Raw genomic sequence first — 288,358 nt, forward strand, 5'->3', positions numbered from 1 at the left:
GAGAAGGCAGGTAGGGATACTGAGTTGGCGGAATGGCGGTGCAGGCTCAAAGGGCCGAATGGCCTACTCCTGCACCTAATTTCTATGTTTCTTAACGAAAACTAGGTTTAATTTATTACTGTCATGTGTACAATTCACATCAACCCCATTGAGGGCATCTAGTTTAGAGATACAGCGCGGAAACCAGGCCCTTCGGCCCACCGGGTCCGTGCCGACCAGCGATCCCCGCACATTAACACGATCCTACACCTACGCAGGGCAATTTTTACATTTACCAAGCCAATTAACCTACCAATCTGTACGTCTTTGGAGCGTGGGAGGAAACCGAACCCACGCAGGTCACGGGGAGAACGTACAAACTCCGTACAGACAGCGCCCGTAGTCAGGATCGAACCCGGGTCACCCGCACTACATTATCAGAGAATGGAGCGGCTGGGCTTGTATACTCTGGAATTTAGAAGGATGAGAGAGGATCTTATTGAAACATATAAGATTGTTTGGACACGGTAGAGGCAGGAAACATGTTCCCGATGTTGGGGGAGTCCAGAACCAGGGGCCACACAGTTTAAGAATAAGGGGTAAGCCACTTAGAACAGAGATGAGGAAACACTTTTTCTCACGGAGAGTTGTGAATCTGTGGAATTCTCTGCCTCAGAGGGCGGTGGAGGCTGGATACTTTCAAGAGAGAGCTAGATAGGGCTCTTAAAGATAGCGGAGTCTTCAGACAACGATGAGAGGCCTACCGGGAGGAGGTGGCTGATCTACAGGATAACAGCCTTCTGAACATCAAAAAAACGAGGAGCTGATCATGGACTTTAGGAGGGCACATCATCCAAGGACGTACACTCCATTGAGGATAAATGGGGATCTGTGGATAGGGTGAACTGTTTTAAATATCTGGGAGTCCACATCTCCGAGGATGATGGGGCATCACACGCCTCAGCACTCGTGAGTAAGGCAAGGCAGCGCCTTTACCACCTCAGGCAATTGTGAGGATCCTCCAGTGCAATACGCAGCGGAGATGGAAAGCATCTTGTCCGGGTGGTTTGGGAATTGCTCTGCCCCAAAGAAGGCTCTGCAGTAGTGCGTAATGCCGAACGCACTATTGGGAAACTTCACTCACCCCCCTGCAGGAACTATACAACAGGAGGTGCAATCCAGAGCAAATAAAAATCATGGGGGACCCCTTCCACCCCTGCAACGGACTGTTCCAGCTGCTAAGGTCAGGCAAACGCCTCGTTGCCTGCGGTGAGAGAACGGAGAGGTTGAGAAGGAGTTTTTTTCCCAGAGGCAATTCGGACTGTAAACGCCTATCTGCATTTTTCCTTCCATTATTTATTATGTAAAAAGAATATGTGTGTTATGATTGTGTTTATAATTTGTTTGGTTGTTTTGTTGTTTGTCTTTTGCACAAAAGTCCGCGAACATTGCCACTTTCATTTCACTGCACTTCGCGTATGTGTATGTGACAAATAAACTTGACGAACTTGATATGGGGAAAAGGGCATGAACGGGGGGGTACTGATTGTGGATGATCATCCATAATCACATTGAATGGCGGTGCTGGCCCAAAGGGCCGAATGGCCTACTCCTGCACCTATTGTCTATTGTCTACATTTGCTGTAAGACAGCAACTCTACCGCTGCGCCACCGTACTGCCGTGTCTGTCTAAGGAACTGATGCATCACAATACGCGACCACGATGAAAACTATAGTGATACAGCGCGGAAACAGGCCCTTCGGCCCAACTTACCCATACCAACCAACATGCCTCATCTACACTAGTCCCACCTGCCTGCGGTTGGCCCATATCCCTCTAAACTTGCCCTATCCATGGACCTGCCCAAATGATTTTTGTAAACGTTTCGATTGTACCTGCCTCAACTACCTCCTCCGGCAGCTCGTTGCATACACCTACCACCATCTATAACAAGTTATAAACTAGATGTTCAAAGTTTTTTCATGTTAATTTTAATTTTTAAAACATGCTTTGATTTTATGCCTTTTATCAGTTTATTAAATTGGAAGTTGATTGGTCACAAAATCAAAGATGAGGTATAATGATGGAAAAATATTTGTTTAATTTTTAGTGTGTGTTTACAAACAAGAAATACTGGGTGATTCGTTGAATATTGTACTTCATATTCAGAATGTGAGGAACCTCCATCTTATTATTATTATTATCTTATAGAAACATATAACATTCTTAAAGGATTAGGCACGCGAGATGCAGGAAAAATGTTCCCGATTTTAAGGGAGTCCAGAACCAGAGGTCACAGTTTAAAAATAAGGAGTAGGCCATTTAGGAGTGAGATGAGGAAAAACATCTTCACCCAGAGAGTTGTGAATCTGTGGAATTCTCTGCCACAGAAGGCAGTGGAGGAGAATTCACTGGATGTTTTCAAGAGAGAGTTAGATTTAGCTCTTATGGCTAAAGGAATCAAGGGATATGGGGAGAAAGCAGGAATGAGGTACTGGTTTTAGATGATCAGCCATGATCATATTGAATGGCAGTGCTGGCTTGAAGGGCTGAATGGCCTACTCCTGCACCTATATGTCTATGTTTCTCTGTTGCTATTGTGCTCTTTCAACCTCCCGTTCTAATGCATAATCTGCACGTCTACCCCGTCTATTCCTCTCATGATTTTGTTACACCTCTATAAGATCGCTCCTCCATGATGTTAAAGTCAGCAAGCTATAGGGGTAACATGAGGGGGAACTTCTTTACTCAGAGAGTGGTAGCGGTGTGGAATGAGCTTCCAGTGGAAGTGGTGGAGGCAGGTTCGATTTTATCATTTAAAAATAAATTGGATAGGTATATGGACGGGAAAGGAATGGAGGGTTATGGTCTGAGCACAGGTAGATGGGACTAGGTGAGAATAACGGACTAGAATGGCCGAGATGGCCTGTTTCTGTGCTGTAATTGTTATATGGTTATGTGGTTAAGCTTCTGCGGTTGAAGCTCCAAGGTCGATGTACCAGCAAGAGGCCGCCAGCTCCTCGATGTTAGCCCGCAGCGCGGACAGAGACACGACACGGGAAAAAAAACGCATCTCCAACGAAGAAAGTGATTTTAAAAAAAGTTTTCCACACTCCCCCCTGGCACACATAATACAAAGTTAAATATACACTAAAACATACATTTAACAACAAACTAAACACAACAAAGAAAGGAAAGTACGGGACAGACCGTTGGCGAGGTTGCCATCGTACGCCACGACCCGCTGGGATCACATTCTAAACTTTGTGGAATTCGTCTGTGGAATTCTCTGCCTCCGAGGCCGGTTCTCTGGATACTTTCAAGAGAGAGCCAGATAGGGCTCTTGAAGATAGCGGAGTCAGGGGATATGGGGAGAAGGCAGGAACGGGGTACTGATTGTGGATGATCAGCCATGATCACATTGAATGGCTTGAAGGGCCGAATGGCTTGAAGGGCCGAATGGCCTACTTCTGCACCTATTGTCTATTTGCTTATGCACAAAAATATAAGGATAATTAAATAAATGTAAATAACAGTCAAGTGCACGATGTTTGATGTGAATACACGTGCTGGCTGTTTATCTTTAAAATATAATAAATATGTAGGAAGGCCATAATAATGGTGGAAAATGTTCTTAATTGACCAATTTCAAGGTTTTTTTTTTTTTGCAGCTGACCTCCAACATTGTTTAATCTCAATGCCAGTAATCAGTTGCTGACACACGGTGCTTCAATTAGCATCTCATTTAGGACAGAAGACCCTTCATGTTCAGTTGGGACGATGCAATTGTTTGATCGTTGTGTTAATAATCAGATGACTTGCGCATTGAACAAAGGAACGTTTACACTTCGACGGCCAGAATAAGCCGACTGTGATAAACCTTCTGATGTTTTAACATTTCCAAAAGTGAGTCCGCATGTTTTAACGCAGCATCGATAACAAGATCGTTGGGAGCCAGTTTTATTTCCAATCAGCAATTAAGCTCAAGGGGGGGGTGAACAAAACGTGGTGTTTCCCATTGTAACACAAAAACAGATACTGTTAATGAGGACATTGATTTAGCCAGAGTTTTGTTGTGACTCTTATCTTGATTATTTTTGCTTGCTGAAGCTCGAACATGCAACTGGATTTAATGTGTAGAGATTGGGGCCTGATGATGTTCATTTAATTGGCTTTGTGCATTTTTGGATTTGCAGGTAAGTTGGGAGCTCCTGACGTTGGGATCTTTAAATGATATAACGCTTGGTTATTTTGAACGAGCTTTATTCCTGCATTCAAGGACTCGTCTCCCCATGATTGTGCACTGTTGTTGATGCTAGATTACCTCTCTAATTCAAGACTCTCACGTTGGCAAGTGTCTCGGACTTGTGTAGTGTCTATCCATGGTCAATGACTGGATGAAAAGGTACTGTAAGGTCTGTCTTTTGTCCTTGGATTGGTGGAGAGGGTTTTTGGTGGTGCTTGCACTGGAAGCGTAGATGGGACGGATGTAGGTTTGGGGCCTTCCACGTAACTTGTCTCCCTTTACCTGTAAAGAGTTGTTCAGTCGTCGCCCCCCCCCCCTCCCCTCGTAGAAACATAGAAAATAGGTGCAGGAGTAGGCCATTCGGCCCTTCGAGCCAGCACCGCCATTCAATATGATCATGGCTGATCATCCAACTCAATATCCTGTACCTGCCTTCTCTCCATACCCACTGATCCCTTTAGCCACAAGGGCCACATCTAACTCCCTCTTAAATATAGCCAATGATATGTGGCCTCAACTACCTTCTGTGGCAGAGAATTCCACAGATTCACCACTCTCTGTGTGAAAAATGTTTTTCTCATCTCAGTCCTAAAAGATTTCCCCCTTATCCTTAAGCTGTGACCCCTTGTTCTGGATTTCCCCAACATCGGGAACAATCTTCCTGCATCTAGCCTGTCCAACCCCTTGTGTTGACATTACAGCACAACAGCGGCACTGTGGGACATCAGAGGGACGTCAGAGTTGCTGCCCTAACTGCGCCAGTGTCCAGGGTTCAAACCCGATTGCAGCCGCTATCTATACAGAGCTTGTACCGTTCTCCCCGTGAAACCGCGTGCTCCGGCTTCCTCCCACACTCCGAAGATATGTAAATTGTAGGTTAAATGTTTAAGAAAGAACTGCTGACGCTGGAAAAATCGAAGGTAGACCTTCAGGTAGAAGGTACAGGAGCCTGAAGACTGCAACAACCAGGTTCAGGAATAGCTACTTCCCCACAGCCATCAGGCTATTAAACCTGGCTCGGACAAAACTCTGATTATTAATAACGCATTTTCTGTTATTTGCACTTTACCAGTTTATTTATTCATGTGTGTATATATTTATATTATGGTATACGGACACATTTATCTGTTTTGTAGTAAATGCCTACTATGTTCTGTGTGCTGAAGTAAAGCAAGAATTTCATTGTCCTATACAGGGACACATGACAATAAACTCACTTGAACTTGAGCTTGAGTTTCACCAGCATTTTTGTCTACCTTAGATTTGTCGAATGATTGAATGAATAAGTTTATTGGCCAAGTATTCACATACAAGGAATTTGCCTTGGTGCTCCGCCCGCAAGTGACAACATGACATACAGTGACAGTTAGGAATGACGCAAAACATTAAACATTAATAATTGGCTTCTGTAAATTGTCCCTCGCGTGTAGGACAGCGCTTGTGTGGTGAATGCTGTTCTGTGTAGACTCGGTGGGTCGAAGGGTTTGCTTCCATGCTGTATCCCTAAAGTAAAGCCTAAAGAACAGGCCCTTTGGCCCACAATGTCTGTGCCGAACATGACACCAAGACCAAGTCTCATCTGCCAGCACATAATTCATACCTCCATTCCCTGCATATCCATGTGCTCTTAAGTCTCTTTAATGCCACTTTCGTATCTGCCTTGGCCACCGAGCACAAACCACCCATTCTGATATATAACAAACTTTCCAATCTCCTTCGAACTCTGCCCTGCTCATCTTGAAGCTCTGCCCTTAAAGCCACTGTCCCACTTTCCTGAGTTACCACGAATTCTCCCGAGTTTTCCCTTTGATTCAAACTTGGAGAATTACGGTAATAGCCAGCCGTCGGTACTCGGGGCTATTTTGTTTTTACTCGTGGATATATTTCAACATGTTGAAAAAACGTCCCGACTTACCCGATCCCCCGAGTACCTACGGCTGGCATTACGAGCCGCTACGAAATATCTACAGACTCCTATGGACTTGCTACGGACATTCCCCGAGTTTGAATCAAGGGGAAACATAGAAATTAGGTGCAGGAGTAGAGGCCATTCAGCCCTTCGAGCCTGCACCGCCATTCAATATGATCATGGCTGATCATCCAACTCAGTATCCTGTACCTGTCTTCTCTCCATACCCCCTGATCCCTTTAGCCACAAGGGCTACATCTAACTCCCTCTTAATGCCAATGAACTGTGGCCTCAACTACCTTCTGTGGCAGAGAATTCCACAGATTCACCACTCTCTGTGTGTGAAAGAAAATGTTTTCCTCATCTCAGTCCCAAAGGACTTCCCTCTTATCCTTAAACTGTGACCCCTTGTTCTGGATTTCAAGCTCATTGCATTCCGCAGATACTTTAAATGAACTGTATCTACTGTGTACAGTCAATCTTTTGACAGGTAACCTCATTATATGAGATGATTTATGTGGATTGCAATTGTTATTGTAAAGCTTCAGTTGTTGTTCATTTTGTATTGCTTAATACAGGTGCTCTCCCCTAAATCTACATTTACAGATGCTTTCCCTACTGCACCATTTAAAGGTGCCCTCCCCTAATTCACCATTTAAAGGTGCCCTCTCCTAATTCACCATTTAAAGGTGCCCTCCCCTAATTCACCATTTAAAGGTGCCCTCTCCTAATTCACCATTTAAAGGTGCCCTCTCCTAATTCACCATTTAAAGGTGCCCCCCACTAAATCCTCCTCCCATTTACATGCCTTCCCTATTTCCACATTTACCCTGGAAACAATCTTACAGGTGGTGGCTTTGTTTAACAACTCCATTCTAAGGCCATGGTCGAATGTACTTTGGAGGCAAGTTACATGACACAGGGAACCTCTGAAGCCTCCCATAATGGACATGGAGCTGATCACTTCACAGCACCAGCATCGGGTCCTCTAATGTGTAGGAGGGAACTGCAAATGCTGGTTTATACCAAAGAAAGACACAAAATGTTGGAGTAACTCAGCCGAGACAGGCAGCATCTCTGGAGAGAAGGAATGGGAGAAGGAATCAACATTTAGTATTTCTCAAGGGGTGGGAATGTCCAAGACTAGAGGGCACAGCTATAAGGTGAGAGGGTAAAAATGTTTAGTTGAGATGTTATGAGCAAGTGTTTTTATTTTTGTGTGGGAAGGAACTGCAGATGCTGGTTTAAAACCGATGATAGACAAAATGCTGGAGTAACTCAGCGGGACAGGCAGCATCTCTGGGGAGAAGGAATGGGTGAAGTTTTGTGTCGAGACCCTTCTTCAGACTCAGTTTTTTTTTTTTCACAGTGGGTGATTGGGGGGGGGGGGGGCTGGAACGCAATTCCAGAGGGTGGTGGTGGTGGAGGCAGATACAATAGTGGCGTGTAAGAAACTTTTGGATTGGCGCATGGAAATGCAGGGAATAGAGTGATATGGCTCATGTGCATGCAGGTGACATCCGTTCAGCTATGCATCATGTTCAGCATAGACTTTGTGGGCTGAAGGGCCTGTTGTGTCTTCTCACGCTGGCGCAGTGTAGAGTTGCTGCCTTGCAGCGAATCCAGCGTCGGAGACCCGGGTTCGATCCCGACCACGGGCGCTGCCTGTACGGAGTTTGTACGTTCTCCCCGTGACCTGCGTGGGTCTTCGGTTTCCTCCCACACTCCAAAGACGTGCAGGTTTGTAGGTTAATTGCCTTGGTATTAATGTAACAAATTGTCCCTAGTGGGTGTGGGATAGTGTTAATGTGCGTTTTAGAGATACAGCACGGAAACAGGTCCTTCTGCCCACCAGGTCCACACCGACCAGCGGTCGGTGTGGACCTGGTGGGCAGAAGGACCTGTTTCCGTGCTGTATCTCTAAAACTAAACTAAAAAAACTTTCCTCTTGCGTGTAGATGTGAATTTCAATGTCGTTGCTTGAGATCAAGGGTTCGCAACCTGGGGTAAATGTTGCCACAGGGGTTAAATTTGTTGATTCTGGGTTTGTACATATTTTTTCTCATTGACTGACTGTGTTTGGTTCTGGTACACCGGTATCTGTTCATCATTAGTTGTTCATAAATAAATGATGTAAGATTTTTATGTGCTATTAAAGTTGCCAGGGTTAAACGGGACAAAAATGTTGGGAACCGCCTGCTTTAAGTGTGTGGTGCAGTTTTGTGGCTTGGAGATCCCTTTAAACAGCTGTTGCGATGTTACACTTGCAAGATATCAAATAGCATCCCACAAATCCTTCACTTGCCAATCAAACAAAAGACTGTCTTAATTAGTCACAAAAAGCTGGAGTAACTCAGGGGGTCAGGCAGCATCTGTGGAGAGCATGGATAGGTGACGTTTCACAGAGTGCTGGAGTAACTCAGCGGGTCAGGCAGCATCTGTGGAGAGCATGGATAGGTGACGTTTCACAGAGTGCTGGAATAACTCAGCGGGTCAGGCAGCATCTGTGGAGAACATGGATAGGTGACGTTTCACAGAGTGCTGGAGTAACTCAGCGGGTCAGGGAGCATCTGTGGAGAACATGCATAGGTGACGTTTCACAGAGTGCTGGAGTAACTCAGCGGGTCAGGCAGCATCTCTAGAGAAAAGGAATAGGTGACATTTCGGGTCGAGACCCTTCTTCGAACCTGAAAGGTCACCTATTACAAGTTCACGAGTTATAGGAGAAGAATTAGGCCATTCAGCCCATCGAGTCCAGTCCACCATTCAATCATGGCTGATGTCTGCCTCCTAATCTGATTTTCCTGCCTTCTCCCCACAACCCTCGACATCCCAATCTAATGAAGAATTTGTCTATCTCTGCCTTGTAAATATCCAGTTACTTTTCTCCAGAGATCCGGCCCATTCTGATTAGTTACTCCAGCATATTATGTGTCTCCCTTTTTCTCACAGATAGTGGTGAGTCTGTGGAATTCTCTGCCTCAGAGGGCGGTGGAGGCCGATTCTCTGGATACTTTCAAGTGAGAGCTAGATAGGGCTCTTAATAATAGCGGAGTCAGGGGATATGGGGAGAAGGCAGGAACGGGGTACTGATTGTGGATGATCAGCCATGATCACATTGAATGGCGGTGCTGGCTCGAAGGGCCGAATGGCCTACTGAACCTATTGTATATTGGCTCTTCGGTTTAAACCAGCGTCTAGATCTCACACGAGGATCTTAATTATCCAAATCAGTCACTTCCCTAATTCCTCGCTGTTTGGCAGTGCCGGGGTTAACCTGTGGTGAGCTGCTGGAATGCAGAAGTGACAGTGTTCCTCTCTCCTGTATTGTGGTGGGGAGGCAGGAGGGGGGTGTGGTGTTCCATTGGCAGCTGAAGTTCTGGTGCATTTGTTCAACATCAGAACCTCACACCCAACACAGACATGCATGGAGTTAACCATCAAGAACGTGTTCACAAAGTATCCCAAAAAAAAAAAATCCATTGATTGCCTTAATTCTCTGTCCACGCTGGCAAAAGGGTGGTTGAGTGGTCCAGAGTTGCCGCCTCGCTGCGCCCGGGACCCGGTTTTTTCGATCCTGACCTCGGGTGGTGTCTGTACGGAGTTTGCACGTCCTCCCCGTGTCCAAGTGGGTTTCCCCCGGGTGCTCCGGTTTCCTCCCGCATCCCAAAGATGTGCGGGTTTGTAGATTGTTGGACTTCTGTAAATTGTCCCCAGTGTGTGTCGGATAGAACTAGTGAACGGGTGATCGCTGGTCGGCGCGGACTCGGTGGGCCGAAGGGACTGGTTCCATGCTCCATCTCTATACTAAAAAAATCGCAGACTTTTTCTGTTGCATTGTGCAGATGCAGAGGTGAAATTATGTAGCGTTCAGTGTGTGTATGTTCGAACACAAGTCGACCTGTTCTCCAGGGGCTGTCATCTGTTTCAGCGTTGCATATTATTATAACTGGTTGAAACCTTGGCAATATTCGGGCTATATCAATTACCTTGTTCTGTAGTACAACGTTTTGTCCGCTATTTCCACGTTGGCTGAATAGGGTCAAGAGTGTTTTATCGTCATATGTCCCCGAAAGTACAATTTGATTCCATTCTTACTTGCAGCAGCACAACTGGTCATAGAGTGATACAGTGTGGAAACAGGCCCTTCAGCCCAACTTGCCCATACTGGCCAACATGTCCCAGCTACACTAGTCCCACCTGCCCACGTTTAGCCCATGTACCTCCAAACCTGTCCTATCCATGTGCCTGTCTTAAACTTTGGGATAGTCCCAGCCTCGACTACCTCCTCTGGCAGCTCGTTCCATGCACCCACCACCCTTTGTGCGAAAAAAGGTACCCCTCAGATTCCTATTAAATCTTTTCCCCTTCACCTTGAACCTTTGTCCTCGATTCCCCTACTCTGGGCAAGAGACTCTTTGCATCTACCCGATCTATTCCTCTCATGATTTTATACACCTCTGTAAGATCATGGTACTCAGTAAATGCCAAACTTCTTGGTTTATTCAATATAAAAACAAAGTCCAAAATTGTTAGTACAAGAAAGATAGTTTGGAGTTTAGTTGGACATCGTAGTATTTAATGGCTGTAGGGAAGAAGCTGTTCCTGAACCTGGACATTTCAGTTTTCAGGCTCCTGTACCTTTTTCCCGATGGCAGTGGTGAGATGAGTGCGTGGCCAGGATGGTGTGGGTCTCTGATGATGCTGGCCTCTTATTTGAGACGGTGCCTCATATGGGTCCCTTCAATGGCGGGGAGGTCAGTACCTGTTTTTGAAGCAGAGATTGATAGGACCTTCATGAGTGACGGCATTAAGGTTAAGGGGAGACGGCAGTAGAATGGGTTTGACAGGGAAAAATAGATAACCATATAACCATATAACAATTACAGCACGGAAACAGGCCATCTCGACCCTTCTAGTCCATGCCAAACACATAATCTCCCCTAGTCCCATATACCTGCGCTCAGACCATAACCCTCCATTCCCTTCCCATCCATATAACTATCCAATTTATTTTTAAATGATAATAACGAACCTGCCTCCACCACCTTCACTGGAAGCTCATTCCACACCGCTACCACTCTCTGAGTAAAGAAGTTCCCCCTCATGTTACCCCTAAACTTCAGTCCCTTAATTCTCAAGTCATGTCCCCTTGTTTGAATCTTCCCTACTCTGCCATGATTTACTGGTGCAGCAGACTCAATGGGCCAAATGGCCTGATTCTGCTATGTCTTATGCTCTGGGCTCCAACCCGACCACGGGTGCTGTCTGTACGGAGTTTATACGTTCTCGCCGTGACCTGCGTGGGTTTTCTCCGAGATCTTCGGCGTCCTGCCAAGACCTCAAGGTTTGTAGGGCAATGAATGTGTTGGTGTGAGTGTGTGCGTGTGCGTGAGTGTGTGAGGAGGTCGCTGGTTGGTGTGGACTCGGTGGGCCGAAGGACCTGTTTCCGCGCTGTATCTCTAAGCAAAACTAAACTGAACGACAGCCCAACAGTCCCCTTCCCTTCTTCGAACCAGCCCAATGATTTCCGTGAATTTCCCAGTTCCTGGAACCAGGTGCACCTGGAAATCTCCTCCGAGCAAACAATTGTGTTCTTTTAAAGATCAAATATCCCAGACAAATAGTTTTGGAGAGCGCCGTGAGATGGTGAGGCATTGCAGGCTTCTCTGCCTGTGTCGCCAGCCTCAGTGCGATGTGTTTTGATAAATACGCATGTAATGTATGCTCGTTGTATGCCTGCCAATGTCTAAAGAGGCCTCCATGGGGGTGGGGGGGGGGGGGGGGGGGGGGGGGGGGGGGGAGTCAAATCTCTGCGTGCTCGCTGTGTGTTGTTTGCAGCTCAGGTGATGCAACAATGGTCTGAATGCTCTCCAGTGCTTTTCCCCCTTTACTTGCCCCTGTCCCACTTAGGAAACCTGAACGGAAACCTCTGGAGACTTTTTGCCCCACCCAAGGTTTCCGTGCGGTTCCTGGAGGTTGCAGGTGGTTGCCGGAGGCTGCAGGTAGTGGAAGCAGGTAAGGAGATTGGCAAAAACCTCCAGGAACGGCACGGAAACCTTGGGTGGGGCGCAAAGTCTCCAGAGGTTTACGTTCAGGTTTCCCAAGTGGGACAGGGGCAATACACTCTTCCCTCCTTCAACACCAGCAAATCGCCGACTGCACGGCGTGGACTTTGCAGAGATGTCAGACGCGAGGGTCAGTGGAAGGGTGAACCGGGGGGATGCCTCCAGTTGCAGGCTTCAAGTTCAGCTGCAGGAGGTGACCCCCGGGATACAGAGATGGCCGGGAGAGGAGAGGGACGTCGGTGTGAATAGAAACATAGAAAATAGGTGCAGGAGTAGGCCATTCGGCCCTTCGAGCCTGCACCGCCATTCAATATGATCATGGCTGATCGTCCAACTCAGTATCTCGTACCTGCCTTCTCTCCATACCCGCTGCTCCCTTTAGCCACAAGGGCCACATCTAACTCCCTCTTAAATATAGCCAATGAACTGTGTGGCCTCAACTACCTTCTGTGGCAGAGAGTTCCACAGATTCACCACTCTCTGTGTGAAAATTGTTTTTCTCATCTCGGTCCTAAAAGATTTCCCTCTTATCCTTAAACTGTGTGACCCCTTGTCCTGGACTTCCCCAACATCGGGAACAATCTTCCTGCATCTAGCCTGTCCAACCCCTTAAGAATTTTGTAAGTTTCTATAAGATCCCCCCCCTCCAGGTGTGGTCTCACCAAGACCCTGTACAACTGCGTAGAGCCTCCCTGCTGCTTTACTCAAATCCTTTTCACACGAACCGCCCCAGTATATCGAGCGTGCGTGCCGACCAGATTTTAGACTGTGACTAATGGCGGAGATCACACGTGTTATACATGCAAAGAGAATTTTACTGTGCGGTTGCATTTTAGTTGGGAGATACAGCATGGAAACAGGCCCTTCGGCCCACCGGGTCCGCACTGACCAACGATCCCCGCACGCTAACACTATCCTACACACACTGGGGACATTATTTTTACATTTACCAAACCAATTAACCTACAAGCCTGTACGTCTTTGGAGTGTGGGAGGAAACCGAAGATCTCGTAGAAAACCCACGCAGGTCACAGGGAGAACTTGGAATAGTTTAGTTTAGAGAGTCAGTGCAGAAACAGGTTCTTTGGCCCACCGAGGCCACACCAGCCAGCAATCCCCGCACACTTGCACTACCCTACAGATAAGCGACAATTTTGCATTCATAACAAGCCATTAACTTACAACCTTCTTAAGAGTGTGGGAGGAAAACCAGAGATCCTGGCGAAAACCCACGCATGTCGCGGGGAAGAACTTACTAACACTGTACAGACAGGAACTGTAGTCGGGGTCGAAACCGGGTCTCCAGTGCCGCAAGGCAGCAATTCGACCTTCTTGATTAGTACGGGAGTCGGGGGGGGTTGCAGGAGGATGCGGTTGAGAAGGAAAGATAGATCAGCCACGATTGAATGGCAGAGTAGACTCGATGGCTTAACACTGCTCCTAGAATCTATGAACTGCTGTTGCGCCACTGAGCCTCAAATTATCAGTTAACACCTGTATAGAAAACAGGGGCAGCCGCAATCTTTTGGGTAGAGGTTCACTCCAAGGATGAGTTTACTGAAGCTACGAACCAAACGCTCAGATGGTTTGATGTTGGAACCATTTTGTGAAATGCTGTTTCCCGCATGAGTTGCTGACATGCGTACAATGTCAGGGGTTTACCACTGGCTTCACACCGGTTGGTGGGGCAGTTGTAAAGATAATTGCCTCCAGGGAGGGTGGGGGGAAACTATCGGCAACAGAATCATCTCTGGGGATAACCATTTAGTGTATTTTATGACTGTATTTGGAAGTTGAGTGGGAACCACCCACGGTGGGAAGCGGATGTTTGCTCCTCATGTTCCTTTCATTATCCTTCATTATCTTTAATGTTTAATTGCGTTGTGTGCATTTCTGCAGAACCATGTCGAGCCATCTGTCACAAAATGCTTGGAGTAACTCAATAGACAATAGGTGCAGGAGTAGGCCATTCAGATTGTTCCCGATGTTGGGGAAGTCCAGAACAAGGGGTCACAGTTTCAGGATAAGGGGGAAATCTTTTAGGACCGAGATGAGGAAAACATTTTTCACACACAGAGTGGTGAATCTCTGGAATTCTCTGCCACAGAAGGTAGTTGAGGCCAGTTCATTGGCTATATTTAAGAGGGAGTTAGATGTGGCTCTTGTGGCTAAAGGGATCAGGGGGTATGGAGAGAAGGCAGGTACAGGATACTGAGTTGGATGATCAGCCATGATCATATTGAATGGCGGTGCAGGCTCGAAGGGCCGAATGGCTTACTCCTGCACCTATTTTCTATGTTTCTATGTTTCCAGCCAGCACCGCCATTCAATGTGATCATGGCTGATCATCCCCAATCAGTACCCCATTCCTGCCTTCTCCCCATATCCCCTGACTCTGCTATCTTTAAGAGCCCTATCTAGCTCTCTCTCGAAAGCATCCAGAAAACCGGCCTCCATCGCCCTTTGAGAAGTAAGAGAATTCCACAGACTCGCAACTCTCTGGGTGGAAAAAGTGTTTCCTCATCCACGTTCTAAATGGCTTGCCCCTTATTCTTAAACTGTGGCCCCTGGTTCTGGACTCCCCCAACATCGAGAACATGTTTCCTGCCTCTGGCGTACAAGGTAAAGCCAATAAAAGTCCCACCAAGGATAGTCTGAGGATATTATAGTTAAAGTAAGATGTTGCTGTTGGAGTGGAGGTTTACGAGTGTGGAGCGATTGTAATGCGTGCTCATAAACCTGCTTTTGTAGCGAGCGCGCAGATAGTCGCCTGGGTTGGGCACCATCTCGACCGCCTCAAGGTTCATGAAGTCGTGAGTGGATCTTATCCGTAGCACTTCACGTTTGTGCTTCCAGGAGTGGACAATCTCAACGGGTGACCATTTTAGTCACAACTCCTCCAATACTGCGCTCACTGCGAATCGTGACAAATTTCCATATCGTTCAAGGAATATTTCCTTTCGTCGCTGTGATTGAAGACAGGAGTTCAGGGAATAATCGAAACGCACTCATGAGCTCTCCACGTGACATTCAACGCCATCCAAAGATAAATCTTCCAAACACAGTCCCGTGATTAATAGATCCTTTATTTTCTTCAACAACATAATGGTTCAACACAAACTCATAACCGCCGCTAGGGTCGGCTGAGCGGGCGTATGGAAGGGCAGTGCGATATATCTCCGCGTCATTCACTCCTTCGTTAGCTCTGCGGTTTTCCTTTTTTCTTTTCCGTGTTTTTTCCCAAAATTCTTTCTTTTCTTCTTTCTTTCCCTTTTTTCCTTTTTCTTTTTTTTCCGATCTAGTTATTAGTTTATAAAATGTTAAAACTGAAGCAGTATGAAAATTGTAGAACTGTTACGTCGATTATTTTCTCTTTGTACAATTGCTTCTAATAAAAATAAATATTAAAAAATATATTAATAGTTTATTTATTGTGGTAGTAAAAACAGTCATGCCCCCGCCCCGCTTGTGCCCCCGCCCCGCTTGTCCCCCCGTCCCACTTAGGAAACCTGAACGGAAACCTCTGGAGACTTTGCGCCCCACCCAAGGTTCCCGTGCGGTTCCCGGAGGTTTTTGTCAGTCTCCCTTCCTGCGTCCACTACCTGCAACCTCCGGCAACCACCTGCAACCTCCGCACGGAAACCTTGGGTGGGGCACAAAGTCTCCAGAGGTTTCCGTTCAGGTTTCCTAAGTGGGACAGGGGCATAAGATATTCATCCAAACTTCTTCTTGTACCAGTGCATTTTGATCTTACTCGTGCATGGTGGAAGACTGTAACCTCTCCCCCACGCTTCTTCTAACTAAACTAAAACTAGTAGCGAGTCTGTGCGTGAATCCCAGCCGCAAACACGCCACAGACTACGTATAAATCCCCCCCACACAATTACAGGCAGATAAAATATAAAGGTAACTGGTTATACTTATAACATACTGAGTTAAGCTAAATGGCCACGACATTGCTGGTTGCCAAGGGATACAGATAACATCCCCAGCCCAAAACAAAACCTAGCCAAAGAGATTAAAATGAATCTTGTGGCTTTCTCTGCTACTTTGACTCCGGTTTAGAGGGATACTCAGAATGAAAGGACGCTCTTTTAGAAAGGAGATGAGGAGGAACTTCTCCAGTCAGAGGGTGGTGAATCTGTGGAACTCATTGCCACAGAGGGCTGTGGTGGCCAAGGCAGTGGATATTTTTAAGGCAGAGATGGACAAATTCTTAATTAGATCGGGTGTCGAGGGTTATGGGGAGAAGGCAGGAAAATGAGATTAGGAGGCAGAGATCAGCCATGATTGAATGGCCCATTCTACGAGCTTACCTCCAGTTTGATTTTTTTTAAACTCGGGAGAGCTCTTGGGTGAACTGGTACAGTGGTACCCGCTCACCCAACCCTAGCGTCAGTTTTGAGTTTGTGTTGAACCATTATGTTGTTGAAGAAAATAAAGAAACTATTAATCAAGAGACTGCGTTTGGTAGATTTATCTTTGGACGGCATTGAATGTCACGAATGGGCTGAATGGCCTAATTCTTCTCCTATAACTTATGATCGAGATACGAGCCAAATGTGGGCAATTGGGACTAGCTTCGAATGAGCGTCTTGGTTGGCATTGGTGAGTTGGGCTGAAGGGCCTGTTTCTGTGCTGTATGACTCTGATGAAGATAGACCCTGGAGTAACTCAGCGGGACAGGCAGCATCTCTGGAGAGAAGGAATGGGTGGCGTTTCGGGTCGAGACCCTTCGAGGCTCTATGATGATCCACTTGCTTGTCGATTGACGAGTGATCTTGTCTTTGAGTCAATTTTCCCATCTTCCTCCTCTCAATCTCTGAAATCATCTTCTGCTATAAACCCTGTGGGCTCTCTGCGAACATTCCCAGGACCTGTCCTTGGAACATTCTCCTATTTTAATTGTTCCATCATTGACTTTCATCTGCTCGGACCATAAGACTTCAATCATCTGCGTCTCTTGAAGCCCTTAAAATCTATTACTTTGACCATGGTTTATTCTCCTGCCCCAACCTCTCTCTGTTGGCTTGTCATCAATTTATTACAAGCACTCTCGAAAAGCACCTTGAGATGTTGTATTATATATTAAAAGCTTGCGACGAATGCCAAAACCCATAAATCTTTCTTAAACTAGTCCAAGAATCTGCTCCACGTGTTAGCAACGTTTACGATTCTCAAATATCGTTTAACCTAAAGACAAAACTGTTGGTGCTGATAAATGCGCTGGAGAAACTCAGCGGGTGCAACGGCATCTATGGAGCGAAGGAAATAGGCAACCTTTCGGGCCGAAACCCAGAAGGAAATAGGCAACGTTTCGGACCGAAACCCGTAAGGGTTTCGGCCCGAAACGTTGCCTATTTCCAAAAGGATTTCGGCCCGAAACGTTACCTATTTCCAAAAGGATTTTGGCCCGAAACGTTGCCTATTTCCAAAAGGATTTCGGCCCGAAACGTTACCTATTTCCAAAAGGATTTCGGCCCGAAACGTTACCTATTTCCAAAAGGATTTCGGCCCGAAACGTTACCTATTTCCAAAAGGATTTTGGCCCGAAACGTTGCCGATTTCCTTCGCTCCATGGATGCTGCTGCACCCGCTGAGTTTCTCCAGCACTTTTGTCTACCTTCGATTTTCCAGCATCTGCAGTTCTTTCTTAAACACCGTAGGTGCAGGTTCAGGTCCAGGTGACGATAAAATGAAATGAAGAAAAATCTAATGCAATGTTTTTAATCATAAGCTAAACTGGTTTGGTTTTTATAATCTTCGAATGGTGGCCAAATATTTATTTTTTTTAGGCTGGGTTGATCATAAGATTGGAGCAGAATTAGGCCATTCGGTCCATCAAGTCCACTCCGCCATTCAATCACGGTTGATCTATCTCTCACTCCTAACCCCATTCTCCTGCCTTCTCTCCATAAAGCCTTGACATCCGCACTAATCAAGAATCTACCTCTCTGCCTTAGCTATGTGCACTGATTTAAGAATAAGGAGTAAGCCATTTAGTTAAGAATAAGGAGAAAGCCATTTTGAATGGTGATGAGGAAACACTTTTTCTCACAGAGAGTGGTGAGTCTGTGGAATTCTCTGCCTCGGAGGGCAGTGGAGGCAGGTTCTCTGGATGCTTTCAAGAGAGAGCTAGATAGGGCTCTAATAAATAGCGGAGTAGGGGGATATGGGGAGAAGGCAGGAACTGATTGTGGATGATCAGCCATCATCACATTGAATGGCAGTGCTGGCTTGAAGGGCTGAATGGCCTACTCCTGCACCTATTGTCTATTGACTTGGCCTCCACAGCCTTCTGTGGCAAAGAATTCCCCAGATTCTCCAGATGTGATTACAGATTCAAAGGTTTAGATTCACCATCGATATCTGAGGGGAAAAGCATGAAACTGTATTAATAATGAGCGTTCTTCCAAGGGTGAAGAAGGGACTTGTAACGGCTTTCCAAAGTCTTTGTAGGGATATGTAGATAGAAGCGATGACATGCCGTTTTCCTTCTCTGCTCCCTGACCAACCCCAGACTTCTACCCATAACGAATGGGTCCAAAATTGGAAGCATAGACTAGAATGTAGAACAGTACACTCCTTCTGGCCTCACAGTTCATGCTGAACATACGATAGGATGCAATACGATAGCACTTTATTTATCCCAGGAGGAAAATTGATCTGCGGACAGTCATGTAAACACAAAATACACGAAACATGAAATTAAGGTGACGAGTGGAAAGGATTGGGGATGTGCAAAGATGGGGGTTTGACAGTTTGATAGCCACAGGGAAGAAAGATCTCCTGAGGCAGTTCTGTACTGCATCTTGGATGGCAGATTCAATTCATCTCTGACTCCACGTTAAAAAAAATTTTTAACAGTTATTTAGAGATACAGCTCGGAAGCAGGCACTTCGCCACACCAGGTCCGCTCTGACCAGAAATCCCCGCACATTAATACTATCCTACACCCACTAGGATCAATAGACAATAGGTGCAGGAGTAGAGGCCATTCGGCCCTTCGAGCCAGCACCGCCATTCAATGCGATCATGGCTGATCATACCCAATCAGTACCCTGTTCCTTCCTTCTCCCCATATCCCCCGACTCTGCTATTTTTAACAGCGCTATCTAGCTCTCTCTTGAAAGCATCCAGAGAACCGGCCTCCACCAGAGGCAGAGAATTCCACAGACTCACAACTCTCTGTGAGAAAAAGTGTTTCCTCGTCTCCGTTCTAAGCTGTGGCCCCTGGTTCTGGACTCCCCAACATCGGGAACATGTTTCCTGCCTCTAGCGTGTCCAAGCCATTAACAATCTTATATGTTTCAATGAGATCGCCTCTCATCCTTCTAAACTCCAGAGTGTACAACCCCATCTGCTCCATTCTCTCAGCATATGACAGTCCCGCCATCCCGGGAATTAACCTGTGGCAACTAGTGGAAACATCCTCTCCGCATCCACTCTACACACAGGTCTATCCTGGACTCTGCTTCAATCTGGAGAAGGATCTGGACCCTAAACGTCACCTGTCCATTCCCTTCACAGATGCTGCCTAACCAGCTGAGTGACTCCAGCACTTTGTATTTTGCTCAATAATTAAGGTTTTTGTGAGTTGTGGGATTGGTGAGAAGGGCCCAGAGGGAAATTATGTGGAATATTTCCACCAGGGGGCGCCACACGATGGCGGCCTCGCCAACAGTCTGTCTTTTTCATTTGTTGTTATTTTTAGTGTTTTAAGTTTGTGTTAATTTTTGCTGGTTTGTTTTATGTGGGGGATGGGGATGGGGTCGGGGGAAACTTTTTTTCTATCTCTTCCCTTGCCGGAGATGCGATTGTTTTCCGGATCGTATCTCCAGTCGCTCTGCAGCCTAACATCGTGGAGCTGGCGGCCTCGCTCGGGACTGGCTTTGAGCCCCACCGTGGGGATGTGGACTTATCATCGGAGCCGATCCCTTGCCTGGGCTCGACGCTCCAACCGCGGCCTGCGGATTTCACCATCGCGGAGCTCGCAGTCTCGGGTAGAGGCCGATGTCGGGAAGATCAAACGCCGCAGAAGGTTTCGACCAGCCCCGACCCGGGATCAATCGCCCGGCGCGTGGAGCTTAAAATCCCCCCCCCCCCCCCCACCCCCCCGATGCAGGAGTCTGAACTCCCCGTCGCAGAGGGCCCAACCGCTGGCTACAGGCGCCAAGATCGTCCCGTCAACGGAAGACTCGGGGCCCCCGACCGCGGGAGAACAAAGAAGGGAAGAGATTGAATTTTTTTCGCCTTCCATCACAGTGAGGAATGTGGAGGAGTCGCTGTGGTGGATGTTTATGTTAAAATGTATTTTGTGTGTTTTGTTGCTTTTTAATGGTATGAGTGTACGGCAAATCAAATTGCAAAACATACTTGGCTAATAAAGTAGTATTATTATTATAATTATTATTATTATTATTTTTACTAGAATGTTGCCTGGGTTTCAACAACTAAGTTACAGAGATAGGTTGAATAAGTTAGGTCTTTATTCTCTGGAGCGCAGAAGGTTAAGGGGGGACCTGATAGAGGTCTTTAAAATGATGAGAGGGATAGACAGAGTTGATGTGGACAAGCTTTTCCCTTTGAGAATAGGGAAGATTCAAACAAGAGGACATGACTTCAGAATTAAGGGACAGAAGTTTAGGGGTAATATGAGGGGGAACTTCTTTACTCAGAGAGTGGTAGCGGTGTGGAATGAGCTCCCAGTGGAAGTGGTGGAGGCAGGTTCATTGGTATCATTTAAAAATAAATTGGATAGGCATATGGATGAGAAGGGAATGGAGGGTTATGGTATGAGTGCAGGCAGGTGGGACTAAGGGGAAAAAAATGTTGTTCGGCACGGACTTGTAGGGCCGAGATGGCCTGTTTCCGTGCTGTAATTGTTATATGGTTATATAGTTATGAGGGAAAGAAGTGCCAATAGTTTTTTTTAAATCTTACCTCTCCCACTATGGAAGAATTTGTTCTTAAACTGGCCCCTTCAGGAGGTAGCCAAGTGTGTATCTGGAACCTGTGAAGGATTGTAAGTAAGTTCACATCTTGCCATTTTCTGGATCATGTATTTGACGACTCTGCCACCTGGCACTGAAGGTAACAACTTTACTACGAGGTGTATCATTTCCCAGACCACAAGAGCTTGCCGTGAATAAGTGCGGGCGCCCGTGGGCGTGTGGACGTTCACGGAGACGGCTGTGGTTGGCGGCGGTCCAGTTATTTTCCTTCAGAGGAATGTACGAACTCTCAACTCTTCAGGAACAGTGTAAAAACTGCACCTCGCCTCTCTACAGCTGCTCTGCATCGGGGAGACCAAGCGCAGGCTTGGCGATCGCTTCGCCCAACACCTCCGCTCGGTTCGCAATAACCAACCTGAGCTCCCAGTGGCTCAGCGCTTCAACTCCCCCTCCCATACCAAATCCGACCTTTCTGTCCTGGGCCTCCTCCATGGCCAGAGTGAGTCCCACTGTAAATTGGAGGAACAGCACCTCATATTTCGCTCAGGCAGTTTACACCCCAGCGGTATGAACTTTGACCTCCAATTTCAGGTAGTCCCTGCTTTCTCCCTCCTTCCCCTCCCCTTCCCAGCTCCCCCACAGCCCACTGTCTCCGCCTCTTCCTTTCTTCTTCCCGCCTACCCCACCACTTCCACATTAGTCTGGTCTCGACCAGAAGCGTCACCTATTCCTTCACCCCATAGATGCTGCCTCACCCGCTGAGTTTCCCCAGCATTCTTGTCTCCCCTCGCCTCTCTATGCTCTCATTTATTCCAGCAAACTAAACAAATGACTTTAATAGCAATAGACAATAGGTGCAATAGGCCATAGGCTTTAAGAGCAATAGGCCCTTCGAGCCAGCACCGCCATTCAATGTGATCATGGCTGATCATCCCCAATCAGTACCCCGTTCCGGCCTTCTCGTCAAAAGTAAAGCTTGAATTCTTTGAGGGCAATTAAAGATTAAACGACCGGTTATGGATAGCTAGCTTGCAGAACTTTGCTGTTCTACTTGTGAGTGTAATGATGACTTGTGATGTGACGCAGGCAGTTGCGGAAAAAATCGCCCCTTGCTGATTTTTAAAAAATAAAAAATAAATAAAAAAAAAATAATTTTATTTATTTATTCTTTTCGGGGACTGCCGATGTCACATATCCGTGTCACCAAAAGATTTTGAACCTTTCAAAATCCAGCGGGCGACAAAAAAAAAATGTTGCGACACTTGGGGGGGGGGGGGGGGAAAAAAACGCCGCGCGTCAACACGTGGTCACGCCACAAATTTTTCGGTGACCTGATACGTCAGTTATTGATGCCGGCAGTCGCAGAAAAAATAGGGACAAGTGGGACAGTGTCGTTTTGGATCTGCTGGTAGCTAACCCCAATTCCACAGAGGCTGTGCTTCCATCATTCCTGAAGCAGGCAGAGGGCGGGATTTACAGGGACTCTCGTCCGGGAAGGGGACGCAATTTGTTCTCTTGTCATCGGAGGATTGAAATGTCTTTGACCCGTGAACTGTGGAGAGGAATGGGAACTCGTTTCCTTCCCATCAACTGAAGATGCTCGTGCAGAGACAAGCGGTTAATGGGGTATAGTTGAGTGCCTTCATATGTTGTTGACTGTGCTCTGAGAAGGCCGTGGTGTTATGTTACACTGTGCACTTGCTTCCCAATGCCAAGTGCCTTCGAACAACTTAATCCACCATGGGAACCACCCTTTCTTGATGTATTCCAGCTGTGCGTTGAGTGCAGACAATATTACTGGACTGTACGTGCGAACGTGGGCCAGGGACGTTAAAAGTTGTCGTAAGGCAAGAATGTCCGGTGATGAAACAAGCTGTAATAGTGAAGGAAGAAGCAAGGAACTGCAGGTGCTACTTGCAAAAAACAAGACACAAAGTGCTGGAGTAACTCAGCGGGTCAGGCGGCGCCTCTGGTGAAAAGGAATGGGTGACGTTTCGGGTCGGGACCCTTCATCAGACTGAGGGTCGGGGAGGGGGGAGCTAGATGTATGGGAAGGTTCGAAGCAAAGCAAAGGTGAGCTGGCATCGATGGATAATGGGATGGGATCTTTCTTCAGATTGAGTAATCGCAAAGGCTTTTTTTAAATGCAGCGCTGTGTCCATGGCCCTCATTTCTCCACATCTCTGTGGCCCCCCCCACGGCCTCTGACGCTCCAGAGAAAGTGATCCAAGTTTCTCCGACAAATGTATATTGTTAAATTGTTAAATATACATTTGTACATCATTGCTGCTAAGGTATCAGTTTAGTTTAGAGATACAGCACGGAAACAGGCCCTTCGGCCCACCGGGTCCGCGCCGACCAGCGATCCCCGCACATTAACACTATCCTACACCCACTAGGGACAATTTTTACATTTACCAAGCCAATTAATCTACAAACCTGTACGTCTTTGGAGTGTGGGAGGGAATCGAAAATCTCTGAGAAAACCCACGCAGGTCACGGGGAGAACGTACAGACAGCACCCGTAGTCGGGATCGAACCCGGGTCTCCGCCGCTGCATTCGCTGTAAGGCAGCAACTCTACCGCTGCGCCACTGTGCCACAGAACGGTAGAAGGCAGTGGAGGCCAATTCACTGGATGTTTTCAAGAGAGAGTTAGATTTAGCTCTTGGGGCTAACGGAATCATGGGACATGGGGAGAAAGCAGGAAGGGGATACTGACTTCCCACTTCTGACACCATGTAATGATATGACCCGAACACACGTTAAGACACAACACAGGTTTATTAAATCACTTACAGCACAGGATCGGCAGTTGCTACATCTACTGGCTGGCATAGGCGAGCCCTTGTTATTGTAAATTGATTAAGAGCCAGTTGGATGTGGCCCTTGTGGCTAAAGGGATCAGGGGGTATGGAGAGAAGGCAGGTACGGGATACTGAGTTGGATGATCAGCCATGATCATATTGAATGGCGGTGCAGGCTTGAAGGGCCGAATGGCCTACTCCTGCACCTATTTTCTATGTATCTAAAGCACGTACTATCTGGATCTACAACCAACAAACACTATAATTGGCTAGCATGCAACAGCCAGTCTACAATATTGAATGGCGGTGCTGGCTCGTAGGGCCGAATGGCCTACTCCTGCACCTAGTTACTACGTTCCCTAGTTCAAATGTGGACATGGTGCACTGTATCAATGAATGCAAGTACCTGCTGCTGCTGCCAGAAGATTCAGCACCTTGATGTAATGAATCTATGAAATAATAAGGGTGAAGAAATGAATGGGGAGCAGGAAGGGGGAAGAGTTAATTTGATGTAAGATGGTGAAAATGAGAGGAAAATAATTAAATGGCAATGAATAATAGTCTTCTCATAATTGCATGGTTTAAAATGCATTTCCTTTCCCCTTCTCATTTGTCATTTGATTAATTGCTGTAAATAAAGTTCTTGTCAATATTTGGGATCCAGCATGAATACTGAGTGTGTTTGTGTGTGTGTGTGTGTGTGTGTGTTTGTGCCAGTTCCGGCTTGCACCTTGCATTGTCCAAACAACTTTAGGCGGCACAGCGGTAGAATTTGACCCTGATTCCAGGCGCTGTCTGTACGGAGTTTGTACGTGACCAGGTGGGTTTTTCTCCGGGATCTCTGGTTTAGAAAATAGGTTCAGGAGTAGGCCATTCGGCCCTTCGAGCCAGCATGTTGAAAAATGTCCACGAGAGCTCCGAGTACCTACGAGCAGCTATAACCGTAATTCTCCGAGTTCGAATCGGGGCAAAACTCTTGAATGAATTCGTACAGTTAGACAGGGCTATAGCTACTAAGTAAAGCCCTGTCCCACGGCACAAGTTCATTCCAAGAGCTCTCCCGAGTTTTAAAAAAAATCAAACTCGTGGTAACCACGGAGAATGAATGTAGCGGGTACGTCGGAGCTCGGGGACGTCTCTTAGCGCTAACGGCAGGTACTCGGCAAGACTCGCTAACGGCAGGTAAGCTCGGGAAGACTCGTGAAGATTTTTCAACATGTTGAAAAATGTCCACGAGAGCCCCGAGTACCGACGAGTGGCCATTGCCGTAAATCTCCGAGTTCGAATCCAGGGCAAACTCGGGAGAACTCTTGGAATGAACTCGTACAGTGGGACAGGGGTTTAACCATTTTTTGTTTCTGTTTGTACTGCATTCTGACTTATTGAAATTCGGTAACCTGTCACGTTTGGATAATTGAATCGGCATCAGCAAAATTAATTCTTGGTCATAGATTTATGTCACAGCATTGTCTTCTTTTGCAATAAATGTAACTTGATGAACTCTGATCTTGATGAACTCTTGATAAAATACTGAAAGCAGTATTTTAAAGATTTTTTTTTGTGTCACAAATGTATTTGTATAACTTGCATTTAACCTCCTCATTGTGGCCACCCTGTACAGTTAGAACCTTGTTTAACTTTTCCCAGCTCATCCATTTGCCTCGAGTTTATTTTATTTCAAAAATGTTTTATATTAAATTAAAAAAACATAGAAAACACAATTGATGCAAAGCTCTTAATATATTCTTCATGTTGATCTGTTCAATATTGGCAGTCTTAGCACACACCCAAAGCTTATCACTACCTCGATACACGTTAAACTAATGTTAAGGCAATGTTTGTATGTTCTCCCTGTGACCTGCGTGGGTTTTCTTCGGGAGCTCTGGTTTCCTCACACACTACAAAGACGTGCAGGTTTGTAGGTTAATTGGCTTCAGTAAAGACAATAGACAATAGGTGCAGGAGTAGGCCATTTAACCCTTCGAGCCATCACAGTCATTCAATGTGACCATGGCTGATCATCCACAATCAGTACCCCGTTCCTGCCTTCACCCCATATCCCCTGATTCCGCTATCTTTAAGAGCCCTATCTAGCTCTCTCTTGAAGTTATCCAGAGAACCGGCCTCCACCGCCTTCTGAGGCAGAGAATTCCAGACTCACCACTTTCTGTGATAAAAAGTGTTTCATCGTCTCCGTTCTAAATGGCTTACCCCTTATTCTCAAACTGTGGCCCCTGGGTCTGGACTCCCCCAACATTGGGAACATGTTTCCTGCCTCTAGCGTGTCCAAACCCTTAATAATCTTATGTTTCAATAAGATATCCTCTCATCCTTCTAAATTCCAGGTTATACAAGCCTGGTGTACCGGGTGATCGCTGGTCAGCGCGGACTCGGTGGGCCGAAGGGCCTGTTCTCGTGCTGTGTCGCTAAACTAAACTATAAGTAATAGCGCACAAACTGGATGCTGATAAGTTGAGCAAAACCAGGGAGAACATGGTGTTTAGTGTTTTGTTATTGGAGTAATGTCCTTTGGTTGCTTCTGCCTGTGGAACCTGCAAGTGACCAGAGGCACCTACGTTTTTAACTGTGATCTGAACCAAGGCACATATTCATCTGGTTCTTGTACAGATGTTGGATAAGGATTAAAATTGGCATTTTTGAACAAACTTCAAAATATGCTGCAATCTGCTCCCCAAGGGCCTTCTGCAGAACATTACGTAGGTGGTCTGCTTAGTACATGGATTATTCTCGATGTTTTCATCTGTGTGTTCAGTTTAGTTTAGAGATACAGTGTGGAAACAGGCCCTTCGGCCCGACCAGCGATCACCCCTTAACACTAGCACTATCCCACATACTAAGGTAGGGACCATTTAAAAATTCTCAATTTTTCTATTTTCTCCCATTATGAATTTTTACTGAAGCCAATTAACCCACAAACCTGCACGTCTTTGGAGTGTTGGAGGAAACCGGTGATCCCGGAGAAAACTCACGGGGGGGACATGCAAACTCCGTACAGACAGCACCTGGAGTCAGGATCGAACCCGAGTCTCTGGCGCTGTAAGGCAGCAACTCAACCGCTGCGCCACCGTTCTTCACGAACCATGATACACATTACATTTACTATGACTTGCACATTTTTGCAGTAGATGGTGTCATATACTGTAGGAATGGTTTAGAAGGACATTGGGCCAAACGCAGGCAAAGGGGCCTAGTGTAGATGGGGCATGTTGGTGAGCATGGACAAGTTGTGCCGAAGGGCCTGGTTCCACTGTACGACTGAATCGTTCGGGTTAGCCAAGACTTACAAAGTAGGAGGATCTTGTCACTATATTCTAACCCAAAATCGCCACCCGTCTGTGGAACCGCGGGGAAGTTTCATTTTTAGTGAAGGGTCATTTCTCGGTGCACAGCCTGACGTGATCCTCGTGTGTCAAGCTCATAGTCAACGAGTGTGGAAACGGGCCCTTTGGCGCAACATATCCCAGCTACACTAGTCCCACCTACCTGCGTTTGGCCCATATCCCTCCAAACCTGTCCTGTCTGCTGTCCATACACCTGTCTTGTATTGTATATCTTTATTGTCATTTTCCTGAGTATTCACATACCCAGAGGAAACAAAATAACGTTGCTCAACCAGTGTCCATTCAGTGTGCAGTAAAAATAAATAGAAATTAAAATACATATATCATGAACAAATTAACACTCTACTCTCTACTAAACATCAACAGGCGTTCCGATCGGCAGCGGCACGACAGTGGCTCTGCTGCAGTGTGTCCAGGTTGGTGGTTGGTGCGCGATACTTTGGCAGGGGGCAAAGTCCGTTTATCAGTCTTATAGCCTGCGGGAAGAAGCTGAGGAGCATCCTGCTGGTTTTGCAGCTAATGCTCCTGTACCTCTTCCCAGATGGCAGGATGGAGAATATGTGATGCGGTGGGTGGTAGGGGTCTTTGATGATGGAGATGGCTCTGCTGATACATCTCTTCCTGTATATGTCCAGCAGGAAAGGGAGTGGAGCACCAATAATCCTGCTGGCGGTCTTCACAATCCTGTCTAGTCTAGCTGTCTAACTGTTTCTTAAACGTTGCGATAGTCCCAGCCTCAACTAGCTCCTCCAGCAGCTCGTTCCATGCACCCACCACCCTTTGTGTGTGGAAAAAGTTACCCCTCGGGTACCGATTAAATCTTTGCCCCTTTACCTTGAACCGATGTCCTCTGAACACAGTGTGGCCGTTGAGCACTTATTTCTCATCCATTCTCTGAATATCCTTGATTTCTCTCGGTTCACACGCGTGGCCAGAAATGGACACGGCGGCTAAATTGGGTGCAGAATTGGCTGGTCAGCGCTTTTATGAAGCATCTGAGAAAACAGTGAAGTAATTGTAGAATGAGCAACATGTTCGTATAAGGGACCTGTCCCACTTGGCAATTTTTTTTTTTTGTCGGCATCATTGACTTTCGTATCGGGTTACCAAAAAATTTGTGGCGTGATGTGGCGTATTCACGTGCGGTGTTTTTTCCAAGTGCTGCAACATTTTCTTTTTGTCGCCGCTGGATTTTGAAATGTTCGAAATCTTTTGGCGACACTGATATGTGCGATAGTCCAAGTGCGACAGGCCCTTTAACCATATAACAATTACAGCACGGAAACAGGCCATCTCGGCCCTACAAGTCCGTGCCGAACAACTTTTTTTTCCCTTAGTCCCACCTGCCTGCACTCAGACCATAACCCTCCATTCCCTTCTCATCCATATGCCTATCAAATTTATTTTTAAATGATACCAATGAACCTGCCTCCACCACTTCCACTGGAAGCTCATTCCACACTGCTACCACTCTCTGAGTAAAGAAGTTCCCCCTCATGTTACCCCTAAACTTCTGTCCCTTAATTCTGAAGTCATGTCCTCATGTTTAAATCTTCAGATTCAGATTCAGATTCAATTTTAATTGTCATTGTCAGTGTACAGTACAGAGACAACGAAATCTTCCCTATTCTCAAAGGGGAAAAGCTTGTCCACATCAACTCTGTCTATCCCTCTCATCATTTTAAAGACCTCTATCAAGTCCCCCCTTAACCTTCTGCGCTCCAGAGAATAAAGACCTAACTTATTCAACCTATCTCTGTAACTTAGTTGTTGAAACCCAGGCAACATTCTAGTAAATCTGAGCAAATCTGATAAATCTGATAAATCTAGTAAATTTAAGCAGCCTTTCTTTTGAAGTTGAATTTCCTTTTTAAATGGTTTATTTGGATCAGTTGTTGGAAGCCAAACATCTTGTACATTAGCGGCAGAGCAGTGTCAGTTGGTCGTAAGACGGCCATTCAAGCAACCAAACCCTTTTGATGGGTTTCTGACTCGTGGTAAATTTGTATTTAGTACCATCCGTTTTTGCTCGATTAAAACCTGTGGCTTTTTGTCCATTTCTTCCCTGCTTTTGTTTGGAAACAAAGCATTCATTAGAATGATTTCTCAATTGAAGCATCTGAATCTCATCAGGAAAGACTGATGAGTTATTGCTGGTCCTTGACTTCTCACTCCCCCTCAGGCTGGTGATGTGGGCTGGGTTGGATAAACATGTTGCTCTGGTCCAATCCAATTCAACATCTCTGATCTCCTTCACATGAGTCATGCATCTCGATGCCCAAATTTAATTCCTCGAAATTTTGGTTTTGTTTCAATCCACCACAGATGAATTATAGAATCCCTATGATCGGGGTTGTGTGTTTAACCAGGACGATTTAGTTGTTGCTGCACACTATCCTCTGCCTCTTCAGTTTAGTTTAGAGATGCAGCGTGGAAACGTGGCTTTCAGCCCACCGAAGTCAAAGTCAAATGTATTTGTCACATGCACCAGAAGGTGCAGTGAAATGAATTTGCCAGCAGCGATACACGAGGAAGGTGACATAGAAAAAGTTGCCTCTCCGTCGAGGAGACGATGAAAGCAGTTTTGCCCCCTCCCCACCAACCCCACACAAGACACACCAAGATACTCACAACTTTCTGGGTGAAAAAAGCTTTTCCTCGTCTCCGTTCTAAATGGCTTGCCCCTTATTCTTAAACTGTAGCCCCTGGTTCTGGACTCCCCCAACATCGGGAACATGTTTCCTGCCTCTAGCGTGTCCAATCCCTTGTTTCAATAATCCGACAGCCTTTTATCTCCTTATCGCCCTTGTCATTTACTCCACCCATCCTCCAATCAACCCGCCTCGCCTATATCCACCTGTCACTTTGTCCTGCCCCAACCTCTTTTCCAGCTTTCTCACCCTACTCCAACTGGAAGAAGGGTCCCAACCCAAAACATCGTCTGTCTACCCTGCCACAGATGCCGCATGACCAGTTGAGATCCTCCAGCACTTTGTGCTTTGCTCAAGATTTCAGCACCTGCAGTTCTTTGTGCGTATGTGTGTGTGTGCCAATTCTTGAATTATGTGGTGTTTGTTTGCCTTAATTGAAGATGTTGCCATTTTTTTTTAAATATATCGTTTAGTTTAGAGATACAGTGTGGAATCAGACCCTTCAGCCCACCAAGACCATGCTGATCCGCGATTCCCCGCGAATTAACACTATCCGACACACACTAGGGCCAATTTACACTAATGCCAAGCCAATTTATCTACGAACCTGTACGTCTTTAGAGTGTGGGAGGAAAGCAAAGATCTTGGAGAAAACCCACGCAGGTCACGGGGAGAACGTACAAACTCCGTACAGGCAGCACCCGTAGTCGGGATCGAACACGGGTCTATTGCGCTGTAAGGCAGCAACTCTACCGCTGCGCTGCTGTGTTTACTTTAATAAATCTTGACTGGTTAGTTCCAGAAACAAAGCACCAAGCATCCTCGATACATAAATAGTTAGAGGCAGTAATAAACCTTTCCGGGCCTGTATGTACAGGATGAGTGTTTGAATGTAGTCACATGGCATCAGATATTCCATACAAAGCCTGGCTTGAGTAAACTCTTGGCCTATTTTAAAATAATAATAAAATAAAAAAATTCTTCAGCTTAGAAATGTAACAAGGTATTTTCAAAACCTGGAGCATAAGCACATCTAGTGGACAGAACAGTTATGTGCAGATTTCTGCCTTGGAGATGGATGCAAAGTGCTGGAGAATTCTAACATCCAATTGCCCATATTCAGAATGGGGACAAGGACGCAGAGTGCTGGAGTAACTCAGCGGGTCAGGCAGCATCTGTGGAGAACATGGATAGGTGACGTTTCACAGTGCTGGAGTAACTCAGCGGGTCAGGCAGCACCTGTGGAGAACATGGATAGGTGACGTTTCACAGAGTGCTGGAGTAACTCCGTCGGTCAGGCAGCATCTGTGGAGAACATGGATAGGTGACGTTTCACAGAGTGCTGGAGTAACTCAGCGGGTCAGGCAGCATCTATGGAGCTAAGGAAATAGGTAACGTTTCGGGTCGAAACCCTTCCGGGTTTCGGCCCGAAACGTTGCCTATTTCCAGAAGGGTTTCGGCCCGAAACGTTGCCTATTTCCTTCGCTCCATAGATGCTGCTGCACCATAACTCAGCGGGTCAGGCAGCATCTGTGGAGAACATGGATAGGTGACGTTTCACAGAGTGCTGGAGTAACTCAGCGGGTCAGGCAGCATCTGTGGAGAACATGGATAGGTGAATAGGTTTTTGGACAAGACGCTTCTTCAGCCCGAGAGTCAGGGAAAAGAGAGGTATAGATAGTGATGTAGAGAGATGCAGAACAAATGGATTTGATTGGTAAATGGGTGGAGTAAGTGGCAAGGGCTGGAGGAGAAAAAGAGTCAAAAGGGTTTTGGATAATGAGAAGTGAAATGACGAGCCAGAAGGAGAGATATGGGTGCAAGGGGTGAAATAAATGGTCGGAGATTAGAAAAACAGAGACAACCTTCTTGTTTGAAGTCTACTCTAATGTAGTCAGTCGATTCTTCAAGAGGAACAAAAGGAATTTTTGACATTTTTATAATTCCTCGTGAAGCTTGTTAGTTGGAGCGAAGGTTTTCTTATTGTTATTGATCTTGATTTACCGTCTGCAGTGTAATCAGTTTTGGAGCCGATTTTATTGGGGGAATAACAAGGCCAGCAATGGAACAAAATCACAGAGTCAGCAAGATAATGAAAATGATCACTTGTTTTCCCCCCAAACACCAGCAACAAGAGTATTAACAATGCTTCCCAGGTCGGATACAAGCTGAGAGGAACCCTGACAGATTGTCACAAATCCCTGCTTACTCTGTGCTGGACTCCAGTGCCGACTTGTGGATCCCTGAAGGAACAGCATACGGTAGTTTAGTTTCCGTTTAGAGATACAGCGTGGAGACATATCTGTCTGTCTGCTGAGCCCACGCCGACCAGCGATCACCCGGAGGCGCAGTTGTAGAGTTGCCGCCTTACAGCGCCAGAGGCCCGGGTTCAACCCCAGAGGGCCCGGGGTCAAACCCCAGAGGGCCCGGGGTCAAACCCCAGAGGGCCCGGGGTCAAACCCCAGAGGGCCCGGGGTCAAACCCCAGAGGGCCCGGGGTCAAATCCCAGAGGGCCCGGGATCAAATCCCAGAGGGCCCGGGGTCAAATCCCAGAGGGCCCGGGGTCAAACCCCAGAGGGCCCGGGGTCAAACCCCAGAGGGCCCGGGGTCAAACCCCAGAGGGCCCGGGGTCAAACCCCAGAGGGCCCGGGGTCAAATCCCAGAGGGCCCGGGGTCAAACCCAAGAGGGCCGGGTGCTGCCTGAACAGAGTTTGTACGTTCTCCCCGTGACCTGCGTGGGTTTTTTCCGGATGCTTCAGTTTCCTCCCACACTCCAAAGACGTACAGGTTTGTAATTGCTTTCAGTAAAATTGTAAATTGTCCCACGCGTGTGTAGGATAGTGTTGGTGTGCGGGGATCGCTGGTCAGCGCAGACTCGGTGGGCCGAAGGGCCTGTTTCAGCGCTGTATCTCCAAACTACACTAAACTAGTTCTGCGTAATCCGCACGCTAGGGGCACATTTTATAGCGACCTTTTAACCTCAACCCACAAGCATTTGGGACAACAGAAGAAACCAGAACACGCAGAGGAAGTCTGCATAGTCAGAGAGAAGGGAGAGAGACAAGATACTGGAGTAACTCAGTGGGACTGGCAGCATATCTGGAGAGAAGGAATGGGTGACGTCTTGGGTCGAGGCCCTTCTTCAGACTGAGAGTCGGGGGAAGGGAAACAAGATGTGCGAAAAGGTGCAAAATAAATCGAAGTCGGCACCAATGGACAAGGAGCCCACGATAGACAATTGGTGCAGGAGTAGGCCATTCGGCCCCTCGAGTCAGCACCGCCATTCAATGTGATAATGGCTGATCATCCACAATCAGTACCCCATTCCTGCCTTCTCCCCATATCCCCTGACTATGCTATCTTTAAGAGCCCTATCTAGCTCTTTTTCTGGAAAGCATGCAGAGAACCGACCTCCACCACCCTCTGAGGCAGAGAATTCCACAGACTCGCCACTCTCTGTGAGAAAAATTGCTTACCCCTTATTCTTAAATCCCTGGTCCTGGACTCCCCTAACATCGGGAACATGTTTCCTGCCTCTAGCGTGTCCAAACCCTTAATAATCTTGTATGTTTCAATAAGATATCCTCTCATCCTTCTAAACTCCAAAGTGTACAAGCCCAGCCGCTCCATTCTCTCAGCATATGGCAGTCCCACCATCCCGGGAATTAACTTTGTGAACCTATGCTGCACTCCCTCAATAGCAATAACTCCCTCAAAAGCAGTAGATAGAAGTATATGAAATTATCAGATTGGGTAGACAGTCAGAACCTCCCCCCCCCCCATGGTGGCAATGTCCAACAATAGCATGAGAGGGGGTAAGTATAATGGAGATAAGGTCATTAGGAATAGGAGTAGAATTAGGCCATTCGGCCCATCAAGTTTACTCTGCCATTCAATCATGGCTGATCCATCTCTCCCTCTTAACTTTTAAAGCTCTTAAAGATAGCGGAGTCAGGGGATATGGGGAGAAGGCAGGAACGGGGTACTGATTGGGGATGATCAGCCATGATCACATTGAATGGCGGTGCTAGCTCGAAGGGGCCGAATGGCCTACTCCTCATCTCTGTTCTAAATGGCCTCCCTATTATTCTTAAACTGTGACCCCTAGTTCTGGACACTTCGAAATTGCCTACCCGTTATTCTTAAACTGTGACCCCTAGTTCTGGACTCCCCAACATCAGGAACAATTTTCCTGCATCTAGCCTGTCTCCAAGCCCTTAAGAATTGTACCTGTTTCTCTGTAAGATAAGGTCTGTACATTACTTTAGTTCCCATTATTAAAGGACGGAAACGAGAGTGACTGATGGTGTTCGGCGAGTGTTGTTGAACTGAGGGAGGGGCCCAGCGAGAGGTCGGCACTTTCAACAGGAAACCCATTTTTCCACAGTAACGTCAGCCCGCCAACGGATGTTGAACACCCTGGATATTGATGGAGTCACGATACAGACTGGATGGTGTTGCCCTCCCCCTCCCCCTCCCCCTCCCCACCTCTCTCCCCTCCATAGTGAGACCACACCTGGAGTATATTTGCACAGTTTTTGTCCACTAATCTGAGGAAGGACATTCTTGCTATTGAGGGAGCCCAGCATAGGTTCATAGAAACATAGTAAACATAGAAAATAGGTGCAGGGGTAGGCCATTCGGCCCTTCGAGCCAACACCGCCATTCAATATGATCACGGCTGATCATCCAACTTAGGATCCTGTACCTGCCTTCTCTCCATACCCCCTGATCTCTTTAGCCACAAGGGCCACATCTAACTCCCTCTTAAATATAGCCAATGAACTGGCCTCAGCTACCTTCTGCGGCAGAGAATTCCAGAGATTCACCACTCTCTGTGTGAAAAATGTTTTCCTCATCTCGGTCCTAAAAGATTTCCCCTTTATCCTTAAACTGTGTTCACCAGGTTAATTCCCGGGATGGCGGGACTGTCATATGCTGAGAGAATGGAGCGGCAGGGCTTGTACGTATTTAGAAGGATGAGAGGGTATCTTATTGAAACATATAGGATTATTAAGGGTTTGGACACGCTAGAGGAAAGAAACATGTTCCCGATGTTGGGGAGTCAAGAACCAGGGGCCACATCATTTAGACCAGAGTTGAGAAGAAACCTTTTCTCACAGAGAGTTGTGAGTCTGTGGAATTCTCTGCCTCAGAGGGCGGTGGAGGCCGGTTCTCTGGATGCTTTCAGGAGAGAGCTACATTGGGCTCTTAAAGATAGCGGAGTCGGGGGATATGGGGGAAAAGGCAGGAACGGGGTACTGATTGTGGATGATCAGCCATGGTCACAATGAATGGTGGTGCTGGCTCGAAGGGCCAAATGGCCTACTCCTGCACCTATTGTCTATTGTCTAAACTGTGTTGAATAAATTGCAGGTTTCCATGTAACGGGCCCTGGTTGACTATTCTGTGCAAGTCTGAAGCAGGCCATTGTGAGTGGTGATGATGGAGAACTTTGCTAGCTACGTGCCTGCTGGCAGCATTCATATGCTGCACAGCAATGTTCTTGGTGGGAAATTGATACATCAGCGTGCAAACACTGCCGGGTGATCGCAATGTCAGGTCTTGCTGATCTAAATGAACGTGTGAAACTTACAATACAAATGTTGACACAGAACTTCCCTGATACAGACTCGGGGTCAGGGTGCAAACTAGAGCAACTGGCTAACCCTCGATGCAATTGTAAAACATTACTGCTGTCATGTATTCACCAACACTAACTTGAGTGCTGGACAAAAAAAGCACACAGCCCAATATTGTGGTGGTACTGTATCGAGGTGCAGTGAGACTTGCAAACAAAATAGTCACAATAGACGTTAGACAATAGGTGTAGGAGTAGGCTATTTGGCCATTCAATGTGATCATGGCTGATCATCCCCAATCAGTACCCCGTTCCTGCCTTCTCCCCATATCCCCTGACTCCGCTATCTTTAAGAGCCCAATCTTGCTCTCTCTTGAAAGCATCCAGAGAACCCGCCTCCACCGCCCTCTGAGGCAGAGAATTCCACAGACTCACAGCTCTCTGTGTGAAAAAGTTTTTCCTCATCTCCGTTCTAAATGGCTTACCCCTTATTCCTAAACTGTGGGCCCTGGTTCTGATGCAGCGTGGAAACAGGCCCTTCGGCCCACTGAGTCCGTGCCATCCAGCGATCCCTGTACCCCTGCACTATCCCACACACACATACACTAGGGACAATTCACAATCGTTACCAAAGCCAATTAAGCCACAAACCTGTACGTCTTTGGAGTGTGGGAGGAAACCGGAGCACCCGGAGAAAACCCACACGGTCGCAGGGAGAATATACAAACTCCGTACAGACAGCACCCGTAGTCAGGATTGAACCCGGGTCTCTGGCGCTGTGAGGCAGCGACTCTACCGCTGCGCCACCGTGCCGACCACAAATCTTTAAAACCGTTTCATATCAATCGAAAAGGGGAAGGCAGTTTTATCGCAGTGTTGTGTAGCACACCACCGCTCTACGAGTCCCCATCAGTTAAAAAACCCATCATCTCTTTTCTGCTTTCTGTCTCCGAGCTAGATCTATGGGGCTGCATTCTTAACTGTCTGCATTCCTCTTCCCAGATCTTTACCTTCAACTGCTTATTAAATCACTTCTTGTGACAGCTTATCAAATATTCCTGATCTCAATGTTCAGTTAACTGAGTCAAAGACTACAACATTCCAACAGTTTTCTCCGCTTGTCTCTCAATGTCCAGAGATTCCACTCCCTATCGTGGAGTTGGGGTTTTAATCACTCCGGGATTACTTCTTCCTTGATAGTGCCTTTAAGGTCCTGTCCCTCCGTGGCTCGCAAATTACGCGACCTCGTGGTCGCTTGAGGCGTATGGGCACCTTATGGTCCCACTTAGAAGCGCGGAGGGGTATGGAGTTGTGCGGGGCTGGTCCCGACATCGCACGGGGCACCGAAATTCCTGCAGTGACCGAAATCTTTGCGCGCCAACGGCCTGTCGGTCCGCGTACACATGCAGACGCATTGCGGTCGTACGCAGTGTCTTGACAGCGTACGCCTAGCTCGTGGCGTTGCGTGATGACGTCACCGCCCGGCACGGCGCTGCGTGATGACGTCACCGCCCGACGCCGTGCGACGCCCAAATTCAGTCGGCTTGCTTCCTGCCCAGCTGATTTGTAAGCATGACGCAAATGATGTCATGAGCGAACTTAGTGCGAACCGTAGCGCGAACTTCGCGCGACCTCCGCTTCCGGTTGGTCGTGCCAAACGCACGCAATCGCATGCAAGTGGGACAGGCCCTTAACTCAGCGGGACAGGCAGCATCTCTGGGGAGAAGGAATAGGTGACGTTTCGGGTCGAGACCCTTCTTCAGACCCGATTTCGACCCGAAATGTCATCTATTCCTTCTCTCCAGTGATGCTGCCCGACCCGCTGAGTTACTCCAGCACTCTGTGTCTATCTTCGATTTAAACCAGCATCTGTAGTTTCTTCGTGTATAGGACCTCTGCCTTGATTTGTACATTTGATACTTGATGTAATTTATATTGATATAACTTTCAGTGCTATAACGATGTGTTAATGTTATGATAAGATTTCACGAGCGTCTTCCATAAGTTCACCTTCAATTGATTCACCTCGACCCCAATGTGGATATTGGACTTTGTCTCTGATGTATTGTGATGTCGAGAACTATATTCTACACTCTGTATCTTTCCCTTTGCTCTACCTACTGTATTTGAGTTTGACCTAATTGCATTGATATGTGGTATTACATACAAGGTCATAAGGAATAGGAGCAGAATCAGGCCACTCGGCCCATCAAGTCTACTCCGCCATTCTATCAAGGCTGATCTATCCCTCCCACCTAACCTCATTCTCCTGCCATCTCCCCAGAACCTCTGACTCCCGTACGAATCAAGAACCTATCTATCTCCGTCTTAAAAATATCCACTGACCTGGCCTCCACAGCCTTCCGTGGCAAAGAGTTCCACAGATTCACCACCCTCTGACAAAATAAATTTCTCCTCATCTCCTTCACGAAAGAACGTCCTTTAATTCATATATATATTGGCATTCATGGTCTTCGGGATGTGGGAGGAAAACCATGGCGAGAACGTGCAAACTCCACACAGCCAGCACCTGCGGTCAGGATCGAACCCGGGTCTCTGGCGCGGTGAGGCAGCAGCTCTACCCGCTGCACCACTGTTCACATTTTGAGCGTTGAATTTATTAGAATTCATCTTGATGCGATGGGGGTTCAAGTGAAGGTCAAGTTATTGGTCCAGATATATTATCATCACATGGAGGATTAGAACTCTGACTACATCGCTAGGCAATGCAATGTTCAGAATTCTTGAGCCATTTTTTTGTCCAAATGGTTGACTGCTGTCCTTAAAAGGTAACAAAAATAATGCCTGATTAGTCATTTGTTTTGCTGTCATGTCTAGATGTTAATGATAAATCATGTTTGAGTCGAGCTGATGCATCCTGGCAGAAACGCTGTTTGCTTGAAGATAGCTTGTTCGTTTATGTTCCAGTCTAACTATGATGATGCAAGCTGCGTTGAGATTCCACTGTTCATTGTTGTCAGCCTGAAACTATGTAACTCGAGGAGTGGACCTGATTCATCTGGGCTGACCACTTTCCCCTGCAGCTATCGAGGGGATAACTCACAGAAACGGAGATCGTCTTAGTCCGGGGAAAGGCAGTTGGCATTGCTGATATTTTCCATTCATAATCTGGCTCTTTATACTGCAAGGAAAAAGGAGTTTCCATCTGAAACGTCACCTATCCATGTCCTCCACAGATGCTGCCTGACCCGCTGAGTTACTCCAGCACTCTGTAAAACGTCACCTATCCATGTTCTCCACAGATGCTCAGATTCAGATTCAGATTCAATTTTAATTGTCATTGTCAGTGTACAGTACAGAGACAACGAAATGCATTTAGCATCTCCCTTGAAGAGCGACATAGCAAACGGTTTGAATAAAAATTAATAAGTGTCGGGGGGGGGGGGGGGGGGGGGGGGGGTGGTGATTGGCAGTCACCGAGGTACGTTGTTGAGTAGAGTGACAGCCGCCAGAAAGAAGCTGTTCCTCGACCTGCTGGTTCGGCAACGGAGAGACCTGTAGCGCCTCCCGGATGGTAGGAGGGTAAACAGTCCATGGTTGGGTGAGAGCAGTCCTTGGCGATGCTGAGCGCCCTCCGCAGACAGCGCTTGCTTTGGACAGACTCAATGGAGGGGAGCGTGGAACGGTGATGCGTTGGGCAATTTTCACCACCCTCTGCAATGCCTTCCGGTCGGAGACAGAGCAGTTGCCATACCATACTGTGATGCAGTTGGTAAGGATGCTCTCGATGGTGCAGCGGTAGAAGTTCACCAGGATCTGAGGAGACAGATGGACCTTCTTCAGTCTTCTCAGGAAGAAGAGACGCTGATGAGCCTTCTTGATCAGAGTAGAGGTATTGTGGGTCCAAGAGAGGTCATCGGAAATGTTGACTCCCAGGAACCTGAAGCTAGAAACACGTTCCACCTCCATCCCGTTAATGTGGATGGGGGTGTGCGTGCCGCCTCTGGACTTCCTGAAAGTGCTGCCTGACCCGCTGAGTTACTCCAGCACTTTGTGTCAATCTCCCCAGATGCCTCCTGGCCTGTTGAGTTACTCCAGCACTGTTTTACTACTTCCGACGGCAATTTCATTTGCAAGGAGTTTTGTTATCTTTTTTTTCCCCTCTTTATTTTCTATTTCACACCGAATAACAATCATACAGTATGGATACTGGCCCTTCGGCCCAACTTGCCCACACCGACCAAGATGTCCCATCTACACTAGTCCCACCTGCCTGCCTTTGGCCCATAACCCTCTAAACCTGGCCTATCCATGTACCTGTCTAAATGTTTCTTAAACACTGTGATGGTACCCGCCTCAACTACCTCCTCCGACAGCTCATCCATACACCCTACAACGTTGTGTGTACAAGTTACCCCTCGGGTTCTTTTTGAATCTTTCCCCCTCACCACCTTAAAACCTATGCCTGGTTCTCGATTCCCCTCCTCTCGTTAGGAGACTCTGTGCATTTAACCAATCTTTTTCTCTCATGATTTTGTACACCTCGAAGATTAACACCTCCATCTTCGTTATCGAGTCCACACACAAGATTAGACGTTGATCAGACAGAGCTGAACGCACGTCTCGGCCTCTGCATACAATGGTGTCTGTCTTGTCCCTTCTTGTGCGTGGTGGTGGAAAGATTGGTGGAGACAGGGCCTCGACGTGAACGCTCTTTGCTTGACCCTAATAGCTTTATACGTCTACACTGTATATAATGGGAACAAGGACTTGAGGAACTGCAGATGCTGGAATCTTCAGCAAACCATGGAAACATAGAAAATAGGTGCAGGAGTAGGCCATTCGGCCCTTCGAGCCAGCGCCGCCATTCATTGTGATCATGGCTGATCGTCCCCAATCAATAACCCGTGCCTGCCTTCTCCCCATATCCCTTGACTCCACTCGCCCCTAGAGCTCTATCTAACTCTCTCTTAAATCCATCCAGTGATTTGTCCTCCACTGCCCTCTGTGGCAGGGAATTCATGGTCTTCAGGAGTTGAGTGTTTTATTGTCATGTCCCGAGACGGAGCAATGGAATTCATACTTGTAGCGGCACAGCAGATATGTAAACATATTACTCTGTAAAATGCATAATAAACAACAACAATTCAGAAGAAGGGTCCCAGACTGAAAGGTCATCTGTCCACGTTCTCCAGAGATGCTGCCTGAACCTCTGAGTTATAGCCCTGACCCACGGTACGAGTTCATTCCAAGAGCTCTCCCGAGTTTAAAAAAAAATCAAACTCGTGGTAAGCACGGAGAATGAACGTAGCGGGTACGTCAGAGCTCGGGGACGTCTCTTACTGGCTCGTAACGCTAACGGCAGGTACTCGGGAAGACTCGCTAACGGCAGGTAAGCACGGGAAGACTGGTGAAGATTTTTCAACATGATGAAAAATGTCCACGAGAGCCCCGAGTACCGACGAACGGCCATTACCGTAAATCTCCAAGTTCGAATCAGGATAAATTCGGGAGAGCTCTTGGTTCTTGGTTTCTTGGTCCTCCAAAATATTCCAAATGGAATTTAAACTGGAGGTGGTGAAGGGAGGGCTTAAGCCGGAAAGGGTTATTGGGAAGAAAGAGCTACTTTATATTTAGTTGCATCTGGTTGGGTAAGGATAGTTGGGTGGAGATTATTCCGTGCTTTAACTGTGCGGGGGAAGAGCGAATTGCTGTACACGTCTGTCTTTGTCGCTGGGATCACAAATTGGATCGAATGCCCTCGTCTGCTCCTAATTGGTTTGGGTTTGGTGTAGGTCTTGTAGTCTATGGCGAGCTGACCATTTAACATTTTGTAAAAACAGGTCAAACGATGAGCTTCACGTCTGTCATGGAGAGGGTTCCACCCCAGAGAACTCAGAAGTTTGCTGACACTCGCTTCTCTCTCATAGGTGTTAGTAACAAATCGAGCTGCCTGTCTTTGGACACGTTCGATGGTAGAAATGTTTTTATTTGTGCATGGGTCCCATGCTGCAACTGCGTAGTCCAAATGAGGTCTAACGAGGGTGAAGTATAGCTTCTCCCTGACAAATGATGAAAGTTGCCTCTCAGAAAGTTTAGGGCACCTGTTGCTTTCACCGTTGCATGATGAGCCTGACCATTCCAACGCAGATCATTCTGCAATTTGATGCCAAGATACTTGGTTTGTTTGGATTGTTCAAGGGTGACACCAAGTATATTGTAAGATGTTTCGCCTGGATTCCTCTTTCTGGTGACACGCATGGTTTCACATTTGGAAGGGTTGAACTGCATGCCCCATTGTTGTGACCGCTCGACCATTGTATCGAGATCCTTTTGGAGAGCATCTTCATCTTGGAATGAACTCGTACCGTGGGACAGGGGTTTAACTCCAGCACTCTGTGTCTTTTGTGTAGGAAGGAACTGGGGTTGGGAGGGAGTGATATATCAGCCATGATTGAATAGCGGAGTAGACTTGATGGGCCGAATGGCCTGATTCTACTCGTATTCCTTATAACCTTATGCTGCTTTACACCAAAGGGGGACACAAATTGCTGGAGTAACTCAGCGGGACAGGGAGCGTCTCTGGAGGGAAGGAACGGGTGACGTTTCAGGGTCGAGACTTTTTCTGCGTTCTGAAGGGGTTGAATGTTCCTCGACGTTAATGTTGATTAAACATCAGTTTGAATGCATCGGCCTATTTCACAATGAGCTGAGAACATTCCAGAGTAATCACGACAGCTGGGAACACAAACATTGGCTCCATTACAGACCACCAATTCGGAAAATATGTTAAAATGGTCAAACAAATCATCCACCCTGAAGCAGATTCTGGACGCAATGTTTTGCGCTGAGGGACTAGGGTTGTTGGCCATTTAGGCAGTCCATCCACTGGAATCCCAGCAGTGATTGCTAGAAGGTGCCCTAATTTTAGTCTCCTAATTTGTGGAAGGACAACCTTGTGATTGAGGCAGTGCAGCGTAGGTTCACGAGATTGATCCCTGGGATGGCAGGACTGTCATATGAGGAAAGATTGAAAAGACTAGGCTTGTATTCACTGGAGTTTAGAAGGATGAGGGGGAGATCTTATAGAAACATATAAAATTATCAAAGGACTGGACAAGCTAGATGCAGGAAAAATGTTCCCAATGTTGGGCGAGTCCAGAACCAGGGGCCACAGTCTTAGAATAAAGGGGAGGCCATTTAAGACTGAGGTGAGAAAAAACTTTTTCACCCAGAAAGTTGTGAATTTATGGAATTCCCTGCCACAGAGGGCAGTGGAGGCCAAATCACTGGATGGATTTAAGAGAGAGTTAGATAGAGCTCTAGGGACTAGTGGAGTCAAGGGATATGGGGAGAAGGCAGGCACGGGTTATTGATAGGGGGCGATCAGCCATGATCACAATGAATGGCGGTGCTGGCTCGAAGGGCCGAATGGCCTCCTCCTACACCTATTGTCTATTGTCTATATGATTCTTCAACTTTCTGAATAACATGGATGCAGTAACAAAATTTACAAGGGCAACAGAAAATAACTAACGTCATGCCATTGAAGTGGCACGGTGGCGCAGCGGTAGAGTTGCTGCCTCACCGGAGCACCAGAGATCCGGGTTCGATCCCGACTGTGGGCGCCGTCTGTGCGGAATTTGTACGTTCTCCCCGTGACCTGCGTGGGTTTTCTCCGGGTGCTCCGGTTTCCTCCCACATTCCAAAGACGTGCAGGTTTGTAGCTTAATTGGCTTTGGTAAAGATTGTAAATTGTCCCTAGTATGTGTAGGATAACGCAGGTGTGCAGGGATCGCTGGTTGGCACGGACTCGGTGGGCCGAAGGGCCTGTTTCTATCTCTAAATTAAACTAGAATTTAACATTTATAAAAGGCCAACTGTCCCGTATTAGCCGGGACATCCCGTATATATTGGGCTAAATTAGTTTGTCCCGTACGGGACCACCCTTGTCCCGTATTTGACTGCTACTACTCGGGTCGATAGGACTGTCGGGTGGGAGCGCCGAGTTTGGCCCCGCCTCCCCCGTCCCGACGTAGTGCAGCCCGTGGAGTGCAGCAGCAGCAGCGCCTCGCCCGTGGCCCCGTCGGTCTGTTGGCAGCCCAGCCAGCTGTCCGAACTTCGGACCTTCATGGCCGAACATCGGTTCATGAGTTGGACGGGGCGCCGGACTTTTGTGCACGGGCCAAAACTCCTCAGCTGGCCCGCCGGCTGGGCTTTGTGTGCTGTCCAGCATCCGGGGCCAACTCATCATTCACCCAGCCACGGCCCAGTCGGTCAACGAATTGCCGTCGGAAATTTGTCCCGTATTTTGACCTTCTGTCGCTTATTTGGGAGTGAGAATGTTGGCGACCTTATTCGGGACTGTGATCTGTAATAAATCTTTACCATGTTTTCAGGAACGGAAGGATGTTGAGGAGGTGAGCGGGATTATATTTAATGCTAACCTGTGGGGTAACTTTTTCACTCACTGGGTGGTGGGAGTATTGAACGAGCTGCCAGAGGAGGTAGTTGGGGCAGCTACTATAACAACATTTATTAGACATTTGACAGGGACATGGGCCAAAGACAGGAAAGTGAGCCTTGTGTAGATGGGGCATGTTCTTAAGTTATAGGAGCAGAATTAGGCCATTCAGCCCATCAAGTCTACTCTGCCATTCAATCATGGCTGATCTATCTTTCCCTCTCAACCCCATTCTCCTGCCTTCTCCCCATCACTCCAGACGCCCGTACTAATCAAATGGTGGTTGGCATGGGCAAGTTGGGCCGAAGGGCCTGTTTCTGTGTTGAGTGACTGACTCTATGATGTCCAAGATAGAGAGACAGACCTCTGTCTACAGGGTCTGGCTGGGATTACACAATGGAAGCTCTTTATATAAAAGCTCTGCGCTGTTAATCATCCGATCTGTGTTGTTGCGTTCCATAGATACCGTATCAACATGGCCAATAGTGCTGGAGTTAACATGTGCCGAACAGTAGTTCAGGGCATGTCCCACTTGGGCGATTTTTTTAGGCGACTACAGGCGACTAGGCTGTTGCCACGTGGTTGCCGGGGTGTCGCCTGTACGGTCGTGAGTCGTCTCCTCAGTCGCCCAAAGAGTCGTAGCGTCTTTCTGGATTTTGAAACTCACTGGAAGTCACCTAAAAAATCTCCTAGTGGGACAGGCCCCTTAATCACTATCTCCACTAACGTCCTGCTAAACCCCAGCCATTTAATAACCATTTGTCCATCCAGCTCCGTTTCAAAGACGTAGAATGACAAAGTAATAACTACAGTATGTTGCTGGGAATTTGCTCAATGTCATCTCTGGGGGGGAAAAACATCTTGTTTTATCTGTCATTTTGCTCGAGGCTTGCTAGTTTTTGCATTGATGTCATTTCACTTACACTTTTTTGATGAAACAATCTTCCTACATCTGCATTGTCAATGCCTTCAGCATTTCAAGGCTGTGCGTAACATTTGCCACTGATCACCCTGTGTTCCATTGGTGAGTTGACGTATGGAGAAGCGATCCCGAATAGTGGGAGCCTTGGACAAGAGTGGACGTGGAGAGGATGTTTCCACTCGTGGGAGAGTCTAGGACCAGAGGTCACAGCCTGAGAATTATAGGGTGTTCCTTTAAAAAGGAGATGAGGAGGAATGTATTTAGTCAGAGGGCGGTGAGTCTGTGGAACTCGTTGCCACAGAAGGTTGTGGAGGCCAAGTCTGTGGATGTTTTTAAGGCAGAGATGGATAGATTATTGATTAGTACAGGTGGCAGAGGTTATGGGGAGAAGGCAGGAGAATGGGGTTAGGAGGGAGAGATAGATCAGCCGTGATTGACTTGATGGGCCGAATGGCCTAAATTCTGCTCCTATCACATGGATTTATGATCCAATATCATGATACTCCTGCACATCTCCTCAACAAATTAAAGTCACGTGTGTTTCGTGTTTCAAAGAAAGAAAGTGCAGTGTAGTCTCATTGTAGGGAAGACACAGAGTGCTGGAGTAACTCAGCGGGTCAGGCAGCATCTGTGGAGAACATGGATAGGTGACGTTTCACAGAGTGCTGGAGTAACTCAGCGGGTCAGGCAGCATCTGTGGAGAAAATGGATAGGTGACGTTTCACAGAGTGCTGGAGTAACTCAGCGGGTCAGGCAGCATCTATGGAGCTAAGGAAATAGGTAACGTTTCGGGTCGAAACCCTTCCGGGTTTCGGCCCGAAACGTTGCCTATTTCCAGAAGGGTTTCGGCCCGAAACGTTGCCTATTTCCTTCGCTCCATAGATGCTGCTGCACCATAACTCAGCGGGCCAGGCAGCATCTGTGGTGAACATGGATAGGTGACATTTCACAGAGTGCTGGAGTAACTCAGCGGGTTAGGCAGCATCTATGGAGAACATGGATAGGTGACGTTTCGCAGAGTGATGGAGTAACTCTGCGGGTTAGGCAGCTTCTATGGAGAACATGGATAGGTGACGTTTCGCAGAGTGCTGGAGTAACTCAGCGGGTTAGGCAGCATCTATGGAGAACATGGATAGGTGACGTTTCACAGAGTGCTGGAGTAACTCAGCAGGTCAGGCAGCATCTGTGGAGAACATGGATAGGTGACGTTTCACAGAGTGCTGGAGTAACTCAGCGGGTCAGGCAGCATCTCTGGGGAACATGGATATGTGACGTTTTGGGTTGAAACCCTTCCTTAGATCTCTATGGAGAGTGTGGGTAGCTGATGTTATGGGTCGGGGCCCTTTTCCAATCTGTCTTTAGTAAACCAGCATCTGCCTCCCTAGCGTTTGTCCCGTTCATGGCTGTTTTTGGAGTCGTAATAGAAACTGCTTAATCGGAGTTTATTCATAAGTGATTGGAGCAGAATTAGGCCATTCGGCCCAAAAGGTCTACTCTGCCATTCAATCATGGCTGATCTATCTCTCCCTCTCTACACCATTCTCCTGACTTCTCCCCTTCACCCCTGACACCCGTACTAACCATGGGTTGTGTATTTGTGTTCAATCCTCAGTAGGCTCCTGAATCCGCAGTCTCTCTGAGGCAGGAACGGTGCAGACACAAACCCCACCACCTGCCTCCCTAGAGTCTCACACCTGCGGAGTTTGTTTCTGCCATTCCTGTAGGGATGAGCATCCTAGACACAATGCAATGCAACGCACATTATCAGCTTGTGTCACGGCAGCATCTAAAATCTTGTTTCTGCCGTGAATGTTAGTAATTCCAAGGCTGTAACATAATCCCTTTTGTTTATTTCAGCCTGTCTTAACTCACCATCTTTTCAATCTAGAATGAGTATTCTGACTGTGGCTGCATCGGACACAAAAAAACATGTAGGTCTAAGAGATTTATCTTTCTTTTAAAAAAAACCCACACAGAGCGCTGGAGTAACTCAGCGGGTCAGGCAGCATCTGTGGAGAACATGGATAGGTGACGTTTCACAGAGTGCTGGAGTAACTCAGCGGGTCAGGCAGCATCTGTGGAGAACATGGATAGGTGACGTTTCACAGAGTGCTGGAGTAACTCAGTGGGTCAGGCAGCATCTGTGGAGAACATGGATAGGTGACGTTTCACAGAGTGCTGGAGTAACTCAGCGGGTCAGGCAGCATCTGTGGAGAACATGGATAGGTGACGTTTCACAGAGTGTTGGAGTAACTCAGCGGGTCAGGCAGCATCTGCGGAGAACATGGATAGGTGACGTTTCACAGAGTGCTGGAGTAACTCAGCGGGTCAGGCAGCATCTGTGGCGAACATGGATAGGTGACGTTTCACAGAGTGATGGAGTAACTCAGCGGGTCAGGCAGCATCTGTGGCGAACATGGATAGGGGACTGTATTTTGAATAGGTTTCAGCTGGGATCTTTCTTCAGACTGATTTATCACCAATGTTCTGGCCATTAGACCATAGATGCAGGAGTAGGCCATTCGGTCCTTCGAGCCAGCACCGTATACTTACTTACCAGAGGATAGGCTGGATGTCGGTGTAAGATGAGAGGGATAATATTGAATGCTAACCAGAGGGGTAACATTTTCACTCAGAGGGTGGTAGGTGTATGGAACGAGCTGCCAGAGGAGGTAGTTGAGGCAGACACTATAACAGCATTTATAAGACATTTGAACAGGTACATGGATAGGACAGGTAGGTCAAACACAGGAAAATGGGACATGTGCAGATGGGGAATGTTCATAGGTTCTAGGAGCAGAATTAGGCCATTCGGCCCATCGAGTCAACTCCGCCCTTCAATCATGGCTGATCTATCGTTCCCTCTCAAACCCCATTCTCCTGCTTTCTCCACAATCTCTGTGATGACCTTTCCAATCAAGAATTTGTCAATCTTTGCCTTTGAAAATACTCAATGACTTGGCCTGAGCAGGTGAGCTGAACCACTCTGTCCAATGTGGGTTACCTGGATGCACGGAGTCTTGTACACAGATTAGGGGGGATCAAAAACGAGAGGACATAGGTTTCAGGTGAGAGGGGAAAGATTTCAGGAGAACGAACCTGAGGGGTAGCTTTGTCCATGCCCTGGGTGGTGGGTGCATGGAATGAGCTTCCAGAGGAGGTTACACAGGTGCATAGTAAGAGAGTATTGGAGGGATATGGGTGGTGGGACGAGCTTAGATGGGACATCTTTGTCACCATGGGCAATTTGTGCTGAAGGGCCTGACTCTGTGCTGCATGGCTCTCTGACTCTCTAAGTTTTACCATGCGCATGTACAGTTTGGTTCAGAGGTACAGCATGGAAATAGGCCCTTCGGCCCACCGGGTCCACACCGACCAGCAATCACCCCGTACACAAACACTTTGCAACGCACTAGGAACAATTTGCAGAAGCCAATTAACCTACAAACACGTACGTCTTTGGGATGTGGGAGGAAACCGGAGCAAGCGGAGGGAACCCACGCCGGTCACGGGAAAGAATGTACAAACTCCGCACAGATAGCACCCGTAGTCGGGATCGAACACGGGTCTCTGGCGCAGTGTGACAATAGACAATAGGTGTAGAAACATAAGAAACATAGAAATTAGGTTCAGGAGTAGAGGCCATTCGGCCCTTCGAGCCTGCACCGCCATTCAATAAGATCATGGCTGATCATCCAACTCAGTATCCTGTACCTGCCTTCTCTCCATACCCCATGTTCCCTTTAGCCACAAGGGCCACATCTAACTCCCTCTTAAATATAGCCAATGAACTGGCCTCGACGACCCTCTGTGGCAGAGAGTTCCAGAGATTCACCACTCTCTGCGTGAAAAAAGTTCTTCTCATCTCGGTTTTAAAGGATTTTCCCCTTATCCTTAAGCTGTGACCCCTTGTCCTGGACTTCCCCAACATCGGGAACAATCTTCCTGCATCTAGCCGGTCCAACCCCTTAAGAATTTTGTAAGTTTCTATAAGATCTCCCCCTCAATCTCCTAAATTCTAGAGAGTATAAACCAAGTCTATCCAGTCTTTCTTCATAAGACAGTCCTGACATCCCAGGAATCAGTCTGGTGAACCTTCTCTGCACTCCCTCTATGGCAATAATGTCCTAATGTAGGATAATGTAGGAGCAGGCCACTCGGCCCTTCAAGCCAGCACGGCCAGATCATCCACAATCAGTACCCCGTTCCTGCCTTCTCCCCATATCGCCTGACTCCTCTATTTTTAAGAGCCCTATGTAGCTCTCTCTTGAAAGCATCCAGAGAACCGGCCTCCACCACCCTCTGCGGCAGAGAAATTCCACACACTCACAACTCTCTGTGTGAAAAAAGTGTTTCCTCGTCTCCGTTCTAAATGGCTTACCCCTTATTCTTAAACTGTGGCCTCTGGTTCACTGCTCTATCGCTGCGCCACCGAGCTGTCCTAAATTTCCTAGATCAGTTTTTGATTTATTTGGTCCCGGCCACAATCCAGCCATCGTCAGCTGCCGTGGGACCCCCATGGCAACAGTGACGTCAAACATCACATTATTGGCTGCAAGAACACTTGGAGACATTCCTCAAGTGAAACGTGCAGTAGTCTGGCCCCTAATAGTTTGTCTTGACTATTATACAGAACAATAATTGAATCGTTTTGGCTGTTCTGTCTACCCAAACTGTGAATCACCATTCAAGGGGTCTTGTCCATGTTTCTGTCATTTGATCTTTAGTTTGCAATATCATAGAGTCATAGAGTGATACGGTGTGGAAACAGGCCCTTCGGCCCAACTCGCCCACCCCGGCCAACAATAGTCCCGCCTGCCTGTGCCTGGCCCATATCCCTCCAAACCTGTCCTATCCATGTACCTGTCCAACTGTTTCTTAAACGTTGGGATAGTCCCAGCCTCAACTACCTCCTCTGGCAGCTTGTTCCATACACCCACCACCCTTTCTGAGAAAAAGTTACCCCTCAGATTCCATATTAAATCTTTCCCCCTTCACCTTGAACCTGTGTCCTCTGGTCCTCGATTCCCCTGCTCCGGGTAAGAGACTCTGTGCATCTACCCAATCTATTCCTCTCTTGGTTTTATGTACATCATTTGCCATCAATACTTGAAATGATACATTTCCTTGCCTCAAAGTATCCCATTTAACACCGAAGGGAGACAAAAATGCTGGAGAAACTCAGCGGGTGCAGCAGCATCTATGGAGCGAAGGAATAGGCGACGTTTCGGGTCGAGACCCTTCTTCAGACTAAGGGTTCTCGACCTGAAACCTGGCCTATTCCTTCGCTCCACAGATGCTGCCTCACCCGCTGAGTTTCTCCAGCATTTTTGGCTCCCTTCGATTTTTCCAGCATCTGCAGTTCCTTCTTAAACATTGAATGTGAACCAATATGTGTTGTTTTTGGCCAAACATCATGTATTACCTCATGTGGAATACTCTGTCTCAGAGGGCGGTGGAGGCCGGTTCTCTGGATACTTTCAAGAGAGAGCTGGATAGGGCTCTTAAAGATAGTGGAGTCAGGGGATATGGGGAGAAGGCAGGAACGGGGTACTGATTGGCGATGATCAGCCATGATCACATTGAATGGCGGTGCAGGCTCGAAGGGCTGAATGGCCTACTCCTGCACCTATTGTCTATTGTGTCTCAATTAATGATTACCTCACAGTTTTTCATCTTTCCATTAAATACACAAACGGGAACTGTGGCTAAATTGTGTATTTGGTCAGCACCTTATCCTTTCACCTCCTGGAAGGGAATTTGAAGCTATCTTGGATTGATCTTGGAGGATATAGACACAAAGTGCTAGAGTAACTCAGCGGGACTGGCAGCATCTCTGGAGAGCAGGAATGGGTGACGTTTCGGGTTTCCGAGCTCATCCACTTCCCAAAATTCGAGGAAGGACATTCTTGCTACTGAGGGAGTGCAGCGTAGGGTCACGAGGTTAATTCCCGGGCTGGCGGGACTGTCATATGCTGAGAGAATGGAGCGGCTGGGCTTGTACACTCTGGAGTTTAGAAGGATGAGAGGGATTCTTATTGAAACATATAAGATTATTAAAGGTTTGGACACGCTAGAGGCAGGAAACATGTTCCCGATGTTGGAGGAGTCCAGAACCAGGGGCCACATGGGGTAAGCCATTTAAAATGGAGATGAAGAAACACTTTTTCACCTAGAGAGTTGTGAATTTGTGGAATTACCTGCCACAGAGGGCGGTGGAGCCGATTGTCTAAATGGATTTAAGAGAGAGTTAGATAGAGCTCTTGGGGCTGGTGGAATCAAGGGATATGGGGAGAAGGCAGGCACGGGTTATTGATTGGGGACGATCAGCCATGATCACATTGAATGGCAGTGCTGGCTCGAAGGGCAGAATGGCCTCCGCCTGCACCTATTTTCTATGTTTCTATGTTTCTACTTTCAAGAGAGAGCTAGATACGGCTCTTGAAGATAGCGGAGTCAGGGGATATGGGGAGAAGGCAGGAACGGGGTACTGATTGGGGATGATCAGCCAGTATCACATTGAATGGCGGTGCTGGCTTGAAGGGCCGAATGTCCTACTCCTGCATCTATTGTCACCAATGCAATGCTGCCCGTCCCGCTGAGTTACTCCAGCACTGTGTCTCTCTTTTATACATCAGCCTCTGGAGGTGACAGGTGCCTGGAGAGACGGATGGACAGACATGATGTTGGCCAACCATGCAGCTGGCCCGTGTGACTGGCTGATCCGTGGAGATTAGCGCTTGGAACGTGATCTGATCGTGAACAATAACAAATACTTTTTGGCCGGGCAGCTGCGCTGTTTTTCTTCTCTCTCTCTCTGCAAAGTGGAGGAGCTCGATTATCCACGGATGTGTCTAAGTTTCACGCTGTCTGCTGGTGACATTTGTCATTGGCTCCAGCCTTCTCCCGACTCATTGCATTTCCCATGTGGCGCAGCGGGTGGAACTGCTGACTCACATCTCCAGAGAACCGGGTTTGATCCTGACTACGGCTGCAGTCTGTACGGAGTTTGCACGTTCTCCCTGGGACCACGTGGGTTTTCTCCGGGCTCCCCGGTTTCCTCCCACACTCCAAAGACGTGCGTGTTTGTAGGTTATTTGATCCTCGATAAATTATCCCCAATGAATAGAATAACCAGTCGGCACGGACTCGGTGGGCCGAAGGGCCTGTTTCAACGCAGTATCTCTAAACTAAACTAATTATACACCACAGTTTTTTTTTAAATACACAAACAAAAATGCAAGCTGATTAGCGTTTGCTGGGGTTCTCCCTGAGTCAGCTCCCAAGTCCCAAAGATGTGCGGGTTTTTTAAGTTAATCGGCCCCCTGTAAATTGCTCCTAGTGTGCAGGGAGTGGATGAGAAAGTGGGATAACACAGAATCATCCCACCACAACTAGGGAGCAGTCCTGAACTACTATCTATTTATTTAAGAAGGAACTGCAGATGCTGGAAAATCGAAGGTACACAAAAATGCTGGAGAAACGCAGTGGGTGCAGCAGCATCTATGGAGCGAAGGAAATCTTGTTACCTCCCACTTCCCAAAGATGTGCTGGTCGAGAGGTTAATTACTGCTGTATAGAGGGAGTACAGAGAAGGTTCACCAGACTGATTCCTGGGATGGCAGGACTTTCATATGAAGAAAGACTGGATAGACTCGGCTTGTACTCGCTAGAATTTAGGAGATTGAGGTGGGATCTTATAGAAACTTACAAAATCTTAAGGGGTTGGACAGGTTAGATGCAGGAAGATTGTTCCCGATGTTGGGGAAGTCCAGAACAAGGGGTCAACAGCTTAAGGATAAGGGAGGAGTATTTTAGGACCGAGATTAGAAAAACATTTTTCACACACAGAGTGGCGAATTGTGGAATTCTCTGCCACAGAAGGTAGTTGAGGCCACAGTTCATCGGCTATATTTAAGAGGGAGTTAGATGTGGCCCTTGTGGCTAAAGGGAACAGGGGGTATGGAGAGAAGGCAGGGATGGGATACTGAGTTGGATGATCAGCCATGATCATATTGAATGGCGGCGCAGGCTCGAAGGGCCGAATGGCCTCTACTCCTGCACCTATTTTCTATGTTTCTAACCCTCGTGGGTAAGGTGGATGGTAGAATGTGTGGGGGAGATTGGATGAGAATATGAGCTGAATAATAAAGGGATTTGTGTGGGATTAGTGTGTAAGTGGGTGTCTGATGGGCCGAAGGGCCTGCTTCCATGCTGTATATTTCAATCAACCAATCAAGTGGTTTCCAATGCATTTTTTTCCAAAGCCTGGAGAAATTCTCCAGCGACTATCGCGGTGATGGAATGTTAACCCTGGCTGCCCAGCTGTGTGTCTCAAACATTTTAGCAGCTGTGATGGTGCTACTAGGCTGCGTTCCCCATTACAATTGCAAATCCAGGCTGCCAGTGACTTTGGGAGAGCACCAACATTCCATGCGTTTGCACGTGGAATTAAATCCTACACCAGCGATCTCTCTTAGCCAGGGGTGGCCAACGTTCTCGCTCCCAAATATAAGGGGCAAAGGGTCAAAATACGGGACAAATTCCCGACGGCAATTCGTTGACCGACTGGGCCGTGGCTGGGTGAATGGCGAGTTGGCCCCGGGTGCTGGACTGTACACAAAGCCCAGCCGGCGGGGCCAGCTGAGGAGTTTTGGACCCGAGTCTGGCGCCCCGTCCAACTCATGAACCGGTGATCGGCCGTGAGAAGGAGGGGTGGTGGTGGTGTCGGCGGTGAGCGAAGGTCCGAAGGTCGGACAGCTGGCCGGGCTGCCGACCGACCGACGGGGCCACGGGCGAGGACCTGCTGCTGCACTCCATGGGCTGCACTACGTCGGGACGGGGTGAGGCGGGGCCGGACGCGGCGCTCCGACCCGACAGTCCCCTCGACCCGAGTTAGTAGCGGTCAAATACGGGACAAGGGCGGTCCCGTACGGGACAAACCAATTTAGCCCAATTTCCCTCTTGTCCCTTATTTGGGAATGAGAAAGTTGGCCACCCATACCCCAACAGATAGTCCTTTGTAAACACCATAATACTGAACATAAAACATGTCCAGTGTATAAAAACACAAACAATAATAGTACAAACTATAATAGTTTCTGCCTCATATTAATGCATTAATATTATCCACATTTGTCAGCAGGAAATGGTATCTCAGTAATGACAGCTGGATGTGATGTTCTGGACATTCACAAAGGCAGGGGGTGTACACTTTAACATTTGACAGCAGGCTGTATCTCTGGGTCTGGATGTGGGGGTGGGGCAGTTTGAGTGGGAGAGCACTGGTATAGACTCACACGTCCCCTCCCAGCTGTGGACCGAGTCCATGAGCAACGCCGTGCTGTGGGAGGGGACCACATAGCAGTGGCCTTGCGTGGAAGGAAGGGCGCTCATTTGTGGAACGCGAGAAACCTCCTCCGTTCGCAGTGAGATGGGAAGCAGGAGAGGCGTGAATGCCAGGAGAGAGAAAGAAAGGGAGAGGGAGAAGGGGGGAGAAGAAAAACTTGAAGTGAAGCCCTGGTGCAAAGTGCGAGGCTCGGCCACCGTTTTAGCTGCGGTCCTGGCAATAAGATGATCACCAAGCGTGAGTGTGGCCTCTCTTCATTCAGCACGCTGTTATTACATGAAGTGTTGCCATTTGTGATCTTGCAGAAAGTCGCTGCTTTTGTAACGCAATTCACTGAATGACTTGTGGTGGGGGATCGGGGGCATTTTCTACGCGACAATTTTTTTAACACATCTGGGTTGATTTAAAATAGACTTAGTCCATTAAAGGGGGGGGGGGGGGGGGGGGGGGGGGGGGGGAGCTTGAGAGAGGGGAGAGGGAATTACATGAGTATTTGTACCTTGTGGCCATCACATCCGAAGTCCACCAGGGACAATACTGGCTGTTGGACAATTTATACTGGTCATTCTTTACATTTCTTAAGCCAATGAACCTATTACATCAACGCACTTTGTTGAAATTGAAAATTATGACTTTTCCAAAGAGCAGTGTTGGTCCCTTCTCTAGTCCGTCTGTTAGCGGGTTTGTGTGCTGCAATGGGTCAGAAGTGTGGAAGGAAGATTTTAAAAGATCGGACTCACAGGAAGTTGTGGATTAAGGGCTTGGACTCGCTGGAGGCAGGAAACATGTTCCCGATGTTGGGGGAGTCTAGAACCAGGGGCCACACAGTTTAAGAATAAGGGGTGAGCCATTTAGAACGGAGACGAGGAAACACTTTTTCTCACAGAGAGTTGTGAGTCTGTGGAATTCTCTGCCTCAGAGGGTGGTGTACACTCCCCGTAACACCCGACACCCGCACTGATCAAAAATTGATCTCTCTCTGGGCTTGTATGCTCTGGAATTTAGAAGGATGAGAGGAAGATCTTATTGAAACATGTAAGATTATTCAGGGTTTGGACACGCTAGAGGCAGGAAGCATGTTCCCGATGTTGGGGGAGTCCAGAACCAGGGGCCACACAGTTTAAGAATAAGGGGTAAGCCATTTAGAACGGACACTTTTTCACACAGAGAGTGGTGAGTCTGTGGAATTCTCTGCCTCGGAAGGCGGTGGAGGCTGGTTCTCTGGATGTTTTCAAGAGAGTTAGATAGAGCTCTTAAATATAGCGGAATCAGGCGATATGGAGAGAAGGCAGGATTGTGATTGTGGATGATCAGCCATGATCACATTGAATGGCGGTGCTGGCTCGAAGGGCTGAATGGCCTCCTCCTGCACCTATTGTCTATTGTGTAAAAGCCATGGGTGTGTCGCCGACATGGGAGGGTGTTGTGCCTGGGAGTTCAGGACGTGCATGTGTGTGGTAAACTGCTGCTCTCTGGAGACAGACATTGCTGCTCAATCAAGCAGTCGCCGGCTCCAGTAGATGTTGGATAAGAGTGATTGGATCTGTGCGCGCTGCAGTCGGAGTCACGGGCAGCCCTGCCGAGCTTTCAAATGCTGCCAGCTCTCCTGATTATTTGTTGCGAGGAGACGTATTGTCCAGCAAATATCAAACCCTAAAGACCCATGAGGTTCAATTAGCCCGAGGTTCTAAGGGCCGAACTTCCTGCCCTGTGTTCCTTTCCCTTGCAATGCATGAGCACCTAAAATATTCCTTTCTCTAAATTCACGTTGTTGTTTTTAGTGAATCAAAGTCAATGCAATGGGGGTGGGAAGGATTCCGTTTCCTGGTTTGGAGATACAGCGTGGAAACGGGGCCCTTTGGCCCATCGAGTCCATGCTAACCATCGATCAATTCACTTATTCTTTAAACAATAGACAATTGGTGCAGGAGTAGAGGCCATTCGGCCCTCCGAACCAGCACCGCCATTCAATGTGATGATGATGACTGATCATCCACAATCAGTACCCCGTTCCTGCCTCCTCCCCACATCCCCTGACTCCGCTATCTTTAAGAGCCCTAACTAGCTCTCTCTTTAACGTATCCAGAGAACCAGCCTCCACTGCCCCTCTGAGGCAGAGAATTCCACAGACTCACAACGGTTCTCTGGATGCTTCCAAGAGAGAGCTAGATAGGACTCTTAAAAATAGCACGGCAAATTATTGATTGCCATATTTTAATGAATATTTATTTTTTTTTAAACACATTTTGGCTGGTGAACGCGGGCATGTGACTTTTGACGTGCAATTTGCTCTTGGGTATGTCACTATCAGTCTGAAGTAAGGTTTCGGCCCGAAACGTTGCCTATTTCCTTCGCTCCATAGATGCTGCTGCACCCGCTGAGTTTCTCCAGCATTTTTGGGTACCTATGTCACTACAAATTCAGCTTATACCGAAGATGGACACACAGTTCTGGAGTAACTCAGCGGATCAGGCGGCATCTTCGGAGAAAAAGGATGGGTGATGTGTCGGGTTTGATGAAGGGTCTCGACCTGAAACGTCACCTATTCATGTTCTCCACAGATGCTGCCTGACCCGCTGAGTTACTCCAGCACTCTGTGAAACGTCACCTATCCATGTTCTCCACAGATGCTGCCTGACCCACTCAGTTATGGTGCAGCAGCATCTATGGAGCTAGGGAAATAGGCAACGTTTCGGGCCAAAATCCTTCTGGAAATTGGCAACGTTTCGGGCCGAAACCCGTAAGGGTTTCGGCCCGAAACGTTGCCTATTTCCTTAGCTCCATAGATGCTGCCTGACCCGCTGAGTTACTCCAGCACTCTGTGAAACGTCACCCATCCATGTTCTCCACAGATGCTGCCTGACCCGCTGAGTTACTCCAGCACTCTGTGTCTGTATTATTCCATGTTCTCCGAGGGTTGTTCAGGTCATAAGTGACAGGAGCAGAGTTAGGCCATTCGACCCATCAAGTCTACTTCGCCATTCTATCATGAATGATCTATCTTTCCCTCTCAACCCCAGTCTCCCGCCTTCTCCCCATCATCCCCGACACCTGTAACTAATGGTGCCACTAATTATTGATCACTCATAAAAAATATGCGTCGCGGTGGTTCAGCGGGAGAGATGCTGCTTCTCAGCGCCAGAGACCCAGGTTCGATCCCGACCAAGGGCGCTCTCTGTACAGAGTCTGTACATTCTCCATGTGTGTCTTACCCTGTTGCCGCGATGTCACGTCAAGACTTGAATATTCCATGGCCCTATCTAATGAAGGTGGACAACATCGTGGAACAAACGCTGACATCTTCTCTCCTTTGCCCCTCAGAGATTGAAGCAAAAGACGCCTGCGACTGGCTCCGAGCTGCTGGATTTCCCCAGTACCCCCAGCTGTTTGAAGGTAAGGCAGGTTGTGTGTTCGCTGCTAAGTCTTCTGTACATCTCAGTAGGTGGCAGATCCGAAACGTCACCCATACCTCCTCCCCTGAAATTCTGCCTCTCCCGCTGAGTTACTCCAGCAACTTGTGACTAGTTCTGTTAGGGGTCTGTCCCATTTTCACGACCTAATTCACAACCTGTTTTACTTGTGGACATTTTTCATCAGGCTTGAAAAACGGCCTGCTACGACCTACCTACGACCCCCTACGACCTTGTTTATTGTGGCTGTGGGATTGTGTAAAAATCATTAGAATGAATGAATGAATAAATTTATTAGCCAAGTATTCACATACAAGGAATTTGCCTTGGTGCTCCATCCGCAAGTGACAACGTGACGTACAGTGACAGTTGGGAATGACACATAAAACATTAAACATTAATAATAAATTATTTGCTTTAAACATTAATAGAACTGATTTGCTTAAACAAAGGGTGGCACGGTGGCGCAGCGGTAGATTTGCCGCCTCACGGCGCCAGAGACCCGGGTTCCAACCTGACTGTGGGTGCAAACTGTACGGAGTTTGTACGTTCTCCCCGTGACCTGAGTGGGTTTTCCCCGGGTGCCCAGGTTTCCTCCCATGCGCCAAAGACGTGCGGGGTTGTAGGGTTAATTGGTTTGTGTAAATTGTCCCTTGCGTGTACAGGGTGATCGCTGATCGTGGCTGATCTATTTTTCCCTCTCAACCCCATTCTCCCGTCTTCTCCCCCATAAACCTTCGACTCCCTTTATCTAAATCATAAATCTACAGAGATTGACAGATTCTTGATTAATACGGGTGTCACGGGTTAGAAACATAGAAACATAGAAATTAGGTGCAGGAGTAGGCCATTCGGCCCTTCGAGCCTGCACCACCGTTCAATATGATCATGGCTGATCATCCAACTCAGTATCCCGTACCTGCCTTCTCTCCATACCCTCTGATCCCCTTAGCCACATCTAACTCCCTCTTAAATATAGCCAATGAACTGTGGCCTCGACTACCCTCTGTGGCAGAGAGTTCCAGAGATTCACCACTCTCTGTGTGAAAAAAGTTCTTCTCATCTCGGTTTTAAAGGATTTCCCCCTTATCCTTAAGCTGTGACCCCTTGTCCTGGACTTCCCTAACATCGGGAACAATCTTCCTGCATCTAGCCTGTCCAACCCCTTAAGAATTTTGTAAGTTTCTATAAGATCCCCTCTCAATCTCCTAAATTCTAGAGAGTATAAACCAAGTCTATCCAGTCTTTCTTCATAAGACAGTCCTGACATCCCAGGAATCGGGGAGGAGGCAGGAGAAGGCAGGAGAATTGTGGTTGAGAGGGAGAGATAGATCAGCCGTGATTGAATGGCGGAGCAGACTTGATGGGCCAAATGGCCTCTCACTATGTCTTAATCCTCGGATCTCGGTATAAGACTCCCACGTGTGACCACGTCCCACTCGAGAATAAAACCCAGTGACTTTAATTAGTGTTGTAGAGTGATACAGTATGGAAGGAGGCCCTTCAGCCCAACTCAGTCATGCTGTCCAAGGTGTCCTATTTCATCTAGTTTCTTCTCCCTGCATTTGGCTCGTGTCTCTCTGCACCTTTCCTGTCCGCGAACCTGTCCGTCTTTTATTTGTGCAGCTCATCTTTGTTCAACACCTTTCTCACGTAGAGAGTGGTGAGTCTGTGTGATTCTCTGCCTCAGAGGGTGGTGGAGGCCGGTTCTCTGGAAACTTTCAAGAGAGAGCTAGATAGGGCTCTTAAAGAAAGCGGAGTCAGGGTATATGGGGAGAAGGCAGGAACGGGGTACTGATTGTGGATGATCAGCCATGATCACAGTGAATGGCGGTGCTGGCTCGAAGGGCCGAATGGCCTACTCCTGCACCTATTGTCTATTATTTGCACCGTTTGATCATTCATTCACATTTCTTTCTTCACAGCATTGCAGTTCCCCGTTGATATTGAAGTGGTGAAGAATGACCATGAATTTTTAGACACAGATGCCATAGAATCTCTGTGCAGGTAAGCCCGTGCCTTAGACCTCAATGGCATCATTCCAAATGGATCTTTTCATTTCTTCCCACACAATGGAGTGGGTATTGAACTGTATCTGCAACTGCAGGTGGTTGAACAGGGGACCATTGAACCGGAAAATGGACACAAAATGCTGGAGTAACTCGACGGGCCAGGCAGCATCTCTGGGTGGAAACAATGGGTGATGGTTTGGGTCGAGACCCTTCTTCAGTCTGAAGAAGGATCTCGACCCGAAATATCACCCATTACTTCTTTCCAGAGATGCTGCACGCCCCTTTGTATACTCCAGTGTTATTCTATCGTTGGTGCAAACGAGAATCTGCAGTTCCTTCCTACACACTGAACCAGAAGAACACAGTCTGAAAAAGAGCCATGAGTCAAAGCTACATGTTCTCCACAGATGCTGCCTGACCCGCTGAGTTACTCCAGCACTTTGTGTCTGTGTTCCCATGCTGAAAATGGGTCATTGGTAAGGCAGAATTCCTATGGGGATACAATGAACTGAAGATACTGGAATCTTGAGCAAAACCCCAAAGGCCAGGCAGCATCTGTGGAGGGAATTGGCAATACAGCGTTTCATGTCCTCGCCCATCCTCAGGTCCCAACCCGAAACATCGCCTATCCATTCCCTCCGCAGATGCTCCCTAAACTAGTGGGCACCATATATGAGGAAGGATGTGCTGGCTCTGGAGAAGGTCCAGAGAAGGCTTACGAGAACTATCCCAGGAGTGATTGGGTTAACATATGTTGAGTGTTTGAAGGCACTGGGCCTGTACGCACTGGAGTTTAGAAGAATGAGTTTAGAATGAGGTCTTGAATGAGTTTAGAATGAGGTCTTCCATGAGTTTAGAAGAAGGATGAGAGGGAATCTTATTGAAACATATAAGATTGTTAAGGGTTTGGACACACTAGAGGCAGGAAACATGTTCCTGATGTTGGGGGAGTCCAGAACTAGGGGCCACAGTTTAAGAATAAGGAGTAAGCCATTTAGAACGGAGACAAGGAAAAACTTTCTCACAGAGAGTTGTGAGTCTGTGGAATTCTCTGCCTCAGAAGGCGGTGGATGCCGGTTCTCTGGATGCTTTCAAGAGAGAGCTAGATAGGACTTTTAAAAATAGTGGAGTCGGGGGATATGGGGAGAAGGCAGGAACGGGGTACTGATTGGGGATGATCAGCCATGATCATATTGAATGGCGGTGCTGGCTCGAAGGGCCGAATGGCCTACTCCTGCACCCATTGTCAATTGTCTATTCTCAATTACAAAAAAAATGCTCTTAATAGAACATTCTCACAAGAGTGCGAGCAATTATACTTGAATATTATTCAATAACCATAATGGCATTTCAGCTGGATTCTAATTATGTTTAGGTCATTGAATGCCTCTGGAACCTATCAATGCCATCAACCACTTGTGTAAACAACTCGGTTAGCCGGCTGATGTTCCACTTCAAGGATCGGATCCAAGTATGAATGAAATGCATGAGGGCCTTTTGCAAGCCGAAATTAAATGGAAGCAGGAATTTGGCATCCATCTTCCTGAGGGTTCATTCACAGAATGAACTTATAAAAGTGCTCTGCAGCAGTCCTCAATGTTAGCTTTCTGAGTTTAGTTTAGTGTCACCTGTATCGAGGTGAAGAAGAATTCTGAATGACTTGAATGACAGTACAGAAACAGGCCCTTCGGCCCAACCCGTCCATGACAACCAAGGTCCTCCTACATTAGTCCCACCTGCCGGCTGGGAAAGGGAGCAGAGAAAATTTATGAGGATGTTGCCAGGGCTAGAGGGTGTGAGCTATCGGGAGAGGTTGAGCAGGCTGGGACTCTTTTCCTTGGAGCGCAGTAGGATGAGGGGGATCTTATAGAGGTGTATAAAATCAAGGGAGAAATAGATCAGATAGACGCACAGTTTCTCTTGCCCAGAGTAGGGGAATCGGGAACTAGAGGATATAGGTTTAAGGTTTTGGGGGGGAGGAAAGATTTAATAGAAAACTGAGGGGTAACTTTTTTTACACAGAGAGTGGTGGGTGTATGGAACTAGCTGCCGGAGGTGATATTTGAGGCTGGGACTATCGCAACATTTAAGAAACATTTAGACAGGTACATGGATGGGACAGGTTTTGAGGACAGGTTTATTCCCCAGCATTTTTTGTCTACTTTCAGTTCTATGTGTGGGTTAGGTACATAGATCGATGTGAAGATGGATAACATGTGCCATAAACCATTGCCACGGCAATATTTGCAGAACATGGAGTCACTGGTACTTTTGCCTCTTACAGACGATTGAAAACGCTGAACAAATGTGCAATGATGAAACTGGAAATTGTTCGAGATAGGAAAAAGGTAAGTTGCAACCACACATTCCAGTGTTTGGAGAATAAAACAATGTTTTATCAAGGTCTATATGAAAATATGAGACCCCCCCCGTGAGGTTCATGTACATTATGATGCAATTAAGGTGAAGAGGCAAGAGACAGGGTAGACATTCAGAACCTTTTTTCTCAGGATGGAAATGTCAGGGACCATTGTGGCGCAGTGGTAGAGTTGCTGCCTCAGAGTGCCAGAGACCTGTGTTCCATCCTCACTTATGGGTGCTGTCTGTACGGAGTTTGCAACAGCTCACGGGAGGTCCCCCTCCCCTCCCCACCCCCCATCAATCTGAAGAAGGGTTTCGGCCCAAAACGTTGCCTATTTCCTTCGCTCCATAGATGCTGCTGCACCCGCTGAGTTTCTCCAGCTTTTTTGTGTACCTTCGATTTTCCAGCATCTGCAGTTCCTTCTTAAAACAATTCTTAAGGGGTTGGACAGGCTAGATGCAGGAAGATTATTGCCGATGTTGGGGAAGTTCAGAACTAGGGGTCACAGTTTAAGGATAAGGGGGAAATCTATTAGGACCGAGATGAGAAAATCATTTTTCGCACAGAGAGTGGTGAATCTGTGGAATTCTCTGCCACAGAAGGTAGTTGAGGCCACACAGTTCATTGGCTGGATTTAAAAGGGTGAGATGTGGCCCTTGTGGCTAAAGGGATCAGGGGGTATGGAGAGAAGGCAGGTACAGGATATTGATTTGGATGATCAGCCATGATCATGTTGAATGGCGGTGCAGGCTCGAAGGGCCGAATGGCCTCTACTCCTGCAACTATTTTCTATGTTTCAAAGTCTAAATTCATGCCCAATGAGCTCCTGTTTTGGTCACTTGCCCACTTGGTTAACTCTCCTGTTCTCTCCCACCTCCCGTTCAGAGCGACGAGTCTGAAGATGAGGAGCCTTGCGCCATTAGCCACAAGTGGACCTTTCAGCAGGACTGCAAGAGGTGGTCTCGAGTGGAGACCTTCGAACTGTTCCATTCGGGACAGGGAAGCCTCTCCCTGCCTGGCAGCCCCTGCCTGCGGACCGTAGACAGCGACGAGATCATGTTCGCGGAGTTGGTGGAGATACAGGAGGTGTCGTCGATCCATAGCAGCAGCAGCAGCAGCAGTAGCAGCGGCGGTAGAGTTGGTGATACCACCACCTTGCCAAAACACTCCGTCCAAGCCTCGGGCTTTGACCCAAGCCGGGCTTCCTCCAGATGCTCCTCTGCAAAGTCACCGTCTGCCGACCCCTGCTTCAGTGGCCCACCCTCCCCCAGAGACTTCCCCGCTCTGGCCCGCGATGGCAAGTCCTCCAAGCCAAAGGCCAAAGGTCTACTGAAGAAGATGGAGGGGTTTCGGTTGAGAGGTCGCGGCCAGCAGAATCAGGGTGCCCACCCCAGGCAGAGGCCGGTCATCGGCCACCCCGTGTTGCAGGAGGGCTTTGGCCAAGAGAAGCTGAGGAACTTGAACTGCGTGGGCTTGGCCGAGATGGAGGAGCATCTTCTGGGCCAGGACGTGTTGTGCTCCTCGCTAGCCTCCCGCAGCAGCAGCGGCAGCGGTGGCAGCACCGCCAGCAGCCAGTCCGGCAACAGCAGCAGCGCGGTCAGCACTCCCAGCCCCGTCCTGAGGACTCGAGGCCGAACCCTTCGCCAAGACAATGTCAATCCCACCCCGCGGGACAGCGGCGGTCCCCAGCCCGGGGGCGACCACTTGCTCTTCCACGTCCCGGGGGGACACGAGCCGGGGACGTTCCCCAAAGCCCTCCAGCACGGCTCGGCCGACACCTCGGTCAACTGGAGGACAGGCAGCTTCCACGGCTACCGGGGGAGCGGGGCGGCGAGGCTGAGCGGCGGGCCGAATCCCCGGGGTGCGCTGGACAACCGGACCAGCATTTACGACAACCTGCCCGGTGGCCACGTCCTCCCGGGGGACGATGATGATGATGATGATGTGTTCACAGAGTTAGACGAGGTCGCAGGCCACGGGAACGACCTCCAGGGGCTGGTGGCCAAGTGGACGGAGAAGTTTTCCGACGACGGCGAATCGGACTCTGCGAACGACTCCACGTCTCCCTACCCTTCTTCTCCAAAGGAAATCCACTTGGAGATCGAGAAACACCCCGGGAGGGCACACGGGGAAACGACACCCAACGTGGCTGACAAGTCGGCCGGTGAATTAGATGCCCCAGATGTTCATTTTGACAGGGACTCTGGAGTCGGCTCATCTCTGAAGCTCCCTAGCAGGTACTCATTTTTGTTTTAAGAAGGAACTGCAGATTCTGGACAATCGAAGGGAGACAAAAGTGCTGGAGGAACTCAGCGGGTGCAGCAGCAGCTATGGAGCGAAGGAAATAGGTAACGTTTCGGGCCGAAACCCTTCAAGGGTTTCGGCCCGAAACGTTACCTATTTCCAAAAGGATTTCGGCCCGAAACGTTGACTATTTCCTTAGCTCCATAGATGCTGCTGAGACCATAACTCAGCGGTACAGGCAGCATCTGTGGAAGGAACATGGATAGTGTGACGTTTCACAGACTGTGCTGGAGTCAGGACTCAGCGGATCAGGCAGCATCTGTGGAGAACATGGAGAGGTGACGTTTCACAGAGTGCTGGAGTAACTCAGCGGGTCAGGCAGCATCTATGGAGAACATGGATAGGTGACGTTTCACAGAGTGCTGGAGTAACTCAGCAGGTCAGGCAGCATCTATGGAGCTAAGGAAATAGGCAACGTTTCGGGCCGAAACCCATACCTATTTCCAAAAGGATTTTGGCCCGAAACGTTACCTATTTCCAAAAGGATTTCGGCCCGAAACGTTACCTATTTCCAAAAGGATTTTGGCCCGAAACGTTACCTATTTCCAAAAGGATTTCGGCCCGAAACGTTACCTATTTCCAAAAGGATTTTGGCCCGAAACGTTGCCTATTTCCAAAAGGATTTTGGCCCGAAACGTTGCCTATTTCCAAAAGGATTTCGGCCCGAAACGTTACCTATTTCCTTCGCTCCATAGATGCTGCTGCACCCACTGAGTTTCTCCAGCACTTTTGTCTACACTCATTTTTTGATTATTAACTGAAGATAGACACAACATGGTGGAGTAACTCAGCGGGATCGGCAACAGCTCGGGAGAGAAGGAATGGGTGACGTTTCGGGCCGAGACCCTTCTTCACAGAAGGTAGTTGAGGCCACACAGTTCATTGGCTATATTTAAAAGGGAGTTAGATGTGGCCCTTGTAGCTAAGGGGATCAGGGGGTATTGAGAGAAGGCAGGTACAGGATACTGAGTTGGATGATCAGCCATGATCATATCGAAGTGCTGAATGGCCTACTCCTGCACCTATTTTCTATGGTTCTATGTTTCAGACTTCAGAGGGAGAGGGAGACACAGAGATAAGGAAGTGTGAGGTGTGAAACGGAGACATCAAAGGAGATACGGTCAAGAAAAATATAGAATAGATCGTTGTTAATTGGGAGAAGCTGACAACATAGCATACAGAGAAAAAAATCAAGGGACAGTCAGAATGGGATAACGATGTTATTAACTGAATGACAATAGACAATAGGTGCAGGAGTAGGCCATTTGGCCCTTTGAGTGATCATGGCTGATCATCCCCAATCAGTACCCCGTTCCTGCCTTCTCCCCATATTCCCTGACTCCGCTATTTTTAAGAGCCCTATCCTGCTCTCTCTTGAAAGCATCCAGATAACCTGCCTCCACCGCCCTCTGAGGCAGAGAATTCCACACTCACCACTCTCTGTGAGAAAAAGTGTTTCCTCGTCTCTGTTCTAAATGGCCGACCCCTTATTCTTAAACTGTGTGGCCCCTGGTTCTGGGCTCCCCCAACATCGGGAACATGTTTCCTGCCTCTAGTGTGTCCAAGCCCTTAACAATCGTATATGTTTCAATAAGATACCCTCTCATCCTTCTAAACTCCAGAGTGTACAAGCCCAGCCGCTCCATTCTCTCAGCATATGACAGTCCCGCCATCCCGGGAATTAACCTTGTAAACCTACGCTGCACTCCCTCAATAGCAAAAATGTTCTTCCTCAAATTAGGGGACAAAAACTGTACAGAATACTCCAGGTGGGGTCTCACTGGGGCTCTGTACAACTGCAGAATGTTTTTATGATTGTTGGCAGATCAATTTCCCCTCCTGGGATAAACAAACTCCTCTAGTATCGTCAATCATCGCGCCCTTCATCCAGTGTTGATCAGTCTGGGCGACTTGTGAGAAATCTGTTGACAGTTATCTAATTTCTCTCCTCCCACTTGTGGCTGATCCTTCACGAGATAATTAAACTCATTAAAAACAGATTTACTCCAAATTATTGAACCATCTGAAGAATGGTCTCTACCTGAAACGTCACCCGTTCCTTCTCTTCAGAGATGCTGCCGGTTCCCGCTGAGTTACTCCAGCATTTTGTGTCTACCTACATATTGAACCTGGTGTCAGATTTAGATGGGATGGGGGCGGGGGGTTAAGGGGGCAGGGGTGGGATGGTGGCTGAAGGGGTTTAAAACTGACCTCCGCTAAGATGATGAGTTTCACTAATCCTTTTTGCAAGGCATTTACTGAATGGTAACTGGTTTATCTGATCATTCAAAGACTGTAGATGGTGACGACAGATTGTATTTACAAATAACCAGCCTGATCTCCCGGTGGCTCAGCACTTCAACTCCCCCTCCCATTCCGAATCATGCTTCTACTATATAAGCCTTCTAGACCGCTAAGATCTTCTGAAACCAATCTGTTAGTGATTCCCAGAGTAAATACAAAACATGGGAAAGCAGGATTTAGTTACTATGCAACAAATAGCTGGAATAAACTTCCTGAAGATTTAAGACTTGCCTCAACTTTGACCACTTTTAAAACAAGACTGAAAACTTTTATGTTTACTTTAGCTTTCAGCTAAATCTTAACTACATTGCACTTTTAACTTTTGCACTTTTTTTGCACTTTTTATAATGCATTTTTAGTTTTGCTTTTCTTTTCTTTTAGTTCTAAAAACAGAAGGAGAGGGGGGGGGGGGGGGAATTTTATTTCATTTTATTATTTCATTTTATTGTATGACATGTTTTTATGTGAAGCACTTTGAGTCTGCCCCGTGTATGAAATGTGCTATATAAATAAAGTTGCCTTGCCTTGCCTTGCCTTTCTGTCCTGGGCCTCCTCCATGGCCAGAGTGAGCCCCACCGCAAATTGGAGCAGCAGCACCTCATATTTCGCTCGGGTAGTTTACACCCCAGCGGTAAGAACATTGACTTCTCCAATTTCAGGCAGTCCCTGCTTTCTCCCTCCTTCCCCTCCCCTTCCCAGCTCTCCTACAGCCTATAGTCTCCGCCTCTTCCTTTCTTCTTCCCCCCCCTCCCCCCACCCCTACATCAGTCTGAAGAAGGGTCTCGACCTGAAACGTCACCCATTCCTTCTCTCCAGAGATGTTGCCTCACCCGCTGAGTTACTCCAGCTTCCGGGTTTTCGCCGACAGTCGCTGAAAAAATCGCCTAAGTGGGACAGGCCGTTAACTCGACCCTAGATTAGAATTAGATGAGTCATTTTGTTTCTTGAAGTGAAAAAGAATTTCCTTTTTCCGGCAAAAATCTTCGTCTTGCTGGATCTTTGATTCCATTTCTGTTTGTAATGTTTACTTCCTGGTTTGTTCATGCACCATTTTTTGTCCTTGTGACGGAATGCTTGCCAACTATATTTGTTGAAACCGTTGCAGGCGGGGGAGAGACTGCTGGCCTAGTGAGAAGAACATGAATCATCACAACCTCCACCTACACATCGACGGCCAATCTGCTGCCCAGCTCAACCTACTGCAGAAACTCGCTCTCCTGAAGCTGACTGCCCTGATGGACAAATACTCCCCCTCCAGCAAGCAGGGCTGGATCTGGTAGGTGACCAATGTATGGGGCACTCATAGACATTCTTTAGCCACTGTTCAACAAAGAATGCAACTTGAGTCTTGTAATAGCATTATGACCTGAACGGAAACTAGCCTCCGAGACCAAGAACAGGCTTGGCGATCGCATCAATGAACACCTCCGCAAAGTCCGTCTGAACCAACCTGATCTCCCGGTGGCCCAGCACTTCTACTCCCCCTACCATTCCCAATCAGACCTTTCTGTCCTGGGCCTCCTCCACTGTCAGCGAGGCCCAGAGCAAATTGGAGGAACATCACCTCATATTTCGCTTGGGTAGCTTACTAGAATATATTATTTGTAGATCAAAGCCAATGGTGTGGTCTCACGCCCTGAGTAATATTAGTAGTAATATTAAAAGATTTATTCAGATATTACTTGTTATTCCTGCACATTCTCCCTGGGACTGTCATATGTGAGAGAATTTCCTCCTTGTACACTCTGGTTTTTCCAAAGGAATCTCATTGTTGTGAAACATATGTTATTAAAAATAGAGGCAGAAAACACAGACAAGTGTGTGTGTGGGGGAGTCCAGAACCAGGGGCCACAGTTTAAGAATAATGTGCGGGGAAACACTTTTTCTCACAGAGAGTCGCTGGTCGGCAGTGGAGAGGCGGTTCTCTGGATGCGCTCAAAAGAGATCTAGATAGGGCTCTTAAAAATAGCGGAGTCAGGGGATATGGAGAGAAGGCAGGAACGGGGTACTGATTGTGGATGATCAGCCATGATCACATTGAATGGCAGTGCTGGCTCGAAGTGCCGAATGGCCTACTCCTGCACCTATTGTCTATTGTCTATTATACATTCTATAATTGTATTTTATTTCTATGCATCTACTTATAGATTATCGCTTCTAAGTTGTGTATAACTACATCTTGATTTTAAAAATTGTCCAAACACCAAGCATTTGCCAACTCTGCCACCTCTGTAATCTTTATGTTTCTTAAGATTGACCAATGCCTTCTAAATCCCACAATAGTTTAGAGAAACAGCGTGGAAACAGGCCTTTTGCCAAGCGACCAGCGATCATTATAAGTAGATGCATAGAGGGACAATTTAACACATACAACAAATGTACGTCTTTGGAATGTGGGAGGAAACTCACATAGACAGGGAGCAGCAAACTCCTACAATCAGCACCGCAGGATCGAACCCGGGTCACTGTGCTGCAAGCGCGAAGCATTTTGTCACTCTGCATTTTTTATTTTAATACATAAATTTTATACATTAATACAGGTGACTATTTTTTGAAATGAGGTTCAGAATTATTCTCAGATGAACTTGTTAAAACATTTAAAACTAAATTTAGTTATCAGTTTTGCTAATCAGGCTACTAAATATCGCAAACTCCAAAAAAAGCTCTGAACTGCATAGACTTGAACTTCGACATTGATTTTGCCTTTTTGCACTATTATGGTTTGCTTGTTCTGTGTGTGTGCGTGTATATACACGTATATATGTATGTGTGTGTATAAAATGTGTGTATGTGCATGTGTGTCTATAAAATATATTTGCATATTTATGTGTGAGTGTATGTATGTTTGTTTATGTTACATTATATTACAGCTGCTCCTCCACTTACGGTGGGGTTACGTTCCGATAACCCATCGTAAATCGAAAATGTCGTAAGTCGAAAACGCATTGAATACACCTCACCTCGCAAACACTCTCTCTCTCTTCTGATACGGCTGGAGAATAGTGGGAGATGGCACTGGGACATCTGCACGTGTAGCTGGGATGGTCCTAAACTGCGCGCGATGGCCATTACTGGCTTTCCGCCTTCACGCTGGTCAATTATTTTCACCTGGAGCAATCGCCTTCCTCTCCTTCTCCTCACCAGAAGCAGGAGATGCAGATGACCCCGTTTTGGAGACGTGATGGGATGCAAAAACACCATACATTGTATCCAAAAAACGCTCGCAACACAGTACACTGTAGACTAGGGGTCGGCAACCTACGGCCCCCGGGCCGAACGCGGCCCGTAACGCAAAATCATCCGGCCCGCCGGGCGCAGAGCTCTGTCTGTACCGCATCCGGCGCAAATAGCCGCCGGCACGGCAGCGCACCTTCTGCGAATACGTTTAAGAAAGAACTGCAGATGCTGGAAAAAGCTAAGGCTCAGCGGGTGAGACATGCGAGGATTACACGAGGCTGCCTCACCCGCTGAGTTTCTCCAGCATTTTTGTCCACCTTCTGTGAGCACGTGATTTGATGCCCGCCATCCCGGGGCGGGATCCGTGTGTACACGTGATAGATGTGGCCCGCCATCCGGAGCGGGATCCGTGTGTACACGTGATAGATGTGGCCCTCCATCCGCTCACAGACGTGGCCGACTGTACAGAACAAGGTTGCCCACCCCTGCTGTAGACTATCGGTTGTCTACATTAGTGATGGCGTGTCTGACTGGGAGCTGCGGCTCGCTGACGTTGCCCAGCGGCACGAGAGAGTATCGTACCGCATATTGCCAGCCCGGGAAAAGATCAAAACTCAAAATTTGAAGTACGGTCTCTACTGAATGTGTATCGCTTTTGCACCATGGTAAAGTCGAAATGTCGTAAGTCGAGGAGCATCTGTATATCAGTGTGTGTGTGTGTGTGTACACAGAGAGAGTACATTTTCACTTATTATTTTGTGCTGCTGTAAGTATTTCATTGCTCTGTTAGAACATGTGACAGTAAAACTCTCTCGCTGCCTATGGACTAGAACAGGTGGCAGGTGTGTCGTTCCGTATTGTTTTAATGGCTGTCTGGTTGAATCCCTAGGGCTGTTCCAAAGTTTATCAGGAAGATAAAGGCCCCGGATTTTAAGGACAGAGTGGTATTTGGGGTACCTCTGCTGCTCAACGCCCAGCGTACAGGACATGCGTTGCCAAGAGGAGTTCTGCAGGCCATGCAGTTCCTGCGGTCATACTGCCTCGACCAGGTTGGTTTTGTTCTATTCCTGCATTTTGTTTGCTGCATAGAAACATAGAAAATAGGTGCATTTGGCCCTTCGAGCCATTCATTGTGATCATGGCTGATCGTCCCCAATCAATAACCCGTGCCTGCCTTCTCCCCATATCCCTTGACTCCACTAGCCCCTAGAGCTCTATCTAACTCTCTCTTAAATCCATCCAGTGACTTGGCCTCCACTGCCCTCTGTGGCAGGGAATTCAACAAATTCACAACTGTTTGGGTGAAAAAGATTTTTCTCACCTCAGTCTTAAATGGCCTCCCCTTTATTCTAAGACGGTGTGGCCCCTGGTTCTGGACTCGCCCAACATTGGGAACATTTTTCCTGCATCTAGCTTGTCCAGTCCTTTTTATAACTGTATATGGCTCTATAAGATATCCCCTCATCCTTCTAAACTCCAGTGAATACAAGCCTAGTCTTTTCAATCTTTCCTCATATGACAGTCCAGCCATCCCAGAGATCAGTCTCGTGAGCCTACGCTGCACATATATTAGTGCTGCTTGAGTTGGCCGTTGATGCGACCTGCTTTGTAAAATAAAAATCACCGCACACCTAAGTATTATAACCCTGACCCTATCTGTACCTTAAGGGAGAGTTGCTGCTTTATAGCAACGGAGACCCGGGTTCGATCCTGGCCCGTCTGATGCTGTCTGTGTGGAGTTGGTACATTCTCCCTGTGACCACATGGTCCTCCAGGCACCTGGGTTTCCTCCCACATCCCAAAGACGTGCTGGTTTGTTGGCTTCTGTCAACATTGTCCTTAGTGCGTAGGGAGTGAGACTCAGGACAGTCGATATTTGGCGTAGACCCGTTGGCCAATGCCTTGTTTCCATGTTGTTATGAACACTCGCGAGATTCACAGCTAGGGTCGCCAACTGTCCCGTATTAGTCGGGACATCCCGTATATTGGGCTAAATTGGTTTGTCCCGTACGGGACCGCCCTTGTCCCGTATTTGACTGCTACAACTCGGGTTGAGAGAGCTGTCGGGTCAGAGCGCCGCATCGGGCCCCGCCTCACCCGTCCCGACATAGTGCAGCCCATGGAGCGCAGCAGCAGCAGCAGCGCCTCGCCCGTGGTCCCGTCGGTCGGTCGGCAGCCCGGCCAGCTGTCCGACCTTCGGACCTTCGCTCACCGCCGACACCACCGCCACCCCTCCTTCTCACGGCCGATCATCGGTTCATGAGTTGGACGGGGCGCTGGACTTTGCACGCGATGTCGTGCGGCCCGGGGCCAAAACTCCTCAGCTGGCCCCGCCTGCTGGGCTTTGTGTGCAGTCCAGCACACGGGGCCAACTCATCATTCACCCAGACACGGCCCAGTCGGTCAATGAATTGCCGTCGGGAATTTGTCCCGTATTTTGTCCGTTTGTCCCTTATTTGGGAGTGAGAACGTTGGCCACCCTATGAACAGCCTTGAGGTTTGCATCGTGCTTGTTACTAATGTTTAGGTGTGTGGTGCACTGGCTTCTATTTTTGTGTATTCTCCTGAAGATAAGCTGATTCGATCCGGTGGGCGGCGCGACTCTGGTCAGCAGCGGCCTCTGCAGTCTGTCCGCATTTTATTATTTTCTGTTTGTGTTTTTTTTATGTAGTTTTTGTTATTTTTTTTTTGTTGGGGTGTGTGTGTGTGGGGGGCGTGAGGTGGGAGGGAGGGGGAAACTTTTAAATCTCTCCCTGCACGGGAGACCCGACCTTTTCTCGTCGGGTTTCCGTTGTCGTTGGGGCCGCAACGAGGAGCGGCCTCCAACAGGAAGAAGCCGGGGACTCTGGTGCTACGACTCACCGTCGCCGTCGCGGGGCTGGCCGAGTCCGGAGCGGGTGGAGCGGTGGAGGAGCGCTGCTGCTGCTGCTGCTGCTGCGGCCCGACCGGAGAGTCGGAGGCTCCAACGGCAGGTCTGTGGACGGCGGCACCGGGAGCCCGCGGGTCCCTGGAGGGAGACCGCTTTTCAGGGCTCTCGCAACGGCGACTTCCCCCGCCCGAGTTGCGGGGTTGAAGAGCTCCTGGAGCGGGGCCTGACATCACTGCCCCGCGCGGCTTGGAATGGCCGCGGGACTCTGCGAGCGCACACCGGGGGCTCTAACATCAAGAACCCGGTGTGCGACCTTGCACCACCCGGCGTGGCTTTAATGGCCGCGGGACAATCGCCATCACCAGCCGGGGGCTTTGACTTTGACTCTGACATCGGGGGGGGGGGAGAGTGCAGTGGAGAGATAAGTTTATTTGGCCTTCCATCACAGCGATGTGATGGATGTTTATGTAAATTATGTTGTGTCTTGGGTCTATGTGTTTGTAATGTATGGCTGCAGAAACGGCATTTTGTTTGGACCTCAAGGGGTCCAAATGACAATTAAATGTATCTTGTATCTTGTATCTTGTGATTGTGGAATTGCAAATAAACTGTCCTTGCCAAGCCCATGATTAGTTGAGTTTCGAGATGCAGCCGGGGTAGGGCCCGCAAAGTCCGTGCCAACCAACGCCCCCCGGACGCTAGCATGTACCTACACATTAGGGACAATGGGAGGAATCCCACACAGTCACAGAGAGAACGTACAAACACTGTACAGGGGGCACATGAGGATGGGATTGAACCCGGGTCTATGGCGCTGTAAGGCAGCAACTCTACCGCTGCGCCGCTGTGGAACCTGATGGTCATTATCATTTCAGAGTCGTACAGCGTGGAAACCGGCCCTTCGGCCCATCTTGCCCGCACTGGCCAACATGTCCCACCTTGCACTAGTCCCGCCTGCCTCCATTTCCCTCTAAACTTGTCCTATCCATGTGCCTGGCCAAATTGTTTCTTAAACTTTGCAATAGGACCTGCCTCAACTACCACGTTTCATAGGCAAGAGGTGCAGGAGTAGGCCATTCGGCCCTTCGAGCCAGCACCGCCATTCATTGTGATCATGGCTGATCATCCCCAATCAGTGCCCCGTTCCTGCCTTCTCCCCATATCCCCTGACTCCGCTATCTTTAAGAGCCCTGTCTAGCTCTCTATTAAAAGTATTCAGAGAACCGGCCTCCACCGTCCTCTGAGGCAGAGAATTCCACAGACTCACAACTCTCTGCGAGAAAAAGACTCACAACATCTCTGTTCTAAATGGCTTACCCCTTATTCTGAAACTGTGGCCCCTGGTGTGAAAACGTTACCCATTGGATTCCCATTAAATCTCCTCCCCCCTCCCGTCCCCCCTCCCGCCCTCACAAACCTATGTCCTCTGTTTTAAATGTTTAATTATTTATCGTGCATTAGGTTGGATTATTCAGAAAGTCTGGAGTGAAGTCAAGGATCCAAGCACTACGGGAGATGAATGAGAATTGCCCTGATGGTGTGAGCTATGAGGGCCAGTCTGCGTTTGATGTGGCTGACATGGTGAAGCAGTACTTCCGTGACCTCCCTGAGCCACTCTTCACTACAAAGCTCTCAGAGTCGTTCCTTCACATATATCAGTGTAAGTGCTGCACGGGCCACGGAACGTCCACTTCTCATTGTCATAGAAACATAGAAACATAGAAATTAGGTGCAGGAGTAGGCCATTCGACCCTTCGAGCCTGCACCGCCATTCAATATGATCTTGGCTGATCACCCAACTCAGTATCCCGTACCTGCCTTCTCTCCATACCCCCTGATCCCTTTAGCCACAAGGGCCACATCTAACTCCCTCTTAAATATAGCCAATGAACTGTGGCCTCAACTACCCTCTGTGGCAGAGAGTTCCAGAGATTCACCACTCTCTGTGTGAAAAAAGTTCTTCTCATCTCGGTTTTAATGGATTTCCTCTTTAACCTTAAGCTGTGACCCCTTGTCCTGGGCTTCCCCAACATCGGGAACAATCTTCCTGCATCTAGCCTGTCCAACCCCTTAAGAATTTTGTAAGTTTCTATAAGAGAATTTTGTAAGTTTCTATAAGGCAAATCTTAGCAATGGGTTTTAGTTTTCTAGTTTAGTTTAGAGATACAGCGCGCAAGCAGGCCCTACGGCCCACCGTGTCCGCGCTGACCAGCGATCCCCGCACGTTAACACTATCCCACACACACACACACTAGGGGCCATTTATACATTTGATCCCAGCCAAATAAACTATTTAAACCTGCAGCATTTAAATCTTTGGAGTGTGGGAGGAAACCGAAGTTCTCAGAGAAGACCCACGCAGGTCTCTGGGAGAACGTACAAACTCCGTACAGTGGTCGGGAACGAACCCGGGTCTCTGGCGCTGTAAGGCAGCAACTCTACCGCTGCGCCACCATGCCACCCGAATTTGTGAAGTGATTCTCGGAGCCCTGTGTTACTTGATGTGAATGACACAGTCGTGGAAACCTCCCGATAAGTTCCTCTTGAGCAAGACCAGGCCTTGCTCTGCTCTCTAAGTGGTTGAACCTTCATCTCAGCCTGAAGCCTCCAGCTCTTGAAATGGATAATGCAATCTCTTTTGCCACTTGCTAGCCATCAGTTTTAATGAGGCACAAGTAGCTTTTTTTTTCCAGTTGGTGGATGGAAAGGGAGAGGTTTTTGATCCTAACTCAAAAGCATACACAACGTTAAAGGCTGGCAAAGTAATGGCAGCTGGCCATTCGTTCATCTAATTAGGGGCGTTCTTCCGTCGCACCCTCCCTATTCCTCAACAGTTGGGGCGTAACACGGTGGGGCAGCGGTCGAGTTGATGTCTTACAGCGCCAGAGACTCCGGTTCGATTCTGACTATGGGTGCTGTCTGTACGGAGTTTGCACGTTCTCCCCGTGACCGTGTGGGTTTCCTCCGGGTGCTCCGGTTTCCTCCCACACGATGTACAGGTTGTTCAAGAAGGAACTGCAGATGCTGGAAGATCGAATGTACACAAAATTGCTGGAGAAACTCAGCGGGTGCAGCAGCATCTATGGGGCGAAGAAAATAGGCGACGTTTCGGGCCGAAACCCTTCTTCAGACTGATGGGGGGTGGGGGGGAGAAGGAAGGAAAAAGGGGGAGGAGGAGTTGCCCGAGGCCAGGGCGATGGGAGGAGAAAGCTCGAGGGTTAAGGAAGGGGAGGAGACAGCAAGGGCTAGCAAAATTGGGAGAATTCAACATTCATGCCATCAGGATGCAAGCTGCCCAGGCGGAATATGAGGTGCTGTTCCTCCAATTTCCGGTGTTGCTCACTCTGGCAATGGAGGAGACCCAGGACAGAGAGGTCGGATTGGGAATGGGAGGGGGAGTTGAAGTGCTGAGCCACCGGGAGTTCAGGTAGGTTGTTGCGGACTGAGCGGAGGTGTTCGGTGAAACGATCGCCCAACCTCCGCTTAGTCTCCCCGATGTAAATTGTACAGGTTTGTAGGTTAATTGGCTTTGGTAAAATTTGTAAATTGTCCCTGGTGTGTAGGATAGTGCTAGTGTGCGGGGATCGCTGGTCAGCATGGACTCGGTGGGCCGAAGGGCCTGTTTACCTGCTGTATCTCTAAACTAACCCTGTACTAAACTAATTTAAACATCCTCTCTCCAAGCCCATTGTCTCCCATGCCACAGTTTACGGAACATGCTGACTTTCATTTAATGCATCCTCCCTTCCACTGACTCCATCTGCCGCGGCAAGGCCAGCAACATCATCAAGGACCAGTCGCACCACGACCACTCCCTCTTCTCCCCTCTCCCATCAGGCAAAAGGTACAGAAGTGTGAAAACACACACCTCCTGATTCAGGGACAGTTTCTTCCCAGCTGTTATCAGGCAACTGAACCATCCCACCACAACCAGAGAGCAATGCTGAACTACTATCTACCTCTTTGGTGACCCTGGGACTATCTGATTGGACTTTACCTTGCACTAAATGATATTCCCTTATGTATCTCTACACTGTAGACGTCTCAATTGTAACATTGTATTGTCTTTCCGCTGACTGGTTAGCACGCAACAAAAGCTTTTCACTGTACCTCGGTACACGTGACAATAAACTAAACTGAACTGATTTTGCTGAAGGCTAGAAAGGTTGATTATTCGGCCTTGCTGGTCGACCCTACTTTGATTCATCTTCACAATGGCCTTACAGCAATTCGGCTATAAAACACTACAGATGTGTGTGTTTATGTGTGTGTTTCTGTGTGTGTGTTTCTGTGTGTGTTCTGTGTGTGTGTGTGTGTATATATGTGTGTGTATATGTGTGTGTTGGCGTATATATATATGGGTGTGTGTGTGTGTGTGTATATATATGTATGTGTGTGTGTATATATATATGCGTGTGTGTGTGTGTATATATGTGTGTGTGTGTATATATGTGTGTGTGTGTGTGTGTGTGTGTATATATGTGTGTGTGTGTGTGTGTGTGTGTGTACATGTGTGTGTGTGTGTGTGTGTGTGTATATATATATATATGCAGTACAACTATGCAGAGACTAAAGGTGGCATATAACGATGCCATGAGAACACTTCTAAGGCAACCTAGATGGTGTAGTGCCAGTAATATGTTTGTGGCTGCAGGAGTCGGTACTTTAGAAGCTATCCTAAGACACCACATGTATAAATTCATTTGCAGGATAAATGACTCTAAAAATGTGCTTATTGTGGCCTTGTCAAACATAAGGGTTAGCACTACACGCTACGAATCCCAGTTGTGGAGACACTGGTATCGTTGTCTCGTTGTAGGACACTGATCATCTTTTAATCTGGATTTTTAACTTAAGTATTGTGGGTTTTTGTTAAATATAAATGATGATGTTTTTATGTGATATACCGTGATTTTATATATATTTATGATATTTAATATGCAATGCATTTTTAATGTAATGTTGCCCCTTGTCTGGACCTTGAGTCTGTAATACAGTTTATTATTATTATTATATATATGTGTAGAATAGAATAGAATATAGAATAGTTTCTTTATTGTCATTGTAACATGAACCATGTACAACGAAATTTAAAATGTCAGCCAGTCAGTGCAGCATTTTCTAAAAGCTAACGATACATACAAGGTAAAATATTAAAGATAAACAACTAAATAAATATCACGGACAAAGCACGCATACACACCCAACCCTCCATCCTTCTGTCGATTCCACAGTTACCACAGTCCCTTAGTCTGTATCGCCTGTATGTGTATGTGTGTGTGTGTGTGTGTGTGTGTGTATACTGTGTACACGCACACACAGAACTTTTTTCCTTTTCTCTCTCTGAAATGACCATATTGTTTACAGCGTACTATGTTTACATATCCTGTCGTGCTGCTGTAAATTATGAATGTCATTGTTCTATCTGGGACACATGCCAATAAAACATTCTTGCCTCTTCTCTCTGACCTCCCTCTGCAGATCTGCCAACAGACCAGCGATTACCTGCTGTCCAATCCGCCATCTTGCTCCTCCCAGATGAGAACCGTGAGGCTCTGCAGTCTCTCCTGTGCTTCCTCTGTGACGTCGTGGCTTGTGTCAACGAGAACCAAATGACTCCCACCAACCTCGCCGTCTGCCTGGCCCCATCCCTCTTCCACCTCAACACCCTGAGAAGGGAAAGCACTTCCTCGAGGTAAGGCTTGGTCTTTCTGCAGGCCAGCAGAGAGCTGGAGCACATGGTGGACTCGTGAAAACGCTTTCACCTTCACATTTGATAAAGAGAAGCTTCTGGGATAATTAAATGGAGATTTGTAGGATTTAGTTTTGTTTAGAGATAGAAACGTAGAAAATAGGTGCAGGAGGAGGCCACTCTGGAACTCTCTGCCACAGAGGGTAGTTGAGGCCAGTTCATTGGCTATATTTAAGAGGGAGTTAGATGTGGCCCTTGTGGCTAAGGGGATCAGGGGGTATGGAGAGAAGGCAGGTACGGGATACTGAGTTGGATGATCAGCCATGATCATATTGAATGGCGGTGCAGGCTCGAAGGGCCGAATGGCCTACTCCTGCACCTAATTTCTATGTTTCTATTCGGCCCTTTGAGCCAGCACCGCCATTCATTGCGATCATGGCTGATCGCCAATCAATAACCCGTGCCTGCCTTCTCCCCATATCCCTTGACTCCACTAGCCCCTAGAGCTCTATCTAACTCTCTCTCAAATCCATCCAGTGACTTGGCCTCCACTGCCCTCTGTGGCAAGGAATTCCACAAATTCCACAACTCTCTGGGTGAAAAAGTTTTTTCTCACCTCAGTCTCAAATGGCCTCCCCTTTATTCTAAGACTGTGGCCCCTGGTTCTGGACTCGCCCAACATTGGGAACATTTTTCCTGCATCTAGCGGGCGAAATCGGGCCCTTTCGGCCCACTGAGTCCACGCCGGCCAGCGATCACCCCGTGTACACTAGCGCCACCCTACACACACTAGGGACAATTTACAATTATTTACTGAAGCCAATTAACCTACAAACCTGCACGTCTTTGGAGTGTGGGAAGAACCCGGAACACCCGGAGATAACCCACGCGGGTCACGGGGAGAACGTACTTGACACCGTCCAGACCGCGTCCCTAGACAGGATCGAACTCGGGTCTCTGGCGCTGTGAGGCAGCAACTTTACCGCTGCGCCACCGTGTCACCATGCAAACCCAGTTTGGGTTTTGTTTTAGCTCAGCTTATTGTCGCCTTTACCGAGTTGCGGTGAAAAATCTTTCTGTTGCCTGCTGTCCAGTTGCGGAAAGGCTAGACCTGATTCCAAATAAGCCGTCCACAGTGTTATAGATATGGGATACAGGGAATAATGGGATAGCATTTAGTGCAAATAAAAGGAATAGTATTTTGTTGAAATAATGGGAATGACGTTTAGTGCAGGATAAAGGGAGTGGCGTCTAGTGCAAACACACGTCAGGATTCTGGTCTCCTAATCTGAGGAAGGACATTCTTGCCATAGAGGGAGTACAGAGAAGGTTCACCAGACTGATTCCTGGGATGTCAGGACTTTCATATGAAGAAAGACTGGATAGACTCGGCTTGTACTCGCTAGAATTTAGAAGATTGAGGGGGGATCTTGTAGAAACTTACAAAATTCTTAAGAGGTTGGACAGGCTAGATGCAGGAAGATTGTTCCCGATGTTGGGGAAGCCCAGAACAAGAGGTCACAGTTTAAGGAGAGTGGTGAATCTGTGGAATTCTCTGCCACAGAAGGTAGTTGAGGCCAGTTCATTGGCTACATTTAAGAGGGAGTTAGATGTGGTCCTTGTGGCTAAAGGGATCAGGGGGTATGGAGAGAAGGCAGGTACAGGATACCGAGTTGGATGATCAGCCATGATCATATTGAATGGCGGTGCAGGCTCGAAGGGGCCGAATGGCCTCTACTCCTGCACCTATTTTCTATGTTTCTATGTTTCTTGATCCAGCTGATATGTTGTTTAAGACAGAACTGCAGATGCTGGTAAATCGAAGGAAGACAAAAGTGCTGGAGAAACTCAGCGGGTGCAGCAGTATCTAGGCAGCGAAGGAAATAGGCGACGTTTCGGGCCGACCCCCTTCTTCAGACTGATTCAGACTTCAGTCTGAAGAAGGGTTTCGACCCGAAACGTCGCCTATTTCCTTCGCTCCATAGATGCTGCTGCACCCGCTGAGTTTCTCCAGCACTTTTGTCTACCTCCAGCTGATATGTGCTTGTAGCTGTCGAGTGGCCTGTGGTGTGTGTTCTGACACAGCATGGGCTGGTTCTGTCCCAGTTTCCACTGCTCACTGATTGCAGCCGCTCGCAAGAGAGAGAATGTTGAGTTATCTCCCGCAGAGAGGAACAGCTTTGAATATAATAATTGCAGATAAAGAGGCTCTTTCATTTTATCTGGCCTGACTTCAAAGCCGCCTGAAACGCTGGCTGGAGACTTGCCGCCTGCCGTCTCCTGATAGTTACACGTCTCTGCTGGACTGGAGGGAGGCTGTGAGATAGGGTTTTTTTTCTTTCCTTGTACTAAATGTTATGTCCACCATCAATGGATAACACCAGCTAACCGGAGAGGAATTTTGGAAAGTTAATTTTATTTTCTCGTCTCTCTCTCTAGGGTGGGCCAGCGGAAATACAGTCTGGGCAAGCCAGACCAGCGGGATCTGAGTGAAAACCTGGCAGCCACACAAGGGTTGGCGCACATGATTGCAGAGTGCAGTCAACTCTTCCTGGTAAATAAGCATCTGTAAACCCGAACCATTTTGCTTGTTGTGAAATTCAATAGGCAATAGATGCAGGAGTAGGCCATTCGGCCCTTTGAGCCAGCACCGCCACTCAATGTGATCATGGCTGATTATCCCCAATCAGTACCCCGTTCCTGCCTTCTCCCCATATCCCCTGACTCCGCTATCTTTAAGAGCCCTATCTAGCTCTCTCTTGAAAATATCCAGAGAACCGGCCTCCACCGCCATCTGAGGCAGAGAATTCCACACTCACAAATCTCTGTGAGAAAAAGTGCTTCCTCGTCTCCGTTCTAAATGGCTTACTCCTTATTCTTAAACTGAGGCCCCTGGTTCTGGACTCCCCCAGCATCGGGAACATGTTTCCTGCCTCTAGCATGTCCAAACCCTTAATAATCTTGTATGTCTCAATGAGATGCCCTCTCATCCTTCTAATTCATTCTCAATTTAATTATTATTTGCACTTGAATAATTTTATTCAGAGTCATGCAACGTGGAAACGGGCCCTTCAGCCCAACATGTGGTTTCGGCCCGAAACGTCGCCTATTTCCTTCGCTCCATAGATGCTGCTGCACCCGCTGAGTTTCTCCAGCTTTTTTGTGTACCCCCAACTACACTACTCCCACCTGCCTGCGTTTGGCCCATATCCCTCTCTAAACCTGTCCTATCCATGTACCTGTCACCCCTTTAAGAATAAGGGGTAAGCCATTTAGAACGGAGATGAGGAAACACTTTTCCACCCAGTGGGAGGCAAACTGAGAGAAGGAGCCAAACAGTTCACAGAGGTATATTAGTAGGTTAAGTGAATGGGGAAAAGTTCAGCAAATGGAGAATAATGTGGAAAATGTGAAATTGCTACATTTGGAAGAAAGAGTGATACAACATGGAAATATTCTGCAGTGGGGTACAGCACTAAAATCTTCACACATGCAATGCGGAAGGTTAGTAGATGGGAGAGCAGATAAATAGGAAAGTGAACCCGAATATTGGCTTTTATTTCAAGAGGTTTGCAGTACAAATGTGAGGAAGTCTTTCTGCAACGGTACAAGACGCTGGTGGTGACATATCTTCTTCTTGCGAATGAAACCTAAATAAACCAAAGGAATCTCTGCCTTAAAAATATCCACTGACATCACCTCCACACTGAGTTCCACTGATTAACTACCCACTGACTCAAGAAGTTCCCCCTCACCTCCTTTCTCAGAGTGCCCTCTGGTCCTAGACTCTCCTGCCAGTGGAAACATCCTCTCCACATCCACTCTGTCCATGCCTTTCATTATTCTGTACGCTTCAGTGAGGTGTCCCCCTCAACCTTCTAAACTCCAGCGAGTACAGGCCCAGTGCGGTCAAACGCTCATCACATGCTAACCCACTCATTGCTGGGATCATTCTGGTAAAATCACTTTGCAAACAGGGCTGGTCCCATTCACTTGTATATGACCCATATCTCTCAAGTCAAGTCAAGTCAAGTTTATTTGTCACATACACATACGAGATGTGCAGTGAAATGAAAGTGGCAATGCTTGCGGACTTTTGTACAAAAAGACAAACAACCTATAAACACAATCATAACACACATATACCTTTACATAATAAATAATGGAAGGAAAAACGTTCAGTAAAGTTAGTCCCTGGTGAGATAGGCGTCCCATACAGTCCGAATTGCCTCTGGGAAGAAACTCCTTCTCAACCTCTCCGTTCTCACCGCATGGCAACGGAGGCGTTTGCCTGACCGTAGCAGCTGGAACAGTCCGTTGCAGGGGTATCTCATGATATTGTTGGCTCTGGAGTTGCACCTCCTGATGTATAGTTCCTGCAGGGGGGCAAGTGAAGTTCCCATAGTGTGTTCGGCCGAACGCACTACTCTCTGCAGAGCCTTCTTGTCCTTGCCAGAGCAATTCCCAAACCAGATGGTAATGTTCCCGGACAAGATGCTTTCCACCGCTGCTGCGTAGAAGCACTGGAGGATCCTCGGAGACACTCTGAATTTCCTCAATTGCCTGAGGTGGTAAAGGCGCTGCCTTGCCTTGTCTCGAAACCCTTCTTATCCATACATCTGTCCAAATGTTCAAAAATTCGTATTTGCTTTATTAAAGGACGTAATTATATCATTAAAAGTCTTAATGACATCATTGAAGTCCTAAGTGAATTGGGGTTTTTTTTAAGCCAGAGTGAAATCTCTGTTGAGCTGGAGTTAGTGATACTGTTCCTGCATCCATGTGAGACAGGAAATGAATGAATTCAGGAATTTCTTCAGGAATTTTGCTTCATTTGCTGGGAAATTTAATGATTAAATCATTTGCTTTTCCTCCCATCACTGGCCTTTCTCCTCTGCACCCAACCCCCACCTCAAATAGCCTTTTTATTAACATGGCTTTTAGCTTCTTCCCCACAGCCATCAGGCTATTAAACACAGCATAGAAACATAGAAAATAGGTGCAGGAGTAGAGGCCATTCGGCCCTTCGAGCCTGCACCGCCATTCAATATGATCATGGCTGATCATCCAACTCAGTGTCCCGTACCGGCCTTCTCTCCATACCCCCTGATCCCTTTAGCCACAAGGGCCACATCTAACTCCCTTTTAAATATAGCCAATGAACTGTGGTCTCAACTACCTTCTGTGGCAGAGAGTTCCAGAGATTCACCACTCTCTGTGTGAAAAATGTTTTTCTCATCTCGGTTTTAAAGGATTTCCCCCTTATCCTTAAGCTGTGACCCCTTGTCCTGGACTTCCCCAACATCGGGAGCAATCTTCCTGCATCTAGCCTGTCCAACCCCTTAAGAATTTTGTAAGTTTCTATAAGATCCCCTCTCAATCTCCTAAATTCTAGAGAGTATAAACCAAGTCTATCCAGTCTTTCTTCATAAGACAGTCCTGACATCCCAGGAATCCCAGGGTAGATGCCCAGAGTAGGGGGAATCGAGGACCAGAAGACATGGGTTTAAGGTGAAGGGGTAAAGATTTACTAGGAATCTGAGGGGTAAGGATTTCCCCCTTATCCTTAAACTGTGACCCCTAGTTCTGGACTTCCCCAACATCGGAAACAATCTTCAACAGCAAATAAACTATGAGCTCAGAACTGCAAAAGACTATATTATTATTTGTTATTAGTACTGTATTTAGAAACATAGAAAATAGGTGCAGGAGTAGGCCCTTCGAGCCTGCACCGCCATTCAATATTTCTTATTTATTGAACTTTTTCTTTTTTTTCCCATTATATACAACGTTCACATATTCCGTTGTCCTGCACCAAGTAAGAATTTCATTGTCCCATCCGGGACATATGACAATAAAACACACTTGACTCTTGAATTTAGGTGTTCGCCAAGGAAATTACATTTGTTGAGCAAAACCCAAAGTGCTGGAGGAACTCGGCTAGTCCGGCAGCCTCTGCGGAGGAGGATGAGCAGGTGGCAGTTCACCACCGTCTGGTCTGAGGGGCCCTGACCAGAAACGTCACCTCCACCCAGATGCTGCCGGACCCGCAGAGTTCCTCCGGCCTCTCTGCGCTTTTCTGCAAGATTCCAGCATCTGCAGTTTCTCTGACGTTCATTCTTTGTCCTTTCCAGGTCCCTGAGCAGTGGGCTGGGAGAAACGTGAGCTACAGTCAGCGTGTCCATGGATTGCACGACGCTGAGTGGCATCGGCATGTCAAGACGGCACTGACCAACTCATCCCTGGGCCTCCTGAAGGAAGCGAAGGAGAAGTTTAGAAGCTGGGTCAGTTGCTGTGGATTGGAACATGTAGAGATCGCATACAAGAAGGTAAGCAATGGCCACAGTTTCATGTCAACACTGCACGACTCTTTTAGAAACGGACAGATTAAGGTGTGAAGACCAATAGACTTTATTGTTACCTGTTACCAAGTAGGGTGGTCAACGTTCTCACTCCCAAATAAGGGACAAAAGGTCAAAATGAGGGACAAATTCCCGACGGCAATTCGTAGACCGACTGGGCCGTGGCTGGGTGAATGGTGAGTTGGCCCCGGGTGCTGGACTGCACGCAAAGCCCAGCCGGCGGGGCCAGCTGAGGAGTTTTGGCCCAGGGGCCGCGCGACGTGGCGCTCAAAGTCCAGCGCCCCGTCCATCCCATGAACCGATGATCGGCCACGAGAAGGAAGGGTGGTGGTGTCGGCGGTAAGCGAAGGTCAGACACCTGGCCGGGCTGCCGACCGACCGACGGCAAACACTTCTTGCTTTAACTATGATATTCAGTACGGCACGGTGGCGCAGCGGTAGAGTTGCTGCCTCACAGCGCCAGAGATCTGGGGTCGATCCCGACTACGGGCGCTGTCTGTACGGAGTTTTGTACATTCTCCCCGTGACCTGCGTGGGTTTTCGCCAAGATCTTCGGTTTCCTCCCACACTCCAAAGACGTGCAGGTCTGTAGGTTAATTGGCTTGGTATAAATTAAATGTAAATAGTCCCTTGTGTTTGTGTGTAGGATAGTGTTAATGTGCGGGAATCGCTGGTCAGTTCGGACTCGGTGGGGCCGAAGGGCCTGTTTCAGCGCTGTACATCTAAACTTTAAAACATTTGCTGATCATGTGTCTGTACAGTGTAAGCGGCTCAATTGTAAGTATGTATTGTCTTTTCCACTGACTGGATAGCACGCAACTAAAGATTTACACTGTGACCCCCACCACGGGTACCATGTAATCCCGCGCTACCTGCTCCATGGTCGAATAGTCGGCGACTAAACCGTCTCCCACACCTGGTTTGCCAGATGAGGAGGGGGCTGTGGACCCCCAGCAGGACCAAAAACAAGACCTGTCAAAGGGGCGGATGAGCTCCTAGCGAGCCAACGGCCACCCACACTTCAGTAGAAGTTGCGATCACTGTCGTACATGGCATTGTAAGGAATGATGATAAAGCACACACACACACACACACACACACACACCAACATCCTGTACTTCCAGCGGCGGAAGTCCGCAGGAACTGGAGGACGGAGATGTGTGGTGCGTCTGTCACCGTTCCTGTCAGAAACCAGCGCCACTGCGTCGCTAATGAGAGGGGATCTTATTGAAACATATAAGATTATTAAGGGGTTGGTCACGCCAGAGGCAGGAAACATGTTCCCGATGTTGGGGGAGTCCAGAACCAGGGGCCACACACAGTTTAAGAATAAGGGGTAAGCCATTTAGAACGGAGATGAGGAAACACTTTTTCCCACAGAGAGTTGTGAGTCTGGAATTCTCTGCCTCAGAGGGTGGTGGAGGCCGGTTCTCTGGATACTTTCAAGAGAGAGCTAGATAGGGCTCTTAAAGATAGCGGGGTCAGGGGATATGGGGAGAAGGCAGGAACGGGGTATTGATTAGGGATGATCAGCCATGATCCCATTGAATGGCGGTGCTGGCTCGAAAGGGCCGAATGGCCTACTCCTGCACGTATTGTCTATTGTCAAATGTGTGCAACGATGATGAATCAATGAATGAATCGGTACACATAACGATAAACTTAAACTGAGCTGATTCTCTTCGTCATTGATGGCGTGACGTGCGTCTGTTTTCAGATGGACGACAATCATCCTTTGCGCTTGTGGAAAGTGTCCGTTGATGTGGAGAAGTCACCGGGGGAGATACTGAACCGTCTACTGCGGGACCACCAGCTTTGGGAGAAAGACCTGCTCCACTCGAAGGTGGTCGAGACACTGGGCGATGAGACTGAGATATATCACCACACCATCAGAAGCACCTTCCCCCACCCACACAGAGATTACGTTGTTTTGAGGTGAGCGGCCTTCGAAAACCCGAGTGTCATTTAGCAGTTTTCTCAGAGAGTGGAAATCCAGTGTCGTGCTATCGCAGAAAGGGTTGACCTCCAAGTTTAGGTAACCTGCCTACCAGGGGGGCGGAAATCCTGGGGGGGACAGTGGGGGCCCTGCTTTGAGAGGTGGGGGACAATCCACTCCCCCATGTTTTGTAATCCGGACTTTATCAGAGGTTTTCTAAGGGCTGAATTGGCCAGTTCGCGGGGCCTTTCATCGCCCGGCGCGGCTTAAAATCAAACCGCTGCATCGAGGCGATTGAGGCTCCCAATGTTGAAGTCCCCGTCGGCCGATGAAAGCCCCACGATTCGGGGCGGACGAAGCTGCTGTTGCTGGAGTTCGCAGTCGGTCACCAACCAGGTCAGCTCCCGATGTTACTGTCCACAGGGCCCATGGCCGAAGCTTCACGTATGTGTGCGCATACGCGCGCGCGTGGCCGCCTAGAAAATGTGTGTCCCCCCCCCATGTTTTGATAGCGATTTCCGTGCCTGCTGCCGACAAACAACATGTAAGAAGGAACTGCGGACGCTGGTTTGCACCAAAGGTGGACACACAAAGCTGGAGTAACTCAGTGGGTCTGGCAGCATCTCTGGAGAGAAGGAATAAGTGACGGTTTGAGGCGAGAGCCTTCATCAGACTTTACCGACAAACGACCTTGTCCTCCTCCCCCCCCCCCCCCCCCCCCCCCCTTCCATGAACCCCACGCAGGATTTGCACCCATTTCTCCCCTTCCCCCCCCCCCCCTTCCCCCCATAGAAAACATCGACATAGAAAATACCCCCCAGACCCCCCCACCTAATCCCCCCCTTTATTATTCAGCTCATATTCTCATCCCTCCCCACACATTCAATTCCTTCCTCCACCTTCACATAGAAGGGTCGACATAGAAAATATACGTGCAGGAGTAGGCCATTCGGCCCTTCGAGTCTGCACCACCATTCAATATGATCATGGCTGATCATCCAACTCCGTATCCTGTACCTGCCTTCTCTCCATACCCCCTGATCCCTTTAGCCACAAGGGCTACATCTAACTCCCTCTTAAATATAGCCAATGAACTGTGGCCTCAACTACCTTCTGTGGCACAGAGTTCACACCTCACGCCTTCTCTCGCACATTATGCCTTCATCTCTGGCTTTTGTCCAACCAACTTCCAATCGCATCTCCCTCCCCCCCCCCACCAACTGTACCCACCTATCACTCACCCACTTTGTCCTGCCCCATCTGTCTTCCAGCCTTCTCCCCAACCCACTACAATCAATCTGAAGAAGGGTCCTGACCCGAAACGCCGCCCAGTCCATGCTCTTTGTGTGTTGTTTTTTGTAAAATGATTCATTGCCCCGAGCAAGTTTTATGATTTCATAACTTTTTGATTTACACTTCACGCTGTCTTGGGAAAGCAAGCAACATTACCAAGGACCTTTTTCAATCTGGTTATTTCCTCTTCTCCCCTCTCCCCTCGGGACAGAAGAGACAAAAGCTTGAAATCACACCCTGCCAGATTCAGAAGCAGCTTCTTCCCCGCTGTTTCAGTTTTAGAGATACACCACGGAAACAGGCCCTTCAAGCCCACCGGGTCCGTGCCGACCAGCGATCCCAATTTTTACATTTACCAAACCAATTATCCTGCAAACCTGCACATCTTTAGAGTGTGTGAAGAAACCAAAGATCTCGGAGAAAACCCACGCAGGTCACAGGGAGAACGTACAAACTGGGTACAGACAGTGCCCGTAGTCGGGATCGAACCCCAGTCTCCGGCGCTGCATTCAACGTAAGGCAGCAACTCTACGGCTGCGCCACCGTGACCGCCCCACTTATCAGGCTTCTGAATGATGATTCCATAAACGAGGGTGTAGACCCGATCTTCCAACCTACCTCATTGCGGACATCGCACCTTTTCTCTGTGACTGTAACACTATATGTTCCTCACTCTGGTATTTTTCTATTTGCACTACTGCTTGCACATGTCGGAACGGACAAGTTGGGCCGAAGGGCCTGTTTCCATGCTAAATGACTCTGCGTTTGGCTTGATTGTACTTGTGAATAGTATGATCTGATAATACACAGACAAAAGTACATGTGGCAATAATAAACCAATATCTTAAACAGACATTTGCTCTCCATAGTGTACAGGCATAGCCCCCCACAGTGGCATCGTAGCAAGTTCCCTCTGCGTTTGAATGATTAGTTATTGATGCCACAAATAAATATTCTATAATTGATCACATCACTACAATGCAACACACACATGGTCTTCCAATGAAATGTTGCTTTTCTCCAAGAACCTGGGATCAAGAGACAAAAGTTAGATTTGAATGGAAGCATTTATATGTGTATATGCGTGTATGTGTGTACGTGTATATGTATGCGTGTGTGTGCATGTATGTATGTGTGTGTTTATGTATGCATGTGCGCGCGTGTGTGTTTGCGTGTGTGCGCGTATATGTATACATGTGTGTGCGTGTATATGTATGCGTGTATGTTTGTGCATGTGTGTGTGTGTACATGTGTGCATGTATGTGTGTTTGCGTGTATCTATATGAGTGTGTGCATATACATGTGTGCGTGTATGTGTGTGCGTGTGTATATGTGTGTACGCGTGTATGTATATGAGTGTGTGCGTGTATATATTTGTGTGTGTGTCCACACACAAACTTCAAAACTAACTTTTGTCTCCTGATATATATAAATAATGTACACGGTTCTCAGTCTTGTGAACTTGTATTAATCCTAACTTTAACTCTGCTTTGATTGTCCTTCAGAACCTGGCAGACTGATTCCCAAACTGGATTGTGTGTGTTAGCTGCCACATCTGTGGATGCCAAAGATCTTCCTTTGCAAGGAGTCCAAGCAAATGTCATCACATCTCAGTATCACATAGAACCTGTGGGAGCCTCAAGATCGAAACTCTCTCACATCTGTCGAATAGACACAAGGTAAGTAAATAATTCAGAGGCAGAGGAACGAATTTGGATGTGGCCCAGTGTCAATCTATAAGTCACACAGTGGTGGAGTAACTCAGCGGGTCAGACAGCATCTGTGGAGAACATGGATAGGTGACGTTTCAGAGTGCTGGAGTAACTCAGCGGGTCAGGCAGCATCTGTGGAGAACATGGATAGGTGACGTTTCACAGAGTGCTGGAGTAACTGAGCGGGTCAGGCAGCATCTGTGGAGAACATGGATAGGTGACGTTTCACAGAGTGCTGGAGTAACTCAGTGGGACAGGCAGCATATCTGGTGAGAAGAAAAGGGTGACATTTCGGGTCGAGACCCTTCTTCAGACTGGTTCAGTATAAGGGAAACGAGAGATATAGACGGTGATGTAGAGAGATAAAGAACAATGAATGAGAGATATGCAAAAAAGTTACGATGAAAAAGGAAACAGGCCATTGTTCGCTGTTTGTTGGGTGAGAACAAGAAGCTGGTGCGACTTGGGTGGGGGAGGGATAGAGAGAGTGGGAATGTCGGGGCTACCTGAAGTGAGAGAAATCAATATTCACACCACTGGGCTGTAAGCTGCCCAAGCGAAATATGCGATGCTGTTCCTCCAATTTGCGTTTAGCCTCACTCTGACAATGGAGGAGACCCAGGACAGAAAGGTCTGTGTGGGAATGGGAAGGAGAATTAAAGTGTCCAGCAACCGGGAGATCAGGTTGGTTCAGGCGGGCTGAGCGAAGGTGTTCTGCGAAACGATCGCCCAGTCTGCCGAAGGTAGTCTTTGAGAAAGGTTCTATAATAGTATTTAAAAGACAGTTTGTAGACAGGAAAGGTTTGGAGGGCCACGGGTCAAATGTGACAAGTGGCACTAGCTTAGGGCAGCTTACGGTGCCACAGCGATATAGAGTCCCTGCCTCACAGCACCAGAAACTCCGGTTCGATCCTGACCACCGGTGCTGTCCGTACGGAGTTTGCACGTTCTCCCCGTGACCTGCGTGGGTTTTCACCGGGTGCTGCGGTTTCCTCCCGCACTCCAAAGACGTGCGGGTTTGTAGGTTAATCGGTTTGTGTAAATTGTCCCTGGAGTGTGTTGGGTTGAGCACGTGTGTGGAGTCATTGTTAGTTGCCGTGCACTTGGTGGGTTTCCATGCTGTGTCACTAAACTTAGATGTGGCATCTAAGGGTTGGCATGGCTGAGTTGGACCGAAGGGCCTGTTCCTGTGCTCTGTGACTCTCTCCAGTGTCAAATAGGATTATGGGGCCTCCCCACTCCATTAGATGTATTTTTAAAGCTATATGCCACCTTTTGTCACCGTTTTTGTAGTCGCAAGGAACTGCAGTTTTTTTTACCCAAAAAGACAATGCTGGAGTAACTCAGCAAGTCTGGCAGCATGTTCAAGTTCTCCAGACATGCTGCCTGACTCGCTGAGTTGCTCTTAAACCTTTGTTGAATTTATTAGTAACCAAGGAAGATGGGCTGCTGTCGCTATTTAAGGATAAGGGGTAATAAGCATTTAAGAATAAGGGGTTAGCCATTTAGAACGGAGACGAGGAAACACTTTTTCTCACAGAGAGTTGTGAGTGTGGGATTCTCTGCCTCAGTGGGCAGTGGAGGCAGGTTCTCTGGATACTTTCAAGGGAGAGCTAGATAGGGCTCTTAAAAATAGCGGAGTCAGGGGATATGGGGAGAAGGCAGGAACGGGGTACTGATTGGGGGATGATCAGCCATGATCGCATTGAATGGCGGTGCTGGCTCGAAGGGCCGAATGGCCTACTCCTGCACCTATTGTCTATTGCCGTGACAATATTGCACTGTGGCAGATTCAAACAATTTGTTGTAGCTCACAGATGTTGGATTTTAAATGGCAAGTAAAAATACAAGCATGTTTGAACTGGAAAAGATATTCATCCTCAGACAATCATCCCCTCTGATGTAACTTAAAATAGGTGTGCAATAGGTAATGCAATTCCCTCCGAGTTATCTTATAGAGATGTTATAGAGGTAATCTTATAAAGGTGTACAAAATCATGAGAGGAATAGATTGGGTAAGCACACAGTCTCTTACCCAGAGTAGGGGAATCTGGAACCATAGGTCTAAGGTGAAGGGGGAGAGAAAGATTTAATAGGAACCTGAAGGGTAACCTTTGCACAAAGGGTGGTGGGTGTATGGAACGAGCTGCTGGAGGAGGTAGTTGAGGCAGGTGCTATCGCAAAGTTCAAAAAACATTTACAGATATATGGATAGGATAGGTTTAGAGTAGGGGTCGGCAAACTACGGCCCCTGGGCCGGAAGCGGCCCCTATGCCAAAATCATCCGGCCCTCAGGCGGATTCTTTTTCCCGTAATAATCCGGCCCGCTGAGCGCTGAGAGTGGCCGAGCGCCGAGCTCCAGCTGTTCCGCATCCTGCGCAAAGCCGCCGGCACGGCCGGGCACCTTCTGTGAACACGTGATTTGATTCCTGCCATCCGGGGCGGGATCCATGTGTACACGTGATAGGTGTGGCCCGCCATCTGCTCACGTGCGTCCCGGCCCCTATGCAGAACAAGGTTGCCCACCCCTGGTTTAGAGGGATATGGGCCAGACTAATGTAGATGGGGCATGCTGGTCGGGGTGGGCAAGTCGGGCTGAAGGGCCTGCTTCCATGCTATCTCACTTTCTGAGTTGTCAACATGCCGTATAAGCTTGGGCCATTCTGCCTTGTTAGCGATGCTACATCAGTTTCACTCTGCCCCTCTGCTCTCTTTACAGAGGCCGGACTCCAGAATGGTACAACAAAGTATTCGGTTATCGCTGCGCTGCTGAACTCCTCAAGATTAGAGATTCCTTCAGTGCGCCCGACACTGAACTTCGAGAAACAAATATATGAGCATGTAATCTGAAAGAACCGCAGATGCTGGAAATCTGAATTCGAATCGGAAAATGCTGGAGATACGCAGCTGGCCAGGCAGCATCCAGGGAGGAAGAAACTCTTTAATGATTTGGGTCCAGGATTTTATTTTTCCTCTTCAGAACTGAAATGTTTACCTAGTTTCCCTTATTTTCTACGTTTCATGATGGAAATGCTATTCACTTTAATGGCTTGGTTGCGAAAATGGTTAAACCAATGTGCAAATGTGTTTTTGAAAAATGCATGCCAGAAAATCGTGGAAAAACAACAATGATCATTGCAAGAGAGGGGCCTCCATAGGTGTGATCCCAGCGGGTTTAACACTGGTTTTTAATTTGCTGGGCTGTTTCTGGACAACAGGTGGTTGGGAGATGGAGGGGGGGGGGGGGGGAGGGGAGGGCTGGTGGCTGGGGAGGTAAAGAGACGCGTGCTCGGTTCAGTTTTGAAGATCGTGGGTGTCTTTTCTTCAAAGCATCAGGTAACACCTGTGACTAACTGGAGCGTATTGATGGTGAAACGTTGTCCCAAGTGCGTGTAGGTTGTCCATCCATTCCCCCCGCCCCGTTTGCAGTGCAGTAGCAATTCTTCCAACTTGTTTCGGTTATCCAAAGGGAAATATTGAAATCACTCGAGTTACGGACAGTTGGTCAGGGATTGGCACACGATCCTCGTCGCAAACTTTGTCCCAAGTGCTTGTAGGTTGTGGTGGCCCAGTTCCCCCACCTTGTGCCTATTGCGTTTCTTCCAACTCCCCAATGGTAAATATTGAAATCACTCCAGTTACAGATAGTTGGTCAGGAGTTCGAACCTCATTGTCCCAAGCACTTGTGAGCACTCCCCACACCCAGTGTGGTAGCATTTCTTCCAACTTGTTTTGGTATTCAATGGGAAGTCATTCCAGTTGCAGATAGTTGGTCAGGAGTTTGCCAGTGATCCTCATCGCAAACTGCCCGCTTGTAACGCTGGTCACTTGCTGTCGTCCTGGTCTTGTGCAAGAATGTTGAACATGGTCTTATCAGAGGGAGAGAGAGAGAGAGAGAAAGGTCATGGCAGAAGCCCTGAGCTTCCTCAGGAGGCTGAGACCTGTTGCCCTCCCAATCAATATCTAAAACCTAGCCTTTTGACTCTTAGCTTATCACTAAACCCACAGAGAACACCGTCTCTGCTGGCACGATTTAATCTCTACACATGAGAAAAGATGCTAAGAACTTAGCACTTTTATAATTGAAACTTATTCTCAATGAGTAATTAATTGTGGCTCAGAAAATCCACCGCGGTCGGTCCCCGTAAATATTTTAACTTGTCCCGTTTCCCCGACCCCCATCTCTGAAATGTGCTAATTTAGCAATCCACTACGTTTGCTTTGGAGATTTGAGTACACATTATACATTGGTAAAGCCAATAACGCAATTCCTTTCATTAAGCAGGGTGTCATAGTCTGAAGGGCCGTCTGGTCTATCTGCATTAACTTTGACTAATGTCACTAAGCAATGAAGCTGGAGGTCTTCTGTTTTATTCGGCAGTTACTCGTTATCACATACAAGATTAAAAACTTCATTAATGTGGCCGTAACATTAATTTAATTTAGCAGTGACATGGTATTCCCCCCCCGTCAGGCCCCCCCCGTCAGGAGAGGTACACTTTTTATGGACTACTATTAATGACTTGGGGAAACTACATCTTCAGAAAATGAAAGTCTTGTGTGCCTGTCCCAAATGTGTAGTTTAATTGTGCTATTAACTTGGGAGAATGAAAAGTAATGATGGAAATCCACAAATTAGTTGGCAGGCAACCAGTGAGACAAGAATGCAACAGAGGCTTTGAGTAAGATGGGTGAGATAAACAAATTCTAGACGTGAAGAATGTCAAACATTTGGTGTTGTCCAATGTAACAAGTTACTGGGTTTGTTTTTTTAAGATTCGAAGTTAAAATCTCAACTTAGATTTGAAGTTAAGATTGTAACTCGAATTAAGATAGTATGGTGACATTTTACTTTAGATCCTGAATCCTGAAGGGCTTGTCCGACTTGGGTGTCATTTGCACGTCATGTAGATGGCGTGCAAAGATTTTGTACATCACGAAATCCAGGGGCGCCGGGCGCGACCGAGCATCACTGCCTACATCACCACAGGATTTCGGGACGTACAAAATCTTTGCGCGCCATCTACATGACATGCAAATGACACCCAAGTGGGACAGGCCCTTCAGGATACAAGATCTAAAGTAAAATGTCACCATACCATCTTAATTCGAGTTGGTAATACGCACCATGCGTTCATCGTGACGCCTAAATGACGCACATTTGCCGTCCAAGTGGGACAGCCCCTTGATTATCTTCCGAACCATGCAACTGTGAATCACTTTACATCTCCAACAGTTTGTGACCACAGTGGGTAAGATAAATATTTGTCCATTAAATCAGGCTGATTATTCGAAAACTGTTCAGTAATTGTAGATGGAACAAAATTCAGGCAAAGTAACCAAGGAAAGGCTGAGTGGGTTACGCACACTCTGCCTGCAGCCCACTGTGCTCGTTTCTGTGTCCTGCCAGCGTTTACTGATTATAGTGGAGACACAGAAGGTACTTTCTAAATTTGTTAGTGGCGATGTCCAATTGTGACAAATCAGCTTGAAATAATTCCGGCCAGCGGTGAATGGTTTAAAAAGTACATAATTCGGAATATGCAGAGCAGCTTTAGATCAATAATTCAAGTCTAGCTTTACCCAAGTTGTTACACATGAAGACATGACAGTAAGTTATTGGATGAACCGTGGTATAAATACTTGTCCTTGCAGATACTGGATTGGCAAAAAATAGCAGCTATTTATATTTAAAGCGATTTATGACAATTTTATTCCATACTGCCAAAATTAAGAATCAAAGTACTATTTTATCTATTTATGTATAATCGATACATTTTGTACTTCACTTATGTAAATATTTACTGCATTTGTAAACTGAATGTTCAATAGTTCGCTATCCCATTTATTGAAAATGTAATGACAACTGTTTAATGTAGGATTGTATATAATGTGGTATAAATCTTCAATTGCACCAGTGTGCTTGTCATGTTCCTTTCTTGTTACCGATGTTCAATGGTTTCAGACTGCGTTACCAGGACACTAGGGATGACTGGGTTTTCCACACTTCCAGTGCATGAACCAAAATTCAGGGAAGAGAAGTATCGAGATCACGGGCCAAGTATGCAACGAGCTACATGTTTACTAGAGGCAGGAAACATGGTGGCTCAGCACTTCACCTCCCCCTCCCACTCCGTCTCCGACCTCTCTGTCCTGGGTCTCCTCCATGGCCACAGCGAGCAGCACCGGAAATTGGAGGAACAGCACCTCATATTCCGTTTGGGGAGTCTGCATCCTGGGGGCATGAACATCGAATTCTCCCAATTTTGTTAGTCCTTGCTGTCTCCTCCCCTTCCTCAGTCCCCCTGCAGTCTCCTCCCATCCCCCAGCCTTCGGGCTCCTCCTCCTTTTTCCTTTCTTGTCCTCGCCCACCCCCGCCCCCGATCAGTCTGAAGAAGGGTTTCGGCCTGAAACGTTGCCTATTTCCTTCGCTCCATAGATGCTGCTGCACCCGCTGAGTTTCTCCAGCACTTGGATCTACCTCCGATTATTAAGGGCTTGGACACGCTAGAGGCAGGAAACATGTTCCCGATGTTGGGGGAGTCCAGAACCAGGGGCCACAGTTTAAGAATAAAGGAGCTAGGCCATTTAGAACGGAGATGAGGAAACACTTTTTTCACGCAGAGTGTTGTGAGTCTGTGGAATTCTCTGCCGCGGTGGAGGCCAGTTCTCTGGATATTTTCAAGAGAGAACTAGATAGGGCTCTTAAAGAGTCAGGGGATAGGGGGAGAAGGCAGGAACGGGGTACTGATTGGGGATGATCACATTGAATGGCGGTGCTGGCTCAAAGGGCCAAATGGCTTACTCCTGCACCTATTGTCTATGTTTCTATGACCTATCCGTGATCCCCAGAGTGCTGTTCAACCTCCTGAATACTTCCAACACTATTTTGTTTGTTCCGCCCAATATCAAAGTCAGGTGAACTGGGGTTGTGCAACATTTGATGAATTTTTAAACAAATTTAGAAAGCCAATTGTTGCCAGTTGCTTAACGTAGAGAGATACCACTCTGTTTATAATCAAAAACTATATATGTCAAATTGTTTCCTGTCCCCCCCACCCCCACATCAGTCTGTAGAATGGTCTCGACCCGAAACGTCACCTATTCCTTCGCTCCATAGATGCTGCCTCACCCGCTGAGTTTCTCCAGCATTTTTGTCTACCTTATATATGTCAAACCACTTTGAATTTTGGCCACTCCCTCACGTGGAAGGGGTCGACCTCCTTTCTCACCTGCTAAAGATCAGCTTGACACCTTGACGAGTGAAACTCCAGCATAATAAATTAATACTTCATTCATAAGTGATAGGAGAAAGATGAGGCCATTCGGCCCATCAAGTCTACTCCACCATTCAACCATGGCTATCTATCTCTCGCTCCTAACCCCATTCTCCTGCCTTCTCCCCATAACCCCTGACACCCGTACTAATCAAGAATCTATCTATCTCTGCCTTAAAAATATTCACTGGGATGGGAGATTTGGCGGTGCGACTCTCGTCAGCAGCGGCCTCTGCAGTCCGTCTGTCTTTTTATTATTATTGTCTCGTTTCTATGTAGTTTTTATTTATTTTTTTTGTCGGGGTATGTGTGTGGAGGGGAGGGGGTAACTTTAAAATCTTTCCCCTGCACGGGAGATCCGACCTTTTCTTGTCGAGTCTCCGTTGTCGTTGGGGCTGCAACGTGGAGCGGCCTCCAACAGGAACGACCTGGGGCTCCGGTTGCGGAGCTGGCGACTACTCACCGTCACGGGGCTGGCCGAGTCCGGAGCGGGTGGAGCGGTGGTGGAGCGCTGCTGCAACCCGACTCCCGGAGATTCGGAGGCTACAACCGCGGGTCTGGCGGACGGCAACACCGGAAGCCCGCGGGTCCCTGGTGGGAGGCCGCTTTTCGGGGCTTCCGCAGCGGCGACTTCTCCCGCCCGAGTTGTGGGGTTGAAGAGCACCTGGAGCGGGGACACTTACCATCGCCCCGCGCGACTTGGAATGGCCGCGGGACTTTGCGAGCGCACGCCGGGGCTCTAACACCAAGACCCGGTGCGCGACCTTGCATCACCCGGCGTGGCTTTAATGGCCGCGGGACAATCACCATCGCCAGCCGGGGGCTTTGACTTTGACATCGGGGGGGGGGGGGGGGGGGTGCAGGGGAGAGATAAGTTGTTTTGCCTTCCATCACAGCGACGTGATGAATGTATGTGTAACTGTGTTGTGTCTCAGGTCTTTTTCGTTTTGTAATGTATGGCTGCAGAAACGACATTTCGTTTGGACCTCAACGGGGTCCAAATGACAAATAAATTGTATTGTATTGATTGCAACCTTCATGTGGTCCGCCCTGTTACGACGAATGCAATCTACCTGACGTGCACAAGCAAATAAGATCAAATAGAACAAGTTGTCCTACAACTTTAGGCTGTGCATGCCATACGCAAGAAGAAGATCCACCGACTTGGCCTCCACAGCTTCCTGCGGCAATGAGTGCCACAGATTCACCACCGTTCATCTTGGAGGTATTTTACAAAGTATTTTGGGTGTGAGAATTTTACGGAGTTGAGATACTTACAAACAACCACATGGTCCTCACATTGGATTTTTATTGGATGTTATGGCAGTGCAAGTGTTAAAAGTAAGAAGAATTACATCCTGTGCACGGGCTTCAGTCCCAGGATGGCAAACCCCTTGGCCATGACAGCAGCAGTAGCTTCACACAGCAGCATCCGCCACATGTTCACCTTGACAACCTCACCTGAAAGTTAAAGAGCACCGATTTTAAATATTTAAATGCAACCTGGACATTATTACCAGTGTTAGAATACAATTGATAATGTTTGGGAGGGGGGCGGAGGGTTATTCATGTTATAGAAACATAGACATAGAAATTAGGTGCAGGAGTAGGCCATTCGGCCCTTCGAGCCTCCACCGCCATTCAATATGATCATGGCTGATTATCCAACTCAGTATCCCATACCTGCCTTCTCTCCGTACCCCCTGATCCCCTTAGCCACAAGGGCCACATCTAACTCCCTCTTAAATATAGCCAATGAACTGGCCTCAACTACCCTCTGTGGCAGAGAGTTCCAGAGATTCACCACTCTCTGTGTGAAAAAAGTTCTTCTCATCTCGGTTTTAAAGGATTTCCCCTTTATCCTTAAGCTGTGACCCCTTGTCCTGGACTAAATATGCACTAAATATTAGTCACGTTATTCCCTTAATCATTTGTTGTCTTTCCACTAACTGGTTACCACGCAACCAAAGTATTTCACTGTACCTCGGTCGGTGCATGTGACAATCAACTAAACCAAATGTTGCTGGAATCTAAAATTAGGTGAATGAAACCATGCTCCCCAAGTTATTGTGGTAGAAGGAATTGTCCAGGCACCAGTCAATCTACCACCAACCAGCAAGTCTGAAGAAGGGTCTTGACCTGCAACATCACCCATTCCTTCTATCCAGAGATGCTGCCTGTCCCGCTGAGTTACTCCGGCATTTTGTGTCTACCTTCACCAGTTGCTGGTCTTTGGCCTCCCAGAGAACGATTGCATGGTTCAAGCTGTAAGCAAGGCTTCCACTGGGCAGGCGACCAGCTATGCTCCCCAAATGACTTTAGCAAGGGGATCAGGTAACCACCCAAAGGGTTAAAGCTGGGCTGGAATGGTGAGAGATTTCTTTGGAATTCGAAAGCAATTGGTTATCGAAAATAATATTGACAATGTTGTAAAAACGCTCCTCTTCCAGTAGTTGTTCAATTTTTCCACACAGAGAGTGGTGAGTTTGTGGAAATCTCTGCCTCGGCGGAGGCCGGTTTTCTGGATGCTTTCAAGAGGGAGCTAGATCTGGCTCTTAAAAATAGCGGAGTCAGGGGATATGAGGAGAAGGCAGGAAGGGAGTACTGATTGGGGATGATCAGCCCCATGATCATAGTGAATGGTGGTGCTGGCTGGAAGGGCCGAAAGGCCTGCTCCTGCAACAATGGTCTATTACAGTGGAACCAATTATCTGGCAACATAATTCCCAGAATCAGCAATCTCAGGCAGTCGATGCTGGCCGGATAGGATTCCCAACATTCCACGGATTGCTGAGAGACAGGAGCAGAGGCTGAAAGTCCATGTGTGTTGGGAAGCCATTTAAACAATGGCAAGGTCATAGCTCTGCCATTTTAGTTTAGAGATAGAAACATAGAAACATAGAAAATAGGTGCAGGAGTAGGCCATTCGGCACTTCGAGCCTGCACCGCCATTCAATATGATCATGGCTGATCATCCAACTCAGTATCCCGTACCTGCCTTCTCTACATACCCCCTGATCCCTTTAGCCACAAGGGCCACATCTAACTCCCTCTTAAATATAGCCAATGAACTGTGGCCTCAACTACCTTCTGTGGCAGAGAATTCCAGAGATTCACCACTCTCTGTGTGAAAAAAGTTTTCCTCATCTCGGTCCTAAAAGATTTCCCCCTTATCCTTAAACTGTGACACCTTGTTCTGGACTTCCCCAACATCGGGAACAATCTTCCTGCATCTAGCCTGTCCAACCCCTTAAGAATTTTGTAAGTTTCTATAAGATCCCCCCTCAATCTTCTAAATTCTAGCGCGTACAAACCGAGTCTATCCAGTCTTTCTTCATATGAAAGTCCTGACATCCCAGGAATCAGTCTGGTGAACCTTCTCTGTACTCCCTCTATGACAAGAATGTCTTTCCTCAGATTAGGAGACCAAAACTGTATGCAATACTCCAGGTGTGGTCTCACCAAGACCCTGTACAACTGCAGTAGAACCTCCCTGCTCCTATACTCAAATCCTTTTGCTATGAATGCTAACAAACCATTCGCCTTCTTCACTGCCTGCTGCACCTGAATGCCTTCTTTCAATGACTGGCGTATCATGACACCCAGGTCTCGTTGCATCTCCCCCTTTCCTAATCGGCCACCATTCAGATAATAATCTACTTTCCTGTTTTTGGCACCAAAGTGGATAACCTCACATTTATCCACATTATACTGCATCTGCCATGCATTTGCCCACTCACCCAACCTATCCAAGTCAACTTGCATACAGCGCAGAAACAGGCCCTTCGGCCCACTGAGTCTGCACAGACCAGCAATCCCCGCACATGAACACTACCCTACACACACTCTAGGGACAATTTTACGTTCGTGCCAATTAACCTACAAACCTGTACGTCTTTGGAGTGTGGGAGGAGACCAAAGATCTCGGAGAAAACCCACGGCAGGGGGGAACGTGCAAACTCCGTGCAGACAGCACCTGTAGTCTGGTTGGAACCCGGGTCTCTGGCGCTGCAAGGTAGCAACTCTACTGCTGCGCCACCGTCCCGCCCATTCTTCAAGCAGATCAGTTCTAATGACTGTGACACAATCCCACAGCCACAATAAACAAGCCACAGTCTTTGTTTCAAAATAAATCTTAAAACCTCACAACTTCAAACATTTTTCTCCCTTTTATCTTTTGAGTTTAGTGCCTTTGCAGTCCATATTCAATACTAAAGTTGGTGTATAAAGCATCCCCTCCCCTATCCCAGCAATGCACTAGTCTACTAATGTACACAAGAGCAGTAATGTACTAATGTATAGGAACGGGCCCTTCAGTCCATAAGGTGCAGGAAGGAACCGCAGGTGCTGGTTTCAACCAAAGATAGACACAAAATGCTGGAGTAACTCCCGCGGGACAGGCAGCATCTCTGGTGAGAAGGAATGGGTGACGTTTCGAGTCGAGACCCTTCTTCAACAGAACTGATCTCTGATGAAAAGTGACCTTTTAATGATTTTGACTATATGAAAGGTGTGTCGCAAAAGTGCTTGTTCAGCAATTTGAAAGGCATTTTGTTGTATTAATTGGTATTAACCACAATCAAAATAAACTAAAAAAAATGACAACATAGACAATAGGTGCAGGAGTAGGCCATTCGGCCCTTCGAGCCAGCACCGCCATTCAATGTGATCATGGCTGATCATCCACAATCAGTACCCCGTTCCTGCATAGAATCAAAGGGTGTGCAGAATGCTGCAGGAAGGAACTGTAGATGCTGGTTTAAACCGAAGATCGACACAAAATGCTGGAGTAGGCAGCATCTCTGGAGAGAAAAGGAATAGGTGACATTTTGGGTCGAGACCCTTTTTCAGAAGAAGAGCCTCGACCCAAAACGTCACCTTTAGTTTAGTTTAGTTTTTAGTTAAGCCGACTCCTATTCACCTTTAAAGGAATCACCTATTCTTTTTCTCCAGAGACACTGTCTGACCCGCTGAGTTTCTCCAGCGTTTTCCGGAGATCTTCCGGATGGCGGGACTGTCATATGCTGAGAGAATGGAGCAGCTGGGCTTGGACACTGGAGTTTAGAAGGATGAGAGGCTATCTCATTGAAACATATAAGATTGTTAAGGGCTTGGACACGCTAGAGGCAGGAAACATGTTCCCAATGTTGGGGGAGTCCTGAACCAGGGGCCACAGTTTAAGAATAAGGGGTAAGCCATTTAGAACGGAGACGAGGAAACACTTTTTCTCACAGAGAGTGGTGAGTCTGTGGAATTCTCTGCCTCAGAGGGCGGTGGAGGCAGGTTCTCTGGATGCTTTCAAGAGAGAGCTAGATGGGGCTCTTAAAAATAGCGGAGTCAGGGGATATGGAGAGAATGCAGGAACGGGGTACTGATTGGGGATGATCAGCCATGATCGCATTGAATGGCGGTGCTGGCTCGAAGGGCCAAATGGCCTACTCCTGCCTATTGTCTATTGTCAATTGTCTTTGTGTGCAGAATACTGTTTGACTCACCCGTCTGTCTGTCCTTCTCCACACAATAACAACTGTCGTAGAACTCTGTGAAGGTTGTGGCCAGTTCAAAGAGGTAGTCACAAAGGGTGTGCAGGTAGAGGTCGTCCAGTATTTTGTGCAGGATCTCTGCGAATCGCAGGACGCATTTCCCCAGCTTCCACTCTTTGTCGTGAGTCAGCAGCATGGTTGTTTCCGCAGCCGCTCGCTGCAGAGTCGCATCGTCGATCTTTGCAAGCCGAGTTATGGACCTGCAAGGAAATCGAGAGTGATTGAAAGATGCAGAATGGAAACAGGCCCTTCGGCCCACCGAGTCCACGCTGGCCAGAGATCACCCTTTAACACTGGTCGCATGTTATCCCAGGTAGACAAAAGTGCTGGTGAAACTCAGCGGGTGCGGCAGCATCTATCGCAGTCGCTGCCTCAAAAAGGCTGGCAGTATCACCAAGGACCCACACCATCTTGGCCACACACTCATCTCCCTGCTACCTTCAGGTAGAAGGTACAGGAGCCTGAAGACTGCAACGATCAGGTTCAGGAATAGCTACTTCCCCACAGCCATCAGGCTATTAAACCAGGCTCAGACAAAACTCTGATTATTAATAACCCATTATCTGTTATTTGCACTTTATCAGTTTATTTATTCATGTGTGTATATATTTATATAATGGTATATGGACACACTGATCTGTTTTGTATTCATGCCTACTATGTTCTGTTGGGCTGAAGCAAAGCAAGAATTTCATTGTCCTATACAGGGACACATGACAATAAACTCTCTTGAATCTTGAATCGATGGAGCGAAGGAAATAGGCAACGTTTCGGGCCGAAACGTCGCCTATTTCCTTCGCTCCATAGATGCTGCCTCACGCGCTGAGTTTCTCCAGCATTTTTTTCTATCTTCGATTTTCCAACATGTGCAGTTCCTTCTTAAACATCATACGTTATCTCACTTTTGCATCCACTCCCTGCACATTAGGGGGCAATTTAGAATGAATTAATGTTTATTGGCCAAGTATTCACATGGAAGGAATTTGCCTTGGTGCTCCGCCCGCAAGTGACAACATGACATACAGTGACAGTTAAGAATGACACATAAAACATTAAACATTAATAATAAAACATTATCGATTAAACATGTGAATTAAATAAAATACCAGAGCAAAAGAAGGCTACAGGTTTTTGGTTATTGAGTAGAGCTACTACTCGTGGAAAAAAGCTGTTTTTATGTCTGGCTGTGGCAGCTTTGACAGTCCGGAGTCGCCTTCCAGAAGGAAGTGATTCAAAGAGTTTGTGGCCAGGGTGAGAGGGGTCAGATATATCTTACCCACTCACTTCCTGGCCCTTGCAGTGTACAGGCCAATTAACCTAATAATTAACTTTTCCTCTCACGTGCCAAAGGCGTGCGTGTGGGACGTGGGAGGAAACCCAAGCCTGTTCCTTCCCGATATGTAATCTGACAAGTTTCATATCCGTTATCGTAATCTGTCTTCTGTGCACCAACCATCAACAGCTACCTGCATTTTAGCTGAGTGATTTAAAAAGACCCTAAAAACAGGAGTCAAAGACATCGATATCTCCATGACTTATACTTAAGGGCCTGTCCCACTTTCACGACCTAATTCACGCCCTTTTTTACTCGTGGACATTTTTCACCATGTTGAATAAATGCCCCGACCTGCTTGATGCCACGAGTACCTACGACTAGCATCACGACCTGCTACGACCTACCCACGACCTCCTACGACCATGCTGCGAACATGAGTCAAGGGTAAACTTGGCAGAGGTCGTGAATTAGGTTGTGGAAGTGGGACAGGCCCTTTAGAAGGTAAATTTGGTATCAGCAGTACAATTCTTCAGTTTGAAGAAGGGTCTCGACCCGAAACGTCCCCATTCCTTCTCTCCTGAGATGCTGTCTCACCCGCTGAGTTACTCCAGCATTTTGTGTCTATCTTCGCAGCTATAATTGTACTTCCTGCTGAGATATAGTTAAGAGACTGGGACTATCTCTGATAGAGCTGGTAAAACTACAAGAGTTTTTTAATTATTTTGTTAATTTGATAGTTTAACAAGAAAAATATTTTCTCTGGACCTTTTTATTCTTCTTGCGTATGGCGTGCACAGCCTAAAGTTGTTGGGAAACTTGTTCTATTTGATCTAATTTTATTGTGCACGCCGGGTCGATTGCATTCGTCGAAACAGGGCGGACCACATGAAGGTTGCAATATCCCGCCCCTCTCACGACCTGAAATGTCACCTATTGAGTCTGAAACAGGGCAGGGACCTGACGTGAAATGTCACCTGTCCATTCTCTCCCCAGATGCTGCCTGACCCGCTGAGTTCCTCCAGCACTCTGTATTTTACTCAAGATTCCAGCAACTGCAGTTCCTAGTGTCTCAATTCCCTCTGGTTGACAGGTTAGTAAAATTATCACTGCATTGGACAACAGCAAATCTAAAGCCCTCATTAACGAACCAAGCAGCCAGAATAGTCAGCTAAATCGTACTTAGGTTTTAAAAGACAATAAACAGGATAAAACAATATTAGGGTTCTTATAAAAGTTGACAGCAAGCCAGCATGGACTTTTTAGATAGCAAGAATTACATGAAAGCGGGGAGAACTTAGGAAGTTCAGGAATAAGGAACAATACAGCACAGGAATAAGCCCTTTGGCCCACATTGTCTATGGCAAACACAAGGCCATAACTGATAGGAGCAGAATTAGACTATTCGGACCATCAAATCTACACCACCATTCAATCATGGCTGATGTAGTAAGTAAGTAAGTAAGTAAGTTTATTGGCCAAGTATTCACATACAAGGAATTTGCCTTGGTGCTCCGCCCACGAGTAACAACATGACATACAGTGACAGTTACGAATGACTCAGAAAACACTAAACATTAATAATTATAAAACATTAATGATAAAACACCATTGATCAAGCATGTGAACCAACAAAATACCAGATCATCTATCTCTCCCTCCTAACCCCATTCTCCTGTCCTTTCCCCATAAACCCTGACACCCGTTCTAATCAAGAATCTACCTATTTCTGCCATAAAATAAATATTGCCTCGGCCTCCACAGCCGTCTGTGGCAATGAATTCCACTGATTCAACACCCTCTGACTAAAGAAATTCCTCATCTCCTTTCCAAAGGCACATCCTTTAATGTTGACCAAGTTCATAAATACAACTTCAAGACAAAGCTAGATAAATAACTGAAGTAGGCAATATTCAGGGGATTACGGTATGACTACTTTAGCAAAGTGTAATACCTAAATATGGAGTTCTAATGTCTAATGGAGAATAACTTATGTGGTGCAATGGGACCCTCTAGCTGTAGAACACAATTATTGCAGTCAGACAATATTTCATGTTCAGAGTTAAGGGGCTGTCCCACTGTACGAGTCCATTCAAAGAGTTCTCCCGAGTTTGCCCTGATTCGAACTCGGAGATTTATGGTAATGGCCGTCCTTAGGTACTCGGGGCTCTCGTGGACATTTTTCAACATGTTGAAAAATCTTCCCGAGTCTTCCCGAGCTTCCCGCGTTTCCCGAGTACCTGCCATTAGCGTTACGAGCCGCTAAGAGACGTCCCCGAGCTCCGACGTACCCGCTACGTACATTCTATGTGCTTACCACGTTTGATTTTTTTTTTAACTCGGGAGAGCTCTTGGATGAACTCGTACCGTGGGGCAGGCCCATTACAAGGTGGTCTAAGATTGGGTGAATCCTATTAGTCCGATAGCATTAATTTATTTTCTATTTACGTTCAAATAGAATAGATTATAAAAGGTAATATTTAAGAAAAGAATTGTTTAACAAAGAACTGCAGATGCTGGAAAAATCGAAGGTAGACAAAAAAGCTGGAGGAACTCAGCATGTGAGGCAGCATCTATCGAGCGAAGGAATAGGTGACGTTTCGGGTCGAGACCCGAATCTTTGCCTATTCCTTCGCTCCATAGATGCTCCCTCACCCGCTGAGTTTCTCCAGACAATAGACAAGAAGTAGTTGGTATCAATATGCATTGAGGCAATTGAAAAGGGTGATGCCAAGTTGAACTAATCTCCTCTGCCTGCACGTGATCTGTATCCCTCCAATCCCTGCATATCCAAAAGCCTTTTAAATGCCCACTATTTTATCTGCACCCACCACCACCAAAAGGTGCACATTCCAGGTACCTATCACTCTATGTGTAAAATATAACTTACCCTGTACACCTCTTTAAATGTTGCCTGTCTCACCTAAAAGCTATGACCTCTAGTTGCAATGTTGTGTTAGACAGCAACCTTTCCCTGAGAAACACATGGATTTTATCTTGTTTTTCCTGCCCCAGAAGCACTGTGATTTTAACAGTGCCAGGAACTTCTAACAGTTTGCTAACAAGGACATATTGTTGTAATACGAGACTGTATAAAAACACAACTGCTATTTCATTGGATTGCTTCACGCAATGGGCATTTAAACAAAGTGAGGACCTAGACTAACATGCTTGCAACCATTACAAATGGGTCACTCCCCCTTCTCCCTTCTCCCATCAGGCAAGAGGCACAGAAGTTTAAAAACGCACACCTCCAGATTCGGGGACGGTTCAGGGTCTGTCCCACTTGGGCGTCAATTGCGCGCCACGCAGATGGCACCACGCACTCATCGCGTCTGCGGCACGAAGCGCATGTCACGACGCGTAAATGATGTCGCGTAAATTACGCGCAAATGACGCCCAAGCGGGACAGGCCCTTTCCTTCCCAGCTGTCATGAAGCAACTGAACCGTCCTCTCACCAACTAGAGTGCGGTCCTGACCTCATTGGAGACCGTTGAACTATATCTTGCACTAAATGTTGCACCCTTTATTCTGTATCAGTGCACTGCGGACAGCTTGATTGTAATCATGAATAGTCTTTTCTTTGACCGGATAGCAAGACAGAAAAGCATTTCACTGTACCTTCGTACACGTGACAATAATAAACAAAGCTAAATGAAACTGATTCCTATAAGGGGCAAGTTTTCCCCAAAGGGGCCGCACCTGATTCTGGTGAGGGCGTACAGTAAATAGGCGGCAGTGTTCCCCCGATCATCCAGCATCTTGTCGAAGGAAAAGACATAATCATTGGTCCTGTTGTGTGAAAGGTCAGCGTACTTAATGCACCCAAATGCCACCGCCTCTTTCGCGGCGTTCAGCTCCTCAGGGGTCAAAACCTAGGAACGGACATTAAAAACAAAAATATTTCAAATTGCAGTCTTGGTAAGAGCAGCAGGAAACATTTTTATTACATAGCAAAACCACATAAGATGATGGAGACATTGTGGTCAGTTCTTAAAAAGATGTGTAGGAAGGGACTGCAGATGCTGGTTTAATTCATTCTCTCCATGCCCACAGCTAACAATGGCCCGTTTCCTTTATCATTGTTACTCTTTTGCATATCTTTATTTCACTTGTTCTATATCTCTCTCTACATCACCGTCTATATTTCTCGTTTCCCTCTCCCCTGACTCTCAAGTCTGAAGAAGGGTCTTGCCCCGAAACATCACCTATTCCTTTTCTCCAGAGATGCTGCCGGACCCGGCTTTCTGTGTCTATCTTCATAAATACAATACAATACAATACAATACAAATTTATTATCATTTGAGCCCCAGTGAGACTCAAACGAAATGTTGTTTCCACAGCCATACAAACAAAGACACTGTCTTACAGACATACACATAATTAAATCCACACAAACATCCATCACAGTGAAGCCACTGTGATGGAAGGCAAGTCTTTTCTCTCCCCTGTTCTCCGTGTCTCTCCCGATGTTCAAGCCCCAGGCGGGCGATGATGAGTCCCACGGCCATTTTAGGCCGCGCGGGGCGATTTACGGCCCCGCTCCCGGTCTGAAGTCCAAGGTTGGAACCCCCACGGGCGATGGTGAGTCCCACGGCCATGAAGCCGTGCCGGGTGATGTACGGTCCCGGTCCGGGTTGTTCCAACCCCGTGACACCGGCTGGAGAAGTCGCGTTGCGGGAGCTCCGGGAAGCGGTCTCTCTCTCTCCTCCCAGACCCGTGAGCTCCCGATGTCCCAGTCCACCGGACCTGCGGCTGCGTTGCTGGAGCCTCCGAGCCCCAGGAGTCGAGTCGCAGCAGCGAGTCACCACCGCTCCCCACGCTCCGAGGCCGGCCAGCCCCACGATGGTGAGTCCGCAGCTCCGCAGCTCCGCAGTCTCCCGAGCCCCCGGGTCGTTCAGGCTGGAGGTCGCTCCACGGTGCTAGGCCCCAACGACAGCCGAGACCCGACAGGGAAAAAGTCGGGTCTCCCGGACAGGGAAGAGATTTAAACAGTTTCCCCCTCCGCCCCCCCCCCCTGCCCCCCACATTTACACATTTAAAAATACTATTAAAAAACACCAAACACTACATTTAACTAGACAAAAAATAAAAAAAAGACAGGCAGGCTGTAGGGGCCGCTGCAACGGGTGAGTCGCGCCGCCAATATAAAAAGACAGTGCTGGAGCAGGTCGGACAGCATCTCTCCATTTTAACTCCCCCTCCCATTCCCACACTGACCTTTCCGTCCTGAGCCTCCTCCACTGTCAGAGTGAGGCCACACGCAAATTGGAGGAACAGCACCTCATATTTCACTTGGGCAGCTTCCAACCCAGCGGTACGAATATTGATCTCTTTAATTTCAAGCAACGTTTGCATATCCTCTATTTCCGTTCTTCCTCCAGCCTAGTCATATCCCCTCATTATCACCTCCTCCATGAGCAACAACAGACCATTGTGGGCTCCGCATTTCCTTGGCCATCGGTGCCGGCTGTGATTTGTTCCGATGGGGACAGAAATGGGGAAAATGCAATGGAATCCTTACAGGAAGTATAATCAAGAGAAGCATGAGTTTGGAAGTTTGAAGCAGATACTAGTCTACCTCTGAAATAGTGACGTTGGAGAAAGAGAAAGCATGTGGACCAGGTGAGGCCATGAGAAAGCTCGCAACGATTACCTTTCCCCCCCCCCCCAGTTTTTGTAAATCAAGATTCAAGAGAGTTTATTGTCATGTGTTCCAGATAGGACAATGAAATTCTTGCTTTGCTTCAGCACAACAGAACATAGTAGGCATGACTACAGAACAGATCAGTGTGTCCATATACCATTGTATAAATATACACACACATGAATGAATAAAACAGATAAAGTTCAAATAAACAGATAATGCGCTATTAATGTTCAGAGTTTTGTTTGAGTTGAGTTCAATAGCCTGATGGCTGTGGGGGAGTAGCTATTTCTGAACCTGGACGTTGCAGTCTTCAGGCTCCTGTACCTTTTACCTGTAGGTAGCAGGGAGATGAGTGCGTGGCCAGGATGGTGTGGGTCTTTGATGATGTTGCCAGCCTTTTTGAGGCAGCGACTGCGATAGATCCCTTCGATGGTAGGGAGGTCAGAGCCGATGATGGACTGGGCAGTGTTTACTACTTTTTGTAGCCCAAAGCTTGGGGGCAGTGTTAGCTGTGTGGAGGATGCTAGGAGGCTGCAAGGTGACTTGGATAGGCTGGGTGAGGGGGCAAATGCATGGCAGATGCAGTATAATGTGGATAAATGTGAGGTTATCCACTTTGGGGAAAGTAGACTATTATCTGAATGGTGGCCGATTAGGAAAGGGGGAGATGCAATGAGACCTGGGTGTCATGGTACACCAGTCATTAAAAGTAGGCATGCATGTGCAGCAGGCAGTGAAGAAGGCGAATGGTATGTTAGCATTCATTGCAAAAGGATTTGAGTATAGGAGCAGGGAGGTTCTACTGCAGTTGTACAGGGTCTTGGTGAGACCACACCTAGAGTATTGCGTACAGTTTTGGTCTCCTAATCTGAGGAAGGACATTCTTGCCATAGAGGGAGTACAGAGAAGGTTCACCAGATTGATTCCTGGGATGTCAGGACTTTCATATGAAGAAAGACTGGATAGACTAAGTTTGTACTCGCTAGAATTTAGAAGATTAAGGGGGGATCTTATAGGAACTTACAAAATTCTTAAGGGGTTGAACAGGCTAGATGCAGGAAGATTGTTCCCGATGTTGAGGAAGTCCAGAACAAGGGGTCACAGTTTAAGGATAAGGGGGAAATCTTTTAGGACCGAGATGAGGAAAACATTTTTCACACAGAGAGTGGTGAATCTCTGGAATTCTCTGCCGCAGAAGGTAGTTGAGGCCAGTTCATTGGCTACATTTAAGAAGGAGTTAGATGTGGCCCTTGTGGCTAAAGGGATCAGGGGGTATGGAGAGAAGGCAGGTACAGGATACTGAGTCGGATGATCAGCCATGATCATATTGAATGGCGGTGCAGGCTCGAAGGGCCGAATGGCCTACTCCTGCACCTATTTTCTATGTTTCTATGTTTTGTCAAACTACACTTCCAGTAAAAACCTTGAGACATTTACATATCCTTCCACGGATGCTGCCTGACCCCGCTGTGTACTCCAGCGCTGTGTGTTTTGCTCAAGATTTTGAAATGATTAATCCCCAACATTTCTGGTTAAGAACAATAAACTCAGGATTGTGTCACGGAGCATTTGCCCGCATTTTTGAAACGGTCAAAATATTTTGGCGACACTGATGTGACGCCGGCAGTCGCCAAAAAAAATCGCCAAGTGTGACAGGCCGTTAAAGCCATTACCTTCTCTCGTTCTTTTTCCAACAGTTTATCCATTGATCTTTTCAGACCCTCGTCCAACAGGTCCGCTAGTCTCACAGTTTCACCGGATCTAGTTTTGAACTTCTTTCTGGAAGAAAACATGAAAATAGATTGCTGTTGCAAGAATTTAGCTTTAGAATACGATTCAATTGTTATTTAAAACATTTTTTTTTTTTTTTTTATGTTCAATTTATTGTCATTGTCTCAATTTGAGACAACGAAATGAATTTTCCTTACAGGCAGTATCATTAAAAAAAATCACAAAGAAATTATAAAAATAAATAATAAATAAATAATAAAACATTAAAAATAAAATTGAAATTGAATTAAAATTTAAAAAAAAGCACAAATACAGAAGTCCACGACACAACATAACATAAATGGCACCAAGGTGAGGACGGCACCATAGTCCAGCCAGCCTCCCCTCCGTGTTCATCCGTGGACGGGGCCTTCCAAGCACCCGCAGTCGCCGCCCCGGGTGGCCCGATGTTCAGGCCCTCACGCCGGGCTGGTGGAACGCCGACGCCGAACCCCGACGGAGAGCAGCCTCCTCCTCAGCGGCCCGGACCTCCTGATCAGCCGTCTCCCGCTGCCGGAGTCTGCAGCTCCCGAGTCCGCAGGTCGAGCCGGGCAGAGTCACAGGACCCCGCGTTGTTAGTCAGCGCCGCCCGCGTTGGGAGCTCTGCAAACCGCAGCTCCATGATGTTGGTGCAGCAGGTCCAGCACTCCGGGCTCCTTCAAACTTACTTCAAACTTCTCAGATTAAAGAAGCTTGTGAGGACCCTAACGCGTAGAAAGGAACTACAGATGCTGGCGTATGCTGAAGATAGACACAAGGTGCTGGAGCAACTCAGCGGGTCAGGCAGCATCTCTGGAGAATAAGGCTGGGTTACGTTTCGGGTCACGACTGAAGGAGGGTCCCGGCCCGAAACATCACCCATTCTTTTTCTCCTGAAATACTGCCTGACCCGTTGAATTACACCAGCACTTTGTGTCTAACCCTAATATGCCAGGGATCAGGGTGAATTTTATAAATGATGATTGGGATTTAAATGCTGTTCTCGTTCTGACATCCTCGTCACAAAACCCGGGACAGGCAGCATCTCTGGATAGAAGGAATGGGTGATGTTTCGGGTCGAGACCTTTCTTCAGACTCCATTTCCCGTGGAAACAGGCCCTTCTGCCCACCTTGCCCACACCGACCAACATGCTCTATCCACACTAGTCCCACCTGCCTGCACTTGGTCCTCAACAGCAACAGTGAAATTTACCCTGGTCAGAATCCAATGGTAACCTCTCCCACCGGGAGATGCATGCACCCTCTAGCCCCCTCTATGCTTCATTGTCCATTCCAGTTTATTTAGCTTAGATTTTTAGTTTAGAGCTACAGCGCTGAAACAGGCCCTTCAGCCCACCGGGTCCGCGCTGACTACCGATCCCCGCACATTAACCTACTAGGGGCAATTTTTTTAACATTTACCAAGATAATTAACCTACAAACATGCACGTCTTTGGAGTGTGGGAGGAAACCGGAGATCTCGGAGAAAACCCACGCAGGTCACGGGGAGAACGTACAAACTCCGTACAGACAGGACGTGGAGTCAGGATCGAACTCGGGTCTCCGGCGCTGTATTCGCTGTGAGGCAACAACTCTACAGCTGCGCCTCTGCCATCTGAGGGGTCTTGCCAAACATCCAGAACAATAAAACAAACTGCCCTCAGCATTTCTTCACCTTAATTCCAAATAAATTGCTAGTCAGACATGACGATTCCTTGACAAATTCCCACTGTCACACATAATCCAGAGTGTACAAGCCACTTCACTGTACCTCGGTACACGTCACAATATTGAACTAAACCTGAACTTTATCCTTAATTGTAGAACATGCAGGTTAAACTTGACGTTTCGGGTCGAGACTCTTCTTCAGAAGGATTTCGGGTCGAGACCCTTCTTTAGAAACTCAGTGGGTGAGGCAGCATCTTTGGAGCGAAGGAATAGGTGACGTTTCGGGTCGAGACCCTTCTTCAGAAGGTTTTCGGGTCGAGACCCTTCCTTAGAAACTCAGTGGGTGAGGCAGCATCTATGGAGCGACGGATTAGCATCTATGGACCTATTCCTTCACTCCATTGATGCTGCCTCACCCACTGAGTTTCTCCAGCATTTTTGTCTACCTTCGATTTCTCCAGCATCTGCAGTTCTTTCTTAAACAAGGGGAGTATGAATGTAACCCCACTTATTTTGATAGTACCACTAAATACCATTTGAAAATTTTAGGATGACACAAAGAATTATGAAAGTCACAATCAATTATACGCAGAGGAAGATGATTGAAATCTGGAGTAAGACGACTTACTTATCTTCACCTAATACCACACCAAATCCGGTATGTTCCACTCTGATCTCCTTAGGGTCATACCAACCAATCATCTGTGCTGCTGCAAAGATCGTCTGGAAATGGACACTCTGGTGTGGAAGGGAACAAAAACGTGATCCAAGATTAGACTAAGGTAGGAATTCACACAATCTACAATGTTGACGCAATGAGAAACTTTAGAGATACAGCATCGAAATAGGCCCCTCGGCCCGCTGAGTCCGCGCCGACCAGCGATCCTCGTAGACTTAAGGGCCTGTCTATGCGGCAAGCGCGGCCAATCCAGAAGCGGGGGACGTGCGGAGGTCGAGTGATCCCCGTACAGGGCCGGCCCCACCAGCATGCGCCTGCAAGCGGCGAGCGCGACCAAACCGGAAGAGGGGGCCGCGCGGAGGTCGAGCGAGTGACGTGAAGTTCGAGCGAAGTCCGCTGGAAGTTCGCGCGTAACATACGGCGTCAAGACGCTGAGTATGGCATCGAGGTGGCTGCGGGCCGGCAGGCCGCTGCCGCGCGGAATTTTTGAACACGGTCAGTTTTTCAGAGCCCCGCGCGATGTTGGGACCAACTTCGCACAACTCTATACGGCTCGGGCGATCGAAGTGGGACCGGCCCCGCGAGGCCGTACGGCTCAAGCGACCACGTTAGGTCGCGCTTGCCGCTTGGAGTCGCGTGCTCGTGGGACAGGCCCTTAACACTATCCCACACACGAGGGATCATTTACAATTTTTACCAAAGCCAATTAACCTACCAACCTGTACGTCTTTGGAGTGTGGGAGGAAACCCACACGGTCACGGGGAAAACGTACAAACTCCGTACAGACAGCACCCATGGGGCTCACTACAGAAGCAGCACAGTTCACAAACCACAGGTTGACAGCAGCAATTGGTGCAACAACTTACAATACCTCAATGTAAATTTTAAGTTCCTGGACAAATGACATTTTAACACATGCCTGAGAATCATCTGAGAATTCATAATTATTAGTTTTGAGATCGATTGGAAATATTTTTTAATGTTAGAAAATGTAACTGGTTCCGCTTTTGGTACATGGAACTAATGAGCAGTGTGGAAGTGGGTGCTGTGTTTCTATCAGTCATGAATAATTCTAATCAGCAGATTTCTTCCAAAGTAACAGCGCGGCACGGTGGCGCAGCGGAGGAGTTGCCACCTTCAGCGCCAGAGACCCGGGTTCGATCCCGTCTACGGGTGCTGCCTGTACAGTTTGTACATTCTCCCCGTGACTGCGCGGGTTTTCTCCGGGATCTTCGGTTTCCTCCCACACACCGAAGACGTACAGGATAATGGTCTTGGTAAAATTGTAAATTGTCCCTGGTGTGTGTAGGAGAGTGTTAATGGGCGGGGATCGCTGGTCGGTGCGGACTTGGTGGGCCAAAGGGCAGTGGAGGCCAAATCACTGGTTGGATTGAAGAGAGAGTTAGATAGAGCTCTAGGGGCTAGTGGAATCAAGGGATATGGGGAGAAGGCAGGCACGGGTTATTGATTGGGGACGATCAGCCATGATCACAGTGAATGGCGGTGCTGGCTCGAAGGGCCGAATGGCCTCCTCCTGCATCTATTTTCTATGTTTCTATGTTTCCGCGCTGAATCTCTAAACTAAACTAACAAAGGTAAAATGCACAGTGAATGGTGAAAAGGTATGTAAAATATTTTATTGGTCTGGGGGATGAAGGTAGAACATTTTGACGTTGAACCCACCTGCCCATTATCCACAACATAGATAATGATATCAGCCTTCTCTTCGAAGATCCTATGTCGAAGAGCGGCCAAGTCTGACGTATCGTAGGTGTATCCTCCGTCCGACTTTACTATTGTCAGCGGCACCGAGCAGCCTGGTGGAAAAACAATCTTCCGCCCTTCATCAAGTTGGGCCAAACCTATCGGAGAGAATTATGCAACCCTGGCATTACTCAGCTGGAAATTGTGACAATAGGAAATAAAACCCACCGATTACAACCACTTCTTCAGCCAAATGATACATCGATAATAAAGCAGTGCAGAATGGCTCTTTGCATATTTATTTTATACATTCAACTGCCTATCAATAACAGAGTACTAAAAGGTGTACACAAAATCTCATGTTAGGGTGCAGTTGAGTTTTTAGTGTGATGTGAATTCTTCTATCTATGGTGGCAGCCTGTCGGTAAGGATGATGGTGGTTAGAGGGCGGCACAAAAACCTGCGCGTGAATGAGTTTACGGTGGAGAATAGACAATAGGCAATAGGTGCAGGAGTAGGCCATTCGGCCCTTCGAGCCAGCACCGCCATTCAATGTGATCATGGCTGATCATCCACAATCAGTACCCCGTTTCTGCCTTCTCCCCATTTCCCCTGACTCCGCTATTTTTAAGAGCCCTATCTAGCTCTCTCTTGAAAGCATCCAGAGAACCGGCCTCCACCGCCCTCTGAGGCAGAGAATTCCACAGACTCACCACTCTCTGTGAGAAAATGTGTTTCCTCGTCTCCATTCTAAATGGCTTACCCCTTATTCTTAAACTGTGGCCCCTGGTTCTGGACTTCCCCAACATCGGGAACATGGTTCCTGCCTCTAGAGTGTCCAAGCCCTTAACAATCTTAGAAGCCGTTGCACTATAACAACCCCACCCTCTCGGCCGCAGAACTCAGAGTCCAGTGACCTTCTTGGCTGCAGTAAGTGGCCATGTATCTTTAGTGCTCAGACTAGCTCATCACATTCCACAGTGCTTCGCTGCGTTGCCTTTCCAGCCGTTGGTTGATAAAGATCTCGTTCGCCTGGCCCGCCAAAGCAGACTGTCCATGAAGGATGAGCATGTCCCACAGGTTGAACTGGACTACATGGTACCAGTTGCGAGGCTACGCCTTGACTTGACAGTATTGTATCTTTACTGTCACCAATTTATTAAGTAAGTAAGTAAGTTTATTGGCCAAGCATTCACATACAAGGAATTTGCCTTGGTGCTCCGCCCACAAGTAACAACATGACAGGAACTGCAGATGCTGGAAAATCGAAGGGACACAAAAGTGCTGGAGAAACTCAGCGGGTGCAGCAGCATCTATGGAGCGAAGGAAATAGGCAACGTTTCGGGCCGAAACCCTTCAAGGGTTTCGGCCCGAAACGTTACCTATTTCCAAAAGGATTTCGGCCCGAAACGTTACCTATTTCCAAAAGGAAATAGGCAACGTTTCGGGCCAAAACCCTTCTTCAGACTGATGGGGGGTGGCGGGGAGAAGAAAGGAAAAAGGAGGAGGAGGAGCCCGAGGGCTGAGGGATGGGAGGAGACAGCCCGAGGGCTGAGGAAGGGGAGGAGACAGCAAGGGCTAACAAAATTGGGAGAATTTGATATTCATGCCCGCAGGATGCAGACTCCCCAAGCGGAATATGAGGCGCTGTTCCTCCAATTTCCGGTGTGGCTCGCTCTGGCCATGGAGGAGACCCAGGACAGAGAGGTCGGATTGGGGAACATGACATACAGTGTCATTTACGCAGAAAACATTAAACATTAATAATAATAATAAAACATTAATGATAAAACAACATTGATCAAGCATGCGAACCAACAAAATACCAGATCAAAGGGAGGCTACAATTTTTTGGCTGCTGAGTAGAGCAACTACTCGTGGATAAAAACAGTTTTTATGTCTGGCTGTGGCAGCTTTTGACAGTCCGGAGTCGCCTTCCAGAGGGAAGTGATTCAAAGAGTTTGTGGCCAAGGTGAGAGGGGTCAGAGATGATCTTGCCTGCTCGCTTCCTGGTATAATTGTTTAGTCTATGTAAACAAGTAATATATTCCAAAGCTTTCCAATTTAATTAACTAGGCTGCCATAACTTGAAATGATTCTTGATTATCCAAATCGAATGTATTTTTAATTTTCCACGGAATTATCAGCCTTTAACTTACTAACGGGGAGGTTTATTGTCTTTTGGCTGAATAATACATAAAACAGTGACTTTGTACTGGTGTCAATTAATTTGTCCACTTTATTCCCATTTACAACCAGTACTAAATTGCAATTTGGCTTTCTTAAAACCCACAAGGAAAGTAAAACAACAGGAAGTGACATGTGACATGAAATAACATCTGGAATATTTTAGAACAGGCTCAGCATCTCAGCCATGGAAGCATGAAGCATGAAGATTTGGAGTTCTTATTTAAATGATGCAGAATTTTCAATATTCTTCACATTAGTTTAGTTTACTTTACTTTAGTTTCGAGATACAGCGTGGAAACAGGCCCTTCGGCCCACCGAGTTGGCGCTGACCACCGATCCCTGCACATTAATACTATCCTACACACACACACACACTAGGAACAATTTACACTTATACCAAGCCAACTAACCTACAAACCTGTACGTCTTTGGAATGTGGGAGGAAGCCGGAGCACCCGGAGAAAGCCCGCGACGTCACGGGGAGAATGTACAAACTGTGTACAGACAGCACCCGTAGTCGGGATTGAACCCGGGCCTACTGGCGCTGTCAGGCAGCAACTCTACCGCTGCGCCACCGTGCTGCCCTTAAAAGCCTCCTTACCTTTTTCCTCAAACGATTTCACGACATCATTCATCATGTCCTGATAGTACGATTCCCCCCTCTCGATAAGTTTTATATCCAGTCTCTCATAAATTTTTTGGAATTCTGAAAGAAAAAAAGAATTAATGCTTTAATGTTTCTTAATGTTTTAATCTTAATGGTTTACTGTATGTCGTGCTGTTACTTGCGAGTGGAGCACCAAGGCAAATTCCTTGTATGTGTACATACTTGACCAATAAACGTATTCATTCATTCATTCAACAATTGGAAAGGAATGGAGAAGAAGACAGCCATAACCAGATTAAGATTGGGGGGGGGGGGGAATAAATACATTCAAGAGTAAGTCGCAGCTATACAAGATTGATTAGTAGGACTGGGTGTTACAATCCCTAAGATGTATATAACATGGAAATAGAATATTCCAACTCATAGGTCATAGAAACATAGAAAATAGGTGCAGGAGTAGGCCATTCGGCCCTTCGATCCAGCACCACCATTCAATATGATCATGGCTGATCATCCAAAATCAGTACCCCGTTCCTGCTTTCTCCCCATATCCCTTGATTCCATTATCAAGGGTCATCCTGCAAGGCTTGTATAAATAATAACTATTGAACCTGAGAAAGGAAATAAATGACCTGAGAAAGGAAATAAATGATCAACAGAGAAAAAATGAGGCAGGTGTAATACCCAAAGGAAAAGACAGCAAAGTAATCTGGGACAGACACGAAATGCTGGAGTAACTCAGCAGGTGAGGCAGCATCTATGGAGAGAAGGAATGGGTCGAGGCCATTCTTCAGACTGAGATTGAGTTTTCCATCAAAAATAAATGTTATGTTTAATGTGACTTACCATGATCTTAAAGTGTAAGGACATTACGAGCCTTTAAGATGGGAGGGGCAACGTTTGAAGGAGATGTGTGGTGTAATGTTTTTTTTACACAGAGGCAGGTGAGTGCCTGGAACGTGCAGCTTCGGAGGTGGTTGAAGCAGATAGGTTAGTGGTATTTAAAAGATTCCTGGTTAGGCACATGGATAAGCAGGGAATGGAGGGTTATGTGCCGGTGCCGGTAGATAGGTGATGGTCATGGCATCATGCTCGGCACAGACATTGTGGGCCACAGGGCCTGTTCTTGTGCTGCACTGTTCTATTTCCGAAGGGAAATCGAGATAGCCCAGGAAATTATAGGCCGGTGAGCCTCACGCCAGTGGATGGGAAGCTAGTGAAGAGGATTCTGTGTGATAGGATTTGCTCTCAATCGGAGGAGAATGTCAGTCAGCGTGGCTTTGACTGAAGAAGTGTCTCGACCCGAAACGTCACCCATTCCTTCTCTCCACAGATGCCGCCTGTAACACTGAGTTACTCCAGCACTCTGTGTCCACTTTTGTTCTCATTTCCGGCAGAGAAGTGGCTGGGTTGCTTGTGTAAATGCCACGATGCCTACCTGACGACCCTTCTTCCGACTGACGTCGAGACTGACGTCGAGACCCTTCTTCAGACTGATGTGGAGGTGGGGGAGGGGCGGGTTCCCGCCCCTCCCCCATCTCCACATCAGTCTGAAGAAGGGTCTCGACCCGAAACATAACCCATTCCTTCTCTCCACAGATGCCGCCTGTCCCACTGAGTTACTCCAGCATTTTGTGTCTACCTTCGATTTTACCAGCATCTGCATCTCGGGACAACTGGCTTTGTCTGAGGCAGGTTAGAAACTTAGAAATTAAACATAGAAATTAGGTGCAGGAGTAGGCCATTCGGCCCTTCGAGCCTGCACCGCCATTCAATATGATCATGGCTGATCATCCAACTCAGTATCCCGTACCTGCCTTCTCTCCATACCCTCTGATCCCCTTAGCCACATTTTCGACTTACGATATTTCCGATTTACGATGGATTTATCGGAACGTAACCCCACCGTAAGTTGAGGCGAAACAGTGTTACACAAATAGGCCATTCAAACCTTCCAACTTCATTACGACTACTCTGGACTTAAACCATACTCATCTCCCTTCAGACTTCATCCTTTGATATCTTTACCAGACATGTCCCTTTCAAACCAGGTTTTTCTACCAAATGTTCAGCAAAGGACAGGGCTAGTCTTTTTTTTTTTTTGACAAATCCCAAATCTCAACTAAATCCGTTCCATCATTCACTGGATTTCTGGCTTACCTTTTCGAGAAACATCGCAGATCATATTCCAAGCCTTAATAACATCTGGATCATGGTTCTGTAGTTTTACCACGCACTGGTAAGCCCTCTTCTTGAAGGCTTCCTCTTCATCAAATCTTTTTTTGGATTCCTGTAGAGAGGTGACAACTGCTGACAATTGCAATGAAGTACAAGACTAAATTAATGGCCGACATAAAGGAACAAATGTTTTCAGATTTAATATTGAACTGAGGAGGAAGGGATTGACAAACAGATATGATATTTTAGATGTGTAAAGAAATGTGGTTAGACAATACAGAATACTGTTAGATGTTCTGGTCTCCTTATTACTAAAGGGTTTTAGAAACAGGCGAATATGTAAAAGGTTTTACTATAATGTTAATGGGCATGAAAAGTTGTAACCAAGTGATCAGATCCAGTATCCTGAAGATAAAAACAATGATAATTACAATAGACAATAGACAATAGGTGCAGGAGTAGGCCATTCGGCCCTTCGAGCCAGCGCTGCCATTCAATGTGATCATGGCTGATCATCCTCAATCAGTACCCCGTTCCTGTCTTCTCCCCATATCCCCTGACTCCGCTATCTTTAAGAGCTCTATCTAGCTCTCTCTTGAAAGTATCCAGAGAACTGGCCTCCACCGCCCTCTGAGGCAGGGAATTCCAAAGACTCACAACTCTCTGTGTGAAAAAGTGTTTCCTCACCTCCGTTCTAAATGGCTTACCCCTTATTCTTAAACTGTGGCCCCTGGTTCTGGACTCTGCCAACATCGGGAACATGTTTCCTGCCTCTAGCGTGTCCAAACCTTTGATAATCATCTCCATTCTAAATGGCTTACCCCTTATTCTTAAAATTACATCTAAGCAATGACAAAAATCTACCAAATTACATCCTCTAGTATTGGAGTTGAATTTACTTATATGTTCTGACCAGTAAGGAAGAACCAGGTAAACTGCATTTACTTGAAGGTGCAATGGTCATGTGGTAATCAGCAATAAAAAACGAATATAAAAATATAATATTTTGCTTTATGTGTATTTTAAGTTGGTACAACAGAGCAGTTTGCATAAAAGTTGTGAAACTTTATGATATGTTTTTAATCTCAACAACGTCTTCAGGGGAGTAGTTGATAACGGATTAAAAATAGCGGAGTCAGGGGATATGGGGGAGAAGGCAGGAACGGGGTACTGATTGGGGATAATCAGCCATGATCACATTGAATGGCGGTGCTGGCTCGAAGGGCCGAATGGCCTACTCCTGCTCCTAATTTCTATGTTTCTATGATGACAAGTGACAAGCCTCTGAATGGAAAATGAAAACGATGGGATGAAGGGAAGATATGACTGGCAGATCTACTTTCGTAACATCACTGTTATTTTACAAACATCGATGTTACTTTCTTAAGTGTGCATCTACATTGAACAATAACCCTGAAACACCTTTCACAGCACGAGAGGACACTTACTTTATAGAAGACTTGAAGGTCACCGATTGGGGGCGAAACTTTGAGGTAATCTGGAAATTTGTCGTGCAAATGAGCGATCAACATCCCAAACTGTGTCCCCCAATCACCGACATGATTCAACCTGAAACCAACAAACACCCGACATTAAAACTCCGTGATAAAGGGCTGTAACCAGGAAGAGGTGGACAAGTGGGAGAAATATTTCCATAGTGCATAAATCACACTTTTATGTTTACTCACTAATAATTAATACAGACTTATTGTTTGACATTGCAGCATTATTGTTTGTTTACTAGAATGTTGCCTGGGTTTCAGCAACTAAGTTACAGAGAAAGGTTGAACAAGTTAGGGCTTTATTCTTTGGAGCGCAGAAGGTTAAGGGGGGACTTGATAGAGGTTTTTAAAATGATGAGAGGGATAGACAGAGTTGACGTGGAAAAGCTTTTCCCACTGAGAGTAGGGAAGATTCAAACAAGGGGACATGACTTGAGAATTAAGGGACTGAAGTTTAGGGGTAACATGAGGGGGAACTTCTTTACTCAGAGAGTAGTAGCTGTGTGGAATGAGCTTCCAGTGGAAGTGGTGGAGGTAGGTTCGTTTTTATCATTTAAAAATAAATTGGATAGTTATATGGATGGGAAGGGAATGGAGGGTTATAGTCTGAGCGCAGGTATATGGGTCTAGGGGAGATTATGTGTTCGGCACGGACTAGAAGGGTCGAGATGGCCTGTTTCCGTGCTGTAATTGTTATAGGGTTATATATAATATATATGTACACAGTGCATTCAGAAAGTATCCAGACCCCTTCACCTTTTCCACATTTTGTTACGTTGCAGCCTTATTCTAAAATTGATTAAATTCATTTTAATGAATTTTTGCCGGTTTATAATCCAAAACATTTCTACGCTTTTTTTGCTTCATTTTGGGGTATTGTGTGTAGATTGATGATAATTTAATTCATTTTAAACTTCTGGAACTAGTGAAGGGGTCTGAATACTTTCTGAATACACTATATATACACACACTTATATATAAACAAACAATAATGGAATAAAGAAATTATTACTTACACAGTACAACAGGTATGTAAACATAGTACTCTGTATAAGCCATAGTAAACAGCAAAAATAATATAATATATATATAAACTTACACAAACTGAACTTTTTCTTTGTTGTTTACTAAGGTTTTTACAGAGTACTATGTTTACATATCTCTTGTAGTGATGCAAGCAAGAATTTCATTTATCAGTTTTGATCATTTGACAACTCTTGCCACTTGAAATATATGAAAGGTAAATCATCTAACGTACTTGTAGAAACCAAGAACTGCAGATGCTGGTTTATAACCAAAGATTAGACACAAAAAGCTGGAGTAACTCAGCGGGTCATGCAGCATGTCTGGGGAGAAAAAGGATAGGTGATATTTCGGGTCAGGACCTTTCTTCTTGCTGAAGCGAAACGTCACCTATCCATGTTCTCCACAGATGCTGTCTGACCCGCTGAGTTACTCCAGCACTCTGTGAAACGTCACCTATCCATGTTCTCCACAGATGCTGCCTGACCCACTGAGTTATGGTGCAGCAGCATCTATGGAGCTAAGGAAATAGGCAAATTTTCGGGCCGAAATCCTTCTGGAAATAGGCAACTTTTCAGGCCGAAACCCTTATGGGTTTCGGCCCGAAACGTTGCCTATTTCCTTAGCTCCATAGATGCTGCCTGACCCGCTGAGTTACTCCAACACTATGCGAAACGTCACCTATCCATGTTCTCCACAGATGCTGCCTGACCCGCTAAGTTACTCCAGCACTCTGTGAAACGTCACCTATCCATGTTCTCCACAGGTGCTGCCTGACCCGCTGAGTTACTCCAGCACTCTGTGAAACGTCACCTATCCATGTTCTCCACAGGTGCTGCCTGACCCGCTGAGTTACTCCAGCACTCTGTGAAACGTCACCTATCCATGTTCTCCACAGATGCTGCCTGACCCGCTGAGTTACTCCAGCACTCTGTGAAACGTCACCTATCCATGTTCTCCACAGATGCTGCCTGACCCGCTGAGTTACTCCAGCTTCTTGTGTCAATCTTTAGTTAATTTTGATTTCTTTTGCCAGAGAATACACCAGGGAAGGCTGGTTCGTAACTTTCTGTGCATTAAATAGATACATTCCTTCTACTGACCTTAAAACATCGTAGCCCACAAACTCAAACAAGCGACACATGCTGTCCCCGATGATAGTTGACCTCAGGTGACCCACGTGCATCTCTTTGGCAATATTTGGCGAGGAGAAATCTATCACCACCTGCAAAGAAACATAACCTGTTCTCGATCATTCATGCAGATATAATGCAGCATTACTTCTAAGGAGTTTAAAATAAAAGATGAGGAGGACAAACACAACAAAATCCCTTCCCACAGACACAAAAAAGCCGGAGTAACTCAGCGGGTCAGGCAGCATCTCTGGAGAAAAGGAATAGGTGACATAGAAACATAGAAAATAGGTGCAGGAGTAGGCCATTCGGCCCTTCAATATGATCATGGCTGATTATCCAACTCAGTATCCCGTACCTGCCCTCTCTCCATACCCCCTGATCCCTTTAGCCACAAGGGCCACATCTAACTCCCTCTTAAATATAGCCAATGAACTGTGGCCTCAACTACCTTCTGTGGCAGAGAATTCCACAGGTTCACCACTGTCTGTGTAAAAAATGTTTTTCTCATCTCGGTCCTAAAAGATTTCCCTCTTATCCTTAAACTGTGACCCCTTGTCCTGGATCCAGGTCCAGGATTTCAGGTCCAGTCCCTTCTTCAGACTGAAAATCAGGGGAAAGGGAAACGAGAGATATAGACGGTGATGTAAAGATTTAGAACAAGAGACACTTAATCAGACTGACGTCTAGAGTCTGAAGAAGGGTATCAACCTGAAACGTCACCTGTTCCTTTTCTCCAGAGATGCTGCCTGTCCCGCTGAATTACTCCAGTTTTTTGTGTCCATCTTTGGTTTAAACCAGCATCTGCAATTCCTTCCTACACAATCAGTTCCCATAATGTTTGTCTAACATTTTTCTGCAGCTTAAAAACATGTAGGCAGCAATGAAACCTCTGTGGATTCCAACGTTGTGAAGGACAGTATATAAATTACGTTTATTTTCTCATCTCTGAATATTCTCGCTGTGTATGATGATGGGGGGTCGGGACCCTTCTTCATGCTGCAGTTACCCTGCACGCTCACAAAATCTTTAGTTTAGTTTAGTTTGGAGATACAGAGCCGAAACAGGCCCTTCGGCCCACCGGGTCCGTGCCGACCAGCGATCCCCGCACATTAACACTATCCTACACTCGCTAGGGACAATTTTTACATTTACCAAGCCAATTAACCTACAAACCTGTACGTCTTTGGAGTGTGGGAGGAAACCGAAGACCTCGGAGAAAACCCACGCAGGTCATGGGGAGAACGTACAAACTCCGTACAGACAGCACCCGTAGACGGGATCGAACCGTGGTCTCCAGCGCTGCATTCGCTGTAGGACAGCAACTCTACCGCTGCGCCACCGTGACTGCCCAATATCCTTTCAATCGTCACCCAATTTCAAGTAGTGTGGTCGGCTGTGCTGCCTTACTCTTGTTCAAAGGCCATCTCCCAGAAAGATGTTGCAGTGGAATATTCTCTTTAGCAGTGAGAGCAGCATTCCCACCATATTACCAGAATAGAGAGTTATAGGAGTCATGGTGACAGGCCGTTCGGCCCAACTTGCCCACACTGACCACCTACACTAGTCCCACCTGCCTGCGTTTGGCCCATGACCCTCTCAACCTATCCTATTTACGTACCTGTCTAAATGTTATGTTACACGATATGAATTATAGATAGTCACAAAATGCTGGAGTAACTCAGCAGGACAGGCAGCATCTCTGGAGAGAAGGAATGGGTGACGTTTCGGTTTAAGACCACTCTTCAGACCGAGTCTGGAATTCTTCTTCATCTCTTTCCTAAAGGAACGTCCTTTAATTCAGAGGCTATGACCTCCAGTCCTAGTCTCTCCCACTAGTGGAAACATCCTCTCCACATCTACTCTATCCAAGCCTTTCACTATTCGGTAAGTATCAGTGAGGTCCCCCATGGAAACGTCACTCATTCCTCCTCTCCAGAGATAATAATAATAATAATAATACATTTTATTTATGGGCGCCTTTCAAAAGTCTCAAGGACACCTTACAGAATTTAACAAGAATAAAAAACATATAGTCGGAGTAAAATAAATAATAAGGACATCACCAATACACATATTAAAGACAGAATTCGATCCAAAGACAAAAAAAAAATCAAAAACACAATGTGAAGAGAGAGCAGCGGCAGCTAAACCGCGCTAGCGTCCACTCTCCCTTCCGACTGCCATCTTGGACACAGACTAACATAATCACTTACACACAAAAATCATCCCCCCACAGTGGATACCACTGTGGGGGAAGGCACAATGTCCAGTCCCCATCCCCAGTTCTCCCAAAGTCAGGCCTATTGAGGCCTGCGCTATAGCCTCTACGGAGGCCCGATGTTCCTGGCGTTCTCGCCGGGTGCTGTTGCCCCGGCGTCGGGAGAGTCCTCTCAGCGGCTGGGCCACCTGGAACGGCCGCTTCCTTACCGGAGACCGCGGCTTCCAAAGCCGACAAGGCCGCGCCGGTTTGGAGCTCCCAGGCTCCCAATGTTAGAGTCGGCGCCACCCGCTCCGCAGACCCGCAGCCCGGAGGTGTTGAACTCGGCGGTCACAGCTCACCGGAGCTCCAGCGCATCGATCCAGCGCGGCGACCCAGGCAAGGCATCGCCCGCTCCGCTCCGCGATAGCGCTCGAGCGCTGTGCCGCCACCGATGCCGAGGTGCTGGGCGGTCCCCGCCAGGAAATGGCGCTCCACGCCCGCTGGTAGTCCACGAGGACGGGTCGACGGGGCAGCCCGGAGAAAAAGCTGCCTCACCGAGCAGGTAGGGACCTAGAAATATAGTTACCCCCTTCCCCCCACATTAAAAAGTCTATTTCTCCCACAAACAAAACACAAAACTCACTAGAACTACAAAAAAAAAGATACTGCCTGTCCCGCTGAATTACTCCAGCATTTTGAGTCTAACCGATTTAAACCAGCATCTGCAGTTCTTTCCCACAAATCATATGAATTATGCCACATGTTCAACTTTCCGGATCTTAACCCATGATCTCTAACATTAGAAGTTCAAAGTCACTGAACCAAGCCACTCCTTCATTTGAAAATTAAATATTCTGCCGTAACCCAATGCTAAATGATTTACCTTTTTCTTTGGTCCCACTAGCGGAGGCTGAACTCCATTTACAAGAAGACTTTTCAGCAGTTTAGAGACAAATTCTCTTTTCAGATCAACATTGATAAAACCTATGACAAATTATAAAACAAGGTTATGCAAAATCATTTTCAAATTTGACATTTGCAGAAAAGGAAAACATCATCAAAGAATTTGTATTTATTTTTCAAACCATTTCAGATGACAGTGAGAACCTTTTTTTGGATGTTATCAAGGCAATATATTGTTGTTCCTCAACCCATAATTTCTGGACTAAAGTTCCCAAAACACTTTCCCCAACAATATCATGAGAATTCTAGTGGCTCAAGAAGGTTACAGACCATCTCCCTCTGAGAAATAATTAGGGATCTGTGAGGCTCTATAAGGCGCTGGTCAGGCCGCATTTGGAGTATTGTGAGCGATATCAATAGACAATAGACAATAGGTGCAGGAGTAGGCCATTCGGCCCTTCGAGCCAGTACCGCCATTCAATGTGATCATGGCTAATCATCCCCAATCAGTACCCCGATCCTGCCTTCTCCCCATATCCCCTGACTCCACTATCTTTAAGAGCTCTATCTAGCTCTCTCTTGAAAGTATCCAGAGAATCGGTCTCCACCGCCCTGAGGCAGAGAATTCCACACTCACAATTCTCTGTGAGAAAAAGTGTTTCCTCGTTTCCGTTCTAAATGGCTTACTCCTTATCTTATATGTTTCAATGAGGTCCCTTCTTATCCTTCTAAACTCCAGAGTGTATAAGCCCAGCTTCTCCATTCTCTCAGCATACGACAGTCCCGCCATAATTAACCTTGTATAACCAATATCGGGCCCCATATCTGAGAAAGGTTGTGCTGGCTCTGGAGGGGTACCAGAGGAGTTTTACAAGAATGATCCCAGGAATGATTGGGTTAACATGTGGTGAGCATTGACAGCACTGGGCCTGTGCTCGCTGGAGTTTAGAAGGAAGAGGGGGTGGGACCTCACTGATACTTACCGAATAGTGAAAGGCTTGGATGTGGAGAGGATGTTTCCGGAGAGTTTAGGACTAGAGTTCATAGCCTCAGAATTAATGGATGTTCCTTTGGGAAGGCGATGAGGAGGAATTTCTTTAGTGAGAGGTGGTGAATCTGTGGAATTCTTTACCACAGAAGGCTGTGGAGGGCAAGTCAATGGATATTTTTAAGGCAGATAGATAGATTCTCAATTAGTACGGGTGTCAGGGGTTATGGGGAGGAGGCAGGAGATTGTGGTTAGGAGATAGAGATAGATCAGCCATGATTGGCAATAGACAATAGACAATAGGTGCAGGAGTAGGCTATTTGGCCCTTTGAGCCAGCACCGCCATTCACTGTGATCATGGCTGATCATCCCCAAACAGTGCGCCGTTCCTGCCTTCTCCCCATATCCCCTCACTGCGCTATCTTTAAGAGCTCTATCTAACTCTCCCTTGAAAGCATCCAGAGAATTGGCCTCCACTGCCTTCTCCGTAGACTTGATGGGCCTAATTCTACTCCTATCTCTGATGATCTAGTGTGTGCGTATACTGAAAAATGAAATGGGGAAAAAAAAGATTGTGAAGGTGACTTTTACCCTGATTAATCTAGTTGGTATTGGAGAAAGCTTGACCCAAAAACAAAATCTCACCAAACATGAATGAAGAAATATGTGAATGAATATGAGGTTGACCATTAAAACCACACCTACCCGGTCCAGCAATGTCAACGTTTTCAATGATATCATTTTTTGGAATGCTATTGACAATTTTCTGGGCGATCTCTCTGGGATTACTCTTCTCTCCCTCGGCTTTCAAGAGCTGAAAAATAAATTCAGACGTAAAAAAAATGTTCAATGTTCTAGTTTCAGAGAAATCTTTTGAGGCATACATCACGAATTTGATCTTCATTCATTGAGCTGCTATTGTTGCTCCTTTTCTAGTAGTACGAGTCGAAAATCAGGCAGAAACATTTATAAATACAGGTCCACCATCGATTTTCCACCAACCCTTGGTGCCACTGGCTTGCTGGATTATCCATTTTGCCGGACCAACAGAGGTCATGTAATAATAATTCAACCATACACCACCGAACCACTTGTTATACCAAGATGCTGGACAGAACGCTGGCAGGAATGCACAGGGAATGATTAATGTAGGATTAGTGTAAGTGGGCTGCTGAGGGCTCTGTGCGCTAAAGGGCCCGTTCCCATGCGGTGTGTCGCTGCCTCGACCCAAAACGTCACCCCTTTCCTTCTCTCCAGAGACACCTGCCTGTCCCGCTGAGTTACTCCAGCATTCTGTGTAAACCGGCATCTGCAGTTCCTGTGGTCCACAACAGCCAAGTTGGCCTACGTTGTGGAATTGACAGTTCCATGGGGAGATGGTGTTGAAGAAGCTTATGAGAGGAAAAAGACCAAGTACTCTGAACTGGCAACTGAAGCTGCCCAGAATGGCTGGACGACCAAGGTTTTCCCTGGAGAAGTGGGATGCAGGGGATCTGTTGCTACATCTACAACCAGTCTATTAAGGAAAATGGGGGGTGAGGGGTCGCTCCCTCCAACTAGCAATCGGGTCATTATCAAATTCTGCAGAAAAAAGCAGCAATTGGCTTTGGATCAAAAGGGAAGATACCAATTGGGCTGCAAGATGAGGACAGGAGGGTATGGAACTGAGTGGGGTGTACCTGGGACGCCAGGTATCACCGTTGAGCCCTCTGGAGATGTTGTGGGCTTATCAATGAAACGTCAAAGACGGAGGGCGCCCACCTGAAGACCTCGATGATGTACCTACCCCACCTTTCACCACTCCGATCCCACTGCAAATATCAAGAGTGCTGATTTAGAATATAGAATAGAATAGAATAGAATAGTTTCTTTATTGTCATTGTAACATGAACCATGTACAACAAAATTTAAAATGTCAGCCAGTCAGTGCAGCATTCAAACATTTTCTAAAAGCTAACGATACATACAAGGTAAAATATTAAAGATAAACAACTAAATAAATATCACGAACAAAGCACGCATACACACCCAACCCTCCATCCTTCTGTCGATTTCACAGTTACCACAGTCCCTTAGTCTGTATCGCCCCTGCGTTCCTTGGCGGCTACATTTAGTGCTTTTATAGCAGTGGGGTAAAAACTGTTTTTTACTACAGGGATTGAAACATCAAGTCCTATTAGCTCTGCATTCCTAACCAAAGACAGTTATTTTTTTAATTGAAAATCCATCTACTCACGGTTAGCAAAGCTGCGGCAATTGGAATCAAATACTGAGACAATTCCCTGGTGATCATCTCATTAATCTTTGCCAAGTAATCGTGTTCTATGCAGAACAACTCTTTCCGTACCTGAGATATTGCCATAGCACTGTTGCATTGATAATCTCCAAACTTTGCACCTTGGCTTGGTGTAACTGCGAGTGGTGGGTTTTCAAGTTGAGGGTAGGCCAGCTTAATGGCAATGCGGAATATACCCTGCAGGCGTTGATTGATGTTGATCATGCTTGCTCCTCCTTTGCTTTCCTCCTCTTGCAAACTCTGAAATAATGCATAAACACACAACAAAAGGAGCTGTTAATGGCAGCAGAGAAAACAGTTATCGTTAAGAAAGAACTGCAGATGCTGGTAAAATTGATGGTAGACACAAAATGCTGGAGAAACTCAACGGTCGAGGCAGCATCCATGGAGAGAAGGAATAGGCAACGTCGTAGATGCTGCCTCACCCGCTGAGTAAAAGGGTTATCTGTAGTCCAGGTAGAGAAAGGGTGAGGGTTTAGTTTAGTTTAGCTTAGAGATACAGCACGGCCCCTCGGCTCACCAAGCCCACACCGCCAATCGATCACCCGTTCACACGGTTCACCCGTTCGGTTCGGAGATGGGTCTCGACCTGAAACGTCACCCTTTCCTTCTCTCCAGAGATGCTGCCTGTCCCACTGAGTTTCTCCAGCATTTTTGTCTACCTGTGGATTTTGCTGCTCAGAGGTGTTTCCACTCTTCCCCTCATCCCAGTCAGTGCAATGAAATACTCAACTCAATGACAAACCACGTTTAGGATTGAGACGGGGTTACGAAACCCGTTTATCAACCATTGCTCACGTGTGTTATTGTTTGATAAGTCATCAAAGCACATCACTTTGTAATTAAGCTCAAGGATTTCTAGAGAGAGTTAGATAGGCCTCTTAAAGATAGCGGAGTCAGGGCATATGGGGAGAAGGCAGGAATGGGATACTGATTTGGGGATGATCAGCCATGATCACGTTAAATGGCGGTGCTGGCTTGAAGGGCTGAATGGCCTATTCCTGCATCTATTGCCTATTGTCAGTGACAGGAAAAACTACAATAGTCATTTGCAAAGAAAAAAAAACATTCTTACAATTTGATACCTAGAGGCAGACACCCTGTTTTGAGTAGTTACAGAGAAACTCTTTGCCACAGAAAGCTGTGGGAGGCTAAGACAATGGATATTTTTAAGGCAGAGAACGATAGATTCTTGATTAGTACGGGTGTTGGGTTACGGGGAGAAGGCAGGAGAATGGGGTTAAGAGGGAGAGATAGACCAGCCTTGATTGAATGGCGGAGTAGTATTGATGGGCCGAATGGGGGCAGTGTTAGCTGTGAGGAGGATGCTAGGAGACTGCAGGGTGACTTGGATAGGCTGGGTGAGTGGGCAAATGTTTGGCAGATGCAGTATAATGTGGATAAATGTGAGGTTATCCATTTTGGTGGCAAAAACAGGAAAGCAGACTATTATTTAAATGGTGGCCGATTGGGTAAGGGGGAGATGCAGCGAGACCTGGGTGTCATGGTACACCAGTCATTGAAGGTAGGCATGCAGGTGCAGCAGGCAGTAAAAGAAAGCGAATGGTATGTTAGCTTTCATTGCAAAAGGATTTGAGTATAGGAGCAGAGAGGTTCTACTGCAGTTGTACAGGGTCTTGGTGAGACCACACCTGGAGTATTGCGTACAGTTTTGGTCTCCAAATCTGAGGAAGGACATTATTGCCATAGAGGGAGTGCAGAGACGGTTCACCAGACTGATTCCTGGGATGTCAGGACTGTCTTATGAAGAAAGACTGGATAGACTTGGTTTATACTCGCTAGAATTTAGAACATTGAGGGCGGATCTTATAGAAACTTACAAAATTCTTAAGGGGTTGGACAGGCTAGATACAGTAAGATTGTTCCCGATGTAGGTGAAGTCCAGAATAAGGGTTCGCAGCTTAAAGATAAAGGGGAAATCCTTTAAAAAACCGAGATGAGAAGAACTTTTTTCACACAGAGAGTGGTGAATCTCTGGAACTCTCTGCCACAGAGGGTAGTTGAGGCCAGTTCATTGGCTATATTTAAGAGGGAGTTAGATGTGGCCCTTGTGGCTAAGGGGATCAGGGGGTATGGAGAGAAGGCAGGTACGGGATACTGAGTTGGATGATAAGCCAGGATCATATTGAATGGCGGTGCAGGCTCGAAGGGCCGAATGGCCTACTCCTGCACCTAATTTCTATGTTTCTATGTTTCTATGAATGGCCTAACTCTGCTCCTTTCACTTATGAACTTACAAATGGACAAACAAATAACAGCAATGTTCACAATGAGAAATATTACATCTTTTAAGGAAGGAAGGACAAAAGGAGAACATATTCTTGCTGGTTGCCTTTGGCTCAGGCACAATAACACCATTTGCTGGATGAGTACATCTACTTTCCAGTTAATAGTGTAGCTCTTTTTCTCCAAGAGCCCTTTTATTGCTTAAGTCCACCCTCCGCCACCTCCAGTTTAAATTCCATTTGGAATATTATTGGAGGACCAGGAAACCAAGAACAAGAATAAAAAGTTCCCACCTACATAGAAACATAGCAAATAGGTGCAGGAGTAGGCCATTCGGCCCTTCGAGCCTGCACCGCCATTCAATATGATCATGGCAGATCATCCAACTCAGTATCCTGTACCTGCCTTCTCTCCATACCCCTGATCCCTTTAGCCACAAGGGCCACATCTAACTCCCTCTTAAATATAGCCAATGAATTGTCCTCAACTACCTTTTGTGGCAGAGAATTCCACCGATTCACCACTCTCTGTGTACATTTTTTTTTCTCATCTCGGTCCTAAAAGACTTCCCCCCTATCCTTAAACTGTGAGCCCTTGTCCTGGACTTCCCCAACATCAGGAACAATCTTCCTGCATCTAGCCTGTCCAACCCCTTAAGAATTTTGTAAGTTTCTATAAGATCCCCCCTCAATCTTCTAAATTCTAGCGAGTACAAGCCGAGTCTATCCAGTCTTTCTTCATATGAAAGTCCTGACATCCCAGGAATCAGTCTGGTGAACCTTCTCTGTACTCCCTCTATGCCAAGAATGTCTTTCCTCCTAGGATGCATCTTTGGTGCCTTTTTCTTCCACCCCATCAGGCGAGAGTGTAACGGTAAAAGATTACTCACGCGCTTGAGGACATTTAAGCGGTATTTAAGCTTGGCGTTCTCCTCCTGCATCTTGCTCAGTCCCGGTGATATATCGGGCACCAGCGGGTTTTTCAACCTCTCAATTTCAGCAACAAGTGACCTGATTTCTTTCTCCTAGGAAAAAAAAGTTAGTGAATTGAACCACCTTTGAATATTTAGTTTTCCGTGTGATAAATATTGCCACTATATTAGTCTTAATTTCCACTTCTTCCTTCTGAACTTTGTAGTGGGCAGGGCAGTACTCTGCATATCGCCAACTTTTACAATTTTACATTTTTATCCAGCCAATTAATCAAGCAAATTAACCTACAAACCTGTACGTCTTTGGAGTGTGGGAGGAAACCGAAGATCTTGGAGAAAACCCACGCAGGTCACGGGGAGAACGTACAAACTCCATACAGACAGCGCCCGTAGTCGGGATCGAACCCGGGTCTCTGGCGCTGCATTTTGCTGTAAGGCAGCAACTCTACCGCTGTGCCACCGTGACTGCCATATCTATATTACTAAAAGTCTGATCTTGACCGCTTTTGGCTCGCTGTGCTGCGATTTCCGAGAGAGCGCCGCCACCTACGGCCGTCATTTTTGGCCACCTCGCTCAGAGCCCGCCTTCGCCTTCCGGGACCGGAGGATTTTTCCCATCGATTAAAAATCAGAGAGATATTATTGTTTTAAAATAATTTGCCATTCTCTCTGCTGCCCCTGGTGGAGGGAGGGGGAGGGACTATAAAACCAGGAAGTGGTGTGCTTCACTCAGTCTCTGCAAGATGGAAGAAGCCAGGGGGTCACGTCTCTCTGAGCTCTGAATAACACTGAACACATGAACACACTCAACTGTGAGTGCCCTTAATTTGATTCGAAAATGAAAATATGGTTGGTTTGAAGCAAAAATGCACTGCAAATGGTTGTTTGGGTTGAAGTAATTGGTGGAGAGTTGGAATTGGTGGAGCGGTGGAATATTGCGTCAGGGGACCAGCCCTCCCGTGTGAAAGAGATTAGTTAAAACAAATGTAGGTCCCTTGCAGTCAGAAACAGGTGAGTTGATCATGGGGAACAAGGATATGGCGGACCAATTGAATAACTACTTTGGTTTCGTCTTCACTAAGGAAGACATAAATAATTTGCCGGAAATAGCAGGGGACCGCGGGTCAAAGGAGTTGGAGGAATTGAGTGAAATCCAGGTTAGCCGGGAAGTGGTGTTGGGTAAATTGAATGGATTAAAGGCCGATAAATCCCCAGGGCCAGATAGGCTGCATCCCAGAGTACTTAAGGAAGTAGCTCCAGAAATAGTGGATGCATTAGTAATAATCTTTCAAAACTCTTTAGATTCTGGAGTAGTTCCTGAAGATTGGCGGGTAGCAAACGTAACCCCACTTTTTAAGAAGGGAGGGAGAGAGAAAATGGGGAATTACAGACCAGTTAGTCTAACATCGGTAGTGGGGAAACTGCTAGTTATTAAAGATGGGATAGCAGCACATTTGGAAAGTGGTGAAATCATTGGACAAAGTCAGCATGGATTTACGAAAGGTAAATCATGTCTGACGAATCTTATAGAATTTTTCGAGGATGTAACTAGTAGCGTGGATAGGGGAGAACCAGTGGATGTGGTGTATCTGGACTTCCAGAAGGCTTTTCCAAGGACAAGGGGTCACAGCTTAAGGATAAAGGGGAAATCCTTTTAAAAACCGAGATGAGAAGAACTTTTTTTTTCACACAGAGAGTGGTGAATCTCTGGAACTCTCTGCCACAGAGGGTAGTTGAGGCCAGTTCATTGGCTATATTTAAGAGGGAGTTAGATGTGGCCCTTGTGGCTAAGGGGATCAGGGGTATGGAGAGAAGGCAGGTACGTGGGGATACTGAGTTGGATGATCAGCCATGATCATATTGAATGGCGGTGCAGGCTCGAAGGGCCGAATGGCCTACTCCTGCACCTAATTTCTATGTTTCTATGTGTGAACATGGGACCCAACGGGTCCCACTTAGTCTAGTATTTTTTTAAATCATCCAGAAAAATGTCAGTACTGTTGCTGGCCGACTAAATATCTGGCCTATCCATCCCAGTGCAGTGTACCTCCACACTATTGATCCGATGCATCCTAGAAAATCATCAGTATTGTTATTTTCCCTAACAAATCTTTTTCCACATTGAATTCCGCATTGTAAGTGGAGGCGTAGTCTGCCAGGATGCTTGTCTCGCAACTGTACTGCCCCAGGGATATGCAGTATGTAGGCAAAAATCCTGATTGTGCTAGAACACAGAACACAGGCCCTTCGGCCCATTTTGTCTGTACTAATCATGATTCCAAGGCCAACTCGTGTCTGAAAAAGGGCCTCGACCAGAAACCTCACCCATTCCTTCTATGCCGAGATGCTGCCTGCCCTGCTGTGTTACTCCAGCACTTTGTGTCTATCTTTGGAGTAAACCAGCATCTGCAGTTCCTTCCTATACACTTATCCACCTACAGGAGGTTTCGGCAAAGAAAAGGGATTGCCATTTCAGTTTAGAATGTGGAAACAAAGAACTGCAGACACTGGTTTATACCAAAGATAGAAGCAAAGTGCTGAAGAAACTCAGCATTTAAGAAGGAACTGCAGATGCTGGAAAAATCGAAGGAGACAAAAATGCTGGAGAAACTCAGCGGGTGAGGCAGCATCTATGGAGCGAAGGAAATAGGTGACGTTTTGGGTAGAGACCCTTCTTCAGAAGAAACTCAGCGGGTCATTTATAACTTTCAGTCTGAAGAAGGGCCCTGAGCCCAAACGTCACCCATCCATTTTCTCCAGAGATAGTGCCTGACCAGCTGAGTTACTCCAGCACTTTGTGTCTACCTTTGGTTCAAACCAGCATCTGCAGTTCCTTGTTTCTACAACTGAATTGGAGATGTACTTCAGATCGCGGTCTCCAGTGGGGATAATAACCCAGTGGATTGTTCAGTAGTTCAGCGTTGTCAATTGAAGACTTAAGTGTTGGCCAAATCGTCGAGAAGCTCCTAATCAATAACCTCAGGCTGTTGGTTATATATACCAAGTAACTTCACGGTGAGCCTGATCAGCAAATACTGGAAAAATAATTGTATTTAGTTAGAGGCCAGATATTCCTGGAAGTTGTTTCCATAAAATGGGATTCCAGGAAATTTACAGGAAATTCCATCAATATGCAAAGCTGGAACAATTGTGGCCAGGTTCTCTGACCTTTATTCCGACCTCTCTCACTGCCTCCAGCAGTATGTGCTTGCGAGGAAGCTGGGATAATCGTTTTCATTGTTTGCTGGGGTACATTCTACAAATCGGCGCCAAGTAAATTCACAGGGCTGATTAACGGCAGACATATCCTGTACAGGAAGTCACGGTGGCGCAGCAGTAGAGTTGCTGCCTTACAGCGAATGCAGCGCCGGAGACCCGGGTTCGATCCCGACTACGGGTGCTGTCTGTACGGACTTTGTACGTTCTCCCCGTGACCTGCGTGGGTTTTCCCCGAGATCTTCGGTTTCCTCCCACACTCCAAACACGTACAGGTTTGTGGTTAAATTGGCTTGGTAAATGTAAAAAGTGTCCCTGGTGGGTGTAGGATAGTGTTAATGTGCGGGGATCGCTGGTCGGCGTGGACTCGGTGGGCCGAAGGGCCTGTTTCCGCGCTGTATCTCTAAACTAAACATCATTTACAACTGGATCGCACTGTGTTATACTCGGTAGTCAGGATGTGGTGGATGAGAGGGAGGCAAGAGTGTTTAATTGTCATGTGTACTGCAGTGAAACAATGACATCCCTCCTTGCTGCAACGTTGAATAAATCTACAAGGATCTGAAGAAGGATCCCGACCCAAAACATCACCCATCCTTTTTCGCCAGAGATGCAGCCTGACCCACTGTGTTACTCCAGCACAGTGTATCTATCAACTATTGAATTAGACAATAGGTGCAGAAGTAGGCCATTCGGCCCTTCGAGCCAGCACCGCCATTCAATGTTATCATGGCTGATCATCCTCAATCAGTACCCCGTTCCTGCCTTCTCCCCATATCCCCTGACCGCTATTTTTAAGAGCCCTATCCAGCTCTCTTTTGAAAGCATCCATAAAACCTGCCTCCACCACCCTCTGAGGCAGAGAATTCCACGGACTCACCACTCTCTGTGTGGAAAAGTGTTTCCTCATCTACGTTCTAAATGGCTTACACCTTATTCTTAAACTGTGGCCCCTGGTTCTGGACTCTCCCAACATCGGGAAGATGTTTCCTGCCTCCAGCGTGTCGAAGCCCTTAACAACCTTATATGTTTCAATGAGATTCCCTCCCATCCTTCTAAACTCCAGTATGTACAAGCCCAGCCGCTCCATTCTGTCAGCATATGACAGTCCCGCCATCCCGGGAATTAACCTTGCAATTGATTGATTGATTGAAAGATACTGAACAGAAACAGGACTTTCGGCCCACCGAGTCCACCCCATCCATCGACCACTCCCTACACACACGGGGCAATTAAACTTGCGTGTTTCTGGGACGCTGGAGCAAAACGGAGCACCAGGAGGAACACTACGGGTCACGGAGAGAACCGGCAAATTCCACACAGACAACACCCTAGGTCAGGGTCGAACACAATTCTCTGGCACTGTGAGGCAATGGCTCTACTAGTTGCATCACTGCGTTGCCCCTTACAATTCTAATTACAATTCAACCATACCCCACTGCCAGCTATGGGTTTGAGTATCATGAAACTTCTATACAGACTTGGGGGCATTATTTTTGTACTATTATTGTCTATTTACTTGTCTGTTTGTTTCTTTAATATATACATACTGAACGTATTTTGTTGTTGTTTATTCTGTGTTCTGCAGAGTACCATGTTTTCATGTCTGTTGTGCTGCTGGAAGTAAGAATATCACTGTCCCGTTTCCGGACATAAAGCACTCTCTTGACTCCAATGTGGAAGATGTCTATCATCCGATAAACAGATATTTCTTTCCTTGCTTTGAAAATGACTTTACTGTGGACTAAAATAGATGGTTTTTTAGCTGCCAAGGGGAATGTGATATAGTGTATATCTTCTTCCCACCCCCCACCCTCACATCAGTCTGAAGAAGAGTCTCGACCCGAAACGTTGCCTATTTCCTTCGCTCCATAGATGCTGCCTCACCCGCTGAGTTTCTCCAGCATTTTTGTCTACCTTATATATGTCAAACCGCTTTGAATTTTGGCCACTCCCTCACGTGGAAGGGGTCGACCTCCATTCTCACCTGCTAAAGATCAGCTTGACACCTTGACGAGTAAAACTCCAGCATAATAAATTAACACTTCATTCATAAGTGATAGGAGAAAGATGAGGCCATTTGGCCGATCAAGTCTACTCCACCATTCAACCATGGCTATCTATCTCTCCCTCCTAACCCCATTCTACTGCCTTGTCCCGATAACCCCTGACACCCGTACTAATCAAGAATCTATCTATTTCTGCCTTAAAAATATTCACTGGGATGGGAGTTTGCAACCTTCACGTGGTCCGCCCTGTTTCAATCTACCTGGCGTGCACAATCAAATAAGATCAAATAGAACAAATAGAATATGCGTCATACATTTGAACAGATTTTCAGCATTTTCTGTACAGATGCTCCCCGATTTACGATGCTTCGACTTACAATATCTCGACTGTTTGATGGTGCAAATGCTGGGCAGCGGCAGCGAGCCGCAGCTCACGTCCCGTCACGCGATAAAATTGCATTAAATGAGTTTTCGACCTGTTCCAATATTTTCAATTTACGATGGGTTTATCGGAACGTAACCCCATCGTAGGTCGAGGAGCAGCTGTATTTATTTTAGACTCCAAGATGAGCTCTGGGTCTTCGACTCGGGGGTGGCAGATTGCAACATTCACCCTGTTTCGACCAATGCAATCAAACTGGCGCGCACAAACAGAAGATCAAACAGAACAAGTTGTCCTACAACTTTAGGCTGTGCACGGAAAAGGTCTTCTATTCTCACCATTCCTAAACCAGCGAGTTTCACTGCAGCTAACGTTCCCAAATTCCCCTCTCCTCCGCTTATCTGCTGCCAGGAATAAGAGGTAAGTCATTTAGAACGGAGACGAGGAAACACTTTTTCTCACAGAGAGTTGTGAGTCTGTGGAATTCTCTGCCTCAGAGGGTGGTGGAGGCCGATTCTCTGGATACTTTCAAGTTAGATAGAGCTCTAAACGATGGTGGAGTCAGGGGATATGGGGAGAAGGCAGGAATGGGATACTGATTGGGGATGATAGGCCATGATCACATTGAAGGCTCGAAGGGCCAAATGGCCTCCTGCACCTATTGTCTAAAATCCTCATCTTGCATCCCAGATAGACTCAAAATGCTGGCGTAACTCAGCGGGACAGGCAGCATCTCTGTAGAGAAGGAACAAGTGACGCTAGGCGTCGAGACCCTTCTTCAGTTTACAAAGTGATCTTTGATTTTATTTTCATTGCGATTTGATCCCTTCTATCTATTTGATCCCATCGATTCATTTTCGGTTTCTCTCTCTTAGTGGTGAATATCATTTTGATTGTGTTTCCAGCGTGTCAAAAGACCTTCAAAGAATCAGTGTAGGAAGGAGCTGCAGATGATGGATTACACCGAAGGTAGACACACTAAGTGCTGGAGTAACAGCGGGACAGGCAGCATCTCTGGAGAGAAGGAATGGGTGACGTTTCTGGTCGAGACCCTTCTTCACACTGACAGTCAGGGTAAAGGGACACGAGAGATATAGACGGTCGTGTGGACATATAGGCTAAGGGTCTCGATCCGAAACGTCACCCATTTCTTCTCTCCAGAGATGCTGCCTGTACTGCTGAGTTACTCCAGCTTTTTGGGTCTACCATCCATGTAGAGTGTGTAAACCCAGTATTTAATCATAGGAACATAGAAAATAGGTGCAGGAGGAGGCCATTCGGCCCTTCGAGCCAGCACCGCCATTCATTGTGATCGTGACCGCTGATGGCTGACCGCAAATTGGAGGAGCAGCACTTCATGTTTTGCTTGGGCAGTTTACACCCCAGCGGTATGAACATTGACCTCCAATTTCAGGTAGTCCTGCTTTCTCCCTCTTTTCCCTCCCCTTCCCTGCACTCCCCATCTCTGCCTCTTCCTTTCTTCTCCCCCCCCCCAACCCCACATCAGTCCGAAGAAGGGTTTCGGCCAGAAACGTCACCTATTCATTCGCTCCATAGATGCTGCCTCACCCGCTGAGTTTCTCCAGCATTTTTTTGTACCTTCGATTTTTCCAGCATCTGCAGTTCCTTCTTAAACCCAGCATCGTGTCCAGTTGTGGGCACCGTGTCACGGGAAAGATGTTGTCAAACTGGAAAGGGTTCAGTGAAGATTTACGAGGATGTTGCCAGGAATCAAGGGCGTGAGCTACAGGGAGAGGTTGAGCAGGCTGGGAGCGCAGGAGGATGATGAGGGGTGATATTATAGAGGTGTATAACATCATGTATAACAACATTGAGTATAGGAGCAGGGAGGTCCTACTGCAGTTGTATAGGGTCTTGGTGAGACCACACCTGGAGTATTGCGTACAGTTTTAGTCTCCTAATCTGAGGAAGGACATTCTTGCCATAGAGGGAGTACAGAGAAGGTTCACCAGACTTATTCCTGGGATGTCAGGACTTTCATATGAAGAAAGACTGGATAGACTCGGTTTGTACTCGCTAGAATTTAGAAGATTGAGGGGGGATCTTATAGAAACTTACAAAACTCTTAAGGGGTTGGACAGGCTAGATGCAGGAAGATTGTTCCCGATGTTGGGGAAGTCCAGAACAAGGGGTCATAGTTTAAGGATAAGGGGGAAATCTTTTAGGACCGAGATGAGAAGAACTTTTTTCACACAGAGAGTGGTGAATCTCTGGAATTCTCTGCCGCAGAAGGTAGTTTAGGCCAGTTCATTGGCTATATTTAAGAGGGAGTTAGATGTGGCCCTTGTGGCTAAAGGGATCAGGGGGTATGGAGAGAAGGCAGGAACAGGATACTGAGTTGGATGATCAGCCATGATCATATTGAATGGCGGTGCAGGCTCGAAGGGCCGAATGGCCTACTCCTGCACCTATTTTCCATGTTTCTATGAGAGGAATAGATCAGGTAGACACACACAGTCTTTTACCCAGAGTTGGGGAATTGAGGACCAGAGGACATATAGAGTGTAGTATATATATAGACATATACGCTGCTGAAAGACTCATCCATGCCTTCATCTCCTCCCGACTGGACTATTGCAACTCACTTCTCCTTGGCATCAGCTCCACCTACATCAACCGACTACAACTGGTCCAGAACGCAGCCGCCCGACTCATCACCCACACCAAATCCTGGCATCACATCACTCCAGTCCTCAAACAACTTCACTGGCTTCCCATCTCCCACCGGATCACCTACAAAATCCTGATCCTCACCTACAAAGCCCTCCACCATCTGGCCCCCCCCCCATATCTCACTGACCTCCTCTCCCCCTACCAACCCTCACGGTCCCTCAGATCCACACCAGCCGGTCTCCTCTCCATCCACAAGTCCAACCTCCGCAGTTTAGGGGACAGAGCCTTCTCCAGGGCAGCTCCCAGGCTCTGGAACTCCCTCCCCCAACTGATCCGCAATTCCGTGTCCCTCACCATCTTCCAGTCCCGCCTCAAGACCCATCTCTTCACCTCTGCCTATCCCTAGCCCCACGTCCCCCTTCCTTTTCATCTGTGCATTAATTGCCTCATATTGTGTTTTGTATTGAATTCTGTCTTTACTTTGTGTACTAGTCATGTCTCTACTATTTATTTCATTCCCCTTACATGTTTTTCCTCTACCTGCTAAATTTTTGTGTGGTGTCCTTGAGACTCTTGAAAGGCGCCCATAAATAAAATTTATTATTATTATTATTATAGGTTTGAGGTGAGGGGGGGAAAGGTTCAGTAGGAATCTGAGGGGTAAATGTTCCACACGGATGTGATCAGTGCGGGTGTCAGGAGGCGGGAGAGCGGGGTTAGGGGATAGACCAGCTGTGAGGGAATGGAGCTGATGGGCCGAGTGGCCGGGAGTGTGCTCCACGTCACCCGGTCCTCCCGCCGCGCTGCCCCCTAGCGGCCGGGAGGGTGAACGGACACACACACACACGGGCTGGGGGAGCGCAGCCACACACAGTTACACACAGTTCCGTCCTCATCCCCCCTCCCTCCCTCTCTCTCCGGCCCCGGACTGACCCTGACTGACCTGCTCCTTCAGGCGCGCTCTGTACTCGTCCGCTGCGCTCGCCATGTCCCGTCCCGTCCCGTCCCGCGCCGCCTCTCGCTCAGATGCTGCACAACCCCCGCCCGCTCCGCTCTACAGCGCCGCCAGTGGACTGGAGGACCCACCGCGCCACCCGGAGGACCCACAGCGCCAGCTGGAGGACCCACAGCGCCGCCCTAGAGGACCCACAGCGCCACCTGGAGGACCCACAGCGCCACCTGTGGCCTAGAGGACCCACTGCGCCACCTGGAGGACCCACAGCGCCACAGCGCCACCTGTGGCCTGGAGGACCCACTGCGCCCCACAGCGCCACCTGGAGGACCCACAGCGCCACCTGTGGCCTGGAGGACCCACAGCGCCACCTGGAGGACCCACAGCGCCACCTGGAGGACCCACAGCGCCACCTGGAGGACCCACAGCGCCACCAGTGGACTGGAGGACCCACAGCGCCACCTGGAGGACCCACAGCGCCACCTGGAGGACCCACAGCGCCACCAGTGGACTGGAGGACCCACAGCGCCACCTGGAGGACCCACAGCGACCCCACCAGTGGACTGGAGGACCCACAGCGCCACCTGGAGGACCCACAGCGCCACCAGTGGACTGGAGGACCCACAGCGCCACCTGGAGGACCCACAGCGCCACCTGGAGGACCCACCGCGCCACCCGGAGGACCCACCGCGCCAGCCTGGAGGACCCACAGCGCCACCCGGAGGGCCCCCATAGCGCCACCAGTGGCCTGGAGGACCCACTGCGCCACCTGGAGGACCCACCACAGCGCCACCCGGAGGGCCCATAGCGCCACCAGTGGCCTGGAGGACCCACAGCGCCACCTGGACGGTCCACAGCGCCAGCTGGAGGACCCACAGCGCCACCTGGAGGACCCACAGCGCCACCTGGAGGACCCACTGCGCCACCCGGAGGACCCACAGCGCCAGCTGGAGGACCCACAGCGCCACCCGGAGGGCCCACAGCGCCACCAGTGGCCTGGAGGACCCACAGCGCCACCTGGAGGACCCACAGCGCCCTGGAGGACCCACAGCGCCGCCTGGAGGACCCACAGCGCCGCCGCTGCGCCACCTGGAGGACCCACAGCGCCACATGGAGGACCCACAGCGCCACCTGGAGGACCCACAGCGCCACCTGGAGGACCCACAGCGCCACCCGGAGGACCCACAGCGCCATCAGTGGCCCAGAGCTGTAGCTCCCCCCCTCTACTGGCAACTCCATGCAAGAGCAATGGTGCAAAGCACAGTGGAGCCCAGACCAGCTGTATGTTAGAGCTGGAGTAACTCAGGGGGGTCAAGCAGCATTCCTGGAGAAAAGAAATAGGTGATGTTGTGGGTCAAGGCCCAAGAATAAGGGGACAGAGAAACAAGAGATATAGGCGATGATATAGAGAGATGTAGAACAAATGAATGAAAGATATGTAAAATAATAACTACTATAAATGAAACACAATATTTTAATTTCTCTAACTTCAAGTATCCCTTGCTTCCCCTCTCTGTCCCTCCCCCACCATAGTCGTTGTAGTCACCCTGAGTGTCACTGTGTTTAACCCGTTATCACCTATCCCACAGCCAACAATGGACCTTTGTGTTCTCCACCTTGCCTTGATAATCGGAGGTACACAAAAATGCTGGAGAAACTCAGCGGGTGCAACAGCATCTATGGAGCGAAGGAAATAGGCGACGTTTCGGGCCGAAACCCTTCTTCAGACTGATGGGGGGGTGGGGCGGGAGAAGGAAGGAAAAAGGGAGGAGGAGGAGCCCGAGGGCGGGGGGATGGGAGGAGATAGCTCGAGGGTTAAGGAAGGGGAGGAGACAGCAAGGGCTAGCAAAATTGGGAGAATTCAACGTTCATGCCATCCGGACGCAAGCAAACCAGGCGGAATATGAGGGGCTGTTCCTCCAATTTTCGGTGTTGCTCACTCTGGCAATGGAGGAGACCCAGGACAGAGAGGTTGCATTGGGAATGGGAGGGGGAGTTGAAGTGCTGAGCCACCGGGAGTTCAGGTAGGTTATTGCGGACTGAGCTGAGGTGTTCGGCAAAACGATCGCCCAACCTCCGCTTAGTCTCCCCGATGTAAATCAGCTGACATCTAGAGCAGCGGATGCAGTAGATGAGGTTGGAGGAGATACAGGTGAACCTTTGTCGCAATTCTCCAACCTTGCCTTGATAATCGTTACTTTTTGCATATCTTTCATTCATTTGTTCTTCTATATCTCGTGTTTCCCTCTCCCCAGACTTTCAGTGAAGGGGCTTGACCCAAAACGTCACCTGTCCATTTTTTCTGGAGATGCTGCCTGACCCACTGAGTTACTCCAGTATTTTGTGTCTAACCAGAAAAGTAACCTATCCATCAATAGGCACAAGGTAGATACAAAATGCTGGATTAACTCAGCGGGACAGGCAGCATCTCTGGAGAGAAGGAATGGGTGACGTTTTGGGTCGAGACCCTACTTCAGACACCAGGTGCTGGAGTAACCAGCGGGTCGGGCAATATGGATAGGTGGACATGAGGTCAGTGGGTTGAAGAGCCCATTTCCCTGCTGCATCTTTCAATCAAACAAATATGGGACTGATGTTGTTCGTGAGGAAAGCTGGGAGCAGTGTATGAATAACAAATAGCACCTTGATCAATGACAAATAGTCTATTCAGTTTTCGTATTGCGTTTTAGACACTTAAGCATAATTGAATGGCCTGCTTGGCCATTTTGGACGGTGGATAAGTACCTGTTATAGGAATGGAATCACATAAACTAGACCAGTTAAGGCGGACAAATTTCCTTACCTTACAGGCATTTGTGAACAAGGTGGATTTTTACACCAATCCAGTAGTTTCATGCCCAATATTTTCAAGACTGGATTTTAATCATTGATGCCGCTTGCATTTTCTGATCAAAATTCTCAGCTCTTGATGAAGCCAGAAAATGCAGGTAGCGACCCACTGTAACAGCCTGGAATAACCAACTGTAAGGTCATAAGTGATAGGAGCAGAATTAGGCCATTCAGCCCATCTGGTCTACTCCACCATTCAATCATGGCTGATCTATCTCTAACCCCAAGCCCATTCTCTAACCTTCTCCCCATAACTCCCGACACCCGTATTCATCAAATAAACTTGAAAGAAATTAAGAAAGTACTTAAAAGAAAACTTTCAGAATTTAAAGAAAAATTAAAAGAACATTTACGAGCAGAGGTGATAATTAAAGGCTCTGGTCCAGTAGGTTGGTCCCTCATCCAAAGATCACACTTTGCCTCAACACCCTCTGCACATTAACACGAGAGATTAAATGATAAATAATTCAAACAATTAAAATCTTTACCTGAATTTGGGAGAAGTTTTTCCCCCTAGGGATTCAAAAACCAGAGAGGCCATTTTTTTCTCTAAAATACATATTTATTTTTAAATCAATGAATTGATAAAGAACAAAGCTGAAAATGACAGACATCATTCAAATGTAATATATTACTGGAAGGTGAGCTACACTTATTCACAGACCTAAAGTATTGGTCATGATTAAAATGCTGGTCCTTTTTTTGCTGGTTGTGTGGCATGTTCACACCTTTCAGGCCTTTTAGTGCAAACGTTTGTAAGCAAGATGAGAGAAACCTTATCGTTTTCATCTAATCATAAATTGTGATTAAGGTTACAGAATCACCAAATAGCATCTCAACTTAAAACATGCCGAGGTACAATTCAGTTCTCTTAATTTTATAACAGAAAACTAATTGTATCAAATTATGAATTGGTGACAAATGGAGTAAAGGGCCTGTCCCACTGTAATTCAAGAGCTCTCCCGAGTTTAAAAAAATCATACTCGTGGTAAGTACGTAGAATGTACGTAGCGGGTACGTCAGAGCTCGGGACGTCTCTTAGCGGCTCGTAACGCTAATGGCAGGTACTCGGGAAACGCGGTAAGCTCGTGAAAAATGCCCACGAGAGCCCCGAGTACCTACGAGCGGCTATTGCCGTAATTCTCCGAGTTCGAATCGGGGGAAACTCGGGAGAACTCTTGAATTACCTCGCACAGTGGGACAGGCCCTTAAGGAAATAGTCGGAACATGGTCAGCGTGGTCTTTGGAGAATCATAATAGGGAACACAAATTGAAAAGATAAAATCGTCACACAACCCAAGCATTTCATGAATATTTGTTTGTGCAGTACAAATGCTACACGTCATGACCAAATGCTTTAGATTAAACAAGTCTAGGTAGGCAATATCCCAAATGTCAAGCACAGAAAGAGGTGAAGAAATAGATTTCCCTCGTGATGGGAACAGCTGCCAAAATACATTCAGTTCAGGCTTTTACTGCGATAAACTTCACCGGGAGAGTTGTGGGAGCCGCTCTTGGTAGCGATGGACGCAACTGCTCACTCTCTTGGCAATAAAACACAAACCCTTATCTTGTCTCTTACAGCAATTTTCAGAAGTTATCTTCCAGTTCTTCTGAGCTAAGGAAATATAGCCATTCATGACCCCGTAACTCCGTTGAATTGTTCTTCACTGTTAGTTTTGGAATAAGTTCAACTAAGCGTTCAACTATTCACAATAGCATAAATTCTTTAATGCTAGTACTACAAAGGTGCAGCTGTAATAAAAATTGTGTAATTTATGGCATGTTTAAGGAAGTTTTCCTGAAAAAAAAAATCAAACTATGAGAAGAGCAAACAGCAAAATTTCTAGCTCACACATTTGTTTTTCAGGCATGAAAATTGTACCAAGTAGTTATGTCAAGTACGTAATGAGTGGGGGTGGGGGAGGGGGAAATGTGAGAAAGAATTGTTTTAAAAGAAGATTTACTGACCTTGCCTAGGGAGCCTTGCCTAGTGTTAGCCCGAGATGCTGATACACTATCGGTAATGTTACCTCTTTTGATTTATACCAAATGAAGCAATACATTAAAATCAATCAGACAGCAATGAGTAATTTCCTGGTAGCATGTTGTGTCCCATCTTTGTGTTGTGAATATATAGAAAATTAATAGAAATCAGATCAAGACAGAGCACTGCACGTGTTCATAATGGAACACTGAACTTACTCAAGGATTTTCCACAGAATTTAGCTTATCTCCATTAAATGTTTATTCTTCCATCGGTGCAGTAACACTTGGCGAAAATTGATCAAGGAAAACATTTGAACAAATGAGTATCCAATTATTGCTATCCAAGATCCAATGAAATTGCACAGATTAAAAATGCAGACAAGGATATTTTAAAATACTTTAGTCGGATTTAGTTAAATCTATTGGATTCAGTGAAAAGTTTTAATCCCGATACCGATTCAATTGGTATTGGTCGATTGTCACATGTACCGAGGTAGTGGAAAGCTTTTGTTTGCATGCTAGCCAATTAAATCAGATAATACTGGACATGAATGCATTCATGAATGCAATCCAACCAAGATATGTGAAAATGCAATGAGCTGAATTCAGAATCAAGCATCACTATTTTTGTTGGTCATTACATTTGAGCAATTTCAGAGCTTATTTGACATTACAGATCACAGCTGTTTATTAACTTGCTTTTTCTGATAAGTTATAAAACTTATTATTTAAGATGCAAGATAGACAAAAATGCTGGAGAAACTCAGCGGGTGAGGCAGCATCTACGGAGAGAAGGAATAGGGGATGTTTCCGGTTGACCCAAAACGTCGCCTATTCCTTCACTCCAGAGAATGCTGCCTCACCCGCTGAGTTTCTCCAGCATTTTTGTCTATCTTTGATTTTACAGCATCTGCAGTTCTTTTTAAGGAGCATTTCCAGTATCCTAACTAACCTTCCTTTCAATGAACACCTTTAAAACCGATTAATAAACCAATTAACCGTCAAAAAGCATGTCTTTGTCTTGATTTGATGGATGTGGTTAGAAAGTGGAATGTGGTACCTTGGGCAATTGAGGTAAATAGCAGAACTGAATTTAAGGAGAAGAAGGTATTTGACAATGATGCTGTGGGTGATGGTAGGGTAAAATAAAACTTGGAGTTTGCATTGGATTCATTGGGCTAAAAAAGGTCTACATAACTTCCATGACTGCTTTTCAAAAATAAATATTTGTATATGAAGTGCTCTGGGATATTTCAGAGAATGATGCTGGGGCATTGTGTAAATGCGTGTGTGTGCGATTTTCTTTTTTTAAAGTGCTGATTTGAAAAGGTTTCATTAAAGTTATCAGGACATTTCAAATATTCAACCATTTCACAAAAAACAAAGCATACAGCGTAATGACAAGAGTCGGAACAATAATATTTTTCACTTCATCAGGGAGATATCACACTTGAATTAATCAGATGGCTGATGGCAGGTTGGTCAGAAGCATTTGGTCATTGTGGACAAAGTTTGATTCAGCACAAGCATCAACTCAGATTTCAAAAAGTCTTAATTCTCCTCCGATGACCATATTCCTCCAAACAGATGGAATGATTGTAACTTCAGTCAGAAATTAAACATAGAAAGATACAGTAAGTGATACTATCCTGGTTTCACAAGCTTTCATGAGGATGGAATGTGTATGTCAAAACATGATAATTGTACAAGCCCCAGAGAAGCAGCAAATTCGATCATCAACAAAAGCTTTGAGTAGGGCAGAGAATTCTGTTCAAACAGTGGAGCCATTTGTTAAATGAGTAGATTAAAAGTAAGGTGAAACAAACAAAAAGTCACAAAATTCTAGCCCCCTTCCGCCCTTCTCCATATATTAAACAAAGCTCAAACTCTACAACAGATTCACATTTTGGACAATAAATAAACTTAACAAATGAACACTACAAAATCAAGAATGTGATCGAATATTCCTATGCTGTGCATGTCAGAAAGTAATAAAACAAAGTTAAACAGCAGCTTTGACAGTTTACTGCCAGGAGAGATTGATTTGTTTTAAAAAGAAGTGGCAAGGATGTCACAAGTCAGCTCTTCAGCACAAATATTTTAAAGTTCGCGCCAAATTTTGTGGAAATCCAATTGATCGCACAAGTCAGCAAGCACAGGATTATCCGTTTAGCAAATCCAGAGAAAAAAGACGTCTATGCAGTATTTTTCCCAAACCAAAAAAAAAATTATACTGAGCAGACGTTACACAGTTATAAACATCAGTCAGAATATTTATGTCAACTTTTCTCCATTCAAAAAGTTCATTTCCTTCTCATTCCTGTTTTGTGGGACAGATGGCATCAATCTCAGCAACTGTGTTTTAATTGCCATCTAATCCGTGTCCTTTGGAAACTGACCCAAAAGTGGATTTATCGTGGACATAATTATTTGTAAGAAATAGGTACAATTTTGTAATTTAATTTGGATACCTTTCCCCTTAATTTTATTGCCTAATAAGTTCACATTTTAACGGAACTGTGGAACATAATCTAATATTGCACATGTTCAGTCAACTTTGTAATCATACTCAATAATATTTTGCTTCAGTAAATTATAGCTCAGCCGAACAGCCACAAATTGTTCCACTATTCCAAATATAAAGTTATCTGGTGATCATATTTTAAAACATGAACATTGAGTCAATTGTATTAAAAACTTATTTCTGTTAAATTCTTTCCAATAAGATACTGTAAGATGGATACGACTAAACACTTCCCAGGCAAAACTTTATAAGAGTAAGATTTGCCTCCAACAATCTCTCCTCACGTTCAAGTATCAAATCAAACGAGATGTTTTATTTAGTGCGACAATAAAGAATTAGTGACCCGGTGGTATGGTATGAATGAATGGTGCTTAAGCAAAGCAAGAATTTCATTGTCCCATACAGGGACACATGACAATAAACTCACTTCAACTTGTTAAATGGCCAATTCAAAAAAGACACTCAGACCACGGTAAATTTATCTCAAAATCCAATGAGAGTACCATTTCAGGTATAGCATCAATTTGTTGTGTTTGTTAATAATGAAGTACGTTATTTATTGAGTGAAAATAAGTTATACATAAAATGAGGCGTTTGGCTTTTCATGAAACAAATGGTTCATATAAAGCAAAAAGCACTTTGGCAAAGCCATTCATGATAGAAACTAAATATCCAAACCTGCAAGTTCACAAAACCCACTATGTAGGTGTAGGAAATAATTGAACCCCCCTCCCTTTCTGGTTATCTTATGGTCAGCAAAACAGCAACGTTAGAAGGGTATTTGTGCAATTTAATACTTTAAAAAACTTGTGCTCTGCTTGTTAACTTATTTTGCAATCATCACCGGGAAATGAAATGAAAATGTAATGATCACAAAGCTGACTTGGAATAGAAATCCAGTGATAGACTAAAGACAGATAATTGGAGGCTGTCTCACTGCAATGAAACTGGGACAACTGCTGGTTATGGCAACAAGTACCTCATTTTTTGCTAATATGCAGGTGAGAATTCACAGATTAAAATCTCTGCCAATATAATATCCTCAAATTTTCTGAGGTGAATATATTCATTTTGACAAGCGATGCATTTGTAGACTAAAAATTGTAGCTTCCTAGATTTGGCTATTTTTGCTCAACTGCATCACCGTTATTATTGAAAAAAATCAATTAATACCTTTTTAAAAAAAATGTAAGTACCTAGGCTGGTATAGTTGTGCTTAGATTGATTGAACTGGAATATCTCCTTGTTCGTGTGGTAGAATAATTACTTGTGCAAACACCCATGAAGTGGTGAATAAACTGATGGCTCTGTTCAATAAGCCAGTTGGAGTAAACAAGCTAGGAGCAAAAACAGACTTTAAAAAGAAAAGTTGGGGGTACAAAATTTTCAATTTCGGGTCACATCTTTGCACGCTCAAAAAACAAAGGCTTAAGAAATCTGAAGTAAATAATTGCAAATGCTGGTTTAAATCAAAGATAGAGACACAAGATGCTGGAATAACTCAGCGGGACAGGCAGCATCTCTGGAGAGAAGGAGTGGGCGACGTTTCGGGTCGAGACCCTTCTTCAGCTTAAGAGATCGTTTGCTATGTCGCTCTTCAAGGGAGATGCTAAATGCATTTCGTTGTCTCTGTACTGTACACTGACAATGACAATTAAAATCTGAATCTGAATCTGAGATCTGCCATACATTGATACACAAAGAACCTGGGTGTGGGGGTTCAGTGCATGGAAGATTATCTTTCCTAGTGGCCACAACGTTCAACACATCATGTGCAGAATTATGAATGAAGGGCCTTCTGTGCATTTAGAGTCATTTAACGCAATAACAGGTCCTTAGGCCCAACGTGTCCATGCCGAACAAGATGCCCATCTACCCAATCTTATTTGCCCACGTTTAACCCGTGTGCTCATTAAATTTGTACAGTAGTCCTGCACAATTTCCAAAGTTGGGGGGAAAAGCATAGATTCCTACATTGGCACCGGTTTGAAGGCAGCAGTTCCCAATATGAACCACTACTTGGATGGCTGAGGATTGGAGGTGGAAAATGGCATCATTGCCTTTTACAAGAATTGGGATTTTGAACTGTCATAAGTGTGCCCCTTCAAGAAAGAATGCAGGTCCCGTTTCATACACAGAATTAGGTCAAAGACAACATTTCAGTAGCAGTCTCCCTCGCACTGACTCAGTAAAGGAGGACCCTATAAATTTTGCTCAAAAAGGAATTCTGTTCCCATTTAGGTTCACCCTTGTGTTTATGACCCAAGAAAGTGGTGTCAGAACGTCACATCATTGCATCACTGCTTTACTGGATGTCAGGACTTTCACATGAAGAAAGACTGGATAGACTCGGCTTGTACACACTAGAATTTAGAAGATTGAGGGCGGATCTTATAGAAACTTACAAAATTCTTAAGGGGTTGGACAGGCTAGATGCAGGAAGATTGTTCCCGATGTTGGGGAAGTCCAGAACAAGGGGTCACAGTTTAAGGATAAGGGGGAAGTCTTTTAGGACCGAGATAAGAACATTTTTTTTTATACAGAGAGTGGTGAATCTGTGGAATTCTCTGCCACAGAAGGTAGTCGAGGCCAGTTCATTGGCTATATTTAAGAGGGAGTTAGATGTGGTCCTTGTGGCTAAGGGGATCAGGGGGGTATGGAGAGAAGGCAGGTACGGGATACCGAGTTGTATGATCAGCCATAAACATATTGAATGGCGGTGCAGGCTCGAAGGGCTGAATGGCCTACTCCTGCATCTATTTTTTTATGTTTACAATGACATCACTGCTTTACAATGAGTGACCCTGATGTGAATAGATATCACGTGCACCGAAGATTTTAAAGTTTCTAGAGATTTGTAAATTAAAAAATAATTTTGCCCAGGTGACGGACTGCTTTATGGACAATTGATATGTACACTTTTCGGTGTTTGTTTATGGTTGGTGTTAAATTTTATGTAGGTTTAGTCTTTTTTATTATGTCGTTTAATTTATTTCCGGATTTCTATATGTTTTTTTAATTTTCTTGTGCTATCCGCAGCAAAATACACGTCAAGTGATGTTATTGGATAACAACCTTAGTGGCGCAGCAGTAGAGTTGCTGCCTTACAGCGCCATAGACCCGGGATCGATCCTGACTATGGGCGCTGTCTGAACAGAGTTTGTATGTTCTCCCCGCGAGTTCTCCGAGATCTTCGCTTTTCACCCACACGCCAAAGATGTAGGTAAATTGGCAAATAATTGTCCCTGGGGTGTGTAGGGTAGGGATTACTCATTGACAGACTCGGTGGGCCGGAGGGACTGTTTCCACGCTATATATACTAAACCTCAATCGTCCCAGACTTTACCCAGGGACGGCCCTCTAGATGCCATATTCTGCTTCTTTTTGGTGGTTTTTACTGTTCCACCAGTTTTCAGATCTCGCCAGGGTTTTCAATTACGTAGATGAGCAAGGTAAAAACTCAAAGGGAGACATGCTGCTTACTTGCCTTAGTTCAAATAGCCAAAAGTGTTGTCATCTAATTAGTGACACATGAATGGATGAATGAGATTTCCACTATCCCTACCTATTGTCTAGCAAAACCACAGATAAGGGAACGGGCTGGGCAGGATCGGTGGGGGAAGGAAGATCCTGTTGAGCTCGGCTCCAGTCTGACACTGCGAAGAGGCATGAAAGCCTCTCTGGGGCTGCCGATTCTCCCCATGAAGATGACCCAGTCCCACTGAGTCTCTCCATCAGATTGATTTGTTTGCTCTACTTTGGATGGAGACCAATTTAAAAACAGGAAATGAAGTTGAATTTTGTTGAACTTAAAGTTAACTCTAGGTATGTGTGTACAGGCAGCAGAGGCCTCAAGTGTTTTGTGGATATAACATGTTTAAGAAGGAACTGCAGATGCTGGAAAATCGAAGGAAGAAAATCGATCCATAGATGCTGCCTCACCCGCTGAATTTCTCCAGCATTTTTGTCCACCTGTGAATATAACATGCTCCCTTTCCAGGGACTCTCTGTAGAGAATGTAACCACAAAGGAAAAGTGGACAACTCGCCTGAACAACCCTCCAAATGATGCATTACTTTCCTACAAATGGCCTAAATAGCCAGACCTTGGAACTATTTCACGAAAGGCAAAAGGCCAAATATTGACAAGTCCTTCGAAATTGGATAGGAGAGCTGCATCCAGACACATTTTCAAATCGTGAATTAAATGAAGCCACAGAATTTGCCCACAGCTTGCAAGTCTTTGTTTGAATCTGTATGGTTTATCAGGAGCACCTTGATTTTCCAATTTAAATTAATGGTGTCGGATAACAGCAATTCTGAAACATCTAAATGTAATGTACTGTCGTAAAGATAATTTAAAATAGTTGGTAATCTCAGTGCTTCAATGTTGCCGTGATGGGACATTGGGTATAAGCAAGCCAATCTGCACCTTTCCAAATGGAATCAAGCAACAAGTTAGAGAGTTTGGTACAATGCATGTTCTGTTGATAATGAAGGTAACAAAATCCAGTCCTGCATCAATTGGAAATGAATTTATGCTGGTATTTGACAAATCCATCACCGTTAGTAGTCTGTAGCTGTCAGGTAATAAAGGTACTTGCTGCCATGAATTGCTGTTCAAATTGGCACTGGCTCATTATATAAAAAAAACAGGTTTTGTAGTCTAGCAATCTTCCCAGTTTCAACAGCAGGAGAGCAGAGTGAACATTTCATAACAGAAACAGCACTCGTGAAGATGAAATTCTATATTCCCAGCTGACATTTACCTGGCCCTAAAAACTGGCCAGTGTCAAAACTTAATTTGTTGTGTTAAAATAAGGATCATTTAACTTGCACACAAATACAGTACAGTGTTTTAAAACTACATTGCATTATTTTCAGAAGTAATTTTTCCCCCCCCAAAGTTTTATAAATATATTGAGGAGAAAAAGGGGGCTTATCTTTTCAATATAACAGACTATTTTAATAGAAGAATATAGAGTTTCTGTTTAGGTACCTCAAAATAGTGACATCACAAACAATACTGAGTGTTATTTAGTCACAGCTTCTAATTGGTGCTTCAACCTATCTATTGCAGTTTAACATTTATAAAACTAATTACTATACAATAACCCAAAAGCAATATTTCCTTCTGAATGAATGCATTTGATTTGTGGTACACACAAATGCTGGAGAAACTCAGCGGGTGCAGCAGCATCTATGGAGCGAAGGAAACAGGCAACGTTTCGGGCCGAAACCCAGAAGGGTTTCGGCCCGAAACGTTGCCTATTTCCTTCGCTGAAGGGTTTCGGCCCGAAACGTTGCCTATTTCCTTCGCTCCATAGATGCTGCTGCACCCGCTGAGTTTCTCCAGCATTTTTGTGTACCTACGATTTTCCAGCATCTGCAGTTCTTTCTTAAACGCATTTGATTTGTTCTTGGTGCCATTTTATCATCATTTCTTAGAAAAAAAAAACAAATGACTGAAATATAAACTGTACAAATTAGTTTTAACATCAAAGTATGCTACATTCTCTCTGTAGAAGTTCAACATATAATCAAAATGTAGATTTTGTATACATTCAAACAATGCAAAGACTGCGTTGATTTCTAAAATTTACAAAATATATCTGTACTTTCATAATGCACAAAAAGAATCATCAGTAAAGTAGTGTTAAGAATTCAGCAGAATTCAGGTGATTACTGCAAGAAATTCAAATACTTTTAAAAAAAAGACGATCACACATCATCAGCAGGCAATGGGAGGAAACTTCCCCTTCCTCGTGTGAAAAATGCCATCTTCTCCCTGTAACAACACGCACAATTCACAATTAATAGTCCAGCTCACGAAAATCAAGCATTTTTCAATGGTTTAGCAAGTGAAATGTGAGTTTAGCAAGTGAAGTTAGTCTCCACAGATGGATCATAAATTTGGGTTTAACTAACAGGCTATTAGATTAGATTCCATTATTTGTCATTCAGACCTTTCGGTCTGAACGAAATTTCGTTGCCTGCAGTCATACATATAATAATAAATAACAAAACACACAATAAACATCCACCACAGTGAGTTCACCAGGCACCTCCTCACTGTGATGGAGGCAAAAGTCTTAAAGTCACTGTCTCTTCCCTCCTTATTCTCCCTCTGCGCTGAGGTGATCCAGACCTCCGATGTTATTACCCCACCGGGCGATGGTAAGTCAGTCCCGCGGCTCAACCGAGCTCCGCGAACGGGCCAGTTCAACATTTCCAACAAATGTTCCCCCTTTACAAGCACCCGAGTATAAAAATCAAATAAAACAGAGGGACGCTAACAAGTCAACTCTGAATGATCAACGAACCTTATAGAAACGTACAAAATTCTTAAGGACTTGGACAGGCTAGATGCAGGAAGATTGTTCTCGATGTTGGGGAAGTCCGGAACAAGGGGGGGGAGGTCACAGTTTAAGGATAAAGTAGAAGTCTTTTAGGGCTGAGATGAGAAAAACATTTTTTACACAGAGAGTGGTGAATCTGTGCCACAGAATTCTCTGGAATTCTCTGCCACAGAATGTGGTAGTTGAGGCCACAGTTCATTGGCTATATTTAAGAGGGAGTTAGATGTGGCCGGCCCTTGTGGCTAAAGGGATCAGGGGGTATGGAGAGAAGGCAGGTACAGGCTACTGAGTTGGATGATCAGCCATGATCATATTGAATGGCGGTGCAGGTTCGAAGGGCAGAATGGCCTACTCCTGCACCTATTTTCTATGTTTGTATGTTTCTTTGTTTACTATATTGCTAATGAAAGGTCTGCAAGCAATGATTATCAGGTTATGGAGGGAAAAATGATAAGAATATCATGTATATTTAGTTATTGAATCACAGTGTTATACTTCTTAACCAGCAGAACAACTACCTGGTATGTTCGATCATGGTTTTAAAAAGGTACTGAACAGGGGAAACAAATTAAGTTCTAAAGTTGGGAGAAAAATACAACTGCTTACCAGAACGACTGCATCTCCAGGGGCTCTTTCTGACTCTGTTCTCGTAACTTGTGTACCTCTTTAGATGTTTTCTTCATTAGCCGTTGAACTTTAATCTCCTGTTTCTGCTGTTCTTTTGTTTGCTCCGCCTGATTCAGTACAATATTAACATTTTATGAATTTGCCTTTTAGTTCCAAAGACAACGACAGTTTTGAAAAAGTGGCTTTACGTGTAAAACAATGTGGAGTACAATGGTCTGGTTAAATGAATCTATTTCTTTCGTGCAATACTACACGCATTTGTTACCAAAAGAGCCAAACACAAATGAATGATCCCGATGTTGGGGGGCCACAGGGGCCACAGTTTAAGAATAAGGGGTAGGACATTTAGAACGGAGATGAGGAAACACTTTTTTCCACCCAGTGAGTTGTGAATCTGTGGAATTCTCTGCCTCAGAAGGCAGCGGAGGCCGATTTTCTGGATGCTGTCAGAGAGAGTTAGATAGAGCTCTTAAAGATATCGGAGTCAAAGGATATGGGGAAAAGGCAGGAACGGGGTACTGATTGGGGATGATCAGCCATGATCACAGTTAATGGCAGTGCTGGCTCAAAGGGCCAAATGGCCTACTCCTGTACCTATTGTCTATTGTCTAATGAATTGATGAAATCACTCAAAATCAATGATCACAAATTGTTTAAAATGAGCACATAAAATCATTTGCTAAATTGGATTGATTTTCACATGAAGTGTGAAACGTGATCAGGAATTAAAATGGCTCATTGAATAAAAAGGTCAACAATTTCTTTGCACATGATGTGCCTAAAAATGAGCATGAGTGCGCAGTTTACTCAACATAAAAAACACCAATAGTGACTTTCAATACTAATATCTCAATGCTACGACCAATTGACACCTTGCAAAGCTATCTTGAAAAATCTGACACCACCCTACCATGTTAATAATAAGCATGCAATTCCCCAAATGTATATTATGAATAAAAACTAATCTATTCTGAATCTCACACGAGGAACAAAACAAATCTCCTGCTGAGTTCATTTTAACAGATTGCAATCTTAACCCAGTTTTTTTTCCTTCAAAAAGTTGGAGTTTAGCAAATTTGCAAAGTACCTTTAAACGCCTTTTACATTATATTTTAAAAAAAAGATTTCATCCCAATTAATAATTGTGAGAAAATTCAACTTCTCCTGACTGATAGGATTGTAAACGGTAACTTGTAACTACAAGGCTCAATTCTGCTTCAAATTAACAAGAGAACTGTGGTGCATATATTTTGAGGCGATTCCTTCTCATCATTCTGCACAGCTGAAGACTATGTAATCGATCTGCAGGTACATTACCTGTTTTTCAATTTGCTTCAGCAGGGTTTGAAATCGTTCATCCTCCTTAACCGATTGAGGCAGCTCTGTCTCTCCTCTGGCTTTGGCCTCGTCAATTTGCTGTTTCAAATCCCGCAAGATATCCAGTTCCTGAGATAATCTGTTTTTTCTGGTTCTTGAAGCCTGAAGGTCCAACTCCAAATCTAAAGAGGTTCGTATCACTCTTTCTGATCCCACTCTTCTGATTGAAGGCTAAAAGAAAAGACAATTATTGGCCTTAAATAATAAATTCCTTAGATGGGGCATTATGAATGTATCCAACATCTTTCGCATTGCTAATAAAGACAAATGAGTTTTAGCCCTATTGTAAGATACTATTTGACTAAACTGTGTTTGGTCCTAAAATTAGTTCAGATTATTCAAAGGGGCAGAAAATTTAGCACGATATGAACTAATTTTCTTTGACGTAATCAAAAAAGGCAACATCAGGTCTGCCATCGTTAGGCAAAGCAGATATTTAATTCTATTATGGAATTTATACCCAATGTCATCGGCCATTCAGTTCCACTGCTCTAAATGAAATGTCTATCCTTTTGTGTCACGGTTCAATTTTACAGACTTTTGTAGCCTTTTTATATTAGATCTTTTCAGCTCCCACATATTAGATGGCTTAAATAAGCAAGTCCTAAAACCCAATTGTAGTCAGTGTCTTTCAATAACATACTAGCAAAATGTACAGCTAAGTTTAATTAGCAACCATTATTATTATTTTATGACAAAGAAACCCAGTGTTTGTATTCAGTGGCATGTCACTCATGTTCATTTACAAATGTGAAAAATGTGTCACCTTTTATGCTGCTGCTCCAGTAGAGTACTGAGTCATACAGCACGCGCACAGGCCCTTCGGTCCAAAACAGCCATGCTAACCAAGATGACCCCATCTAAACTAGTCCTGCATTTTGCCCATAACCTTCTAAACCAGGGATGGGGAACCTGCGGCCTTAAGGCTGCATGAGGCCTTCTAGGCCATTAAGTGCGGCCTTTTGAATGAATCCAAATTTTGCAGAACAAATCCTTTTATTTCTATTAATATGTTATGATTCGTCTTTTATTATTTTAAATTTTATCTTAAAATGAACGTATTTAAAATACCAAAGAGTAAAAAAAATTCAATGAAATAGTCCTCCCCGACTGACGGCCACAATTAAAACATTAGTAATAATGGACATTTTGAAGTATATCTAATTGAAGTCTCTTGGATGCGGCCTTATTAGATTACAGCTAACTTAACGCGACATCCCAACATGAAAAGGTTTCCCACTCCTGTTCTAAACCTTTCCTTTCCTACCGTATTAGATAATAAGAAACCTTTTCCTTTAGCAAAGGTGTTTGTAACTAGAGGACATATCTTTAAGATAAGGGATAAGACTTTGAGAGGATTTGAGGACATTTTAAATCATCCAGATGGCGATTCAAAACTGGAGCCTAAGAGTGCTGGCTCGAAGGACCGAATGGCCTACTCCTGTACCTATTGTCTAAGGAGATGTGGAAGTAGTTGAACTAGTATTTAGGTGAGCATCTGATACACTATGACATTAAAAGCTGTAGAATGAGTGCTGAAAAATAAGACTAGTATAGACAGGAGATAGACACAAAAAAACTGGAGTAACTCAGCAGGACTGGCAACATCTCTGGAGAGAAGGAATGGGTGACGTTTCGGGTCGAGACCCTTCTTCAGACTTGGTGGCCAACATGGGAGCAGTGACTAAAAGTCTGTTTCTGTGCCGTACGACTATTAATCTTAACTAAGAGTATTCCACAATAATCCTTACCATTTTCATTCGCAAACTACGCCTTTCCATGGCATTACGAACAAAGGGGGATCTCTTTGACAATGTTGAGCTGTCACTATCACTTCGATTTAACTGTAAATAAAATCATTATTATGAAATTATTAACAATATCTCACAAAGAGATCGTTCATTTGACACATATTTTTTTCACCACACATCACAGCGGTTCGGGTATCAGATATTCAACTTCACTAAATTTAAATCACTGCCAAAAACTTTTGAAATACAGAATAAAAATTCACTCAAGGAATTTATGAGAACCCACCAAATACAAAATAATCAACAAAATTTGCTGTTATTAATTTTTTTGTGAACCAACCCTCGACTTGCATTTTGTGTTTAAGAAGGAACTGCAGATGCTGGAAAATTGACGGTACACAAAAAACTGGAGAAACTCAGCGGGTGCAGCAGCATCTATGGAGCGAAGTATATTGAATTACTCATGATTTGTTATGAGTTCATCAGCCTTCTTCTCAAGATAAAAGGAAATCCTGCTCCCAACAAGTTTTTTAGTAAACATATTTAATGTCACATCTTGAGGGTAAATACAAAAGGTACCAGGATGAGTTCATATCAAGTAGTAATGACCTGTTATACACTTTACAAAAACTACTTAACAAACCAACATAACCTTTCATTAAGGGCCTGTCCCACATGCGATTTTTTTCGGCGGCTTGCCAGCACCCATCAGTCGCAGCAGGTTGCCGAGCATTTTCAACATGTTGAAAATCCAGCAGCGACCAGAAAAAGGAACGATTCTTTGAAGTCGCGGGGTGACGCCTGTTCGGTCGTGAGCAATCGCCCAAACAGTCGTACCTTTTTCTGGTCACTGCTGGATTTTCAACATATTGAAAATTTTCGGCAACCTGCTGCGACTGATGAATGAATCATGGATATTATACGGCTTTATGCACCAATGGGACCAGAACAAAAATTACACACTTCCTATATGGTGTGGGTACCACTGATATCCCGTAAAGTGATAAAGAACAGCTTGAGAAAGGACCATAATTACCCTGTAAAGATGGGAAGGGTCAATTATTAGACAACATTTATCAGACAATATGCTTGCTCAAGGCTCATACATTCATTGTACTTAAGCAAAATGTGTAACATGACTGCTGCTTTTCAAAAAGAAAGGAATCAAAAGTGATGACCACATTCAACTTTGAAGTCAAATAAAATAGTAAGATTAAACGAGTACTTACCAGTACGAAGTTTGATCTGTATTTTATGAGGAGTTACGATGAGGGATTACGTGAAGAACCCACCCAGCGCGCAGGCGCGGCATACTTCCAAGCAGCGGTGTGGAATCACAGATAGACACTAGTTGAAGTAAAGATAGTGAAGACCAACGAGACATTAGTCCGAATTTGATCTATATAATGAGGGTGGGAGCGGAGGGCACGTAATCCCTCATCGTAACTCCTCATAAAATACAGATCAAACTTCGTACTGGTAAGTACTCGTTTAATCTTACTATTTTACTTCGGAGTCACGTGAGTGACTACGTGAAGACTTCAAAGGTCTGTGATTTCAAACCGTGTAACAGTTATATCACTCACTGCCGAAAGGTCATCGAGGGAGGAAGTGGTAGCTAGAGACCAACAACAGTTATAAAAGAAATATTTATTAACTATAACAAAAACAAAATAGCTCCCATGGGCTTTAAATCATAACTTTGCGGTTTGTAAAACAGTATCCGCAAAGACGTCCTGTTCCATCAGCGGTTTGTTGTAAAATCGTTGGAATGTCGATTCCCTTGACCATCCCGCTGCTCTGAGGATGTGGTCGAGGGGAACCTGCATCCTATCCGCCGCTGAGGTGGACGCTGCCCTGGTTGAATGGGATTTAAAAACATTAGTGTTAATCCCTGCCATGCTGAGGACCTGTTTCAACCATCTGGATAATGTTTGGCTGGTTACCCGTCCAAAAGGCTTCCTGTGGCTAACCCATAAGGCTTTTTCTCTCCCTCTTAGCGTTTGGGTAGTGTCTAGATAATGTTGAAGGTGGGTCACCACACACAGCCTAGGTTCTGGAGGGTAAGCCCGGAAGATCATCGGGGAGTTTGATGTACCTGGTCTACTTTGTTTTACCAACCCCGGCATAGTGAAAGTAATGGTATCTGGGGTGGTCACCATGTAGTTTAGATTAAGCTGATGGAGCGACTGGACCCTTTGAGCTGAGACAAGCGCCATGAGCATGAGGGTTTTGTAAGTGGCCTGTTCCAGGCTCAGGGATCCCACCGGAGGCCAACCTCGAAGGTGTGTGAGAACTACACTCACATCCCACATGTGAGTGTATCTAGGTGTAGGGGGTTTGGTATTAAAGATCCCCTTAAGGAGTCTGATGACTAGAGGGTGGGATCCCACACTATGCTGTTCTATCGGCATTAGATATGCGGACAGTGCGCTCCGAGCCGTGTTGATGGCACTGTAGCTCATCTTGAGATCATGGTGCAGGTGGGCCAGGAACTCCAGCACATCCGAGATCGAAGTCGTCGTGTAGGATGTCCCTGCGTCCAGACAGTACTGTTCCCATTTCCTGATGAAGGTCAGGTACTGTTTCTTGGTGGAAACTCGCAGGGATGCCGACATGGTGGTGATTGTTCTGTCTGATAACCCCAATCCCCGGTAAGGCCTGTTCAAAATCTGGAAACCAGGAGTTTCAATTTTTGGTGGCATGGATGGCTAATGCCAGTTACCGGGTGAGTCAATAATTGGGGGTGGTTGTGAAGGACCATAGGTGTCTCTACCACCATGTCGTGGAACATTGGGAACCATGGTTGGGTAGGCCAGTCGGGCACGACCAGAATGCCAGAGGCTGAGTCTGCCTGAATTTTCTGGAGTACCCGACTGATGAGGCAGAAGGGAGGGAAAGCATAGAAAAAGAAATTTCCCCAGTCCAGCGTGAAGGCATCTACCGCTGCTGCCTCTGGGTCTGGTTCCCAAGCCACATACATGGGTAGTTGGTGATTTAACCTAGACGCAAACAAATCTATATCTGGCGTACCATGTTGCTTGATAATTTTAGCAAATGATTTTGGGTCCAACATCCATTCGATGTTGTCGTTGAATTTTCGTGACCTGGTGTCCGCCACTAAATTTAGCTTGCCTGGTAAATAGGCAGCTGATAGCCAAATATGTCTCTCGACACACCATTGCCAGATTATAGCAGTTAATTTGTCGCATGATACTGATTTAATGCCACCCATGTGCTGGATATAAGATACTGCCGTAGTGTTGTCGATCATAATTCTAACATGCACGTGTCGCATACCAGATGCATATGCTTTTAGCCCATAAAAGGCGGCGAGCATTTCCAAAAAGTTAATGCCCAGTGAGTGTAGTAGCGATGCCTCTGAATTAGTCCATCTGCCACCTGTGCTGTCTTTGGAGTTAGTAGCTCCCCAGCCTAAAGCACTGGCATCCGTTGCAATGGTTATGTTAGGATTGGTTACGGTGATAGGACTGTGACTGTGCCAAATATTGTCAACCCACCACTGAAGTTCTAATTTGGCTTCAGCGGGTAAATCCATTTTGCGATCATAATGCCCCCTATGAAGGCGTAATGCATGAGTCCTTGCTCTTTGGAGATTTTGATAATGCAAGGGCCCATGTTGGGCAGCCGGAAATGCTGCTACTATAGAGCCAATAACTCTGGCTACATGCCGTATTCTAGGTTGCGGTGTGGCAATTAAATGGCTACAAGCTTTAATGAGTGAAACTGTTTTGTTTCTGGGCAGAGTGACAGTCATGTGAATCGTGTCAATAGTGAAGCCTAAGTAATCCATGTTAGTAGTAGGCTCCAATATTGATTTATCTGGGTGGAGGATAAAACCCAAAGTTTCAAGGAGTTGTTTAGTGGCTAACACTCCTGCGACAGCTTGATCCCGTGTTCTTCCTAATATGAGAACATCGTCCAGATAGGCCACTACTAAATGTTTTAATTCTCTCAATTTCTTCATGGCCACTTTAAGAATTTTCGTAAATAGTCTGGGAGCTGTCGTTAAACCATTGGGCAAAGCTCGGTACTGCCATAGCTGGCCCCTCCAGATAAATTTCAGATATTTAAAGTAATCTTTATGAATGGGTACCAAATAGTAAGCATCTTTGATATCTATGCTTGCCATGTAGTATCCCTTGGAGATCAGTTGTCTGGCAGTGACAAATGTCTCCATTTTGAAATGTTGATACTCAACAGACTGATTAAGTGATGTCAGGTCAATAATAATGCGACATCCACCATCTTTTTTAGTTTTGAGAAAAATATTTGATACAAATTCTTGCGGCTCGTGTGTGGTCATTTCTATGATGCCTTTAGCCACGAGCCGATCAAGTTCAGCTTGTCCTTCTACCTTCTCAACTGCCGAGGGAAGGAACACCCTTTGGGGCATGTGCTGAACTGGCGGTTCTACGCCTGGTTTGAATTCAATCTTGTATCCACTAATACTGTTGAGTATAAACTGATTGTTAGTAAGGGAGCACCAAACATGCTTGAAGAACCTCAAACGTCCCCCTGTTAATACTACACCCTTTGTCTGTGTATGTTGACAGGAACCAGACCCACCTACCTCCATGTTCACTTGTGGGGTCGTTTCCGGTGGGTCTGGCCCAAGGTTGTCCGTGTTGGTGCTGCGGTGGGGCGGCGCATCTTCCCACGGCTCCGCCCTGGGCCCCGCTCTAAAAAAGAGCACTGGGGGTAGTGGGAGGCGGTCACCAGGCTTTCACCAGCTCGGTATCTGCTGGTGGCTGCCGAGGCGTGCGCCAACTGGGTGTCTTCGCCCTGCTCGGTCCTGGCCCTGCCCTCATGAGGCCTACTGGTTTTGCCGCCTCTTCCAACTCCTTGAGCCTTTTGGCCAGATCCGCACCAAATAGCAGCGCCTGTCGTTCGGGCGCTGGAGCTTTACAGAGGCCCGCATATGTTGGGTTGAGGGCAGGCCTGATGTTGTCCCGCCGTAGGTTGTTTAGCTCGTACGTGGTGCCGCACATCAGTGCGAGGGCATCTTGCTGGGGTATGGTCAGGTCTTCCTCCCCAACTGACCGAGCAAAGGCGGTGACGGCTGCTGAGTGTAGCTTCAGGACTCGCTGCATTTTTACCTCCTGAGCCCTTATGTGCTGCCCCAGCTGGTTCCAGATCTGCCCATTTACCGTCTTGACCCTCAGCGCCTCGCAATTTTCGGGCGCGATGTAGTTGTCAAGGGCCTGCTGGACAGCCTTGTCCTGCAGCGGGTTGTTGGACAGCCTGTTTATAGTTGCCGCCATTCTGGGTGGCAACACCATCCCAGTCGTTGGTGGTGCCGCATATCGGCCCACTACACCCAGTAGCTCTTCTTCCGGCACGCCCGGCATGCTGACGATATCCTCCGCCTGCCCTTGGGATAGGCCAGCCCAGTCCTGGCCTCCCTTACTGCCCTCGAATATAGAGGGTACAGAAGGGTGTGGAGAGGAGGAGGCCAAAGCCCGTCCTCCTGGGAGATGCCGCATCTCCTCATTAATCATACGTTCGAGGAGCTGCCTCATGCAGCTCATTCGAACGTCTCCCCTTTTCGGTGGGGGAGAGTGTTCCCGTTCCTCCGAATCATCGGAGGACACCGGCCGGTCGGTTTTCTGTGTCGCCTTCCTCCCTGTGCGGGGCGTTGAGATTTGCAGCACTGGGGGCGGCTCGGTGTCGGGTGAGCGGGAGCGTTGAAAAAGCTCCTCCGCTGCGAGAGGCTGCCGTCCCGCTATGGACCCGTCCTCGGGTGGAGTAGGGCAGGCAGTCCTCCTGGCTGGTCGCTTGCGAGAGGCCATTATTCTCTCTAGCGCGACTCTGAAACAAAAAAGGCACTTACCTGAGGTCTCGTCTTTATGCTGCAGCTGGAGAGCCTGGCTCCAGCTGCTGCCGCTGTTGCACTGCTGACGTAATGCCGCGCCTGCGCGCTGGGTGGGTTCTTCACGTAGTCACTCACGTGACTCCGAAGTAAAATGAGGAAAATGTGAGACTGGAACAAAAATGGAGAATGAGTTAAGAGATACAAGCTCAAAGAATGCAGGGACATTTTCAACGGGGGCAGAAACTGAATCCCAAGCATCGAGATAGTTACATATTTTTTGAACGCTTAAGAACTAAATCAAACAGAATAATTTCCTACCCTGCACACGTAGGAATTCTGTGCGCCCGGAGAGAACGTTTTTGAACGAATAATAGCACTGCCTCTCACAAATGGGCTCTGCTGAGTGTTAGAAACTCTTCTATCCTTTGGGCGCACTGCAGAAGCTGTTGCCACAATCTCCTCTGTACTGGTCTCTTTATCAATCTGTGGAGATAATTATTTATAATTCAGTGCGATGAGAAAATCAAACTTTTTTTTTTAACCAATTCATTATTGCGGAAAAGTGTTTTCTAGCCTATTAATTTATTGCTTTAGATACATTTTAATCAACATTAACGCAGCATATATGAGAGAAGATTGCTTAAATGGGTGATTTTCTTAATTAACCTCATGCCATTTTTGCACAATACTAATAGCTTTCTAACAATTAAACAATCCTGAAATGCCATCGCTTAAATTACCCTTTCATAGCACAAAATCCATGTCTGAAAGAACAAAGAATGTACTTATTGTCATTCTCTGTACAAGACAGTTAAACCACAAATGTCAAAGATATGTCATATACTTTGCAAACAAATTTAGACCAATTAGCAATTATATAACTAAACTAGACCAAGTGTAGTTGGGTCTGCTCCAACGCAATATTCCGGCACTCACCATGGCCGGGCACGGACCAGAGCGAGTCCGCAGACGGGCGTGGACCTGAGCGAGGCCTCATGACGGGCGTGGACCCAAGTGAGAACGCAGACGGGCGTGGACCCGAGCGAGGCCTCACCGCTGCGATCTCGATGTCCGCTACACCGCCGCGGCTTGATGGCCGCGTAAAACCCCAGTTGGAGCGTCGCGGGTAGAAGCCCGGGTTGGAAAAAGCTGAACGTTAATTTAAATGCGGCCCTCCCCGACTTCACTGGAAGCTGGTTGCCGCTCACTCCCCCTTGGTGGCTGCCCACCTCCCCTTTGTGACGTCACTCGCGTTTGAAGATTTGCCGTTTAAAAAGTTAGTTTTTGCTATTTTATAAAACGCTATAAGTTGTAAAATATAGCATGTAATGTGAAGTGAAGCAGTTTATTTTATCAACAGGGTTAATGTGATTAATAACGTGTGAAAATTTCTGTGCTAGCGTGTGACGTTTTGACAAAGGTAGAGAGACACACACACACACATACAAGATGAAACTTTTAATAGTATAGAGAAGGCAATGTTATCTCTTTGTTGTAAGTGCATAAGAGGTCAGAATTTTTATTTTTATTTGAATTAAAGGATTGATTTCCTATAAAGACAGCTACTCAGACATTGGAAGCAACTGTTTCTGTGATATGGTACTTAGATTGCGAAATAATGTTTTTATCTGAATTGAATTCTCTTTGCTCTCGTTTTGCTTGCAACCTTTTCTCCCATATTAAATTATTTCATTTATAGGCCAAAATTAGTTAGTAATCCCATTAACCTCCAACGATTCACAACTTATAGCAGCCTTCAACACCACCTCCGCAATTATGCAATCTGTGCCCAGTGTTGGTTTACTAATTGGCATCCTAATTCAGAGGGATCCATTACATTCACCTTCATCGCAGCGACCGCTGTGACAGTATGTTCATTGGGAGTCTCAGCATCATGTTCATTTTCCCATGGAACTCCAATGTACACATCCTGGTCTTCATCCTGAGCTATTTCTCTTTTACCAAATTCACCTCCCTCTGCTGGAACTTCATGCCTGGAAACAAACAAACCACAGTAAGTATATATATTTCCAATTGCACAGGTAGACTCTCCATCCTCTGACTCCTTTTGTGCTTACACCTACTCGAGGCAAAATAAATTATTTGTTTTCCAGTTGCATTGTGTGACCATTTTGATCTTTTCTTTTTTATATGAATCTTTGAACTGCTTAATTTTTATCCAACTTGCAAAATAAGAGTCAACTCATCGATCTATCCAGCTCTCAGAACCATTGCCCACATATTTCCTACACATTGCCCACATATTTCCCAGCAACCTATTTTCCACACACGTCCCTTGCCCGATTCTCCAACACATGACGAGTAGTGTACAATATCCAATTAACCTGCCAATGATGTGGGAGGAAACAGAAGCATTCAGGCAAAACCCATGTGGTCAAAGGGAGAATGTACAAACCTCACACAGACAACCTCACACGCACTGTGCTCCCATGTCTTACACAAAAACAGAACCATTCATTTGTGTTGAATTATTATGGATAAACATCGCAATTGCAAGTTATTACAATTTAAAACAGAAAATAGCAAGTTAATTGCTTAGATTCTCATTGTATTTTCTCTTGCTAGCCTTTCTAATTCAAATAAACAAATAACTTTGCATCAAATCTTTGGTTAAATTAGTTAGTGCAAATGTCAGATAAACATTAATAGATAGACTTGCACATGTTATCTGACATGACTTAGGAGAGCAAAGGCACACTAGACAACTCCAAGATAAAACAGACAAAGATTTATCCAGAGTCGGCTATTTAGAAAACCAAAATTCCAGAATATTTGAAATCCTCACTTGAAGATTGAGTTTACCTTTAATTGCAATTTCGTTTTTCAAGATGGTGAATAACGTATTTCTAGAACTTTCATGGCACCTCTGAGGCCACACTAAACAATGACTTATAAATTAAGCAGCACACAGGGCCTCAATGCTGGCAAGACCCAATCTTGCAGTGCTGTCCCAGTGCTCTGTGGCAAATCCAGGAATGGAGAAAATATAGGTGGACTGTTGTTGACTGGTGATATTGTTGGTCAGGGCACATATACAAACTGGTCTTGGGCAACCTCCTCTATTGTCTAGATACTTAAAATGGCTGAATAATGGGGTAAACACAAAATACCGGAGTAGCTCAGCGGAACAGGCAGCATCTCTGGAGGGAAGGAATGGGTGACGTTTTCGGGTCGAGACCCTTGTTCAGACTGGTTAGTCAGGCTTTCTATTCTTAATTGCTGCCTGAAAGCTCCCACAAATTAGATTTGTGGTTTCCGATTATATAGTCTAATGATGCTGATTTACTCATGATTTCGTTCATAACATACTGGGAAATATTGTGTAAATGGAATAACATACAAACAGGACGTCGAGGATAAAAACGGAAACTGCCAGAACCAAAAAAAAAAAAATCTACTTCGTATAAAAGAACCTGTAACGCATACAGTTATGAAAAGGACTTGATAATACATACCATTCCTCTTCCACACTCAATATATTTCTGTGGCTTTCTAGTCTTCGTTCAACTGTTTCCAGCTCAGCAGCTGTTTGTTCCAGAAGTGTAGATATGGAATCCTACAAAAACACAATATTAATCTGAAAAATGATACTGAGCTTTTCCTTCAAACTGTATTATTGACTCAGATTTATTTAACTAAATCAATCTTGGAATGGTTACAAATCTTTGATTCATGAACCTTTCATATATCAATTATTATATAATGAAAAGGCCTGGTCATAAAGACTGTTTGATGCAGACAGGGCATATTTTTTTAGAACATTACAAAACTCAGCAACCTTTTCAAAGAATGGGATTAAGAAATAGCAACTCAGGATGTTGTTTCTGGTCAGGTCGGGGGGGGGGGGGGGGGGGGGGGGGGGAGTTCCCCCTGCCATGGGTACCATGTAATCCCGCGCTACCTGCTCCATGGTCGGATAGTCGGCGACTAAACAGTCTCCCCTACCTGGTTTGCCAGGTGAGGAGGGGGCTGTGGACCCCCAGCAGGACCAAAAACAAGACCTGTCAAAGGGCTGATGAGTACCTAGCGAGCCAACGGCCATCCACACTTCAGTAGAAGTTGTGATCACTGTCGTACACGGCATTGTAAGGAACGATGATAAAGCACACACACACCAAAATCCTATACTTCCAGCGGCGGAAGTCCGCAGGAACTGGAGGACAGTGACGTCCGTCACCGTTCCCGTCAAAAACCAGCACCACTGCATCGCTAATGTTTTCAACGATGATGAATGAATGAATGTTGTGGGAAGAGCCTGAGGGTGCACAATGGAGTCTGCAGTTACAGTGCAGGCTAGCACTGGTCTCTCTGCAATGACTTCCATAGATGCAGTAGTGCAATATTAGTTGGTTACATGGAGGATGCTAGAATACTTGTGAGATTGCAATACCATAGAATGCTTGCAAAAGCTTTCCGTTGATTTACTGTATAATTTGTTTTTAAGTGTTGCCTGAATCTATGTGCCCATGAGGCTTCTGCAAGCAAGCCTGGTCTTCACCGTATTTGTGCATAACTTGATTTAACTTTACCCTTCCTTGCCTAAGGGAAGACCAGATTCACTGGTCTCCCTGAAACCTGTTGCTCTATCAGGACAATGAGATGGTTGGAAGTGAATGCTGCCAACTGACACATTCCAAGCTGTAGGAGTATGCATTAAGGAATGCAGTGAAGCTAGTTGCAGCCTTTCCATTCTGGGCCTCCTCCATTGTCAATGCGAGGCCCAGTGCACATTGGAGGAACAGCACCTCATAGTTTGCTTGGGTAGCTTTCACCCTAATGGTATGAACATTGTCTTCTCTAACTTCAAATAGCCCTTTCTGTCCCTCTCTCTCCAACCCTTCCCCTTTTCCCACCTGTCGTACCGTCTCAGACTACATTCTATCTCTGTCCAGCCCACTCCCCTCGCACCAGTCTGAAGAAGGGTCTCGACCCGAGACGTCACCCATTCCTTGTGATGTTCTAAAAAAATATGCCCTGTCTGCATCAAAAATGCATTTCGTTGTCTCTGTACTGTACACTGACAATGACAATTAAAATTGAATCTGAATCCTTCTCTCCTGAGAAGCTGCCTGTCCCGCTGAGTTACTCCAGCCAACATAAAGGCTATTTGGGGGGAGGATTGCAACCCAAGGCCTTGCTGCCACTGTGTATTGAGGGGCTGGATCTGGAATAAAAGCCCACAAACATTTGAAGGGTATATTGTGGCATTGATACTTCACCCATTGAATATAACTTAATGTATAGCTATATTAATCCTATGAAAGTGTTAGTGTTAGATAATACTGAATGTAACAAAAGCCACATCCTGTTTTTAATGCCTTGTACACGTTTTTATGAATAAAGTTTATTTTCAAAATAAAAAAACTGATTCTCTTAAATTCTTCTTAAAAACGCATTATGTTGCCTGCAAAATAGGGAATAGAAAACTTTCTATATAGTAAATGGATTTGAACTAACAATCAAAATAATCACTGTATGTCATTCAAAGACTTAACAACGTACTTTCTGTTCTGATGTATTGTGATTAACTTCTGATTGAAGAACAGCTTCATCTTGAGCACAGTGCCTCATGTTTTGCTCTTGGAGATAAGGGCGACTCAGGAGGTTGTACCAGTGCATTGATCTGTCCCCAGATCTATTCACATTCGCCAAGCTGATTTGAGCCCCGCCCTGTTAAAATTTAAAAATATAATATCATTTAGATTATCATTCACGATACTATGTAAAGAGGTGTCTGTATTGGTTTTAAGTAAGAACATTTCTGTTGTTTCATGTGAGTTTGATTACGTCTTAGTTACATTCCACAGTATGGTATGGCAACTGCTCTGTCTCCGACCAGAAGGCATTGCAGAGAGTGGTGAAAATTGCCCAACGCATCACCGGTTCCACGCTCCCCTCCATTGGGTCTGTCCAAAGCAAGCGCTGCCCGCGGAGGGCGCTCAACATCGCCAAGGACTGCTCTCAACAAACATGGACTGATAACCATCCGGGAGGCGATACAGGTCTCTTTGCCGCAGCGTCGAGGAAGACGTCCGGCGGCTGCCCACACAAAGTAAATCGTTTGCTATGTCGCTCTTCAAGGGAGGTGCCTGCATTTCGTTGTCTCTGTAATGAGCTCTGCGGACAATTAAAATTGAATCTGAATCTGAATCTGTACACAGCCCCGCTGAATTACTTTCTTTTAGTGTAGGTGAGGAGGGCTCCAACCCCTCAGCTTACACCATTCGGTCCTCAACAACTGCTGATAATCCGGATAGTTTGCACGTCAGACGTGAAGCTGCAAACAGAGTTCCCAGGCAGCAGGAGGTGCCTGCAGCTGCGGAAACCACCGGTCAGCCAAATGCAATTATGTACAGTGCTGTGCACAGGCCTGGTATCTGGAACCTGGGGAGGGCCAGTACTCAGCATTGCACTACTTCCAGTTCTACAAGGGTACGGGGAAAGATGATATTATTAGAAGACATTATTATCGACACCTGGACACAATAAATGAAAGCACCGCAAAATGTAATACCAAAAGCATGAAAGACAATCCCTTATTATTATTATTATTATTATATGGCAATCCGTCTCTGTTCACCATCACAAATCCAAGAACCACAATGATCTGGAGCAATTAGAGGTTGTGTTATCTTATTTACTATCTTTAAACTATTTTGCATGATTTTACCATGAAGCACTACATGTTATTTGTCTAGACTCTTTTTCAAAACATATAACCTCAACCCACCACCAACTCTAATGGAATTTGGCACATGGTCATTGCCATTTACAGGTTGCTGCGCTGCCTTGAAAACACATTGCCATTCCTTTTGTTGCTGGTTCTAAGTCCTGAGAGATTCCCCAACACAAGGTTCCCCTCCATCTTCCCAAGGTGATGGGTGGTAAATGCAAGCCTTCCCAGGGATGCTCACATCTCAAATGAAAAAAAAACAATGGAAATAGAAACGGTTGGATAAAAATCACCTGGACACTTTTTGCCGGTAACAAGTTATAAATTAGGAAATACATTTGAAGTCTTCGTATTTAATACATTTACTGACCAAACACTCTTCCCGGTGAGATTTATCCACAGAACAAACATCAACTCGCAGTGTCTTTTGACGCAATGCAGAAAAGGAAATGGTGACCCAAAAGACCTCATTGTATGCCACGCTTTCAGCAACTACTAGAGCCTTGGTGCGGAAGAGACAACTTGCATTTTCAGAGCTCGGAAGCACAGCCACTCGGACGTATCTGCATTAAAAAAAAAAGGAATTTCAAAAGGAATTCTGTTTTCTCAAATATTACCCGTTCAGTTAATTAAAACTGTTCTATAGTCAGTTTAATGCAGTTCTTTTTGGGGTGGTAACTCCTCTAAAAAAGTTACACTTAATTATTTTGTTTTTTAGCCATGTAGCACGTGTGTTTCTTAATCACCTTTTTTGGTCTACAAAAAAAGCACTGTAAAAGTAACCAGGGCGGCACCGCAGCACAGTGGCAGAGTTGCCGCCTAACAGTGCCTGCAGCGCCAAAGACCCGGGTTCGATCCCAACTATGGGTGCTGTCTGTACGGAGTTTATGCTTTATTCCCGTGACTGCGTGGGTTTACTCCAAGATCTTCTGCATCCTCCCACACTCCAAAGACGTACATGTTTGTAGATTAATTGGCTTAGGTATGTAAACTTGGTATAAGAGTAAATTGTCCCTCGTGTGTGTAGGCTTGTGTTAATGTGTGGGGATCGCTGGTCGGTGCGGACTCGGTGGGCCGAATGGCCTGTTTCGACGCTGTACAACTAAAACTAAAAAAATGACAGTGTCCCAAAAAGGTGGTGACCACACACAATCTGATCAAAGTTTCTTCATACTCACATTGTCTGGTTCTGTGGTATTATGAGTGCTGCTGGATTATTTAACTGAATAATAAATATTGCAAATCTTTTGCTTTTATCATCATACCTGTAAAAAAAAGTTACTGTTAATTAAATTTGCAGATTAAATACACACCAAATACCTGTGTGAGTTAAGCATATTAAAACATTGAAGAGACAAATCAACATGTTATTAACGCGAGCTGAGAAACAAAGCAGACCAAGAACAGGCCCTTCGGCCAACAATGTCTGTGCTGAATGTGATGTCAAGACCATCTCTCATCTACCTGCACATAATCCAAATCCCTCCATTCCATACATATAAAATCCCTCAAGGATTTTTCTTAACATTCAAATTTAATTGTGAGTGCATTCATTTTACCCATTATCCCCACATACAGTACATGCAGCTATTTATTTTAATTTTCAGAATTTCAATATGTCCTTTACAAAGTCATAAGTTGTGTTCAGTTTAAAAAAAAATGAGAAGTGGTAGAATTGTGAAGAGCATTATGTTAATGTATTAACAATGTTAAATGTCAACCTTACTTCATTGCTATTTGGAGTCTGGAAGCACCCAGTGCCTCTATTTCTTCATCAAAAAGTGCATCCTCCGTCTCACATGATCTAGAGTTAGAATAATACAAGTAGTAATATACAGGTCAACTTGCTAGACAACAGGATATTCAGCATTTTTCCAATAATTTATTTGGACTATTCAATTTTGTCGAAGGAATATGGTCACTTTATGTTGATGAGTTTTGAAATGAATGCTGAAAGCACAAACATGAAAAGCTGCAACAGAAATAAATAAAACAGAACAGGAAAAAGTTCAAAACCTGGCACCAATTCACACAATTTCAGAAGAGCACAGGTTGGAAATAATGAGATTTTAAAAAATATATATAGAGAAATAGGACCATAGTAAATTAATAATTAGGGTCAGAAAAGGATGGACTAGACTGTACCTTTTGACTGCTTCATATACACCACTGTCCCCTGCTACGGACTCATCTGATACTGCTGCTGAAACACAAGCAATTTTGGGATGTAGTATTGGTCCAGGCACCTCTGTTTGTGTGCTGGCATCTACAAAATGGATAAATCAATAATGTTTTACTTTTCCAAATATAACTATAATAATAATAATAACAATAATAATAAAATTCAATTCAATTTCTGGTTTAAAAACTACAATAGGACAACTATAAATCCTGGAAAATTGAAAGTAATTGGACGAAGTGCTAGAATTAACTGCTTTAAATAACAGCATATCAACTTGCAACAATTACTTGCTCTGCTGAACAACTATTAATGCCAAGACTGTCAGTGTAAAGACTAGGATAAATTTTGACTGACAGATGTGATCATAACTTTTTCTGTAAAAAGCACAACATAGCGATTTTAACAACTTTATTGATTTTCCAATCTTTTTTGCATCCGGACATATCAGCAGTAAATCAAATAATCACACGAGAGTAACACATAATGTGGCATGGATTTTTAAAACCATCAAGGTTTTTCCACAGAGCATTCAGATGTCCGAACAATAAAGTCCCGATGTTCTCACGAGTTGGAAGGGAGAACTGTGAAAATCGCTCATCCATTTGTGGCAGGTGAGAGATGGAAATCAAGGAGCAATAGAAGAATTAAACTGATGGATTGAAATTGATTGAAACAGGCCCTTCAGCCTACTGTCCAAATTGACACACTAGCTCTATTTAGCTCATTTTTGCATCCACTCCCTCTGTACCTACAAATCCGCACGTCTTTTGGATGTGGGAAGAAACAAGAACACCCACCGTGTCAATGGACACGGTGGCGCAGCGGTAGAGTTGCTGCCTTACAGCTTATGCAGTGCCAGAGGCCCGGGTTCGATACCGACTACGGGTGCTGTCTGTACGGAGTTTGTATGGTCTCCCTGTGACCTGCGTGGGTTTTTTCTGAGATTTTTGGTTTCCTCCCACACTCCAAAGACGTACAGATATGTAGGTTAATTGGCTTGGTAAATGTAAAAATTGTCCCTAGTGGGTGTAGGATAGTGTTAATGTGCGGGGATCGCTGGTCAGCACGGACCCGATGGGCCGATGGGCCTGTTTCTGTGCTGTATCTCTAAACTAAATAAACCAGAGGTTAGGATCAACTTTGTGCTACGAGTCATCAGCTCCTCTAGCTGCACCACTGTAAAACCTACAATTACTTAGATATTAAGAGATGATTTAACATGTTGCAAAGTTTTGATCAGAGTGTGCATAGATCTACGAAGGATTGGCCATGATACATAAACTTGATTACATTTTTTTGAAGACATTTGGAAAGATGAATGTCTATGGTGAAAGCTGATGCAATGCTGCAATTCGTCATAAGAGGTTGATGACTAGTTTGGGCATTGATTTTATCACAATACATTCAAATCAACAGCATTCCAGAAGAACCTCGAAACTAATTAACATTTTTCCTCACCGTTAACCACACCTTAAAGCTATCAAAGCAAATCAAGATCAGGCTGTAGGAATCTACATTTGCTGAATAATATATCATATCTCATGTTGATTTATGAGTAAAGCAGAGATTTTTTAAATAGTTCTTCACTTGTAAATATAGCGTATAGCCAAAGGCCAAGTCACAAAGTGACATAAGCAACAGCCTACAGCAAATTTCATAGACCTATAATATGTACATAAGAATGGCCGTAGACAAACAGATGACAAACATGAGGAAGTGGCATTCTCTGCAATCACGGTCGATACAAATACACAAGATTAACAAAAAATATTGAATAGCAAGTAGCTCATTGTGTGAGACTCAAAAACAATAGGTCCTGACAAAATTCTGGATAGCTTGCCGAAGACTTGTACAGCCAATGTTCCTCTGGCCAAATAACTTCACACTTGCTATGACAACGGCCTGTACGTAATTTAGTTGAAAACATGGGCAAATAATTGGGGTTTACTCAAGTGTGGAGGCTTACACTTCGCAAGGTCATTTGTAAGAAGAAAGTACATAATTAATGCAGGCCCCTCAAGGGCATTGATGCAATGATGAGTATTGTTGGCAAGTCCAAAGCTTCCTGAAATTGGCAATGCAAGTAGATAGGGTGGTTTAAAAAAAGACATACAATATTTACTTTATTGATAAAGGCAAGGAGTATAAAAGTTGGGAAGTCACATTGCAGCTATATACAACCTTGGTGAAGCCACATTTGGAATATTGTGTGCAGTTTTGATCACCTTATTGCAAGAAAAATAAGAAGGCTTTGGAGAAGATGCAAAAGATGTTCACCAGGTCATTGAGAGAGGATGCTATAAGAAGTTAGATAAACCTGAATCTTTTTCTCTGCAGCATTGGAGCCAGAGATCCAACCGATTATGAGGCATAGATAGGGTAAATAGTGTAGGAAGGAACTGCAGATGCTGGTTTAAACTGACGATAGACACAAAACGCTGGAGTAACTCAGCGGGTCAGACAGCATGATGGTCTGAAGAAGGGTCTCGACCCAAAACGTCACCTATTCCTTTTCTCCAGAGATGCTGTCTAACGCGCTGAGTTACTCCAGCTTTCTGTGGCTATCTAGGGTAAATAGTCTTTTTTCTCGGAAACAGATATGATAGCAACACAGGCATTTAGATAAGCAGATGAACAGGCAGGGGATGGAGGGATATTGACTAAGTGCAGGCAGATGTGAATAGTTTGAAGTGACATAGTGGTCAGTACAGACAGTGGGCAAAGGCGCAGGTTCCTGTGCTGTCACATTTTCCATTAACACGTAAATCTAGCTGCTTATAACCTAATGCAAACCAAACTCAGGACCAAACCACTTCATGCAACCATTACCTACAGCCTTTTTCAAATTAACAATGATGTAGCATCAAGCATCACCCGCATACAAATAATTTCCCAAACAATGGTCAGTTTGGATTTTACCAAAACTTCTCATTGATTCACACCCTTGATCCCAATGATGTTGCATGAACTGAAGATAGACACAAAATGCTGGAGTAACTCAGTGGGACAGACAGCATGTGGTCAAGGAAAGAGCTTTCATTTTGCGGCCCTGTTTCCACAAGAAGTGACAAGACAGATATCATTGAATGCCGAGAAATGCGTTCAGCTCTGGCTGAACAACTTCTATTCGGGTGTGTGGACCCGATAAGAAGACAGGCAGCATCTCTGGATAGAAGGAATGGGTGACGTTGCAAGAACTGAACCTCAGAAAGGTGACAATAAATGCCTGTAACAGACATTTAAAAGAAATGGCAACAAGGAACCCATGCAAAACATAAATCAAGGCAGTCTAAAGAAAAATCCACTCATAGCTGTTATTCCCAGTTCCTAAAGGTACTGTATGTGGCTGTTGCAAACTAGTATTTTTTATTTACAGTAAGTGACCCATTGCTGGAAATGTCACAATATCATCTTTTGACTGAATTTCATTAATAGCAAATATAAATTTGATCATTTTCACTTGATCTGGCAAATGATAAGATTCCATTTTACACTTAATTGCCAGATGTTACAAATCACAAAAAATACTTTCAAAAATGAAAATCCTGCAGAAAATCCTGTTGAATGAATCGTTCAGGAATATGTATTTTGATATCCAAACAGGTGAAATTGACAAGATATTTAAACCGGCACTATCAATGTCATAACAGATTATATGCCTTACCTTCTATAGCTTCATTAGATTTGGTAGAAATTCCAGTTTCTTCACTCTTAAGGTTTGATGAATAATTAAATGGTCCATCTTCAGACTTGTTTTCAGTTTCCAAGTTTAAAGAAGGTAAAAAGACTGTATCTGAAGGCACAGATTCTGAAGGTATCTGGTCATCATTCGCAGTGTGCAAACTAAAATTAGTAATTACATCAGGAAGCTCTGCATCTTCAAAGTCTGCATTGGCATGGCTCAAAAGAGATTCCCCTGAAGATATCAAAAAATGGATGTCTCTGACCACAGGAGAACCAGGCGGCGAAAGGGAGGATAAGGACGACCTTGGGCTCAATGAAGTCAGAGACTTGGGAGTCTCAGATAAAAATCTCCGTGCATGAATCTTCTTTGGATTTCCATAAGTATCGGTGTGCGAGGAATAATTACGAGTATTTACCACCTCATTTTCATGTATGGTGGTGATAGAGTTTGCAGGTCTATTGCTTGTGGTATCCTCCTGTAGCAAGATATCCAATTTATACTGATAGTCTAGGTCTACTGTTTGTTCCGGGTGATCATAGTACAGGTCAGTAAAGCTAATAGAACTTGAAGATCCCATGCTGGATGCACCAAGAGATCCGTGGCTGGACGTCAGTGACCCTTTGCTGCTGCCTGATGATAGTGAAAGAGTGCTGGTTGAAAGACTAGGAGGGGGAAAAAAACACAATTATTAGTTCTGCAATAAAATACTTCTGACAATATTACAAGTAGTGAAGTTTTTACTGAATTAAAACAAAGCATATAGCAACAAAAGTTTCAGGATTAGGGGTTAACGAGTTAGGTAAAATCTAACCACTCCAGAGGATTACAGATCTTTGGAAGCAGATTTTGCACTTTGCAATATACTTCTAAACCCACAGCTCTTTAATCTTGGAGGGGAAAAAAAAGTAACATTATCAATTATTTGATCCCAACGTTATTTCAATGATAAACCTGTCCATACTCACACCTACCTTTGAAGTTGTGAATGTAACGTTGATGCTATACGTGTTGCCTCTTCTAACTCCCTCAACAAATAGTTCCTCTTGCTGTGCATCTTTAATCTGCAAAATAAAGTTATCATGAATCTAAAACAGCATTAAAATATATTTAATTTTGTAACAATGCACAAAAATGACTTGTTAAAATATATTACTCAGCATGTAATATACAGAACTAAACTATTTGTTCAACAGGTCTATTCCAGTATTATTATCCTGCATCGACCAGCGATCCCCGTACATTAACACTACCCTACACACACACTAGGGACAATTTACACTTATATCAAACCTGTACGTCTTGAGTGTGGGAAGAAACCGAAGATCTTGGAGAAAACTCACGAGGAGAACGTAAAAGGAATTTCACCAAATATTTTTTGCTTCATTGGTATTTGTCATTAAAGTAGTAGTTTGATGCCAAGATATGTTATCAACTTGTTTTCATTATTCCTGTACCTGACTGAACGGTACAAAATAATTAAATCAACTCAATATTTTTTGTCATTTTTCATTTACCAAGTATGAATTATTTTATTTGCATAGGACACATTTTTAATAATTATCACTATCAACTATTACCAGAACATCGAAACAAGCTAGATTACAAACCTTTCTGTGAGTGCCTTGCTTTGTGTATCTCTTGCTACCTGGAGGTCTTCTGCCAATTGCTTTCGTTCCATTTCCAGTCGCTCCACCTCACTGGGTACCCACTTGCGAGGGTTTATAAACTGCAGTTCCTTCAATAGTTCTTCTTTCTCATTAATCAGTATCAGCCTGTCTTGTTCTGCATCCAATACTCCAGGCCATGCCTCACTAGTGAGTTTAGCTAGCTCAATTTTTATGTCTGAAATCCTGTCATAAAATAAGATTAATTGAAAATTTAAAAAAAAAAGGAAAAAAAAGCAGCTGATCATAGTTTGACATTGGATGTAACATTGAGCCTACGCCACACATCACAACTTCGACCAGTAGAGAGTAAGGATATACAAAGTGAGAGATGCAAGCATAATTTAATGCACTTTATTAAAAATGAAAATATAACCGACGTAGCATTTTTGTTAATTTTACACGTATATCAATAACTCACAAACAGCATGAACATATAACAATTTTCCATTTAGAGATTGGGATTAAGAAGATAACTGGCATCATGTAATGCCCCAAACTCCTTCAGTTAACTGAAGCACATATGCTCCCTGATTTATGAGGCATCGACTTACGATATTTCCACGTTGCGATCGACAAATGCTTGGTAACGGCAGCGAGCCACAGGTCACTTCCGATCACGTGATTGCAATGTATTTAAATGCGTTTTTGACGCGATATTTTAGACTTGCATTGGGTTTCTCAGAACATAACCCCTTCGTAAATTGAGGAGTACATGTATACTTATCTGATAACTATGAAGCGATTTTAGAAAAAAGGTAATTTAAAAAATATTTTGAAGCAAATAATCAAAATTATTTGGAACAAGATTAATTATAGACTTAATTATGTTGTTTCCTTAATCAAATTTAATAATGACCATTAAAAAGCAGCTATTACAACCTCACATAATGATCACATTTGTAGCAGCCTGTGGACAATTTTGCAATTTTTGCAATTTGCATGAACAAGTTAAATTTCACTTGGTACTGACCTTCTCTTTGACTCTTCATACTGTAGACTGAGTCTCACCTTTTCAGCCAATTTAGTGTTTCGGCCACAAACAAACTAAATACAAAACAGATTACAAATACATTTATAGCATCAATCACAACTAAAAGAAGAAAAGCCTTTTATAGCATTTTCAATTTTAGTTCAGAACGTCATTGTTAGTTGCACAGGATATAGCTCTGCATTACATTGACAATCATTTGAGAGTCAAGTGCCAGATTTGTTATGCATAAAGAACCTATACAATATGAAGCTAGGTGGGAAAACAGACTGTGAGCAAGGCAAAATGCACCTGTGATGGGAGTGAATAAATAACTACATGGACACAGTGGTGACAGATACAGGGTGATGTGGGGAATTGTGTAAAGTTCTACCACAATCATTTAATATGCAAGTGGCAGGCATTAATATTTAGAGCAGGTCTCAACTGGGACGTTACAATCGCTGTCAGTTTAATCCTGGGCCACTTCCAGCAAATCTAATTTACTTTCAAGGAGTTTCCTTCACATCGTCTTGCACCAGTGATATCCCCTGTGACTGGCCCACTTTTCTAACGATTGCCTTGTCTCACAGAAACCACCACCATCCTCCCCATCAGCTGATCCTTCTCTTCTACACCCCTCAACTCCAGCACCAACCTCCTCCTCAAGTAACCTGATCATCTCCCGAGCTGTATCTCCATCCATCTGCCATCGAACATAGCCACCCCTCTTCCCATTTTCCTTCTGCAATCCTTTCCCCAAGCATATCACCTTATCAATACTAATTGGGCAGCACAGTGGCGTAGCGATAGAGGTGCTGCCTTACAGCGCCAGAGACGTGGATTCAATCCTGACTATGGGTGCAAATGGACGGAGTTTGTACACTCTCCCTGCGATCATAGAAACATAGAAAATAGGTGCAGGAGTAGGCCATTCGGCCCTTCGAGCCTGCACCGCCATTCAATATGATTATGGCTGATCATCCAACTCAGTATCCTGTACCTGCCTTCTCTCCATACCCCCTGATCCCTTTAGCCACAAGGACCACATCTAACTCCCTCTTAAATATAGCCAATGAATTGGCCTCAACTACATTCTGTGGTAGAGAATTCCAGAGATTCACCACTCTATGTAAAAAATGTTTTTCTCATCTCAGTCCTAAAAGATTTCCCCTTTATCCTTAAACTGTGACCCCTTGTTCTGGACTTCCCCAACATCGGGAACAATCTTCCTGCATCTAGCCTGTCCAACCCCTTAAGAATTTTGTAAAGTTTCTATAAGATCCCCCCTCAATCTGCTAAATTCTAGCGAGTACAAGCCGAGTCTATCCAGTCTTTCTTCATATGAAAGTCCTGACATCCCAGGAATCAGTCTGGTGAACCTTCTCTGTACTCCCTCTATGGCAAGAATGTCCTTCCTCAGATTAGGAGACCAAAACTGTACACAATACTCCAGCTGTGGTCTCACCAAGACCCTGTACAACTGCAGTAGAACCTCCCTGCTCCTATACTCAAATCCTTTTGCTATGAATGCTAACATACCATTTGCTTTCTTCACTGCCTGCTGCACCTGCATGCCTACTTTCAATGACTGGTGTACCATGACACCCAGATCTCGTTGCATCTCCCCTTTTCCTAATCGGCCACCATTCAGATAATAGTCTACTTTCCTGTTTTTGCCACCAAAGTGGATAACCTCACATTTGTCTACATTATACTGCATCTGCCATGCATTTGCCCACTCACCCAGCCATCCAAGTCACCTTGCAGCCTCCTAGCATCCTCCTCGCAGCTAACACTGCCCCCCAGCTTCGTGTCATCCACAAACTTGGAGATGTTGCATTCAATTCCCTCGTCCAAATCATTAATTAATATATATTGTAAATTCTGGGGTCCCAGTACTGAGCCTTGCGGTACCCCACCAGTCACTGCCTGCCATTCTGAAAAGGACCCTACTCCTACTCTTTGCTTCCTGTCTGCCAACCAGTTCTCCATCCACATCAATACTGAACCCCCAATACCGTGTGCTTTAAGTTTGTATACTAATCTCTTATGTGGGACCTTGTCGAAAGCCTTCTGAAAGTCCAGATATAACACATCCACTGGCTCTCCCTTATCCACTCTACTAGTTACATCCTCTGTTACCTTTCTGACTTTGTCCAATGATTTCACCACTTTCCAAATGTGCTGCTATCCCATCTTCAATAACTGACTCTAGCAGTTTCCCCACTACCGATGTTAGACTAACTGGTCTAATTCCCCGTTTTCACTCTCCCTCCCTTTTTAAAAATCATGTGGGTTTATTCTGGGTGCTCGCACACTCCAAAGGTGTACAGGTTTGAAGGTTAATTTGCTTCAGTAAAATTGTAAATTGTCCTTAATGTGTAGGATAGTGCTAGTGTATTGATCGCTGGTCTTTCTTTCACCCAACCTTTTCAGTTGCTCTGCACTCTCTCCATGATCTTAGATTTGGCTACTGACCACTACAAAACATCAATGCAAGGTCCCCAAGTACCATCTCAAATATGTGGACAGTCAAATATATTGTCAGGTAAGGTGGATATGCACTGCGTATCATCATTGTCAATAAAAATGAAACACAAGAGAATCTATACTCACATCTCCCGAAATATCTGTCTGGGACCCAACGTCTGAGCAGTGGCGGCTGACAGATTGGTTTGAATTTACTAATGAGGGATCACTGTTCCAGAGATCAGATTGAAACTCAGTTTTAAGTTGGAAACCATCTCTCAATCTGGCCAGAGACTGGAAAAAAAAAAAAACGTTTTGCATGCTATTTACTCAGTATATTGCACAATTGCATGGAATTGAAAAATGCAAAGGACTTGTAAGAATTTTGTTTTGTTTTTTTTTTTTTGCACTCACCGTTTAATACTGAGTTTTATTAGCACAATGCAATTAAATAAAATATATGCCAACAGTAGAGCATGCACTGCACCCTTCCGAGATGGTTCTGTCATTCAAAAAGGTCAAAGATGTTCAGTGATCTCAAATCCATGTTCCTGCTCTGTAGTCTTTTACCAAAGTGAGCACTCTCCCTATTCTTCATAATATACCCAACAGTGAATGGGGAAGGAAGCTACTGTACCATACTTCAAAAACATTAGAACTTTGCACTAATGAAGCACCTCACAAGTCCTGAAATAATTATTCTATAATATTCAGGCATGCAACCATACATTTGCTATTTTTTATACCCATCCTGCTTTAGGTATTCTCCATGCAGCAATTTAGCTGACAATGCAGGAAATAAAGGTCCTGTAGGTTTAAATACAGTGTGGGAAATACTCAGTATTCCATCCACAGAGCACAGAGATGCCACAGCCTATTCAAATTAGGAACTAGGTGTGGGGGAACTTAACAAGTCTGTGCATTTGATCATTGTGTGAGCACACATGTGCACCCATCTGTCCATACAAGCACACATGGCCACTAATATGCAACACGCTGATCTCCTGTTAGCTTGCACTGGTTGCACTTCGATCAAAATCTTATTTTGTTTAGTCCATATCATAACTGGTATACAAGTGTGACCAAAGTTTAAAATGATTCACAAACAGGTATCAATCCATGATAGACACAAAATGCTGGAGTAACACAGTGGGACATGACAGCATTTCTGGAGAGAAGGAATGGGTGATGCTTCGGGTCGAAACTCTTTTTCAGACTGATCAATCCATGATATATCTTAAGAGGTCTTCAGGTGCAGTGTATGATGTTAGCACATATTATATTTTTAACAGTGCTGAAGGTTTGGGAAAAATATAACCATAACCATAAACAAATTTAATCAACATTTGATACTTATAACTTCCTGATCTAAATTCATCCACAAAATTGGAAATAATTCATAATTCACATTTCACGGTTCAGAGTGGATGACTGGTTGAATTACCCGATCTGTACATCATTTAGACTCTTACCTGAATTAGGTCCCTTTTTTCCTTCTCTCCTGAGCTAATAGCCTTTTTGATGGTTTTCATTTCACTCACAATTGCCTTTGCTTCATCAAGTTTGTATCCTCCCTGAGCCCCTGACATTTTGAGGTCAATTCTAGAATTAAAAAAACATGCAACAGGCTTCAATGGAAATGGAAGAATTATCCAATATTTCTGACCCCAGCAAATTTATTTCTCCAGTAAGCAACGGGTAAAAATATTTTTGTACAATATTTTCTTCAACAAAGAATTCTCAGTGTTGTTTTACACAAATCTTCTCCTGTAAAATGTCGTTACATTATAAAAACTGTAATTCAAACGTGACAATGTGAACATTCACTTGAGTAAACCATGCAAATCCAATAGATAATATCATAAATTTGTGAGATAAGATTCAAATTCAGATTCAGATTCAATTTTAATTGTCATTGTCAGTGTACAGTACAGAGACAACGAAATGCATAAGTCATTTAATTAAATATTGACTGGCTTTGTGTACTAATGAAACATAATTTCAGGTAATATTCTGCTCAGTGTTTGAGTTCTCGAGGTGGAATTGGTAAGATGGGCAAACCACAGCAAGTCTTTTTCACGAGAGCTTGAAGAATTCGTACTCATGAGGATCTTGGTTTACTTGGGCAAGTTTGGCCGAAGGGCCTGTCTGATCCTATTTGCATTTTAAACCAGAGAAAGTTAGCTGAAAGACAAGAAATCATTTTGCAGAAACTAGAATAGAGCAAGAAAAATGAAATAAGAAAGGAGAGTAAAAACATTTATTTTTCAAAGCTTGAGCAACAAATAGAAATCTAAAGTAATGAGAACCCACATCCATAAAGTGAATTTTCTGTGCCAGAGTGTTTACGTAGCCAAATTTAGATCCTTCATAACTTAATCATTCACTTACATGCAAATAGAAAAATCTATTTTTCCCCATGCATGACTAGTTATATCTAGAAGACCGCTTGCTACCTCAACTTCACCACGTGCATGATCTAAGCAGAACTTGCTGAGAAGCGGTGTAAATTACAACAAGCACATAAGGTCCAAGTTTACTACACAAATTCAGGCTAAATATAGTGACAATGCTGCTCCTACTAAGAGAGGAATTCCTCAGTGAATTATTAAACACAAACTAAACTGAATGAATGTGAATAATTTCTGTGCAGCTCTCGTCCAGTCAATGTATTTTTCTCAAAATATGACCGATTTTAAAGGAAAACATTGCTGTTGTGATTGCAATCTTGCGTTTCAAGTAGATTCTAGTTTGTGTATATTGATTTTGTTTACTGTGTTGAGATTACAGACCCCTCCCTGCTTCCAATTCATTGATTGACACAGTAAATCGATAAATACAAATTTATTATACCACCCTCCTTTCAGATAATGAGTGCATTGAAGCTCAGACGAAGAAAATATCCCAGTCTCACGGTTAGATGGTTGCCTAGAAACTACAATTCACAGCACCATACTTATGTACAATTCAACGAGAAATTAAATAAAAAGGAAGTGCAGAAACTTGCTTCGTTCCCCTCCGCCCCCACCTCAACGAGTTCCAGGTCCGTCACGACGCAGAGCTTTTCTTCAGTCGACTCCATGCCTTTTTCTATGGGGAGTCCTCACCACCCAGTGATGACTCTTTTTCCCGTCTCCACCGGTCCCCCTACTCTTGGACTCCCCCGAACGGTCTTTCACACTCTCTAGACCTTTTTATTTACAACAGTGGGCGTGACATCAACTGTCTCAACATTTCCACTCCCCTTACCTACTCTAACCTCACCCCCACAGAACAAACAGCCCCCCGCTCAGTCTGCAGTAATACCGACATTATCATCAAACCCGCCGACAAGGGAGGTGCCGTGATAGTCTGGTGCGCTGACCTCCACCGCAATGAGGCCAGGCGCCAGCTCTCGGACACCTCCTCCTACCTATCATTGGACTATGATCCCACACATAATCTCACAGACCAATTAAGATTTTATCACTTTAGGCTGTCAGTCTGCCTGCCACAGTGTCCAACCTTAACGTTTCCCAGCCCCGCACAGCCCAGTTTTTTCCCCCAAATCCATAAACACAACTGCCCTGGCAGACCATTTGTTTCCACCTGCTCCTGTCCCAAGGAAATAAGCACAACTGCCCTGGCAGACCATTTGTTTCCACCTGCTCCTGTCCCACGGAAATGTATTTCATGGACTTCATCAACTTCACCACCAATTTCCATCCTGCATTTAGATTTACTTGGACGATCTCCAACATTCCCTTTCTTGATCTCACAGTCTCCATCACAGGATCACAACATCCCCGCAGCTCCGCCTCCTCTTAGTCGCAACAGAGACAGAGCTCCCTCTAGTCCTTGCCTTTTATCCCATCAGCCGTCGCATACAACACATAACCTTCCGATATTTGCACCACCTACAACGGGATCCCATCACTATTCATATCTTCCCATCTCCACCCCTTTTCACCTTCTGCAGAGAGCATTCCCCCCACAACGCCCTGGTTAACTCATCCCTTCCCACCCAACCCATCTGCTCCCCAGGTAGTTTCCCCTGCAACCACAGAATAGACAATAGGTGCAGGAGTAGGCCATTCGGCCCTTCGAGCCAGCACTGCCATTCATTGTGATCATGGCTGATCATCCCCAATCGGTACCCCGTTCCTGCCTTCTCCCCATATTCCTTGACTCCGCTATCTTTAAGAGCTCTATCTAACTCTCTCTCGAAAGCATCTAGAGAATTGGCCTCCACTGCCTTCTGAGGCAGAGAATTCCAGATTCACAACTCTCTGGGTGAAAAAGTTTTTCCTCATCTACGTTCTAAATGGTCTACCTTATACTTAAACTGTGGCCCCTGGTTCTGGGCAACCCCAACATCAGGAACATGTTTCCTGCCTCTAGCGTGTACAATCCCTTAATAATCTTATGTTTAAATAAGATTCCCCCCCCTTCCCCTTCATCCTTCTAAATTCCAGTGTATACAAGCCCAGTCGCTCCATTCTTTCAACATATGACAGTCCCGCCATCCCGGGAATCCGGGAATTAACCTTGTGAACCTATGCTGCACTCCCTCAATAGCAAGAATGTCCTTCCTCAAATTTGGAGACCAAAACTGCACACAATGCTCCAGGTGTGGTGGGGTCAAAAGTAAGGGCAGTGCGGTCAGTCAGGTCCCAAAGATAAAGCATCAAGGTGAAGCATGGCTTCTATGGCTGCGCGGATGAGTGATGGTGATGGGTGGCAGATTCGTCATTGGGGAGTGACTCCAGAATTGACAGTGCAAAATAAATGGTATGGGGCAAGTAGGCCTCTGAAAAGTCACTCCAATGTGCTTGTAAATCCTGAAAGTAGCAACAAGCCATGCATTGTACCTCACTGAGAATCTCTGCACACGTTAGATGTATGGTGGAATCGAGAATGAATATCACGTAATCTTGAATCAGTTTGTTTACAATTTCTGGTCATGTTTGATTTTGCAGAGAAACAGGATCGTGCGACACAATTAAAAAATGGGGCACGTGATCTAATTTCTAGGCAATCACCTTCCCAGTTGTCGCAGTAAGCACCTTTTAGTCCAAACAAACAGAATGCCGTGAACAAGAACAAAAAGCTCTCCAACAGCACAAACATAATGTGCAGTTACTAAAACAGGAAACAAAAGTGTATGCAATGAAGCAAAGGTGAAAAGATAAAGGATCTTGTTTTACGTTTCCATGCATTTTGTTATCAACAAAGCCACTGCTAATCAAAATTTAGGACACATTCCAAAGGCACTTATCTACAAGCCTAAACAAGATCGTAAGGAGGTATCATAAAATCTTAGTAATTTATACGTCAGCAGGCAGCTATTCTGCCCCATTATATTAATGCTAACTGTGAATAAGCCATTCACTTTCAAGCTCTCGATCGGTGGCCTTGAATATTAAGGCCCATCATGTGATCATGCAGATACTTTGTTAACATGATGGTTTCTGCTCCATTAATATTTCAGGCAGCGAGTACCACACATCTATCACACTTCAAATGAAAAAATATTTCCTCAATGTCCCTGCAATCCTTCCACCTATTACCTTAAATCTATGGGCTTTGTTATTCACTTTGCTGCACATATCTTTCAGAAACAAACCCAAACTCAGAAGGAAACTTCTTCAGCAATATATTTTAAAATCTCCCCTATGTTTCCAAGTGTTTATGATGTGGTAATTAATGAACTAATCATGGCCTGATCAATATTTTGTCTCATTTGAGAATGGCCTTCAGGGAAGAAGTGCCCTGTTAGCCATCTTAACTGATATATCTACCTGCCTTGCTACTTTCAGTGATCAGTGGGCATTCACTTTGCAGAATTCGATCAATTACCCTGCCTTATTTCCTCTATTCAATCTCTAATTTTTTTTAAACAAGTAAACCCTCAGCAGCCAGGTGTGGCAGTGAAAGTCAGTCGGTCTGCCTGCTATAAGCAAAATAAGTTATAATGTGGTCCATAATAACAAAGGTTTACTGTACTATTTTTTGCAATCTAACCAATCCTTAATTACCTTTCTGTAGTCTACTGCTTTTTCCTTCATTGGCCCATTCATAATCCATGCAGTTAGTTGGTTAAATTGTTATGTGCAACAAAAACCAACGAGCATTACCATGGGTTACCTCAGTCAAAATCTAATCAAACTCAAGTGGTCCATCAAGAATTCAGACGACATGGAATACGAACATATTCTGCATCTTGTAAATTCTTTGTGTAAATTAACTATAGTTTCTCTTGTCATTTATTTGATTTTCTTTATATCTCTCTACGTTTCATTATCCAGTCTAATTATTTCCATTTGCTCTTTCAAATTCAGTTAATCTTTGTTGAAATGCATTTTTCATCAATGCCCTTCAAAATTAGCAACACCACACATTTATATTAAGATTTTAATTTAATTCCCCAATTACCACACTGAAACCGGTTGGTGTCTCAACAAGGGACATTTCATTTGCTAAATATCTATTGCTCGATAAGTATTTGCTCACTTCCATTCTTTAGTATCTCCATGTACATCATAACATTGAATAAATCTCCATTCCCAAAGTGAGGTCTGGCTGGACCAAAACCAGGTAGGACAGCAGCACCAAAGTCACAAGTCACCCATGATTATGTTTTGTGCTTAATGGTACAGTTTATATTTTATCTTATTCTTGATACTTTGCTCAAATTATGATTAACATTGTTAAATATTTAATTAATTAAGGCCAGGATACGATAAATACACATTTTCTTTTTTACATTCAAAAATGAAACCACCACCATCATTTATTTGTCGTCTACAATTCCTGTTTCCACAGAACATACATTTGAAAGGAAAAGCTATTAAAGGAGGTACATCCTCCTTATAAGGAATGTAGCTTTTACAAAAATAATCTCTTAGAATTTCATACTCACGCTTTGAGAGTTTCAAATCCTTGCTCTTTGTACTGCAGTTCATGCCTCATATGAGTCAGCTCTCTCTTCAATTTTTTCACCTGTTGTGGGGAAAAAAAAGGATTCTGGGATAATTTTGTGTCACATTTCAATTTTTAAAGAAAACGATCTGTAATGCTGATGTTTAATCAACTGTGTACCTAAAAAGGCACATTGTGAAGTTATTCTAAATTCTTAGTAAAGGAAGTGCAAATTTAAATGTCTAAATTCTGCAATGAACAAATACATTTGGGGGAGTCCAGAACCAGGTGACACAGTTTAAGAATAAGGGATAAGCCATTTGGAACAGAGATGAGGAAAAACTTTTTCACCCAGAGTTATGAATCTGTGGAATTCTCTGCCTCAGAAGGCAGTGGAAACCAATTATCTAGATGTTTTCAAGAGACAGTTAGAGCTCTTAAAGATAGCGGAGTCAAGGGATAAGGGCAGAAAGCAGGAACGGGGAACTGATTGGGGATGATCAGCCATGATCACAGTGAATGGCGGTGCTGGCTCGAAGGGCCGAGTGGCCTACTCCTGCACCTATTGTATATTGTGGTTAGTATTCAAAAGTGGCAAAATAAAAGAAGAGCCATGATCTTACTGCAGAGGGGCTGCAGACATACTGAATATTAAACAATCGTGAGCAAAACTCCAGTTTTGACCTAATGACAAAAGTAAGTTCATTGATCAAGCAGCTGAAGATGGGTGGGTCCAGGGGACTGTTCAGGACTATAAATATTTGTTTTTAAAACATACATAGGCCCCATAACAGCTTCCAAGTCGCGGGGCTGGAAACTGGAAGTATCCTGAGCTAATTCTGCTACCACGATCATCTCTCTAGTATAGGAGCAGAGAGGTTCTACTGCAGTTGTACAGGGTCTTGGTGAGACCACACCTGGAGTATTGCGTACAGTTTTGGTCTCCAAATCTGAGGAAGGACATTATTGCCATAGAGGGAGTGCAGAGAAGGTTCACCAGACTGATTCCTGGGATGTCAGGACTGTCTTATGAAGAAAGACTGGATAGACTTGGTTTTATACTCTCTAGAATTTAGGAGATTGAGAGGGGATCTTATAGAAACTTAGAACATTCTTAAGGGGTTGGACAGGCTAGATGCAGGAAGATTGTTCCCGATGTTGGGGAAGTCCAGGACCAGGGGTCACAGCTTAAGGATAAAGGGGAAATCCTTTAAAACCGAGATGAGAAGAACATTTTTTCACACAGAGAGTGGTGAATCTCTGGAACTCTCTGCCACAGAGGGTAGTTGAGGCCAGTTCATTGGCTATATTTAAGAGGGAGTTAGATGTGGTCCTTGTGGCTAAGGGGATCAGAGGGTATGGAGAGAAGGCAGGTACGGGATACTGAGTTGGATGATCAGCCATGATCATATTGAATGGCGGTGCAGGCTCGAAGGGCCGAATGGCCTCTACTCCTGCACCTAATTTCTATGTTTTCTATGTTTCTATTGCAAGTGATGGCTCCCACTGATTGTCAGGACGGACGATGACATCGATGTCAACATTTGAAACAAGGAAGATGGACAGGAAAGAAGAAACATAGATAAACAGAAGCTGATGGAGCCACCATTTTTTGTCGAATACGTATTAGTCCTCAAATATGAATCAACATTCCACAGCTCTAAGCTACTGCTGAATGCAACCAACATATGACTCCACGTAAACTGATCAACACAATATAAAGAATACTTCTCCTCTTACCCTAGATTTGGTTGTAGAAATTTCTGCTTTGAGAATGTCTGGATCATATTTAGTACTAGACGAAGAGCCTGAGAATACTGAATAAAAATTGGGGGAAAAAAAAAAAAAATCACTCAAGCATTTTGGCTTTTAAAAACAGTATAAAAATAAATATGATAAAATTTAAATCACCATAATCTTCATGAAACTTAAGGTAGAAGAAATTGCCATCAATTTTTTTTTAGAAATCAAGCCACCATTCTTTCCAGATTTTAGGGCCTCACTTAACAAAACTACAGGCCCCGAATATCATCAAAATGGTAATAGTTCCACATGAAATTAACAACAATCCCCCATACAGCCGTCAGGAATGTTGGTACATCTCCAAGTTTGCCTTGGCTTGAGTCCAATTTGGAATGGAATAAGCATACTTAACAAGATTGTTGGTGTTTCAACAGAGGACATGATATTGCTAAATAATAACAAGATAAATACCTTGTTCACATCTATATCTTTAATACTGAATATCTGAATGATTATGTGTGTAGTAAGTTCTGTGAGAACTCCTCTCTCCAACAGCTGTTCTGTGAGATGCTCAGCCTGTGACCCAGCTCACTCACAAAGCTTTGTCCTGCCCCTCCCCTAGTCCAGCTTTCTCCCCCTCCACCTCACCTTAAGGCTTAAGCAATCTGAAGAAGTGTCCTGACAAAAAAGGCCACCCATCCATGCTCTCCAGAGATGCTGCCTGACCCTCTTCGTTACTCTAGCACTTTTTTTTTTTTTAAACAGAATCTGCAGTTTTTTGTGTCTGCATTTTATTAATAACCTCTTAAATGGTAAACCAGAGTGTCAGGCTCAAGCCAACTTCAGAGTCAAAACTGATATTGGAAGGCAAATGGCAGTGCTCCCGGGGAATTCCTATTCTATGATCTTTGGCTTAATAAGGCAAGGCATAATACTAGTCAATTCTCCCTATAGATTTTGCCACAAAGTAAAAATCTAAACAACATGAACTAAGGAACTCTTTAACCAAAAGGAAACATTACAAATTCTAGTTTTAAAAAGAAACATCCACTTGCATCCAAAAGCTTCATTGCAGAGCGTGTGCATTAGGATCAGTGGAAGAAAACGTGTACAATTTATTAAAAATTAAAGAATACTTCTGCATGTAGAACAAACAGCTGGACTGGGAACAGTACTCACAGCTAGTCTGGGAACCAGATTTATCTTTCCAAACATCATATAGCTGTTTGTATTCATGTTGGGCCAATTCTAATCTCTGTTGCTTGACTTGGTAGATTTCCTTCTGAGCGGTTAATGCATCCTGAGCTACTACAAGATAGTCCTTTAACATTAGTTCCTGTTCTCTTCGCCATTGAGCCCGAGGATCCTCCACCTGTGTTGTCTCTGAAAGGCAATAAGCCATGGAATGAGGTTAACATTTAATTTAAAATATCGAAGAAAATGTGTACTATGCACAACGTTACAAGAGGTAACAAGTTCATATGCCATCATTTAATTGTGGGACAATGATTTGTCAGCACAAACAAATTTACATATTTATTCACGTTAAAAAAAACACAAAAAATTGAAAATGTGGATTTATCATTCATAAAACATTAGGGAAATAAGGGCAGCAGTAGCCCACATAGCTCAGAGCCTGCTGTACCGATCCATACTCTTTATTCTACTTTCCTACCCAACGCCCATAAATCTTTGATTCTCTTGCAATTCAAAATAGTATCATTGCCTCAAAGATTCAACATCCACAACGTCAGTGCAAAATTACAATGATCTGGAATGCTCAAAGCAAAAAATTACTTCAATTTAATCACGACGGATTTCTTACTGCGAGGCAATTTCCTTGTTCCACACTCACTACAAAATAGCCGCAAAGCTTCAATTCTGTCCCTTCAGAATCTTGCATTTCAATGAGATCATCCCTAATTATTTTGTTTAATTCTTTCAAACTGCACCAAATATATCCTTCCTGAAAACTTCCTACGTTTGTTCCGTAATTCACTTGAAAAACAACCCATTCTTTCTCTCCAGAGATGCTGCCCGAGTTACTCCAGCATTTTGCGTCTACATGGAATTTAACTTAATTACTTGTTGAACTTTGTGTTCGCATATTTCCTTATAGTATGAAAGGAGGCTACTTCAACCCATCAGTGAAATCTCCTGCCCCACAAATTTCACTGGTAATCTATTCATCTCCTCATTCCCATCAATTAATCCGAGGTGCTCGCTACCGAAAACAATTTACAGTGGCCAATTAACCTATTAACTGCAAGTCTTTGAGACACGGGTAGAAACCAGAACTCTCAAGGACATCCATTCGGTTGCAGATAGAATGCGCAAGCTCCATACAGACAGAATTGGAGGTGTGGATTGAACCTGGGTCACTGAATCGGTGAGGTAGCAGTTTTATTAGCTCAACCACTGTGTCACCTTACATGAGGACATCAAGATTTCTCTTTTTTTTCCTTTTCTGTCATTTTACTATCCTTGTGTCAACCTAATTTTACTTTCCACATATTTCTGCATTGTCAAAAAAGTTAGATACATTATACAGAATAGTCTGAAGAAGGGTTTCGGCCCGAAACGTTGCCTATTTCCTTTGCTCCATAGATGCTGCTGCGCCCGCTGAGTTTCTCCAGCTTTGTGTAACCTTCGATTCTCCAGCATCTGCAGTTCCTTCTTAAATACTTAATTCCTCCCTCTGACATGTACATAGATAGCAAACAGCTGAGGCTTTGATCCCCGAGTCACCCCATTTGAAAATTATCTCTTTATATCTCAACTAACAAAGAAATCCCATGAGCCTTTCACTTGCACAGTAATATTTTACAGGAGACCTTACCAAATGCCTTCGGGAAGATCAAATATATAAGATCCATCAACTTTTATTTACCTACTCAATAATTACATCCCAATGAATTCTGATAAATTTGTTGAATACAATTTCTCTTTCATAAAATCATGCTGCCTGTACATCATCATGTTCGCACTTTCTAAGTCCTCTATCACTTAACTGTAAATTCTTGGATTGCAGCATATTCCAATCATTAATGCTAGACCAACTGGCTTGTATAATTGCTGAGAATCATGATTTTTTTTAGTTTTTTTTCTTTGTTTTTTTTTATAAAGGTCTGCCTCTCCTTATTTATTGTCATCCCTTTAATCTTATTTTATCAATATATCACCTCATCATTCATGCCTATGCAATTGTCTTTATTTAAATTAAAGACTATAATTTCTGACAAATTTAACTTTGCCACATGAAGTCTGAATGTGATATTCTATGTTATGGTCACACCACCAGAGGATCTTTGATATGATACTGTCCATTAATCTTTTCTCATTACACAAAATGTTCTGAAGGCACCAATTATTTGATCGGGTTAGCAAAGCATGGCAGGGAATCCACCTTAAATGCATCCCAGTAACTTGCCACCAGATACCCTTCAAGGTGAGGCAATACAATTCCATAATTGGAACACTTACTTGTATTGTGATCAATGTAATAAACTCCAACTTGTGCATCAAACGCTTCCTCCCAGCCCAATGGTAATTCATCTCCTACACAATCACCAAATGAAAGTGGTTTGGTCCATCTAGAGAACAAATAACAAGAGCCACTCTTATTCTTAGTTACCATTAATTAATAATGCACTTGATTGCAGTCGTTCTCATAAATCTATCCCAGTCTACTTTTATGTTACATAGCATCATACATTTATATCATGTACTTTACAAAAAAAGCTTTGGAGGCAAAATTGAACTGAGGAATCTAGAAGTTTACTCAAAACAAGTTAAAAATCAGATTTCACAGAAAGTTGGGGCTTTTTATGTTTATGAGAAGTTGGGCTATTTTACACACATTGAAGAAGCCGTCTTGTGTTGAAAAAGATTACAATACAGACCACCTTGAATGACAGCAGGTGGGTTGCTTTCCTAGAGAGCAGTCTGTATCGCTATTTTCTGTAACGCAAAGCCATGTTATCTGCACATGTGCTAAGAGATGAGAGTTCAAAAACAATAATTGTGTGACTAGTTTTTCTCTCCTCACTGCACATCAAATGTGCAAGCGTGAATTTTATTCTGTATCTTATATTTCTGGATAGTGATTTGTGAATTTTGTTGTGAGCAAATATCCATTAGACGACAGCCGTTACTGAGAAGTTGCCCGTACCCCGTTCTTTCAAGATATCAAGCTTAATTCCACAAGGCTCCAGTGACTTGTCAACATGCAGCTTGAACGTTTTTTAGCACGACTTTCCTGATAATTATAATTTTCCTTCCTCACAATTTCTGATTTACAGCCATTTCTGGGATGATACTAAGCAGAGCACCAAATTATCAGTCAAGGAATTATTAATTAACATTCCACTTACAGTGAGATATCAATAATAAGCATAATCTTCATAAAGCAGTAATTAAATACCACTTTAAAAATCTGGCTGTTGCAGGAGGCTATCTGAGCCTCAAGACTCAAGTGAAAAATGAGGCAGATCCCAACAACCATGGACAACAATTGCTAGTTATAAATTAAAACTAAAATAATGTAGTCAATTACCCAGGCAGCAAAACAACTGAAATATGCTCAAACTCATGAACCAAAGCCAAGCATTGACATCAAATATTTTATTATACTGCCAGTGATGAATAAGCAGCATTGCAAGTCATAAAGGGCATTTGAAGACCGGAAATTGGAAATATTGAAGAAACAGTAGACTGGTATTTTGATCTTGAACTGGTGACTGAAAGATAAATGTGCAACTGTTTCCAAGGATTCTCTCCCTGCATTTACAAATAATTAAGTGCTGCCCCATTCAGGAACAAATAAGTCAAAGAGACACAGGGATGTGCACCATGGAACTGGGCCCTTTCGTCCATCTGTCATTGCCAATCATCAACCATCCACATACCAATCCTACATTAATCTCAATAACTGTGTGCATTGGATACTAGCAATAGTCTGAACATATCTAAACTCCTCTCTGTCCAACCTTGGCTAGTAATTACCAGGGATCAGTGAGGGTTTCACAATGATTTCAAAAGAGACTTTGAAAACATCCATGAAGCAGGTTCTCCGTTATCCTGGAAGTCACTTGTGATAGAGATGCAAGTAGAGGGGAGATATCAATGATGAAGCTCACTATTGTCCATAGTGCACCAGCTCAGCCATTGGCTGCCTGGGGAAAAAAAAAAACTGTTTGAAGACTTCATATCTGCAACCAAGCGGATGGCTGATCGCAAGAGGGAAGGTGGAGCACATTGCGCTCAGAAAAGGTTACGTGCAGGAATATTGCAAAACCTGTCCACTTCTATGATGAAATGAACAATAGTTTTGAGCTCTGAGTGCACAAATGCAGACATTGTTTGTGTATTGTAGCTCAATTACTGAATTTAGGGTGATCTTGGTCCACGTTGGGAAATTTCACTCAAATTGGAGTTTGTTGGTGGTGTTGAAGTCTTGCAGTAGGAAACATTGGAAAGGATTGGTGCAATATTACAGCTACACTTTAGTGAAATATGTGATTGACATGACATGCTGGCTGCTATAATTGCAGCATGCCCACAACTCAACCAAGGAGATCCATAAGATTCAGATTCAATTTCATCAACAGCTGTAAAATAATATCTCTGTATCAGATAATATCCTTCAAGTACTTCTGACATACTTTCATGATCTCATTTCCCTGTACAAGAATGCAGATAGTATACCATTGATATGGAGATCATGGATCATTTGAGAGACAATTCCAATTGTGGTCATTCTAGTTGTGTCTTAAGAGCCTGTCCCACTTGGGCGTCACGCAGATGGCGCGCAAAGATTTTCTACATCCCAAAATCTTGGGGTGCCGCGCGCGACTGCCTACGTCACCAAGCACCATGTGTGCACGTAAATAATGTCGAGTAAATGACGCCCAAGTGGGACAGGCCCTTTACTGTCTGCTGCAAGGAATGTCAATCCACGAATTTTCCCCAAACAGGCCCCCTGCTGTGGGTGGAAAGATCCTGCCAGTGTCACAATGTGGATTCTGCCCATCAAGAAGCATAAAGAACATTATCTTCACTACATGACAAAAGCAAGAAAAATATAGGGAGCAGCATGTTACTTTTCTGGACACCAAGCACGTGCCGTCAGGGTAGGCAGGGTAGGCAGTGCCTATCCTGACCAAAATTATAAAACAGTAATTATTAAATATAAATGGTAAAGGCATGGGAGAATTATGAGAACACGAGATCGATCTCTTAGCTAGGCATAATTCTCCCGTGCCTTTCATCCGCAGTACATGTAACACGCAAAAGTATGTGCAGCTCACGTGCCGTTGGCGCTGCTTCAAGCCATCAAAGACAACGGTCTATAAAGGCAGCTGAAATTCTGCCTTAGCACCGTGAACTGCGTGCATGTGCTGCGCAATGCAAGTTTCTTGGCGGGTTTTTCCAAACATGGATTATCATTATCTTAAGAGCATCTTAAGAAACAAAGAGAGAATAACGGAGTTTGTGTACAAATAATGTGGTATGTAAATTTGAGCTACCAGTATATAGTTTAAAGTACTTTATTAAGAGATAAGGCTTTTGAAGACAAATTACTTTATAAAAGTCAACTGACTGCCTACAATCTGCGCATGCGCAGTTTTTTACAGATTTATTAAAAGCCGACTGACAGCTTACAGAGAGGAGAACAATCTGCGCATGAGCGGTTTTCTAGATTTTTTAAAAAGCCAACTGACTGCCTACCCTGACTAATTACTCACGGCAAGTGCCTGCTGGACACTTTCCTCTTTTAACCAAGGATTTACAAATGACCATTCTCAAATTTGGACGCCCTCAAAAACATGTTAATTTTCTCTACTTTCTCAATGATATCGTGTTGACACTTAATAGACCCATCATAGACACAATAGCTTATCTGAAAACAGCTAGATCAAACAACACATTAAAAAAAAAAATAGTATAGCAATTAGCAAAGTATTGTATCAAATTGCACAATCTGGACTCAGATTGCCTTCATCCCAAGACTCACATTGATTATCCTTAAAAAAACACACATGCAGTCAACAGCTGCGAAACACGCCACTTCATTCCAGATTAACAAAGTAAGTTAATTTGAGACTAAATTGTAACACGTATCCATGATAAGGAAAAGTAATTTCCATTTTTGTTTTTTATGGAGCAGTCAAAAAATACAAATGCCACAATTTGTTCATTTGCCCATTTATAGTAAAGCAATTGTTATTTGGATTATTTCAATTTTTTAACAAATGGACAACATCATTTTTTTTTAATATCCTGTAGTAGATGCGCGGATTAAAGGTGCTCTGCTACAATCCTATAGCGGATTAACCATATGGTGTGCAATAAAATTTGTTCTCAAGATCATAGGGGTGCAAATATGACTGGAAAAAGAACTATTTTTCCTGAACACTAAGAATGGATACCGTAAGAAAACAAAAAATGTCAACCCGAGACGTTATCCCATACATATTACTCGTGGAAGAGGCAAGGAAGTGGAAGGTGGAACTTCACCTTACAAGGTCAATCGAAATAGTTACAGTATACTGCACTTTTGTTTCTTCTCAGCATGTTTTCCACCTTCCATCCCTTCCTTTTTTGTCCCCCAAACTCTCCAGAACAAAATTGAAGACATGAAGCAAATGTCGTGATCATATTATAAAGTGTTCCCAAATTTTCTTTCACCTCTATTGGATCCAAAGCATTGTAATATTATATAAACATCACTAGTCTTGATTTACCCAACAGTAATTGCTGTGTCAGAGACTTTTAGCTTCATCAAAGTAAAAGTATGTGTGCTTTGCTATGATTTATTCATGATCAATAGAGCAACATATTCTGAAGTAGGGTCCAAACCCAAAATGTCATCTAGCCATCCCCTCTGCTCTTTTCATCTTTGCCAAGCACTACAAATTTAACATCAGACTCAAAAGTTAGAAACATGAGATGCAAATGAGAAAAAAAAATCCTTTCTAAATTTGCAAACCATCCTGTTAATTGCTGCAAAAAAAATGACACCACCAGATCCAATGTATTACTTAATTACACCCAGAGCAAATTTCAAGAGCATAAATTATAGCTCACTTCATTAACTCAAATTCACAATATTATTGAAAGTTAATATGCATTCAGCATATCAACTACCTCTAAAGTTTCAACAAGAAATGAACAAATCTATAAATAGCTGTTGTCGCTCAAATAGTGAAAATTCTCTCAGTCACAAACTACATTCCTCGTCCAACAAAAGCTATGAGGCTGAACCAGATTATTGGCCATGGTAAAAGAAATAAAAACAGGAACGCAAGATCTGTCAAGATGTACCAAGCCGGATATGGTAAATCCTCGACTGTCATGAATTTGTGGTGATGACAGGTATGGCATTCCTGGCGAGGTTGCTACATGATCACAGGAACTAGGGTGAGCAGTACCCAGCATTAGCAAGTTTTCTGTATCTACCACCGCCCACATCTTTGTAGCCTTTAAGTTAAATTCATTGTATAGAAAACAAAGGTGAGCCGAGGGGGGCAGCAAAAATGGAAACAAGGCAAGGAGACAATGAGAGCAATCAGGAGATAGCATACAGGAGTTCTTAAAATTCATCTCTCGACATATAGTATTTTGTTCAGAAGAAAAGAGGTGGGGCAGAGTATGAACAAAAATTAGACCTTTTCATAGAGCTAAACAACATAGCAACAGCTTTTAACCAAAGATAATGATGAGATGTGGGATGCCAACAAAAGGTAGCAAAAGACCAATTACATTTAAATGACTAATTACATTTAAATGATAAAAGTCACCTGATAAATACATGTTAATTGCTGAAGGAGGCCAAACTACATACACAATCTTCTAATCATCTTACATTAGTTATGGTATATGGAAAATGAATGCCTTCTGAAACTGTTAGAATAAAAGGGGAAGGCACACAAAATTGCTGGAGAAACTCAGTGGGTGCAGCAGCATCTATGAAGCGAAGGAAATAGGCGACGTTTTGGGCCGAAACCCTTCTTCAGAATAAAAGGGGAAATTAGTCAACCTGGCTGATTTCAATGCACTTAGCTGCATAAATTAAATCCTGAAAACTGGACTGTTTGCCTAGACTCGACATGTAGCAGGGCTCGAAATTAGCGGTTGCCCGGGTGCTACTGACCACTCAAAGTGCCGCCGGGCAACCTAAACACCGAGTCATTTTAGCCCGGCTTGGCAACCAGATATTGGTTTGTACCGAAGATAGACAGGAGTTACTCCACGGGTCAGGCAGCATCTCAGGAGAAAATGAACACGACGTTTTGTGTCGGCGGTGATGGCTGTATTGCATAGGAAAGATAAAGGTGCGGGGTGAGGAATGGTCGGAGCGAATGACGGGCCCCGCACAGCGGCCGCGAGAGCGGCTCCATCACCTCCTCCTCCCGCACCCCGCTCGCCCTGATAGCGGCCGCTGCCTGCAAATCCGCCAACTGCGCTTTCAAAACAAACCTTCCCACACGCCGAGGCCGGGAGGAGGAGGCCTCGGTGTGCGCCCACTCCGCCCCCCCCCCCTTATCCTGGGACCCCTCCTCTCCATCCCGCACTGATCCCCATTCCCGTCTCTATTCAGTCCTCACTGACATCCCGTGTGCCCCCCCCCAATCTATTCATCCTGCGCTGATCACCCTATCCACCTCGCGTTGATTCTCCTGCCACCCCCCCATCCATCCTACACTGGTCCCCCCCAATTCAGCCTGTACTTACCCCTTTCCCATCCATCCTGCACTGATCCCCCATCTATCCTGTACTAATCCACACATTCATCCCGTACTGACCCACCCTCCATTTACCCTGCACCTTCCCCTCATTCATCCTGCACAGACCCTCCGATCCATTGTCCTGGAAATGCCTTCAGAGCAAACATTGACTATGTTTGATAACGGAATGCAACCAAATGTGTTTTAATTCCCAATGTTATTATTTGTTTTAATCCATAAAGATGGATTAATTAAATTGTGAACACATGAAACATTAAAACTGCAGTGTTCGATTGTCACTGCTACTGTTGACACGTTATTACAGATTTCATTTTAACGGCAAATCAATGCTCTTAATATGGAGTATCAGTACTGTAGTTATTTAATGAGCAACATTCACAACTGTACGTACGCATATTTGTTACCATGGTCCAGGATTTATTGACACAGGTTGATCATACGCTGAATAATCCAACCACATTGTTTGGAAGTGGAAAGAACTAATAGAAATTGCATTAATTGCAATGTGTAAAAAGAGTCGAGATACTGCCTTATAATTTTGCTGCATGTCATTGTGGTATATATCATGTCTTGATTGGTGAATATGTTTAGTTTGTGACTTTATTTGAAGCAGAAATAATATGCGAATGCTTCATTGAGTATAATTCCGACTGGTAACCAAGGACTTAGTCCGAGCACATTATCGCACGCGTCATGCAAGCCTTCTTAAATGACCACCTAAACGGTCATTTGGCAACTTAAAAAGCTGCCAAGGTTTCCCGGCTGGCAACAGGGAAAAAAAGTTAAGCGAGAGCCTTGTATAGTAAAGATCTTATCACGTCCGGCTGTCTGCCTTCCACAACCTCCAACCTTATCAATTCCCAGCGCCGCACATCCTGGTTTCACCTTCTCCCCAAGATCCATAAACACAACTGCCCTGGTAGACCCATTGTTTCTGCCTGCTCCTGTCCTACTGAAAAGATTTCCACGTATCTCGGCTCCATCCTATCCCCCCCCCAGTCCAATCTTTCCCAACCTATGTCCAAGATACCTCACGTGGCCTTCGTCTCTCTAATGACTTCCGCTTTCTGAGCCCCCACTCCATCTTTACTATGGACGTTCAGTCACTCTACACCTCCATCCCCCACCAGGAAGGCCTTAAAGCCCTCTTCCTCAAACGCAGAACCATCCAATTTTCCTGGAGCTGGTCCTTGCCCATAACAACTTCTCCTCATACTCCTCCCATTTTCTCCAAGTCCAAGGAATAGCTCTGGGCACCCGCATGGGCCCCAGCTACGCCTGCCTCTTTGTAGGGTAAATTGAATAATCCCTGTTCCAAGCGTACACTGGTCCTATCTCCGAACTCCATCTCCAACTTACATTGACAACTGCATTGGTGCTACCTCCTGCACCCATACAGAACTCATGGACTTCATCAACTTCACTGCCAATTTCCATCCTGCACTCAAATTTACTTGGACCATCTCCGACACCTCCCTCCCCTTTCTTGATCTCAGTCTTCATCACAGGAAATAGACTATCGACTGATGTCTATTACAAACCCACTGATTCCCACAACTATCTAGACTATACTATTAACTCTATGAGCTCTATGCAAGAAAATAATTTCATTGCACCCTGGTGGATATGAAAGTAAACTAAACTGAACCTGAATTTGAATGTGAATCTGGCAAAACATTTCTCACCATACAGATCAGGAAATATCAGTGGATAGCACAAAAGTGAATTTCTATTATATATGGATAATGGGAATGGCTAGTTCTGAGACCAAAAACAGCAAGTTAGCCGAAATTGTTCTAAAGACTGCAATGAGTTGGTCACACAAGCACAGATCCACACATCTGACACAATAAAGCTGCGGCCCATGCGAGTTAACAAAGCAACATGTTTTTCTCCCTCCAATCTGGTCTACTTCCTTTGTTGCTCATGATGTGATAGTAAGAGAAAAAGCCATCACACATAAACCTCACAGAGAACCTGCTGAGTATTGTTTAAGATAGATGACCAATTGTTTGGGCAAGGCAATAGGGGTGAAGAAATGTTTTAAAATGGGATGGAAAAGTCGAAACTAAGTTTAAGGACAAAACTCTGGACGTTAGAGCCTGGGCAGCTAAAAGCACAGCCACCAACGATGGAGTAAAGAAAATTGCAAATGTTTGACAGCCAGAATTGGTAAAGTGCATTCATCTTGAAGTATTGGAGGAGATTGCAAAGATGTCACGGAAGGGTGATAAAAGGATAATTTTGTTTGCCTTTTTTCTTACCGAGTACACTTAATCTCTTAAAAACCATAGCCTCATTTTCAAAGGCCTTAAGTTAAAAAGTATGTGCACTTTCACAATAACATTTCTTAAAAGATTGTGTGCAAACAGACATATCATTAAAATAAAGCCACAATTTTAAGGGTTAGATTATGGCACACAACCTCAAATTATAATACTCAACCAAGCATCATAGTTTTAGTATTTAATAACATTTCATTCTTTGAATGTCAGGTAGATACTTACACCCTACAGCATACTGCACCACAGCATTTGTCACATTCCATTGATTCAATAAGCCTTTGTTTGTATTCACATTGTATTCACTCTGGAAAACATGCTTATAGCACTGAGATTACCATCCGGGTGTTTTACATTCCAAAATTACTTTAAAATGCATGCCTAGGATATTATTTGAGTTATAAACAGACACATAGGTAACTTTCACATACACAATTGTCAGCATGAAGTTTCATGACAACATGTAGCCATAAGTATAGAAGTTGGGAGGTCATGTTGCAGTTGTATGCGAAGTGGATGAGACCGCATTTAGAGTATTGTGTTCAGTTCTGGGCACCATGTAAAGAAAAGATATTGTCAAGCATGAAAGGATTCAGAAAGGATTTACAAGGATGTTGCCAGGACCAGAGGGTCTGAGCTATAGGGAGAGGGTCTCTATTCCTTAGAGCGCAGGAGGATGAGGGGTGATCTTATAAAGGTATAAGATCATTAGAGGGATAAATCAGGTACATGCATAAGAGTCTCTTGCCGAGAATAGGGGAATCGAGGACCAGAAGACATACGTTCAAGGTGAAGGGGATAAGATTTAATAGGATTCTGAGGGTTAACTTTCTCACACATAGGGTGGTGCGTGTATGGAACAAGCTGCCAGAGGAGGTAGTTGAGGCTGGGACTATCCCAACGTTTAAGAAACAGTTAAAGTACATGGATAGAACAATTTTGGAGATACGGACCAAGCGCAGGCAGGTGGGACTATTGTAACTGGGACATGTTGGCCGGTGTGGGCAAGTTGGGCTGAAGGGCCTGTTTCCACACTGTATCACTCTATGACTAAGTTTTGCTTAATTAGAATCAGGTTATCAACACTTTTTCATTACCAAATGTCAAATAATGGATATCTATTACATTAATGCTACTTGCTTTAACCAATAGTTTTTTTTGAAATTTACCTCTTCTTTTCCGGGGCAAATATGTCACAATATATGTTGGTAGAAATGTAGTTAATCTCATGTATTCCTCTTATTTTCACCTAATATTTCCAGTTCCACTTTTCCAGCATTACTTTCTTACTCTATTATCTCACCTGGCTGCTCTACTTCCTTGTCTTGTACGATATCATTCCTCTACCTTTACATTATGAAGCCAAGTTAATCACTCAAAATTATACTATATTATTTTCAGTTGAATCCATAATATTTATTATTTCCAGTTTTCCAATCTCAGATGCATTGCATCTCATTTATAAAATTCGTTATCACTTTCTTTTATACCAATCTTTTAGAAAAAACTTTAACACTTCATCTTTATTTGATATTGCACAAGATTTATAACACTGAGAAAAAGCATATTTAAAGCGTACTGTATTGATCTCAAGAATTGCCTCAAACAATAATAAGCATTGAAAAAAAAGATCTGTAGACTTAATACAGCAACTTAGTTACAAAACAGGCCCTTCGATCCACCACATTCATGCTAACCATAATGCATTCTACACCAATCCCATTTTTCCACTAGCATTCTTATCAGCACATGGGAGAAAAAGGGAGAATGTGCAAACTCCAGACAGCACCCAAGATCAGGTTCTCACCCGATTCTCACAAATGCTCTGGTCTTTATTCTTCTTTGATCTCAATTACTTATCCTGATGTTATCAAGTGGAAGCCTTGTGATAGAAACATGGAAAATAGGTGCAGGTGTAGGCCATTCGGCCATTCGAGCCTGCACCGCCATTCAATATGATCATAGTTGATCATCCAACTCAGTATCCCGTACCTGCCTTCTCTCCATACCCCCTGATCCCTCTAGCCACAAGGGCCCCATCTAACTCCCTCTTAAATATAACCAATGAACTGGCCTCAACTACCTTCTGTGGCAGAGAATTCCACACGATTCACCACTCTCTGTGTGAAAAATGTTTTCCTCATCTCGGTCCTAAAAGACTTCCCCCTTATCCTTAAACTGTGACCCCTTGTTCTGGACTTCCCCAACATCGGGAACAATCTTCCTGCATCTAGCCTGTCCAACCCCTTAAGAATTTTGTACGTTTCTATAAGATCCCCCCTCAATCTTTTAAATTCTAGCGAGTACACGCCGAGTCTATCCAGTCATTCTTCATATGAAAGTCCTGACACCCCAGGAATCAGTCTGGTGAACCTTCTCTGTACTCCCTCTATGGCAAGAATGTCTTTCCTCAGATTAGGAGACCAAAACTGTACGCAATACTCCAGGTGTGGTCTCACCAAGACCCTGTACAACTGCAGTAGAACCTCCCTGCTCCTATACTCAAATCCTTTTGCTACGAATGCCAACATACCATTCGCTTTCTTCACTGCCTGCTGCACCTGCATGCCTACTTTCAATGACTGGTGTACCATGACACCCAGGCCTCGTTGCATCTCCCCTTTTCCTATTCGGCCAAAGGCACAAGTGATCTTTCATTATTTTACTTCCAGTGGAAGAAGTTCTACTTGTGCCTCAGTAGCCAGATCAATATGTCAAGACGAAGTCTGACCAGACTACTGTATCAAAAAGAACAGGGCAAGGTTTCAGGTTGCAAACTCCTGGATTGATCACAGAATAGGAAGGCTGCCTGCATCAAACAATTCCAAATGTAGAACCACATTGGAAAATTGAGCATTAAAATGTTGCACCTCCAGTAGATCACCCTGCCCCAAGCTACTTTGGGCCTTCAAGTACACTGTGGCCAGATTGATTGTAATCACGTTGTCTTTCTACTGAGTGGATAGCATGCAACAAAATGCTTTTCACTGGACCTTGGTGTACATGACAATAAACTAAAGCTAAAGTTTTCAAGAAAACAAAATTGAATCCATCAAGCCATGTAGAAGAGGTGTCCAGACAGAAATGTCAGAGTGGGCTCAACTGGGGAGATCTCAAAAGAACTGCCAACAACTGAGTGAGATGGAGGACATTTGTCAATGGCCTATGCTCCCTAGAGGAGAAAAGGGCTTAAGAAGAAGAAGTCATGTAATGATGGAGTCACACAGCACAGAAACAGGCCATTCAACCCAACTTGCCATGCTGACCCATCTACACTAGTCCCACATGCCCACTTTTGTAAAACTAATCAATGGCCTTTAATCGGGAAATTGGAGGCCTCTGACAAAGTAAATTAGAGGCTTGCTTTATATAAAGCTTTTTCATTAGGGCGATCGTGATCAACCTTCGCTAAAATACTGCTGGCCAGTCCTAGTGCAGGATAACATAAAGGATCTCACCCTTTCATTTGCATACCCTACTTGAACAAATACCTCCACACACCAACATTGGCAGATCTCCTGAGAACCCTTAGCAAGAAACTGTTTGTGAGAGCCAATAGAAAAATAAACAAAGCTAACAGTTAGCTTTCACAGCTAACATTTAGAGAGTAGCAGATCAAGGATTTTAACATTTTTAAATCAGAGTATTGAGCGAATGAATCAAATAATGGAAAAGATCAAAGTAATTAACATTAGAATAAGAGAACAGACATATCCCAATGCCCCATAGACCTCCAAAGCACTTACAAACAGAAAAGTGTCAGTGGGCACATACATTTACAGCAGAATATGTGTACAATTAAAAAGGATGCACAGCACACCTCCAAAAACAGAGAACCACCCACACCATTCACCAGCCTTTTCTTGCAAAACTAAATATGTCCTGGATATGCATATCTAAACTGATCCTATTACCCGTGAGCTTATGAATGTTACAGAAAAAAAGTAAACATTGTTGGTGTTAACGAGATAGACTTGGATAGCTAAGTGGATTGGAGGAAGTATATTTTACAGTAAAATTCCAATAATATGGTACCATCTGGACTAGGACTTTGGTGGTACTTTGGCAAATTTGATATTATTCCTATTAAGAAACAAACATACTTTTAACTCAATTTATTTTAGAAGTTATGCAGTAAAATAATAATGTTTCTTGCAAGCTCATTTTGAGCTAGGAAATGGGGTCTTGTGATCCAAATGTCAAACCGTTTGAACAATGAGATAAGAAATCATAACTTTATTACTTTTACACATCAGGAGGGAATTCAGGATAACACAGAAAATGGCCTCACAAAGTATGCCAGAGAGGGTAATATATTAGCATAACATTTACTATAAGCATGACTAACTAATGCAAAACAATGTCAGGAAAATTTGGTCTGATCAGTTTGAAAATGACCAAATTTTCCTGACATTGTTTCTGTGTGGTCACTAGCGTAAGTCACTTACAGAAAGATCTGAGCCAAGGCCTCAGCTTTTTAGTAAGAAAGAACTGCAGATGCTGGTTTAAATCAAAGGTAGACACAAAATGCTGGAGTAAGAAGAGATGAGGCAGCATCTCTAGAGAGAAGGAATGAGCGAAGTTTTGGGTCGAGACCCTTCTTCAGTCTGAGTTACTCCAGTGTTTTGTGTCTACCTCAGCTTTTTAGAATCTATATTACAGCATTCGATGAACGGACCAATTGTTTTGCAGCCATGTTTGTTAATGATACACGAGGTATAACTGCAAATTGTCAGAACACAAAATTAGTCTGCAATAGAATGGTTAAGCACGTCAAAAAACTGACAGATAGAATAAAATGCAGAGCGATAAGAAAGCAGAATATTATTTACACAGACAATACAATATTCTTGATAAGAGGGATCTCAATAACCTGGTACTTGAAAATGACACACTTCCAAGACAAGGAAATCGCAGTTGGTTCTGCTGTCATGTACATGCCGGTCCTGTCCTACTTGGTAAGAGTGATAACAGCTTTACATGGTTTGGTTTAGTTAGAGCATACAGCACGGAAACAGGCCCTTCGGCCCACTGATTCCACACCGACCGTCAATCCCTACACATTAACATTATCCTACACGCACTAGGGACACTTTTAACATTTACCAAGCCAATTTACCTACAAACGTGTATGTCTTGGGAGTGTTGTTGAATTAATTCATGCAAGTAACTGCACTGGATTTTGTGAACATCGCATACTTCAACATAATGCTCCAGTTGTGGGAAATAATTCATATTGTTATTGAATGGGATGCCACAGAAAAGGGTTGTTTAATCCTAGAAATGTTGGGCTGGTGGTGTTGTTCAAGCTGTACTTCTTCAGGCAAGCAGGGTTGCTTAGCCGTGACTGTTGCATGCTGCGCATGCCACCAGATTCAACAGCTTCTTACACACTGCTAACAGACTCTTGAATGAACCTCTCATATGCCGGGGATTAATTCCTAATCTGCATGACTACCTCATTGTGCTCCTTGCAATTTATATTTATTATCTATACTTTTGCTATAGTTGTAACACTGTATTCTGCACTCAGTTTATTTTCTCTTTGTATGCACCCATGTATGGTATGATTTACCTGGATAGCACGCAAAGCAACATTTTTTACATTTTATTATCTCAGTACACATGACAATAATAGACAAATACCAGATTTAGGAGAATGAGGTTGAGCAGGTTTATCCGTTATATGTTGACTCATGTGTGACATAGAGAAATAGGTGCAGGAGTAGGCCATTTGGCCCTTCAAGCCAGCACCGCCATTCAATACCATCATGGCTGATCATCTAAAATCAGTATCCCGTTCCTGCTTTTTCCCCCGTCGATCTTAATTTCTTTAGCCCTAACAGCTAAATCTAACTCTCTCTTGAAAACATCCAGTGAATTGGCCTCCACTACCTTCTATGGCAGAAAATTCCACAGATTCACAACTCTCTGGGTGAAAACATTTTTCCTCATCTCAGTCCAAAATGGCCTATCCTTTATTCTTAAACTTGTTTACGTCCAAATCATTTCTATATATCACAAATAGCAGGAGTCCCAACACAGATCCTTGCGGAACTCACAAAACTAATTTCACTGCTGAAAAGATTATCTACGCCATTTATTGAATTGAATATGTATGAAATTGTCAGAGAGAGGAGAACTTATTTTGTCTGAAGAAGGGTCTCGACCTGAAACGTTACCCATTCCTTCTCTCCAGAAGATGCTGCCTGTCCTTCTGAGTTACTCCAGCTTTGGGTGTGTCTACCTATTGAATTGAATTGACAGATACAGCATGGAAACAGGTGGCTCATCCCACGGAGTGCATACCGACCATCGACCACCCCTCCGGATCCACTTTATCCCACCTTCACCTTGAATTTTAAAGATGTCAAAAGTTAGAGGAAGAAGGCAGGAGAATGGGGCTGAGAGGGAAAAATAGATCAGCCACAACTGAAAGAGAGGGAGCTACAAGGCATATGTCGATGTTAGTAATACATTCTGCTTAAACATTAAATAGGTTCAGTATATCATCATGTTTTTTTAAACGGCCAGGGTTTGCCATTGACCTCAAGAGTGGTTAATTGTCTTAGGTACCAAGATGAGAACAATGATGTACAGGAAAGAAATGCAGATGCTGGTTTAAATCGAAGATAGACACAAAATGGTGGAGTAACTCAGCGGGACAAGCAGCATCTCTGGAGAGAAGGAATGGGTGATGTTTCGGGTCGAGACCCTTCTTCAAACCTAGAACAAGAAACTGCAGTTGCCACCTGGCCCACTGAGTTACTCCAGTACTTTCTGTTATACAAGTAGCAACAAAAAAAACACAGATGCTGGTTGATACACAAAAGGACACAAAGTGCTGCAGTAACTCAGCAGGTCACACCGCACCTCTGGAGAACATGGAAAGGATTCCGAAGAAAGGTTCCGACCCAAAACGTTACATCCCTTTTCTCTAGAGATGCTGCCTGACCTGCTAAGGTACTCCAGTGCTCTGTAAAAAGTCACCTATCCATGTTCACCAGAGATGCTGCCTGACCCACTGAGCATTCTTACTCCATGCATTCTGTGAAACGTCACCTATCCATGTTCTCCACAGATGCTGCCTGACCCCTGAGTTACTGACTCTGTTACTCCATGTTCTCCACTCTGTGACCCCCGCTGAACGCACTCTGTGAAACCTATCCATGTTCTCCACAGATGCTGCCTGACCCGCTGAGTTACTCCAGCACTCTGTGAAACGTCACCTATCGATGTTCTCCACAGATGCTGCCTGACCCGCTGAGTTACTCCAGCACTCTGTGAAACGTCACCTATCCATGTCTCCACAGATGCTGCCTGACCCGCTGAGTTACTCCAGCACTCTGTGAAACGTCACCTATCCATGTTCACCAGAGACGCTGCCTAACCCGCTGAGTTACTCCAGCACCGCGTGTCCTTTTGTGTCCTTCAATGATATTCTTACTCGCTGCTTCTTTACGGGCACATTAAATGCAGCAACACCACAACAAACAAACACCCATATGTGGACGCTAAATAGCGATGAGAATCCCACCCTGGACACCAGAGTGGTTTTGTTTCATGCAGAATAATACATCCCTTTTGTAAAAAAAACAACAACAATCGTGCTGGGGTTTTTTTTTTGATTTCCCACGGACCAACAATCCCTGGAATGTGAAGCATGTGAACTGTGGTGGTGACCTCTGCAACAGGGAGGGAGAGGGAGAGGCAGGAATGCCGCGCTTGCGCAGGAGTGAGGGGGGGGAGGAGGATGGAGCCGGCCGGGTAGAGAGCGCAGGCGCGGACCAGGGGGTGGGTGCCGGCCGGGGCCAGCGCGCAGGCGCATCGATGCCGGCGGGCCGGCAACCGTCGGTATGGCGCAGGCGCAGTGGGCGACCGAGGGAAAGCGGGGGGGGGAATGAATGAATGGATGGATGGAGGGGGTGGTGGAAGAGGACCCACCTGTCGCGGGGATCCACCCAGCTCGTCTGCCTGGCGTTGTGGTCGATGTAGTAGCGTTTGCCGTCATGGTCGGTGGCCTCCTCCCAGCCGGGCGGCAGCGGCGGCGGCGGCAGCAGCAGCAGTTGTCGGCGGCGGCGGCCGCACTCGGGCCTGGGCATGGCGTGTCGTCGAGTGGCGGGCGGGCGGCCAGGTCAGTGCGCTCCATAGGAGAGGGGGGAACGCCGCTCCCCTTCGCCGGCCGCACTCACGGGTCGGGGGTCCCTTCACCTCCTCCTCCTTCTCCTCACACCAACAACAACACAACCTCCTCCTGCTCCCTCATCGCCTTAATGCCGCTCGCTCAATCTGTTTCTCCTCGACCCCAGGCGGCCGCCGCCTCACAACAACACCAATAATACCTGACGAAAGCCGACTTTTCCCTTCACACCGCGCTAATGGCGGTTGGTCGAGTGTTTCTCCTCAGGCGGCTGCTGGTGATGAGTGAATTTGCTCGATCTTCGCCTCACAACAACCACAACAACAACCTCGTCACTCACAGTCGTTGCCCGGCGTATCCCCGCCCCCGTTCCTAGCGTGTTAATGGCGGTCACTCGGGTCCGGTCTCTCTCTCTCTCTCTCTCCCCCCCTCAGGCGGACGGCACCGACAACTCCGGGCGCGCGAGTGAGTGAGTGCCCGCCCCGTTCCCGCCTTCCCCTCCCCCTCGCGGGCATGCGCACGCTCAACAAACCCCCCCCCCCACGCGGGCACGCACACGCCTCTCGCGGGCACGCGCACGCTCCACAACACCCCCCCCCCACGCGGGCACACTTCTCGCGGGCACGCGCACGCCTCTAGCGGGCACGCGCACGCTCAACAACCCCCGCCCCCCCCACGCACGCACACTTTTCGCGTGCGCGCGCACGCCCCCCCCCCCCAGCTCGCGGGCGCGCGCACGCTCCACATACTCACATAGAAACGAGTTGCAGAGTAGAGGCCATTCGGCCCTTCGTGTCAAGCAGAATTAGGCCATTCGGCCCATCGTGTCTGCTCCGCCATTCAATATGATCATGGCTGATTCATAGATAATAAACAACAGACAATAGATAATAGGTGCAAGAGTAGAGGCCATTCGGCCCTTCGAGCCAGCACCGCCATTCAATATGATCATGGCTGATCATCCAACTCAGTATCCCGTACCTGCCTTCTCTCCATACCCCCGATCCCTTTAGCCACAAGGGCCACATCTAACTCCCTCTTAAATATAGCCAATGAACTGTGTGGCCTCAACTACCCTCTGTGGCAGAGATGTCCAGAGATTCACCACTCTCTGTGTGAAAAATGTTTTTCTCATCTCGGTCTTAAAGGATTTCCCCTTTATCCTTAAACTGTGACCCCTTGTCCTGGACTTCCCCAACATCGGGAACAATCTTCCTGCATCGAGCCTGTCCAACCCCTTAAGAATTTTGTAAGTTTTTATAAGATTCCCCCCCTCAATCTCCTAAATTCTAACGAGTATTAGCTCCCCCCCCCACCAGCTCGCGGGCACGCGCACACGCACCCCCCCCCCCCCCCCCCCCCACACACACACACACCTCTCGCGCGGGCACACGCACGCTACACCCCCCGCCACACCATCACCTTGCGATCACGCGCACGCTCCCGACCTCAGCCAGGTTGAGCCCGTCAGGTGCGCGGCCGTCCGTAATCAGCGTTGCCCGGCTCAGCGCACACACACAAACTGCTCGTTACCGTAATGCTCCTAAAGCACCTCCCCTCCTCCTCTCCTCCTCTCCCTCCTCCTCTCCTCCTCCTCCCTTCCTCCTCTCCTCCTCCTCCTCCTCCTCCTCCTCCTCCTCCTCCTCCTCCTCCTCCTCCTCCTCTCCTCCTCCGCCTTCTCTTCTCTCCTCTCCTCTTCTCTCTCCTCCTCCTTCTCATCTCCTCTTCCTCCTCCTCCTCCCTTCCCCTCCCCTCCTCCTCCCTCCTCCTCCTCCTCCTCCTCTCTCCTCCTCCTCCTCCTCTCCTCCCCTCCTCCTCCTCCTTCTTCTCTCCTCCTCCCTCTCCTTCTTCTTCTCCTCCTCTCCTACTTCTCTCCTCTCCTTCTCTCCGCCTTCTCTCCTCCTCTCCTCCTTCACCTCCTCCTCTCCTCCTCCCTCCCTCCTCTCCCTTCCTGCAGATAGAGTTCTGGAGTAACTCAGCAGGTTTGGCAACAGTCCCCCCCCCCCCCCTACCCAATTTAGACACAAGGAACTGCAGATAGACATAGAGTGATGGAGTAACTCAGCGGGTCAGGAGAAAAAATATGCTGGGTGTGTGACAAGAGAGACAAAGTGTAGGACTGAAGAAGGGTTTTGGCCCGAAACGTTACCTATTTCCTTCGCTCCATAGATGCTGCTGCACCCGCTGAGTTTCTCCAGCATTTTTGTGTACCTTCGATTTTCCAGCATCTGCAGTTCCTTCTTGAAAAAAGTGTAGGAGTACTTCAACCTGTCTGACAGCACCCCCCCCCCCCCCCCACCCCCCCCTCCCATGTAGACACAGGGAACTGCAGATAAACACAGAATGCTGGAGTAACTCTGCATTTCTGGGCAAAAGGTGGCTGGTGTACAGTAAGATACACAAGGTGTCTCCTTCCTCCCACCCCTCAACGTGAGCACAAGGAACTGCAGATAAGCACTGTTGGAGTAACACAGCCTGTCAGGCAGCACCCCCATGACTCTGCTCCTACTCCAATGTAGACCCAAGGAACTGCAGATAGATACAGTGCTGGAGTAACTCGGCATCTCTGGAGAAAAACGGATGCTGGTGTGAAACAAAAAAATTGCTGGAGTATCAGCGGGTCAGGCAGCATCTCTGATGAAAAAGCATGCTTATGTGTGACAAAAATTAGTTTGAAGATGGGACTCGATCTAAAACATCACATTTTCCTTTTCACCAGAGATGCTGCCAGACTCGCAGAATTACTCCAGTTTTTTGTGTCTGTCTTCGATTTATACCAGCATCTACAGTTCCTTCCTACATATAAGAGACATGGTGCTGAAGTAACTCAGTAGGCCTGGCAGCATTTCGAGTCCTTCTCTTTCTTTGGATGTGGAAGTAAAGAACTGCAGCTGCTGGTTTACAATAAAACACACAAGTGCTGGAGTATTTCAGTGGGATGGGCAGCACCTCAGAGTTCTTCGTGTTCTTCAGTTGTAGATACATGAAATTGCTAATGTTGCTCTCCAAAAATAAAATCCAAAGTGCTGGAGTAACATAACAGGTCAGGCAGCACTATAATTGGGTCATAGAATGATACGGTGTGAAAACAGGCCCTTCGGTCTAACTTGCCCACACCGGCCAACATGTCCCAGCCATACTAGTCCCACCTGTCTGCGTTTAATCCATACCCCTCCAAACCCGTCCTATCCATGTATCTGTCTAACTGTTTCTTAAATGTTCGGATGGCCCCTGCGTCAACTACCTGGCAGCTTGTTCCATACACCCACCACCCTATAAGTGAAAAAGTCACCCCTCAGATTCCTATTAAATGTTTTCCCCTTCACCTTAAACTTATGTCCACTGGTCCTCGATTCCCCTAGTCTGGGCAAGAGATTCTGTGCATCTACCCAATCTATTCCTCTCCTGATTTTATACACGTCTATAAGATCACCCCTCATCCTCCTGCGCTCCAAGGAATAGAGTCCCAGCCTGCTCAACCTCTCCATATAGTTCAGTCCCTCTAGCCCGGGCAACATCCTTGTAAATCTTCTCTACTCTTTCCAGCTTGACATCTTTTCTATAGTATGGTGCCCAGAACGGAACACAATACTCTAAATGCAGCATCACCAATGTCATAACTGCAACATCACCTTCCAATTTCTATACTCAAGTCCTGTCGAGTTCTCAGTCTCCATTGGTCGCCGTGGACCAAGGAAGAATTTCATTGTTCCATTTTGGTACGTATGCCAATAATTCACTTGCCCACTTCAGTTTATTGGGAGGTCCTGTCTCCGTGCTGGATGACTCTATGACGCTTGCTATTTCACAGCACAGTAAAAAATGATGACACGACGAACTGGAGGTGCTGACTTACAAAGAAAAGGGCACAAAGTGCCTGTTTGTGGGAAATTACTTCATGAAAGAGAACTCTAAACAAGTACTGGGCGATGGGATTAATATGGAATGGTGCTTGAGTCAGCGTGCACGAGTACAGCTCGGGTCAACAATATCAAATACTTTCCCCACCCCGGTCATTCCTCCTCCTCTCTGCACCTGTTGGCAGGAGATACAGAAGCTTGGAAACGCGCACCACCGGACTTGGGAACAGCTTACTCCCCTCTGTTATCAGGTTTCTGAATGGACCTTTGATAAGCTATGGCACTGTCCGAATCACCTCTACCCCACTGCGGACATTGGACTTTGTCTGCGGAACTGATGCACTACAATGCTGAGAACTATATTCTGCATCCTGTTTCTTACCCTTTGATCTACCCATTGTATTTGAGTTTGACTTGATTGTATTTATGTACACTGATATCTGATCTGTTTGGATAGTATGCAAAATCAAGCTTATCACTGTACCTCGGTACGCTTGACAATAATAAACCTAAACTTAAATCTGAATGTCCTGTTTACATGCTGCAGCATTCTCTGAAAACATTGCCTCATGCATACATGTCAAAATCAAAAATATAAGTAGGAACAAGAAAGTGTTTTTATGTAAACAGGGAGCACGATGAATTCTGAAGGATTACTTAGCAAGTGCCCCTAGAAAAGACCAAAATACAAAGTGGTGGAGTAACTCTGTGGGTCAGGTGGCATCTGTGGAATGAATGGACAGATGGCGTTTTAGGTTGTGACCTTTCTTCAGAAAAGAAGATGGTTTGTGTAGCAGTAGAGGGGTTGTTTGATCGAGTGGTGAAATGGGCAGGTGGATTACTAATGCAATTAAATGTGAGTGTGAGAAGATGGGAAGAACAATACAGCAAAGTAATATAACTGGTAATGTTAGAATTATAATAGCAGGGACTTGGATGTACGGATTCACAAATCTTTGAAGCCAAGATAAGATGATAGGTCCAGGAATGCCGAGGCTCTGTTCAAGGAGGGACAGAGCCGATGTACTTTCTGAGGAGGCTCCGTCCCTTCAACGTCTGCAGTAAAATGCTGCAGATGTTCTACCAATTGATGGTAGCCAGCGTCATCTTTTTCACTGTACTGTGCTGGGGCAGTAGGACGAAGGCTGCGGACGCCACTAGGATGAATAAACTCATCAGGAAGACTGGCTCTGTCCTGGGAGCGAGGTTGGATTAATGGGAGGTGGACGGTCTTGGAGAGGAGGATGCTCCTCAAACGGCGGAGCATCTTGAACAATACAGTTCAACCTGAGGAGTACCTTCAGTAACATAGAAACATAGAAACATAGAAATTAGGTGCAGGAGTAGGCCATTCGGCCCTTCGAGCCTGCACCGCCATTCAATATGATCATGGCTGATCATCCAACTCAGTATCCCGTACCTGCCTTCTCTCCATACCCCTGATCCCCTTAGCCACAAGGGCCACATCTAACTCCCTCTTAAATATAGCCAATGAACTGGCCTCGACTACCCTCTGCGGCAGAGAGTTCCAGAGATTCACCACTCTCTGTGTGAAAAAAGTTCTTCTCATCTCGGTTTTAAAGGATTTCCCCCTTATCCTTAAGCTGTGACCCCTTGTCCTGGACTTCCCCAACATCGGGAGCAATCTTCCTGCATCCAGCCTGTCCAACCCCTTAAGAATTTTGTAAGTTTCTATAAGATCCCCTCTCAATCTTCTAAATTCTAGCGAGTATAAACCAAGTCTATCCAGTCTTTCTTCATATGAAAGTCTTGACATCCCAGGAATTAGTCTGGTGAACCTTCTCTGTACTCCCTCTATGGCAAGAATGTCTTTCCTCAGATTTGGAGACCAAAACTGTACACAATACTCCAGGTGTGGTCTCACCAAGACCCTGTACAACTGCAGTAGAACCTCCCAGCTCCTATACTCAAATCCTTTTGCTATGAAAGCTAACATACCATTCGCTTTCTTCACTGCCTGCTGCACCTGCATGCCTACTTTCAATGACTGGTTTACCATGACACCCAGGTCTCGCTGCATCTCCCCTTTTCCTAGTCAGCCACCATTTAGATAATGGTCTGCTTTCCTGTTTTTTTGCCACCAAAATGGATAACCTCACATTTATCCACATTATACTGCATCTGCCAAACATTTGCCCACTCACCCAGCCTATCCAAGTCACCTTGCAGTCTCCTAGCATCCTCCTCACAGCTAACACTGCCCCCCAGCTTAGTGTCATCCGCAAACTTGGAGATATTGCCTTCAATTCCCTCATCCAGATCATTAATATATATTGTAAATAGCTGGGGTCCCAGCACTGAGCCTTGCGGTACCCCACTAGTCACTGCCTGCCATTGTGAAAAGGACCCGTTTACTCCTACTCTTTGCTAGAACAGACTGGTTCAGTACAGAACACCACAGGAGTGGCACGATGGTGCAGCGGTAGAGTTGCTGCCCCACAGCGCCAGAGACCCGGGTTCGATCCTGGCCATGGGTGCTGCCTGTGTGTTCTCCCCATGACCTGCGTGGGTTTTCTCTGGGTGCTCCTGTTTCCTCCCACACGACAAAGACGTGCAGGTTTGTAGGTTAATTGGCTTTTGTAAAGATTGTAAATTGTCCCCAGTGTGTGTAGGATAGTGTTAGTGTGCGGGGATCGCTGGTCGGCGTGGACTCGGTGGGCCGAAGGGCCTGTTTCCGCACTGTGTCTCCAAACTAAACTAAACTAAAATAATTCTTCCCTGTGGCGATCAAACTATAACTCCTCCCCCTTCTGTCGTGGAGTAGACTGACTCCCCCTCTCCACCTTCCCAAATCTTTGCACATCCCCAATCCTTTCCACTTGTCACTTTAATTTCATGTTTCATATATTTTGGGGTTTTATGACTGCTGGAAGATTAGTATTCCTCCTGGGGTATCGTATATGGAAGTTCAGATATTGAAGAACATCCAGAACCAGTGGAATTCAAAATACAGAAATCATGCTAAACTTTCACAAAATATTAAATGGCTACGACACAGAATCGCAAGGACAGCACTAGGATTTAGGAAACGAAGAAAAGGAAGCTTACTGGGATGAAACCATGGATACAGTCACCAGTTATCAGGGAATATTTAGTATCACAGAATGGTACAAAAGCTGTCCATTTTATCCTTTGAGAGTTTGCCAAGTCTTTGGCAAAAATATTCAATGAATGCTATTCATCCTGCTCTTTTCCCACAGTCCTTATTATTTTTCTCCCTTTGAGTATTTCTCGAATTCGATTTTAAAATTGACTTGTGTGTCAGCTTCTAATATACAAAGGCAGTGCCTTATAGTTCAACTATGCGAACAAATCTCCTCGCTATTCCTACTTGGCTTTCTGATCCCAGAAACTGGGCAGATAAAAATAACTGAGGGGGATAATGAGGATACTTAAAATAATGAAAAGTTTCATGAAATATTCACTGAGAAGCTGTATCTGGTGACAACTGAGAGTAACAAGAGCTCATAAATTTATAATTACTGGCTAAAAAAAATGTAGAGGAAAGGAAGAGAATTTTACCCCGCACACTATCTAGATCGAGAACATCTAAAGGCGGATGGAAGTAGATATTGCAGCAATTTCTGATAAAAGGTGATTGACCTGATTATTACTGTCTTTGTACCTGCTGCTGTTTTTATCCCCAGCATTTCTATTAGTACTTTCAAAGATCAATTAGTCACATTCCTGCAGAGCTCAAATCTACAGAGATATGGAAGGAAGACAAACTTGGACCAGAAATGGCTTACAATTGGAACAAAATTGTCATTCTTATTTTCCGGAGTAAAAATTGTTTTAACACGAGGTCCAACTTGAGTCAAGCTTTGATGTGGCAAGGCATGTAATTGTACCTGCTCTCTGTGTTCTTGTCTGCACATTTAGATTTATATTATGTTTAAGAAAGAACTGTAGATGCTGGTAAAATCGAAGGTAGACACAATATGCTGGAGAAACTCAGCGGGTGAGGCAGCGTCTATGGAGAGAAGGAATAGGCAACGTTTCAGGTCAAGACCCTTCTTCAGACTGGTTGGGGGTAGGGGGGATAAACATGGTATCTCCTTAGTCTGAAGAAGCGTCTCGACCCGAAACGTCACCCATCCCTTCTTTCCAGAGATGCTGCCTGTCCCGCTGAGTTATTCCAGCATTTTGTGTCAACCTTCGACTTAAACCAGCATCTGCAGTTCCTTCATGCACAGTATCTCCTTAGTCATCCATTTTGATGGATCATTAATTTAACAGTGCCTGGGTTGAAAAGATAGTTTAGTGGGTAAAATCACCGGTAAATAATATAGAAAGGGATAAAAAGCAGAATATAAAGATACAAGGAACTGTGAATGCTGCAAATCTTGAGTAAAACACAGTGCTGGATGAATTCAGTAGGTCAGGGTGCATGGATAGGGGACATTTTGGGTCGGGACCAAAAAAGTAGATTAGATTGAGACTGAGAATAAAAGCCATGTTATAAAATAATTTGTCAATATTTGACATCTCATTAACTATTCATATAAGGAATGAGCCTCATCTCTTTAATAGTTAATTTGAGTACCAAAGTTGCCAGAGTAATTAACACAAATCCCTTAATCGAAAACATACTCTGAAACAAAACAGGTCTAACTCTCCATAGGCAGCTGTGTTTGCATTTAGTGCACAAGTAGAACCACTTAAGATCTATCAGCGCCTATCGGTGCCACGGAGACCTCAGGAGAGGACCCGGCAGCGTTAGTGTAGAGGTTGGAGGGGGCGGTCAATGATGACGGTGACCGAAGGACATGTGAAGTAAGGACGTCACTGCCGAGCGAAGGAACGAAGGAGGACTTGGCGAGGGGGGGCCGTTGTGGGGGAGGGGGGAAGTGCAAAGGGGGAATGGATGGGGGGGTACTTGGGCGACTATTGCATACCGTGGAACTTGTATTGTATTCAAATTTATTGTCATTGTCTCAATTTGAGACAACGAAATGAATTTCCCTTACAGGCAGTATCATAAATTTTTTTTTTTAAATAATAAATAAATAATAAAACATATTAAAAATAAAATTGAAATTGAATTTTAAAAAAAGCACAAACACAGAAAGTCCACGACACAACATAACATAAATGGCACCAAGGTGAGGATGGCACCATAGTCCAGCCAGCCTCCCCTCCGTGTTCATCCGTGGTCGGGGCCTTCCGAGCACCCGCAGTCGCCGCCCCGGGTGGCCCGATGTTCAGGCCCTCACGCCGGGCTGGTGGAACGCCGACGCCGAACCCCGACAGTGAGCAGCCTCCTCCTCAGCGGCCCGGACCTTCTGATCAGCCGCCTCCCGCTGCCGGAGTCCGCAGCTCCTGAGTCCACAGGCCGAGCCGGGCAGAGTCACAGGACCCCGCGCTGTCCATCAGCGCCGCCCGCGCTGGGAGCTCCGCAAACCGCAGCTCCAGGATGTCGGTGCAGCAGGTCCAGCACTCCGGGCTCCAGACGGCAACCCCCGGTAAGCAACGGTTTGCAAGCAAAGAATTTCACTGTGACTTGTCACATGACAGTAAAGCATTCATTCAGTCACAGGTAGATTGGGTGATCAAACAGACTATTGGCACATTGGCCTTCATCAGCCAACGTATTGAGCAGAGCAATTGTGAGGACATGTTGCAGTTGTATAAGACATTGGTGAGGCCACATTTAGAGTATTGTGTTCAGTTCTGGGCACCGTTGTAGATTAGTGTGTCAATACTATATATATGTTACAGCATAGATTATGTTTGCTGCACATTCCTTATGTCACTGTTATACTACTGGTCCGTCCACATGCTTATTAGGGAGCTCTCTCCTCTCTCTCTCTCCAGTTAGACTAGCTGAATGCATGGAGACGAAAGCACTTTGTGTTTCCTCCGCAGAGTTGCTAATAAATGACTATGGATTCTAATCACTATGTGTGAGTCTGATCACTTCCTACATGGTGTCAGAAACGTTATAGGAAAGATGCTGTCAAGCTGGAAAAGGTACAGAGAAAATGAATGAGGATGGTGCCAGGTTTAGAGGGTCTGAGCTATAGGCAGAGGTTGAGTAGGCTGGGACTCTATTCCTTGGATCGCAGGTGGATGAGGGTTGATCTTATAGAGGTGTATAAGACCATGAGAGGAATAGATGGGGTGGAAGATTGCAACCTTCAAGTGGTCCGCCCTGTTTCGACGAATGCAATCAACCCGGTGTGCACAATCAAATAAGATCAAATGGAACAAGTTGTCCTACAACTTTAGGCTGTGCACGCCATACGCCATACGCAAGAAGAAGAGGAATAGATTGGTTAGATGCACAGTCCCTTGCCCAGAGTAGGGGAATCGTGGACCAGAGGACATAGGTTTAAGGTGAAGGGGAAACGATTTAATAGGAATCTGAGGGGTAACTTTTTCACACAAGGGTGGTGGGTGTATGGAACAAGCTGCCAGAGGAGGAAGTTGAGGCTGGGACCATCCCAACATTAAAGAAACAGTTAGACAAGTACATGGATAGGACAGGTTTGAGGGATATGGACCAAGTGCAGGCAGGTGGGACTAGTGTAGCTGGGACATGTTGGCCGATGTGGGAACATTGTGCCTAAGGGCCTGTTTCCACACTGTATCACTCTGAGGGAGTTCATGCAGTTACTTTAGGGAGGAGCAGCTTGAACACCACTTATCAGATGTTTATGCCTAACTGTCAATGTGACCTTTACCAGAGGTTGCCCTACCCATAAGTGAGTGCTAATGCCGCCATGTCCCGTGCTGTTATTTTGTCCAATACACAATTATTTTGGCGCCAGGCTTATCCTTTATATCTTGACTCGTATTATGGCACTATGCATTATGGCTATAACATGTTGAAAACAATTTCCCAGCTACGATCTTTGCCTCAGCCAGCAAAGCCCAGACATCACCTGGAGGAATTTACAGAGATGCAAAGAGGTGAGGCCAAAGAAGGATTTTAAAAGCAACTATGATATTTTAAAATCAAGACATTGCTTTTCACTCAGAGGTTGGTGTGCATATGGAACAAGCTGCCGGAGGAGTTAGTGGAGGCACGTACTATACCAGCATTTAAAAGACATTTAGACAGGTGCATGAATAACAAAGGTGAGGGGGATAATTAGAGTTTAGAGAGATGCAGTGCAGAAACAAGCCCTTCGGCCCACTGAGTCCGTGCCGACCAGCGATCCCCGTACACTTGCACTATCCTACACACAAGGAACTATTTAAAATTTTTACTAAAGCCAATTAATCTACAAACCCATACGTCTTTGGAATGTGGGAGGAAACTGGAGCACCCGGAGAAACCACACATGGTCACGGGGAGAACGTGCAAACTCTGCACAGACAGCACCCATAGTCAGGATCGAACCCAGGTTCCCCGTGCTCAAAAGGAGGAAAACACTGCCTCTTTTAAATTAATGGAGTGTCAAATATCTACATTTCCATTCGTAGTGCTATGAGAACTGGAGATTGAAAACCCTACAGGGTGTTCCCGTGGGATCTCTCTCAGCCAGAGTTCCAGGTTGTTCAGCCATTCGCAGTTGATGCTGGATCTCTGCCAGTGGAGGCAACCCACACATGTCAGGTGATTCCTCACCCCCAGTGGAGTGGCGAGGCATCAACTTCATCAATGAATGGGCAGTCAGATTGTTGGCTTGCTTCCTCCAACCAGAAAAGAATAGGAATAGTGAAATTCCTTGCTTGCATACACAATAGTCACCCATAAAGGGCACTTACAAAGTACCCCCTCGCCAGCTCCCCCTTTGTTCTGCCCCCTCCCCCACCTCGGGCCTCCCCTCCCCCACCCTACCTCACGGCTGCCCCCCCCAAGCCAGGTCCTCCTTTGTTCCACAGGTAAGTGCTGGGAGTAATTACTCCAACCTGATGTCCCACCACAGAGTATGTTACTACATACAAGCGCAGCATTCGATATTAATGAGGAGTGGGTCAGAACATCCTCGCAAATCTCTGCACTCTTTCCAGCTTAACATGCTAGTGGGACAGGCCTTTCTTCAAGGGCTTGTCCCACTTTCACGACCTAATTTAGCAATGTTACAAAATTTTGAGATTTTAAAAATCAAGTCTTTAATTTATCCCATAGAAAAAAAATATAAAAATAAGTTTAATTTGACACCTAATTCATATCTTCAGTATTAAAAAAGTTATGGCCATTTTCATACTCGGAAATTGGCATCTTGTTCCCCATTGCTTTTTCATTGACTTAACACAAAAGCTGTGATCGAGAACATTTAAAAGCCGATAACTTTCTTAAAATTTAAGAGAACTGAAATACATTTTCAGTTATTATAGATTGAAGCATTCTGAAACAATTATGAAACAATTTTACTTAGATGACTTGAAATTAAAGCATATAATTAGTTAGTTACCTAATTGTAGCTAATTACAAAATTCAATTACTAGATTTAAATATCTATCCATTTCTTAAGAATAGATTAACATTTTTAAATAGCCTAAGTGTCCAAATAACATTCACACAAGAATTCAGAATATAACATAATTTTAAAATCTCATTGTCATGGGTTTATGGGCCAAATGGAAGGAATTTAATGGTTACTACCTGTAAATTAATGGCCATTTAAATCAGCTTGCGAGTGGGATTTTCTGGAACGGAACCATTTAGAACGTTCAGGAAGCGACAAATTTAGTCCCCCATATCGGCAGCAAATACACTGCCAGTTCTTCGGGGGGAAAAAATCACCGTTTCGCAACTTAAAATGTGAATTAAATACATCTTAAGAAACACTTTTATATATAAAAATAAACTGGTTTATTTTATACATAAAAATAAACTTTCTTTTAGCTGGTCCTCCATAAAATCCGTCCCAGTTGAAGGCATTGACGGCTTCAGAAGCTGATTTTAAAATTATTCCAGCGATTAACTTGTCCGGTGAATTTTTTTTTAAAACACACAGAACGGCCGTAGGAACGATTCTTTAGAAACATCTTGCACTCCAACAAAATATAATGCAGGACCAGGTCGGGAAAAAACCCTGTTTTAACCCCCACCCCCCCCTCAAACGCGCAAAAATCGCGCACATGGACAGTGGCAGAATTGCAGCGCCGCTGAAGGTAAGTTTTGTAACATACCTACCTAATTCACGACCTTTTTTACTCGTGGACGTTTTTCTAGAAAAACGCCCCGACCTACTTGATGCCATGAGTACCTACGACCAGCTTCACAACATGCTACAACCTACCTATGACCTCCTATGACCTCGTGATGACCATGCTGCGAGTATGAGTCAAGGGCAAACTCGGCAGAGGTCGTGAATTAGGTCGTGAAAGTGGGACAGGCCCCTCAGACTGATGTGGGGGGGGCGGGGTGGCGGGAAGAAGAAAGGAAGAGGCGGAGACATTGGGCTGTGGGAGAGCTGGGAAGGGGAGGGGAAGGAGGGAGAAAGCAGGGACTACCTGAAATTGGAGAAGTCAATGTTCATATCACTGGGGTGTAAATCTCTGTGTTGCGTGCTAACCAGTCAGCAGAAAGACAATACATGATTACAATCGACCCATTTACAGTGCACAGATGCATGCTAAGGGGATAACGTTGCTTCCATTCACCAATGAAAGTGATGGCTTCCCCACGTGAGACTGCTGGAAGCCACTGTCAATGCCCAGGAGAAATGCTAAAATGTGAGTTGTAATGAATCCGCAGGAGGTCAGCGCGACACAAAAAGCATCAGATTCTGTCAAGAACTTAAAATAGAGCAGAGAGTCAATGACCCAGATGGCACCCCTCTGTTCATGTTATGGTGCGCTTTGCATACATCATGGATTAAACAGAAAGCCCTTGTGTCCCATTGCATCATGTGGCACATACACATTGAATGGAGCACTTTCTTAATGAGGCTATTCTGATACATTCGGAACAAAACCCCAAGACTGCGCAGCCGGGAAACTTTACGGTGCGATGCATTGTTCCTCTTTATCACGCAAAAAAAACAAAAAAACATCACCACTCTTTTGTAAAACTATTTGCATGAACCGAGGCCTGGACTTTTGAAAGAGCTAGCCGAGAAGCGAACCTTTTCAGAAAAGAATCTCTTCTTTTCTGAAAAAGAACTGAACAAGAGCAGAATATATAATTTATTTCCTGCACAAACAACCTGAGTTGCAAGCATCCGAGACAGTTTAAACGTGATGAAGGCAGATATGTTTGGGAATTTTCTTTCTTAAGAAGAAAATGATCCAGAAATTCAGGCCAGCACTGCTGTTTGATCCTTGCGCGATAGTTTTTTTTTAAATCATTTGCCAAAGAGAAAAATATAATTAAATCATCATGAATGTTTAAGGCGCCTGTCCCACTTTCACGAGGTAATTCACGAATTCTCCCGAGTTTTCGCCTTGATTCAAACTTGCAGAATGTTCGTAACGAGTCCGTAGGAGTTCGTAGATATATCGTAGCGGCTCGTTATGCCAGCCGTAGGTACTCGGGGCATCAGGTAGGTCGGGACGTTTTTTTGCAGCCCGATAAAAAAATGTAAAAAAAATTGTCGGCATGAAAAAAATTGCAACTTTTTACTCGTAGTTAGTTCATGGGCAGACCGTAGTAGGCCGTGAGGGTAGTGGTAGGCAGTCGTGGGTACTCGTAAATATTCGTGGGTATTTGTAGCTCGGCAGCTGGACAGAAGAAAAAATGATGAGTGATAAAAAAAACCTTAAGTCAACATCAGCACGTGGCCTCTGTCACTCACGTTCGTGAGCATATTCGTGGAAGGAGTTCGTAGATTACCAAAATCTTGATTTTTTTTTTTTAGGTCCTTTAAACTCGGCAGAGGTTTTGGATTAAGTCGTGAAAACGGGACAGGCCCCTTAACTTTTTTTGTCAAAGCTAAGATCGGACTGGTTCAGCATACTGCATCATCTCTGGTACACTGCGTAAACACACAAGTCTCTGAAAGAATTAGAACAAGATGATAAAGCTTTAGGAATAATATACAGTAACACGACACAAAGAGGCCATTCAGCCCATCATACCCATGGTGGCCGATTAGGAAAAGGGGAGATGCAACGAGACCTGGGTGTCATGGTACACCAGTCATTGAAAGTAGGCATGCAGGTGCAGCAGGCAGTGAAGAAAGCGAATGGTATGTTAGCATTCATAGCAAAAAGATTTGAGTATAGGAGCTGGGAGGTTCTACTGCAGTTGTACAGGGTATTGGTGAGACCACACCTGGAGTATTGTGTACAGTTTTGGTCTCCAAATCTGAGGAAAGACATTCTTGCCATTCTTGGGAGTACAGAGAAGGTTCACCAGACTGATTCCTGGGATGTCAAGACTTTCATATGAAGAAAGACTGGATAGACTCGGCTTGTACTCGCTAGAATTTAGAAGATTGAGGGGGGATCTTATAGAAACGTATAAAATTCTTAAGGGGTTGGACAGGCTAGATGCAGGAAGATTGTTCCCGATGTTGGGGAAGTCCAGAACAAGGGGTCACAGTTTAAGGATAAAGGGGAAATCCTTTTGGACTGAGATGAGAAAAACATTTTTAGTAAATCTCTGGAACTCTCTGCCACTGAATGGAGTTGAGGCCAGTCATTGGCTATATTTAAGAGGGAGTTAGATGTGGCCCTTGTGGCTAAAGGGATCAGGGGGTATGGAGAGAAGGCAGGTACAGGATACTGAGTTGGATGATCAGCCATGATCATATTGAAATGCGGTGCAGGCTGCAGGGCCGAATGGCCTACTCCTGCATCTATTTTCTATGTTTCTATACCAGTGACATCCCATTGAAAGAGTTACCGAATGAGTCTCTCCCCATTTGTCCTATTTGTCAAAATATTGCAAATTCATTTCCATTCAAGTATTCATTTAATTTTCTTTTTGAAATACGTGTCTAGAAAATAAATAATTTCAAGATTTCTTCCAACTATTCCTCACAATTTGTGCGGAATTTTAATAAATAAAAAAGAAAGAATCATATTGCACTTGAGACAAAAACTGCTATCTTTGTTATTAACATGAATACTGACGTCAGAAATTTAAATTGCAACTCTAATTCAGGTGAAGTCACAACAAGGATGTGTACATACATTTATAAGAAGAGGAGTTGAGTATAGGAGCAAAGAGGTCCTTCTGCAGTTGTACAGGGCCCTAGTGAGACCACACCTGGAGTATTGTGTGCAGTTTTGGTCCCATAATTTGAGGAAGGACATTCTTGCTAATGAGGGAGTGCAGCGTAGGTTCACAAGGTTAATTCCCGGGATGGCGGGACTGTCATATGCTGAGAAAATGGAGCGGCTGGGCTTGTACACTCTGGAGTTTAGAAGGGTGAGAGGTGATCTTATTGAAACATATAAGATTGGTAAGGGTTTGGACACGCTAGAGGCAGGAAACATGTTCCCGATGTTGGGGGAGTCCAGAACCAGGGCTCACAGTTTAAGAATAAGGGGTAAGCCATTTAGAACGGAGACGAGGAAACACTTTTTCTCACAGAGAGTTGTGCGTCTGTGGAATTCTCTGCCTCGGAGGGCGGTGGAGGCTGGTTCTCTGGATACTTTCAAGAGAGAGCTAGATAGGGCTCTTAAAGAAAGCGGAGTCAGGCAATATGGGGAGAAGGCTGGAACGGGGCACTGATTGGGGATGATCAGCCATGATCGCATTGAATGGCGGTGCTGGCTCGAAGGGCCGAATGGCCTACTCTTGCACCTATTGTCTATTATCTATTGTCTACAGTTGCAATTTAAATTTCTTGCTCCAGTATGTGTTGTGTGCATTTTAAGAAAATATATACTTGTCACAGAGTGAATGAAGCAAAGATTGACATGACTGGATCCGGGCATGTCAGACTTGCTTTATGAGAGAGATCACTATTTTCTTGAGTTTAGAAGAATGAAAAGATATTTCAACAAAACATATAAGATTATTAACGCCAGATGCAAGGAAGATATTTCCCCTTGCTGTGGAGTACAATTAATGAATTATCAACTTCTGTTTTGAGAAGCAAGGAGAGGGAAGAGTTACATTTCATGTTTTTCTTCACCCCTGTGTACGACAGTGATCGCAACTTCTACTGAAGTGTGGATGGCCGTTGGCTCGCTAGGTACTCATCAGCCCTTTGACAGGTCTTGTTTTTGGTCCTGCTGGGGGTCCACAGCCCCCTCCTCACCTGGCAAACCAGGCGGGGAGACGGTTTAGTCGCCGGCTATTCGACCATGGAGCGGGTGGCACGGGATTACATGGTACCCGTTGCAAGGGGAACTCCCCCTCCCCACCCGACCTGACCTACAGTACAAAGGTAGGGTAAATGTTTGATCAGTGGTGTTTTATTATTAATGTTTAGTGTTTTATGTGTCATTTGTAACTGTCACTGTATGTCATGTTGTCACTTGTGGGCGGAGCACCAAGGCAAATTCCTTGTATGTGAATACTTGGCCAATAAGTGTATTCATTCACTAAATAATCCAATCAGTCACCGTAGAATAGTGAATCGCCTACAAATTGATCTGAAGTATATTTGCCATTTAACACGCATGAAGAATCTATTTAACACATTTAATAGATCTTAATCTCACACTTAGTCTCAAAGCTAAGATAAATCATGAAAAATGAATCAATTGGATGTTCAATATGGATCAATAATACCCACATCATCATGGGCCTAACAATAATGAAGGACATCAGGACATTTCAGTCACAGTTGTTTTCTCCTTAGTTACAATTTAAGATTAATGCTGCAGTTTACAGCCTGTCCCACTTACGTGTCCTTGGCACGCGACCTCGTCATCGCGTTGAGGCGCACGGGCATCGTGTGGCCACGCGGGGCCGGTCCCACTGAGAAGCGCGGAGGGGTATGGAGTTGTGCGCGAGATCGAGCGGTGCTCCGAAATTTTGTAGCGTTCGAAATCTTCGCTCGCCACCGGCCTGTCACGTAACTGACGGCCAAAGTGGGACAGGCCGTGGCGTGACGCAATGTCTCACCTCCAACAGCAGCAGAAGCAGGCAGACGATCGCCGAGCTCGGCCTGGGGCTCACGGCCATTGTGGGCCGGAACCGCCCCCACTTCTACTCCCTTTTTGTGTCCATCTTCAAATTACGTCACGCACTCCAGACGGCTGTGCGGTCGCATGAAGTCACACACGACCTTCGCGGGGCCGTCATGCCTCAACGCGACCACGAGGTTGCGTACTTATCATGCCAAGGACACGTAAGTGGGACAGGGGACACTGTATGTCGTTGTCACTTGCGGGCGGAGCACCAAGGCAAATTCCTTGTATGTGAATACTTGGCCAATAAACTTATTCATTCATTCAGTCATTAGGTTTACATTCTGATGGCAGTGATTCACTGAATAGGTTTGGAGCTAAGGCGATTCCACCGTGATGTGCGATACAGACAAGAGCCATGCAGTCCTTTTGTGATTGATGTGTTCAGCAGTCCTTCCAGCCTCTGGAATGGCAGAGCAAAACTGTGCAAAAACACAAAGTGCTGCAGGAACTCAGGAACTGCAGGGTCAGGCAGCATCTGTGGGGGGAATGGACAGGCGGTGTTTTGGGTTGGGTTCCTTCTTCAGAGTTAAACTGTGGTTGCTAACATAAACGTCAGATTTTTTTAGTTTTGGCTCATAAATTTAAAATGATGGTAGCTTTCATGTTTCCAGGTGTCCTCCAAATGATCTTTAGGCCACATATCCAGGACAGTAGCAAATTAATCAACCCATGGCTTGGCTTCTTTGTCAGCCGTTATTCAATTGTAGCACCATAATCTTAATTGGAAACATCTGTTATGTCAGCATGCAGATTTTTTTACCTGCTCAGCATTTCCCAGCAAGTAAAAATAAATGTCTTTGCTTTTCCTGCATACCTTCAATATAAATAACCCATTTTTCTCTGAGTATGTGTAACAGCTTTATAAACAAAGTTAATTTTATAACTAACTTTATTTCTTTTGGTAATGTTCGAATATATACACGACTGTGGATATTTGAAGTTGTGGTATAGTATAGTGTGTGTAAGGTGTAGTTTAAGGGCCTGTCCTTAGAGAGTGCAGAGAGGGTGGGTGGGGAGGGGGGGAGAGAAGGGGAGTGAGGGGCAGAGAAGGGGAGAGAGGGGGAGAGAGGGGGAGAGAGGGGGAGAGAAGGAGAGAGTGTATCAGCAGATTTGTGAGTCTGTGGAATTCTCTGCCTCAGAGGGCGGTGGAGGCAGGTTCTCTGGATACTTTCAAGAGAGAGCTAGATAGGGCTCTTAAAGATAGCGGAGTCAGGGGATATGGGGAGAAGGCAGGAACGGGGTACTGATTGGGGATGATCAGCCATGATCACATTGAATGGCGGTGCTGGCTCGAAGGGCCGAATGGCCTACGCTTGCACCAATTGTCTATTATCTATTGTCCGCAGTTGCAATTTAAATTTCTTGCTCCGGTATGTGTTGTGTGCACTTTAAGAAAATATATACTTGTCACAGAGTGAATGAAGCAAAGATTGACATGACTGGATCCGGGCATGTCAGACTTGCTTTATGAGAGAGATCACTATTTTCTTGAGTTTAGAAGAATGAAAAGAAATTTCAACAAAACATAAGATTATTAATGCCAGATGCAAGGAAGATATTTCCCCTTGCTGTGGAGTACAATTAATGAATTATCAACTTCTTTTTTGAGAAGCAAGGAGAGGGAAGAGTTACATTTCATGTTTTTCTTCACCCCTGTGTATGACAGTGATCGCAACTTCTACTGAAGTGTGGATGGCCGTTGGCTCGCTAGGAGAAGGGGAGAGAGGGGGAGAGAAGGGGAGAGTGTTGCGGCAGATTTTCATATCTTTCAGGTAATTAGCACCCTAGCCGCTAAATGGATGAGAATGGTTGAAGGGAGTGTCTTCGAAACGCATGCAAGCTCACTCACAGAGACCTTCAGAGCTTCTTCTCAGATATGGCTTCTAAACGCAGTCTTTTGATGAATAAATGCTTTATTGTTGATGGAAAACAGTAAGATACGTCCAAGTTTCTTCCGACTCATTACTACAATCTTCATCGATCTCCAGCTTATTACTTTAAACATAGGAAAGCGCTCCAGAGGGCCATTGACAACGCCCAGAGGATTGTTGGCTGCCCTCTCCTTACCTTGGAGGACTTACACAGTTCCCGCTGCATCAAAAAAATCCCAGAGTATCATAAAGGACATTTCCCACCCCGGACACTCCCTGTTTGAACTGTTGCTGTCAGGCAGACGGTACAGATCTACAAGGACAAGGACGAACAGACTAAAAACTGTTTTTACCCCACTGCTATAAAAGCACTAAATGTAGCCGCCAAGGAAAGCAGGGGCGATACATACTAAGGGACTGTGGTACACTGTGAAATCGACAGAAGGATGGAGGGTTGGGTGTTTATGCGTGCTATTTTCATGATATTTATTTTAGTTGTTTATCTTTTAATATTTTATCTTGTATGTATCGTTAGCTTTTAGAAATGTTTGAATGGTGCACTGACTGGCTGACATTTTTAAATTTTGTTGTACATGGTTCATGTTACAATGACAATAAAGAAACTATTCTATTCTATTCTATTCTAGAAAACTTCTCGTGTCTCCGTAACACTGGCATGATCTCCTTTCGATCTCGCATGGCCCGCATGGTCGATGGGTCAAGCTTCCCCATCGTCGCTCCAAACTAATCTAAAAACTAAACATCTGCGCAAGCATCTAAGCTCTAAACACGCCCAAAAACACGTGATAAATCCCACCCACAATATAACGGGCAGTCTAAAATTTAAAGGCACACGCCATCATCAATGACATGCAAAACAGGCCAAATGGCCACTACAGTGAGAAGGGGGGGGGGCGAAGGAGTGGAGACACGCCAGACAACTTTTAATACAGTTTAGCGGGTATTTAACATTACCGGTCGGTTTACATACCTTTTTTTTCTCAACGAGCTTTACTTTTGACTACCCTCGACTACCCTCGACTACCTACGACTAACATGTCGACCTACTACAACCTACCTCGACTAAACCTCCAAGTAAAATATCGATATTTTCCATGGTGCCCTTTTTTTACTCGCGGGCATTTTTCAGCATGTGGAAAAATACGCCGCGACGCAGCTGAGACCTCTAGTACGCGGGGACCACTCTCAGGCATGAAGGAGAGTGTCGAAGACCTCCTAGGACCTCGTGTCGACCATGCTGCGAGTATGAGTCGAGGGCAAACTCGCCTGAACTCGCGGATTAGGTCGCCCAAGTGGGACAGCCCCTTCACGCGACCTTTACGGCACCTGGACCATAGGAGACCTCTCACGATCATACAGGCTGTAGGGTCGTGAGAGGTCTCCTATGGTCTTGAGAGGTCTCCAAAGAGCCGTAGCGTCTTTCTGGTCGTCGCTGAATTTTCAACATTTCGGCGACCTATGACTGGTGCCGGCAGTCGCCTGTAAAGGTCGCGTAAGTGGGACAGGCCCTTAAGATTTTGTTCCAGCCTTGTTTATAGTGAATTCAAGGTTAATCAAAGCAAGGTTTCATCTTCCATTTTCTTTCAAATTATTTGTTTCCTTTGGTTTCCCATTGTTCTAATAATAATTTGTCTAATAATTATTTTGGATGCAAGTGACAAGATTGTCAAAACCATGGGTCAAAGCTAAGACACACCAATGCACCATAAATTGAACTACTCATTAATTTTGAGCTGTGAGAACGGAGAGGTTGAGAAGGAGTTTCTTCCCAGAGGCCATTAGGACTGTAAACTCCTATCTCACCAGGGACTAACTTTACTGTAACACACTCTTACTGCTTTTTCTTCAAATTGCTGTTTTTTTCCCCTTTTTCCTTCCGCCCACAATATTTAATATGAAAAAGAATATGTGATTATGTTACATTCTGTTTTTGTAGTTTGTTTGATTGTTTGTTTGTCTTTTTGCACAAAGTCCGCGAGCATTGCCATTTTTCATTCCACTGCACATCCCGTATGTGTATGTGACGAATAAACTTGACTTGACATTATAAACCCCATGTCTTGATGTCCACCAGTTTTACCTAGGAAGGAACTGCAGATGCTGGTTTAAACCGGAGATAGTTATAAAATGCTGGAGTAACTCAGCGGGACAGGCAGCATCTCTGGAGAGAAGGGACGGGTGTCGTTTCGGGTTGAGACCCTTCTTCAGACCAGCATCTGCAGTTCCTTCCTGCACAACCTACAAACCTGCACGTGGAGTGTGGATGGAAACCGGAGTACCTGAAGAAAACCCACAAGGTCACAGGAAGAATGTACAAACTCCATACAGACAGCACCTGTAGTCAGGATCAAGCCCAGGTCTCTAGAGCTGTACAGCATCAACTCTTCTGCTGCACCACTGTGCCACGCCATTCTACAAAAGATGTACATTGTACTTATTCTACACAAGTTCTCAAACTATCCCAGCTACACGTGCTTCTTCAAGCCTCTCTTAACTACATAAGGTGGCTGTTTGGTATCCAGGGACAGGAACAAGACAGCTGATGTGTTCACAAGGGTAATTTTAAAGTCATTTCAATTTTCATAATTAGTTTTTTTTTAACAATTAATCGAATATATGTTTGGTTCCTCAGTGAAAGAAAATGAAAGTGACTATTTCTTGCATGAACTTTGTAAATGCCAAAATCCAATTTTCAGATCTCACTGTATTCACAGGTTTTGTAATGTTCTTGCACTGCCTTTGCGCCTTTGGATCAGTGATTTGCTAAAGATGCCAAGCCAGTAATTGTAAGTGTGTAAGAAGGAACTGCGGATGCTGGTTTAACCCGAAGATAGACACAAAAAGCTGGAGTAACTCAGCGGGACAGGCAGCGTCTCTGGAGAGAAGGGACGGGTGACGTTTCGGGTTGAGGTCCTTCTTCAGACTGGTTAGGGATAAGGGAAATGAGAGATATAGACAGTGATACGGAGAGATAAAGATCAATGAATGAAAGATGTGCAAAAAAGTTACGATGATAGAGGAAACAGGCCGTTGTGAACTGTTTGTTGGGTGAAAATGAGAAGCTGGTGCGACTTGGGTGGGGGAGGGATAGAGAGAGAGGGAATGCCGGGGCTACCTGAAGTGAGAGAAATCAATATTCATACCAAAGATCCTATAGCGGAGCAAGATCGACCACTCCAGCTAAATGCAATGGGCTGACGAGTAGTACGCAACGGAGCGGAACGTGGGCCTTTTTTTCATCCATTTCCGTATCCGGAACCGACCCGCAGTGTAATCAACGTTGCGGGGGAACAGTTTGTGTTAATAAATTATAATTCTGAAAATGAGGAGAAGATTTTTACCAGAGAACGTTTATTTTTACGAGGATGTTTCCGTAACCGGCTTCCGTCTCCGCGCTAGTATCTTTGCTCCGCTACGGGATCTATGGTGCGGAGACGGAAGTCGGTTACGGAAATGGCGCCGAAAATTACCCACGAATCTGCCCACGACCGTACCACGTCTTTTTCGTCAAGTGGACCATCTTGCTCGCTGTAGGATCTTTGATTCACACCATGGGCTGTAACCTGCCCAAGCGAAATATGAGATGCTGTTCCTCCAATTGTAAGTGACTGATTTCATCATGAAAGTTCAAAATCCGTAGCTCTGGGCCAGTAATGCACTTTCTGTATATTGGTAGGCACAAAATGCTGGAGTAACTCAGCGGGACAGGCAGCATCTCTGGAGAGAAGGAATGGGTGATGTTTTGGGTCAAGACCGATCTTCATACCGTGTATTGGTATTCGAAAGCCCCCTGAAATTCCAGGGAAGCGAGACACAGCGGCCTCAGTGCATGGAAGTGTAGGGTCCGATGCTAGAAGGGATAGATTTTATGTCTGAAGAGAGTCATAATGTGATACAGTGTGGAAACAGGCCCTTCGGCCCTACTAGCTCACACCGGCCAACATGTCCCAGCTACATTAGTCCCACCTGCCTGCGCTTGGCCCATATCCCTCTAAACCTGTCCTATCCATGTACCTGTATAAATGTTTCTTAATCGTTGCGATAATACCTGCAAATTTGAGATATTTCTAATAATTGGGGCACTATATAAATTTTTTTTTTTAATTATACAATTAAATTGTACAATTATTCTGCTTCTAATGTTAAAGGGAAAACAGTATTAATGTTGGCATTGGAGTTGCTATTGGCTTATTATTGTCACATGTAACGAGGTACAGTGCAAAAAATATTGTTTTGTGTGCAAACCAGACAGATTATACTGTACATGAGCATAATCAACTCATACGCACGTATACAGATAGTGTACAATGAGAAAGGAAACTGTGCGGAATTTAATGTCACACCCACAATGAAAGTGCAGATAAAAGAAAAGTGCATGGGTCACAACGAGGTAGATTGGGAGATTAGGACTACATCTTCAGCTCACGCGAGGTCTATGTAATATTCTGACACAGCGGGGAAGAAGCTGTTCCAGAATTTAGTGCTAAGTGTTTTTAAGGAGGGGGGATCTCATTAAAACCATTGTTTATGAAAGAACTGCAGATGCTGGTAAAGTCAAAGGATTCTACCCCCCCCCCCCCCCCCCGGACAGCAGTCTGAAGAAGGGTCTCACCTAAAACTTCGCCCATTCCTTCTCTCTCTGCCTCGTCCGTTGAGTGTCTCCACCATTTTTGTCTACGCACTAAATGCTGGAGTAACTCAGCGGGTGAGGCAGCATCTATGGAGAGAAAGAATGGGTGAAGTTTCGGGTCGAGACCCTTCTTCTCCCACTAGTCTTCAGGCCCTGTCCCACTGTACGAGGTAATTCAAGAGTTCTCCCGAGTTTCCCCTGATTCGAACTCGGAGAATTACGGTAATGGCTGTTCGTAGGTACTCGGGGCTCTCGTGGACATTTTTCACACTGTTGAAAAAACATCGCGAATACCTGCCGTTAGCGTTATGAGCCGCTACGAGACATCCACGAGCTCCGGCGTACCCGCTACGTACATTCTACGTACTTACCACGAGTTTGATTTTTTAAAACTCGGGAGAGCTCTTGAATGACCACGTACAGTGGGACAGAGCCCTTTACTGTCTCTGTCTATATTCTTTCTTTGTCCCGCCCCCTTCCCTGACAACAGTCAGAAGAAGGATCTCGACCAGAAATGTCGCCAACTCCTTCTCTCCATAGATGCTGCCTCACGCGCTGAGTTACTCCAGCATTTAGTCTCCTTGAAACCTATCGGATAATGAAAGGGCGAGATCGAGTGGATGTGGACAGGGTGTTTCCAGTAATGGGGGAGTCTAAAACCAGAAGGCACTGCTTCAGACTAAAATAACATACCTTCAGAATGGAATTTCTTTAGTCAGAGGGTGGTGAATCTGTGGAATTCTTTGCCACAGATGGCTGTTGGAGGCCAAGTCATTCGGTATTTTTAAAGCGAAGATTGATAGATCACTTATTAGCAAGGGTAGCCAAGGTTATGGAGATACGGCAGGAGAATGGGGTCGAGAGGGAAAAGTAGATCGGCCATTACTGAGTAGGCCTGATGGGCCAAATGGCCTGATTCTGTTCCTATTTTTAACGGTTTAAGCTGTGGTATCTTCTGCCTGACAGGAGAGGGAGAAGAGGGAATGACCAAGGTGCAAGTCATACTTGATTAAGTAAGTAAGTAAGTAAGTAAGTTTATTGGACAAGTATTCACATACAAGGAATTTGCCTTGGTGCTCCGCCCACAAGCGACAACATGACATACAGTGACAGTTACGAATGACTCAGAAAACACTAAACATTAATAATAATAAAACATTAATGATAAAACACCATTGATCAAGCATGTGAACCAACAAAATACCAGATCAAAGGGAGGCTACAGATTTTTGGCTGTTGAGTAGAGTAACTACTCGTGGATAAAAACTGTTTTTATGTCTGGCTGTGGCAGCTTTGACAGTCTGGAGTCGCCTTCCAGAGGGAAGTGATTCAAAGAATTTGTGGCCAGGGTGAGAGGGGTCAGAGATGATCTTGCCCACTCACTTCCTGGCCCTTGCAGTGTACAGTTCACCAATGGAGGGAATGTCGGCTGCTTCCATGAGGCAGCATGAAGTACAGATGGGGGGGAGTTAGAGGGGGAGGCTGGTTTATGTGATGGACCAGGCTACATCCACAACTCTCTGCAGTTTCTTGCTGTCTTGGGCAGAGCAGTTGCCAAACCAGGTTGTGAAGCGGATTGGATTCCATCTACGAAGCATCCGTAAAAATTGTTAAGAGTCATTGGAGATGTCGCAAATTTCCTTTGTCTTCTGAAGACAGTTATTTCATACATGTTAATTGAGACAAAAGAAGTGAATGCTGTGAAACATGAAAGCTGTATTATGATATTTATATTTATAATAAGGTTAGTGCAACAAACATTCACTGTAATGTCTTTTTGAATAAGAAACTAAACAAATACTAGATAGATGGTAAAAAAAGAAATCACTAATTATGCAAATTACAATGATCCCAAAATTACCTTTGAGAATTCATCATTTATTTTGTTATGTCCTTAAAATTATCTATTTATGCTATTAATACCAACTACTACCCTGAGGCAGAAAATTACAGCCTCTTTCCTGACGATGACAGACTAATACTTAATAATTGTATGTTAGAAAACCTGATGTGCACAAATTGTTAGCTTAAGAATGCATGAGTTTCCATCTAGGCTGACATTGCCAGCTGCTGTGTTAATACAATGGAACATCATCATTACAGACCTTTTTACAGACTCCTGTTAAAATGGAAGTGTTCGTTGCTGATGACCAGTTGATTCCAATCAACAGTTTTGAAGTGCCCATCACACACATACATTTACAGTCAATTGGAAAGTTGCTAAACCGAAGCATATCGCATGCACTGTTAACAAGAAATATAATTTGACCAGTTACAACAAAGTCGTGAATGAAACGGTGAGCGACTTATCCAGGGCATCGTAAAAAAACCTTGACTGTCTATCAATAATCAAAAGTGTTAACTTATCATTTGCATCAGTGCAGAAAAATGCAAGGGCCGCAACAACATACGTTGGGAGGAAATAGACACAGAGTGATGGAGTAACTCAGCGGGTCAGGCAGCATCTCTGGAGATAAACAATAGGTGGCGTTTCACAGAGTGCTGGAGTAACTCAGCGGGTCAGGCAGCATCTCTGGAGAACATGGATAGGTAGCGTTTCACAGAGTGCTGGAATAACTCAGCGGGTCAGGCAGCATCTGTGGAGAACATGGATAGGTGACGTTTCACAGAGTGCTGGAGTAACTCAGCGGGTCAGGCAGCATCTGTGGAGAACATGGATAGGCGACGTTTCACAGAGTGCTGGGAGTAACTCAGCGGGTCAGGCAGCATCTGTGGAGAACATGGATAGGTGATGTTTCACAGAGTGCTGGAGTAACTCAGCGGGTCAGGCAGCATCTGTGGAGAACATGGATAGGTGACGTTTCACAGAGTGCTGGAGTAACTCAGTGGGTCAGGCAGCATCTGTGGAGAACATGGATAGGTGACGTTTCACAAAGTGCTGGAGTAACTCAGCGGGTCAGGCAGCATCTGTGGAGAACATGGATAGGTGACGTTTCACAGAGTGCTGGAGTAACTCAGCGGGTCAGGCACCTAACGTGGTCGCTTGAGCCGTACGGCCTCGCGGGGCCGGTCCCACTTCGATCGCCAGAGCCGTATGGAGTCGTGCGAAGCTGGTCCCGAAATAATTGAGCGTTCAAAAATTCCTGCCGGCCCGCACGCACCGCCTCGACGGGCGTGCGCAGTGTCTTGACGCCGTACGTCACACACGAATTTCCAGCGGATTTCGCTCGAACTTCACGTCTCCCACTCGACCGCTACGTGGCCCCCGCTTCCGGTTTGGTCGCGCTTGCCGCATGCAGGTTGCCTGCTCGTGGGACAGGCCCTTACTCCAGCACTCTGTGATGTTCCTCTAATGAGACTACACCACACACTTCCCATCTTTGAAACACAATGGCTTGTTTCCTTCATCATCGTTACTTTTTTGCCTATCTTTCATTCATCGTTCTTTATCTCCACATCACCGTCTATATCTCTCGTTTCCCTTCTCCCCGACCAGCCTGAAGAAGGGTCTCGACCCGAAATGTCATCCATCCCTTCTCTCCAGAGATGCTGCCCGTCCCGCTGAGTTACTCCAGCATTTTGTGTCATTCTTTCTATGTGTGTCTGGTGCTTGTAATTTGCCGTTTGAACACTAGATGGCCCACTGATGTGAGTGAGCAGGTTGCTCCAGCATTTTGAGTCCATCCTCAGTATAAATCAGCACCTGCAGTTCCATTTGATTGCACTGTGCAACTTACAAGACTAAATTCCTTGTATGCTTTTAAGTATTTTGAAGGCCGCACACAGGGCATTCACTTCCGATGATACAGTGGCCTACATGAAGTCCAGATACGACCTTGGTAAGGCCATCAAAAAGGCCAAAAGGGACTTCTGCTCCAAACTGGAGGATGAGACAGATGTTCGGCAGCTGTGGCGGGGCCTGAATGCAATCACCTCCTACAAGGCGAAACCAGGAGGCAGCTCGAATGTCGGCGAAACATCACTCCCTGACGAGCTCAATGCGTTTTACACACGCTTTGATAGGGAGAATACTGATGTGCCTTCCCGAGCCCCCATTCGTTGTGATGGTATTTCAGTCTCAGTCACAGAGGCCGACGTCAGGAAATCCTTCAGAGGGGTGAACCCCCGAAAAGTGCCTGGACCTGATGGTATACCCGGTCGTGTTCTAAAAACCTGTGCGGACCAACTGGCTGGAGTTTTTACGGACATTTTCAACCTCTCACTTCTGAGGTCTGAGGTCCCCACCTGCTTTAAAAGGGCATCAATTATACCGGTGCCCAAGAAGAGTAAGGTGACGTGCCTCAATGACTATCGACCAGTGGCACTAACGCCGGTGGTGATGAAGTGCTTTGAGAGGTTGATCATGGAGCAAATCAACTCCTACCTCGACAAAAACCTGGACCCACTGCAGTTCGCTTACCGCCACAACCGATCAACGGTGGATGTGATCTCGCTGGCCCTCCACTCCGCACTGGACCACTTGGACACCAAAACTCATATGTCAGGCTGTTATTCATCGATTACAGCTCGGCATTTAACACAATCATCCCCTCCAAGCTGGTTACCAAACTCGCAGAACTGGGTCTCTGCGCATCCCTCTGCAATTGGATCCTCAACTTCCTCATTCACAGAACACAGTCTGTTCGTATTGGTGGAAATGTGTCAGCCTCGATAACAATCAGCACGGGAGCACCCCAAGGCTGCGTGCTCAGCCCCCTGCTGTACTCACTCTATACCCATGACTGCGTAGCCAGTCACAGTGCGAACTCCATCATCAAGTTCGCTGACGACACTACTGTTGTGGGACGTATCACTGATGGGGATGAGTCAGAATATAGAAGAGAGATCGAGCAACTGTCCATATGGTGCCAGCTCAATAACCTGGCCCTCAACACCAGCAAAACCAAGGAACTGATTGTGGACTTTGGAAGGAGTAGGATTGTGACCCACAGCCCCATTTATATCAACGGGTCGATGGTTGAAAGGGTCAAGAGCTTCAAATTCCTGGGCGTGCACATCCCTGAAGATCTTTCCTGGTCCGAGAACACTAATGCAATTATCAAAAAAGCTCATCAGCGCCTCTACTTCCTGAGAAGAGTACGGAGAGTTGGTTTGTCAAGGAGGACTCTCTCGAACTTCTACAGGTGCACAGTAGAGAGCATGCTGACCGGTTGCATCGTGGCTTGGTTCGGCAATTTGAGCGCCCTGGAGAGGAAAAGACTACTAAAGGAGTAAACACTGCCCAGTCCATGAAGAAGGGTTTCGGCCCGAAACGTTGCCTATTTCCTTCGCTCCATAGATGCTGCTGCACCCGCTGAGTTTCTCCAGCTTTTCTGTGTAACCTTCGATTCTCCAGCATCTGCAGTTCCCTCTTAAACACTGCCCAGTCCATCATCGGCTCTGACCTTCCTTCCATCGAGGGGATTTATCTCAGTTGCTGCCTCAAAAAGGCTGGCAGTATCATCAAAGACCCACACCATCCTGGCCACACACTCATCTCCCTGCTACCTTCAGGTAGAAGGTACAGGAGCCTGAAGACTGCAACAACCAGGTTCAGGAATAGCTACTTCCCCACAGCCATCAGGCTATTAAACCTGGCTCGGACAAAACTCTGATTATTATGAACCCATTTTCTGTTTATTTGCACTTTATCAGTTTATTTATTCCTGTGTGTATATATTTATATCATGGTATATGGACACACTGATCTGTTTTGTAGTAAATGCCTACTATGTTCTGTGTGCTGAAGCAAAGCAAGAATTTCATTGTCCTATACAGGGACACATGACAATAAACTCACTTGAACTTGAACACTATTTAGATGTGCTGGCAGTGGGAGTCCTTTCTGAGTCATTTGTAACTGTCACTGTATGTCATATTGTTACTTGTGGCCGGAGCACCAAGGCAAATTCCTTGTATGTGAATACTTGGTCAATAAACCTACTTACTTCCTTTCTTGTGTTCAAGAAGGAACTGCAGATGCTGGAAGATCGAAGGTACACAAAATTGCTGGAGAAACTCAGCGGGTGCAGCAGCATCTATGGAGCGAAGAAAATAGGCGACGTTTCGGCCCGAAACGTCGCCTATTTTCTTCGCTCCATAGATGCTGCTGCACCCGCTGAGTTTCTCCAGCAATTTTTTGTACCTACTTACTTACTTACTTTGGTACTTAATGTACTAATTAGTGGCATTAATTAGCAAAATATTTAGACGGTATAACTATTTCTACATTAATTATCATGTATAATTAAAGCTGGATATACATAATATCCTGGCATTAAGAAGGCACTAGGACCAGTCCAGAGTCAGACAGCCCCCCTCAAATCCTTCACTGGGGAAGTAATCACAGACGGATGGCAGCAGAAGGGTGGGACACTACTTTAGCCTCTACTCAAGAGAGAACAATGTGTCCCCCTCAGTTCTTGATGCCATCGAGTGCCTGCTGACCATGGATGAGTTAGACGCAGGGCCGGCGGTAGATAAGCTCCGCAAGGCCATTGACAGCCTGGCCACAGGCAAGGCCCCAGGCAGCGACGGGATTCCCCCTGACCTGTTGAAGCATTGCAAGACTAAATAATGTGTTGGATATTTAATCTCACATGAAGTATTCACAAAAACGTCACAACCGTACTGGAGCAACTCAGCGGGTCAGGCAGCATCTGTGGAGAACATGGATGGGTGACGTTTCACAGAGTGCTGGAGTAACTCAGCGGGTCAGGCAGCATCTGTGGAGAACATGGATAGGTGACGTTTCACAGAGTGCTGGAGTAACTCAGCGGGTCAGGCAGCATCTGTGTGGAACATGGACAGGTGACGTTTCACAGAGTGCTGGAGTAACTCAGCGGGACAGGCAGCATCTGTGGAGAACATGGGGATAGGTGACGTTTCACAGAGTGCTGGAGTAACTCAGCGGGTCAGGCAGCATCTGTGGAGAACATGGATAGGTGGCGTTTCGGGTTGAAATCATGTTGAAAAGTCACCTATCCAAGTTCTCTGGAGAAGCTGCCTGACCTACTGAGGTACTCCAGCACTTTGTGTCTTTTCTTTTTGCAAACCAGCATTTGCAGTTCTTGACCAGAAACGTCACCCATTCCTTCGCTCCAGAGATTCTGCCTATCCCGCTGAGTTGCTCCAGTTTTTTGTGTCTATCTTCAATTCTTTGTGTCGACATGAAGTTCTGTATGTTTGGAGAGTGCTGAGAATCTTTGGAGTTCTCCAGCCAGTATCTCCAGTCAATGGTCATTCATTGAGTGTATCTGAGACACTAATGAGTAGTTTCAGGACATTAAGGGAATTTTGAGATTGGGTTGGAAAGTTGGCTTGGACAAGGATTAGCCATGATTGCTTTAATGAGCAGGTGTTAGGAGTGGTTACCTGTTAGTTGTACTGAGAATGCAACAATGAACTAACTACTTGCTGCAGTTTTAATGACTTGTTAACACAATAACAGTACCAAATAAATATACAATAATCAGTATCATTAGTAACCAGACCATAATGGGATGTAATTCTGTGGCTCTTTTATGCACTGGTCAGGCTGCAGTTGGAATATTGTGAGCAATTTTGGGCCCCATATGCGAGGAAGGATGTGCTGGCTCTGGAGAGGATCCAGAGGAGGTTTAGGAGAATGATCCCAGGAATGAGTGGGTTAACCTATGATGAGCGTTTGTCGGCACTGGCCCTGTACTCGCTGGAGTTTAGAAGGATTAGTCATTGAAACTTACTGAATAGTGTAAGGCCTGGATTGAGTGGATGTGGAGAGGATGTTTCTACTAGTGGGAGAGTCTAGGACCAGAGGGCACAGCCTCAGAATTAGAGGACGTTACTTTAGGAAGGAGATGAGGAGGAATTTATTTTGTCAGAGGATGGTGAATTAGTGGAATCATTAATAATAATAATAATTTTATTTATAGAGCACTTTAAAAACAAACATAGCTGCAACAACAAAGTGCTGTACATCACTAATCATTGACAAAAAAGTTAATACACACCAATAATAACAATCAAAAGAAATAGTAGGAAAAGACATGTAAAATAAAGAAACATCAAAAACAATAAAAACAGAAGCAAAGCCTCAGGCATGGTCAAAAGCCAGGGAGTACAAATGTGTTTTAACACTAGATTTGAAGATGGACAGTGAGGGGGCCAGAGTGCCGGAGCAGCAACAGAGAAGGCTCTATCCCCTCTGAGCTTCCGATTAGACCTCGGTACCTCCAGGAGCAGCTGACCAGCTGACCTGAGGGACCGGGCAGGAGCGTATGGGTGGAGCAGCTCAGAGAGGTAAGGCGGGGCGAGCCCATTCAGAGATTTAAAAACAAATAACAGTATCTTAAAATGAACTCGAAAGTGCACCGGGAGCCAGTGTAGGGAGGCCAGAATTGGCGATATGTGCTCCCTCTTTCGAGTCCCTGTTAAAAGGCGAGCAGCAGCATTCTGAACCAACTGGAGACGAGCCAGTGAAAAACGAGCAACTCCAAAATAGAGCGCGTTACAGTAATCCAGCCTAGATGTAATAAAGGCATGGATTACTGTCTCAAAATGCTGCTGCTCGAGAATGGGCTTCACCTTCGCCAGCTTCCTTAGGTGAAAGAAGCTGGACTTAACCACCGCGCATATTTGGCGATCTAATTTAAAGTCACTGTCCATCCTAAAACCCATTGCCACAGAAGGCTGTGGAGGCCAAGTCAATGGATATTTTTAAGGCAGAGATAGATAGATTCTCGATTGGTACGGGTGTATCTGTAAACTAAACAAAACATTAATGATCCTACACTAATTCCCACGCAGATAAAAATGCTGGAGAAACTCAGCGGGTGAGGCAGTATCTATTGATCAAAGGAATATGTGACGTTTCTGGTCGAGACCCTTCTTCAGACTGATGTGGAGGTGGGAGGGGGGGGGGGCGGGAAGAGGAAAGGAAGAGGTGGAGACAGTGGGCTGTGGGAGAGCAGGGAAGGGGAGGAGAAAGCAAGGACTACCTGAAATTGGAGAAGTCAATGTTCATAGCGCTGGGGTGTAAACTTCCCAAGCGGAATATGAGGTGCTGCTCCTCCAATTTGCGGTGGGACTCACTCTGGCCATGGAGGAGGCCCAGGACAGAAAGGTCGGATTGCAATTCGGAATGTGAGGGGGAGTTGAAGTGCTGAGCCACCGGGAGATCAGGTTGGTTATAGCGAACCGAGCGGAGGTGTTGGGCGAAGCGATCGCCAAGCCTGCGCTTGGTCTCACCGATGTGGAGCAGCTGACACCTAGAGCAGCGGCTGCAATAGATGAGGTTGGAGGAGGTGCAGGTGAACCTCTGCCGCACCTGGAAAGATGCTTGGGTCCTTGGATGGAGTTGAGGGGGGAGGTAAAGTGACAAGTGTAGCATTTGCTGCGGTTGCATCTTGAATGTGTTCTTGAATCCTTCTGGGTTTCGGCCCGAAACGTTGCCTATTTCCTTCGCTCCATAGATGCTGCCGCACCCGCTGAGTTGCTCCAGCAATTTTGTCTACCTTCGATTCTCCAACATCTGCAGTTCCTTCTTGAACACTACACCGACTCTGTTGCCGTTCATACCTCCTACTGCCTACTTGTGGTCACCTCCTCCTGCCTACGTTTGGCCACCACTCCTTGGGCCAGGCTTCCTGCTGTTTGCCGCTCCTCCTCATCTCAACACGGGGTTATTCACCCGCTGAGTTTCTCCAGCTTTTTTTTGTGTAACCTTCGATTCTCCAGCATCTGCAGTTCCCTCTTAAACACGGGTTATTTCAATGTGAGGCAATATGTTGTGTAGCTGAAGACAGGCACAAAATGCCGGAGTAAAGGGCCTGTTCCACTTCCACGACCTAATTCACTACCTCTGCCGAGTTCGCCCTTGACTCATACTCGCAGCATGGTCGTCACGAGGTCGTAGGTAGGTCGTAGCAGGCCGTGATGCTAGTCGTAGGTACTCGTGGGATCAAGTAGGTCGGGGCGTTTTTCTAGCCTGATGAAAAATGTCCACGAGTAAAAAAGGTGTTGAATTAGGTCGTGAAAGTGGGACAGGGCCCCTAACTCAGCGGGACAGGCAGCATCTCTGGAGAGAAGGAATGGGTGACGTTTCGGTTCTAGGCCGTTCTTCAGATCAGGTAGCTTTGTTTCCCTCCATGGTACACAAATTAAATTTCAGGGGGAACTGATCATCCTGTAAGTCATATGACTGAGGCCTTGTAAGCCTGTGTCATCCTACAGGCCTCTCAGCCTTGTGACTCAACACTTCGATGGAGTTATTGAATTGGAACCAAAGAGACAAAGATCCATGCAACGGGGAAACAGGCCCTTCGGCCCAACTTGCCCGTGCCCCATCTATTCTAGCCCCACCTGCCCCACTGCGTTTGGCCCTTATCCTTCTGAACCTTTCCTATCCATGTACCTGTCCAGATGCCTTTTAAAAGCTGTGATAAAACCTGCATCAACGACCCCATCTGGCAGCTCGTTCACTACACCCACCACCCTCTGTGTGAAAACGTTGCCCCTCAGGTTCCAATTACATTTTCCCTCTCACCATATTAGTCTTGGAAAATGGATACAACTGCAGATGCTGAAATCTGAAACTAAAACAGGAATGCTGGAAGATCTCCGCCAGTCTGGCAGCATCGGTGGAAAGAGAGGGGTTTGTAAACTGATTGTTAACTGGTTTCTCTTTCCACAGAGGTTGCTGGACTGCCTGAGTTCTTCCAGCATTTATATTTTTATCCAATTCTCTCCCATTTTTCTACTCATTATGCCACCGTGATGTTTGCTACATTAAAAGTTCCATATAAACAGAAACATAGAAAACTATATGTCGTAAAATCTTTTCTGTAATCATGTCATATCATGATTAGTGTCAAATGTTCTTTATTTATATTCCTGGGATATGTTTGTATATATGTATATTCCTCCCTTAATAATCAACATTTGAGACTGATCTTGATGCAACATGATTACATGATATATATATGTACGTATTTATGTGCGTGTATATTTGGGCATAGGTGGGTATGTATATGTGTGTGTTTTCATGTGCATGCGTGTACATACGTGTGTGCATGTCCATGTGTGTGTACATGTGCATATGTGTACATGTGTGTGTACTTGTGAGTGTGTTTGTGTGTGTGTACGTGTACATGTGTGTGCGCACGTGTACATGCACATGTGTGTGTGTACACATGTGTGTACACATGTGTGTGCATGAGCATGTGTGTGTACATGTGTGTGCATGTGCGTGTCCGTCTGTGTACATATGTGTGTGTGCATGTACATGTGTGCATGTGCACGTGTGCGTGTGCATGTACACGTGTGAGTGCACATGTGCATGTATGTGTGCATGTACACGTGTGTGTGTACATGTGCATGTTTGTGTGTGTGCATGTACATGTGTGTGTGTACATGTGTGTGTGCGTGTGCATGTACATGTGTGTGTGTACATGTGTGTGTCTGTGTGTATGTGCGTGTGCATGTACATGTGTGTGTGCGTGTGTGCATGTACACGTGTCCACATGTGTGTGTGTACGTGTGTGTGTCCGTCCGTCCGTGTGTGTGTGCGTGTGCATGTACATGTACATGTGTGTGTGCGTGTGTGCATGTACACATGTGTCCACATGTGTGTGTGTACGTGTGTGTGTGCGTGTGTGTGTGCGTGTGCATGTACATGTGTGTGTGAGCTGGGGTGGGGAGGGATGGCTGGCAGCTCATGGTGCCACTAAGACCTTGATGACAGATCATCTAGAAGGCGGTCAAATTGATGTTCTTCTCTGATTCACAATCGAAGGCCAAGAGGAATTTTTTTTTGGTGGTCATTTTGCCAAGTTTGCACCAACAAATGGCCACTAAAGCTTCGTAAACCAAGCAGGCCGCGGACATGATTTGAGGAAACTATTTTAAGTGCGTGCCCTGATTGACAGGAAGGGATGGCATTGAAGCTGGCGATCTCTAGAACTGTCTCTGCCCTCCGTGAGTGGCACTGTGGCGCAGAGGTAGAGCTGCTGCCTGACTACGCCAGAGACGTGGGTTCGATCCTGACCATGGGCGCCGTCTGTAGGGAATTTGTACGTTCTCCCCGTGACTGCGTGAGTTTTCCTCCCACATCCCAAAGGCGTGCGGTTTGTAGGTTAATTGGCTTCTGTCAATTGTCCCGCAGTGTGTAGGGTAGAACTAGTGTGTGGGGGGGTCGCTGGTCGGCGCGGACTTGGTGGGGACGAAGGGCCTGTTTCCACGCTGTATCTCTAAAGGAAACTAAACTAATTTACTTGGGTGACTGTAGAGAACACATCCTTTACTAGCTAGAGTCAAGGTGCCTGGTCCTGACACACTTTGTGTAATCAGGACTCAGAATTAAAGGACGTTCTTGTTGGAAGGAGATGAGAAGAAATTTCTTGAAACAGAGGGTGGTGAATCTGTGGAATTCTTTGCCACAGACGGCTGTGGAGGCCAAGTCGGTGGATATTTTTAAGGCAGAGATTGATAGATTCTTGATTAGTAACGGGTGTCGGAGGTTAGGGGGGCAAGGCAGGAGAATGGGGTTCGGAGGGAGAGATAGATCAGCCAATGATTGAATGGCGGAGTAGACTTGATGGGCCGAATGGCCTAATTCTGCTCCTATTCATAAACATAACACGACCCGGTGGCCGATTGGGAAAGGGGGAGATGCAGCGAGACCTGGGTGTCATGGTACACTAGTCATTGAAGGTAGGCATGCAGGTGTGTGCGAATGTATGTTAGCTTTGGGGTGGGGAGCAGGGATGGCTGCAGTTGTACAGCTGGTGAGACCACACCTGAGTATTGCACAGTTTTGGTGCCAAACTAAGACCTTGATGCCACAGATCTTCTAGAAGGCGGTCAAATTCAGAAAACTGGATGATGTTCTTCTCTGAAATCGCAATCGAAGGCCAAGAGGAATTTTTTTTTTTGGTGGTCATTTTGCCAATCTTTTGCACCAACAAATGGCCACTAAAGCTTCGTGCCACCAAGCAGGCCGCTGAAGCCTACAAAGCCCCCCCCTCCCCCACCTTGGACAGTCTGATGTGAGGAAACTCTTTTAAGTGCGTGCCCTGATTGACAGGAAGGTCTGGGGATGGCATTGCTAAGCTGGCGATCTGGACATCAACTCGTCTCTGCCCTCCGTACCGATGGCACTGTGGCGCAGTGGGTAGCAGGGAGGTCAGACTGCTGCCGATGTGCCGACTGCGCCTGAGAGATCAGGGCCAATCTGAAAATGGGTTCGATCCTGACCATTGATGAGCATTTCCACAACAACTTGCCGTCTGTAGGGAATTTGCCGATTATCAGTACGTTAACACCCCTCCCCGTGACTGCGTGAGTTTTCCTCCCACACCCCCCATTAAGGCTCCCCCCGAATGTGCACCTCTTTGTAGGTTAATTGCAAAGCTTCTGTGGCATTGTCCCGCAGTGTGTAGGGTAGAACTAGTGTGTGGGGGGGTCGCTGGTCGGCGCGGACTTGGTGGGGACCCCTGAAGGGCCTGTTTCCACGCTGTATCTCTAAAGGAAACTAAACTAATTTACTTGGGTGACTGTAGAGAACACATCCTTTACTAGCTAGAGTCAAGGTGCCTGGTCCTGACACACTTTGTGTAATGTATCAGGACTCAGAATTAAAGGACGTTCTTTTTGGAAGGAGATGAGAAGAAATTTCTTGAAACAGAGGGTGGTGAATCTGTGGAATTCTTTGCCACAGACGGCTGTGGAGGCCAAGTCGGTGGATATTTTTAAGGCAGAGATTGATAGATTCTTGATTAGTACGGGTGTCGGAGGTTAGGGGGGCAAGGCAGGAGAATGGGGTTCGGAGGGAGAGATAGATCAGCCATGATTGAATGGCGGAGTAGACTTGATGGGCCGAATGGCCTAATTCTGCTCCTATTCTTAAACATGACCTAAACCTCTTCTACCTGTCCAATTGTCTTTTTAATCCTGTTATAGTCCCTGCCACAACTACTTCCTTTGGCTGATTGTTCCATATACCCACTGCTCTGTCAGTGAAAATGTTGCCACTTGGGCTTGTATTCAATCTTGTCCCTCTCAACTTAAACCTATGTCCGCTGGTTCTTGATTCCCCTTCCCTGGGTAAAAGATTCTGTGCATTCTCCTTATCTATTCCCCCCCTTGAGCCTGGTTCATTTTCAGTTCTTTCAGTTTTAGAGCGACTGCCTTACGGTGCCAAAGACCTTGGTTCGATCCCGACCACGGGTGCTGTCTGTGCGGAGTTTGTACATTTCCTCCCGTGACCTGCGTGGGTTTACTCCAAGATCTTCGGTTTCCTCCCACACTCCAATGAATGTCCAGGTTTGTAGGTTAATTGGTTTTGTAGCAATGTAAAATTGTCCCAAGTGTGTGTAGGATGGTGTTAATGTGCGGGGATCGCTGGTCTGCGCGGACCCGGTGGGCCGAAGGGCCAGTTTCTGTGCTGTATCTCTAAACTAAACTACTCTCCACTCTCTGGGGCATCTTGGTGGGCATGGATGGGTAGGGCTGAAGGGCCTGTCTCCGTGCCGTATGATTCTCCCAATGGTTCATTTATTTTACAATCGTTCATAAAATCCAGAGAACCTGAGACGCGTGCCAGACTGAGTTTTGTTGACACAGAGGGAAGTGGAGGCCAAGTCACTTAAAGTATTGAAGGTAGACAAAAATGCTGGAGAAACTCAGCGGGTGTGGCAGCATCTATGGGGTGAAGGAATAGGTGACGCTTCGGGTCGAGACCCTTCTTCAGACTGATGTGGAAGTGGGGGGGGGGGGCGGGAAGAGGAAAGGAAGAGGCTGAGAGAGAGCTGGGAAGGGGAGGGGAAAGAGGGAGAAAGCAGGGACTACCTGAAATTGGAGAAGTCAATGTTCATACCGCTGGGGTGTAAACTACCCAAGAGAAATATGAGGTGCTACTCCTCCAATTTGCTGTGGGACTCACTCTGGCCATGGAGGAGGCCCAGGACCGAAAGGTCGGATTGGGAATGGGAGGGGGAGTTGAAGTGCTGGGCCACCGGGAGATCAGGTTGGTTATTGCGAACCGAGCGGAGGTGTTGGGCGAAGCGATCGCCAAGCCTACGCTTGATCTCACCGATGTAGAGCAGCTGACACCTAGAGCAGCGGATGCAGTAGATGAGGTTGGAGGAGGTGCTGGTGAACTAGGAATTAGATAGATTTCTAGATGCAAACTGGGGCAATGGGGAGAGAGCCAGAACAGTTGTGAAACACAAAGTGCTGAAGTAGCTCAGCGGGTCAGGCAGCATCGGTTGAAGGAATGGGTAGGTGACGTTTCGGGTCGGGACCCTTCTGCTGAACGATTACAGTAGGGGTGAATGCTGGAAAAGTGGTAGAGGGAAAGACAAAACTGTTCTGGAGCGAGAGGAGCGGCCGCATAAGTGATCGGAGCAGAATTAGGCCATTCGGCCCATCATGTCTACTCTGCCATTCAATCATGGCTGGTCTATCTCTCCCTCCTAACTTCTCCTGCTTTCTCCCCATAACCCCTGACATCCGTAATAATCAAGAATCTATCTATCTCTGTCTTAAAAATATCCAATGACGGCCTCCGCAGCCTTCTGTGGCAAAGAACTCCACAGATTCACCACCCTCTGACTGAATACATTTCTCCTCATCTCCTTTCCAAGGGTATGTCCTTTAATTCTGAGGCTGTGACCTCTGGTCCTGGACTCTCCCACTTGTGGAAACATCCTCTCCACATCCACTCTATCCTTTCATTTTGCCTAGCCTACAACATTCTTCTATGCTTTCCATGTTTTCTAAGATCTTATGACCTAATGTTCTGATGATCAGCTGGCACGAACCCGCAATAAAGGTGAATTAAGATCAGCGCTAATTAATTCTGTTAGTATAGAAATCCAGGGAGCTTGATTGTGTTCTTTGTATCGGAGTGTTATTAGCAAGTAAAGACACAAAATGCTGGATAAACTCAGCGGGACGGGCAGCATCTCTGGAGAGAAGGAATGGGTGATGTTTCGGGTCGAGACCCTTCTTCAGACTGGTTAGGGGTAAGGGAAACGAGAGATATAGACGGTGATTTGCAGAGATAAAGAACAATGAATGAAAGATGTGCAAACAAGTAACAATGATGAAGGAAATTGAAGGGATTCAAAGTAACATTAGGGAATTTGCAGATGACACAGAGCTGGGTGGCAGTGTGAACTGTGTGGAGGATGCTTTGAGAATCCAGGGTGACTTGGACGGGTTGGGTGAGTGGGCAGATGCATGGCAGATGCAGTTTAATGCGGATAAATGTGAGGTTATCCACGTTGGTAGCAAAAACAGGAAGACATAGAAACATTGAAATATAGAAAATAGGTGCAGGAGGAGGCCATTCGGCCCTTCGAGCCAGCACCGCCATTCATTGTGATCATAGCTGATCGTTCCCAATCACTAACCTGTGCCTGCCTTCTCCCCATATCCCTTGATTCCACTAGCCCCTAGAGCTCCATCTAACTCTCTTAAATCCATCCAGTGATTTGGCCTCCACTGCCCTCTGTGGCAGGGAATTCCATAAATTACTATCTAAATGGTGTCAAGTTGGGAAAGGGGGAAGTACAACGGGATCTGGGGGTCCTTGTTCATCAGTCTATGAAAGTAAGCATGCAGGTACAGCAGGCAGTGAAGGAAGCGAATGGCATGTTGGCCTTCATAACAAGAGGAGTTGAGTATAGGAGCAAAGAGGTCCTTCTGCGGTTGTACAGGGCCCTAGAAAGACCACACCAGGAGTATTGTGTGCAGTTTTGGTCCCCTAATTTGAGGAAGGACATTCTTGCTATTGAGGGAGTGCAGCGTGGGTTTACAAGGTTAATTCCTGGGATAGCGGGACTGTCATATGCTGAGAGAATGGAACAGCTGGGCTTGCATACTCTGAAGTTTAGAAGGATGAGAGAGCATTTTATTGAAACATAAGATTATTAAGGGTTTGGACACACTAGAGGCAGGAAACATGTTCCCGATGTTGGGGGAGTCCAGAACCAGGGGCCACACAGTTTATAAATAAGAGGTAAGCCATTTAGAACAGAGACGAGGAAACACTATTTCACACAGAGAGTTGTGAGTCTGTGGAATTTTCTGCCTCAGAGGGCGGTGGAGGCCGGTTCTCTGGCTACTTTCAAGAGAGAGCTTGACAGGGCTCTTAAAGATAGCGGAGTCAGGGGATATGGGGAGAAGGCAGGAATGGAGTACTGATTGGGGATGATCAACCATGATCACATTGAATGGCGGTGCTGGCTCGAAGGGCCGAATGGCCTACCCCTGCACCTATTGTCTATCGTGTATTGTCTATTCAAACAGACCATTGTTAGCTGTTTGTTGGGTGAAAACGAGAAGGTGGTGCGACTTGGGTGGGGGAGGGATAGAGAGAGAGGGAATGTCGGGGCTACTTGAAGTGAGAGAAATCAATATTCATACCGTTGCCCGGGCAAAATATGAGATGCAGTTCCTCCAATTTGCGTTTAGCCTCACTCTGACAATGGAGGAGACCTGGGACAGTGTGGGAATGGGAAGAAGAATTAAAGTGTCTGGCAACCGGGAGATCAGGTTGGTTCACGCGGGCTGAGCTAAGGCGTTCTGCGAAACGATCGCCCAGTCTGCGTTTGGTCGCTCCGATGTATAACGCCCGTGTCCCACTTAGGAAACCTGAGCGGAAACCTCTGGAGACTTTGTGCCCCACCCGAGGTTTCCGTGCGGTTCCTGGAGGTTGCCGGAGGTTGCAGGTAGTGGAAGCAGGTAGGGAGACTGACAAAAACCTCCGGGAACTGCATGGAAACCTTGGGTGGGGCGCAAAGTCTCCGGAGGTTTCCGTTTAGGTTTCCTAAGTGGGACAGGGGCATAAGTTAGATGTGGCCCTTGTGGCTATGGGGATCAGGGGGTATGGAGAAAAGGCAGGTACGGGACACTGAGTTGGATGATCAGCCATGATCATATTGAATGGCGGTGTAGGCTCGAAGGTGCCGAATGGCCTACTCCTGCACCTAATTTCTATGTTTCTATGTTTCTATAAGAGTCCACATCTTGAACAATGGATCTCTGCACTATGGGACTCTGGAGAACATGGAAAGGTGACAGTTCGGGTCGGGATCCTTTTGATCAACGCCTAAACCAGTACACATTTACAGATAATACCATCTTTGCTGATGCCCGCTGGACTTGGTCTGAAACAAGATCACCAACAAAGTGAGATCACATCTCAAAGTTTATTTTTGAAAATACTGGAATACCCAAAGACATGGTCGTAGTATTCTATAAATATGGGTTGACAATATCAGACATTTGTTCAGTTTTAAAGACTTTATTTTAAAGTATATAAACATTATTGAAACACCTTTACATAAATTACTTTTTTTTTAATTTCCTGTGACTAATATTTGCTGAGCAGCAAAAATCAGAAACTAATATAAAAAACCTTCATGGACAATTCTTCCAGATACAGTATTACAAAAAAAAAACCGAAACCAAAACGTAAGATTAAAATTCTCCATTTGCCTTTCTGGTGACTGCAGTGTGATTGTCGTAAGTCGAGAGGGGGGGGTGAAGTAAGCAGGGTATTTTGTTGCCGTTTCATCCTCAAGTCCAGCGGTTCCCAACCTTTTTTTTGGCCATGCCCCACCTAATCACCTCTAAAATCCTGATGCCCCCCCCCCCCCCCCCCCCCCCCCCCTCCTTCCTTTCTCTTGAGAGAAAACGGAGGAAATAGATATTATACGGGTAACTTAGCAAAAGCTCTTTGAATCGCATTTCTAAATCCAATTCAATAAATAAGGTTACACAAAAAAGCTGGAGAAACTCAGCGGGTGCAGCAGCATCTATGGAGCGAAGGAAATAGGCAACGTTTCTGGCCGAAATCCTTCTGGAAATAGGCAACGTTTCGGGCCGAAACCCTTCCGGGTTTCGGCCCGAAACGTTGCCTATTTCCTTCGCTCCATAGATGCTGCTGCACCCGCTGAGTTTCTCCAGCTTTTTTGTGTAACCTTCGATTCTCCAGCATCTGCAGTTCCCTCTTAAATTCAATAAATAAGGTTCTCCCGTGTCCTCGCGCGCTTCGTGCGACGTGCATGAAGAGCGATGGCGCGGTGATTATGTAATAACTACACAATAAAGACCTTTTTTTTACCCCAAAAAAAATTATTTACTCAAAATAACATCTGAAACATAAACTACATATGTAGTTTACACCTGATGGAAAATCCCCCCCAAAAAAAAAAAAAATCGAAAATTTGGACCCAGACCTCCTCAGTCGCTCTCAATTGCCCCCCTTAAAAATCAAATTGCCCCCCTGTGGGGCATACACCCCATGTTGGGAACCACTGCTCTAGTCCGTGTACCTGTCGCTGTCGAGTACTTCCTGCTCCCCTTCCCCTCCCCTCCCCCTCCCCTGTGATCCAGTGAACAGGGGGTTTGAGTGAAAAGCAGTGCCATTTCTAACGGTGATACATTGGCCACAAGTCTACCATTAAACCATTACTGACGACTATTTTTTAAGAGACGATGCAGGCCCTACAGAGCCCACACACGGCCACCTCTCCACAATGTAACTTTTAATTTTTTTATTTAAATTTCTTTTTAAAAAGAGTACGACAGTGTGTATGACAATAACATATTTTTTTTGTTTTATTCATTACGTCACATCTTCAGAAACATGATGGGCCCCTTCCCCTCCCCCGCCCACCCGTCGGAAAGCAGGATCCAGTAACTAGCACCTCAAAGGCTTTACTGCGTCCACTACAGTTGCTATGGCAATAAACAAAACAATAACATCGGTGTAAGAAGTCCGCTTCGGGGGTTTAAACACGTCTCCGTCACATTTCTGGTATGCTCGAACCAATATTCCTTGCGGGGGGGTGTGGGGTGGGGTGGGGGGGGCTTATATTACAAAAGGTTGCATCCACAAAGTTCCTGGTTCATTCACGGTGGGCATTTTTCTGGACTCTACACAAATGAGGCAGTAAGTTTACTGAGTCCGTCAGAGAGACTTGTCTTTGCCCAGCCCAGTGTGGACCCGAGCTATCCTATAAAAAGGGGTACTCGTCGAGTCCTCTCCTCGGGCTCCAGCCCACTGCAGAGAGAGACAGAGAGAGAGAGAGAGAGAGTCCTCAAAGGCTGAAGAACAAAGGTGCAAAATCATCTTCACATGAGTTTGACTCTTCTCTTCAGCTTCCCGCCCCGGCTTGCCATTCACAGCACCCACTCTATGAGTTTCCATCTCCTTAGGAGAGGAGATAGTGATTGTGATCACCGTTCCAGCTCTCGCTGGGTCGGAGCTGACAGCAGTTCGGTTTGTTACCTCCTTCCCATCTCGTTCTGTCTCAGGAACTGGATGTTGGTGGAACTGTCTGCCAGTTCTGGGTACTGTTCCACGGGCAACGCATAGTAGCCGTCGTAACCTTGAACTCTGCCCGAGCTCAGAAGTTGCTGTTTCTCTCCTTCAGTCCACAGTCGACTTCCTTCCTTCCCGTTCCTTACCTTCAGCTGTTCCTTCGACCAGGCGTTCATGAGAGCTCTTAACCTGGCCTGGTCGAGCAGCCGGGCCCTCTCCTCTTCCAGCGTGTCCGGTGTAATCCCGTAGCGAATATTGAGCAGCAGCGCGCTGCGCTGAAGTTCTATGTTTGTGAACCTTCTAGTCCTCCCATTAAGCAGAATTGTCGGCTGCGAAACCGTCACGTTGATTTCGTTCGCCAGAACCTTGCGGCCACTCGTCACGCCCAACGTCGCCAGGTCTCTGTCCGACGAGCCAATCTTCACCAAGTAGTGCGAATCTCTCCCGCTGATGGTGTAATGCATCTTGTCCAAGTAGTACGCATTGTTTAGAACGCTGGCTATTTTGCGGCTATCTTCGCTTGCCAGGGGAGTCACGCCGGTCGTCACTCTGCCTTCCTTGACCGCGAACATGATCCCCTTTCCAATGATGGAATTAGGGGCTGAGAACCAGTGCCCCGGCCTCTCCTTGTGCCCGACCCTGGAGAACTTGGGCAGGATGCATCCTTCCAAGGCCATGAAGGCGTTGTTGAGCCTCTCCGCAGCCTGCTGAACCCCTGAAACAAACTGAACACCAAATCATTAAATTAACGTCAGCAGTTCCATTAAGGAAAGCATTAAAACGCTCGATGTAGACTTGAATATTGAGTTTTCTCGTGATGTGCAACGGAAAGATGGGAGAATGGGAATAACATGGAACTCGTGTGAACATGTTTGTTGTGGACTCAGTGGGCCGACAGAATCTGTAAACTAAACAAAACATTAATGATCCTACACTAATTCCCAGGCAGACAAAAATTGCTGGAGAAACTCAGTGGGTGAGGCAGCATCTATGGAGCAAAGGAATAGGCGATGTTTCGGGTCGAGACCCTTCTTCATATGAAGAAAGACTGGATAGACTCGGCTTGTACTCTCTAGAATTTAGAAGATTGAGGGGGGATCTTATAGAAACTTACAAAATTCTTAAGGGGTTGGACAGGCTAGATGCAGGAAGATGGTTCCCGATGTTGGGGAAGTCCAGAAGTTTAAGGATAAAGGGGGAAATCTTTTAGGACCAAGATGAGAAAAACATTTTTTACACAGAGAGTGGTGAATCTCTGGAATTCTGTGCCACAGAAGGTAGTTGAGGCCACAGTTCATTGGCTATATTTAAGAGGGAGTTAGATGTGGCCCTTGTGGCTAAAGGGATCAGGGGGTATGGAGAGAAGGCAGGTACAGGATACTGAGTTGGATGATCAGCCATGATCATATTGAATGGCGGTGCAGGCTCGAAGGGCCGAATGGCCTACTCCTGTACCTAATTTCTATGTTTCAGACTGATGTGGGGGTTGTGGGGGCGGGAAGAAGAACGGAAGAGGTGGAGACAGTGGGCTGTGGGAGAGCTGGGAAGGGGAGGGGAAAGAGGGAGAAAGCAGGTACTACCTGAAATTGGAGGTCAATGTTCATACCGCTGGGGTGTAAACTGCCCAAGCAAAATATGAGGTGCTGCTCCTCCAATTTGTGGTGGGAAATCCTACAATAATTCCCAGTGACTTTAATTTCTTCTGCAGATTGGGCAAATCAAATTGTAAAGGGTGACGTAAACTGATTTTCGGACAGGTTTCCAACCAGGAATAAGTTATTTTAGTGTATTGAGACTAAATGATGTTATCTAAATTGTCTTAACTAATGAGCACATAGAAAAAATGGTCTGGAAAAAGTCACCCTGGAATTCATGTTTAAGAAGGAACTGCAGATGCTGGAAAATCGAAGGTAGATAAAAATGCTGGAGAAACTCAGCAGGTGGGGCAGCATCTATGGAGCGAAAGAAATAGGCGACGTTTCGTCCCGAAACGTCGCCTATTTCCTTCGCTCCATAGATGCTGCCTCACCTGCTGAGTTTCTCCAGCATTTTTTGTCATCCGAGAATTCATGTTCTTTGGCATGTGAAAATCTGGATTTGAATTCAACATCTTAAACGTAAATATTGGGATTGCACAGATGTGTTCACAGAATTTAGGTGATTCCTGGGATGTCAGGACTGTCTTATGAATACAGACTGCATAGAGAAAGTAATCATACTCTGTCAGAATTTAGGAGATTGAGAGGGGATCTTATAGAAACTTAAAAATTTATTTTAAAATAGACAGGCTAAAATGCTTTTTTTGTTTCCCATGTTCAATCTACAGTCCAGGATACCCCCAGTTTAAGGATAAGGGGGAAATCCTTTAAAACCGAGATGAGAAAAACATTGTTCACACAGAGAGTGGTGAATCTCTGGAACTCTCTGCCACAGAGGGTAGTTGAGGCCAGTTCATTGGCTATATTTAAGAGGGAGTTAGATGTGGTCCTTGTGGCTAAGGGGATCAGAGGGTATGGAGAGAAGGCATAGAACATAGAAAATAGTTGGATGATCAGCCATGATCGGCCCTGAATGGCGGTGCGGCATTCGAAGGGCCGATCATGGCTGATCTATCCAACACCTAATTTCTACCTGCCTTCTATCCATACCCTCGGTGCATCCCCTTAGCCACTAGGGCCACATCACCCTCTTAAATCTCCGTGAACTGGCCTCGACACCGTGTCATGGTTGAGAAGCTTGTGTGGGCGTGGACCCAACATCAGATCAGTCATGCATACTTATTCTTAAACTGTGGCCCCTGGTTCTGGACCACCCCCCCAACATCGGGAACATGTTTCCTGCCTCTAGCGTGTCCAAACGCTTAACAATCTTACATGTTTCAATAAGATCGCCTCTCATCCTTCTAAATTCAGAGAATACGAGCCTAGTTACTCCATTCTCTCAGCATATGGCAGTCCCGCCATCCCAGGAATCAACCTTGTGAACCTACGATGCACTCCATCAATAGCAAGAATGTCCTTCCTCAAATTAGGGGACCAAAACTGCATACAATATCCCAGGTGTGGTCTCACTAGGGCTCTGTACAACTGCAGAAGGACCTCGTTGCTCCTATACTCAACTCCTCTTGTTATAAAGGCCAACATGCCATTCGCTTTCTTCACTGCCTGCTGTACCTGCATGCTTGGCGTCAGGGAATATGGGGAGAAGGCAGGAATGGGATACTGATTGTGGATGATCAGCAATGATCACATTGAATGGCGGTGCTGGCTCGAAGGGCCGAATGGCCTACTCCTCCATCTATTGTCTATTGTCTACCTGCATGGTTGGTCGAATGGCCTGATTCTGCTGCTGTCACTTAAGAACATGTATCATTCGACAAGTTGGCAGTCTGAAAATGGTGGAAATATTTGGCTTTGATTTCATACCCGTGCGTTATCGCGCTCCTGACTCTCCACGAGCTCGTATGGAGGTGCGGCAAAACGAATAGCCGGTTTCGGGAATCCTGGAATAATGTTGTACAACTGAAATCCGAACATCACCAGAGTGGACTCTTGGACGTGCTAGAGAGGCTTATGAAGACAGAATTGAAGGTCGTTGGTCACAGTCTACAGTAGACGGTTCACCACTGATTCCTGGGATTCAGACTGTCTTTTGGAATGAACTGGATGAATGGTTTATACTCTCAGAATGAAGATTCAAGGGCAGTATAGATTCTTTGTTAAATTCTTAAGGGGTTGGACAGGCTAGATGCAGGAAGATTGCTCCCGCTAGTCCCAGGACAAGGGGTCACAGTTTAAGGTTAAGGGGGAAATCCTTTAAAACCGCCAGAGAAGAACTTTTTCTCACACAGACCTGAATCTCTGGAACTCCTGCCACAGAGGGTGCTGAGCCACAGTTCATTGGCTTTGTTTAAGAGGGAGTTAGATGTGGCCCTTGTGGCTAAGGGGATCAGAGGGTATGGAGAGAAGGCAGGTACGGGATACGCCCCATCAGCCATGATCATATTGAATGGCGGTGCAGGCCCCCCCCATCCTCTCTCCTGCACCTAACTTTTTCCCCATCTTCTCCCAAATCCTCATCTATTCTGTGAACCAAACTCCTCGTATATATCATAACCACAATCCCCGAAATGGCCTCTACTCCTCCTCTCCCCCTCAGTCCCATCCTCTGCCCCTCCCGTGTCATGGTGGAGAGCTTGTGTGGTCGTCCCCAAAATCAGATCAGTCCTCTACCCCCCTTTAAACTGTGGCCCCTGGTTCCCATCCCCCCCCCACCCCGGGAACTGTTTCCTCCTCTTGTTCTCCAACCTTAACAATCTTACATCCTCTCAATAACCTCGCCTCTCCTCCTTCTAAATTCAGAGAATACGAGCCTAGTTACTCCATTCTCTCAGGATATGACTCCCCCGCCATCCCCTGAATTAACCTTCCCCCCACGATCCATCCATCAATAGCAAGAATGTCCTTCCTCAAATTAGGGGACCAAAACTGCTACAAATCTCCCAGGTGTGGTCTCACACCTCTGTACAACTGCCTCCCCATCCTCGTTGCTCCTATACCCAACTCCTCTTGTTATAAAGGCCAACATCCATTCGCTTTCTTCACTGCCTCCTGTACCCATGCTTGGAGTCCTATGGGGAGAAGGCAGGATCCTCCCCCATCTTCTCCCCCTCCCCCATCCTCTCCCTCTCCCCTGATGGCATGATCCACTCCCCCCTCCCCCGAATCTGAATCCCTACTCCTGCCCTATTGTCTATTGTCTACCTGCCTCGAATCTCCCTGATTCTGCTGCTGTCCTTAAGTCCCTGTATCATTCCCCCCCAGTCCTGAAAATGGTCCCCCTCCCCCCTTTGATTTCATCCCCCTCCCGTTATCGCGCTCCCCCTCTCCCCCCTCCGTATGGAGGTGCGGCAAAAACCTAGCCGGTTTTTCGGGAATCCTGGAATAATCTCCCCCACTGAAATCCTCTCCCTCCCTTTTAACGTCTGCGGGAAGACAGATCTTGAAACGTTGGTCCCAGTCTACAGTTCCCCCCCCTCCCCCATTTTTTGGAATCCCCCATGCTTTAATCTCCCCACCTCCTCTCCCCCTCCCCCATCCTCTCCCCCCCCCCCAAGGTCTCCTCCCCCTCCCCCCATCCCTCTCCCCCTGACCCCCCCCCCTCTCCCCCTCCCTCTCCCCTCGCTCCCCCTCTCTCCTCCCCCTCCCTCTCCCCCCCCCCTCCCCTCTCTCCCCCCCTCCCCCTCTCTCTCCCACCTTCCCCCTCCCTTCCCCTGCCCCCTCCCCCCCTTTCTCCTTCCCGGTTCTTTCTATCCCCCCCACCCCCCCCCCTCCTCCCCCCCCCCCTCCCCCTCCCCCCCCCCCCCTCCTCCCCCCCTCCCCCCCCCCCCCCCCCCCCCCCCCCCCCCCTCTCCCCCCCCCCCCCCCCCCCCTCCCTCCCCTCCCCCCTCCTCCCCCCTCCCCCATCCTCTCCCCCTCCCCCCACCCTCTCCCCCTCCCCCCATCCTCTCCCCCTCCCCCCATCCTCTCCCCCCCCCCATCCTCCCCCTCCCCCCGATCCTCTCCCCCTCCCCCCCCCCATCCTCTCCCTGCCCCCCCATCTGTCTTATTTCCCCCCCTCCTATTAGTCCCCCCCCATGCTCCCCCCCCTCCCCCATCCTCTCCCCCTAAATTTAAAATCCTCTCCCCCCCCATATTTTAAATTGATTTTGGGTGGCACGGTGGCGCAGCGGTAGAGTTGCTGCTTTACAGCGGCAGAGACCCAGGTTCGATCCTGACTGCGGGTGCTGTCTGTACGGAGTTTGCACGTTCTCCCCGTGACCCCGTGGTTTTTTTTACAGGTGCCCCAGGTTTCCTCCCACACTCCAAAGACGTGCGGGCTTGTTGGGTTAATTGGCATCTGCAAATTGTGTGTCGGGCAGGACTAGGGTATGGGATAATCGCTGGGCGGCTCGGACACGGTTGGGCCGAATGGCCTGCTTCCACGCTGTATCTCCAAAGTCTGAAGTCTAAAGGGCCTGTCCCACTTGGCGATTTATTTCAGCGACTGCCAGCATCATATCAGCGCCGCCAAAAGATTTTGATCATTTCAAAATCCATCGGTGACAAAAACGGCGCGCGTGAATACGTCACCACACCCCATATTTTTCGGTGACCAGATACATCAGTCAATGATGCCGTCAGTCGCTGAAAAACAACGGCAAGTGGGACAGCCCTGTTAAAAGTTTTCATTTATTAGTGCATTAAATTATGTTGATTGATTATAAAACCAAAACAGAAGAGGGGAGGATATATTGCTGGAAACAGTTAATTGCTAAATGCAGCTTAATTTTTAATTGATATGCGTACCGGCTTTGTGTCTAAAAAAATGCACCGATCTGGACTTATTTGCATCTGACTAGAAAGTAACTGTCACGACTTGTTGACACAAAAGACTGCAGATGCTGGAATCTGGAGCACCACGTCTTGCCACTAGTTTCTAAGAATGGGAGCGTTAGAAAGCCTAGTTCTCAGCTTTCCTTTCCATCCTGATAGAATTTCAGACAATTGCCGTTTACAACCAGGTCCCACAATTGAGCGGGGATTGGCAGGGTGTGAGGAATGTTGAGGACAAGGTCACATTGCTGTCTGTAGAGGATGGTGCGCTCTGTGGCAGTGGCAGCCTATGATAAGTCAGGCTGCACTCGACACACGCCCGCTGAGAAAGGGCTCCGTTTTTACAAAACATTTTACTCGCGGTTCAACCCACCCTCAAACTAAGACGTGCGGGTGGGCAGGTTCATCGGCCCCTCTGTAAATTTCCCCAGGTGCGCAGGGAGTGGGTGAGAAACATAGAACTGGTGATTGATCAACAGTGGCGTAGTGGTAGAGTCTGTGCTGGTTTGTGATCAATTAAAAAACAAAACTAGATTTTGCAAAGTTTTCAAATTGTAACTTGATTTCGGGCGGCAGGATGGCGCAGCGTTAGAGTTGCAGCCTCGCAGCGCCAGAAACCCGGGTTCGATCCTGACGACGGGTGCTGTCTGTACAGAGTTTGCACGTTCTCCCTGTGACCCGCGTGGGTTTTCTCCGGGTGCTCCGGATTCCTCCAAAGACGTGCAGGTTTGTAGGCGAATTGGCTTGGTTCTTGGTTCTTGGTCCTCCAAAATATTCCAGATGGAATTTAAACTGGAGGTGGTGAAGGGAGGGCTTAAGCCAGAAAGGGTTATTGGGAAGAAAGAGCTACTTTAAATTTAGTTGCATCTGGTTGGGTAACGATAGTTGGGTGGAGATTATTCCATGCTTTAATTGTGTGTGCGGGGGAAGAACGAATTGCTGTACACGTCTGTCTTTGTAGCTGGGATCACAAATTGGATCCAATGCCCTCGTCGGCTCCTAATTGGTTTGGGTTTGGTGTAGGTCTTGTTGGTCTACTGTAAATTGTCCCTAGCGTGCGAGATGGAACTAGAGTACGGGGTGATCGCTGGTCGGCGCGGACCCGGTGGGATGACAGACTTGTATCCACGCTGCATCTCTAAAGTCCAAACACTCAAATCCGACCACACGGTACATTGCCCCAAGTGAACAGATGAACGGGAGAACCCATGAGGATGATGGAAGCCCACCTGATCACATTGCTAATATTTATTTCAATCTGTTTAGACAATAGACAATAGGTGCAGGAGGAGGCCATTTGGCCCTTCAAGCCAGCACCGCCATTCAATGTGATCATGGCTGATCATCCCCAATCAGTACCCCATCCACCCCATATCCCCTGACTCCGCTATCTTTAAGAGCCCTATCTAGCTCTCTCTTGAAAGCATCCAGAGAACCGGCCGCCACCACCCTCTGAGGCAGAGAATTCCACAGACTCACAACTCTCTGTGTGAAAAAGTGTTTCCTCATCTCTGTTTTAAATGGCTTGCCCCTTATTCTTAAACTGTGACCCCTGGTTCTGGACTCCCCCAACATCGGGAACATGTGTCCTGCCTCTAGCGTGTCCAAACCCTTAATAATCTTATCTGTTTCAAAAAAATACCCTCTCATCCTTCTAAACTCCAGAGTGTACAAGCCCAGCCGCTCCATTCTCTCAGCATATGACAGTCCCACCATCCCGGGAATTAACCTGGTGAACCTACGCTGCACTCCGTCAATAGCAAGAATGTCCTTCCTCAAATTTGGAGACCAAAACTGCACCCAATACTCCAGGTGTGGTCCCACTAGGGCCCTATACGACTGCAGAGGGACCTCTTTGCTCCTATACTCAACTCCTCTTGTTGTGAAGGCCAACATGTCCATAAAGTCATTGGACTTTGGAGGTACAGCGTGGGAACAGGCCCTTCAGCCCACCGAAACCACGCCGACCAGTATAGTAATTCTATCTGACACAATAGGGACAATTTAAAAAATCACAGAAGCCAATTAGCCTGCACACCTGTACGTCTTTGGACTCTTGGGAGGAAACTGGAGCACCCGGAGAAAACCCACGTGGTCACAAGGAGAACGTGCAAACTCCGTACAGACGGCACCCAAAGTCAGGATCGAACTATATAATATACTACTATATACCATATATATGTATGTGTATATGTATGTACATATACAGTATGTGTAATATATGTATACACACACTGAGCTGTTTTTCTGGTTTATCATATTGTTTACAGTGTACTATGTCTCCATATTGTGTTGGGCTGAAGCAAGTAAGAATGTCATTGTCCTATCTGGGACACATGACAATAAAACACTCTTGACTTGAAGCTAGGTCTTTAGTTTAGTTTAGAGATACAGCACGGAAACAGGCCCTTCGGCCCACCGGGTCCGTGCCGACCAGCGATCCCCGCACACTAACACCATCCTACACCCACTAGGGACAATTTTCACATTCACCCAGCCAATTAACCTACAATCCTGTGGGAGGAAACCGAAGATCTCGGAGAAAGCTCACGCAGGTCACGGGGAGAACGTGCAAACTCCGTACAGACAGTGCCCGCAGTCGGGATCGAACCCGGGGTCTCCGGCGCTGTGAGGCAGCAACTCTACCGCTGCACCACCGTGATCTGCTGGTCGACGAGGACTGGGTGGGATCACAGGTTATTTTCCCCCACACTGTATCTCTAAAGTCTCAACACTCAATCCGACCACAAATCCTGTCTCTGGCGCGGCCAGGCTTTGCCGCTGCGCCGCCTGGTCGATGGCCCGCCCGCTTACCCGTGACATAATCCTCCACGTCCTGAACGTTACTGAGGGGATTGTTGTTCTTGAACATGTAGAGGCTGAAGGGGGCAGGGTCTTTGCCAATATCATTCCAGATGGAGTAATCGGGGGCGGTCCAACGCCCAGCTAGCACGTCGTAGTCCCTCTGGCCGAGGTGGACCAACTTGGTGAGGGAGTCGTACAGGCCTCCGTGGAAACCCACCACCAGTTGGAAGTCAGTGTTGGAGTCGTGGTAGATTTCTCCGTAGGCGGTGTAATGGAGCAGCTTGATCATCAGCCCTCTGCTGCTGAAGACCGCCAAGGGCGTGCCCGTGTTATCCGAGGCGATGTAGAACTCTTCCCCGCTGCTGATTTCCATGGCAAAGAGATGCCCCTGGAGGTCGTAGTACAGGGAGGTGATGTCTGAGCTGGAGTGGTTGTACACATGCGTGACCCTGGTTGGATTGTTGAGGTCGGAGTAGAAGAACTGCAGGTGTTGCCCAAAGTTGGTCTTGGTGGAGACCCTTCGTCCCAGGCCATCGTAGCGATACTGTATGCTCCACCCGTTGGTTTTGCTGTAGACCCGGGTGAGCAGACACTTGGAATTGTACTCAAATACATCGGAGCCCCGCTGAGAGAGCAGGCCGTCTTCGTCCAGCTTGTACTGCACGTCTCCGAGCCGGGTAATCCTGTCCCTCAGGTCGTAGCGGAGAGGCATGAGGCGAATGCTGCTGCCAGGGTTCAGGAGGTGTAGGTTGCCATTCAGATCGTAGCTGTAACGCCACGTGACTTTGTCATTGACAGCGACCGTCTGCAGCTGGCCGTCTCCGTCATAGTCGTAGGTGTACTTGGTCGTGTTAGCGTAAGGGCCAAGCTTAATCTCTCTCTTGATCACTCCGCCCACGCTGTTGTACTGAACGGTCATCCAGTACATGAGTGAGCGGAATATCTCGTACTGGACTTCCTTGATGCGCCCGTGGGTGTCAAAGTGCTTACTCAGCGTCATCACGGCCGTGGTGATGATCTGGTTGATGTCGTAGTAGATGACGCCGAACTTGCCAAAGTGCTCCACCTTGCCCGAGATCTCGTCGTAGCGGTACACGTCGACGGGCAGCGGCGTCTCGCTGATGATGGGCTTCATGCTGGCGATGCGGAAGCTGTTGTCGTGGTAGGTGTAGTCGAAGCGGGCGTTGACCATGCCTTCCTCCGAGAAGCGGTAGATCTGGCGGTCGATCAGCGGGCCGACCTTGCGGTAACGGATGGTGCAGGAGAACCCGCCGTTCTGCAGGTTGACCATCTTCAGCACCCCGGTCGACTCGTCGTACCCGAACGTGACGGCGGTGCTGTCGTACAGGATCTCCGACAGCTTGGACAGCTTGCCGTACTTGTAGAACACCTGCCGCCCCGTGCCCAGGTAGGCGGACTTCAGTATTCGCCCCTCCGTGGTGAAATCAAAAACCATGGACGCGTTGCTCTCGGGCGGGTGGTAGATGTTGCGGATGTAACCGATGGAGTTGTGGGTGGACATGGTGTGCCGGGCCACGCTCGGCATGGTCACCGCCTGCAACCGATCCGTCTGGTCAAACTCAAAGATGTATTGCCGCTGGCTCTGGAGGAGGAGGACCATCGACTGTTTGAAAGAAAGAAAAACGTGGTTTAGAAACAGGATCAACCAAACACACTCATAGTTCCACACCAAGTGCTGGGGCAACTCAGCGAGCCAGGCAGCATCTCCGCAGATGCCTGAAGAAGGGTCTCGACCCGAAACGTCACCTTAAAGCGCGATAAAGTGAGTTAGACGTTGTGGACTCAAGGACGAGCTTCATTAAGGGCCTGTCCCACTTGGACGACCAAATCCACGAGTTTAGAAGACTCTAGACGAGTTGAACTGTCACGATCGTGTTGGCTCGCCGAAGTAAAAGACCTTCTACAACTATGTCTACAACCTTCTACAACTATGTCTACGACCTCCTACGACTATGTCTACGACCTCCTATGTCTATGTCTACAACCTCCTATGACCCCCCTCGACCTCAGTCTTCCACACCTAAGACCAACTACACTAGCTACGAGTGGAAAATGATCACATGATAAAATGATGTCATGTTTGCATTTTTTTCTCGGGCCAGGTACCGCCCTACGATTACCATCACGATCTACTACGACCGACCTACGACCAACCTACGAGTAAAAAGTATCAATTTTTTCCATGCCGACCTTTTTTTAACTCCTGGACATTTTTTGTCAGGCTGGAAAAAACGCCGCGACCTACTTGAGGCCACGAGTACGCGGAGACCACTCACGAGCGTGAGGAAGAGTTACGAAGACCTCCTACCACCTCAGGACGACCATGCTGCGAGTATGAGTCAAGGGAAAACTCGGCAGAGGTCGCCAATTAGGTCGTGAAGGTGGGACAGGGGTTTTAAACAAAAAATAATTCCAATACAAGAGCATTGTTGCTGAGCCCAGAGTAACTGCGTGTCGCTGCTGCAGGTCACTCCCTCAACTTCCTTTCTAACCCCCGCCCCTCAGTCACGTGCCTCTTACCTCTTGATGAACGAGGGTTCGATTAACCAGTGGCCCGACCACCAGATGGCGCCACAACCTATTCCTTTTCTCCACAGATGCTGCCTGACCCGCTGAATTACTCCAGCATTTTGTATCATTTTTAATAAACCGACATCTGCAGTTCCTTGTTCCTTCATGGTGATAATTAGTTTGCATCTCACTGTTTTCATAAGCGGCACAGCAAGTCCTTAGACTGATGCTGGGAACTATATTTAGCACTACAATGCTGGGAACTATATTTCACACTCTGTGTTACGTATAAACTTTGCTTTACGTACTGTAACTGACGTTGAACCTATTGTATCTATGTATTGTATTAACCGATCTGTTTGGACATCAGTGCACGTGCCGATAATAAACCTAACCTTAGATAATAAACTTATTTCAACCGAACAGGTTACAGAAGCACTAGACAGGGCTCTTAAAGATAGCGGAGTCAGGGGATATGGGAAGAAGGCAGGAACGGGGTACTGAATGGGGATGACCAGCCATGATCACATTGAATGGCGGTGCTGCTTCGAAGGGCCAAATGGCCTACTCCTGTGTCTATTTTTTTCACACAGAGAGTGGTGAATCTCTGGAACTCTCTGCCACAGAGGGTAGTTGAGGCCAGTTCATTGGCTATATTTAAGAGGGAGTTAGATGTGGCCCTTGTGGCTAAGGGGATCAGGGGGTATGGAGAGAAGGCAGGTACGGGATACTGAGTTGGATGATCAGCCATGATCATATTGAATGGCGGTGCAGGCTCGAAGGGCCGAATGGCCTACACCTGCACCTAATTTCTATTGTTTATTGTCTATTGACTCTGCCAAGTCTGTCACGGAGCGGTGGATCAATTAGTTCGAGAGAGGTTGCGGGCGGGAGCCCGTGAGCGAGTGCTCGGCGTCTGGTTGTGCCGTGCGGCAGAATTGCTTCTTTGCTAATAGAGCAAAACTGGCAAATAAATCATAGCCTTGTGTGCCTTTGATTGGATCAAGCCGAGGTGCCAAAAGCAAATTCATCATCATTTTCATAAAGGCTTAAATAAATAGCACTTAAAGAGGAAACATTCACGGTACACTGGGATAGCGTAAATAGCAATTCCAAACAACTGACATATTGAGATAAATGCCTTTCTTCCCTGTCTCACTGTGATTACACAGACAGAGCGTTGCTTCACTAGACTTGTTTTTTTTTCTCTATTCGGAAACTGCTCCAATAAGCATCATATGTATTTGTTGACAGTTATTCAATATAGAGTTGATATTTTTTTTTTTGGCGCAAACTGGATAATTGTGGTAATATGTTATCCTTAGTACCATTGGGATAATCACGGGCGTTTAAAAACGGATTATATTCAATGGACCAATTATTCCAGTTTGCCTCGCACGAAGGAACCAAAGAGAGACACAAAAAAAAGGCTGGAGTAACTCTGCAGGACAGGCAGCATCTCCCCCCCATGACCTGCGTGGTCCGGTTTCCTCCCACGTCCCAAACACAATAGACAATAGACAATAGGTACAGGAGTAGGCCATTCGGCCCTTCGAGCCAGCACTGCCATTCAATGTGATCATGGCTGATCATCCCCAATCAGTACCCCGTTCCTGCCTTCTCTCCATATCCCCTGACTCTGCTGTCATCAAAAGCTCTATCTAGCTCTCTCTTGAAAGTATCCAGAGAACCGACCTCCACCGCCCTCTGAGGCAGAGAATTCCACAGACTCACAACTCTCTGTGAGAAAAAGTGTTCTAAATGGCCTACCCCTTATTCTTAAACTGTGGCCCCTGGTTCTGGACTCCCCCAACATCGGGAACATTCTTCCTGCCTCTAGCGTGTCCAAACCCTTAACAATCTTATAAGTTTCAATGAGATGCCCTCTCATCCTTCTAAACTCCAGAGTGTACAAGGCCAGCCGCTCCATTCTCTCAGCATCTGACAGTCCCGCCATCCCGGGAATTAACCTTGTAAACCTACCCTGCACTCCCTCATTAGCAAGAATGTCCTTCCTCAAATTAGGGGACCAAAACTGCACACAATACTCCAGGCGTGGTCTCACTAGGGCTCTGTACATCTGCAGAAGGACCTCTTTGCTCCTATATTCGATTCCTCTTGTGATAAAGGCCAACATGCCATTCGCTTTCTTCACTGCCTGCTGTACCTGCATGCTTACTTTCATAGACTGATGAACAAGGACCCCCAAATCTTGTTGTACTTCCCCTTTTCCCAACTTGACACCATTTAGATAGTGCTCTGCCTGCCTGTTTTTGCTACCAACGTGGATAACCTCGCATTTGTCCGCATTAAACTTCATCTGCCATGCATCTGCCCACTCCCCCAACCTGTCCAAGTCACCCTGCATCCTCATAGCATCCTCCTCACAGTTCACGCTGCTACCCAGCTTTGTGTCGCCTGCAAAGACGTGCGGGTTTGTAGGTTAATTGGCCCTCTGCGATGACCCCCTGGTGTGTAGGGAGTGGGTGGGAAAGTGGGATAAAACAGAGCTTGTGTGAACGGGTGATGGATGGCCAGCATGGACTTGGCGGGCCGAAGGGCCTGTTTCAATCCATCCATCCACCAGCATTTTTGCCTTTGTGTTCATTTTGCATTTCTTCTGCACTTCAATTATTCATTCACCCCCACACGGTTACACTGCCCACCTCGGTGAACGACAATCTTTGATTTACTGGAATCAATTAATTTTCAGAACAATTGGTTAGCAGCTGAGAAGAATCGAAGACAGACACAAAATGCTGGAGTAACTGAGCGGGGAGAGGCAGCATCTCTGGAGAGAAGGAATGGGTGACGTTTCGGGTCGAGACCTTTCTTCAGAAGAATCATTTCCCTGGGGGATGAGAGGATTACAGGATCACTTGGCAGACACACTGTAAGATCGAAGTTTTTTATTATAAAGTGGGACTGGCTTTCTTGCCTGAAATTCCAAAGACTTTGTTATGTGTTCCTTGTAAACATGTCGCAAAGAGGGTATAAAATCATGAGCAAAATAGATCAGGTAGATTCCACTCTCCCAACCATCTATTGGCCTTGTACAAACACACTAGAATCCACAAAAGCCATGGAACAAAACATCGTGACATCTCCAGTTCTAACACTGATTGCAGCAAAATAATATTCTCATTTTGTTTAAAGACAATAGACAACAGGTGCAGGAGTAGGCCATTCGGCCCTTCGAGCCAGCACCGCCATTCAATGTGAACATGGCTGATCATCCCCAATCAGTACCCCCCCCTGTTCCTGCCTTCTCCCCATATCCCCTGACTCCGCTATTTTTAAGAGCGCTATCTAGCTCTCTCTTGAAAGTATCCAGAGAACCGGCCTCCACCGCCCTCTGAGGCAGAGAATTCCACAGACTCACAACCCTCTGTGTGGAAAAGTGTTTCCTCGTCTCCGTTCTAAATGGCTTACCCCTTATTCTTAAACTGTGTGGCCCCTGGTTCTGGACTCCCCCAACATCGGGAACATGTTTCCTGCCTCTGGCGTGTCTAAATAATGAATGAATGATCGGTTATTGATGGATATATTGGCTGCAGAACTCCAAAGATTCTCAGCACACATCCAGAAACATACAGAACTTCATGCAGACACAAAGAACTGCAGATAGACACAAAAGGCTGGAGCAACTCAGCGGGATAGGCAGCATCTCTGGAGCGAAGGCAAGGACGGAACTCGCTATGAAAACATAGAAACATAGAAATTAGGTGCAGGAGTAGGCCATTCGGCCCTTCGAGCCTGCACCGCCATTCAATATGATCATGGCTAATCATCCAACTCAGTATCCCGTACCTGCCTTCTCTCCATACCCCCTGATCCCCTTAGCCACAAGGGCCACATCTAACTCCCTCTTAAATATAGCCAATGAACTGGCCTCAACTACCCTCTGTGGCAGAGAGTTCCAGAGATTCACCACTCTCTGTGTGAAAAAAGTTTTTCTCATCTCGGTTTTAAAGGATTTCCCCCTTATCCTTAAGCTGTGACCCCTTGTCCTGGACTTCCCCAACATCGGGAACAATCTTCCTACATCTAGCCTGTCCAACCCCTTAAGAATTTTGTAAGTAACATGGAGGGGACGGGGGCCAGAATGTTTTGGTGGCCGCGCGCGCATGCGCCCACTCACACACACGCGCGCGAGGCTTCGGAGGCTCAATCTCAACTCTGCCTGTCTCACCGGGTTAACTACAGCCCAGTCTGGACTGACGGGACACCAGCGCTGCTTCTCCGCGCTGGCCATATTTCCCGCAAGTCCAGGGAGGTTAACCTGGTGGGACAGGCAGAGTCTGACTCCCGACGTCTCTGGCCACCCATGGGGGGGGGGGGGGGGGGCAATCGGGACAGTACCGGAGATCTGGCCGGGATCGATCTTGCCTGCAGAAGAGGCGCAGGTCTGTGCCACGTCTCCCTCCTCCAATCGCTGCGCTCTATCCTCAGTCCCCCCCCCCCCCCCCCCCTCCTCCCCTCCTCCAATCATCGCACCCTTGATCATCAGTCCCACCCCCACTGCCTCGCGGAAAGCGGAGATTTTAAAATCGGGGTTACATAAACTTGGGGGGGATGTCCCCCACCTCTCGAAACATGGGGGGGGGGGGGGGGGACGAGTCCCCTCTGACCCCCCCCGGGTTTTTCCGCCCCTGAGCGAAGGAATGGGTGATGTTTCGGGTCAAGAACTGCAGATGCTGGTTAAACAAAAAAAAAAGACACAAGTGCTTGGAGTAACTCAGCGGGTCAGGCAGCATCTGTGGAGAACATGGATAGGTGACGTTTAACAGAGTGCTGGAGTAACTCAGCAGGGTCAGGCAGCATCTATGGAGCTAAGGAAATAGGCAACGTTTCGGGCCGAAACCCGTAAGGGTTTCGTCCCGAAACGTTGCCTATTTCCAGAAGGATTTCGGCCCGAAAAGTAGTCTATTTCCTTAGCTCCATAGATGCTGCTGCACCATAACTCAGCGAGTCAGGCAGCATCTGTGGAGAACATGGATAGGTGACGTTTCACAGAGTGCTGGAGTAACTCAGCGGGTCAGGCAGCATCTGTGGAGAACATGGATAGGTGACTGGGAGTAACTCAGCGGGTTCTGTGGAGAACAGGACTCCCCCCAACATCCTTTCACTCAACCCTGAACCTTACTGTCGATAAAATATTTATTTCACCAGTATAATGTGTTTGATTAACTTTAATGGAGGCTGTCACAAAAACCAGAATTAACAAATTGAAACTATGCAAGGCATTTTAATACTTACAAAGACAACCTCACTGACGTGCAGGGATATTTCTGAATCTATAGCTTTCATTTTCCGCTTAACAGATTTATAGTGAGTTACTTGCCGTAAGATTTTGTTTTTCTTATCATCTTTCCCCAACAGGAGGTTAATTGGCTTGGTGTGAATGTAAATTGTCGCTAGTGTGTGTAGAATAGTGTGAGTGTGCGGGGATCGCTGGTCGGTGCGGACTCGGTATGCTGCAAGGCATGTTTCCGCAGCTGTATCTCTAAACTAAAATGGATGCCACGGTGGCGCAGCGGTAGAGTTGCTGCCTTACAGTACTTGCAGCGCCAGAGACGCAGGTTCCATCCTGACTACTGGCGCTGTCTGTATGGAGTTTGTACATTCTCCCTGTAACCGCTTGGGTTTTCTCCGAGATCTTCGGTTTCCTCCCACACTACAAAGACGTGCAGGTTTGTAGGTTAATTTGCTTTCTATAAATGTAGATTATCCCTGGTGTGTATAAGATGGCGTTAATGTGCGGGGATCGCTGGTCGGCGCGGACTCGGTGGGTCAAAGGACCTGTTTTAACATTGTATCTCTAAAAGATCAACAGCATCCATGTCTTTCCTTGCCTCCATCTCTGCCCGACCCCATTCTGAAGAAGTGTCTCGACCCGAAACGTCACCCGTCCTTATTCTCCAGAGATGCTGCCCGTCCCGCTGAGTTACTCCAGCACTTTGTGTCTATCTGCGGTATAAACCAGCTTCTGCAGTTCCTTGTATCTACTATTTGGCTGCTCCACTGCGAAATCTCATCAAGCTGTGACTACTTCCAAGAGGTTCTCCTCCACCCTCCAATGGGAGTTCTGTGAGACGCTCTCTCACAGCTCCCCCTCTGTGCCTCATTTGGTCCTCGTCTCCTGCCTCCAGAAACCCCCCTCCCTTCCCCCCCCGTCCAAACTTTCAGTCTGAAGAAGTCCCGAGCCAAAACATCACTCATCCTTTTTCTCCACAGATGCTGCCTGACCCGCTGAGTTACTCCAGCACTCTGTGAAACGTCACCTATTCATGTTCTCCACAGATGCTGCCTGACCCGCTGAGTTACTCCAGCACTCTGTGAAACGTCACCTATCCATGTCCTCCACAGATGCTGCCTGACCCGCTGAGTTATGGTGCAGCAGCATCTATGGAGCTAAGGAACTAGGCAACTTTTCGGACCGAAATCCTTCTGGAAATAGGCAACGTTTCGGGACGAAACCCTTACGGGTTTCGGCCCGAAACGTTGCCTATTTCCTTAGCTCCATAGATGCTGCCTGACCCACTGAGTTACTCCAGCACTCTGTGAAACGTCACCTATCCATGTTCTCCACAGATGCTGCCTGACCCGCTGAGTTACTCCAGCACTCTGTGAAACGTCACCTATCCATGTTCTCCACAGATGCTGCCTGACCCGCTGAGTTACTCCAGCACTGTGTGAAACGTCACCTATCCATGTTCTCCAAAGATGCTGCCTGACCCGCTGAGTTACTCCAGCACTCTATGCCTATCTTTAGTTTTTAGTGTAGTTTAGAGAGACAGCGCAGAAACAGGCCCTTCAGCCCACCGTGTCCGCGCCAGCCAGCGATCCCCGCACACCAACACTATCCCACACACAATAGGGACAATTTTTACATTTTATACCAAGCCAATTAACCTACAAACCTGCACGTCTTTGGAGTGTGGGAGGACACCGAAGATCTCGGAGAAAACCCACGCAGGTCACGGGGAGAACGTACAAACTTCGTACAGACAGCGCCCGTAGTCAGGATCGAACCTGGGTCTGCGGCGCTGTGAGCATTGTAAGGCAGCAACTCTACCGCTGCGCCACCGTGACTGCCCTAAATTGCCCATGCCCAAGGCGGACACGGGAGTGCTAGGAATGTTTTGTTTCATAAGTAGATGTTGAGTGACTGTGTTGGACAAAGAGACACAGAACTGCACTGGGTGAACACATGCCGACCAAGTTGTCATTCTTTAGTTCGAAGTGGCCGGGCGAGGAGAGGGACGGCTGTTCGCTCAATGATCCGCGCGTGGAGGCCACGGCTACAACGGGCCTTCACGGCCAACTGCAGCTGGGACTTTGGAAATGGCGCCTAAACTTGGCCACCCTCACTCAGTGTCTCAGTTGGATCTTCCTGTACATTCTGGGATTGTACTTGTGCTTGGCAATCATTTCACCGAATAGTATGGGAGAAAAAGGGCCGAATGGCCTACTCCTGCACCTTTTGTCCATAAAAACCTTGGTACATTTGATAATAAACAGCCAATGAACGGTTGAATTTTAAGTAAGCCCCCTCCTCCACCCCCAGTGTGCACCAGTTTCCACCACTATCCCACTTCTCTCTCCCCGTGACCTGGTGGGTTTTCTCCAGGAGCTCCGGTTTCCTCCCACACTCCAAAGATGTACAGGTTTGTAGGCTAATTGGCTTTGGCAAAATTGTAAATTGCCCCCTAGTGTGTGTAGGATAGTGTTAGTGTGCGGGGATCGCTGGTCGGCACGGACTCGGTGGGCTGATAGACTATATAACTAAACTAAACTGAACTTCCGTGTCTAATTCATTGCCAACGCACATTATCCCTCTCTCTCCCTGTCTCCCCCCCCCCACCCCCCACCCAACAGCCTTGTCTAATTAATTGCCAACAATCTGAAGAAAGGTCTCGACCCGAAACGTCACCCATTCCTTCTCTCCAGAGATGCTGCCTGTCCCGCTGAGTTACTCCAGTTTTTATATGGAGGAGCAGCAACTCATATTTCGCTTCGGGTAGTTTACACCCCAGCGGTATGAACATTGACTTCCCCAATTTCAGGTAGTCCCTGCTTTCTCCCTCCTTCCCCTCCCCTTCCCAGCTCTCCCACAGCCCACTGTCTCCGCCTCTTCCTCTCTTCTTCCCGCCCCCCTCCCCCCCCACACACATCAGTCTGAAGAAGGGTCTCGACCCGAAAGGTCACCTATTTCCTTCGCTCCATAAATGCTGCCTCACCCGCTGAGTTTCTCCAGCATTTTTGACTACCTTCCAGCTTTTTATGTTGCATTTTATTTTTCTGACCTCCTCCCACTCTCTCTCCCCCCCTCTCCCAATTGCTCTGGCTAATGAGTTGCCAACACACTCTGTCTCTCTCCCCCCTCTGCCCCCATCTCCTCTCCCTCTCTCTCTGTCTCTCCCCCCCCCCCCCTTCCCCCCTCTCCCTATTGCCCTGTCTAATGAGTTGCCCACGTACTTTGTCAAGGTAGGCGTAGCTCCAGACTTTCCCATCGGAGAAGACTCGGGACACGATCCTGCCCAGATCATCGTACTTGTTCCTCTCGCTCATCGTCCCCCGCTGAACCCCGACCACCTTCCCGCTGGGAGAGTAGGAGACGTTGACGGCCGCCAGCCCGCTGCTGGGGAGCCAGATCGCGGGGCGGCCCAGGGAATCGTAAATAATCCTCAGCGTGAACTTGCGGTGATCGTCGTAAATCTTCTCCGTCCGCGAGTTGCGGTCAAAGTCAATGGAGAGCAGATTCCTCCCGTGCACCTGTTTAAAAAATCAAAGGGGCCACAGTCATGAACGCGCCTCTCCTCGTCGAAAACCGGCCCCGCGTGCGATTTCTGGGGCAATTTATTTCAGTTTGATTATAATGGCTTTTGCTCAGTGTGGATGATTGAATTTTGTCCCCCTGCCAATACAGAAGAAAGCTTTCAAATGACATTATCATCAATATGATTTAAGTGATTGCAGTCTGGCAGCAGTTCAATGAAACCGCAGCCCATCCACGCGTTGCTAATGAGGCAACTGCTGTGATTAACAATTTAATTTACCCGTTTTTCATTTCTCCTGCGAAACTTTAAAGAATGCACACCTTGTTTTCTTCACATCGTTCGGGGAAAAATTAAAAAAAAACAAAACAATCACGCCCTCGAGGATGAGGAGAAAATTTAATTTCTGTAAGTTTAAATTATGGAAACATAAAGAAACATGACAAGAGGCACATATCTCCAAGGAGCTGGAAGAGGTAATCCCATTATCCCAAATTAAGTAAATTGAGATTTTTATCGTAATTTTGTTTTCGCTGCTTAGAATTATGCTTCCTCGGTGGCTGGGGTGTGCTGTGTATGAAATGAATTTTGCGTCTGTGGTTTCGCTAGAGAGCGGAAAGATAGGACGAGATATTGAAACGGAGAGTGAAGTTGCTATGTTTGAGAAGGAACTGCTGGAAATATCTAAGGTAGATAAAAATGCTGGAGAAACTCAGCGGGCGAGGCAACATCTACGGAGAGACGGAAAAGGTGGCATTTCGGGTCGAGACTGCAGTTTCTTCTGCAGTTGTACAGAGCCCTAGTGAGACCACACCTGGAGTATTGTGTACAGTTTTGGTCCCCTAATTTGAGGAAGGACATTCTTGCTATTGAGGGAGTGCAGCGTAGGTTTACAAGGTTAATTCCCGGGATGGCGGGACTGTCGTATGCTGAGAGAATGAAGCGGCTGGGCTTGTACACTCTGGAGTTTAGAAGGATGAGAGGGTCTCCCATTGAAACATATAAGATTGTTAAGGGTTTGGACATGCTAGAGGCAGGAAACATGTTCCCGATGTTGGGGGAGCCCAGAACCAGGGGCCACAGCTTAAGAATAAGGAGTAAGCCATTTAGAACGGAGACGAGGAAACACTTTTTCTCACAGAGAGTGGTGAGTCTGTGGAATTCTCTGCTCAGAGGGTGGTGGAGGCCGGTTCTCTGGATGCTTTCAAGAGAGAGCTAGATAGGGCTCTTAAAAATAGCAGAGTCAGGGGATATGGGGAGAAGGCAGGAACGGGGTACTGATTGGGGATGATCAGCCATGATCACATTGAATGGCGGTGCTGGCTCGAAGGGCCGAATGGCCTACTCCTGCACCTATTGTCCATTGTCTATTGACACCCTTCTTCAGACTGGTGATGTTTCGGGTTCGAGACCCAAGTGAAGTTGCTGGATGTGTTGATCCAGCGAATACCAAATCCAATTGTTGCCAGGACTCGAGGGCTGGAGCTACAGGGAGAGGTCGAGCAGGCTGGGTCTCTATTCCTTGGAGCGCAGGGGGATGAGATGTGATCTTGTGGAGGTGTACAAAATCATGAGAGGTATAGATCGGGTAGACGCACAGAGTCTATTGCCCAGAGTAGTGGAATCGAGGACCAGAGGACATATGTTTCAGGTGAGGTGGGGAGGGTGGAAAGATTGAATAGGAATATCTATTTCACACAAAGGGTGGTGGGTGTACGGAACGAGCTGGCGGAGGAGCTAGTTGAGGCTGGAACTATGGCAGCCTTTAAGAAACAGTTAGACAGGCACAGGTTTGGAGGGTGGTGGACCAAATGCAGGCAGGTGGGACTAGTGTAGCTGTTCCATTCTGTTTAGAAACATAGAAATTAGGTGCGGGGGTAGGCCATTCGGCCCTTCGAGCCTGCACCGCCATTCAATATGATCATGGCTGATCATCCAACTCAGTATCCCGTAGCTGCCTTCTCTCCATACCCCCCTGATCCCCTTAGCCACAGGGGCCACATCTAAACTCCCTCTTAAATATAGCCAATGAACTGTGGCCTCGACTACCCTCTGCGGCAGAGAGTTCCAGAGATTCACCACTCTCTGTGTGAAAAAAGTTCTTCTCATCTCGGTTTTAAAGGATTTCCCCCTTATCCTTAAGCTATGACCCCTTGTCCTGGACTTCCCCAAGATTGGGAGCAATCTTCCTGCATCTAGCCTGTCCAACCCCTTAAGAGTTTTGTAAGTTTCTATAAGATCCCCTCTCAATCTCCTAAATTCTAGAGAGATTCTAGTTTGTAGTTTGTTTGGTTGTTTGTTTGTTTTTTAGCACAAAGTCCGCGAGCATTGCCACTTTTCATATCGTATGTGTATGTGGCGAATAGACTTGACTTGACTTGACTTGATATGTTGGCCGGTGTGGGCTAGTTGGGCCGAAGGGCCTGTTTCCACACTGTATCACTCTGTGACTCTATGACTAATTCTGGCAGGAATGGGGTTGACTCAAATGGGAAGGTTTGAAAATAACCCACACTGCATATTTCTGGCCAGTTTTGTGTTGGTCGCATTAATATTCAACCCCGCTTCCTGCCGGCATTTGAGCTTCCAGGAGATTTAGTAGAAGCTGCTTTTTAATTACATTTTATATATTTTTGGCCATTTGCAGAAACGCCGGAGTTTGCCAACATGAGTCGAGGTGCTGGGAGGAAGAGGTTGACCAGGAGGATGCCAAGCAAGTTTCCAATCCAGTTGAGTTGTTCAGTTTCGAGGCGCAGCGTGGAAACAGTCCCTTCGGCCCATCTATCACCCCCTATCGCACTAGTTCTATGCTATCCCACTTCCTCATCCACTCCTGACGCGTTTGGGGCAATATTTCACGAGGGCCCATTGGCCCACAAACCCCCCTGCGCGTCTTTGGAAACTGGAGAGCCCGGAGAGGGAGAACCTGCAAACTCCACACAGGCAGCAATCGAGGTCAGGGCTGAACCCGGGTCCCCAACACTGCGAGGCAGCAGCTCTACCCGCTGCGCCACTGGGTTGCCCGCGTAGTATTCTCCCTGTGTGTTTGTGGATAGCCTGTTTGTTCTCTTCTCTGCAGTAGTGGAGAAAGCAAATCTCTCTAAGTGCAGATCCAGCTGCCAATGTGTGTGAACACCTCACAACCTGTTTTAATCAATGCTTTAGTTTGGTTTAGTTTAGAGATACAGCGCGAAACAAGCCCTTCGGCCCACCGGGTCCGTGCCGGCCAGCGATCCCCGCACACTAACACTATCCTACACACACTGGGGCCAATTTACATTTTATTCCAAGCCAAATATCCTAAGACCTGCACGTCTTTGCAGTGTGGGAGGAAACCGAAGATCTCGGAGAAAACCCACGCAGGTCGCGGGGAGAACGTACAAACTCCGTACAGACTGCACCCGTAGTCAGGATGGAACCCGGGTCTCTGGCGCTGTGAGGCGGCAACTTCACCCGCTGCACCACCGTGCCGCCCTTTCGAAAGATCCCATCATAAATATCATGCTTATGAGGTTGGCGCATACTGTAACTGCCAAGTTAATGAGAAGCCAACACTGCCTGATGGCACCTTGTCAACTGCAGGCATGAAGTAACTCAAGGGGCCACCACCTGCCAAGGGCAGTAGGGATCTGCCTTGTCGGGGTGAGGGTCAGTAAAGGGTTCGATGCTGAGCAGAGCCATCTGCTGCTGGGACACATGGTGCTGCCATGTGGCAGAACGCACTGTGTCGGGGAGAGAAACCATCGCCATCACCTGCATGCTGAAGCTTTCTCAACAGTATCGCTACAACGAAACGCAACGAGAGATAACATGCAATGAGGGGGCACGGTGGCGCAGCGGTAGAGTTGCCGCCTCACAGCGCCAGAGACCCGGGTTCCATCCTGATTACGGGTGCTGTCTGTGTGCGGAGTTTGCACGTTCTCCCCGTGACCTGCGTGGGTTTTCTCCGGGTGCTCCGGTTTCCTCCCACACTCCAAGGCGTGTGGGTTTTATTATAGACAATAGACAATAGACAATCGGTGCAGGAGTAGGCTATTCGGCCCTTCGAGCCAGCACCGCCATTCAATGTGATCATGGCTGATCATCCCCAATCAGTACCCCGTTCCTGCCTTCTCCCCATATCCCCTGACTCTGCTATCTGTAAGAGCCCTATCTAGCTCTCTCTTGAAAGTATCCAGAGAACCGGCCTCCACCGCCCTGAGTTATTGGTTAATTTGATCTCTGTAAATTGCCCCTAGTATGTAGGGAGTGGATGAGAAAGTGGGATAATATAGAACTAATGTGTACGGGTGATCGATGGTTGGCACAGACTCAGTGGGCTGAAGGGGCATGCTGTATCTCTAGACTTTGGAGATAAAGCGATCACTCCGTACACTGGCATTGTCCTACTCACAAGAGATCATTTTACAATGTTACCGAAGCCAATCAACCTACAAAACTTTGTGTCTTTAAACTGTGAGTGGAAACCGGAGCACCTGGAGAAAACCCACGCAGTCTCTAAACTGAACTACTAAACAACTTGATCAGAGGAACGTACGTGTAAAAAATAATACTTAAACAAAACAAGTAAAAAGCAGTTGCTGCTTCACAGCGCCTGAGACCCGGGTTCAATCCCGACTGCAGGTGCTGTCTGTGCGGAGTTTGCACGTTCTCCCCGTGAAATGCGTGGGTTTTCTCCGGGAGCTTCGGTTTCCTCCCACACTCCAAAGACGTGCAGGTTTGTAGGCTAATTGGCTTGGTGTATGTGTAAATTGTCCCTGGTTGTGTAGGATAGTGTTAATGTGCGGGGATCGCTGTTCGGTGCGGACTCGGTGGGCCGAAGGGCCTGTTTCCGTGCTGTATCTCTAAACTAAAGCATTCATTAAAACAGGTTGTGAGGTATTCTGTCTGTTTCCGCGCTGTATCTCGAAAAAGTAAAACGGGAAAAAAAAGTTGCAATGTCGAGCTACCCGAAGTTTCCTTCCAAACACGGTGACCTTCCCCTTGACCTGCTCCTTGCGGAGGCGCCACTCGATTGAGTTCAGCCCGTTTTCCACGGGCAGCGTGATGTTTCGGCGGCCCACTGTCGGGCTAATGGTCCCCGCAAGGATGTGCGGCTCGGTGTAAAAGCTGACTCCCATTCCATTGGCGTACATCACTCGGAGACTGCCGTTGTTGCACAGCTGGTAGCTGTTCCTCACTTGATCTGGTGGAAGAATCATATCAATGGCAACAAAATGCTAAACACAAGCTGACATTTTGAACACAAAAAGGCCACACATAGATCCTATGATCCTATTGGGATTCAAATTGTATGAATCTACAATTCATAGATTTCTTAATAAATCCCAAGACATTGACCTCATAGCCTTTAGCCGAGAAGGAACGTTATTCTACAAGGATAGAAAATACTACAGTATTATTTGTTATTTGTACTATATTTGTTATTGATTGAACTTTTTCTTTTTTCATCTCTTCCCCCGTTATGTACAGCGTTAACATATTCACATATTCTGTTGTGCTGCAGCAAGTAAGAATTTCATTGTCCCATCTGTGACATATTGACACTAAAACGCTCTTGACTCTTGACTAGACTCAAGGAGTGCTGGAGTAACTCAGCCGTTCAGGCGGCATCTCTGAAGTACACGGATAGGTGGCGTTTCTGGTCAGAACCCTTCCGTCACTAACTATGTTCTCCAGAGTTGCTGCCTGACCCGCTGAGTTACTCCAGCACTTTGTGTCTATCTTTGGTAAAGATCAGCATCTGCAGTTCCTTGTTACCAGACAGCACAGCAGGGCAATCTGCAGTTATGCAAGCAAGGTTCAGGAGTTTTGTACAGCTTTTGGTTGCGTTCTGTCTAATCAAATCAGATAATAATATACCTAAACACAATCAGTTGCCGAGACAAAGTCCAATGTCCACAATTTGGTATGTCGGAAAATTGGGACAGTACCCTAGCTTATGGAAGGACCTTTCAAAAGTCTTCAATCCAGGGGAGAAGAAGCTGTTCCTAAAGGGCCTGTCCCACTTGGGTGATTTTTTAGGTGACTACAGGCCGGGGTGTCGCCTGTACGGTCGTGAGTCGTCTCCTCAGTCGCCCAAAGAGTCGTACGTAGCGTATTTCTGGTCGCCGCTGGATTTCAACGCGTTGAAACATTTTCGGAGACAGTCGGCGACAGTGGGTTTGACGCCAATGAGCGAAGCGTGACTTCTCCTGACGTGGGTGCTGTCGTAGTTGTCGCCAGGTTATCGTAGGTTGGTGCTGGTGCTGACTTCAGTTTTTATTCGTTGTTAAAGTAATGATTCTATTTCATATTTTATGTTGAAGGGGGGGGTCCAGTCACCGTTTCTTCGGCGACCCGCTACGCCTATGACAGTCGCCAGCAGTCGCCTAAAAATAGCCTAAGTGGGATAGGCTCATAGGTCTTGAAGTATATTCTAACGCATTTTGAATTTCACTGTACCTTAATTGGTGTATGTGACGATAAACTAACCCTTAATAAATTATAGGTAGACAAAAATGCTGGAGAAACTCAGCGGGTGCAGCAGCATCAATGGAGCGAAGGAAATAGGCAACGTTTCGGGCCGAAACCCTTCTTCAGACTGATGGGGGGAAATCTTGCATGAACTGAAACTGCAGGTAACATTCACTCATAATATTATTTGTCTCAACATGTTTGTGATCTGTCAATTTTTTTTCCCAGTTTCAATGGAATCAAGTGTGTCAAAATAAAGAAGTTTGACTTCATCAACTCAGTTTTCTGCCAACCATGTCGGGAAAAAAATGTCTTTGCAATATTCTAATTGCTCAGTAGGAGTGTGTTGAAGTGAGCCAATTTGTGCAGCCCACTCATCAAATCAAATTAAAAGTTTGTAGTTGGCATGATTTTCGTTGCTGGATGAATGATGTAAACAGGATAGAATCATATTTACATCCAAATATTAAAGACAAGAAAAAGTGTTATCATTCCTTCCATTTATATTCATTCACACGCTCACTAATTGTAAAATCAGTCTGAAGAAGACTTTGCCTATTTCCTTCGCTCCACAGATGCTGCTGCACCCGCTGAGTTCCTCCAGCATTTTTGTCTACCTTGTAAAATCAACTCTTGTTTTCAGAAATCTGGACTTAATTGTAAACATATAAGATTGTTAAAGGTTTGGACACGCTAGAGGCAGGAAACATGTTCCCAGTGTTGGGGGAGTCCAGAACCAGGGGCCACAGTTTAAGAATAAGGGGTAAGCCATTTAGAACAGAGATGAGGAAAGACTTTTTCTCACAGAGAGTTGTGAGTCTGTGGAAGTCTCTGCCCCACAGGGCGGTGGAGGCCGGTTCTCTGGATACTTTCCAGAGAGAGCTAGATCGGGCTCTTAAAGATAGTGGAGTCAGGGGATATGGGGAGAAGGCAGGAATGGGGTACTGATTAGAAACATAGAAATTAGGTGCAGGAGTAGGCCATTCGGCCCTTCGAGTCTGCACCGCCATTCAATATGATCATGGCTGATCATCCAACTCAGTATCCCGTACCTGCCTTCTCTCCATACCCCCATTGGTGTATTGGGGATGATCAGCCATGATCATATTGAATGGCGGTGCTGGCTTGAGGGGCCGAATGGCCTACTCCTGCACCTATTTTCAATGTTTCTATGGTTATGGACCAAGCGATGGCAGGTGGGACATTGTTGGCTGGTGTGGGCTAGTTTGGCCGAAGGGCCTGTTTCCAACTGTACCATTCTATGACTCTATGAGATGTGTGAGGCATGTTTATTACACAGAGGGTGGTGGGTGCCTGGAACGCGCTGCCAGGGGTGGAGGCAGATATGATGGTGGTGTTTAAACATAGTTTAGAAAAGAATCTGGATATGCAGGGAATGGAAGGATAGGGATACGTGCAGGCAGAGGAGATTAGTTCAAGGGCCTCGTGTACAACACAACATTGTGGGCCGAAGGGCCTTTGCCTCAGCTGCTCCATAACCTTCAATAGAGTCATAGAGTGATGCAGCGTGGAAACAGGCCCTTGCCCACACCGGCCAACATGCCTCATCTACGCCAGTCCCACCTGCCCGCGTTTGTCCCATATTCCTCTAAACCTGTCCGATCCATGTACTTGTCTAACTGTTTCTTAAACATTGCAGTAGTCCCTGCCTCAACTACCTCGTCTAGAAGATCACTCCATGCACCCACCACCCTTTGTGTGAAAAAGTTACCCCTCAGGTTCCTATTAAATCTTCAGCCCTTCACCTTAAACCTATGTCCTCTGGTCCTCGATTCCCCTACTCTGAGCAGGAGACTCTGTGCATCTACCCGATCTATTCCTTTTCCTTGTAGTCCGACTAATACATGATGCAACAACACTTATCATGGCCTCAAAAGCTTCAGAGGTCACAGTTTCCCTGCAAACTAAAACCAGATCGGTGATAAATAACAGCAATGAATAAGAGATAAATCTGTACAAATTATGCATTCTAATGGACCTGTCCCACTTATGCGACTATTTTCAACAAGTTGAAAATCCAGCGGTGACCAGAAAGGCGCTCCGACTCTTTGTGTGACTGAGGAGACGACTCACGACCGTACAGGCGACATGTCCGATTGGGAAAGGGGGAGATGCAGAAGGGACCTGGGTGTCATGGTACACCAGTCATTGAAAGTAGGCATGCAGGTGCAGCAGGCAGTAAAGAAAGCGAATGGTATGTTGGCTTTCATAGCAAAAGGATTTGAGTATAGGAGCAGGGAGGTTCTACTGCAGTTGTACAGGGTCTTGGTGAGACCACACCTGGAGTATTGCGTACAGTTTTGGTCTCCAAATCTGAGGAAGGACATTCTTGCCATAGAGGGAGTGCAGAGAAGGTTCACCAGACTGATTCCTGGGATGTCAGGACTGTCATATGAAGAAAGACTGGATAGACTTGGTTTATACTCTCTAGAATTTAGGAGATTGAGAGGGGATCTTATAGAAACTTACAACATTCTTAAGGGGTTGGACAGGCTAGATGCAGGAAGATTGTTCCCGATGTTGGGGAAGTCCAGGACAAGGGGTCACAGCTTAAGGATAAGGGGAAATCCTTTAAAACCGAGATGAGAAGAACTTTTTTCACACAGAGAGAGTGGTGAATCTCTGGAACTCTCTGCCGCAGAGGGTAGTTGAGGCCAGTTCATTGGTTATATTTAAGAGGGAGTTAGATGTGGCCCTTGTGGCTAAGGGGATCAGAGGGTATGGAGAAAAGGCAGGTACGGGGTACTGAGTTGGATGATCAGCCATGATCATATTAAATGGCGGTGCAGGCTCGAAGGGCCGAATGGCCTACTCCTGCACCTAATTTCTATGTTTCTATGTTTCTATGTTAAGGGGTTGGACAGGCTAGATGCAGGAAGATTGTTCCCGATGTTGGGGAAGTCCAGGACAAGGGGTCACAGCTTAAGGATAAGGGGGAAATCCTTTAAAACCGAGATGAGAAGAACTTTTTTCACACAGAGAGTGGTGAATCTCTGGAACTCTCTGCCACAGAGGGTAGTTGAGGCCAGTTCATTGGTTATATTTAAGAGGGAGTTAGATGTGGCCCTTGTGGCTAAAGATATCAGGGGGTATGGAGAGAAGGCAGGTACGGGATACTGAGTTGGATGATCAGCCATGATCATATTGAATGGCGGTGCAGGCTCGAAGGGCCGAATGGCCTACTCCTGCACCTAATTTCTATGTTTCTATGTTTCTATGTCGCGGGGTGAAGCCTGTACGGTCGTGAGTAGTCGCCCAAAGAGTCGTACCTTGTTCTGGTCGCCGCTGGATTTTCAACATGTTGAAAATTTTCGGGAACCTGCTGCAACTATGACGGGTGCCGGCAGTCGCCGAAAAAGTTGCGTAAGTGGGACAGGGCCCGTTGTCAAACTGTTGCCTTGCATGTTCAGATCACAAGGTTTTTTTTTTAATGAGTTGAAGGAAATTGTTTACCTTGAACCAGGGTGTAAGAGGCGTCAACTGAAGACAGATTGGTGGTGACGGTGACATCGTCCTCTCGGTTGGAAGTTTCAATGTCTATGTTGATCGACCTCTCCATTTCACGATGCAGGCTGGTCACCACACCAGTGGGGTGAGTTAAGTTTGTCAGTCGGCCTTCACTGTCATAACTAGGGTGGAAATAAATGATATCGGGGTCAACCTCCAAGTCACATTTACATAGAACCATCAAAGAACTACAGAGAGAACCAGACAGTTGTTACACAGAGAACTAGTGTACTTTCAAGGGAGAGCTAGATTGGGCTCTCAAAGATAGCGGTGTCAGGGACAGGGATATGAGGAGAAGCAGGAACCGGGCACTGATCATGATCACATTGACTGGCGGTGCTGGCTCGACGGGCCGAATGGCCTACTCCTGCACCTGTTGTCTATTGTCTATTGTCCGAGTGCACGCTGGGAATCGAGTGATGACCATTTAGGGTCGAAATATGAAGAATATTCAATGATTGAATGGCAGAATAGATTGGATGGGCCGAATGGCCTAATTCTGCTCCTATCACTTGACTTTATAAAGGGGACCAGGCAATGGTCGACAGAAAGCAGCTCAGACCCTGACATTTTCCCACATTAACTCCATCCCGATTATGTTACGCACAGCGAACTAGCGAGTGACTGAAGGAAAGAATCCAGTGTCCGAACCCGTACAAACTCTGATATCTTGACATTTATGGATTGCGTTGAGCCGAGCGTCCTTCAAGGTAACTAATTGCCGCTCTTTGTAATGTATACAATCTAGTGCCTGTTAATTTGACTTTGAGCTTCATAGAGAATGACGGATTTGA

The 288,358-nt window shown here is 45.9% G+C and overlaps 5 protein-coding genes across 7 annotated transcripts in view; 2 read left to right on the forward strand and 3 right to left on the reverse strand.

Annotated features, from left to right (window-relative positions):
- Positions 1-95,603, forward strand: part of si:dkeyp-23e4.3 (rho GTPase-activating protein 7) — a 103,457-nt gene extending 7,854 nt beyond the window's left edge. The window contains exons 1-14 of one of the 2 annotated variants that reach the window (XM_055643334.1): positions 54,238-54,490; positions 57,575-57,646; positions 59,589-59,670; positions 61,960-62,023; positions 62,923-64,274; positions 67,751-67,921; positions 70,712-70,871; positions 74,153-74,351; positions 78,173-78,386; positions 80,823-80,937; positions 84,518-84,712; positions 86,463-86,680; positions 89,480-89,653; positions 92,406-95,603. In XM_055643334.1, the coding sequence (XP_055499309.1) occupies positions 54,478-54,490; positions 57,575-57,646; positions 59,589-59,670; positions 61,960-62,023; positions 62,923-64,274; positions 67,751-67,921; positions 70,712-70,871; positions 74,153-74,351; positions 78,173-78,386; positions 80,823-80,937; positions 84,518-84,712; positions 86,463-86,680; positions 89,480-89,653; positions 92,406-92,523 (3,147 nt within the window). In that variant the 5' untranslated portion in view covers positions 54,238-54,477 and the 3' untranslated portion in view covers positions 92,524-95,603. Of the gene's footprint in view, positions 1-54,237; positions 54,491-57,574; positions 57,647-59,588; positions 59,671-61,959; positions 62,024-62,922; positions 64,275-67,750; positions 67,922-70,711; positions 70,872-74,152; positions 74,352-78,172; positions 78,387-80,822; positions 80,938-84,517; positions 84,713-86,462; positions 86,681-89,479; positions 89,654-92,405 lie in introns of those variants that run through there. The other variant, XM_055643333.1, reaches the window with a different exon arrangement.
- A 2,651-nt stretch (positions 95,604-98,254) lies between these two features.
- rars1 (arginyl-tRNA synthetase 1) lies at positions 98,255-142,772 on the reverse strand. Its single transcript, XM_055643335.1, has 15 exons — positions 142,618-142,772; positions 133,392-133,526; positions 130,307-130,495; positions 128,665-128,773; positions 126,952-127,052; positions 123,836-123,957; positions 121,656-121,776; positions 120,190-120,319; positions 118,024-118,128; positions 115,212-115,390; positions 113,477-113,586; positions 111,105-111,210; positions 107,483-107,655; positions 102,459-102,706; positions 98,255-98,424 (listed from the first exon to the last, which is right to left on the reverse strand). The coding sequence occupies exons 1-15, from the start codon at positions 142,660-142,662 to the stop codon at positions 98,315-98,317; spliced, it is 1,983 nt and encodes a 660-aa protein (XP_055499310.1). The 5' UTR covers positions 142,663-142,772; the 3' UTR covers positions 98,255-98,314.
- Positions 142,701-143,927, forward strand: LOC129701384 (basic salivary proline-rich protein 2-like). The gene has a single exon (XM_055642522.1). It carries the CDS (start codon positions 142,701-142,703, stop codon positions 143,925-143,927), a length of 1,227 nt encoding a protein of 408 aa, XP_055498497.1.
- Positions 143,928-153,025: 9,098 nt separating this feature from the next.
- wwc1 (WW and C2 domain containing 1) lies at positions 153,026-212,872 on the reverse strand. 2 transcript variants are annotated; one of them, XR_008724280.1, is made up of 24 exons: positions 212,224-212,872; positions 195,732-195,841; positions 193,428-193,631; positions 192,246-192,322; positions 190,507-190,586; positions 185,078-185,207; positions 183,753-183,899; positions 181,137-181,210; positions 180,107-180,349; positions 179,471-179,560; positions 178,479-179,161; positions 174,778-174,898; positions 174,359-174,436; positions 173,811-173,897; positions 173,003-173,195; positions 171,462-171,629; positions 169,415-169,515; positions 167,782-167,932; positions 166,257-166,421; positions 160,103-160,195; positions 158,292-158,522; positions 156,954-157,081; positions 155,358-155,776; positions 153,026-155,168 (listed from the first exon to the last, which is right to left on the reverse strand). XR_008724280.1 is itself a non-coding variant. In XM_055643336.1 (23 exons), exons 1-23 carry the CDS (start codon positions 212,379-212,381, stop codon positions 155,710-155,712), a joined length of 3,579 nt encoding a protein of 1,192 aa, XP_055499311.1. In that variant the 5' UTR covers positions 212,382-212,872; the 3' UTR covers positions 155,326-155,709. The 2 variants fall into 2 exon arrangements, 1 of the variants encoding a protein (XP_055499311.1); XM_055643336.1 differs by lacking the exon at positions 153,026-155,168 and having other exon boundaries at positions 155,326-155,776.
- A 42,860-nt stretch (positions 212,873-255,732) lies between these two features.
- The window catches only part of LOC129701385 (teneurin-2-like), a 372,354-nt gene continuing 339,728 nt past the window's right edge, over positions 255,733-288,358 (reverse strand). Inside the window, exons 20-26 of the mRNA XM_055642523.1 lie at positions 287,511-287,686; positions 282,530-282,765; positions 277,282-277,578; positions 266,278-267,892; positions 265,502-265,509; positions 260,515-260,637; positions 255,733-257,814 (exon numbers count right to left, since the gene is read on the reverse strand). Coding sequence (XP_055498498.1) covers positions 257,053-257,814; positions 260,515-260,637; positions 265,502-265,509; positions 266,278-267,892; positions 277,282-277,578; positions 282,530-282,765; positions 287,511-287,686 — 3,217 coding nt within the window. The 3' untranslated portion in view covers positions 255,733-257,052. The remainder of the gene's footprint in view (positions 257,815-260,514; positions 260,638-265,501; positions 265,510-266,277; positions 267,893-277,281; positions 277,579-282,529; positions 282,766-287,510; positions 287,687-288,358) is intronic.

The sequence above is a fragment of the Leucoraja erinacea genome, chromosome 11 (genome assembly GCF_028641065.1).
Source record: "Leucoraja erinacea ecotype New England chromosome 11, Leri_hhj_1, whole genome shotgun sequence".
In the NCBI taxonomy this organism is placed as follows: Eukaryota; Metazoa; Chordata; class Chondrichthyes; order Rajiformes; family Rajidae; genus Leucoraja; species Leucoraja erinaceus.

What these genes read in the sequence shown, in the direction of transcription:
- LOC129701384 (XM_055642522.1), top strand. Translation starts at nt 142,701, where the DNA reads ATGCTGCACAACCCCCGCCCGCTCCGCTCTACAGCGCCGCCAGTGGAC.
- rars1 (XM_055643335.1), bottom strand. Translation starts at nt 142,662, where the DNA reads ATGGCGAGCGCAGCGGACGAGTACAGAGCGCGCCTGAAGGAGCAG. An exon ending in TGGAAAAAGAACGAGAGAAG is followed by an intron (nt 107,656 to 111,104) that starts GTAATGGCTTTA and finishes GTCCGTTCCTAG; the next exon opens with GTTTTGACCCCTGAGGAGCT. An exon ending in TACGCCCTCACCAGAATCAG is followed by an intron (nt 102,707 to 107,482) that starts GTGCGGCCCCTT and finishes ATTTCCTTGCAG; the next exon opens with GTCCATAACTCGGCTTGCAA.
- wwc1 (XM_055643336.1), bottom strand. Translation starts at nt 212,381, where the DNA reads ATGCCCAGGCCCGAGTGCGGCCGCCGCCGCCGACAACTGCTGCTGCTG. An exon ending in AGACAGATATTTCGGGAGAT is followed by an intron (nt 181,211 to 183,752) that starts GTGAGTATAGAT and finishes TTTTGTATTTAG; the next exon opens with TTTGTTTGTGGCCGAAACAC. An exon ending in AGCAAGGCACTCACAGAAAG is followed by an intron (nt 179,561 to 180,106) that starts GTTTGTAATCTA and finishes TTTATTTTGCAG; the next exon opens with ATTAAAGATGCACAGCAAGA.